The 243,793-nt window shown below is 37.1% G+C and overlaps 6 protein-coding genes across 8 annotated transcripts; 2 read left to right on the top strand and 4 right to left on the bottom strand.

The window, feature by feature from the left end:
• Positions 1-401: 401 nt before the first annotated feature.
• On the bottom strand, positions 402-40,077 carry atxn7l1 (ataxin 7-like 1). Its single transcript, XM_033989835.2, has 13 exons — positions 39,907-40,077; positions 39,363-39,431; positions 30,064-30,168; positions 19,697-19,792; positions 18,479-18,677; positions 16,922-17,340; positions 14,558-14,640; positions 9,256-9,515; positions 8,332-8,542; positions 7,598-7,719; positions 6,421-6,939; positions 5,170-5,419; positions 402-3,237 (listed from the first exon to the last, which is right to left on the bottom strand). Exons 4-13 carry the CDS (start codon positions 19,701-19,703, stop codon positions 3,220-3,222), a joined length of 2,088 nt encoding a protein of 695 aa, XP_033845726.1. The 5' UTR covers positions 19,704-19,792; positions 30,064-30,168; positions 39,363-39,431; positions 39,907-40,077; the 3' UTR covers positions 402-3,219.
• Positions 40,078-40,923: 846 nt separating this feature from the next.
• On the bottom strand, positions 40,924-55,198 carry sypl1 (synaptophysin-like 1). Its single transcript, XM_033989474.2, has 5 exons — positions 55,031-55,198; positions 48,777-48,895; positions 44,020-44,224; positions 43,503-43,694; positions 40,924-42,327 (listed from the first exon to the last, which is right to left on the bottom strand). The coding sequence occupies exons 1-5, from the start codon at positions 55,100-55,102 to the stop codon at positions 42,199-42,201; spliced, it is 717 nt and encodes a 238-aa protein (XP_033845365.1). The 5' UTR covers positions 55,103-55,198; the 3' UTR covers positions 40,924-42,198.
• Positions 55,199-56,164: 966 nt separating this feature from the next.
• nampt1 (nicotinamide phosphoribosyltransferase 1) lies at positions 56,165-89,184 on the bottom strand. The gene is made up of 11 exons (XM_033989155.2): positions 88,955-89,184; positions 80,366-80,522; positions 78,412-78,515; positions 76,577-76,705; positions 68,872-69,030; positions 67,956-68,092; positions 62,602-62,827; positions 61,768-61,887; positions 61,138-61,278; positions 60,405-60,539; positions 56,165-60,278 (listed from the first exon to the last, which is right to left on the bottom strand). The coding sequence occupies exons 1-11, from the start codon at positions 89,006-89,008 to the stop codon at positions 60,165-60,167; spliced, it is 1,476 nt and encodes a 491-aa protein (XP_033845046.1). The 5' UTR covers positions 89,009-89,184; the 3' UTR covers positions 56,165-60,164.
• A 644-nt stretch (positions 89,185-89,828) lies between these two features.
• Positions 89,829-152,975, top strand: gsap (gamma-secretase activating protein). 2 transcript variants are annotated; one of them, XM_055231975.1, is made up of 33 exons: positions 89,897-90,149; positions 91,422-91,492; positions 92,621-92,677; positions 92,778-92,847; positions 94,123-94,170; positions 94,471-94,559; positions 95,441-95,513; positions 96,265-96,314; positions 97,600-97,710; positions 98,854-98,910; positions 99,264-99,310; positions 99,496-99,581; positions 100,502-100,582; positions 101,132-101,218; positions 102,354-102,446; positions 102,532-102,700; positions 106,209-106,299; positions 109,041-109,110; positions 110,850-110,929; positions 111,047-111,127; positions 111,207-111,239; positions 112,908-113,033; positions 113,737-113,792; positions 115,056-115,087; positions 122,229-122,290; positions 125,835-125,930; positions 138,950-139,020; positions 139,605-139,699; positions 139,780-139,899; positions 142,926-142,987; positions 147,754-147,858; positions 149,353-149,449; positions 150,132-150,744. In XM_055231975.1, the coding sequence occupies exons 1-33, from the start codon at positions 90,020-90,022 to the stop codon at positions 150,230-150,232; spliced, it is 2,697 nt and encodes an 898-aa protein (XP_055087950.1). In that variant the 5' UTR covers positions 89,897-90,019; the 3' UTR covers positions 150,233-150,744. The 2 variants fall into 2 exon arrangements, with proteins under 2 accessions (XP_055087951.1, XP_055087950.1); XM_055231976.1 differs by lacking the exon at positions 111,207-111,239 and having other exon boundaries at positions 89,829-90,149; positions 150,132-152,975.
• ccdc146 (coiled-coil domain containing 146) lies at positions 147,634-230,633 on the bottom strand. Of its 2 annotated transcripts, none has more exons than XM_055231974.1 (23): positions 230,361-230,633; positions 195,331-195,413; positions 194,512-194,727; positions 191,474-191,531; positions 188,522-188,604; positions 188,299-188,392; positions 188,053-188,126; positions 186,517-186,744; positions 186,347-186,436; positions 185,559-185,655; positions 184,464-184,556; positions 184,145-184,312; positions 183,361-183,449; positions 181,893-182,057; positions 181,685-181,760; positions 180,713-180,861; positions 180,404-180,632; positions 166,750-166,860; positions 166,489-166,626; positions 164,893-165,018; positions 162,852-162,977; positions 157,848-158,070; positions 147,634-147,834 (listed from the first exon to the last, which is right to left on the bottom strand). In XM_055231974.1, the coding sequence occupies exons 1-22, from the start codon at positions 230,577-230,579 to the stop codon at positions 157,870-157,872; spliced, it is 2,913 nt and encodes a 970-aa protein (XP_055087949.1). In that variant the 5' UTR covers positions 230,580-230,633; the 3' UTR covers positions 147,634-147,834; positions 157,848-157,869. The 2 variants fall into 2 exon arrangements, with proteins under 2 accessions (XP_055087949.1, XP_033845165.1); XM_033989274.2 differs by having other exon boundaries at positions 157,866-158,070.
• Positions 216,379-229,618, top strand: fgl2a (fibrinogen-like 2a). The gene is made up of 5 exons (XM_033989089.2): positions 216,379-217,145; positions 217,914-218,118; positions 224,628-224,847; positions 226,474-226,644; positions 227,230-229,618. The coding sequence occupies exons 1-5, from the start codon at positions 216,567-216,569 to the stop codon at positions 227,543-227,545; spliced, it is 1,491 nt and encodes a 496-aa protein (XP_033844980.1). The 5' UTR covers positions 216,379-216,566; the 3' UTR covers positions 227,546-229,618.
• Positions 230,634-243,793: the final 13,160 nt, after the last annotated feature.

Below are 243,793 nucleotides of genomic sequence, written 5' to 3'. Positions count from 1 at the left end.
ATGAAATTTTAAATCAAAATCTTATATACCGTCCCTTTAACCTGTGTTATGATATCTACTTACTCCAACTCCAGCTATTAATTTGCTTGTGAACAGTTCAGACTTTAGTTAAAGCATTGATTAAGATTCAGCACAGGTCTGTAGGGGGCAAAAAATAGAATCTCCACCAATGCAAGACACAGAAAGAAAATCCAAAAATACCATTCAAATGAACAAAGTATTACTTGAACCTCTTTGAAGACTATACCTTAAGACTTGTTCCTTTTTGCTGCCAGGTTTGATCGTCCTCAGAGCCAAAACTGTGATAGATTTGATCTCCTCGTCCTATTTACATTGCACAAACCTTGAATAAAAATTGTTGTTTAAAAATGAAACAAAACAAAAATTACAAAATCACAAAGTCAACTTGAAATCTTTTAATAAATGTCTGAATATTTTACAGCAAATGTTCACTTGTTTTGGGAAATAAATTTTGGTCCAACCGCTGTGAACGACAACAGTTTGAACCACATAGGCAATCACCAGCACAACTCTGAGGGGCTGTGTCAAAAGAATATTCTTCCTCATTTACTGTAGTAGCTTGAAATACCTTTACAAATATATAGATAAAGATTTGTATATTTCAAATATTTATATAAATAGAACTTGATTAAAGATCAGGGCATTTATGACAAAGTGCAAAAAGGAAGGTTTTAGAAAATGTTAATACCTCCACAAAATTCTACAGCGACAACAACATACAACAGCTTTGAGACATTTAGCTGCAAAAGGCTGTAAGTTCCTATTCATCAAACGTAATGTTGAAATACCATCATAAGACCCTTAGATAGGTAAAAACAAAGTACAAAGCAGAAAATGTACTAAAAACCAAGACCGTAAGCCTTAAACATAGCATTATAGGCACTAAACCAACAGAAATATAAACTAACAGTTGTATTCATTGGCTTTTATAATTAATCCATGGCATATAGCAGCAGGCTAAGAAGATTGGTGAAAACACAATTGCCAGTAATGTAGTACAAGTAAGTATTTATACACTTACAATTACGTAAGTACCCAAGTAAACATGTACTGTATGTATCCACAGTTGAAGCCAGCTATAGGCCAGAAACAGATCTAATACATTTAACACACCAATAAAGTGTCATCATGGGAAGCACTTTGAAAACATGGAAAAAACACAACCCAATATGTACAATTCATTCATTATTCAACACTCTAAAAATTACTTGAAAAGCAGTTGGCAAGTACCTGGTGTAGCCTTCACAGCTTTATGCTACTGTCAAGCCAATTCTTATGATTAAGTCTTATGTGAACGCTAGAATTAGTTTCAACAAAATGGGGCAGATAAAAAACTGACTCTCATGTAAAAATATAAAATGCAATTATTGGGTAAATCGTCTTGAAGTTGTAACGTTAAATGTATCCAAATAAAATCATATCGGCCAGACATAGAAGTAGATGTGGGTGTCTTGGAAGTTGTGGACAGGTAAAAATAATCGTATAGCTCTGAACAGCGGAAGGATAAAGGGTAAACCACAGGTAAACAGGAATGTGGGGCCCTTACACGGGTCTGGTTTCTCAAAATTATAAGATTGATATGTGTGATACCAGGTTGTTACAGTCAGTGGAGTAGATCAATACAGCAACACAATCAATGACTTATGGTTAAGTTGAACATCAAATATTATTCATCCAAGTCAATAAATCGAACCGCAACATAATCTGTATTTAGACTACTGTAAATATTTTTGCAGAGTAAAGTTGTTTCTACTCTATCCTTCTCTATTACTCAGAATCGATATTTGTTCCACATTGAATTGAACCGTTGACATGCATTGACTTTTCAATTACATTCTAATTTATAGACCTCTAAATGCCTGCTAAGGACTCTACAAATGGTCCACTAAAGAAATTAACATATCACCATATTCTTGTACTTGTGAGGAACCAGACCAAAGTATTAATATGACAAAATAAAAATATGGTATTAGGGCAAAACTTGTCCTAGTAAAAGGTAAATTATTAATAAATACAAAAATAGAAACAGCTATGTACACATTTTAACAATATGAACTTTCATAATACTTTCAACAGTTCTTCAAAATGCCATAGAAATATTTTTTGCTCAAAATGTCTCAAACATCAAAGGTCAGTTACAAAAACAAACATAATCAATGATAAATTATTTTACAAAATGACATCCATCACTGTATCATCATCAGTCCATTTGGGATGCGAGTCCTGACACACGCACAGACGCTTGTGTTTTTCGCAGTAATAACTCAAGGGAATAAATCAACAATCTTCCTCTTATATTGAAATTGAGTGAATCGGTAACAAAGACGTTATCTTCCCTTGTGTGGCACTGCTGGAGGCTGCTGTGGAGTCCGTGACAGAGAGAGAATGAGGGAAAGGGAGGGGGAGAGAGACAGAGAGAGACAGAGAGGGAGGGGGAGTAAGAGAGAGAAAGACAGAGGGTAGAGGGAGAGATAGAGGAGACAGGAGTAAGTGCACTTTGACCACGGGCATGCTGGGTACACAAAGGCAAAGATAGGTTTGTATAGAGAAACAAGGACAGCAGTAGAGATACACAGATAAACAGCAGTTTCCAAAAAGATGAAAAGAATGATTTGAAAGAGAGAAAAACAGGAAAAGAGAGAGAGATGGATAAAACTCAATCAAAGCTGCTTTCTTTAAATGAAAGAGCAAAGGGACCAGGGGTAGTCAAAGTGGCATAGCTGCAGTTCACAGTCCTACAGTAGTTGTGTCGGAGGGTCCTTCAAATCAGCACACCATAAAAACAAATGGGATTTTCCTCTATTGTTGACCAGACACAGGAAGTGGTTGAAGTGGTACACAGACAACCAGAAATGCTCTGATTGCATTGGAGTTTTTGAGCAGTGGTGCTGAGGCTGCCTTAGTGTAAAGTCAAGGCAAATTCCCTTTCTACATGAGAGAGTTCTGACTGAGTGAACAACAGTTTTCCATGGAAATGTATCCAAAAGGTGTCCAGGCTAGAAGTACAATCAGTTCTAATGTGGTTGAAAATCCCAGAACGTTTGTCTCTGTGAGCGAATTCATTTTTTATAAAGTAAAAAAGAGACTTTAAACAGGATAGCGGCCCATTGGTTTTGTGAGAGAGTGGTGAGTTCAAAGGTCACAACTGGTGGTGGCCTTCGCAGCTGCCCAACATTCAAACCAGGAAGCAGGTTTGTGTCAGTGATGCATCTTGACCTGGAAACACAGACAGCACATGTCAAACAACTTGTATTTGGTAAATCACAACAGCTGCAGGTTTTGTCTGTGAAATAGTGATTTATCTTTCAATTATCCTGCTGATATTCAGACAATGTTATGGCAACCCAACAGAAGTGTGCTAAAATGTGACAATAGAAGTTGTGGTTTGAAGTACTGCACAAAATGTGAATTGATCAAAATTAACCATGAAAGACAGAAATATCACTTTATACACTCGCTTGTTAGATTAAAAATAGAACTAAAATAAACGTGCTTTTTAATCAGCTATTTTTTGCAGTCTTCAACTTTTTTTTTATCAAACAACTGCAATGCTGTTTTGCCTTGATCTACCACCTATATGCATCTTCAGTCCAACTCTGAATAATTAGTAGGTATGTATTAGTATGACTATTATCATTAGACAGGTAGGACAGGCCCTCCAGTACACTGTTGACCCTTACTCCTCTGGCTCCTCTGGCGATCCTCCGGCCAGAGCCTTCTCATGGTCCCAAAGACTCGTGATAAAGCTTGGTCCTTCCTGGCTGTAGCCCCCAGACTGTGGAATGCCCTGGCCATCCATGAGGCCAGTTCAGTGGGCTCTTTTAAAAGCAGCTGAAAACTCTCCTTTTTAAAAAAAGCTTTTAGCAGATTGAGCTGTTTCTTAATTTATTTTTTGTATTTTCATTTCTATTTATACATGTTTCAATTTACTTTTACTTATCAAAATACCAAATTTGGGTTAGCAGACGGACGCCTTTACACTTTAACATGAACAAAATCGAAAATATATATTAAAAAAAAAAAAAAAAATACATAAAGGTAATTCTCACTATTTAAATGCACTGACTGTATGCAGTTTAGTTTAGTCAGTCATGTTGTCTGGATGTCTACCTATACTTGTGGATGTCTGTGTAAATCATTGTCCAGGTATGATTCATAGTAAAAGAAAAACGCAAATTTTGTCAACTGAACAAAACGTTTTAACTGCTTATCCAAGCCACTTCTTCAGTTCTGGTCAGACTGCTGGAGGACACTGTCTTATATCAGTCTGAAGGGAGGCAATAACTGCACTGAAACCAACAGTTTACTTCATTAGACCTAGCCAAAAAACAGAAACTGTAAACAATGCGTGTGCTAGTTTCAGCGTAGTTAGCTACTCCCTTCAGATAGTTATAAGACAGTGTCCTCCAGCAATCTGACAAGAACTGAAGAAGCGACTTGAATGAGCAGCAAAACATCTTCACTCCTGCAACTTTTTGTCCAGTTGACAGAATTGAATTTTTCTTTACCCGTGGATACATTCATTCCACAGCAGCAAAGCCCAACAGTCATAGCGTCAGTGGCAGCATCTCTGGATAAACACTCAGGCATTTATCATGTGATGCTTTTACTCATCAGCATATCTTTTACATTTTCATGAAACAGAAAATCCAAGTGCGGTTCAGTTGTGATTCACTCTGTAGAAGAACAATGACTCAAAACAGTATAAACACACAAACACACACGCGCATACACACATATTCATTCTTGCTCTAAGCCCCAGACCCAGATGCATCTGATTGTAGAATTCACTTCAACAGAAAAAAAATTTAGACTCCCATGTTATAGAAAAATAGACTGATGCACTATACTATATACTATTTGGTCACAGCACAGATGCAAATCTATCAATTTTCTGAATGTCTCTTCAGCCCCATTTCACACTGCTTTCTGGCAAATACTGCAAAATCACTCAGAACCAAAAACCTAAAAATGCACCAAACTTAAAGAAAGAACATGTTGAGGTAGGCCAGAATTTAATGCCCCTGATGTGTACACAACATTTTATATGTAACATTATAAATAACAATTTGTTCCAAATGTTTTGCCTGGTTAAATAGAGGTTAGAAAAAAACATAATGAATAGATAAAACTAACTGAAAAAAATACCTGTCTGGGTGACTCTGGTCTCAAAGCCAGTATCCCACTGCTGTCGTTGCCTGTTCCAAACATGCTCTCTGGTTCACGCGGCCGGCTCAGTTTGCTAGGCTTCCCTCTGAAGGAGCTGGGACTCCTCCTCTTTCGATTATCTGGTTTTCCTCCATAGGTCGGGGGGACAGAGGGGGAGGGCAGGGGCTGGTACGGGGCAGTGGCTGCATCCTTGGTGGATGTGTAGGGTGCACTGACGCCAGCCTCACGACTGAAAAGCAAGATCACATTTACATTTAATATAGAGTTGATGGTTCCTGTGCCAGTTAGTAACCTTTTTCTGAGCATTTGTAATATTGGATAAAGAGACTATTTTGTTTAGTGCAGGCATGTCCAAACTATGGTCTTGGGACCAAATGCAGCCCTTGGACTTCCTGCTCAATTGGACCAAATCGCCATAAGCAGTTTGCTGCAAGTTTAGAAAACCTCCACCATCGTAACCTCAGAATCAAACTGTATAATATGATCCTAAGCCCATATAAAGTTTTGGCAAAGGTTTCATGTATGTTTGGAGCCCTTGATTAAAAAAAAAAAAAGTTTGGACATCCTTGGTTTAGTGGGTGAATAGGTTGAGAAGATCTTAAAAGGTCCAGTATGTAACTTTTCTGATGGATGGTCTTCTGCCTGCTTGTCTCAATGAAGCTGTTATTGATTTGCCTTGAATATTCTTCAGCATGAAATTAACCTGTCTATTTCCATGGAGACAAATATTGACGCCACCAGGCTAAGTTTACAGGTCAGGGGCCTCATTTATAAAGTTGTCGTCTTTAAGCAGTCCACTTGACATGGAAATGAGTGGTCCGGTCCAAAAGCTCATGGCATTAAGATGCTCCAGAAGGTGATATTTGCTCAGAGACAAGAGCACGTTTCAAGAAGGGAGGTTTGCGTTTTGTCTGCATGTAGACTTTTAGTATGAATTTCACTTTAGTTTTATAAATGAAACCTCAGATCTGGAGAGGCTACCGCACTCATAGTAAGAAGGCATGTTTTTCAAGATTGTTTGAGCAATAAACAAACTCTGTAAATGAATAAATGCAAGTTGTCATACAGCAATAACATCCCTATTTTCACAAGCAGGTGGCAGACATCCACTAGCAAAGTTACATTGTGTACCTTTAATTGCCCCTGTAAATTGAACAACCATGTTATTAAACAAACATTAGATCCTAGAAGTTTCCCTGACTTTCTACCCAACATAAAAATAATACTGACCTGCTTTGTGAGTTGTGCGCCCCTTCAACTCTCGACATCCAGCCCTCTGCCCCACTCCACAGTCCACCTCCCCCACCTCCGAGCTCTTTTCGGCGTCCAGGAGTGGCAACTGTGCCCCCTGCGCCTTGTAACGTCAGATGGTGACTGCTACCATTCCTTTTGTGATTATCTACCGCTGGAAACAAGGACGAAAACGAGTAGAAAGTAGAGTTTTTCCTCTTCTTTGATCCCACTAAAGAGTCCTCCATCACTTTCGATTGGCGACTTGATTTATGCGTGCCGTTGCCTGCTTTACCCAGTGCAGTCTGTGTGTGAGAACGTGGGGTGTCCCGGATGTTAAAAACCCCTGTTGTTTGGGGAAAGGTAGAAGTGTAGGAGTTTGATGGAAGTGTGGAGACAGGAGAGCTGCCGGAGAGGGGGGACGGAGGGTATGGCTGCTGGGAGGAAGAGGAAGAAGAGGAGGAGGAGGAGGAGGAGGAAGAGGGTGTCTGGAGGCTCTCAGCTGCAAAAGGCACCTTCCTATAGGAGAGCATAGAAAAGATTATAAACATTGGCCATTAAGTACATTGATTGTTTATTTTTAGATTAGTATCTCTTTTCAATGCTTACTTTGGTTCATTTCACTAATCTATAAAATAATAAACATACATATATACATATTTATCTACAAATAATCTATATACAGAATAAGGGCAGCTAGCACTTGATAAGGAGTAGGAAGAATAACGCACCTGCCAAAAGATCATTTCTATGTTTGCATGTATTGACAACCTCACCTCACTAATGTATCAATCAATAAAACAATTGGCAGTAAACAGTAGACTAATTTTAACCTTGTTGTAACCAAAATTGCTTTTATTGCTTTTCCAGTGCTACAATATATAACCGTCTTGGTGACTTGTGCTTTGTGTTGTGCACATCAGATCATTTGGCCAGTTTGCCCTTAGAAAAGAGATCTAAATGGGTCTTACTTGGTAAATTAAATGTTAATAAAACATTTGAAATAAACGAGAGGATGCTTTTGGTTATTTTTTCAGAAAGAATAACCCTCTTGTAAGGGTAAATGTGTTGAACTTATTGTATTTTAGCAACATATAAATGCAATGAAAAATATGTAATAATGTTGACCTCACATGATCCAAAATGTAAGCTAAAGGTTAAAGTTGTAATTAACTACCTCCACATCTGTGAGTTGAGATGTTTTTCAACCATATTCTGCAGAGCCAGCCTCATCCTGTCCCATCGCCGATCAAACACGTAGTGGCCCCGTCCCATTAGTCGACTTTTGAAAACACAAAACTGTAAGGAACAAAAGCAAATTAATGTTTCAACAAAAATCTCATCCACAGTATCATATACTTTCCCTCTTATTTTAATTTTATTATCATTTTTGAGGGGGGGCATTAAATTGAACAATCTACATGGAATCAAGCAGGCCAGGTCACAGATCAGCTCTGTGGAGAGGTGACCCCACTCACAGGAAGAATGCATGATTTTTAAGGTATATTTAAGCAATAAAAACACCTATTCGTTAAATGCAACATAAATAAGTCTAATGCTGTAGTGTGGGACAAGCCAGGCAAAGCAATAATATCTCCATAAGGACACAGAAGCATGTGGCAGGTCCTCCACCAAATACGTTACATAGTAGATGTCTGTGTAGACCCTCAGTCGTCCAGGTCTGATCCATAGCAAACAACAAAGTTAAATCTGTCAACTGGACAAATCTTGTTCTTCAGGACTGAAGAAGCGGCTTGGATGAGCAGCGAAACGTCTTCACTCCTACAAGATTTGTCCAGTTGACAGATTTAACTTCGTTGTTTGCTACGTTACATAGTACACCATTCAACTGTCAATATATTGGCGTGTAGATCAAATGTGATCTAGAGATAGAACAAAAATATTCTGTACCCCCAGAGGTTGTGGGTGGTGATTGGAGAAGTGAATGGCAGCTCTGTCCGTGTCCTCTGGTGATTCTGCGTCTCCCTCATCACTGGAGAGTCGACCCCCCTCTCCGGCTGAAGACGTCCAGCCTGAAGGGGACGGCTCTGGGTGTGGAGTGGAGGGAGGGGTGGGTGCGGGGGGCAGAGGGGTTGAGGAGGAAGCAGTGGGACCTGGAGCCCTGGGTCAAATATGAAAATGGATTAATGATGACACACTGAATACATGGCAAATCATTGACTAGTACATTATAAAACACATACTAATATAAACATATCTGGGTATATATATTAAAAACTGCACTTTCAATAAATGACAAAATTAAACAAATTGTTGTACTTTCAAGTTTTCAAGATTTTAAGCTTGATAAAATACACTAATCACAAAATATGTTATGTTCAAAAGGTTTAGGTGGACTTGATACAAGGCCAACTAAAACGCATTCTCATTTGATTTCATTGCTGTAGATTGTTATAAATTCAAATGATGAAAACCTTCACGTTACTTCTTACTACACATTTGGCCTACAGCATCCCCTTGTGGAACGAAATAGAATGAACAAGTACTTAGCAAGAAGTTGTGACATATCATTGTAACTGTTTTTTATATTTGAATAATCTTACTCTGTATTTTGTATGGGAGTATGCTGTAGAAGTGTTGATTGTAATCTGTTGCATGCATGCTGATGCAATAATTCCATATAATAATACATTTGAATGTTCATTGAAAGTATTGCCTCATAAATAAAAAAGCAAATATGATGACACATTTAGCAAACTCCAAAAAAAGTTACAAATAGCTATTTATATTTAAAAAAGACACAAAATATATTTTAAAAGACATGCAATTTTAAATAGCCAGCATATCTATAATAACTGTAGTTAACTGTAATACCTGGGTATGTGAGCATTGGCCAGCCGTAGCTTTAGGGTGGACAGTGGTCGTCCGTTGGGGCAGTGAGGCTTGCTGGGGCTCTGGTGTGAAGTGAGACTCTTGTTCAAACTCTGGTCTTTTCGTTCTTGGGCTACATCCCTCTCTTTCTCTCTCTCTTTTGCTCCCTCTTTCTCTTTGGCATTACTCTTGTGTTCAGCCAACAGTATGTCAAAATGCTTCCTTCTTCCTTGGACGGCCCGGCGTTGAGTTAAGGAGTGAGACTGGAAAAGAAATACAGCAAAAAGGTCAATAGCAAATCCCTGAATTTGTGTGAGCTAATAACCTAAGAGACATACGGCTAGACTTTGTTAATGAAAGTATTGATCTAGGCAGACGACGGTATTTATGTGTTAGTGAATTTTGGCAATAGTGGTCTTGTTCTGGTCCAGAGTCTATTCGGGACATAATTATTGCCTCCCATCTCCCACCAGACAAACAGGTAAATATTGGTGTGCATGGCTCAGCTCTCTGCCCTTCCAGCTATTTGGCAACGTAACCAGTCAACAAACATTTGAAGTCGGATAAATAGTGTGAATGCCAGTTGTCTTTAGAGTTGCCACGGTAAATAATGTGCCGTCATATCTTCGGCATCCTTTTTTCGACATCAACAAACTGTTTTCACTGCCTATGATAATGGTCTTTCACATCATCTTTCAATACAGTGCCATTAACAACATGAGTGGGCGATCCTGACCAAAAATAATTGCGGATATTTTTGCTGATAATGATTAGGATTGTCAAATAAAATAAAATACATAAAAAAAATATAATTCAAATAAGAACGATGATAATAAGAACGATGATAATAAGAACGATGATAATAAGAACGATGATAATAAGAACGATGATAATAAGAACGATGATAATAAGAACGATGATAATAAGAACGATGATAATAAGAACGATGATAATAAGAACGATGATAATAAGAACGATGATAATAAGAACGATGATAATAAGAACGATGATAATAAGAACGATGATGATGATGATGATGATGATGATGATGATGATGATGATGATGATGATGATGATGATGATGATGATGATGATGATGATGATGATGATGATGATGATGATGATGATGATGATGATGATGATGATGATGATGATGATGATGATGATGATGATGATGATGATGATGATGATGATGATGATGATGATGATGATGATGATGATGATGATGATGATGATGATGATGATGATGATGATGATGATGATGATGATGATGATGATGATGATGATGATGATGATGATGATGATGATGATGATGATGATGATGATGATGATGATGATGATGATGATGATGATGATGATGCCCAGATACTAATCAATACTAAAACTACAATCAGAAATTATCACTGAACAATTACCAACACTTAGAAAGAAAAAAGGCTGCCCATAGTGCTTCACATAAAAGTCAACAAAAAACAATATACCAAATAATATGAAACATCGGGGCAGTACTATAATAACACCAAGATATCCTGTCTAGCTAATGTTAAATTCCAGGGAGAAGAGGTGGGTTCACATAAACAGGACAAATTTCAACTTTTTCTGGTTAGTTTTATAATAGTCTTGAGTTATATTAGAACTATAATAAGACAAGATGCTAACATTTTATATACAACATATTATTTTGTGTTGATAATTAGAATTCTATTATGCAAGACAGTCTTTATTTTCGTTGTGCTATTTAAAATCGGCATTGACTACAAGACTGACCCTTTTCTCTTATAGATTTTTGCATCACAACGTATATATTAACAATAGTATTAACAATAATATAATTTTGCAACCCTTTAGGATTGTGATAAAATATGCCTGTAAATGTCTTGGTTAAGGTTAAAGTTTTGAACACACAAATTAATGTATTCCCTCAAAAGACCAGAAATATCAGCTTTATATCTTTTATTGAACGATTCCACTGCAAATTATTTTTTATTTTGCAGATTTTTGGCTTTTTAAAATAAATTTCTATCACATCATCTTAACTAAATTAAGTATATTCATGTGTCTTTAAAAGCATTTGATCTGTGTCAAATTTAAGTATATTCATGTTGTGTCTTTAAAAGCATTTGATCTGTGTCACTCTGTCAGACCCAGACCAGACATTAACATGTGTGAAGGCTCTGTCTCCATCCCACAGATAATGAAAAAGTTCATTATCTTATGGGTGTGAAACCAAAGTCACTCTGCTTTGAAATGTATGTAGCATTGTCAATCTGGCATAAATATTCAGAGCTCAGAAGTTCGGGGGTCTGAGACTAGGAATTTAGACTGAAGAACAGAGTATAGGGGGGGGCTTAGACTGGGGGGCGGGGGCTCAGATTGTCTGTATCTACTGTAACAAAGAACCTTTTTCTGTATTTCAAAACTCACCAGGGTTCGCAAATGGATTACTTTTCATTGAGAACTGTAATTTTTCAGATGATATACAGTATTGTAATTTTGCATATCTTCATCTTTATTAATACTATACTCCCCCTCCACTTTTCCTTCAGTCTAGACACAAGACTCTACCCATGAAGCCTTCAACTGACCCTTTGGTGAATTCATCCATAATCCAATGCTATACCGTTGTAGAGACATTGACTGATAGAAAATAAATAATGCAGTTTGTCAGTGGCGATTCAACTGTCCCATCTGAGCCTGTCCTCAGAATCTTCTTCTCTGACGTCAGCTAACTTCACAACACTTGCTCTAGTCCACCGGTTGGCAGCCCCATCAATGGCGTCCTTCAACCCTTATATTTACTACCATTCCACTGTACATGCAAACCATTGTGGGATTGTATTTCTTGTCTTTCAACATGATGTGTACCTCAGATGTGCTCATTCATAATCGTATCACCAGCAAACCTTGATTGGAAATAAATACTACAACCTGCCTCAGTTAATCATTAGCTGCCATAATTCAATGTAATATCCTTATCTACACTCATAAATCTAATCTTTGAGCTATCTCGAGATTAGTGTTGTCGCAAGATGTTAAACTTGATTTTGTTGCTGAGGTAAAGGGAAACTAAAAGGAAAACAGACAATATTCTTTTTTCTTTAAATTCTTTTTATGCAAATGTTTTTTTGTTTTTGTTTTTTTTTTAGCTTTCTACCATCTTATAACATTGTTCTCTAATCAAAAACATAACTGAAAAAGTTTTCAAATGACACATTCATGCATGATTGAGTATTTTAGCGATCTCTCTCGGACCTTATTTGAACCCTTCTTATGGTTAGCTGTGTGATTCTGTCCATGGCCCAGCCCACAAGCCTACGTCACCCATGCTCCCACACAACAATTCTCCATAAATACGCAAAAACATGATACAAAACTGTACACAACTTCACAAATCTGATGTGATGTACAGTAGTTTCATTAGTACATGCTGATTTTGTTGTGATAGTGCTCTAAAGGGGGAGTGACACAGGGAGCAAAGGGAGGGGAGATTCAGAGCATCAAAAAAGAAAGCCAAACATATGATTATTACATTTATGATTAAAGTGAAACTTGTTAATATGTTGTGTTTGGCGAATATATATTTCAAAACAATGCAAAGTAACATGGTGACCTAAATATGCTATGTGTTAGCGGTCAATACCCCATAGAAATAAAATACTTCCCTGTTACTAGACCAAGACCATTCTAAACTTTGTCCTGTTTCTCTGGTTTCTTGTTTGTTTTGGTTCAAATGATTATCAAGCTTTCATATTCACTTCTAACAATATTTTCTACTTTTCATGTCAGACTCTCAGAATTCCCCACACAAACATTTATCTTGAATTGTCTATGCGATGCACTCATTTCTCATCAGTAAAAACATTGACTGATAAACAAACTGCCATGCCAAGAACAAGAAACGTCGTCTTCACTTGTATCTAATTACTAACTTCCCAGAGATTAGGAAACTGCACTAGGAAGTAATTAAAGAGCAGAATGAGGAGAATATTACTGCTCAAAGATGCTGTGGCCTCTTCCAACATCTATAATTACCTCATCAAGCCAAGTGCAGACACTGTATTAGTTTAGCATGGCTACCCTGTTTTAACTAAGAGACACAAGCCATCCAGAAAGAGACAGAGGAGAATGCTCTTTAACTCAAATGTCTAACAGATGTAATTAAAAACATAGTTGTTCAGATACTAGCAATGAAGTTCCACTGAAATACTGCCACCTATCACCACATGACATCTCAAGGTGGAACCAGAGTGTTTTCAGTTTGAGAAAAGAACTCAGGCTAAATATGTAGGATTTGTGCGCAAAACATGTGTGAATGAAACAAAACACAACTCCATGTTTGTGATGAGGAAACAATATAATAACATAGAAAATAGCCTAATATGGACCCTTTAAAGAATGAATAAATGATTAGTTGCAGAGGTAAATGGACCATACTTGTAATTAAAGATATATTTTGAAAATGCAATGTTGTAGCTGACTGAGCCGATAATTGTGAAATGAATCTAGTGATATATGCAATTTCTCTGTCATATTCATGTTGTGATTTACTATTTAATGCAACTTTATGCTCAAACTCAGGCACTTCCCCCAACTACTTCAATAGAACAGAGAACATAATTCTAGAGTGAGATTTAACCAACCACAGTGAAATATAAACTCCAAAAAGAAACAGATAGACTAGAAATATGATTACAATTATTGCATCTTTAGCTTGGATTTTTAAAGATTGAAAATAAGGTTCAAAAAAACAGTTTCATTGACATTTTTATTATTTCAATGACAGCTGGTGTCTTAACCAAAGACAACAAAACCAACCAAAAATTGTATTAGTCGACTAATCCTTTTATTTAGATGATAAGGATTTAAATGGGACAACAGCAGAAAGGAGAAGTGAGTGAGTCATCTGAAGATTTGGTATTTTGAGAGGATTTATATGTAAAAAGGCAGATTAAATTCATAATTCACAAATTGAATCTCTTGTTATATAAATACACTGTCTCCTAGTACTTTTTTCTGCATAGTTGTTTTTGCATTGAAGTCCAGTGTAGCTGTAGTCTAGTGAGTGCAATCAATCAGCAGGACGTGTCTTTAGTCGACCAAGAATGTAGTTTAGTTGACCACAACTGTATTTGGCATTGGCCAACTGTAATTGCTCCCGATTATTTACTGTACAAAAGTACTACTTTTATTAATGTAGACTACGATTTTAAAGTGACCAAATGTAACACTTATAGCAGCTGACTAAAACATTATAGAGATAAAAATGATGATTCAGAAATCAGCATATTTGATGAAAAAGGTTTACCTTGCAGGTCAGAGAGCGCGTGCAGGGCCGCTTCGTCTCAGGGTCTGGGACTCCACAGTGCTTATTTGGATCGAACACTCTTCCTACAAAAGCAAAAATACACAGTTAGAAAAGGCAGTCCCACACTTGTATAAAGTCAGTTGGTCTGTCATGTTTGTAATTGAAAGGTCCAAAACACAAATTATGTATGACTGAGGATAGAGCTGTACTACACAGATAAACCAAAACAATGAAATGCTGTTTAGCAAATCAAGAATGCAAACTTGGTCAGATGCAGTATTTAGTAACATTGTGAGCCAAATAATGGGAGGGGGGTACAATCGTGTGACAGGGTTCAAAAATTTAATAACTCAAATGTACATTTAAATTTAAAATGCTGGCAAGTTGTTTTATTTTTTTTATTTTTATTTGTCTCAAAGATCGCATTTTCTGCATCCCCTCTAGAACCCAGTGACGTATGGGTCCTGTAGTCAGCAGGTTAGCGTAAACAGAGCCAGTGTCAGACAGCTATAATCTACTGCTGCCCTCTGCCATAATCCCTGTAATCTTTCTGTGTTTGCAGAATGAGACACCTCCCAAGGTTAGAGGGGATTCACTCGCTAATGTGCATCTTGAGCAGTCAAACTTCTCATTATATTAGAGCCACTTGTAAATGTTCTTCAAATTCTACTTAATCCAAAGGGCAACTAAAGATGGACTAACTAAATTAGGACTAAAACAAGTGAACCCAAAGGACTATAACAAGCCTTAACTGGGAAACTATTAGGGCTATACCTAAAAAAATATATTGCCCATTTATATAAATATAATCATTATTTTAGGAGACTACATGAGATTTTTTCTATTCTGAATTAGGATTAAAAAGGAATCACCAATTGAAAATATTAAATGGATAAAATTTGTCATTCAAATCACATTTTTGCAACCTTGTTTACTTAGCATTAGGCATGTGTTACTGTCTCCAGATAGATTTTAAATTAGATTATTGCATTAGTCAATAATTTGTGATTCATCCCATTAGTCAGCAGCCCAACTTCACATTCTGAGTAGAACAGGAGTGAGGGTAACCACTTTCAGAATCAGAATCAGAACCACTTTTATTGATCCCCGAAGGGAAATTCTCTTAGTTACAAGATGCCACAACCACAGGATAGAATTTAAGAATAAGAATAAAAAGTCATTTAAATAAGAATAAAATTTGTGCAATAAGAATAAAGTGTCATGCAATAAGAATAAAGTGTCAGTGTTAAACAAAATAAATAAATAGATCATCTCACAAAATCACACACTATTTACATCTATGTACAAAGTGGAATATTGGAGTATTGAAGTAAAAATACACATCATCATAAAAATAACCATCTACAAAATCTGACCAAAAGTGCCTCACTGATAGGCAAATAGGTCTCCTTTTAACCTATATGAAATAGGTTAAAAGGAGAAAAGTTACACATATACTGATTATTGTTAAAGGTTTACACACGCTCACACATATTTATACAAAAAAAAAAAGAAGAGAAAAGCAGAGAAAAAAAAAAAAAAACACCACTGTGTGAAAGTACAAGAGAGAGGGAGCAGGAGGTGCAGAGATATCTCTCAAAAAGACAATCTGCTTTTGGGCAGCGGGAGCTCAGGACTAAGAGGGTGTAAATCAGAGAAGGAAAGTGCAGAAGTGCAATCGCATCAACAGACAGACAGCACACACAGGAGGGAACGCAATGTGAAAAGAAGCAAACCTTAATTCACAAATCAGACTTAATACCCCAATTATTCTCTTTGAAACTTGTCTTTGAATTAAGGCATGACTTTAGACTAGACCTGTCTTGATAATCGCTATATCAATTCATTGTTCAATACCTTTTGGAGCTCAGTATGTATCATGTGTGCATTTTCTGAGCTGAGAGATTATAGTCAATAATGTCTCTCTCTCACATGGCATTTAAAGATTATTTAATGTTTAAATATAAAGTACTTTGACATTTAATGGATAAAGGTATTGGCCACCATGCTCTTCATGGGTGCTTTTTTTTGTAAATTGGCATTGGTAGCGTACCTAACTATGCCAAGCCAGTGTGAGGTCTTTGCTTTGCTTGGGACTAGTACAGGAAGTTCACTAGTTCAGTAAGGTAAGCTAGACAAACTCCTTGAGGAAGAAATACTGCATCACATATTTTTATGGAGAGTACTCTATTCATGAAATTCACCTTCCTGTCATAAGTGACATTTTGAGGGCTTGCCAAAAGATATAATACTTTGTTTTAAAATGTCAAGTGCCATGAAAACCGTCCTAATTTGTCAACATTCTAAAACCCATGGATACTGTTGTTACTAGTCTTTAGAACACATTCAAATACAGCCACAAACCTGAGAGCCTTTTGTGTGGCCTGGCTGCTGTTGTTTTGGTTCCATTTTGCTGTTTCTTTTCCAGTGTTGAGGATGAAGATGAGGGTAAAGCGCTACATCTGTGCGAAGGGGAGGGTGATGGCGAGGGTTTGCGGTCAGGCTGGGAGGGAGAGGGAGTGGAGGAGGGTCTTCTGTCCAGGGGCGAGCGGGCAGGGCTGGGGCGACCATCCAGAGAGGAAGGGGAGGGGCTGGTGCGAGGTGTCGGGGGTCCACTGCTGCCCCTGCCGTTGAGAAGTTTTTCGGACGAGCGCTGGGAGGGAGGAGAGGTGAGGGAGGAGGCTTTGTGGACGGAGGGGGAAGAGTTGAGGCGCATGTGGGACGCGGAGCTGGTACGACTCAGACAGGGCATCTTCTCCAGGCTGACCACCGGAAGAGACACACTGCACAGATACAGGGATTACATTGGAAAAATTACCATGTTATCATTATAGTTTAGTATGTAACTTTTCCGTGGGAGGGTACGCTACCTACTTGTCTCTATGGTAACATTATTTTGCCTGTAATGTTCCACAGTAAGGCATTTAACTTCTATATTCTATCTTTATTCAATAAAGGGTGTTTACTGTTTATATTGCACAAAAATGTAACTTCATTTTGCCTGCATACATGGGGATTGATAAAGTCAATTCTGTACTGTGGGACATTCTAGGAAAACCAATAACATCTCCATGGAGACATGACAAGAAATGTTACAAAGTACACTTTTAAGTTAGATTTCTTGCAACAACAAAATCCATAGGTGTGCTGCCCATAGTCCCTTTGGGGTTATTATAGAGCAGGGGTGTCAAACACATTTTCACCAAGGGCCACATCAGCAAAATGGCTGCTCTCAAAGGGCCAAATGTAAAATAAATCTAACTCATTTTATAACTTGTTAATTAACTGTTTCTGTGTTTATTACTTATTCAAGTTACAAATATTGCATATGCTTTTGCATAGGTGTAAAAATATGGCCGTATAACTGCGTATTTCCTGATAAATTGAGATTTTAAGACCATCATACCTTTTAATTTACCCTGTCCATCATAAAATGATGTGGAGGGCCACATTTGGCCCGTGGGCCTTGAGTTTGACAGATGTGTTATAGAGCAACAGTGGATCAAGGATCAAAAAAGAGTGGTCTAAATATAAAATGGTGGTTGGTCGATTCCAGCTCTGACCATTCCACATTACATTGTGTCCTTGGGCAAGACACATACCTTACAAATATGAATCTATTGTCTATGAGATTGGTGAAGTAATTGCAAAGGCCGTGGGGAGAGGCAGATGCTGCTTTACTTCCACTGTCTATGAAGTGAATGAGTAGTACAATAAATCAACTTAATCCGAACAACACTATAATTTAACTCTCAATTGCTTTGATGTCCTCGTTTGTCACTGTCTAAAACCAATACATAGACAGATGCATTCAACCCCCAACACTATTATGGGACAACCAGCAACAACTATTGCACTAAAATTTGCTTAATTAACAAGCTGGAATGCATATGTAAGAACCAACTAGCAGAATGTCCTCACCATGTTTTGCTGCGGGCTCCCTTGGGTGGGTAGACAGCGAGTGGTGCCTTGTTGAAGCGTGAGTGTGGGTAGTCTTTGGGCACCCTGAATGCCAGAGTGTCGCCCGGACTGGGGTTCACAGCCGGGGCCACCGCGGGGGTCTTGGGCTTCATCGGGACAAGGGGACCCCGAGACGGAACAGGGGAGCCATGACGCTTTTCTGAAAATTAGACAAATTAGTAGTTTTTAGATTCTAGAATGTGATGTTGTTATGGTCTCAAATGTTGGGCAAGAGACAGCTGTCCCTATTGATTACTTTGTACTTTCTACTGAAATATCTAAAAGTAAATTCACAAATGTTGAACCTGATCATTTCTATTAGCGACTGGACTCTAGAACTCACTAAATGACAGCAAAAATCAGGTGTACTATGTAACGTCTCAGGCGGAGTGTTCGTCACCCACTTGTCTCCATGGGGAAGTTATTGCTTTGCCTGGAACGTTCCACAGTATGAATTTGAATTTGTCCGTCCATTTTATTTAATTACATATGTTATTGCTCAAAAACATGTATTCTTGCTGTGACTGGGCTAGCCTTTCCACATATCTGATCTGTAATTTGGTTTGAAGGTGCCAACCACTTGTCTCCATAGAGATAGATTGGTTTCTTTCCATGACACACTGAAGCAATACCTCCTTTAAGACAAGGTGGTGGCGGACATTGCACCAGAAAAAAAACTATGTAGTGCAACTTTAAATATATCTGTCAATAGAATGTTCTGCAACCCAGCAATACATTTAAAAAGCACCAAAATCAACAGGTTACGCAATTGGTATAAATTTGTATCTAATTTCTGCATTTCATTTGCATCTGATTAACACCTGAGTCTAATAGTCAGTGATGCAGTGGGGTGTTTTCGCCCACTTGTTTTTGACTGTGCCAGATGGCCACGTTGTAACACAAAACTCAAATGTAGTGCCAGAAAGCTTTCACAAATAGAATTCAGTATTTTCAAATCAATTGGGCATGCTATTCTCTAATTAACAACTTGCCTGACACCATGCGAAGTCTGTTACTACACAAGGGACGGTAAGGAGAGGTTTCTAAATATATTCTGAACAAGCTAAGAAAAGGATACAGGATCTTGATGTAAGCTGGCATTCACAAAAGCAAACTTATTGGACTGAATGACACTACAGGGGGATAGAAATAGGAAAGGAGAGAGGAGGAAACACTTACTATGCATGTCTCTTTGTGGGGGTGGGACGGAGAGGGGCAGGGGAGGTGGTCCGGGACTGACTGTTTCTGTTCACAGGGAAACTACACCCCAGCTACCTGAAGGAAAACACATGGGTCAACACACAAAATAGGAGAAATACTAAATCAAATGAACATTCAGGCACATTCTCTAATAGTTGGTTGGGATAGCACATCATTCTACACGCCTATAACAGAGACGGGGGTAATTTGATCACTTAAATAAGTATGGTGCATTAAATACACATATAACTAAAATTGTATATATTGTGAAATATTAGGAGCATGGGCACAGAAAATCATTTAACTAAACTACAATTTATGAGAGTTCAAAGTAAGGAAGGAACAACTCTAATTGCCATTTCCGTGCATCCCTAGTTCAAAAAATAAACAAAAACAGTAGACAAATGTAGTAACAAATAACCTTGACCTCTGTAAATGAGTGCTGCAGAGTCCGAAAAGTGTGCTGCTGGGCTGACCAACTGTGCGTGTTTGCTTTGGAAGAGAGACATTAAAGAGCTGCAAATGACTGGGTGCGATTGTGAGCCATGTATTTTTGTATGAGTGACGATCTCCAGCAGGTGTTTCATATGACCATCATATGCAGCATATATAATACATGGATCCTATAGTCTACATTCTATTCACTGGGGTCTTATGCTTGCATGTTGCAGTGAGGAATGGACATCTATTTATAAGTGTCCATGAGGAACAATCTATGAATCATCACAAAAAAATGAATGCAGAAAAAATGCAGGGCGTTTTATAACACACAAAGCTCCTTATTAAGTGTAGGGCTGGGTACATTTTTTTTCCCCTTCATTACCGGTACTTAAAAAATATTTGTAAAGTATTAGTGCCTTTACCTGTACCTATTCTGTGTTCATCAATATCTACGATCCTAAAATCAAATCAATTGTTCATAATAAATAAATACATAAAAAAATAGCCATTTGTCATTAGTCAATTAGTCATTTAGTCATCAGTCACAAAATCAAGTCATTTATTTGAGTTTGGGACTGCCCCATAACTGCTTAACCATCGTTTCAGGACCCACCAAGTACAGCAGAGCAATTATTCAAATTTTAAAGTTTGCATGTTGCTGTATCGGCCATTCCTATCACTTTTTCTACTAAACACATGTATTTAGTAGAAATACTAAATACATGTGTTGCATTTGAAAGTAGCCCCATCAACATTATCTGATGAGATGTACATTGACCCAATTCTGCCTGGTGTAGACAGTGTTAACAATAAACACGGACAGAGTAGAGTAGAATCTGAGTAATCATTTCAAGCAGATGTTGCATACATTATTAACATATAATGGCTAAAAATTGTACGTTAAGTTATCCATGAGTCTCATAGCTTCATTGATGTCACAGATTGCATGGTTCAGTAGCCGTTTGTGTGTGCGCATGGGGCAGGTGTGTAAATAGGCCAGAGGATGCAAAGTAGCAGCCAAAGCAGCTGTATTCAGAGTGAAGGGATCAAGGTCCACGTTTGCAGGTATGCAACAGTCCAGCATTAACGCCTCACAGATTAAAACGTGCGCCAATGCACACTGCAAAACCACACTTAGCTGCTCATTTTTCAGTTAGAAGGAATGCATCCAGACGCCAGATGGGAAATGCAATGTTTTGCAATGTGGAAAGCCTAGCAAAACGTGATTAACTGCATACAGAGGCACAAAATGATGAGAAAATTACGAGGCAGGTTTAAGCTAACAGAAATTGTATAAATTCTATCAAATATATAAAATGACGATTATGCGCTGTAAACAGAACATAGATTTGGTAGATTTAGGTCATTTTCCATGCAAAATTCTTAAAGCTTAAAATGTTATAATAAAAGTTAATGTTAATGTTAAGGAATGTTAATTTTATAATGATTATTTATGTTTAGATTTGTGTGATTTTAATGTCCTTCTTATTCTGTAAAGCACTTTGAACTACTTTGTGTACGAATTGTGCTATACAAATAAACTTGCCTTGAAAACCTTGCAATTATATTCCTTTGTCACAATATATTAAGAAGTCATAAACTATTTGATACAAAGAAAAAGGTTTGATACAACTCAATAAGGATTGGGTGTTCACATCTCAGTAATCTTTGTTTAAGACTGATGCACTTTCAAAATGTATCTTTAAATATGAATTTGAGTGGAAATGTATTCAACAATAAGAAGCAGGTTGGGAGCTGATTTACAATACATGGACAGCTTCCCAGGCAAGGTCACAAAGCCACTGGACCACAGGGGTACCCACTCCACACTCTCCCTACATGCTCGTCATTATGGTGCTAAGCAGATTGCTGATTGGCTTCTGGCTCTTTCTGGGGGTGGGACCAACTACCTGATGAGGAAGTGAAGGCTTCTAGAGCTGGGTTTGTTTACATTGAACAAGCAGCAGCAGAGAGCAGCAGTGAGAATTCAAGTCATTCAAGTTATTCGCAAGTGGATGAGAACGCTGGATGTATTAAACAACAACCAATGCCATGACTATTTTGTTGTAGTTACTTTTAAAATTAAATTGCAAATCAGTTTTAGAAAGTAAATTTCAGAAACAGCTTTCGCTACAACTGCCAAACTACTAGGCCTGTCACATGAATACTACACCGACTTGATGGAACATTTATTTTTGGGGGTCAATATTTATTGCGGGGACTTTTTCTTTGTACTAGGGGTGAACATTTTGGCTATTTTTCTGTACTACGATGAGATTTGAGCTGTAGTAGGTCAAATTATAAACTTCTATGACATGTTACTGATATAAACTAACTACGTAAGTGTTGCATTCTGTTATTTTGCAGTTTTTTTTTTTTAAATTAGAATACTTTTAGGGGTAATTCTGCTTTATGGGTGGTTTCAATGTTAATGTTTATTGTATATATTTAGTTCAGCAATACATCACACTTCAAAATGTGTTATCATGACGCTACTTCACTTTTCTGAAACAGCTTTGGCTACGCTTGCCAAACTACTACACAAAACAAAGCCAACCAAAATATTTCAGTGCAAGGAACAGTCCACAAAGGAAAAACATTGACTGCATTGATCATTTTGTGTTTCTACTTGTTCTAGTGAGACTTGGGAATGTATAGGGAAAAATAGCATGTGCATACAAGCAAGCATGATAAATAATGTTAAAAGGATTACATCAGTGGCACATAAATAAATTGTTTCCTTTAAAGGGAAGATATTACACACACACACACACACACAAACTTTGCATATTTAGGCTGAGTTCTTCCCTCAAACAGAAAACAATTTGTTCCACCTTGTGATGTCATGTGGTAATACAAGTGCTCCATTGTGTTTTTAAATGCCATACACCTTCACTAGAATCATTTAGATAATTTCAGTCTGAAATTGGCAATCTATACTGAGCTAAAGATAAAACGTAGCCATTAACTTGAAAACTACTGCTTCATGACTTCACAAGGTGCAACAGAGCATTTTGAGCTTTGGAGATGTAGATAAACTAATAATGTAGGATTACTCAAACATGTATGAATGAAACAAAACAATTTCAGTCATGTTTTTGATGAGATAAAACCTCAGAAGTATGTCTTAAAGCTCACAAGAATCCAAATTGTGTAATATAGCACCTTTAAAAATATAAAATAGTAGCAAAGTATAGTACCTGGAAAAATAGGAAAATAATATTAGATGTTATTTTTGTTTAGTTGCCTTTTCTAGAGCTGCTCAGTTACAGGCATAAACAGGTTCACAATTAATTAGGTTATAATCTCAATCCGTCACAATTAATCAAAAATAATTGAAACTAAAATTATTCTTTGCTACATAGGAGTGCAGTGGATTATTTACCAATCTCAATCAAAATTGTATTAATTGCATAATTTTACAGCACCACCAGACCGCGTACCACAATCCCAGACAGGTGAATCTCTACAAGACAAGAAACAAATAGTTCTGTCTGATTAACCAAATAAAACTCCACTCTGTTATGAAAGCTCTGAAAGCTTTCAAGATGATATTCCAATGCAAATGTACTGTACTCTCCATATGCTCGGCCTGCCTCCTGCTTAGTGCAAGTGTAGCTGTGAAAAGATGGAGTGAGAACTTACTTTTGAAACACAAATTAATACTTGATTGCGAAGAAAAGATCACAAAGGAACAAAAAGCGGCCCTTATGCATATAGCAGCAGCTGGCATTTTAATTGGCTTGAGCCTCAGCTAATAATCGAGAGAAGACCCGGCCGTGATAACAATGACAAGGCAATGCGCAGGAACCAGAATTGAAATGAAACTCGACGCGGCTGCTGTGGCTAAGGGCAAACTTTTCAACAAGATTATGTGAAAAGGCCAGATTCTGTACACCGCAGCCTGCACTTGCACAACAAGAATCGCGCACACAGGGCCCTACACTTGAACTGAAACCAAAAGGAAACGCAAAATTGTTTCTCAACCCTTCCGCGGGAGCTCATTAATCAGGCACAACAGAGCGGCAGTGGTGGACTGGAGAATGGTGAGAGCAGAAAGGCCGACCCTCCCACCACCAGTAAAAATATGAGCCTTTTATCGTCCCTGCTCTACTTACTCTGGCACAGCAGGCCCCCAGCAGCACGGACTCAGGATTGCAAACACGAGAGGCCAGGAATTCACAGAGAAAATGCACTGGTGGAACACTGTACAGATCACAATGAGATCATGTATAAAGGGTGGTTTTAGTAAGCCATTTTATTCATCTGGTTTAACCATTTGGACACAGGGCCTGCAAATGTTTATACATACAAACTAGGAATGCATGATTTGAGGAAATTTCAAATTAAGTTTGTTATGAGATTGAAATACATAATTTGACAAATTTCTTAAAAGCTAAGTCTTCTGGTGGAGTGTCCACCACTTTGCCAGGAATGTTCCATTTAATGGCATTAAACTTATTGCTAAAAATATCTTGAATAACCAGTTTTCTAACTGTGAGTAGAGTTACCTGCTTGTCTCCATGGAAATTTCAACTTTTAACTTCTGAAGTGTGATGTGACATTTATGACATGTTTAACCAATTATGAAGATTTACACAAAGGGATAGTGATTCATTGCAAAGTCCTATAAATAGAACCAGTATAACTTTTATTATTAATCTTAAAAAGTAAACGTATAATTTTCTTGAAACTGGCTAACCTCTATTACCAAAGTTGCTAATTTTTCTTGTTGGACTGAGAAAGTGCTACCCACACCTCCAGAGAAAGAGATTTATTAAATATCCCAATGGGACCACTTAGGCTAAGCATTAAGCACAGGGCTCTAATCGACCGTAGAACCCACATTAATACTCATTTCAAAAGGACACAGGGCAAAAATAAAACACAGACTGTCCAAGTTAAGAAAGCAAGGGCCATTAGTCCCTCACCTTTTCTTAAGCAAAGCTCCACATGCATAATGCCACACTGCTGACCCCAGGGCATCCAACCCCCACAACAATTTGTCTCTGTACTTACTGTAAACGGCTAAATTACTGCAGAGGTTGGTCAATATATGATGGAGAAATTATAAACAAACTGCTAAATATAATGTATATGATTCATTTTTATATTTCCCCCCTCATGTTGATAGTCTCAATTTGATTTTGTCTTAATAAAAACAGATTAAAATGAATCTTGATATTAATATCCTGAACATTAACAAAAACAAATTTTTAAGCATTGCTATTTAACATAATAAGTCTTTTTTTTCCCCTCCAGAGTCACAACTTTGCTCCAAACCACATACTTTTACTGACAGAGGATTGGCAATTAAAAAGAACCAAACAAATTGTCGATTACAAATAATAGGTTAATTGCACAGCCCAAAACATTTTTAATCAAGTTTTAAATTGAAATCTAAAAGACTTTTGCTTGTTACCTAGTCAGCACTAAATTAGGCAAAAGCACAATTACAACTTGATCTGAATCTTATTCTATTTTACAATGAGTTATTCACTACTGCAGTTTGTATAGTTCTGTTAAATGAAGCAGAATATTTTTGCTAAACGTTCCATCTCTCTACACCACATTATTAAAGTCATATTTACAATTTAAACAAAATATGTTGATTAGCTAAATGCATCAATAGACAGTGCAGCCCAATTGAACACATGCTGACAGAACAGTGTCATTTCAGAATCATAGCCGTGTAAAGTGTGTAGAGCCTTAAAGACACTGAGTATGTTCAACAGACAAAACCTCAAACGTTATACGAATATCAGGACGGGGTCAGTGCCTCGAGGTGGTTTGTTTACATTTCAGTCACAGACTGCTATGTGAATATGGATGAAGAGCAGATACTGAAAACTATATCATTACAAAATAAGTAATAATAATAATAATAATTGAGGGGTGGGAGTGATGTAAACGGGACAAAGGATAAGAGACGAGTGATGGTTGATCTAAAGCAGGGGTGCTCAGACTTTTTCAGTATGTGAGCTACTTTTAAAATGATCATGTCTGAAAGATCTACCACCTAATACAAAAATGTTAAACATATATTTATTTGTAAATGTATTATGAATTCTTACATGTACAGTGCATTTTCATGTACCTTGCACAACGTCATGAGATAATACTGCACAACACAACTGAACTTCTTACATGTTCATAATTACTTTAATGATGATTACTGCTCAGATGACTTGCACTGAATAGAATCAGTGAGGGATGCAGAGTTCGGGCAGTAGCTTCTGACAGCCAGGAGTAAAACTGCATTTTTCGTTTGAAAGCGATAACAGAGCTAATCATATTGATTACGGTTTTGTCTTTTTTTATAGCCATAAAAATCATGTTAAACGAAGTATCAGAATTTACTGCATTTTTTCACACAACTACTTCTATTTTACACATCCATCCGTATTTTTTCTTTTACTCATTGAATAAATGACTGGGAAAATCCCCGCAGCACCCGCTCTCATTCGTCACCTTCGAGGGACAACAGAGGCAGATTACCGTAATGATGGTAAAATATTTAGATAGCCCCATGTCTCCGCTTTGAGACGCCGTTTGAATTTACATGAGAGCACGACTGGGCGCGGAGTTACGCTGCTGGAAAGTCTGCAACCTGCTCTATCGGCGACGATAGGATCTGACGCTATAGGGTTAAACTAACTCGCGTTTATGCGTGTGCAGCACCCATGATGTGACCTAGGGTCAGGTGTAATCTGACTGTTGTCCTGTATATTAGTCATGTGACTGGATGGATGACGGGACGTGATCTACCCAAAATGCCTTCGCGATCGACTGGTAGATCGTGATCGACGTAATGAACACCCCTGATTGACTGAATGGTATCTTTTTTTTTTTTTTTTTATAGAATCGTGTTCAAAATTATATGCGTACAGATGAATTCACAAAAATAATTATGTACTGAAATATGAACTGACTAAACTAATACACACTGCAGATTTCAAAACATGCTTGAACAAATCTGAAGTTTTTATGTGAATAAGATATAGCACAATAGAATATTTTGAAATTAAGGTGCTTAAAAAATTTGCAGCCTTTGCGATTTGCTTCTATTCAAACTGCGATTTCATTTAGATTAATCTTGCAGTCAGTGTTACCCCCCAAGACTGGGAGTCCCCAGGCACTACACTGCTGTCTCCCACTTCTGTTACCCACTGACACATTGGCCCACTGGACTTAAAGCATGAGTCACTATGTAGATGCACTAGGTATATATTACAAAGCTGAAAGATTGCTTCACCGTTTCATCAGTGTCTCTGGAGATTCCCTGTTCTGCTCTCCATGTTTGTGTAAAAATACTTGTGTTTGCTCCTTTACTGCTTGCTAACAAACGTAGAAATGGGTAATAACAGGTCAGAATCACACAAGTGTATATCATGAGTATAGAGTAAGAGCCAGCTTAACATTTTTGTAAGATACCACGTAATTGCAACTGCCATCATCTTTGCACTAGATGTTTCAAATTTAAGATTTAGCTGTAGTGAATGTTTTGAACACATCAAGGAACATTAGCAATTCTTTCAGTCTTGTCTTAAATGATAAACTAACACCAGAATCTAAGCTACAGTGTTGGCAATTTATAATGAGAATAAATGTTGTTTGAAGAGGAATTTAAAGTACATGAATACAGCTTATGCCATTTGCTAATGTTGAATGTTGTAGTCAATTTGTTTGTGATTAATCTGGCAGCCTCACAATAGGGTAATACATGGGGAATCAGTGTTCCAGTTTTATGCTAAAATCTGGAACAGTCTTCCTAAAGATGCAAGACAGGCCTCTACTCGGCCTCGACAATGTTTACATCCAGACTCAAAACAGTTCTGTTTATTATTTTTTATGATTATTTATGTTTTTATTGGTTTGTATTGTGATTTGAATGTATTTCTTATTCTGTAAAGCACAATTAAACTTGCCTGGCCAGTGTGCGTATGTGAGAGGAGCCTGTAGGGGGCAGAAACAGGGCTAAAACAACAGCACGTGCCAGGAGTCTGCTGTGCATATGTATGTGTGCCTCCGATACCATTGACCTCTTTAGACTGAGAATCAGAGCGAAAGTGCTACTGCTAGCACTTTGCCGCTACTACTGCCACTACTGCTACTACTGCCACTAGTGCTATTACTGCCACTAGTGCTATCACTACTACAGTTATTACCACTGCTAGTGCTGGCTCTGCTCCTCGGAGGTTGTGAGTGTGCGCTGGGATGTGAACACGCTCATTAGGCCTGGTCATGTGACTCTGGCTGGTGCACGTGCTCCTAACAGACCAAAGCAGCAGCTCAGGGCCACAGACCAGCCACAATCAGAGGTACACAAGGCAGAAGGGCAGGTAGCCCTTCTGCCAAGGGGGAATATGAGGTATAGGTTGAGTTTATAGACATTACAACATTTTAAACTCATAGTATGGGTGCTCGATTATGATAAAATCACTTTATTATTTGGCTTATTTGTCTCATATTTGAAATTGCAATCATTAAAAAAAAATACTTCTACAGGGTCACAAAAGCAAAAAAAATATAGAGTTAGTATAGAACTAATATAAAGAAGGCCTATTCAGTTGTAAGTTTTCTGATAAGTAGCTTTGCTCCAGATTTTACAGGGTAAAACGAGCACGCATATTCAGAACAGAAATCATTTAATTGTATTTTCAATAACAATAATAGTAATGTTTATCTTCTAAGCGTTTTACCACCAACCAGAGGGTTTGTGGCACTAACCTCATTTAAATGAATATTGGGCAAATCATTGTGATTGTTTTGCTTTGGCACTACTAGACACTTGTAAAATTTACTTTGTTGCTGTACAGTTATACTGTTGATGATAGCCAACTAAATATGCAGATTAGGCAGATGATGCTGTGGCAACAACAAATGCCAAAATAGTTAGCATTAGTATTTTGACATTAATCTGGCATCCTGTAACACTTCTATTGTGAAGTGCATTGTATCATAAGTTTTTGTCAACATACAGCTCACTGGACTAATTAAAAAAGCAAAGCAACACTCCTTACTTGTTTGGATGTTGTGCAAATGAGCAACAATAAAGTTAGATGACTATTACAGTTTCCATAGCAACAAATATCCTGTGACGGACAGCTAAAAGTGTGTGAAGCATATGTGGCTAGTCCCCTGCCGAAATCTGTAACATTATGTATTTGTGTTATTGTGTACCTTCGTCTTATTCAAACCAGCCTGCAGTAGCCCATGGATCTCATGTTTTATGTTTTGTAAATTGGAGCTGCCTTATGTTACTCAGAGAGAGGACATTAAATTGCCTCATAAAATGCTTCACTGAGCCCAATCTAGTTCATTTTATATTGTGAAGTACCTGATTGTTCTAGTTCTTAGTATTGTCTGATGACTTTTGGAAATGCCTGATTATATGGGTGATAAAATGACACAACTATTTCAAATACAGATGTATAAAGATGCCAAAGCTCTAAACTGTAGTCATTATTCATTCACTCCATACTTGATGGTGGTAAGCTTCTATTGATGTCATAGCTGCCCTTGGGTACACACACCACATTCACACTAGGCAAGAAGGGTGAAGTGTCTTGCCTAATGACACAACAACAATCTTGTGCAAGCGGGAATTGAACCTTAGGCCTTTGGAGAAGTGCTCTAAACTACCAAGTTTAAAATGTTATATACATGGCAACATAAAGATCTATTGACACCATTACATTTTGACAGCAGCAAATTGACATGATTCGTTAGCATGTATATAATGTGAGATGATATTTTAAAACAGGTACCACAGAAACTGCTTTGATCTAATCCTCCGACTGTATATCGTTTGTGTGGCTAAGTAAATCTCTGAGGGCTTGTGTGTTTGTGTCTTTAAGTTGAAAAATGCCTTGAAGATATAGCTTATAGTGTATTATTCTTACCATAGTGTTTGAGGATGCCCTGAGGAGTGACCACCTGATTGCAGACATGGCAAACAACAAGACAGAAATCCTCCAGCGCGAGAAAAGGGCAGTAGACGAGCATATCTGTGGGAGAGATAAGAGAAGAAGAGAAACAACGCCTCAGAAGAAGAAATCACTCAAAACAGCCCTCAACAGAGACACAAAAACAAGGGGAGTAGATAACTTAGGCCTGAGTAGCTTACACAACATTGGAGAGATACCGCACTGCAACTGAACTACCGGTAATCATTACCACATAATGTAAAGACATTTTACACAATTATGGCCCTTAAAGCTAGATTTTGTTGGAATAAATTTACTTCAAACGCAATGAGGATAAATAAATGCTGAACGCTAACAATGTATAATCAAGTAGTATTTTGCTGGGAGATGAGAGTGTAATTTAATCAAAGCTGGACCCCTGTACTTCAACATCAAACTGTTTTGAATAAAAGCATTGCAAAATCACAGAAAAAATTTGTTCACTATAACTAGGGTTGCATTGATCCAGTTTTTTTTTTCCGAATTGGTCTGTCTCTAACTATAATAATAAATAATAAACCATTTTATTCTAAAACTATACTTACTATACTAAGATGTTTTTCTAATCAAGCCATTTAATTGACAAAGTTAGGATGGGTGATAAGCCAAAAAAAAATAAAAAAATCATATCACAATTCCCATTCACAATTTTGTAAATAAAGTTGTTTTGAGATTTCTAAGAGGAGGCTACTATCTAGTCAAATTACCCACACTGAGCCTAGCTTTAGCAAGCGCTAGCATCCATTATGGAAGAAACCGCTAAATACAAAGGCCACACTGACTCAAAACTGAAGCTTAACACACACAGAGATATTCAAAACAAGGAATGCCCATGATGTAAAAGGCTGCTATTATCTTTGAGGCTACGGGATGTATTAGAACTTTATCTTCCTGTTCCCAAACAACCGCGCTGTCAGACATTACAGCACTTATTAACATGAGGCCTAAGACACAGAAGTGTATATTTGTGTTAAGGGAAATCTGAGAGTCCACAAACGGGTGAATGTCATCAAGACCTCATTTGATTGGCAATCTTCCAGTCGTTTAGAAAGGAGAGGAGACAGGCAGAGGATGGAAAGTGTCTATTACAATATATGTGTAAGTTGATCAAGGTTATCCTCCTGATAATGACACATGTTCATAATATGTGTGTAATTAATCCCATCACGGTGGTCTGACAGGACGCATTAAAAGGTCAAAGCTCATCCATTACTTATAAATGAAGGCACAGATAAAGAGCTCCTGACAGTGGCAGTATTAAATGAGATTTTGTGAATACATTGTGGACAGTATCTCACACAATCTCACAACACCCAAATGGAATAACATTAGAAGTAATGCGATAAGATTTTGTTTGGTTTAAAAGGAAGGATTCAGTTCAGAGTGCACAATTTTAGCAAGTCCAGGTGCATTAATGGACTATATAACTTTTCAGGTGGAGGGTTTATTTGTCTCCATGGGGAAGATGTTGCTTTGCCGGCAATGTTACACAATATGGCATTAAACTGGTCCATCACCATAGAGTCAAGGAGCTAATGCCACCAGGCCTTTCGATTGGGATATATTGGGCAGTCTCCTATTTGATACATGTATACAGAAAAAAACGTTTATAAAAGATAATAAACAATTTGTTGGCCAGTTATGTGTACGTCAAATTAATAAAAATTCTGATGTAACAAACCTACATGTTCCAGTGAAGAAACAAGAAGTCAAGTGCTGCACGTTTTATCAACAAAACAGAAAATTTAAGTTACATTTCCATGCTTGGTGAGCCCTTATTTAAAAAAAAAAAAAAAAGATTTGCAATGTAGTGTTGGTACTGCTGTCAAGTAAAAACAAGAAATTGGCTTGTTTTTATGTTACTTTCACTTTTTCACTCGACCCATTCGTTGTTTCAATACCATTAACTTTACCTTTTCTAGATTTGTCAGTGATCCAAAATGTTACGGTAAATTAACTTGCTATGGTTTGCTAAGTTGGTTTTCACCATCTAAACTAGCTAATTTCCCCCAATGTTTACGGCAAGAACTGGCACGTTTAGTTGTAAATAAACTACTAAGACTCACAAAATAAGCCCACAGAGAGAAACGATAAGAAAAACTAAGCCTATTTGTGGCTAATGACATCTTTTCAGCTTATACTGGGGGAGAAGGCATTCGTGGGAGTACCGAAAAAGTAAGAATGCAATTTCCTCTGTATCTGCCAAAGCAATTGCAAAGTAAGTGTGCAGCCTAATAGTGTGTGGTTGTGTTTCTCTGCTGCCAATCACTGTCAGGCCAGAAACCAAACTACACAGTCATCAGTCTTTGGTGAATAAGCAGCTTTTTCAGTGACTAACAACCATCTATCATTGAACGCCATTACATGTGGGGACTGTAAATTAGCCTAATATTGAAAGGAGGAACTAAAGAGTTTGAGTGACTTGAAATGTATTATGTATTAAGTGTATTATGTCTAATAAAAACATAACTTGAGCTCGCTGGCTAAGTTGAAGATGGTGATATTGTGAAAGATATGGCAAGCAAGTCAGCTATTACATTACATATTAATAGTATTATAGTAGTAGTATAGTATTATATTAATCAGTAAAACTGAAAAAGATGGTTTAAGATAGCTTTCTAATATGAAAATAAATCATCTAAATTGGTATAACTCGTAATTTAAGAGCTGTAAAAACACTGATACTGAATAAGAGGAAATAAAAAAAAATTCACAGTATTACATAAAACACATGGGGAATTCAGTACAATGAAACTTGGAAAGTGCAGAAGTGGGTCAAATTTACTTACTACTAAACCCTTTAGTAGTAAGAATGTAGATGTACTGTTATGTCTATGATGTTGGAAAAAATGTTTGGCAAAAAAGATAATGTTTAAAATGGTTATAACTGAATAATCAATGTATTTGGTCAAAACAGATTACTAATGTTTCAACCACAGTATGCAGAACTACTCAATAACCTATCAAATGATTCAATACAAAGATATCTCACAATGCACATGTGACTACTGCAGTGGCATTTGACACAACAGGGAAGACGTTCAGTCTGTCGTGCTTTTGCAGATTCAGAAGAAAATGGCCATAAGAAGGTTATCTCTGCTCTTGTATATTTTATAAGAAGAGACATTAGGAAGTTACAAATTTTAAAATGCTTTCACTTTACTTTATAACCGTCAAAAAGGAACTTTAGGGGAAAAGCTGATTTTGTTTCTGGCGTCCCTATTACAGAGAAAAATTAACAGGAATGTGAAGAAAAGATACGTATGCAAACAATTACTAAATCAAAGGCAGGGGTTCAAATGTGCGTCAAGATCCTACATCCTTAAAAAGCAAAGCAAAAATAAAAATGTATTATAAAAATTGCAAGCAAGTTTTCCGGGCATCTTCCACAAGGTTATACGCCCCAGGTCAGACCCAGGAAAGGCTGGAGGAACTAAATCTCGCGGCTGGCCTGGGTACGCCTTGGGGTCCTATCAGAGGAGCTGGTGGAAGTGTCCCTGGGAGAGTCCCTGCTAAGACTGCTGTTCTTGCAATCCGGTGCCAGATAAGTGGAAGAAAATGGATGGATGGACATGTAAGTTTATTTCATAACATGTTTATTTTATTTCTAATACCTTATTTTATTCATGGATTTTATTTTATTATATTTAATACATTTTATGTTATTATTTATTGTTTTAAGTTGAATTATATCACCAACGAACATTCCTAGTTTAGGGCAATAGCAATAATGCTTTTCTGATTATGACATAAAAGAATTTGCCGGTAGGTCTTTTATTTCCTTCTGGTTGCAGCAAATAAACAGCACAGACTACAGTGCAATTTTATATTATATTGTTGTGCCAATAGGCCACCCTCAACCCTCTCAATTTATCCAGGCTTGGAGTTGGCACAAACAGAACACTGATGGTATGATTTGTATTTTCTAGTATTTATTATGAATAGGCCTGTCACGATAACACATTTTGCTGAAGAAAATGTAGACAATAGACGATAACATTGAAACGAACAAATACAACTCACACAATAGCCCTAGAGTGGGATTATCTCCAAAAACATAATCTAAATGCATGAATTGGTTAAAAAACACAGTATCTGAATGAATGAAACACTTAAGTACTTAGTTTGTTTCCATGAGTCATTGAAGGTTTTTATTCAATTCCCTACTGCTCAAAACTTATTGTAGAACAAGGAAAATAACAAAAAGTTTCCCATAGTACAAAGAAAAAGTCCCCATGAAAAAAAAAGAAGTACTGTTCCATCTTTCAATATAGTAATTATCATGACAGCCCTAACTGTGAAACTAAAATACTGCATGTAATACTTCTAACTAAATCCGTTTCATTTTATATCCTTACAACTTGGTGTTCTAAGGATATAAAATGTGCTCTAGTGTTAGTGAAAAGCTTAGAAACAGCAGTGGTAACCAACACAGAAACATAACGCAACGCAAGAATGAATAACTATCAATCAGTGCGCCCAGTTCAAAGGCAGCGTTAACTGTCCTCTCTGTGTTTTACCTGGCTTTACACCAGACCCTGCTGCAGCTGAGAGCATAAACAAGCTCCAGCACTTAGGAGGCAACCCAAGTACAAGCCCAAGTTACAAGGGAAACCATCAGTCCCACTTCAAAGAAAGAGAATCAAATAAACAGCCAGGCCTTCCATTCAGATTTGAACACAACTGAACTTAACACAACTCAATATTTTGAATCAGAAGTAAAGGTAAAACAAAGTGGTCACAGCATTTTCCACTTTTTGAACATGATAACCAAGGAGCTAACATTCAAGGTATTTTCCACTATTTTATTGCCAGTCCCAAAATACCTGAAGGACCTTGTCAGACTTATTATAAATATAAATTCATGCACCTCAAAGTAACTACTGTAACTATTCTATAATTATCTATTATATCCAGCCAGTTAGGCCTGTCAAGATAATTACTATGTACACTCATCGTTCAATAAATGAAAGCTGGAACAATATTTTATGTGGTCAATATTTATTGTGTGTACACTTTCTTTCCCCTACTCGGAAAAATGTGGTTATTTCTGAGCTATATGACAAGATTTAAGCCGTGAAAGGTTGAATTAATAACTTCTATGACTCATTACAGATTGTGCGTTTCATTCTGCTATTTATGTATTGCAGCTCAAGATTTTTTAACAATATTGTACATTTACAGTTGTTTTTGTGGTTTAAATCTGCTCTCGGGTTATTGTGTCAGTGGCATAAACTATTTTCCATATTACGGTTTATCATTTATTTACTTCAGCAATATATCAAACTTCAAAATATGTTATTGTGATAGACCTATCTACAGTGTATATGTATAGAACTGTGCAATTAATAAAGTTCACACTTAGGAGGAATTAATTTAACTATTTTTGGTGTTGAATTAAAAGTCTGTAATGTGTATGTTCCTTGTATTTGTTTTAAATAAGAAAAATAAAATAAAACTGAAATTTGAGATGGATCAATACAAGTATTATAACCTCTACGCCGTTATAGTTTCTTTTTAGACCATATAATTTCAAATCATCAATGTGGTGGCACTAAGCAAACACATAGAATGACTTCAGGAAATGCCCACTGTTTTCAGCCACAAGTAGTTGCAGCAGGTTGTCATCATCTTTTCACTGTCTGTGCTGAGAGACAAAGCTGAAGACAGGGTGATCGCCACAAAGCAACACATGCTCAACACTAGCAACCTGTGCACTCACAATAACCAAGGACCGTTATAACAATATTAACCTCAATCCATAGAAATACGATTCATTTAGGACCTAAATTGTATACGCCTAGTTAGTGTTGTCCTAATATTAAAAAAGGCTTGAGACACAATACAGAATTCAATACACAAAACTAAATTTCTATTGACTGATTTATTTGCTTTATGAAAAGAATGTTATTTTCAACACACAACAGTAGCAGTCATTTTCTTATTATGCTAATGTACTATTAATACTTAAATTACACAAAATTGATGCCTGTGAGCTTTAAGCCTTGTTATAATGTTTTTATCTCATCAAAGACACACCTGGAGTTACCTGTTTTTTCACACTTGTTTGAGTAATCCTGCATTATTAGTTTGTCTACATCTCCAAAGCTCAAAATGCTCTGTTCCACCTTGTGATGTCATGTTTTCAAGTTAACAACTACCTTTTACTTTTCGTTCAGGAGAGATTAGCAATTCCAGGGCTGAAATCATTCAAATGATTCTAGTGAAGGTGTGTGGAGTTTAAAAACACAGTGACACACTTCCTGTATTACCACGTGGCATCACAAGTGGAGTGTTTTGGGGGTTTTTTTGTTTGAGAGAAGAACTCAAAATATGCCTAAATATGCAAGGTTTGGGTTAAACATATGAATGAAACAAAACACAACTCCAGGTATGAAACAACATTGTAACACAGATCAGAAAATGGTGTAATATGGGCCCTTTAACTCTAAAACTATTCAGTAAAGGTCAAGTTTTGTCAAATGTGATCTTTTTTTCCCAGTCTCAATACTTCAGAATCAGAATCACTTTTATTGATCCCCGAAGGGAAATTCTCTTAGTTACAAGATGCCACAACCACGGGATAGAATTTAAGAATAAGAATAAAAAGTCATTTAAATAATAAAATTTGTGCAATAAGAATAAAGTGTCATGCAATAAGAATAAAGTGTCAGTGTTAAACAAAATAAATAAATAGATCATCTCACAACTGTCTTGAACTGTTATCAAAACATACTAGTTTGAACTAGTATTGATTAGTGTGTATTTAGTTTTTTTGACAGCCCTATATCAAGTTTACACCTCATTAAGACCTGGTTTGGTGTGGTTTATAACATTTAAAATATATAACCCAGGTTTAGGGTTTGCTTTTTCTTAAGGCCTGGGTTATTCACCTCAGTACTGAATCTACAAAATAAATGTAACTTTTCCACTGTCCTAAATTTCTAGTCTTATTGGCATTACAAAATATTGCAGGAAGTCTTGCATATTGCCAGTTATTTTCTTGGATCATTCTATGCTATCAAGCGTCAAAGAGCTCAACAAGACAAAAACAAACTAGCAAAGACTTACAATACTTGTACAATTTAAGAGTTTAAAACATTGTTGGACTGATCCATATGTGTTGTGTATGCATATCACGAGCAGTGAGCTTTAGTGTCATGTTGCCAGCAGATCAGTGATTACAGCTCTGAAGGGGAAGATGGAGCATGTGAGAGAGTGTGGGAGGGAGGAGGGGTTGGTATTTAACCAGTGCAAGTGAGAAGACTTTCCCAGCGAGCTCTGTGTATTTGTCTATGTTCAAAGTTAGGACTGACTCATGACCATTACTGCATGCTCTGGGGGTATTTATACTCACTGAGGTGTAGAGGGACTCCTTTGACTGTACCTCAAGGGGCGAGGAGATGATGGAGGGACCCACTCACTCCTAAAGAGCAGCTGTCCACACTACTCCTTACCACAAACTACAGCTGAGTAATAAATCACTTTTGATGTCTTCTGCTCAAACAATGTGTGCCTTAACTCAAATGGCAATGATTATTCTATTTAAAAAGGTGCACAATGTAACTTTTCTGGTGGAGCCACCTGCTTGTCTCCATGGAGATGTTATTGCTTTGCCTTGAATTTTCCACAGTATTGCATTCAATTTATCTACAAGCACATGACACCACCCGACCAAGTTACTGAGAAGCGACCCCGCTCACAGTAAAAATGCATATATTTTCAAGGCAATAGAAACACATGCAACTGAATAATATATTATTGATATCTTGCTGCGGAATATTACAGGCAAAGTAATAACATCTCCATGGTGACAAGCAGATAGCAGATACCGCACCAGAAAAGTTACATTGCACACCTTTAATCTGAAATTTAGCATCAATTTCCGCCATGCAAAATTGATGTACTTATTAATAACCTCATAAATTAGAAATATGCTATAACATGTAAACGTGTACATGACAGTAAAATCAATCAATCGGTTTATTTTTTTTTTCAGTTTAAAAAAAAAAAATTATATATACATTTTTTTTTTTTTTTGCATTTCTCCAAAGCAGCAATTTGCAATATTCTAAATACCTCTTCCGACAGTTATATTGTTATGTCATAGCTCTGTTTACCTTAGCAAATTACATGCTTCTGCAGTATTGTGTTGTCGGTTCTCTCTCTCTCATTCCTCTAGGGCAGCTGCACAACTGCACACCACAAACCACTTTAATGCACTTCCCATACATCACCTAGTCAATACACGAGGAACAATGAACCTTGACCAACTCCGTTCGACTCACTTTTATGAGCTCTACTGCAAAGACACTGCAAAACAGAGCAACTCTTCCAGATGACTGCTGCTCATAACACCAGCGTATCAAAAGGTGACATACTCTATCAACATTACATAAGAACGGGCCATAACATTTAGCTGTCTCTGCACCTTTATGCCACAACAAATACAATTCACCAGGTTCTGTTTGAATCAACAGTCAACTCAATAAATCATTATAGTAACAGCGTAGTGCATTAGAATGTAGTGTGCAAGTCTACAAAATAATTAACTCACAAAAGATGATGAGTGACTTTTTCTAGATTATTCTTTATATGAATACGAGTTCATTTTGCATGGATAACAAAAACGTACATTCAATTTTTAATAGCCTACAGTCACATGATTGCTATCCTAGAACCAACCTACTGATGCAACGCTATGCAACTATTCTATTTCCCAATTTTACAAAGAGCAATAGTGCATGCTATTTTTATCAGAATCTGTGACACCAAAAAGGTCAGAATGTATAATGCTGAGTAATGATGGTGATAAGAAAAGAAGAAAAAAAAAAAACACTTGCTCAGCTTGACTATGCAATTTTGAGGATTTGTTTTAAATTGTATTAACGTAGTATTATGTGACTAAAAATGTTACAGAAGGAAGGTTGAGTTAATAATGTTATGCTAATAATGGTATTTGGTGTTTACATAATGTTAATATGGCAGTAATTACAGACTGAAGTTAACAACATCTGAAGTAACTGTAAAAAATAGGTTGTTTCTTATTGATTTAAGTAAAAAGAACGAAATTAGTAAGGTAAAATTCATATTATTTGGGCATTTTCTATGGAATGAGGTATGCAGTGGGTATAAATAGAAATGTCGTCCCTTGCTTGGCTGCTACTCGTGTAATCCAATACACAAACAAAATACGTGACTGCTCCATCGTAGTAACACAGGCACAGGTCGCTCACCTTGTTTACCGTTCTTCACAGTTTCACTCAGACAGCAGGTCTCGGTGTCTGCAACCTCCACGGATGAATCTACGAATGCAACAACAAAACAAGCACTTTTACAGACGAGCCACGGGTTTCACAACAAACTTTACGGGCCATGCGCGCAGGAGCCATGCTTACTGCTGCTGCTGCTGCTCTGGATCTGGCTATGGGTTAGCATTAGCCCGCTAACGCAGAGCTGCCTTCCTAAATCAAGTGGAGCTGTCAAAGCTAACAAACTTACATCTGGGCACTAGATGGGGATCAGCAGTGCACACGCATGCCAACGGCGCAAAGTCTGCACCGCAAATAATGTAAATACGCCCAAGCACGATTGTAAAACCAGTGGATTAATATTGCATTTGGCCGTAGTATTTCTGACAGATAGTTTGCTGCGCTTTGACAGACCCTGCTTGCTGCACGGTGGAGGAGCTTACTCAACTCCCAATCACACACAGTTTACCACCAGGCACTTCCCTGACACTTGGTCCGAGAAAACAACCATACAGCCGTGCGAACTTACTGTCAACAAAAGGTAATTGAGCTGCGCTGACGAAAGACGACCAAGGCTGACAGAGGAACGTATCCGGACTTGGTATTTGGCGAGCCAGTGTCGCCATTGCTCTTCGTTCTTGTTGCTTTGCTGTGATCCGTTTTCCCCTCTCTCTCCTTCGCACGAAAACGAAAGAACGAGATATGCAGCTGACGTCGCTGTTGTAAAGCGTCGGACAACATCGGCTTTTTCCGGAAAGTTGACAGGTTGAGCCCATTGACTAGAAGGGCACACGCGCGGGGGTTCAAAAGTTCAGATAGACATGCACATTCTAAATAATCTGGGTTTCACTGCAGTTATGTAACACAATACTGTCGATATAATAATATAATGGCATTACTCATTTATATAATGAGTAATGTAATTATATTTTTTTCTGTAAATCAAATAAAATAGAAACTACCAATTCAATCAATATTACTGGGTATAGCCTATTTATACACCTTATAAATATGTTATATGGTGTACTGTATATAGATTGTGATCATAATTTAGGCAGGATTGCCACAAATATAGGCCAGAAGAATGAATACCATAAAGAAAGTGACTCTTTCCTTTGAGTTTATGGCAAATAACATAGACCTGCTGAATTAGATCAAATAACCCATTAAAAATAAATTCAAATAAATTTAGCAACTCCCCAAAGGCATTCAGCTGACTGTTGGTCAAGCACGCTTCTATGCTGACCTCTTGTGGCAAAAAGTGAAAACTGCACCAAAATTGAAACCTTTCATAACAGCAGCATGACTGAAAGTAAGCCCAAACAAGGATTTTCATAAGAATTATTATCTACCAGTAAAACGTAAATTCACAAATGTTGAATCTGATTATTTCTATTAGTGACAATTAAAGCTTGCTAAATTTTAGCAAAAATCTGCCTTTTAACATGAATTTTAACTGTCACCTTTTGTATTATGTATTATACAATACAATACAATTCTATTGCAGAACACACATTCCACTATTATTATTACAACAATGTAGTCAAACAGATGAAGAATATTTTATTGAAAAACAAACTTTACATATTATGCATTACAAATTACCAAGACACAAGGAGGTTAAATGTGAAAGAATAAGGCACAGTGCTGAAGGTGTATGCCACATGATTTATAGGATTTCCATACAGCAAAACAGAAATGACAAACGGAACAGTCAATAGAATAGAAAAGTAATATTTTAAAATACAGCTAGCTTGCAAAAACAATTTTGACACATTTATGAATTTAAAAACAAAACTAGAAAAATCAATGAAAAGTCATTCACAAACACGCTCCTTTGGCATTTCATTTCTTTACAATCATGAGTAATACCTTTGAAAAATAAACTATTACATTCAAAGATTTCTTCTGTAACTGACACCTAGTGACTACATACTTAAGAGACAGAAAGGATGAAAAGAAAAGATAAAACCTTGGCTAAACCTATGCGCTTGAATACTTCAGTGAAAACTGACAAATGACTGACCCTAGGGCCAACATTTCTTTGGATAGGCTTATAGTAGCTCCTCACTCACTTAAGTGAAATGATAGATTCACATTACAAGATTGGTAGGCAGTTTGTATCAAGTAGACTACAGAAACTTGTTTTTGCAATAAATGCTAACTGCCACTAGAGGGAAATGATGCCATGAATGAAAATCAAGTTTTAAAATGTACAAAATCTAAAATATTATATGAACATGGTAACATTGCTTCACTTCTCTTCACATGTTCATTCATCATTTGAAGCATAACAAATTCAGTCAACAAATCTACACATGTAAAGAAGAAATATTGTCCAACCCACTACTAATAGTAAAGGCTGGTTGTATCTAGGGATGCACGATTTTGGGAAAAAATCAAATTGAGATTGTGATTAGATTTGCAATATATTTTTAAAAAGCAGGATTCTGTTCAGAGTGCACACATTATAAACAACTCCAGAAGCATTCACATCTGAGAGAAGACTGAAATTTGAACTCATAAACTAATACAAGAATCCCATGCATTTCTAATTGCGATTTAGATTAGATTGTGATTAATTGTGCAGTCCTAGGTGCATCCATATACTATACATACTTAAATGAACTGTTAAGACACATTATTTGTTATCGTATCCCACCAACCTCCATCTCATATAAACTGACCTATCCCTGATATTTTTCCCTCCCCAAATAATTGTATGCAAAAAAAACATTGTGTTTTAAAACAAAGTTGAAATTCCATATTGTCAGCTTCATAGATGGCTTATGGCATGTTGTGAATCTTTATTTGTATTGTCTTATATAGGTGCGGGGACTTGCTGATGCCCTGGTCCAGGCTGGGAGAACTTCTGAGAGTGCCAGCGTGTCTCTTTGTAAACAAACCAAGCGTTACCAGCCCACACAAACATGTTCAGGAACCCAAACACCTGCAAAACAAAACAATGACATTTGTTACATACAGATATTAAATAAACAATAGATTGCTGTGATGGAAAAGTTTATGGTTATGCTTAAATAGAAACACTTTTTGCATATAGCTTTCCTTTTGGTGTCTATTTTGATTGTATGATTGATTGTAAGACTTTAAATGCCTAAGAATTAACTAAATAGTCACAATGGCATCATTTAATATAGTGCTTATATACACTGAGCTGACATCAAGTAACCACACAGGTATTCACACACAGGCAAGTGTCTTGCCCAAGCTATAACGTCTTCAGTAAGAGGCTCCTGTTGTTTATTCTTTTGATTTACTCTGGGAAAAGAACAAATCTGTCCACTGGGTTAACACAATTGCTTTCAGATGCAGTGTTTAAAGAAAATATTTTTATTCATGTGTCATGACAATGACTCACAATGCCTGAAGTTTATGCATTTTTATTTTATTGTTGCTGTATCAACTAAACTAAACTAGAAATAGTGGGACAAGAAACAGGCTCTTGGAAATGGACACTAGTTTACATACTTGTGCCATGATAGAGTTAAAACATAAATATATATATAAACAAAATGTATCACAATATTAAAGAGACAATTTGCCATAACAAATTGTCTCATAAAAAGTCAAAAGTTTGAACATACCTTTTTATGTTTTTTTTCATGCTTATTTACATTATGGATCCTCATTGATGGCATAAGAACTATGAATAAATACATGAAATGTAGTGGGCAAAAAACGTGGAATAACACCCTTTGGTTTGGTCACAGCTTTGCACACTCTTGGCATTCCACAAATTAACCCTGACAAAGCAGAACTGTGAAGTGAAAACAATTTCTGGAGAATTCATCTTGAAGCTCATTCAGAGAAGGCCTGTGCTTTGCTGCGCTGTCGACAAAGCAAAGAGAGGCTCCAACAAGAAATCTGAGTAAATGCTAAATAGCTTAAATAAATGCATATCTATTATACAAAAAATCTTTGCTACATAATTCCATACATTTTGCCTCATATATTTGTATACAGAATGTAGAAAGTAGTAAATCTAAAGAAAAAAAAACATTGAATGGTATGCCCAAACTTTTGATTGGTGGTGTACATCATGATAGTCATGATACTCTCATTTGGATTTAAAAAGCAATTACTCCCCTATTGTTATGTCCTTACCACAGAAAAGTTGAGGCTTCGGAGGTTGGCGAACTCAGTGACAGAGCAAGTGACGTTGTTCCCTTTGCATAGAGCCAGAGTGTTGTTGATGCCATTTGAGTTTGTGGCGTCTTTCACGTTCTGCAGGCCTTTAGCCCAGGCAGAAGAACACACCAACCACAGAAAGACCAGGATCGCAGTCAGCAAAAAGTCCTGCAGGTCAGAAGCACATGGCAAGTTTACAAACAGCAAATGTCTATACAATCAAATGCAAAGAGTATAGTAATTATTGTTAAGTGTTTTGTTTTGTGTTGTGGTTCAGTCACATTTTCTTGGCTTGTGTTTTAGTGGCACTAAACAAAAAATTCAGTCTTATTACAAAAAACTCAATATTCAGTAGAAATTTCTATCTTGCCAAAAAATGTATTTAAAATAAACATCTGTACCATTGCCAAATCGCCTAATTTTCAGTCATACATGAGTATGGGTTATTCTGACTGCCTCCTCTCTATAGTTTTAAAATACGTGTGCAACTTACAAAAATGGGTCCAAAGTCAGAGTCCTTGTAGACGTGCATGTATCCCAGATAGACCAGCAGGGCGGCCATACTGTACAGGAAACAAACAACACCAGTCCCAACAAAGAACTCAGAGGCAGAGGCTGAGTCCCCCACCAAGTATGTGGCTGCCACAGAGTGGTTACAAATACTGGTGTTTGAGGGAACCAAGGGGATCTGGGATAACCTGCAAAAAAGACAAAGAAATCAGAACATTCGGTTATTATAGATAATAATTTTTAAAGATAATCCATGTGACTTTTCTGGGGGAGGGCTGGTCACCTGCATGTTTCCAAGAGATATTATTGCTTTGTCTTTGCTGTTCCCCTGTATGGCATTAAACATATCTATCTCAGTTGGCATCCATGCCCTACTTCCAGGACTTGTGAGGCTGCTGAACCACCACCCTCCTTTGGACATTGGATATGCCTACAGATGGTCTGGCACTGACACTGGTAACTCTATTAAGACTGTAGATAAATCATCCACTGCACCCATATCTAATCCATGTGCATCAAAAACGTTGCACAATTTAACCAAAAAATCAGGACTGCTGGATGTCTGGTGGCATGTTAGCCCAACCACAAAGTATTATACGTTTTACCGTCATCCTCATTGTTCATAGTTAAGACTGGACAACTGTGTGTGTGTGTGTGTGGGGGGGGGGGGGGGGGGGGGGTGGGTGGGTGTGTGTGGGTGTGTGTGTATATATATATATATATATATATATATATATATATATATATATATATATATATATATATATATATATATATATATATATATACTTTTTTTCTCCAAAACATCATTGCATGCTGTTCAGGTATGCCATATCGAACCAGTTGTTTTATCTTACTAGATCTAAAGATCAATTTGTGCTTAAACATTCCAAGGACATTAATGTGGAGATTTAATATCATTACTGCAAAATGACACATTTAACTAGTTCTTGCAGAAAAAAAAAATATATTTTTTTGGGATGATAATAAAAATATCTCTATTTCTCCCTCTGTGGTTTTGTATACTGTCAAAGTCACTGTACATGGATATATTATTTCATATTCCAGAAAAGAACGCTACAGTCATACAGACACGGCCTTAAAAAATATGTCTGTTACTTGGAACAAAACCATAAACTCCTGCCATTTAAAGTTTAAAAGCAAAATCAAGCAAAGTTAAATTCAATGAACTAAAGTTAAATAAAAAAAAAAAAAATCAAATTAAAGATTGATCTATCAACATGATTAAGACAAATTATACAGATATTTATTCCTGTTATTTATTCCTCAGAAGAAATTACAAATCCTGATGTCGATATTTATTTAAGAAGCATTAATCTTCCTGAAACTAGAAGAGGATGTATCAACATGTAGAAAATGAAAAAGTCCTAGCTTGGATGAATTTCCCATTGAGTTCTAGAAGAAATTTTGTTCTGAGATCAAATCAATGGATGCCCGGGCAATGAAGGAGTGACTTTGAACATACGGGCTGTGCATCTATCTCTCTTTTACTGAAGAAAGGAAAAGATCCTCTAGACTGTGCCTCCTTTAGACCTATAAGCCTGCTTAATGTAAATGATAAAATGATTTGCACATAGACTGGAAAAGCTTCTTCTTAAACTTATACACCAAGACTAGGCAGGATTTGTGAATTCATGATGTGACTCTGATAATGTGAGGTGTGCCCTCAATGTTATTAATCAACTGAATAATCAATTTTGTTGCTTGATGCAGACAAAGCACTCGATTGGTTAGAGAGGACGTTTCTTTTTTCTTTATTGAAGAAGTTTTGTTTGGGATTTAATTTTTTCAATGCAATCAAGTCATTATATTCACAGTCAACTGATGGACTGCTTTCTAATAGGTTTCTAGTTCAACAAAGACAAAGATGGTCCCTTTCATCCCTATTATTTTTATTGTTAATTGAGCTGCTAAACCAAAAATAAGCTCCAACATTGAAATAAATGCAATTCCAGTAGGTGATAAAACCCATACAATTTGTTTGTTTGCCGATGATATTCTTTTGTATTTATCAAATCCGAGTAAATGTCTGCCATCAGACTTAACCTCTATTAATGAGTTTAGTTTTTTTTTTTTTTTAGGATACAAAATTAATCTTCGTAAATCAATTGTTTTGCCTTTTAATATGCCTCCTGCGGAATTGACAAATTTCCTATTTCAAGTTACTAAAAGGGCTCTCAGCTGACTCAAATGATCTATTTGATGCTAATTATATACCCCTAATTGACAAAAACAAAAAAAAACAAAAAACAAAAAAAAAACAAAAAAAAAACACTTACCCAAATGATCAACATTGTCAACATCTTTTTTAAGGTCATTAGAATGCATGTTCTCCCTAAAATAAATTATCTGTTCCAAAATCTACAATGTTAGTTCTCAACAAACTTCTTTAAAAAACTGAAAACCAATATTTCACATTACATTTGGAAGGTACGCTCACCAAACCGAAACATTAGGTCACCAATGGGTTCCTACAAAGAGAAGAATCTAATTGGGTTGAACTGGAATCCTTTACATGTAGTCCTGTTAGACTGGAGGTGAAACAGTGAAATTAACATGGAAAAGTTGAGTTAAAACTATATGCTATACAATACATGCTTGGTGTAGCACGATTTATAGAGATATATAAACATGAATATTCCATCAGTTTTACAGTGGGGCAAAAAAGTATTTAGTCAGCCACCAATTGTGCAGGTTCAACCTCTTAAAAAGATGAGAGAGGGATGAAATTTTCATCATCATAGGTACACTTCAATTATGAGAGACAGAATGGGGTAGGATTTTTAATGAACTAAAGTAATTAGTAAATTCCTCAGTAAAATAAGTATTTGGTCACTTACAAAAAAGCAAGATTTTTGGCTCTCACAGACCTGTAGCTTCTTTAAGAGGCTCCTCTGTCCTCCACTCGTTACCTGTATTAATGGCACCTGTTTGAACTCATTATCAGTATAAAAGACACCTGTCCACAACCTCAAACAGTCAGACTCCAAACTCCACTATGGCCCAGACCAAAGAGCTGTCAAAGGACACCAGAAACAAAATTGTAAACCTGCACCAGGCTGGGAAGTCTGAATCTGCAATATGTAAGCAGCTGGGTGTGAAGAAATCAACTGTGGGAGTAATTATTAGAAAATGGAAAACATATAAGACCACTGATAATCTCCCTTGATCTGGGACCCACGCAAGATCTCACCCCGTGGGGTGACACAAGAACTGTGAGCAAAAATCCCACAACCACACGGGATGACCTAGTGAATGACCTGCAGAGAGCTGAGACCAAAGTAACAAAGGCTACCATCAGTAACACACTACGCCACCAGGGACTCAAATCCTGCAGTGCCAGACGTGTCCCCCTGCTTAAGCCAGTATAGAGAGTATTTGGATGATCCAGAAGAGGATTTGGAGAATGTCATATGGTCAGATGAAACCAAAACAGAACTTTTTGGTAAAAACTCAACTTGTTGTGTTTGGATGCTGAGTTGCATCCAAAGAACACCATACCCACAGTGAAGCATGAGGGTGGAAACATCATGCTTTGGGGGTGTTTTTCTGCAAAGGGACCAGAACATTTGATCCGTGTAAAGGAAAGAATGAATGGGGTCGTGTATCATGACATTTTGAGTGAAAATCCTTCCATCAGCAAGAGCATTGAAGATGAAATGTGGCTGCGTCAGCCTGACAATGATCCAAAACACAATGCCCGGGCAATGAAGGAGTGGCTTTGTAAGAAGCATTTCCAGGTCCTGGAGTGGCCTAGCCAGTCTCCAGATCTCAAACTCATAGAAAATCTTTGGAGGAAGCTGAAAGTCCATGTTGCCCAGCGACAGCCCCAAAAGATCACTGCTCTATGCTATGACACCCCATTGTGCCTTAAGGAAATGTTTCCCGCCAGCTCTGTGTTATAAATGTAAAAAAAATATATAAGATACTTAAGGTAATTAATGGTACAAAGGTTCATTTGTTCTTGGGAGAAACATGCTATTTAACAGATTACTGGAAAAAAGTTTGCCATGTCACCATTATTGTATCTGTTAAATCTTTGTCCTGAAAAATTGTTTCCTAGTGTCACCCAGTTTGTGTTAATGATCATTATGTCTTATGTCAAGAAAATGTGTTCTCTTAAAGTAGGCAAACTCACATGAACCCACAATGGACTCAGTTATCATGAGCCACTCCCCTGGAAAAACTAACCTATGAACTAAATGGCAAACAAGATATGTTTCATCTATACACACCTATTTAAATATGTGACATATGCACTTTTTATTTTTTATTTATCTTTTGTTTTTGTGTACACGCATATACATATATGGGAGCATACACATGTATGTATATTTGTGCTTGTGTGCACGTTTATTTACTTTCATGTTTTATTATTGTTTGTTTTTTCTTCTTTTTTTATCTAGCATCTGTTACGTTTAGGGGTGTCGGGGTTTTGGTGAGAGTGGAAGGGGGTTGTGGGAATGGGGTAGGGCAAATGTGGCATTTGTACACCTTTGGCATTATTATGTGACCATAAGCCCACAAATACAATAAATATTGAACAAAAAATGTCAATTATTAGATTATTAGAGATAACTGTAATTCCCCGATAATTATCTATTTATTCTACCAATAGAATTGGATTTGCAGTAATTGCACTTACCAACAGATGTGTGACATATTGTGCATTATTATATCCCCTGCACATAAACGATCCATAAATGATTTGGTACTCACCTAAATGGGTAGTGAAAGTTAGCGCTAAGAGTCTCGTTCTTCCCATCTCCACATAAGAGGGTGATGATATTGGTCCCTGAGAAACCTCCAACGCTCCCAAAAGCAAATATGGCTGTGAGCTGTTTGGACAGACAAGAGAAGCGGAGGAAGATGGAGAGAGATGTTAGCTTTATAAGGCAGTAAAACACACAAAGGGAGTAACAGTATTTGAGATCATATTTCAGTGTAGAAGTTTAGGGGTTCAATTTAAAACTTTTGTGATTCTGTTGAAATTCCCCTTCAGATATGTAGGTCAGCAAACATTTGAAAGCACAGAAAACTTGACTCCGAGAACAAAGCTGGCAACAAATACCATAACGTCAGCAGAAGAGACCCCCAGAGGCCCAACTAAATACACTCATTTTCTCCTCTAAAAGCTTTGGAGGTGCATAAGATTCAATGTTGCTTTTGAGTAAAATTGAGAATTTAGCGAAAATGTTTGGAGAAAAAAACAATTTCTCAATTTTCTTATGATGTATTAACAGTGTACATACAAATCTGTTCTTAGTTTAGCAGTTCATATGTTAGTCTTATCTCAAATATTTATGCTCCTGACCTGGACGGGTACACTGTGAAGGAATTCTGTTTGTAAACCTTTACAAGCGTTGATAGTTGATATTTTTACTCTTAGCTGTTGCTAGTATTTTTTAGCCTTAACATCGAGTGAAAACATACATTTTCTGCAGGCCAGATTCTTGTTTGAGACAATTTGAGCATTCCTTGAGCCTCTGATATAGATCATGGGACTTCTTCAAAGACGTGGAAGAAAATCTGCTTTCAAGCTGGATTGTTGTTACAGTAGAAGTTGGTTAAACTAAATATAGTCCATGACTCTTGGAATGGCCTGCCAAGTAAAGCAAAATACGTGTACAATCTATGAGCAAATATGTGTGCTTGATATTGGAAGACATTCAGTTGAATAAACTAAATATTTTTGTCTCTGATATTTCCTTTTCCATAAATCATTTTCAAAGGTTGACCCTGACAAGTTGACAAGGAATTATGGTCTGTGGTATAACAAAATCATAAACATGAATGCCTTTTAATCCTCAAACTAATCAATCACATTTTTTCATTTGATTGTCTTAATAATAATAATAATAAAAATAAAAAAAAACACAAAAAAAACCCAAACAAAAAACAAAACAAAAACAAAGGTGGGTTTCAATGTTAATTTCCTTAACATACACAATATGACTTTTACCATTGCCATTCAAACTTCTTCCTCTATTACTCTGAACTCTGCTCCAAACCACATGCTTTTACTAGAGGACTGGCTATCGACCTCTCAATTAAAAAGACCCTACCGTATCATTGAAAATTAGAAATGAATCTCAGTCTTGATTTAAGTGTGATTAATTACACTGCACTGCCCCAAGAAGAACTGCACTGACGAGGATGCACACTCCTCCTCCATGTTTAGTTCTGCATGGCGACATCGTCTTTCACACATTCTTGTCTGAGTCTCATGTCTGCCCATCATCACATGCTCTGCCTAAGCCTCCCACATCACCAGTCTATTTTTCTCTTCTGGGGCTATTTTAGGTCATCATTTTCATAATTATTCAACTGCATCTTGTGACAGGGTGATTTTAAACTTCTACTCATACAGTTTGTCTTTCCTCAGCCTGGGTCACACCAAAAACAACATAGCATTTGAGCTCCTTAAATCTTGACGCTTCAGCATTACCACAGTTAGCATATAGCACTAAAAAGGCTTACTATGGCAGGAGGTTAGCCGTTAACCGGACGCCACAAAAGCCACAGTAACTCGCACAGCTCCAGGCTTCTTCCAGATGTTAGGCCAGATGTGACTTCCTGTTCTTTCTTTTATGTTTCAGTAATCACTATGTGGTGCAAGTTTATACTAGGAAATACCCTGGTTACAGTACATCATGTAAATAATTCACCTACTCACCCATTCAACTTTTATCATCTATTTCTGAAATCTCGAGCCCGCTTATGGCTAATATAATATGGTTGATTTCACACCAGCTGGCTGAAGCACCTGGCTGCTCTTGTGCCCCAATGGTAGGGCATATGGGCAAAAAGAAAAAAAAAATCAATATTTTGTTCTACTTTTGAAAAAAATACTTTTTCAATTCATTATTTTTATTTTTTTTTCTTAATAAAAACACTTAAATGTGTCTTTTTTAATGGAATACTGGCTTTTGTAGACACAGCAATACATACATATTCAACTAAAATAGATCTCTTGTGCTTTTAAGTCTGTACCTACAATTACTTTTTGTTTTTTGCTTACCATTACCTTACCACAATTCACTTACCATTCAAGTTAAGTGTCAGACTGTGAAACTGACAGGAAAAGAAGGTTTCAAACGTTTGGGTGTGTGTCAGATGTGTCTCTAGGACAGGGTCAAACACATTTTCAACAAGGGCCACATTTTAAACGGTCACTCTCAAAGGGCCACATCTAATGTAAATAAACTACTTTTTTTTAACTTGTTCATTAACCGTCTCTGTGTTTATTTCTTATTCAAGTTACAAATATTACATATACATTTTCATAGATGTAAAAATATGGCTGTATAACTGTATCTCCTGATAAACTGACATTTTAAGACAGTCAAACCTTTTAATTTATCTTGTTGTGGGCCACATAAAATGACATGGGGGGCCACATTTAGCCCGAGGGCCTTGAGTTTGACACATGTGCTCTAGGAGATTGTCACGATTCCAATGCAATTATAGCACATTATAAGATTACTGTGAATAATTCTATCAAACATAGCCTAAAATACAGACAAAAAGCCTAAAGAAACAGCACACCATGGTTAAACAATGTATGTAAAATTATAGACAACAAAGAAGTTGCCTCTACTGTAATAGGTATATTGTATTAATTAATCCATCAAAGTCCTACAATGTTTCCCCTTCTTTTTGTCTTACGCCCATCATCACTAAAATGTCCTCAGTAGGAGAGATGATGACAGACCAGTGCCTCTTGTTGAGATAAATGGATATAATGTTTGGCTGATATATCCGGCTGATATTTGCACTTTGTATCGGCTATTGGCCTTCAAGCTCCAGCACAGGCAGATAATTTGTTTTGACCAACCTGCCGCTGAGTACATACAAAGTTTTATTTTAACACTTTAATGCAATAAGATAACTGCAACTACACAGCTCTATAAAGGGTGTGGGGTTAAAAAAGGGTTGTTGTGAGTTTGTGGTAAATTTACTTAACATAATTTGGGGAAAATAATCCATATCGGCCTAAAAATATCCCCAGAGTTTAAGCCATTCAGGCAATTGGGCCGATGAAAAAAACCCAAAAACAAAATATATTGACAACCATTGAAACTGTTATTCTAATGTGGTCCTAAATTTGGGCTAAATAATATTGACAACTTACTATAAATTAGGGATGAGACAAAATCTCATACCACATACCCACCAAATCTTGCAAAACAAAATTGTCATAAGACTGTACACAAATGCTGAAATGATCTTGTGAGTTTTTCCCAACTGTTTTTACATTTGGATTGGATGGAAAAAAATTAAGTTAAGTACTGGCGAGAAGCTGTAATCCCAAAAAGCAGTGTTACAAATGTCAGCAGGAATATTAAATAAAGTAGATCAAAAAGGGCAAAGCCAAAATTGGGACCTGGATTGCAGAATTCATTTAGTGTATAATGTCAAAATGTCATCTTGTTTCGTTCTCGTACATCCAATCTCGTGTCTCGCTTTGTGTTGTGGAACGTGTATCTCGTCACGCCCCAACTGTAAATGTATACAACTCGCTCGTTTACATTTTTTAATCTAGGCACTCCTTTGAGCATTGTGGGTGTCTGCTGAGGTCAGTGAGTCCAGCTAAACAGTGGCTTAAACCCGAATGACCACAGACAGGATGTGTCCATTTACTGCTCCTGTCCATACTTTTAAATCAACAACTCTACATCCTCTCCTCTCAGGTTACATAAACAAACTTTATCTTGTTCACTTGATAAACGGAGGAAACCTTTAAAATCTAAGGCCTGACGGTACATACCAGCTCATCTTTTCTGTTTACTACTGACAGCAGATCCTATCACTGAAGATATGTATCACCTGTGGTGTTTATGAGGTCTGGAATATAAGTGTTAAGTAATTCTCATGTTCATTTTGAGAAGTGCAAGCATTAGATCACAGATTAAATATAGTTACAGTAGATACTAAAACCATATCAAGTAATAGGACTATAATAGGATGGAAAAAGTCCAAGGGCCTATGCTTTGGCTTTGAAGTCTTTATACAAAATTACTCACAAATGCAGTTAATATTTTTGTATCTGATATGCTTTTTTGTCTGAGAAGTGGGGAGGGATATGTTCCAGTTTGTTGCTGTAATGAAACACAGAAAGCACACCTTAAAGAGCCTATACTATGTTATTTTCTGATCTATGTTATAACGATTTTTCCTCATAACAAACAATATCAGGACTTATGTTTTGTTTCATTCACACATGTTTAACGCACAAACCCTGCATATTTAGGCTGAGTTCTTCTCTCAAACAGAAAACACTCTGTTCCACCTTGTGATGCCCATGTGGTGACACAGGAAGTGCTCCATTGTGTTTTAAAACTCCACACACCTTCACTAGAATCATTTGGATAATTTCAGCCCTGGAATTGCCAATCTCTACTGAATAAAACGGAAAAAAGTAGCTGTTAACTTGAAAACTGTCACTGCAAGACATCGCAAAGTGGAACAAAACACAACTCCAGGTATGTTTTTGAGTAGGTAACAAAATTATAACATGGCTTAAAGCTCACAACAATCCATTTTGTGTAATATAAGACCTTTAACTATCAACTAGTGCTGTCCTGATACTAAAATTTCAAACTTGATTTAGAAAGTAAGGAAGACTTGATCCCCAAAAATGATTTCGACACGTGATAATAAATAAATAAATAAATAAATATATCACCATGTGGCCTTGTATCTGTGTAATCCTTCAATTGTCCAAGTAGGTTCCATAATAGTCCATGGGCGTCTTACTATGTGGTCTATGTCGTCTTATCCTTGTTCTGATACAGCACAAGATCATTCTAAAGCTATTCACAAAAGGTTCATTTCTGTCCTGTGAATGTGACTTTTTTAGTATCGATACCTGCTCAAATGAGTATCTAGTTTTGATACTAGTAGTAACATGAAATAGTTGCTGATTTTTTATTCTTCTGACAACACTACTATCAACTGCACAGTGTTGTTTTTTTTTGCAGAAGCACCAACTCATCCCGTATCACTGGTCTTCAAGTCCAACTCCCAAGTCGAAGTTCATTTGATCACATCTTGAGTCTTAAGTCATCAAAATAGTGACTCAAATCTTACTGAAGTCCAGGTCATGATTCATCTTTAAACTACTTTACTAGTAACTGAGCAAAGCTTTAGATTGTCATGTGTCCATCTGTCAGATCCAGGAAAAAAGATGAGTGGATCTCTGAATTAAAAATACATGAGCAATCAAACTCCTCCATAAACGTGTCACTCACCACAAGTAAACAAACCAGAAAGAATGCTGTTGATCAGGGTTGGATTAGGCAAAAGGTTCAGCCATTCACACAGACACACACAGTCTTGTTCCTAAGTCAGATGACCGGGTTTTTAGCACGCCTCTGAGTCCATTGTAAGAAACACAGCTGAAGAAAACTGCATTACGCACGGTGACCCAGATATAACCAGCATAAATGATTACTGGACTGTTGTATGAGTAATATGTCATGTTATGTAAATATATGTAGGCTATGAGTAACCAACATGTTACACGGTTATTCGAGGGTAAATAATTGTTGAGGAAAGATTTAATGTCTAACCATGTCCTCTCAAGGGCAGGCCAGTGTGAAGCTGTCCAAAACGTTTTACATGCACATTCAAGATCTATTTTAAAGTCTATGGTTTCCAGATATCATTTTCAATTTAGCTCCATAGCAAACTTGATATTGTAAGCACAAGGGCTCCAGGCAAAGTGCTCTCCCAAATGTATAATGCGGCTATATATGCTTCAAATAAGTCAAGAAAGTTATGGTATTTGGTATAAACTATTCACATATTACGCACGCTTTACGCACAATATTAATATGTCCTGGTGGTGGTTGGCTTTTTGCACTGTTAGCCTAATTATTAGTTATTTCACTCCTATGCAAAAAGGGACAGCCAAGAGCCGCGCCTCCTTCTGCTGTTGGTGATACAATTAAAATGAGAAAATAACTTACCCATTCCACAACTTTGACAAAACCTAAAGGTTCCTTCAATGGCGATAAATTTAGTCTAAATCCAGTCATCATGATTAAACCAGTGAGTTCAGCTCTTTATCCCGTTGGTGTACTGTGAATCTTGGTCCAACTGAGGAAAAGTGGGAGTTGTTTAAAACAGTGACGTGGGCGACTTTCCACACTGTAAAAAATAGTTAACGCTTTCCATTTGACGGGGTACAGAAATCAAAGTGCCATACCACTTTTATACGGAATAATAAATGCAATGTTTGTAGAAAAACCATAAGCCACAAATATTGTTACAGCGTCTAACTGTTCTTTACTGTTCGTGCGCAATAACGCGAGGCTGGTTTTACGCGGCATGTAGTCGAATTACTTCTACAACTTGATCTGCTTTCGATAATTAGAAAGTACATAGAAGACAAAAGGCTCTAAAACTTCCAAAGAGAGTTTGCAAAAGCTTTCATGTACATGGTCAAAGTTTCCTAATCCTCTCAGAAGTTTCCTATTTGATATCGTTAAATCACAGTCGTTTAACTCTACGCTAAGTTTATTGAGGACAAGTCGTGTCTAACAGACGGTTTTCGTTGGATCCATCCTCCAGACTCCGGGGGCTGCTGTTTGCTGAGGCGGCAGTAAGCACAGACCGCCCCAGAGGCTCAGCGGGTCATATGACTCTCCGGAGCCGATCGCACATTCTCCAGCTCCGCTTAAACAAAGACACAACACTGTCCTCAGGCTCCTGAGGTCGCACGTCATCCTTCCATTGTGTGAATGTGAACAAAACATGCCCACTGTAAAGTGATCAGCGCTATAGCATTAAAGCAAGGACAGATCCAATGTGAACCAGAACCACTAATTTATGTCAGCCACAAGCCATTTACTGTCAGATTCTGTTGATACTTATCCGGCCTGGGCTGTGTTGCCTATATGAGCTTTTACTTTATCCTTATTATTTAAATTAGACTACAGTGTGTATATTCTCTTTAAATGCATTAGCCAAATCTACCAGTAATATGTTTGCCTGGGATCCAGAATACACACTTCTTGAAAACGTATCATTCTGGACTTGCCGGGCAATACACAAGATTTGTCAAGATGTGTATTTAAACAAATAAATCTTTCATTTCAAACTGACAGGGTGGCATCTTTTAATTATTGTTTTGTCCACAATGTAGCATGTCATGGTAAAATATCAGCTGTTTTTTGGGAGAGAATTTGGAACAACCAACATATACATACAAGTTAAACAACAACGACATGAAGAGAAAAAAAATATTCACAAGCTTTTCTCATTCACTACAAGGCAATTGCTCACAAATAGAGGCTAAAATCAGTCACTCACTGCCCATTCAGTCAAGCAGGTTTGGATATTATTCGAATACAAAAAGGGTCGATCTGACAAAAATAATAATACAATTTCTACTCTGGTTTTCCCCCTAACCTGCCATCCACTTCCAGTCAAACTAGCGGTTATATGTACAAAGTGAAAAGGCAGTATGGCCACATCATTTGTAAATAATCATATAGTTACTGCAATGTTTCTGGCAATTTTTTTCCATTGTCATACAAAATAAGGTTTCTCTGAGAAAAGAACCGAGACAGTATCAAAATATCTCAAATTAAAACTTCACTAAAATGCACACTATAATTTAATCTATCGAACTATTGAAAAGTCCAGTGCAACCGCCAGCTGGATAACAGGTGAATGGACATTTACAAAAAACTTGAGGCAAAATGAAAAACAGTGACACTTTTTGAACATAGATTTCGCAAAATAATGGGAGAAAGTGATATTACAGAACATCTCAGGCACACATTTGGTCGTGGTTATGTGTACGTACAGCAGTGGATCAGGAAAAACAAAAAACACAAATTTCAGTGCACACAAAAATCTTTCTAACATCATCAATTTGTATAAAGAGTGATTCAATGTTTTGTTTAAATTGGATCATAATTTTAACATAACGCAGCCTGCAGGTACACCGAGAACACTGAAATAAAGATTTTTAACAGGAAAAGCTTTATTGCTACAAGTCAATTTTGTATTCTGTACTTAATCACTTTTAAAATGTAAATTGTAAAAAAAAGGTTTCAAAGCCTTTCATTCTGATGGTAGTGGTTACTATGGTTACTGGTTATTAGCATTGTGGTATCGAAATGAAATCTGTATTGAATATCAAGCCTTTTCCTTGGCAACAAAATCAAGTTAGAAGTTTTAGTTTTATATTTGAGTCATTATACTTATCCTAATAGGGTACATGTTTTATCTACGCCCATTGAAGTCTGTAATGTCATCTGCTCCATATTCAACATAGTCTTATATAGTCTATAGTGGAAGATTATTAACACCAAAACACTTGGAACAATCGTACAGCGCAATCCAAGGTGCTATCCGGTGCTGTCTCTTTACAGAAAAAAAAAGGCCTATAAAATAAAACCAAGGTTGTTTCTGTCATTCCTGCAAATCCACAACACATTTGCATAAAGGAATACTACAAAGTCCTTCAAATAAAAGGGAAAAAAAAAAACTTCATCGGTCACGCACAAACTTGGGTCTGACTGCAAGCCAGAACCACAAAAAAAAAAAAAAAAAACAAAAAAAAAAAAACACTCATCAAACTTGGAGCCATGTTAAATCTCTCAAAACACATAGCTAGCTTATCTCCATCCCAGTGAAGACAACATTTGTGGTGTAATTTTACATCATTTCTTGGTCTGATACAGCAGAGACAGGTTCCAGTGCATATAGCAACATGAAGACCCAACAACAAGCATATTTGGCTGTATTTAAAAAGAAAATAAAACAAAAACCAAAAGATTGTCAAATTTATCTTTGTCCAAATTCAGCACCAGGTATTTGAAAGCTTATATATAGTTAAATATGTCTACAGCTATTACAATAGGATTTAGGAATGTAACTGTTAAAGGGACTATTTTATGCTACATCATTTTTAGCTGTAATTTGTTTATTCTTGACCACTCCAGGATGCACAGACCAATTTCCACTCATCTTTTTTAGGTATATAACCTTTTTTGGTACTTAATGAGAACTACATCTTAATACGTATGTGTAATCCTTCAGTCATCCTGGTATGATGCATAACTTGGTCACTTGGATATAAAGCTAGATATAAGGCCGTGTCCACCAGCAATCTGACCAACTGAACAAGCCTTGGATGAGCGGCGAATTGACTTTTGTCCAGTTTATTAAGTCTGACTAAAGCTAGGTAACTACTTAACAAAAGGGTTATGGTTAGAAGTAGCGGTATTAATAAAATAGTTGCCAAGTCTTAATAACTCTTAATAAACTATTTGTTCATTCATGTTTTATTAAGGCTATTAAAAAGTGGAGTTATTATTCACCTTATTCCACCCTGCCCACTTTTTCCTCCAAATGTGACTACACCCTGCTTTCTTTGTGGTAACACTTTCAGTTAAGTGAGGAATCCCATTAATTGTATTTTGTATTTAATTTGGGCAAAGTTTCATGTGCACCAACAAGTCAACACTGCACCAATTCTCTTGAAGGCTTGAAAACAACTCTGTAGTCTGTATAGAGCTTATTTTCTGTCAAGATCGGCAGTCCCATGCAAAATAGTGCAATCCCAATGACCATGGCAGTGCCGATAGCAACAGCAAAGTGAATATAGCGTTACCATTTTCTCTTTCAGTTTTTCTTGTTTTTAAGATTACGTTCAGAAGAGGATAACAGACCTGAAATGCACTGCCCTTTACTGGTATCCTCACCTGGCACCAAGTATTTTTTATTTTTTTTACTTTGATTTATTTCTGTTAGATTTTTTTTATATAGTAAAAAATACAAGGCAGTTCAAGAGGTGATCACGATTGGTTTAAAAAGATGAGCAAAAACATAACATAGCCCCTTTACGCATTTAAATAGTAAATTAACTCTCTACACGTGTTGGGCCTTCATGTGTCTACACTGTGAATTACAATATAGTGACAAAAGGATGATCATTAGTATAATCTTTACAGATGCATCAATAACATTTGTTTGGGTTGTGTTAAATAAACAGGTAGTACACGATTAAGTAAGGCCTTTACAATTGGCGCCAAAGCTACTGTTTCAGAGCAAAGTATATAACATGGCTTCATATTCTTATTATTATAATCGGAAGTGTACACAGGACAGGGCAGTAAATGTTATAGTTGCACCGATATACAGTATATACCACGATCTTGGTTTTGTCCTTCACATAAAATACGAAGTAGACATGTATTTTTCTAAACTGTACACAATACACGAGTAACGATCATTGGTGTAGTAGTAGGTGTGGCTTCATTTAGATGTGGCTCCCATTCAAAATACTTTTCCATCAACATAAGTTCACATCTCTGGTAGCTGCCCATTAAACGCCCATTCAATTCCTCAAAAAGAGAAAGAACAACAATATTTTTTTTTTCCGGCATGACAGAAAAGGTCTGCTGACACATTACAAAGCAAAAACAATGTGCTAGCCTTTCAGTGCAGCATGCCGCTTATGGCAAAAATACAGGTGAGATGTGAACTTATGGTTAGGCTTTAATATCTACAAGTCTTCAGTACCAATCACACATTATACCTCACTCTCTCACTGGTGGTAGGATGTTAAAGATGCACTATGTAACCTTTCTGGTGGGGGTGTCAGCTACTTGCTTGTTATGGCAATGTTATGGTTTTGCTTGGATTTGCTCCACAGTATGACATTAACTATCTTGCATTACATGTGTTTCTAATAATAAAAAAATCAATCTTATCTTTCACCAAACCACATGTATGACCTATTACTTGGCGTGTTGGTCTCCATAGAGGTATACAAGTGTAATGCCATATTGTGGGATATTCAAGGCAAAGCACCAACATTTCCATCCACAGGTAGATGCGGATCCTACCCCGGTAAGGTTACATAAAGCACTTTTAATGTGCAGATCTGACAACATATTTTTGGAGAACCACCAGTAATTCGAGATCAAGGATTAAGTCCCGATACATTTAAGATAATCAAAATTACATTAGGACTGTGGGGATCTTAGCAGTGCACGCTACCCTCATTCGACTGATCAATGCCAGAGGTCAAAGTTGAAGGGTGAGGGAGGTTGTTTTCAGGTCAAACTGGTGATGTTTTAGAGCTCAGTGCAGCAGCTCCTCCAGCTCACTCTCTTTGAGCTTTGCATTGTCTCTGACTTCATCAAATGTGTACGTCTTCACAATCTTCCCGTTCTGAAAGACCGTGTGTAGAAGATCCTGGACACAAAAAGAAAGTAGAAATTGTGTTAAAACGATTATGAATGATGGAAGAAATTGTATTAAAATTATATCTGATATGTGTAACTACTGTAACTTATAACTGTTATATGTTGTTGAACTCACCACTCCGTACTGCTCCAGCTCACCCTTGCCCTCCTCTAGGGTTACAAAGTCCCCGCTCTGTGTCCGATGGAGAGAGAGACGTCCTTTCTTTGAACGTTTATTGGGGTCTGCAACAGGATCTTTGAATACATTCACCTGAAAAACAATTACAATTACAATTCATCTTCTACATATACATTCATTTTAATATTGCATTTGTTTTTATATTTTTAACCTGTAGGTTTTACTGGACAAGAGATGAAGCAATATAAAATGAATGTGGGGAAGAGACATTCAACAAATTCTCAGAGTCAGGAAAAAATATTATAACAATTAGGACTGCAAAGTGCCCAACATGTAGGGCCTTGAGATATGACAATAAAATAAATCACAATTTTAAATTGAATATTATTTTCCCTTGTTAAAGATACATGACCTAACATGGCTTTCTTAATTTTATGATTTTTAGTTAGTGCCATTTTGTACAAAGGAATGGTCCAATTTATTCCTATGAACTGAACTTTGCTCCTAACAAGCTTTTTACTGACTGATTAGCGACAGACCTTAGATGGAGCATACCCTTGACTGAAGTGCTAGTGACAGGGCTGAAGCTTGAAGCGCACTACAATCATTCACTCTCAAATTTTGATCACTACAAAGTAGATTTTCATATTAAAATGGATGTCATTTTCTGTTGAGTGTAAAGTTAGAGAACAGGTATACTGGTGCATGAGGATGACGACAAATGACGTACCCCGAGTCCGTTTGTGACCACGTAGCTGCATTTGAAAGAGCAGTTGAGCAGGTCTCTTGTGAGTTTCTGCAGAAGAGCCCCTCCTGATCCAAATGCAATGTTCTCAATGGACCACCGATGTTCCTTCATGCCTTCCACAATCTGAAAAAATAGGTGAATAAAAAAAAAAAAAAATTGAACATTGTATCAAGACTTACTTAGGCATGAAAGTGAAAGATGAGTTTGGTGCAGAGTGATGGAGAAATTATAAATAAGGTATCTATCAATGACTTTCAGAGTTGTGGAAAATTAGCGCAGTTGCCATGTCAATGAATTATTAAAAACAAAAAACAATATCTTTTCAAGTTTCAAAATGGTGCCTAATGTAAAGCTGAAACTCAAACGAATAGCATCATGATAGAAGTAGTAAAAATATTATTATTTATAGTGGCAATGTGGCATCAACCGTGTAAAGAATGAAGGAAATGTTGCGTATGCCTGTTTGTTTGTCTTCTAGTGATAAAAATGCACTTTTAGACTGCCAGCAAGACTTTTAGCCACACCCATCAAGGTTTAGTTAAAATATCCATAATCATTAGTTATCACTTTAAAAACAAAAGTAAAACTAAAATCTCTGAAAGGTTTAGTTACCTCTTGTAATGTGTTGATATCCACTCCATCGCCCTGAATGACTCTGATGTAAGGAGGGAGAACCTTATAACCTTTGGAGTTTTCTTCTGGAATAAACTTCTTACCGAGGATCTCCAATACCTACACCGAGAATCAAAACATAAAAAAACAAAACAAAACAAAAACTATTTCCTTTGCATATTATTTATCCATATATTGTTCATTGTTATCATTATCCCATGTCTTGGTAAATAATCTACTAAATTACTTGCATTTGCATTATGCACTTTCTGCTTGAGGGTGCACCATCTGCTCGACTTATGGAGAGGTTGTTGCTTTGCCTGGAATGTTTCATAGTGTGGCATTTAATTACAGCAAAAAATTGTATAAAACGGGTGTGTCCAGGCTCCAGTAGAAACAGTCAATTTCAGGTACGTGATGACATCACGCAAGACTGCCCTGATTACAGCCAGGTGTTTCTGTTTACAAACACCTGTCTGCAGGGATGGAGTTTGAACTGCGGTTGGACCAATCACACTGTTCCCCGTGTGTCCAGACCGTGCCCCTCCTCTCTCACTTTTGTGTTTAGTTCTCCAGGTACTGCCCGGTTTAGCAGCTCTATTTGAAATGTGATTGTGGGCAGAGTTTAGGTGTTTAGTCCCACTTTAATGCCATACTGTTGATAATTTTTCATTACACAGTGCATTTTTAAGTTATATTTTATAAATTTTCAAATCTTATTTATTGCCAACTAATTTGCTACAATTTACCTGCTTTATTCATTCTGTTTGCCTATTATATTATTGTACTATTAAGTCCCATAAATGTCCCTATTGGATCATTAAAGAATGTGACCTTTAAAACAGTGTCCAGAGGATTTCCTGAGTCGGGCCGGACCACCAGGGGGGCGTCTGCGCTGCGGCACTCAATCAGGCTCCTCAGGTCCTCTCCCCAGATCTTCTCACAGGCGTTGTAGATGTCGTAGCTGTCGCTGACGATGGACACCGGGACGCTGGGAAACTGCTTAATGATGTGTTCAAAGGCGTCTTTCTCATGGTCTTTGCCCCACGCTGTGATCGTACTGCAGGGAGACAGGCAGATATTAGAAACCGAGTAGTGAAATTGTATTAATAATTTTAGAATATGGTTGGAAGATATAGGGATAAAAACTGTGACAAACTACTATTTTTGCCTTATTGTGCTTCACTATTTTGCCATTTAATGTAGCTGTATGAATTTTTCTCATCTACTTCTTCCATTGGTTAGTCTCTGCCTGGCTAACAGTGACAGAAAGCTAGATTTAACCGAAGGACTTACCTCTTAAAAGACTATAAAAATACAAACGGTACATGAATTAGCATAAACTCAAAATCATGATTTGGTTCCAAGAATATTCAGATTTTTGGCTATATCTCCTACCCCTAGAATAAGTTTTATTAGTATTTTTTTTTAAATAATTGTACTGGGCATTATAGCAAAAAGCTGAGGCTGAGATTTTTTCTCAAAATAAATGAACATGGCTTAAAATATGACTTTCAATCTTAATTCTACATAAGCAAGACAGAGTTTTAATCAATACCATTTAACACAAACCATTTTTATCTATATCCCTCCAAACCGTACATTTTTACTGACAGAGGATCAAGTGTAGCCACAAGCATATCAGTGATGATTTGAAATGATTGGATCTTGATGCAATTATATTATCTGGATTAACTGCACAGCCCTATTTAAGAACACTTAAAGTTTAAAAGGCAAACTAATGCAAGTTTCTTCGTTCTAGTTACGCAAAGACATAATGTAATATACGCAAAGTTAGGTAGTCCCAAATAATTAGATATAGGACAAAAATACATATCTCCCATCTACATAAAGCTTATAAATGAAAACAAAAGTATACAGTATCAAAAGTAGGAGAGCAGTAAAACCTATGATGTAAGAACGATTACTAAATAAGCACATAACGATTCAAGTAATTAAATACAAACACTAGAAGTAAAATAATGACAAGCTGAATAGGGAAATTAGCAAAGAAATGCAACTGTGTATTGTGAACACGCCCTACAAATCTTGGAAAAGCTGAGTCACAAGACATTAATCAAGAAGCAATAGCAGAGTTTTTCCAGAAGAGGGCAGCGCGTCATAGTTATTGGTCAGCAGTACAGATAAGAACGCCACAGTAGGCCAGAGTTATTTGTAAAGGTCAAAAAGCTTGGCTACGGTCTCTACTTATTTTATATTTACACAAAACCAATAAAGGATTGTCCATAAGCAAAGTTATGGGCCATTACTCAAATACGAAGGAATGCATGAGATATTAATAGTCTTTCAGTAAATGTTTCGCTCACAAATACATGACCTTGACTATATAAGACTCTATATATGACTATGTATTCTTTTCAGATTGCAGCCACATGGAGCATAACATACGTTTCAGTCAGACAAACTATGAGAATTAGCAATAACATAAAATACACCCTGAAGCAACGCAATGTAACAAAATTTTGATTTTAGAATATAAATATTTAATATGTAATGGTAGTTTCGCAAAAAACATCTGAAAAGTATTACTAAAGTATTACTTACTTCAAAGTATTAAATCTACTTAATTCTACTTTTTCCTCATTCCCTTATATCCTTTTTTGCAACTTCTGCTTCTACAGGTCAGGTCAATGTTTGTAAACTTATGAAAGATACTGTTCTTGGTAAACGCAATAAATTACCGTATACAAAAAGTAGTTTTAATATATATGTTGTAATCTCATATGCTGTATGTAGACCAGGCCTTATACTCACAGCTTCCCTTTCGTTTTACAACCCTCTCTGCCTATTTATTTCATTCCTATTCTGAAGTGGTTTTGTCCAAGTTAGAATAAAGAACAAATCCTCTTTTGAGGGGTGTCACAATATAACATTTTAGTCTCATGATTATTGTGAGAAGAAACATCAAAATGTTTATGATTACTGACGACATGACCAAACAACAGTAACACTTTCACTTTCATTCACATTGTCAAACTATCACTATTCCTCAGTTCTCTCAAATAACACCAGTTAACACCAGATAAAAAGGAACTTTACATTTAGGTCAACTTCATAAGGATACAGAACATACATAAAATAATATGTAATGACCTGAATAATCACATTATTAATTAACTGAATTATCTTAACATCTCCAGTTTCAAACAGTTTAGTTTAAAATATTGGGGGTAAATATTTTCTGAGGTTTTAAAACTGGAGGAAAAGACATTTATTTGCTGACAGCTCTGTGTCCTCCAGATGGACTTGTTTCACTGCAGTATGAATCTGATACTTTGGCTGCAGAGACAGTACATGGTGTATACCCACTGTGCCCGCCGGGACTATAAAGGTGACACACCTCGGCCTCCTCCACACAACTGACCCCAAGTGGAATTTCACTGAGACCCCTCCCACTGAAGCACAAACCAAACAGAATTAGGAAGGGGCCATTACATAACAGCTGCTATGGCAACTACCGCCACCATCCCACAATGCACTGGTGCGCACCGAAGCAGGAGTTAACTGCCCCAGTGGCCACCAAGAAAAAGATGATGATGAGAGAATTGTAAAACTTGAAGTTAAATATGTCAACTGGACAAAAAGTTGTAGGAGTGAAGATGTTTCGCTGCTCATCCAAGCCGCTTCTTCAGTTCTGGTCAGATTACTGGTGGACACTGCCTTATATATTTCTGAAGGGAGGAGCGAACTACACTGAAACTGTAAACAGCTATTGTTTACAGTTTCAGCCTTAACGTCCTCCATTTAACCTTTAATGTCCCTATTGGCTTGTTCTATTGTTTCTTATGTTTGCTTTGGGTCTGAGGATGGAATTATAAATGGGGGAGAGATTATGTGCCCCCATTCCTGTTCAAGGAAGGATTGTTTTTCTGAACAAAAAGAGCTTCTTTAAGGCTATGCAGGTATTGCTGAGGGTATTATTTATTTTATATATTTATTTGATTGGAGCAATGCATGTTAATTCGACATGAATGTAAACACACCAGATTATTGCCAAAGGCTAATTTCCATCCGTTGTTCCAAGGGCTGGGGTAGTGGGGACCAGAGATGGACCGGTGCTAGTAAACAAAGGCAGTGTATTCTAGGCCAATTACTACATAAAACATAAAAGAACACCCCAAAGAGTCTGTTATATAAATGTGAGGCTGACGCAGCACTCATTACCTACTACCTGATTCGGCATAATGCTGGATACTTGAAAATGAGAAACACAGTGTGAGGCTATGATTCACAAGGTATAATTTATGTCAACATGTTGTTAATGGAAAAAAAAAAAAAATCTCAAAAGTTGCTTTTCAGTTCCTGATGAAAAATAGTGAGAAATTTATGGACAGTATGATTCATATGGTAAACTCATGAACTATATTGGCCATAACCATGTAACTATTACAAAATAAAAGATACTGAACTTTCTCTGTTTGTTTTGGTTGCCTCCAGAAAATAAAGAATAATGGTTTAATCTTGATATCCATAGCGACAATGCTTTGAGATTAGGACTTGCATGAAACTAGATCAATGACCCAAAAGCTAACAATGAGAATTACAATATGAATGGATGCCGTACGTTAAAACTACACTTGAAGACTGTTAAATGAACGTTAGGCTGACACAGTAAACCAGTGAAAAATATTATTTGCAAAGTGCTACTATTTCCAAAAGCAGAGACAATGTTAATAGTAGTTAGCTGTAGCCTTTAGCCATCTAGCAAGTAGTAAGTGTTGTTTAGCTGAGGTGGACTGCCCACGCTATAATTGGGTAAATGTATTAACATGAGCCCTGCCTGAATAGTCAGATAATTTTTTTTTCACAAAGCATTTTCTATTATTTCAGAGGCAGACTCAAGATAAAAAAGTTGACTGTGGCCTTTACCCAACCAATGGTAACAATAGAGAAAGAATGTCTGGTACAGTAGATAAAAATATTAGGTTCTAAAAAGCTCCATGGCAAATACCAGTGTGAATAGGTTGCATTCGCAATCAGATGGAGGGCAAGAGCCTTTATAACTCTATGGGATAGTCACTGTTTTTGAAAGAAATATCCAAACCTATGGTCCACAAATGGTGTAAGGAATTGGCTTCACAAACTTGTCATATTAAGTCGGCTTAAAGTTCTTTCAACTGAAAACAATCACATCTTTGAGGTTGAATAATGACACCACTTTCTGAAGCTATATAATTTCACTGTTGTTTATTTTTGCTGACAGAAGATGTTGAACCTTATTCTAGTTTTTATGTGGATAGGCCCAATAATTACAGAGATATTAACCATAAACCAGGTCAACAGGATTCTAGTTTATTATGATGTCAAGCAAACACAGCCTATACATGGAGCAGACGGGAGCTTCTAGTTGCTAAGTGGGATAGCATTTGCCAACCTTGGATGTCCTTAATAAAAGCTATAGCTACCTATCATCACTGCACAAACTGTCTCTCTGCTGTAATAATGAAAGTGGGCGGTGATCTGGTGCCCTACATCACCCTGGAAATAGTGCCTCTAATGCTTCCCAATGAGAACGGACCACTGAGCCGGGAAGAGATACGTGGTGTCTTCAATTAACTATGACAGATGTTGAGGCTGGGCTCCAAGGGCAAAATTTCAATAGAAAAAAATGACAACCTGTATGTGCGTGTGTGGTAGGGCTGCAAGATTAATCGTAATCAAATCAAAATTGAAATTGCAATTTTAATAGGCAAATTTATTTAATTAGCAAATCACAAAGTACCATAATTTCCCCCAGGAACAAAATAATATTCTGTTTTATTCTGCATAAAAACTGCTAACCCTGTAGTTAAATCTGTACAAACATGTTCTGAAATGTGACTGTCGGTTCATATTTCAGTCTTTTTTGTCAATTGTTCTGGATGAGTTTTAAAATGTGAACTTTGAACATGATCCCATTATTAAATCATAAACAGCAAATCTAATCGCAATGTTTGTCAGAAAAATTGTAATTAGATATTTTTTTCAAAATCGTGCAGCCCTAATGTGCAGAAATCATGGTGACCTGCTTCACTTATGTAGACATAAATCAAGTTCTCATGAGGTTAAAAACATGGTTTAAAGTTCAGATATGGGTTAAATATTTTAGGCTTTAGGTCCAGGAAATAATTGGAAGTCAATTTGATGCCCCCCATGGAAACTCAACACGTGTGTGGTGGGGTTCCTACCTGTGCTCTGCAGCTGGTACAGAGAAGCCAGGTACAGGGTCCTTGGTGCCGTAATACTTCTTGATGACACCGATGCCGGCCACTGTGTCTGTGCCCTTGAAGTTGACCAAATGAGCTGAAGCTCCGATGCCCGCGGTCTAAAAACATGAAAAGAGATGATTTAGTAGAAAATAGTGGGAGAGTAGGAAAAAACAGCAGACAAATGTTGAAAAATGCACATATTGGATATTACATTAAAGGTGCACTATGCAACTTTTCTAGTGACGGGTTTGCCACCAGCTTGTTTCCATGGAGATGTGTTTTCTTTACCTGGAACCTGTTCTTATTGTGAATTAAATTTTCAAAGCTATAACATCTCCATGAAGTCAAGTAGGTGGCAGATTTTTCTAACTTATGGCCATCTAACTTATTTATCTAATTTTCTTTACAAAAACTAACCAGTTTGAGCAAGTGTGAACAAGATACTATTGTTTATCAACTTCCCCAGATTTCCAGCTCCCTTACAAATACATGACAGTCAGGTGTCATGATAAATATATAAAGTAAAATAAACTTGTCATATAATGTCTAATGTATGTTATACTGAGATTAATAAAGTTGATCATTTGCACAAATTTTAGACACACTTTTTTTACCGACCGACTGACCTTCATAATATCTCCTGATCCTTAAGATTGTTAATTTACTTGATATTTCATGGATAGTTAGAGCTTTATTTAATTAGAAAAATGTCCTTCAAAGAGGACTGAGCACTCAAAGATGGATGTAACTTTTCTTATCCCCAACTATTTATAAGTTCACTGCATTTAATGGCATTATATGTGATTGGAGAGTGAACCTCACAATAACAGCATATTCACCAAAATAAACTACAATTACGCAATAAATGGGGCATTATCTATACTATTACATGTACCTCTTGTGATGACACCCCTCTGTAGCCAAAGTCGTGCAGTTTATACTCTAGTCCCTCCAGGTTCCCCGAGGTCTCCAACAGGTACTTGGCCAGGATCTTCTTCTGTTCTCTGGAGTTGGTGGCAACTGTGATGGGGTACCAGATCTGCACCAGGATAGTCTACAAGACAAAAGACACAAATCTCAAATTTGTATACAGACATTAAAAGATTAGGATGTTAAAAGCAGATAAGCCTATTATATTCGTGGGACAAAGTATGGACTATAGAGAGTTCGAAACATTCTCAATAGGATCTTATTACAGGGTTATTTATTATTATATTGTCTTTTTTGGGAGACCAGTACAAATACTACATTAAGGTGGGCGATGTGTCAACATTTTATGTAAAAGTCCTTTGATTAGAGATTCTAGTCTAGTTGCGGAGGTCCACATGTGGGAGTTTATGATTGGAAACAGGAACTTGAATACCTTGACTGGGAATCACTGTATACCTTTTAGATCAGTGGTTCTTAACCTGGGTTCGATCGAACCCTAGGGGTTCAGTGAGTCAGTCTCAGGGGTTCGGTGGAGGTCAAGACACGCACCTGACTCATATGATTCGCGGACTGCAAGCGTCTCCAGACGCTGGCCGTGTCCCAATTCGACAAATGCACCCTTTGATGTGCCTATCGAAGTACCTGACCGACTTAAATGATCCGTTCGAACGGCATAAAAACATAAAACGACATAAAAATGAAAAAAAGGAACAGACTTTGCTGTGAAAATGACATTAGAATGGCCAAGGTGAAGCCATGCATTTCTGAACTGGTCTCTCAAAGGCAACAGCAGAAGTCACACCGATTTGCAGTAAATATTCATTATTATTGTAGCCTGATGGAAATGAGGTGATGGGTGTGTGTTAAAATGTTAAGAAGAATAAATACCATAAATACAATAAGTTCATTATTGAAATACATAAGGTTAAAAATTAAAATCATTTCAGTGTGGTAGTATTAAAAAAGGTCATGTCTTTGTTAAAAGGTATGTATGTAATTTGTAGTGAGTTCATGCATTGTATTGGTTTTATTCTTTGAACACAGTGATGTTAATGCACGGTTCATTTTGTGCACCAGTAAAACATACATATGTCTTGAATTTGAAAAAAATAATATTTTATTTTTCAATAAAGAAGGGTTCGGTGAATGTGCATATGAAACTGGTGGGGTTCAGTACCTCTAACAAGGCTAAGAACCACTGATTTAGATTTTTATCCTTATTCAAATATAAAATTCACATTGTCTTTAGGCTGTCAATATTGTTAGTGGCCGTCTGTATATTACAATTAAACTATATTGAATGATTAGGCTTTGGTTTACTTTGGACACTCAATTAGGAACAAGAAGAAATGTTTATTTCCTGTTGAGACATGAGCTTCAAAGTGAAAGTGGCTATTGTTTCTGACACAAAGAAAACTTTTTCCAGGAATGAGGAAGCTTAGATGTGTAGTGATGTAGCCTTTGTCATCCAGTCTAAGCACAAAGGCTGAGGCTGGGACCAATTGTTGAGCTGAAAAGAAGCTCTGGAAAGACTGTGCATGTCTGTTCAAATCAAGTCTGAACTCCAAAACTAACAGGCTCAGAGGGATCAGAGAGAGGCGGCGTACTCAAACAAGAAGTCTGCTGGGAAAAGCACATGTCCCAACCCTCTGTGCCAACGGTGGACCCAAACACACATGGACACATTATAAAGGACATAACTGAAAGTAGGACTGGCCGATATGGGGATATTAAAAAAAAAAAAAAAAAAAAAAAAGATCACTTTTTTTTTAGCTTTAGGCTTTTAATCTGTGCCATTTAACACAAAAAGCACTCAAACGTCTTCCCCAAAATCTAAACTCTACCCAAAACCACATGCTTTTAATGACAGAGAACTGGCTGAGGACGTCTTGATTCAAAAACCCCAATAATCATTGACGCACAGACATGACTGACTCACAATCTTTATTAATTGCCCAACCCAAACTGAAGTCATGTAGCGTGCCATGACCTGCGATTTATTACATGTTCTTGTGTCTGTCTGTCAAAAAAAACACAAACACCCTGGGACCAAGTTTAGTAATTGTGTCCTTAAGCAAGATACTTAGTCCACCTTGCATAGTATGAATGTGGCAAGTGATTGGTGGCAGTCGGAGGGGCCATTGGTCATGTTTTAGTCATTGTTGGTTAATCTGCTTGTCTATTATTGTCCAATAACCACTGATTTTCAAAAATGTTCTTGTATAAATCAACTATTTTGTGAAGACCTGTAAGTGACTGCTGTTGTGATTTTGATGCTACACAAAAATAAACTGAATTGAACTGATCTCAATAGAATAGAAAGTGTTAACGTTCTATTGGCTAACAGCACAGAGCAGGTGTATTATTGATCTTTTTGGTCTAATCATAAACCTAAACAAGATTATGCTACTTGCTCTTTACAGGGGGATCCTTCACAATATGATATTTCATGTGCTGAATAAAAATAGAAGACATTATTCACACAGACAGTAAATTGTTTTTCATAATATCAGTGGATGAATATGACACAGCGTAATGAAGTTTCTTGTAAGATATCATTTGTTTGCTACATAAGTGTATTGAAGGAGCACCCAAATTACACGTATTGATGTCAAGTCTATCCGTTATGGGTGAGGGGGGAGAATAAAATGACATTACTGCATACACCCAGACACTAATGTTTGGATGTGTCCCAGGTCTGGTTATAGCCTGCTGTACCAGGTTTTATTGGGTGGGTAAGATTTTCTTTTGAGTGGGCAATGTCAACCCTTGCCTTTAGCTAGAGCAGGCCCTGGTGTATGCACTTTTTGCTAGTCCACATCATGCAGGACTACAAGACTTGTGTTTATAATGGGCATGCCAACAGTCTTGGCACATAAAAGCTTATTTAAGAGCTCAACAGCTTCTCAATTAATCGAGTAGTCTGTTCTACACTGAGATATTAAACGCAAAAGTCTTCTATAGAGAACATTTAAAAATAAATATCCTTTTATATACTGGTAATCCCACTATCTTTGCTATAATATATCTTTGGCATATGGGTTTTAGAGTTTGTTGTGTTATTTTAGAAGTAGTTTAGTCACAATTATTCAATTGATCACTGCAGCCCTAGACAAGAGAGAGGCATTTTGAACCTGTGATATATTCAAGGACACCAGTCTAAATTTACCCTAGTGGAGTACGAGGTATGTCTAGTGTTTGTGTGTATTTATACCAGAACTAAAGAGGGACTGCGTGTATGTGTGTCTGTACTTTTAATAGGCCAGCCTCTGTCAGTGGTAGGTGACATATGCCCATTTCATTTAATTAGATTTTAGAGCTGCAAGATTAATCTCAACTGAATCAAGAGTGGTAAAGGGTCAGCTAGTAAGTCAGTGTTATTGCTTTGCCTGGAATGTTCCACATTAAGGCATTCAACTTAATCTACTGTATCTTGATTGAATTTAATAAGGTGTTGTTGCTAAAAATATCTTAAAAACATGCATTTTTATTGTCAGTGGGATCTCCACTCCGCAGATGTGTTTAATGCCATAATGTGAAACATTTCAGGTAAAGAAGCACATCAGAAAAGATACAATTGGCCTTTAACAAATCATAAAAGGGGGCATTATTAAGGCACTGTCATATCCTTTGTAACAGCAGCTCAGTTGGTAGAGTGTTTGTCCTCTGATCTGAAGGATGGTGATTTGAATCCCACTCTCAACATAAACATCACTGGCAGTGCACTCAGATCTAATGACCCACAGGTTGGCAGTGTGATCCTAGCTTCCACAAATGAATGCTGCTGTTGTGTCGTAGGGCATGACACTTAACCCACCTCACCCCCAGTGTCTGCGTACACTGGTATATGAATGTGCGTGTGAAGGTGTGAGTAGCTTCTTGATACTTTGAGTGCCTAGAAGGTGGAAAAGCACTATATAAAAATTAGATTGACCAATCACAAGTTCCCCTGAACATGTTTAAAATGTACACAGGCAGGGAATAGAATTGTCTTTTAAAAACATAGAAAGCCAATCTAATTGCTTTTGCAATAAGATGATTTTCTTCAGAATTGTTCAGCTCTACTTGACATAAAACTTTGTTCAATAACAGAGCACAATTAGAGAATAAAAAATAAGCTTATGTCTATTTGAGCAAAAATATCACATTAGAAAGTATATTTGAGCTGTATTGGGGTCATAAAATCCTTGCCATGAAAAGGATGAGTCACAGTTGATAAAATTAAGAGATACCCTTCGATAAAACTAGGGTCTATTTAATTCAAAGCATAAAACTGATCATTATACTTTCCACTTCAGACATTTTAAAACAGGGGTGACATTTATCTGGATATCTTAGATGCCATTTTAATATACAGTTGTCTCGCCAAGAAATTAATATTTATGAGTCTGTGAGAGGCTCATTTGGAAATTAATGAAGGAAAGCAACATGAGTGGTTGCAAGTATGATATGTAAGAGGTTTAGGTATTATGAGTAAAAGCTTTGAATAAAATCTGGTAGATATAATAATCCGTAAACAGGAACAAATGTTAATCTAGTAGAGAATGTAAGACTTAGTATAGGCTATGGAACTATGTACTAAATCTTAGGAACAATTTACAGTGACACTTTACATTTATTGTTGTTCAGTAACATATGTAATGTAAACACATGGTTGTTATGATTACTTGCTTGATGGCTTCCTGTAGCTCAGAGAATAGGCCTTAAAGCAGCTCTGCTTGTGTACAAGTCTCTCCATGGCCTAGCACCGAAGTACATCTTCAGGGCGACAGTGGCTCAGTGGTTAGAGTGTTGGTCCCCCCAACCCGAAGGTCGGAGGATCGAGTCCCGCTCGGACCAAGTTCTGTCATTGTGTCCTTAGGCAAGACACTTCACCCACATTGCCTAGTATGAAAGTGGTGTGTGCGTGAATGATAGGTGGTCGGAGGGGCCGATGGCGCAGATTGGCAGCCTCGCTTCCGTCAGTCTATTGCAGCTGTGGCTACAATAGTAGCTTACCATCACCAAGTGTGGAAATGAATGAATAATGACTATAGTGTAGCGCTTTGAGAGGCTTTGACAAGCCTGTAAAGCGCATTACAAGTTGTTATTATTATTATTATCTCTGACATGTTAGTGCCATATGAACCATCTCGCATACTGAGCACTTCAGGGACTGGCCTCCTACTGGTGCCCAGAGTCAGGACTAAACATTGGGAATCAGCATTTCAGTTTTATGCAGCTAAAACCTGGAACAATCTTCCTGAAGATGTGAGACAGGCCTCTACTTTGACAATGTTTAAATCCAGGCTCAAAACAGTAGCTGTGCATATGACTGAAAGGTTTTTATTCTGCACTCTTCTGATTTATTGTTAATTTTATGATGATTATTTGTGATTATTTATGCTTTGATTTGTGTGATTTTAATGTTTTTCTTATTCTGTAAAGCACTTTGAATTACTTTGTGTATGAATAGTGCTATACAAATAAACTTGCCTTGCTTCACCTTGCCTAGGTACAATGTAATACATGTACTTTGAAATAAGGTATAACTGATAACAGGTTTAATGATATGATCTCTGTATCATCAGATTGTAAAACATACATAGTTATGACTTCACACATGTAGCCAATATAAACTCATCTTTGACACCACTAAAGTAAGCAATAGCATTTGACACTGGGGCAACATCAGAAATTCAAGGTGATAAGATAAAGTGTTGTTTGGGCACTGTGCCAGAACCTCCTTTAATACTGTGCAAAGGACTTTCTGAGTTTTCACTTTAAACACAAGAAGAACAAGAAGAACATGGGTTAACAGTTTACAAATTGTCTAGATTATAAGATTTTGGTCACTAACTGTTGTCTCATTCAGAGTTTTTGGACATAGTTGTTTTCTAGACAGTTTCTCTATTTTCATATTAGGAGTTAATTATCACAACTGTGCACAAGACCAAGTAACAGGCATAGATTGTATATATAAATGGACGTAGCTAACCTGCTAGCCGGCGCATTCCAAATAGGAAGTGATCATGGGCGCACTTCCAGCTTCATAGACTCTGGCTCCGATTCACTTTACATTGGAAAATGTCACCCCTCTATCCGTAACTACTGCTGTCAGGCTCGTCATTTTGGTCTTAAAATGTTCTTATTTACCCACTCTGCATAATCCTGGTGTTTAGATTTCGTCATTGTGTAACTGAAGATTTGAACATTAATAACAGACAAATCAGGTGTCTTCTTTCCCCAAAGTCGTGGCTGCTAGATTTAGCAACAGATCTGACTGAAAGCTTTGCTAAGCGCCCACTCTCTGCTAAACCAGCAGTGAGGGCAGTAAGGGAATCTTCAACAGCCTCGCTCCAGATTGGCTTTTTGATTGCTATGATACTCGTGGTCGGACTCCCTAATACGCAACTTGACTCCAAATTCGACCCCAACTGTTAGCTAGGCCTGTTACAATAACAAATTTTGATATATTGATGATGAAAATACAGACAATAAACAATGATACTGAAACTAACTTATGCCACTAACACAATAACCTTAAACCAGCATTAGCTTCCAAAACTATTCTGTAATGTACAATATTGTAAAATAAATCATGAGCTGCAATAAATAAAAGTAGAATGACACAGTTTAGTACTTAAGTTATTCGTATCTTCATGAGATTGTGTTGTTTGCTTACTTGAAATGAAAAATGAAATGAAATCTCAGAATTTTACAAAAAACTAACTGGGGATATATTGCGATTTGATTTTGCACATTTGAGTTCCATACCCATAACCCTGCTTTATAATTTTATTTTGAGATCAATAGTAATGCAATTTTGAAAAACATCAACCTACGTCTCACAGCATTGCAATTGACTTATGGAAGTGCAGAAAGAACTAAGATGTGTATATTCTATGTCGGTAACGCACTTAGTATAGAACAAATCTAACAGCCATCTCTGATTGCATTATCCTCCAGGTTTTGATTATTTGGTTAATTATTGTGATTTTTATGTGACAATATAATCATAAGGACTAAAAAAAATAATAATCAGGAGAATTGAAGACGCAAAATGATGTGAGTCCAACTAAAGTGAAACATAAACATGAGGTTTTTTTTGTTTTTTTGTTTTTTATAAATATCTGGCTGTTAATGTTTTTCATTCAGAATGTTTGATTTCATAAAGATGATCATGTTGGTGGTTTTCAGATTAGAATGTGAGGATATCATACTCTCAGATGGGGATGGGCAAGAGCCAGATTTCCCTATACTGTACTGTTCTGGTGAAATATCCAAAAGTTGAATTCACAAATGTTGAATTCACAAATCATTTCGATCACTGACTAGACCTAAGAACTCACTGTATAACAATAAAATTTGCATTTTAACAGTATAAATTTTAGCTGTGTCCCCATCTGTATTAAATATTGGCCTATAAAATGTTGTGATATCATCTGAAACCCAGCAATACCTGAAGAGCGGTATTAGATGTGTATGTATTAAACAATGTAAATGAAAGAAAATTAAGGATTTCATTGCTGCTTGGTCATAGAATATCTGTAAGTAATCGTCAAGTTGTGACCTTTCTTCTCACTAATTTCGTAACACTAATTCGATATGGTCACATCCCTAGTCCCTGGACACACAGTTGAAGGCTTGTTTAGACTATGGCCGGAGATAGAACAAATAACAGGACTTACCTCCACCCAGTTGGTGAGCCAGTAGCACTCTGGGTCTGTGCTCTCCACCGTGAACAAAACGTTTCCTCGAGGAATGACACTCCCCTCCGGCACTGCCTTGATTTCTATGGGGAGATGTCCATTGTGTTTCTGTGGGCACAAAGACGCACACTTAGAGCTACAGCTACAGTATAACAGGGTCTGTATCAAAGGAGGGAGTCAAGATCTCTATCAGGACTGTGTCACAAAGCTGTAGCTGCACAGGCTTGGAGGGAAAACTATTATCTGACATTAAACAGTTTTGGATTGTGAGCCCGAGATGACAGTGAACAATTAGGCAGATCAGTATGTTTTGGTTTTTTGGTTAGTCTTCACGCAAGTAGATTTGAATAGGTCCGATCCATTTGGCTGTATACAAGATAGAAGAGAAACTTCATTGTCCATTCAAACAGAGATAGAAATGTGTCTTTAACGTGGCTTAAAACTACATAGTATTTCAGAACTTTCTTATTTATTTTTCTGATAACTACTGTGCTGTTGGTTGGTACACAATTTCAAACATATTTGAAATAAATTACATGATGCAAAGGTTGTTTACATTCTTCAAGCCTATTATCCAATCAGAAAACAGAATGAGCTCCTCACTTTGGATTTCCAGATTATATGATTAGTAAATTCTTGTAGCTATTATGCAAAATCGACTTTTCAAAGCTTTTATAGTTGTTTCTCCTTCACATATACCTTCTCAAAGTTGTATTTAGAGTGATTCATGCAATCTTTAAGGCTTATTTACAAGACGCCATATTGCTAATCAACCCCCGTTTTTACTGCCACCGGCATATGTCAACTGCTCTGTATTTACTTTGTTCTTCAATTTTACTTTCTTAATCAAGTGTGATTTGCAGCTATCCATGGGAGGTGCCAACGAGAACTTTTTGTTGTGATGACATTTACAGCGATGTCAGCTCCCATTGGGCACTGCAGTTTTCAAACACGGGAGGCAGTGGACTTGTTTCTTATAGATGAACATTGCAATTTAAAATGTCTAAATTATAACATAATGATCTACAGGTGTCATAGATTATAACTATAGAGCAGACACAAGCACAATAGGTCTTCTTTAACCTACAGTATGACATATCCTCAGTATATAACAAGTAATTGCCAGGTAAATTGAGACTGTTTCCTTTTCTAACCTAGTCGGAACGCATGTTACAGCTAAGTTACAGATAGATGAACATATCTCAGAGTTTGGTATAGACAGTTTGGACAAATATTATGATGAGTATAATGTCTGATTAGCAGGAAAAGACATTTGCTAATGTTGCCAACATGAAACAGCACTCTCTCCAAGGTGCTGAAATTATGCAATAGCCTTGACTTAAATTGCTAATTTCTAAATAATACTGTTCATCTATTACAGGTTAAGGTTATAGACTTTCATTATTTCATTTTATCTCATAAACCTACAACCAAATGTGGAGAATGAATGAATAATAAACTTCTGATCTGAAAAGCCTGTCAATCTAATTATTACTCTACTTTATATGAATCAAATACTGTACAAATGTGTTATAAAAGCATTTATTTGTAAAGTTATATTTTTTTATTAAATGAGCAAATTTATCCACAGATCCACAAGTTATATTTGCTAATGCATTGCTTATGTCATTTCACACCTTTGTACTGCACTATATAAAGCATTTAAGACGGTAATTCTTTATAACTCTAATAGCCTGGGTGTTCAAGATCACGTTGGGTCCTTGAGTTGTGGAATGCAGTCCCAAAATATGCCTGGTTTTATCAGTATCAAAGGCAAAGCTACAATAATCAGGGCAGAATGAACTGTAACATACTTCCAAAATGTAGGTCCAGCCCTTCTCGTTGAAAACATCGTCCTGAAAGTGTTCTCTATACACCTCTTTAGCCTCTTGGATCTTCTCTGGAGTCACTACTTTTCCTGCAGAACACAAAGAACAGTTGTGCAGTACAATTAAAGTAAGTAACTTTTCTGCCACCCTCTTGTCTCCATGGAGATGTAATTGCTTTGTCTGGAATGTTCCACAGAATCTATCTTGCCCATACTCAATTACTCAAGGTGTTTTATTACTAAAAAATGACCGTGAAATACATGCATGACCTGACTGAAATTTGTGGAGCCATGCACATGTCTCCGAGGAGATAAAGAACTTTGTGCCATACTTTATAACAGTTCAGGCAAACAAACCATCTCCATGGAGACAAGTAGGTGTCAGATCTCCACCAGAAATGTTATATAGTGCACCTTTAAATTATAGAGTCGATTAATATGATTAATATTTTGAAATAGTATTGCCACTGTGTGAAACAACACAAATAACTGCTTTTCAGTGCTGGTTGTCACAAAAGTTTGTACTGTGCAAACATGGGGATACAGTGGGGTTGTGTGAGGTTGTTTTGGGAAAGCACACATCTCATTAAAACCAATAAAAGTAGGCTTGTTGTGATTATTATGATTATTATTATATTTAAATATTTCATAATTGCATTTAGCAATATATTTTAGATACAATAAAAACAGGTTCAATCATCTGGCAGGTCTCTGCTTTTTCAGGCAAAGCAACCATAAAACACCTGGTCTATCTAGTATTTGCTTTCACACCTGCATATCTCATTTTACTTGTTTGTAGCTATTTCGGGAATTTGAAAATAAAGCTCTTTTTTTTAACATCTGTGTAAGATGTTACACTTTTTTTTAAATTAGTTTTTGCTGAGTTCATGAGACGCCAGGCGCAGACAGCTGGCCTTTCTCCTCTCAGACAGTCATAGAGCAGCTGTGCTTTTGTCTTGCATCCCCTCTCCTGCCTCTCCCCCGCACCTCTGCTACACAACCATGAAATCCTTTTAGGACCAAGGAGAGAGAGGCATTCTTTTTCACGTCGTTGCCCCCATTGCCTCCGTCTCTCCTTGAACCCTTTCCAAAACAACCTGCAAAACTTCCACCTTCACCAACTGGAGTTAATTAGAAGGATGCAATATTGTGCTTGAGCTGTCCAGTGGCATATCTGGGTATAAGCAGGTTGTGCAGACGCATCAGAGCCTGACCTCCCAAAAGCAGACTGTATATTACTTAATAGTTTACTTTATTTATTACATTAAAATGGATACTAAGGGTGCTATTTTGTTGTTTTTCATTGTACTTTGAAGTAAAAAAAAAAAAAAAAAAAAATCACACACCTTATAAATAGAACTGGCATTGTCAAATTCTTGCCCTTAATAGGTGCATATGGGTCATCATTAGCCTCTGCCACCTGCTTGTATACATAGAAATATTGGTGCTTTGCCTGGAATGTTCCACAGTGTGGCATTTAACTACATGTTAAATTGTACTATTTAACATTCCATGGACATTTCTATGGACACAAGCAGGTGGTGGAACCTCCGCCAGAAAAGTTACATAGTGTACTTTTCATTGGCTTGTTCTCATGAAATTTATTGCGGCATGTGCAGTATGGGGAGCATTATACTTTTAGCACCTACTTAAAAGTCTTTGAGTAATGCACTGAATAGCTCTAACTATTATTATCTGTAACTAGCTCTAGCAATGCTTTAAGTAGCCTTACCCTAGGTATCAAAAGTTATTGAACATGAGGCTAAAAAGCTTTCACACAACTTTCAGCTTTTTTATGTATGGGTACAAAGTGTGCCTTGAAACCATAATAGTAATAACAGATTAAGATTACATAACAAAACTCCAGCCCCTATTGCTATGTTGACAGGAGCAATGTTGTATGGACATGTACATAGACTTCACTGATGTACTTGACTCACCTTTTAGATATTTATGGAGAATGTATTGTAGCCCATAGAAGACTGTTTTCTCATATTTGACTTTTCTGTTCTTGCTCGGGTCTGTCCTCTTCTCACGACACTCAAAGTAGGAATATACTTTACTTGTGTTGGGAGGATACTGTTTGTAATGGGTGACCTGGAAAAAACAAAGTAAACAATGAAAAGACAGGAAACTGGAGAAGTATTTGAACAATTGCAGTAAAAAAGTAAAATATAGTGTAGTTTATGTGCTTTTTAAAGTGGAAAGCAAAAACTAAGGTATTGCTTGAATTCAATAACTGAAAATAATACTTTTATCATAGTTTATATTTACTAGTATTATTCATTGCGCTATGTTGCATCATACCACCGAAACAAGTTCCTAGTTAGTGAATTTTGACCATGGACAATAGCAATAAATCTTTTTCTGATTCTAGTGATTAAGACAAGATAAAGAAAGAGAGTTGTCATGTGCTAGTAAAGTTGGTGGTTCAAATTTGTTCCTACCAGTGTGTGTACCTTTTTTATTTTTCTAGTCTTTTTTCTAGTCTATTAGATCACATTTTTTATTGTATCACTATTCAAGCAGTTATTATCTTTTTATAAAGCCATCTGTCCCTTCGGAGAGTTCATACTTTACTGTCCTAAATCACTCACTCTTGGCAGAGGCTGGTCAATCAGAAGAACTATGGGAGATTAAACAAAGAAGCAATAAAATGAAATATTACAATTCACAAAAATAGTACCAAAAGGATTAGATTATAATTTGATTTTTACTGCCATATTGCCAAGTTTTATGATATATTATTATAAAGTAATATATTAAACAAATCCTCCTACATCTGGACTATTTCAATTTAAAATGACTACCGGTACTTACTTAGAAACAAAACTATTTATAGCATACATCTTGGTATTTCAGAGCTTGCTACATCAAAAGTATTCAGCCTTAACAAAGTATATTACTAAAAAGATTCTTGGTGGATCTGATGAAACCTCTGTGTTGAAACATGGGACAATTTGAAAAAAATAGCAGTTTACTTGCAACACCAAGGCTTAAGATTTCAATGTGTACCTTTGGGATAGCACTATCCATGGCCTTTTTTTCAAAGGAATTTAATCTGCAACGAACGCAAACAAAACTATTTGAACAAAAGCGCAGCATTTGACATTTACAAACCTGATTAACTTGCTAAAATGTCAAAATTGGGGCCTGTACCTGACTTTTTCCCATGTATATTAGCAAATTTGGTCTCGCCCCAGCACAGATACATTGCATAAGTAGGTCTTGAGATCAAAATAAATCCACTGTGCGTCTGTCTATATCGAATTAAAAAGCATTTCAGAGTCCAATAATCTGGAAGTGCGCATGAGCATGCTAGTTGTTGTTAACTTTACAATCACTACAAAAGGAAAAAACCTGGTCTCTGGAAGTTGACAGATAAGATAACAGTAATACATGTCCGGGCATGCTCCTAAGAGAGAAAATGCCGGACACACATGCTCTCTAATTCATGCACAGTCAATGGGAGCCTAACCCTATCAATTAAATACCAGAAGGAGTCGAGGGACTTCCGCAGCAGCCACAGTAGCACAGAGGCATTTTAGAGTTGAGCTGTGATTACAGTAAACTCACTATTAACTATTAGTGTGGAAAGTCCAGCTGAGCAGAATCCATATGTAAAAGAACATTTGTTTGCGTGAGAAAATTGCTGTTGGGATTTGAAAGAACATGTAAAACTCTAAGAACTTAAAGAATGCAAACGTTCACCAAGGCATAGCACAGATTACATGTCAGCGTTCAGACAAAACAACAATTTTTACAACAGCACACACTTCACAGCACTGTAAATTCCAATATTATTAATATTAGTATCTATATTAATAATAGCAATACATTTTAAGTTCTAAGCTCTTCATCCTCCATTTAAGAACTTGTTTTGTCAGCTTCTAATTCCATAACTTAGCAACCACATTCATCCTAATTAGACCACACCTTTTTGACAGGTGCTGCAACATTTTTTTATTGTTAATTCTATGTTGCTGGTCTAAAAAGAGTATCCCAAATTCCAGGAGAGGTATCATGTTTTTTAACCCTGTAACTATTTTCTTTGGTATTTACCTACTGTCTTCTCTAATGCCTGTTTCCTTGTTTCCTTTTCAAACTGTTTATTCGTTTCAAGATTAACTACTTCAGTTCGTGATTATCTATACAGCTACGCCTGTCAAGATAACAAATTTTGCAGTGCAACGTATATATATATAGATGTTAAACGATAATACTGAAACCAAACCATAAAGCAAAATTATCACCAAAAAAGTATTCTAAATGTACTATATGGTTAATAATTTCCACTTTGTACATAGATGTAAATAGTGTGTGATTTTGTGAGATTATCTATTTATTTATTTTGTTTAACACTGACACTTTATTCTTATTGTATGACACTTTATTCTTATTGCACAAATTTTATTCTTATTTAAATGACTTTTTATTTTTATTCTTAATTCTATCCTGTGGTTGTGGCATCTGTTAACTAAGAGAATTTCCCTTCGGGGATCAATAAAAGTGATTCTGATTCTGATTCTGATAAAATATGAACTGCAATAAATAAATAGCTAAATGCAACACTTAAGTAGTTAGTTTGTATCTATAATGAATCTATGAAATTCATAATCCAACCTTCTACAGCGCAAATCTCATTGTACTACAAAAACATCACCAGAAATACTGACCCCCAAAACGTATTGTTCCATCTAACATACAGTGAACAATAAGTCAATGTAGTATTTATTGTGACAGGACTACAGCCCAGTGAGGTGACTACTTTGAAATATTGGGCCAAAAATAATCCAACTAAAAAATAGTATGAGTCACGAAGCATTTGCAGTTGAGGAGAAGAGAAATGTCAATGAACTTTTTCAGTCCTTTGACCCTGACGTGTCCTTTCCTTTGGGCTTTCGAGGACTTAAAATAGACTCACAACATGACACTACGCTGCTGCACCACTCGTATTTATGTGGGCACACATTACACATTAGTAATATGTACCAAATATTAACACGTAGACTTGGCAGTAGGCACACAGCTGATATTTAAAGGAGCACTATATAGGCCTGTCACCATTACAAATTTTGAAGCATAATATATTGCTACTAGGGATGGGACGATATTAAATTTTAGATTCACGATTATCATGGCCAAAATAATCGCGATTAACAATATTATCGCGATAATTATTAACCTGTTAACGTTCCGACGGCCCGGGCCTACTTTACAACTTTACAGCAATGTACATACACTTCTGCGTCACCCACACAAACAATCTACACATCAAATGAAAGCTACGGCGCTTGTCTTTCTGGATATGCAAACCATTTTCACCTGCCATCACCACAGTGCTGACAGGAAAGACGTTTTTACACAAAAGTCACAAAGTGTGAATCTGGACTTCACTTACCATTGAGCGCTCTGGTTCTGTCAAACATCAACATATTCACACAAAGTTGGTCTCTTTTGTTCCGTAAAGTCCAGAGAATATAACCCAGTCAAGAAATTATGTCCACAAAATAAGATCCTCCATGTCCAATCTGCTGCAGGAAAGTACTCCAAATATGAAATCTGCTCCGTCACTTCTTTGCCATTCTTTTGTCGATTTCAGGCATAATAAACTTCTGACAGCGCCAACTTTGTTCCCCAGTGCTAAACACACGTGTTAGCTTGTGATTGACACCAGTGTTGGCCAATAAGGTGGGGGTTGTGGGTTACTGAGGCCGCAGACAGCGAATCAGTGCTACAGATGACTGAAAGTTTACGCCCCACTCTTCCCCTTGTAGAATCAACCACTTACATCACACACATTTAGTGATGTTTTTCCCTTACAGCCAATGAGTAGCGGGACAGGATGACGTATCACATGCCATGGTTTTCCGTAAACAGACGTATCCGGAAGAAAATGTGTACTCCTCAATGCCATGCTGGCGAAATGGACCAGTCCTTGTTGCACCGGAAGTGACGCAAGTGCCCGTCGACGAACACTTAATTTTTTTAATTAAGGCACTTTGGTGAATTGGGAAACGAGTGGATGCAGAAATGTGTGCATAATGGCGCATTTTACGCACTGTTGTTTTGCATTTTAAACATGACGAAACGGACAAGCCAAAGGGAGTACATGATCGAGGACACTGCGGATGTTTGTACAAGTTAAACTAGAGGCATTTCGGACCTGGAGCGGTTCATGGCAAAGAGTAAAGATCCCACAGTGGACTCAGGAGTAAAGGACCTTATTTTTTGATGGATTGGATGCTGTTCTCGATGGGTAAGCGAGGTTTATTCTGCTATTAACTTATTTGTAGGTAAAATATACCGTGTATAATCGTTAGCTTTGCTTCTGTGCACATAGTGCGCATTCGGACCATGCGCTCTGGCACATTTGTGTTCAGCTGTATGAATTAGACTTAATTTGTCTATTGTTTAAAAGGTGTTGTTTTATTCTGCAGTTTGCATTATTGTAGGTAAAAATCTAAGATGTGCACACATTAGCGTCTCATCTGTGCGCATGGGTGAGGCGCGCACTGGTACGTTCCTGTGGAGCATTACGGATCAGACTTTGTTTATTGTTGATATCTGACAGAATATAGTTCAGACAGAGATAAGCACAGAAGCTACAAGTGTCATTACTATGTCAGAGTGGGCAAACACCACAAACTAACATCTAAACGTTGTATTGGAACTGGAAACATGAGGCAGTGTGGTGCCGTAGAGGCGATTATAATCGTGCGCGATGATCGCGATTATAAAAAATGCCACGAACGATTAATTGCAGACCTTTTTTATCGCAATTAACGATATTATCATATATCGTCCCATCCCTAATTGCTACAGAGAAGTATAACGATATAATATATATATATAACGAATATTAAAACTACTTTATGCCACTGACAAAATAACCATAAAGCAGAATAATCCCAGTAAACCATTTTCTAATTAGACATGTGGCAGAATGAAGCAATAATAAACCGTAGAAGTGACTTGTTCAACCCTCTACTGCTCAAATCTTATTGTAACACAACAAAAATAACTAAAATCTCCCCATTATTAAAAAAAAAAAAAAAATGGCAAAAGTACACACAATAAATATTGAGCCCAAACATATATTTTTCAGGTTGCATACACTGAATGTCGATTAAGTAATTATCATGACAGGCCTAACTATATAATGTTTCTCGTTGCCCTGCAGATGCTGTCTCCATGGAAATACCACTGCTTTGCTTGGAATGTTCAGTATTCCACAATATTCACAGTACTGCATTAAACTTATCCATCTCCTTAGAGGCAAGCAAGTGACTCTACCAGGCCAAGTTAGATGTCTGATCTGTGGAGATATGAGCCCAAAAATACCTTGAAAACCCACACCTTGGTTTTCAATGTATTTTTAGCTATATAAACACTGGAAAATAAAATACATTCTAAACTCTACTGTTGAACATTCCAGAAAAAAACAACTCATCATGACCAAGCAAAAATACAGTGTTATGGGCTATGGTGGCCCCTTATGGTCTACTTTTGGTCCCCATAGTCCAACAACAAGCTGAGCAATAAATGTATAATAAATAAGACTTTTGTTTCTTTCATTAAACTATAAACTAAATAAGCCATAAGACATGTCATAGAATAAATGAAGCATGTATGTGACATCCAAAGTACGTAACAATACATGTGAGTTGTACAGTGTAAACCTCCAGTCATAACAATGTATTCTGGGATCATCTACTGTCCCTCCTGTTATTGGGCTGCATGTCCCTCACACTACAATGAACCAGTCACTTTATGCTTCCATACAGTGCCTTTGGGAATGAGCTCCTCTTTTCTGTCCAGACTGCAGCACAAAGCCAAAGAGGTGCACTTGTTTTTGTTATGTAAAGTGAACAAAGTACAGGGCCACAGGTCGGACAGCCACTATCACAACAGAGATTATTACAAAGCCGCACATATTAAGCCACATTTTATTCATGCTCAGGTGGTCTTGGTCAAAAAACAACAATACGACTGCCAGAGTAGGACAGAAATCAAAATTCAAACATTTGACTGCCAATTTCTGAAAAGAACTGAAATATATAAAGATTGGTGAGATGATTCGTTTGATTCTGCTGTTGCAAATCGACTCGGTGTTGCGTTCGATTCTTACGAAAGAGGCCTTCTGTTGCTCTATTTTTTAACAGAGGTGACTTTTATCTTTCAGTCAGTTTATTCTACATTGCTAGACAGAGGCCCAACAAAAATCAAAATAAAAACCGTGACCCATGTATTGAAATAAGGATTGAAAGTAACAACCAGTAACAGGATATGTTGTGGCTCATTCACTACACAGAAGAGGGGGCATCACATGAAAGTAAATCACATGCAGTTGTTAATTAGCTTGGTCTTAACTGTAAATAGGCGAGTCTTATTAATGCTATTAATGTTTGATACAGGGTCAAAATAAGTCGTGCAACTACTCAGTTCATTAAGACAATGGACCACTATAGATGCCAAAATTTATTATTCAGTCTTCATAATCATCTGGTTCACTTCTGAACTCCAGTTTACTGTACTCACTGTTTTGCCTGCACAAATCCTCAATTACTTTGTTTTGCAAATAAAGCAGTATGTGAAGCTGACAATTTACTCAATATGGACCATTATTGTGTCCCTGAAGCATTTTACATTTAATGAAAAAAATGTGTTCTCCAATATGACAGAAATATAATTGATTGCGCCATTTTAATATTCAGTTTTTAATATTTCAAAATAGAATCAAACAACCAAGAAAGACCACCAGTCATTTAAACAGATATGTCACATTGGAGGCGCTTAGCCAACCCGTGTTTCAACAAGTGAAAAATACCACTACTACTGCCACTACCGTTTTCAAGGCTACTATATTACTGAGGCTTATAAATGTATCACAGAACAGTGTGGCTGCCCATTCCTAACATTAAATAATTGTATCTGTAGTTCCAATGTGGCTAGATAATTTGCTACATAACCAGAAGAGTTCACCTTCACTTCTAGACCATATCCTATGTATAACCTATAGCCTATATTCAAATTATTTGTACTGAGGTGTCTCAATCTATCATTACACTGACTGTATGGTAATAATTTTATCAGAATGGGCTAAAAAGCACTTCATTGCTCATTTCATCCCTTAACAATAAATCACATTGACTCTCTTGCATGTAGCAGCTTACTATATATTGCTAGGCCTGTCACAATAATTACGATATCAACTTAGCACTAAAGCTGGAACAAGATATGCTTGGGCTCGGTATTTATTATATGTACAATTTCTTTCCAATAGTGGGGATAGCCATTTTTATGTAATACGGTAAGATTTGAGCTGTAGAGGGTGGAAAAAACAACTTCTGTGGCCAAATATTAATTCTCCTACTATTTATTTGCTTGTTCGTGCCTTTTAATTATGCAGTATGTTTAAAAACAGGTTTACTCGGATTATCCTGCTTTATTCTTGCGTCAGTGGCATAAAATACTTTCAGTATGATCGTTTATCACAATATTTCTCTGTAGCAATATATCATACTTCAAAATGTGTTATCATGACAGGGCTATATATATCATATTCATATTAGCATTTTATGAGGAAAAAGCATACAACACAAGTCATGGTGGTCCTCGTTTCATTCATTTCTTATCATCAGTGCATCACATGACTCCATTACATAACATTATAGGCCTATATTATTATGTTATGGGAAAACTATGAAACACAAGTCTCAGTATACTACCTCACGGACAGCAAGACTCTAAATTTGTCAGGGTGGGTTAAAAAAAAGCACTTCATTCATTCCTGTGCCTCATCCTCCTCATCATCGCTGCATCACATGACTATTACATGGCAACCGGCCTGGCGTCGTCCCAGCAGCAAACACCTCTACGTGCAAAAGGACACAGGCTACAACACGGACTTTAACTTCACTGGGATGCATTTACCTTTTTTTGTTGACTAATCGAAATGCAATCAGTAACTTCATTTAATACACTGAACTGAGATAGCTGTGTAATACAAGGCTTGGACTTTTTACTTTCGGTTTTGATTTCTGGTAAAACATGTGTAATATGCTCCACTATGGTGATGTAATGAATGAATGGGTTAATCTGAATAGCCACCCATGTGCGGCGCAGTGTATGGATCCACCACAGAGCACTTGCTAGCAGTAGGCTAATATTAGCTTTTATAATATCAACTCCCGTGTATCGCTTTGGTTCAGACTGCGAGCTAACAGGCTAACTCATTCAAGCTAACGGAGCCTTGCAGATGACTTCAGATGGGGCGTGCTGCTACTAGCTAACCAGAACAAGGATGCTTTCTTATTGAATGGATACCAAGCTTGGATTGTGTTCGGCTATAGCTCTCTCCTCCTCTTCTTCCAGCGCTTTAGGCCCCGCTTAGAGCCCACAGACACCGGTCACAGAGAGCGCACTGTGATGGCCTCAGGATACATGATGAAACCACCTTGACTTTTTAAAACCATTTCCATCCATTCTCCTTCCGCCCACTCAAAACGCAAATTAGACAGGATTACCTTGTATGAATCGGTGGCTAGCATAATGCTGAAATCGCCGTCTCCGCGCTCCATCTTTCTCCTGTAGGTGCTGTGAGTCAGTCGCAGCTGTCAGTAGTGTGTTGTGTTGCGCACCGTGCTGCTGCTGCCGGTGCTGGAGCAGGGCAAGGGGGGAAGGACGAGGGGGACAAACCGGGAGGGGCGAAGGGCGGGCAAGCTAGCGTCATCCACACTCCGGCCTCTTTTCGGACGCTTTCGGCTACTCTCGGAAATGTCGGAAATCCGCCATGTGATCTGCACGTGACACACATCGGCCAAAGACGGTGAAGCAAAGATCGTGTAGATGGGTAAAGATGAATCAACAGGGTACAAGGTTAGACGATTAAAACAGATTCAAACAATCAAATATCGTGAATGTTTTATAAGAAATGTATCTATATGTTACGATTCTAATTGTTGAATTGATTGGTATTAGTATTTTGCTAATTCCGAGTCTGTCGTAAATTATTACAGTGTTATAGCTCTTCATTCACTTCACCTGCTTTTAGAGATGCAGGCGCTTGCACTTCCAAGTAATACCACGAAGAGGCAGTGTTGACTTGACAATAACTTGCCAGTTTTCAATCACAGCAGGGGGAATATATTTTCTTAGTAAAAACTTTAAAATAACAATACATTTAGGCTATATATCTTAATTATTTATCTGTTACGGTTTGTGGTGTCATATAACCAACGTTTGATAGTGCGCATTGACACTATGGTCCTACCTGGTGTCAGAGGAATGTGCAGAGATTTAACGAGGCGGTATGAGATTCTTGCCCGCTCGAGTGATGTGTTTTTCGGCCAATGCGTCCGCTTTCAGCCCCTGGGAGGGCGGGGCGAACCAAGAAAGTGTGACATTTCCGCGTGTAAATAAATATAAGTTTTAGGAGTTTTTTCGGGGAGGAACAAGTATTTCCAAGCAGGATATATTTTAGAACCCTTGGATCACATGATTTCGGTTCAGAATACAACTGCAAGGCGGCACTTCTTATGGAGGAAGTACCAACTAAAGCCATGTCAACTTGTGAGGACGTGTAGTTTGTGATGTATTTGAGTAAAAAAGGAGGTAAACTGGAGTATACACGCATGCTGAAGTTAAAGCGAACATTTGACCTGCACAGAGATGTGGTGTGTGATCTGCGCAAGAAAGAAGCGTCAGTCTGCAGAGTCAAAGGTGAGGCAGGTGTCCACTTGGATGGACAGCAGTAGCCTGCAACCAATACAAGTTAAATCTGTATTCTATAGCCTGATTACTCCCTTCTGCCGTGTTTACTGCTGTGGATCCTTAGTTAGAATGTGCTGCTACTATTTAATCAATAGTTTAAAGTTACAGTTATAGGAGTTTAAACTATTTTTATCTTTATGTAATTGCTGATGGAGGGCCAGCCAAGTACTTGTCTCGAAGATGTTGTTGCTTTTCCTGAAATGTTCTTCAATAAACGACATATTTACTTCCATGGAAACAAACTGATGATGTCACTAGGCCAAGTTACAGGTCATATCTGTGGAGAGGCAAGCCTGCTCACAGTAAGAATGTAACCTATGTTTTTCAAGGTAGTTTTCAACAATAAAAAATAATAATAATAAATAAAAAAATAAAAAATAAATAAATAATAAATAAAATAAATAATAAATAAAAAATAAACATTTTAGGCAAAACAATATTATTTACATTGAGATAAACCGGTGGCACACAATCCCCCAGGAAACTTACACTACTGGTCAAAAGTTTAGATACACCCTCTCATTCAATGTTTTGGGTTTTTTTTTTAACGACTTTTTCCATTTTAGATGCATATGAAAGACATCGATAAATGAAGCAAGAAATATGGAATTATGTAATCCTCAAAGTAGCCACACTTTACTTTGTTGAAAAATGTTTTGTAGTTATTTCATTTTTATTTTATTTTTTTTACTACACAATTCCATATATTTCGCTTCATATATTTGATGCCTTCCATATGTATTTAAAATGGAGAAAGTAGTAAAAATAAATAAATAAACCTTGAATCAGAGGGTGTTTCCAGACTTTTGACTGGTAGTGTATATAGTGCACTTCTTTGTCTAGTAATGAAGACTACACTTTCTTCCACTACTTTCTTGAAGGCCTACATGAGTTACTATATTTAATTACTTTTGTTTGAGTGAAATTGTTTGGCTACTCTCCACAAGCCCTCAAGTAACCAGCTAATTTGATTTCAAACATTGAAATATCTGCAAACACCTTTCTGATTTACTTGTACTTGGACATCTAATTCTTACCTGAGTACAATTTTGGCTATTCCTGGTCTTTTTTCTCACCTACGGCATTTTAAACACACAATTAGATAGAGTTAGTAGCAGTAAGATCTCATTTGAGTACTTTTATAACATTATGTTTTTTTCTCTAACATGTATTTGTTGTACTTTCATGCACCTATGTTCATATGTTATTGTCCTTCCACAGAATACTCCGGAGAGGTGGACACTCGTATTCTTAACATTGAGTGTGATGGGGGCATCCTTTACTCCTGGAAGGTATAAACTAAAAAATATTTGTGTTACACCCTATTGGACACATTCTCGGATATAGTAACACATTTTACATGGTAGTGATGTTTTCAATAACCTCATTCTTACATATATTTCTTTTGATTTTCTGCTTGACTTAAACCTATTTGGTGTTGTAGAAATCCCTGGGCCCTTTGCTAGAATATGAAATGCACCCCATTCAGCTGCATCTTCTTCACTGCATACATTTTTAATGACAAAGCTGCATAAAATCTAGTTGTGGGTTTTAAAGGTTAAGTCCATAGATAGTGCTGCTTTTTAGTACGCTACAATCCAGCCGTTTTTGGTTTGAGTCCAAGTGGTATAATTCTGTGGTCTGTAAAATGCAACACAAAAACAAAATTGCACCAAAGCTGTACTCTGTAATTTTTTTCTGGTGGAGGGTCTGCTAACTAGCTTGTTGCATGGAGATATTACTTTGCCTGAAATGCTCCACAGCATGGCATTAAACTTGTATATCATTCCAATTACCATCAAAAATACCATGGAAACATTCCTACTGTGAGCAGGGTCACCTTAACATTGATCTAACATGTAACTGAACGTCACCTACTTGTCTTTATGTATGGAGAGAGATAAAATTAGGCAAAGTTGCCATGGAAACAAGCAGGTGGTAGACCTTCCACCAAAAAAGTTACATAGTGCACCTCTTAATTGCAAAACAAGTCTGGATATCATTAAAACAGGTAAAGATGTCAAATTGACCACAGGTTATACACATTAGAGTAAAGTATTACTATAATTCCTTTTATAAATACTAAATCAACAAACCACATTTTGAAGAATCGTGTCATAACAGTCCAAAACTGAAGATGAAAACTGAAGATGAAAACTGAAGTATTTGCTCTCAAAGTTTGGAAAGGTTTAATTTTATGATTGAAAATTGAGATTTTTAAATGGCTGACTTGAAGTGAAGCAATTTAGGCTAATCAGCAAAGGTCAAGGCAGGTAATGAACGGGTCAAGCATGACAATTTTCACACACCACTGGAGCTCATACTCTTTCAAAATTATGTGGGGTTTTTTGTCTTGTTTAATCAGTTTAATGATTCATGATCTTTGAAAAGAATACCATTCATTTTTTGCATGCCTGTAGGGAGCCACGGGGACTACCAGAATTGGGAAATATGCTCCCAGAACAAAACAAAACAAGGTATATTTTATTAAACCATAGCGTTCAATATGTTTCACACAATGTTTATGTTTTAGTGAGACATGCATCCCAGTGTGGTTGTTGTTGTTTTCTTCCACAGCTCCTGTACACCTTTGACAAACAGGTGTGTGTAAGCAGCTGTTCCCTGAATAAGGAGGAGACACTGTTAGGTGAGCCTGCTAATATAGAAAATACAAATACAGGTTTTTGCATTCATTTATGTATATAGAGGGTAATATTGGTATTGTTATTTGCTACTCAGTACAATTATTCTATTAAAAGTACACCACAAACATTTTCTGGTGAAGGGTCCACCACCTGCTTGTGTCATAGAGATGTCATTGCTTTGCCTGGACTGTTCCACAGTATGGCATTGAGCATATCCATTTTGTATTTCATCAGTTATTATCTAAATCTGTCACGATAATTACTATATCTACTTTTTGTTCAATATATGAAACAAAACAATATTATTGTTTGTTATCTAAGATAAGATCAGATTTAAGCTGTAAATGGTTGAATTAATAACTTCTCATCACACATGCAAACTAAGTACTAAAGTACTTCATTCTGCTAATTTATTTTTGAACTCTTTTTTTTTTTTTTTTTTTTACAATATTGTATATTTAAAATAGTATTTGTGGTTTAAACCTGCTCTTGGGTTATTATGTCAGTGGCATAAATTTGTTTCAATATTATTGTTTATTGTCTATATTTACTCCAGCAATATATGTTCAAAATATGTTATTGTGATGGTGGTTTAAATAGCTAAAGAAAGTAAAAACCTTGAAAACATGCATTCTTACTGTGAGTGGGGTGTCTCTCTATCTTTGAGATCTAACCTGTAACTTGCTTACTACCGGTACTTGTTTGCCTCCATTTAAGTTTAATGCCATACTGTTTATCATTCTAGGCAAAGCAATAATATCACCATACAGACAAGCAAGTGGTAGACCCTCAACTAGAAAGTTACATAGAGCACCTTTAAATGATCACTATTATGCTTTTGTTTATCATTTTACATCTAAAATAGCTTGTTTTTAAAGTTTTAAAACACTGGGGTAAATACTGCTGCTAAACAATAGCTTAGAAGACTGGCAGAGAGAGTAGCTATTTTGTGCACTTATCTGAAACTAAATGCAAGAAAAGTTGTTTATTTCCTCTTTAATTGCAAAAATGTGATTTGTAGAAACTAGCAGTGGACTCTTTTCTATAGCAGACTGTATTGAGCCTATTGATTGGTTAATTCTTTCCAGAGTGAGAGAGGAGAGGGAACAAGTGTGAATGAATAAAACAAAACACAAATTGGAGAATGTTTGAACAAGGAAACAAGATTATTATGTACATCGGAACTTTCAATATACTGGCTAAAACATCATATTGATACTGCACATATATTGGTGGCACCTGTCTGTATATGTAATTGATGTCTTTTTTCCATTCAGCTGTGAGTCTGGCACAAAACAAAGGAGAAGTTGATGGACTCAAACCAGGTACTATATTATTTTAATTAGGGTTGCACAATCAAATTTTGTTGTACCTCTGGTTTATACCTCTATAAAACCATGGTAACTTGTATTAGTTTATCAGTTCTTATGTCTTCTTTCAAATGTTATTAATGCTGTAATTGTTTTATAATGTGCACTCTTACATTTTAAACATAAATCGCACATCTTATCGCTATACTTTTCCACAATTGTGCCGCTCTAGTGTCAGTGTCACTTGCATGTCTAAAAACAAAACAAAGAAATACGTAAGACTTCACTACTCTTTAAATATCATTTTCTTTGCAGTGTCCAAATGCCTAACCTTGCTTATAGAAATCCACCCCATCAACAACACGAAAGTCCTGAAGGCCGTGGATTGTAGGGTCAAAGTTCAGGTACACTTTGCTTGTCAGATTTCCTGTTTTTACTGCATCCACGAGCTGACAATGCAGTCTGTGACCATCATGATTATGGAGTGTCATTCGCAATTTAATACAAGTTTAAAGTGCAATAGCTGCAAAATGTCATCACAGTGATTTCCTTCATTTCTCCTTATTTATACTAGCTGTGTTCTTATGTTGTTTTATAGATTGATATAGTGATAAATGTAGATTTTATTGTGCTAATGTCAAAACAGGCTATATCAAAACATAAAAATCCTTGATTGCTTGGGGTGCATTCACACTTATTTTGGTTTGAACCCAGTTTAGTCTGGTTTGGTCTTGTTCTAGTTGTGGTTTAGCCCTGTCTAATCCAGGTTTAGTTCTAGGTTTAGCTCTAATTTTGATGTAGTTTGTATTCAAGTGTTAACTCAGTTTTGGAAGGATTTTTTTTGAGGTGAACTCAAAAAGGAAAAAAAAAATGAAAAGAAAGTTATTCGTGAATCTATGCCAAACAAAATTAAAATGCTCAAATTGGTTGCAAGTATTTGTTCTTGTAGCTTGGCAGGTAAATGAAAGAATCACTTTATATAGACCCGCTGCACTAGCCTGATATGACTATGTTACTGTTATTGACAGACACGCCACTATATACTAGAAGGGATATCAAATTACCATATATTCCCGCTTATCCATTGCATACAGGCGCTTCAGTTTATTTGTAGACAGGCTTTAATGTACAAATTCTGTAAAGCTATATCACATTGCATTTAATGACACACAAATTGGCACGTGGATAGATATACCGCTTTAAAATGAGAACATTAGCATAGCACATCCTCCATCTGCCAGCCCCAGTTCACCGCCAACTCATGTTCCCTTATGGCTGTGCATAGTTCCTCCATCAAGAAGAGACTGACAGGAGATCAGTGCTGGAGAGCCACCTGCTGCTGCTGACTGAAGATGGGTGTAAGTCTATGTGGCCTTAACTTTTCATTAGGGCTGGGTGATGAGATGATTTAATAGGGCTGTGCAATTCATGACTTTTTCATTGAATTTAGATCTATTCATTTCAAATTATCAATTATATTTTTGGGTCTTTTGAATTGACGAGTCTATAGTAATTCTATAGTAGTAAATGCATGTTGTCCCATCCCTAATGAAGCATCAATTTCAAGTAACTGTATGTAGCCTGCGCGCTTACAGTTCTAGGTTGCCAATGCCTAAACCTGCATATAGAAGACCGATTCGAGACACTCATTCATGATTGATTGATAGGTGCTGGGGTTTAGATAGTGACAATTCAGCTCAGACAGAGACATTTTAGGTTTTAACTAAGTGGATTTCAGTATTGAAACTGGCTACACAAATGAGAAACTCTAGTGAGGTCCGTTCTGCTTTCTGGTTGGATAATCATCTTGAAAACCAAAATAATTGTAACATAAACAAGATGGTCATCACATCTAATGTTTTTGTAATTAAGAATAAATCAGCATCAACTGTAAAAGCTTTGAACACAAAATCTTCTACACCAAATCTTGGAACACGGGTGGGTCATGTTTATGGAATTTAGATTAATCTTGCATACAGTTTCTTTTAAGTGACAAGAGTTGTGTATTTAGCTCAGTTGAAAAAAATAAACTCATAACTGTAATGAGATTTGAATGAATTGTAATTTTTGGCAATATCTTTGACATGTCTTTCACTCTCTCTGTTTTAGATGTGGACCTGTACCACATTTTACTGACCAGGCAGGAGGGATACAGAGTGGTGAGTCCAGAATACTCCATACACTGCGGGAGATATGTTAGATTGAAGATATGATCAAGTCTTTACCCAAAGCGTTATCACATTGAACCCTATACCTCCAAAGCTTAATCCCAGCTCACGCCAGAAATACAAATTGCTATTCACAATCTGTCCCAGTTTTGTGTAAGTATTCCTTTCTCTTTTTTACCAATAAAAATGTTACGCGTAGGAGTATAATGAGCTGAATGGGGTTTTTATCGATTGGTTTAAATATACCCCGATCACCCATTTAGCTGTGTTTAATATGCTCATGTGGTATGTAGTATGTAGCAGCATATAAAGTGGCACAATTTTTGGACCAATTAGCTGTCCTTCTGTTCCTTACAATGGTTGCTATCTGGAGTTAACTACTGTATTCGAAAAAAGAAAACAAAAACAAGGTAATCTAGTATCAATTATCATTTTGATGTGATTATATATTTGTTGTGTCAAAGTTATAGTAACATATCTGTTGACTCGGGGGTTGCATGGTCACCTTATAATGTTAAGTTTGTGGTTAGTGGTTAATTCCAGCTCTGATTGGTTTATAAATGTGTTGTGTGAGTGTGTGATTGTCAGGAGTCTGAGATTAGAAGTTGTAACTATATTCTGCTTCCCCACAACCCACCACTCAGTGTATTTTGTTCTTATGATAATCAGATTTCTTTTCCATTTCATAGCTTTGTATTAAAAAAAAAAATAGCTTGAGTAATATCATAGATTTTATTTGTCAAAGTTAGGGTATATAAGATTTTGGTTGCCAGTTTCAATGCTGAAATTGCTTTACACCCAGAAGGACTCACCACCAGCACCTTATCAGTGCTAGTCCAGCCTCTGCAGCTCAGTGAGTGATTTTTGGTGGTGCTGAGCTTTCACATGAGTTGAGGCCTGCTGTGATAAACTGAGAATGATCAAAACTCCAGGGTCAATTGGGATCATAGTACTTTTCTTTCCTGTGCTGTCTATATACCCTACCTTAATAAACCCATAGTTCATTCGTGCATTGTTCCAAGTACTAAATAACTACTTTGTGATGAGAGACTTGCAACATTTGTAAAAACATAACTTTCTTTAAACTTGCTCATCCCCAAGACTCCGTGGGTAAAACAATTGATACTACAAAGTAATTCATCACAGGGCAGACAATGCTTTTATTCCCCATATTCAACTTTTAAAACTACAAAGCGCCTTTTATCCTTGTGAGGACTTTGCATTAAACATTCAGGGTGTCTGCAAAGCTGAATTTGAATGTGTTTGCTCAACCCAGGTGATGGCGTACCCAGAGAGACTGACCAGAACTGCAGAGAGGATTGCAGAAGACTTTTGCTGGGTCCAGTGGGATGGGTACACACAGAGACTGTACTATGTGACTCATAAGGTAATACACATACTGCCAACATACTTCAAAGTCCTGTATTCAACAGCCCCATATTACACAAAATGGATTCTCGTGAGCTTTAAGCCATTTTAGAACATTGTTACTTCATCAAAAACATACCTGGAGTTGTGTTGTTTCATTCACACATGTTTGATTAACCCTTTATTATTACCTGTCTACATCTCGACGGCTCAAAATGCTCTGTTCCACGGTGTGATGTCATGTAGTGGTAGTTTTCAGTTTAACAGCTACTTTTTACCTTTTGTTCAGTAGAGATGGGCAATTACAAGGCTGAAATTATCCAAATGATTCTAGTGAAGGTGTACGGTGTTTAAGAACACAGTGGAGCACTTCCTGTATTACCACATGACATCAAAAGGTGGAACAGAGAGTTTTCAGTCTGGGAGGAAAAACACATTCTAAATATGCAGGCTTTGTGTTTTAAACATGTGTGAATGAAACAAAATACAATTCCAGGTCTATTTGTGATAAGGAAACAACATTATAACTTATATCAGAAAATAGTGTAATATGGGCCCTTTAATACAAGAATCAGGCATAATATTATTAAAATTATAATCTTTATATCATTGAGGGCGGCATTGGCTCAGTGTTTAGAGTGTTTGCCCGTGAAAGGTTGGTGGTTTGGTTCCAGCTCAGACCACTGCATACTGTTGTTGTGTCCTTGTGCAAGACATTTCACCCACCTAGACTGTATTAATGTCGGTGTGTATGTTGCGCTGCAGTTGTTGTTGGCAGCCTCTGAAGAAGTAGCAGAAGTAGCTAATTAACACAGTATTTTGTACATGGGTAATATTCAGTACATTTAAGGCATTATTAGGCCTGTCACGATAACAAATTCTGCAGTGCGATATATATATATTGCAGTATAATTAAGTATAGACAAATATTGTATAATTAAAGTATAAGTAAATACAGGACTACAATGTATTATTATTATTACTAAATTTGATATTTTTTATTGTTATGAAAACATTCTTGGTCATTTAAGCTTAAGTAATTAATCTGTTTGATCTAATTGTATTGGTCAGCCTTCATTCATAGTTTAATTTTGTTTTGTTTTTTTGTTTGTTTTTACAGTTATATTATTAGAGTTGACATGAAATGTTCTATATGTCACAGGGCAAGTTCCTGCTGCGATGTGTGCAGTTCTATCCAAATCATTACTGTGAAACTGTGGTACGTCTGCAATGTCTTTTTAGTCAATCACTTGTATTCTTTTGTGCAATACAAATGTTTGTTATGCTTTTGTACACTGCAGTAATGGCATGCATTAAATTAATCTGATTTTGAGTTGGTTTGTTACATTTAAGTTCTTATAATATGACCTTTTATGACATTTTACTGGTTTTAAACTTTTGAATTAATTTAGATTGAAATGACCCAAGTGACAATTAAGCTTGAAACAAAAGCAGTGTATTGTGTTATTCAAAATGACCCAATTTAAGACGAATATTCTGAATGCATTAAGCACATCCAGGTAGATATGCAGTTGTTTTTGCTGTTTAATTCATTTTGTTTTATTTCCATAGCTGGAACTCCCATTGGAGATGCCGGCTAATTCATTCCCAGCAGTCAAGTAAGCCAATGCATACAGCACAAACAGAAAAAAATGTAGTCTCAGCTTTCCTGTGTTTCTCTGTATATTATTAATACCTTTTGATTGGGCAAACACAAGTTAATCCCTATACATTTCCTCTGGCGAGCTACATTCATCATCATTATTTTTCCCTTGTTTTGTTTATTTATGTATTTGGTCAACAGGTTTGTGAATCTGGGTTTCGACCATTATCACACAGAGAAACCAGAGCAAGAGCTTGTTAAAATGGAAGTGTTCACAGACAGAATAGGTAACATGCTTTCTCATACAAATAATGCATAAATAATATCTCCCCAGTCTACAAACACTGCATCTACTGCATCTACATGACTAATATGAATGCCATTTGTGTTGTGTTTTGCTTCTCCCTAAAACAAGAACGTAAGTCTCAACAGATTATATTTTACTAACTGTCTAATGAAATCTGTAGTTGGTGTAGGTTAATCAGCATACTTCTTTTTTGATTAAAGCCAGAGCATGTAATGTTTTAGCCAAAACATAGACTAAAATTAAAGTGTGTTGTTGTTTTTTACACTGAAAAGCATATAAAAACAAGTGTTCTTACTCTTACTGTGAGCGGGCTTGCATATCGATAAACCTGTCTCTTATTTGGCAGGAAACGGGCCTCCTCCTACTTGTTTGTATGGATGTGTTGCTCTTTTGGCTATAATCTTCCACAATATGGCATAAAATGTATCCATTCCCATTTTTTTTCCATGGAATCATGCAGGTCATGTTCCACCTCCAGAAAGTTACATACTGTGCTTTTAAATGTATTGGGTAAAAATGTGTACTGTAGTTCTGGTATTCTGGTTTCTGGGTGATTTTGATTGATAAGGAGTAAAGTTTGCAGAGTATTTCTTAAAAAGTATATTTTGTTGTATTATGGATTATCAACTTGGTGCAAGCCTTGTCCATACTAAAACATTTTGATTCAAAGAGCTATAGGCACAAAGAATTTGACATAACACCTTATTGAGAAACATGGGTTTACATGGGAAACGACCCAAACAAACATACAATTTTCAAATGAGCTTTTTCATGTTTTAGTTTAGCTTAGGGAAATACTTGTAATCAGATGCAGATTATATCCACATTTATTTAATTAGCAAACATACTTGAGGACTTGGCCTTGTTGTTTTGCACTAGTGACACTCTTTGCTTTTGCAGGAAGCATGTGCATCTGCTACAATCATCCTTTGAACAAAAACAGCAAAGAAGTGGTCTACACTCTGGCTCTTGTCCACAAAGGTAAATTGCACTGACTTTCAGAAGGGGTGCTTAAGCCAGTTCTCCAATATAGGTTTTGTGTCATTTTAAGTAGAATAAATATGTATATAATTATGATATATATTTAATAACATTACTGAACAGGTGAAACACTTTATTAAAATGCAATCAAATTTGGCCTGCCACCATGTCAATTGAAAACAACACCAAAGCACCAAATTATCTCACTCTAAGAGACTGGCCTCCTGCTGGTAGATTTTATTCTGCACCTTTAATTTAAAAAAAAGTTTTATTTGTTTGTATTGTGATTTTAATGTCCTGTAAAGCACATTGAAGAACTTGAAATTGTGGTCTGTAAAACGTGCCTTGCCTTCATGCCTTATAGATGATTTTATCCCAAACACAGCAGTATGAATTTCAATGTATTCAGTAATAAATATATTCATGGACAAATTAATTCACTCTTAATAAACAAATACATATTCCACTACCGCTTAGTGTCTGAAAATGTGTATTTGTGACACAGTTCTTGTTTGACTTGTGTATCTCTTGTGTTTCGTCCTTCCACAGGCTGCAGTAAGACATTTCATGTGTCTCTGGGCAGCGTGGAGATGCCAGAGAGAAGTGCTCAGCTCCATCCTCTCTTCATCCCCATAGGTCCAGAACAAACAGAAAAACATAGTAACACTCACTCTTTCTCTCTCTCTTTCTCTCCATTTCTCTCCATTTCTTTCTCCCTCTCTCTCTGTGTCTCTCTTTGTCTCATTATATTTCTTTCTTTCTCCCTCTCGCACTCTGTCTCTGATTGTCGCTCTCTTTCTCCATCACTCTCTCCCTCTCTCACATATTGTTATGAATTCAACAAAGCGCGCAGTGTGGCTCTACCTCTCACTACGACACATGTAATTTGTTTTTGTATTCACAGTGAAAACACACAACCAATAGTAATGAATACCCAGTGTGTACAAAATATTAAAACAGACAAGAAATGTGTCCTTGCTGCTGCATCGTTGTCTTCTCTGGATTTTTAGATTTAAAGGTGGACTATGTGGCTTTTCTGGTGGGGAGCCTGCTGCCTGCTTGACTCCATGAGGATAAGATCAATAAGTTTAATGCTATGCTGCGGAATATTTGAGGCAAAGTAATTATAGCTTTATGGAGACAAAGCTTCAGTGAAGATTTTGAGAGGCTTTACCCTGTACAGCTCATTAGAAGTGCAAGGCATGATTATTCATTATAGACGAGCAGATGGAGGACTGCCAAAAAGTTACAGAATGCACCTTTCAATTATTGTAAAAACAGAGAAAAAAAAAATATTATTATTATTATTATTATTATTATTATTATTATTATTATTAGTAGTAGTAGTAGTAGTAGTAGTATTTTTTATTTTATTTTTTTATTTTATTATTATTATTTTTTTGTATTTATTTATTTATTTTTTATGGACAATTGAACTTCCTCAAGACAACCTGTAAAGATCTGATATATACACGACAAAGAAAATGTAACACGTTTAGAACATATTGTTATAAATCTACATAATGACTACATCGAGACAAAATGTACGTCTATAATGAGTTTTTTTTTTTTATGTGTAGAATTGTTTGTTGTTTTATTTGATTTTACTTTATTATACATTTTATTATTCTAATTTATTTAATGTTTTGACTCAATCCAAGTCCATTGAGAACATTGATGCCTTTCTCAAGTCCCTGTTTCATTTTTCTTTCCCCCACAGAATAACAATAACAGATAAAGATACTAGTCTGACAGTAATATCTGTTTTTAGGTTACTACATAGTTGTGTATGTGGAGGGCCACTTCTTGCACCTTATAAACACCAGGCAGCAGGAGATGCTCTGCCACTCTCTGTTTCTCTCTGGTAAGACGAAGTAAAAACACAACTCTCTACATATTAAAACTACAGGAGACAGTGAGGTAGAGTTTTGACATTACTTAATTTTAAGGTCATGACGTGGACTTGGGGGTGCAGTGCCGAGCGGTCGACGTCATGGTGATGCATTCGGAGGAAAAGGCCAGTGTTTCTCTGCTGGAGCTGAGCAGTGGGAGGGTACACTCTGCAGAGCTCAGTGCTGCTCACCTGCTGCAGATACTCAGAGCTGACAAGGCTTTTAAGTAAGTTAGATTTATGCACGCTATACTGTACAAAACCTAGCCTATAGGCACGTTCATATGGGGATACGGTAGGATGGGTGTTTTCCAACCTTTCTTGAGGTAATTGTCTATTGCCTTGATGTGACTGCACACCCTCCACTGAATCATTATCACATGACACCAATTATAAAAAAGTGTAATTAATGCCTGTGTCACTATATCTGGCTTGTTTGATTTTCAGTAGTGGCTGTCTTAGGTTGCGTTCACACTTGCACATATGTACATTAAATATTTAATTAAATAATATGGGACTAAATTTATTAATTTGGGGCTAAACATTAATTTGGGACTAAATCTGAAACTAAACCTGGACTAGACCAGGATTAAACCAGGACTAGAACATAGGACTGCATTAGAACTAAACTGGGCTCTGTTAGTGTCTTTTCTGATTTTAAAGTTTTCCCAGGCCACTCCAAGATGCCCCAGTACAAGAACATAAATGACTGTGTGATACAGTAGAGTAAGCTCAAAGTGGACATTTTTTCAATGCATACCTGGCACCCCCCCAAGGAACACTAGTATTCTCTGGCACACTGGTTGAAAATCAAGGAGGTAAAATATACTGTGCTATACCAAAGGTTCTCAAACTTTGGTGTGAATACCTTTAGAGGTCCTCTGCTATCTATCTTTATGTAATTATGATCAATTTTATTCACCTTTTTGGCCTTGCCTGTTTAAAATTATACTCTAGGGTTTGTACTATTGTAGATCTTGGTTACCGGTAGTTCTATTTTAGACCTATTTTAAACTCACCTATTCAAAGTGGCCTTTCCTTTATGTTGTTTTTTAATGTTGTTTATTTGGCCAAGTAAAATATCTTTGAGTGTCCAAAAAGTGCTATACAAATTTACTAAATTATTATTATTCTTAGTTTAATCCTCTTTTAGACCTGGTTTAGATTTGGTGTTACAAGGAAAGACACATAACTTTTTGGTGTGAAAAGTATTTAAACTGTTGCTCTACACTCATCTCTTTTGGGTTCCCACTCAGCAGTTTATATTGATCAAATATGGGATAAAGGTGGAAGTGGTGAACCAGGGATAAGTAATCAAATTAGAGTTGATTATAGAATAGTATAACTTACTTCTTATTTGAACATGTATTGCTGAATCTTATAAAAAACATCTATGCAAACATACTGTATGTGTGTTGTTGTATGCTAATTTTAATCATAGACATATTTTTATGTGGGTGTACGTTGCAAGTTTTGTGTAATAACTTTTTGAACACATAATTTTGAGCTGGAGGATGTATTGATGAAACTGCTCTACCTTACAGTGATTAATCTGTGTCTTTGGGCAACTCGCAACAGCAAAAGATTTGTCAATACAATATTACTCTGATTCACATTTTGTTAGACACTAATAAAACAGGTCCCATTTCTTGTTGAAAAGACGTCACAGAAATATATACAAAAATGAGGGCAGTTTAAACTAAAATTGGCCAACATGTTTTGCCGGGCAAATCCTGTATTTTTTATACAGATCAATAGCAGTCTGGTCTCCACATCCTCCGTTGTGTCTCAAGCCCGATCAAACATTATCACGCAGTCAGGTTTGTTTTTTCCAGTGATACATGTGAAACAAAGGAGCTCATTGGTCACCTATGATTTAAAAATTAAATTTATTCCACTTCAGATTAACAGTTTAGTGCTTCATTCATTGATTCTGCACAAATCTGCAATGTTTTTCAGCCCACTACTATTTTTATTGTATTTTTAAAAAAAAAGTTCTGATAAGGACAGACAATGCATGTCCCCGATTGGCTAATCCATCTGTCAGTCAAACCCATTTGACATTCACCAGTGAGCAGACTCACATCTTCATGAAGTATTGAAGCAGTGGGTATTCTGGATCCCAGGCAACAACATTTTAGCCCAATCTATGCCACAGGTTAAGCTAAACATGACAACTGTGGATCACCTTGTTTGTGATGGTGATTTTAATGAATAGAAAGTGCAGTTCAGTTCACTTCAATTGTATTTATATAGCACATTAAAAAACAAACTTCAGCTGCCCAAAGTACTTCACATAAAAAGTCAATAAAAAACAAATAAACAGATAATACAAAACATAAAGTGGTCATTGGTTTGCCATAAAGTCAAAGTGATAATCTTTACATTCCAAAAGCCAATCTTGGCACCTTTTAAACAACAAAAGTGATTGTAGACAGTGAAACTTGTAATTGATCAACTTTTAATTCACTTTTGAGTTTATCCCTTTCTTAACTTTTTGACAAATGAAATATTCATGAATCTAATGTGATGTATTTATATTGTGAGTAACTGCTTCCTCTTTGACACTATGTGAAGTCAATGAGTGCCCTAATCCTCGTTGCAGCACACCATTTTGTTTAAGTGCTTAATTACCTTGATGTGTGATAAGATTGTTAAGAAGTCAGTGGAGGTTACAACGTAATTAAAAACTTTTACTAACCAAAAATCTTTTTTCTCAGTCTAATGGGGCTTTTCTGTGAGGAGTTTGAATGTTCTCTCTGTGTCTGTCGCTAATTAGAATGGATGCAATTAGCAAATCGCAAAGGCTGCAATTTTTGAAGTACCATAATTTCCTCCACAAACAACAAAATATTCTGCATAAAACCTGCTCACCCAGCAGTTTGCATCTGCACAAACAGGTTCTAAAACGTGACTCTTGTATTAGTTTGTCAGTTCATATTTCTATCTTTGTCAATTCTTCTGCGTACTTTTAAAATGTGAACTTGAATCTAAATCGAAACAAATTGTAATTCTAATCAGCATCGCAACGCTTGTCAGAAAAATTGTTGTAGCTTTTGCACTGAAATGTCTCAATTGTTGGACTAATAATGGTTTTCTTGTTTGGTCCAAGGGTATAGGTCTGCGCAATCAATCAAATTAGAAGTTTAATCGAAATGAGGATTAAGTTATTTCTAATTGTTAAGGATCGACTTGGGCCTTTTTAAACATCAGGTCTACAACCAGTTCTTTGTCAGTAGAGGTATTTTAGTTTGTAGCATAGTTCAGACTTTTGTGGGGAGAAATTTGCATTTTTGGTGTTAAATGGTAATGATTTAAAGTGTGTTTTGGTTATGTTGAGGAAATTATTATCAAAATCCAATTTCATTTGTTTTTATTAAGACAAAATAAAATTGAATCTACAATTGTGATCGATCAGTATAATTTTCTTGTCATATCGCCCAGCCCTACCCAGGTACTACGATGCAGTCGGCCCCTTCCCCTGACAGGTTTGAAGAATGGGTCAACTGCAGAAAACAATTTTCCCTACTAAGACAAAAAAGTTGAGCTCAACCTTAACCTAACCATAACCTTATTTCTTTTATTACCTAAACTTTTAATGCACATATAGCACATATAGCTGAGTTCTTGACAACTGCCTTTCTCCCACACCATCTGTCTATGCAGTGCTGTCTTTCTTATATGCTTATGTTGTATAAATGTAAATTTTACTCTCTGTCCCATCACCCATCCAAGGTGTCCCGACTGTGAGCCCGACCCTGAGCGCCTGGCTGCCCTTCACTGCCTGCTGGTTTACATGGGAAACGACCCAAATCTGGAGCTCAAGGTATACACAGAGGGAAGAGGGAGGAGAGAGGGAGGGGAGAGGGAGGGAGGAGGAGTCGGTGACATTTTAAGGAAATTTACTGTCAGTGACCCGGGTCTTGGTGCCATCCTTATTTTGTGTGCAGCTAAATTCTTTAACAAAGTTCGTCACAAGATCGATATGTTTTTGTTGCATGGATCAAGGAGGACAGATGAAGTAGCACTGCCTTTTCCTTCCGGGCTAATGATTTTACACACACATTGGATCTGATAAGTGCGGTAATACTGAGTAATGCTGCGGTCTGCCTGTAGTTCAATGCACGTGCTATAGGTGTCGTTGTTGAGTTCAAAAGTAGCAGAGAATGTGATTTTTCCAAGATGAAGATTGATTCACCTTGAAATAATAGTAAAAGTTCAAGTAAAAGTAAAATGAGCTTTGTATAAAAACAAGAAAAATATGGGACTGGGCTTGGGGTAGTGTTTGGATGAGAGCCCGCTTGGAATGCCATATGCTACAGTGATGCAGCAGTGGCTCTAGTGCAGACTGTTGTGTCCTTAGGCAAGACACTTCACCGACCTTGTCTAGTATATGTTGCTGCAGTACACGACAGTAGCGTACCACCAACGATTATGGAGTGAATGAATAATGCACGAAATTGAAAAGGAACTGTAAGTGTCTGAAAAAGTGCTGTACAAGATGAATGCATTATTATTATTTAATAGTAGTAGCAGTAGCATAGCCCTAGCCATGGCAATTTCAGTAGTAATGGTAGGTTGAGTACAAAAATATTATTATTAGAGTGATAATAGACACAAAAAATGTAACAAACTGACTATACCTGTCTTTATATAGGTAGATATAATTTGTCTATTTCTCTTGCATTTATTAAAGTTGTAATTTTTCCTCTTTGATTACTAGCTGTGGTCTTCAATCTAGATGCTTTTGAGGTCAATGATGAGTTAAAAGCAGCACTGACAAAATTATGTTGTGAAGTGTGTGAAGAATAACACCACATGACATCAAACACAGTCAATCCCGGGCCATTATTTCGTTGTTACAAACACATTTTGAAGTAAACAAAGATGTCACCACTGCTTTAATAGCCCATATTTTCTTCAATGAGAGGTCAAGTGAGTTGCTGGTTGTATTAGTGCAGAAAGAATTGGGGAAATTGAACATCGAGTGTAGCTTTTTGTGTCCTTTGTATTAGCTCTAAATGAGGCCAGTGGCTAAAAATCAGTGACTTGAAAAGAAACAGGATTGCTGCTGGCACATTTTGCTTTGTTCACCAGAAACTTGAAAATGCTGTGTAAATGAACCTTTCCATCTCTTGCAAATTTACTTTTTCTTTTGATAGTATGCTCATTATGTCCACAGGGCTGACTTTAACTGCCTGTAGTAAATGACTGTATCAGTAGCTCAATATTGGGTTGTTTCAGGAAGAAGAGAAACTAGACATTTTAATATCACATGAACGAGAATGAACTTTGTAGCCCGCTTTTGTTTCAGTTCTCTATTCACCTTATTCCGGGAACTTGCCGTGGGCGCCGCCATCTTCATTCGAGGTCTATTATTTTACATGGGGCTGACAGCAAATAAGTTCTATATGGACTACAAAGCAGCTTTAAAGTCCCCAAGAGAATCAGTGCAGTATTGACTTGTTGCCACACATGAACATTGAACATTTTACACAAATCAACCTACTTTTATATCATATTTTAGTGATGAAAAATAAAAAAAACGGGATACCTATTCAAGTGACACAACAAAGAAAGCACGTTTTGGAGCATTTAGAGGCAAAAGTGGGAAGGCAGTGGTAGTTGTGCAGCAGAATTTGCGGTGGTACTAGCAGCAGTATAGTACAATAGCAGTAGAAATGGTAAAAGTAGTAGGCAGGGCTGTGCAATTAATCTAATTTCAATCACATTTTAGTCATCACGGTCAATGATAGATAAGCTTCGGTCTTTTTTAAAGGTCCTATATTACGCAAAATGTACTCGTGTGACTTTTAAGCCAAGTTATAATGTTGTTACTCCATCAGAAACATACCTGGAGTTGTGTTTTGTTTCATTCACACATGCTTGAGTAGCCCTTTATTATGAATCTGTCATAAAGCAGTCGTTTTCAAATTAACAACTACCTTTTACCGTTTGCTACATTTGTTACTACCACTGCGACTACAAGTACTATCACTACTACTAGTTTTACTGCTTCACTAGTGTGGTTTGGAGTTCAGACAGAGAAAAAAATGTGACTATTTTTAATGGCAATTATTAAAAGTATCTCGTTTATGTTAAGCAACTTCTGTTTTTTGTAATAATATAAATCAATAATATATTTTTGCATGTCACACAGCCCTCGTAGTAGTAGATTAAATTGCTTTATTTGATCTCTGTGGGGCAATTCTGGTGGAGCCAACAGCTTAAAAACATTCACATAAGAATAAGAACATCCCGGTGCTGCCATTACTAGTGCGGTAGTGTGTTAGTATCAATGACAAGCAGAGTAGTAGTAGTAGTAGTAGCAGTAGCAGTAGCAGCAGTAGCAGCAGTAGCAGCAGTAGCAACAATAAATCTGCATAAAAAGGATAGTAGCAGTTATACTCCTATGCGTATCTGCTTTAGTTTGAATATTCTAGATTTTCTACAGTAACAAGATTGGTCTGTTCTGATTTGCACTTTTAGCAGCACCTCTTCCTGTGGCTTATAGAGCACCCCATTAATCTTCCCATTTAAACTATTAATGCATTTCTTTCCTCCCAGATTATTGAATGGCTGTGCGATGGCGTGAGCACCTTCCAGTCTTTTGATCACATCCAGGAGTTCATTCTAGGTCAGTCCCAACAGTCCGCACTCTCCTCTGAGTATCTGTCTTTTTATCTCCATATGTGTCTCACAACTTTACTCTACTACTGCCTTTGTTTGGCTCTTAAATTTCTCATCACCGACTCCACTCCAGAGAGGGTAGTTTAAAATAGAGTTATTGTGGGGCCTTGAATACTTGTAAACAGATTGGATTATAACGGCTTATTTTATGCCTGCTGTGCCTGCCTTGCATTCCTAAGAAGTAGGGAAAATATAGAAGAACGTACATTTTCTGTTTAGCCCTCGTAGCAGAGCAGTTAGCCCTTAAGTGTGGAAAAGTCCTGGGTTCAATTCCCAGGTTGAGTGTGGAATTTGCATGTTCTTCCTGTGTCTAGGTGGGTACTTCAGTTGTCCCCATCAACCTAAAACATGCAAAATTACATAATTGTCCAGCTAGATACAGGATTGTTTTCTGTCAGTAAATCCCAATTTGGCTCTCAGTTCCAAAACTTTATATTATAAGGTTCAAACTATATTTATTGTGTGTACATTTCCTTTGCACTACTGGAGACTTTTTTTGTCATTTTTTGGCTATATTGTAAGATTTAAGATGATTTTTAGGTTGACTAAATCACTTTTATGACTCATGACAGATACAAACTAAGTACTAAAGTGTTTCTTTCTGCAATTTATTTATTGCAGGTCATGATTTTCTAACAGTATTGCAGATTTAGAATAGCTTTTGTGGTTTAAATCTGCTCTTGGGTTATCGAGTCATTGGCATAAATTATTTCAATATTATCGTTTATCACTTAGATTTACTTAATGAGTATATGGCACTTCAAATTGTGTTATTGTGACAGGCCTAGTATTATATAATTATTACTTGCAATCCACTTTACAACGGCCAATCAGCAGCTAGATGCCTCTTAAACTGTGGAAGTAGTGCGGATGCAAACTTTTCCATTTATCATCCTCACTACAATGATGGTAACATGCATATCCACACCTGAAACACACTGCAGAATGAATACACCGCTCCTTTGGGCCTTACAGAGCCCAGCTGATACTGTCTTATGTTATGTTTTTGTTTTTTTTCATTATGACATCCCTTTCTATCACATTAAACTTTTGCACTCGTACACTGAACACTGATAGCATTGTCCATTCGGTCCGGCCACTCTTCCATTGTAGGGAGTATTTTAACCTCTGATTGAGCTATCCAAAAAGAAATGTCAACAAGGACAGAGAATGGAGGTGTCCTTGGTACAGCAGTGCAATGGAAAACTCATCATCACACACTGCTCACAATGAATCTGGTTCATGATCTGGAGATGGGCTCTGCTCTGTGAGTGCCCTCTTCTTCTTTCATATTGTCCCAGACGCATTGAAGGATACAGGGGAAGAGCTCAAATATCCCAACAGTGCAATAAAGTATACATTAACCTTGTGCCATTATTGTGAACTGGAGAAGTTTTTTTCTCTCTGATAATCATGCAGCTAACTGACCACTCACAGTCTACCAAGTAACTACCTATGGCCACTTGCTGCAGAAGACTCCAGTCATATTAAAACATCTAACAAGAATAAGCTGAAATCGATGAATAATACATGAATTAGCTTGTTGTCCCAAATTGTAGTATGCATTTTAATATGGTTAGGCGCTCTATGTAAAGATGTTCATATGTTTGTCCTGATTAAAAATGCATTACTTTCCTTTTCTTATGATTGTTTAAAATTTGCCTTGCCTGTCCTCTCCGCCCACAGCCTCCTTGTACAGAATATGTTATGAGAAATCTTTGAACCTGGACAAAATCCTGCCCTACTCCTGTGTGTTTGACAAGAAGGTACCTACAAACGTACATACCAAGCACCCAGATATCTATAGACAATATGGCCCTGAATACTAAAAATGTGCATGTATTTTTTATGGATGACAGACCAATAGTATTGCTGTGTTGCAGGACATACCAAAGAGTTTGCTAGTGATCCCTGGAGTAACGTGCTTCACTGAGCTGCACACCGAGACCATCTTCAATATCAAGGTAGCAACATCATCTATAATAAATGCCTATATTGTATTATTGAGTTGACTTACCACGCTCATATTTTTCATCTAATTAGCAGACGCACTCCCACAGCTGCAGAAGAAGTGGGGTTGGTGCTCCGTTGAGAGTCAAGTCAATGCATGCTTATCGTTTTTGATTAACTAGTTATACCTTTTGCACATATTACTAAGGAATCCATGCAAATCACATTTAAAATTAATTGGTCAATGAATAAGGAAATTTGTAATGATGATGAGGCTTAAGACCAGAGGTGACAGAGCCTTTTCTGTGGTAGCACCCAGACCGTGGAACAGACTTTAAGTCTGTTCCACGGTCTTTAATGCAGTCTTTAATGCAGTTTTAAGATTACACTGAAAACTCACCTTTTCTCCCTGGCATTTAGTACCAGCTAAGACAAGACATTTTGGTGTTTTATTGTTCTTTGCCCATGTATCGTGTTTTTTTTATTTTTTATTTTTTTTAGCTCTTACGTGAAGCACTTTGTTCTGCTGATGGCTAATATTGCAGTTGTTGTTTTGGAGATACACAAAATGAGAATATTGAGTGTATTGCCTATATTACACCTATTGAAAAGGCTACAAAAAAGCTACCACTCCCGCTCAAAAACATACTTTTTGTGGTTAGCTTCAAAGTCCATTCACAATTGCATGATACTTGAACCTCAACCAAATATTTCCTTTTAAAAAAAAACATATTTCTGATGCATTGCCATAACCTTAAAAATAGACAAAGATAGTTATTTATATGTTAGTGGTAATGGTGTAGCTGTAATGTTTTCTGTTAAAATAAGTGAGAGATTTTTAATCTGGATTTTTTTTTTAAGCACGTTGAATTTTTAAATCATGTTTTTGGTAAAATGTCACCTAGTACGCAAGACATATGCTGTTTAATCAATTGGCCTATTTCTTCCAGTAAGCATCTTATGATCAACATTTTACATAGTTAGTAACGATATTTTTTGGTGTTAGAAAGATTCCCCTTCCCCTAATTTTCTATTGGCAATGCTGTACTCGTCTAAAGCCCAAAGTAGCTGGTGTAGACAATGGTTCTTTGCAAACTGGGTGCAGTAAAGCATAGGAACCACATTTCACTTATAATTGTGTGCATGTAATTTCATAATCCCCTTAACAATTGCATGTTCAGGTGTGTTTAACTTTGTTTATGAATCATTTGACTAATCAGGCTGCTCTGTGTGTTTTAATGATTTTGCAATTTTTCCCCTTTCTCAAATAGCCAACACTTTTAATTTGCATGGACTTTATGAAACAATATAGCTATATATACAGTCAGCAGTACATTTTAATATGGCCCGATGGTGCCTTTTGGGATAATGCCCACAGCTTGTGTTATTTTAGAGTTCAAAAATGCACTCTTTAAGTAACAGTCCACTCTCCAGATTTAATTACTCGTCATTGTTTTTGCAGCAGTGTCCTTGCTGTGTCACTGAGTTGTTTGTTTATATCTCTCTCTCTCTCTCTCTCTCTCTCTCTCTCTCTCTCTCTCTCTCTCTCTCTCTCTCTCTCTCTCTTTCTCTTTCTCTCTCTCTCTCTGCCCCCTCTTTCTCACTATGTATCTCTTCCATATTTTCTCTTCTCCACTCCTATGCCCATAACCTCTTCCTTCTCCCTCTCATTGCCTTTTCTTTTCTCTTTCCTCACCTCTCTCTCCCTCCCACCCTCTCTTCTCTCTGTCTTATCCTCTCTTTCTCTCTTCTCTCTCCCACTCCCTCTCTCTCCTCCCTCTCTCCCTCTCTCAGGCCAGCAGTCTCGTGGGTTTTTGGTCCGAGCTGCAGTGGAACACAGAGAGGACAAAATACCTGGAGGCCGTCCCCAACCCCAGATACAGGACCTCACATGTCCAGGCCGAGTGGGACAGACTGCTGGTTTGTGCCCCCATTTACTCTACGGTCACGGTGATAAAGATCAAAATGTTTTACTGTTTGCATATGCGTTTGTCCTTGAAATTCAGATCACAGAGATAATATCCAGTTGCCTCTAAGGTATTAGATAAATATGTTATGCTTAATTGTGCATATTACGTCCCAATATAGTATTTTATTTAATTAACCATAATACATTTAAACTCCCAAATGTAGCAGTTCCCATGTTCATTTGTAAATGCTGTTATCCGAACTGTTACTAATGAATTTACCCATGGGTTTCAGAGATATGAAAAATTAGAACCGTTGCCATGGCAATTAACTACACAAAACGAACTATGGTGGCGCAATGGTTAGCACTGCAGACTCAAAGCAAGAAAAGATCCCGCGTTGTGTGGCGTTTGGATGTTTCCTCTACAACTAAAACATGTACAATTGGTTTCCCTCTGGGCAAATTAAATAAGACTTAATCAATACCTAATAATAAGTATATAATCACACACAAATATAATTTTGTATTTTGTTCACAATTGAACTTTTTGTAACTAAAATGTAATAATAAAAAAGCATGCCACAGTAGTACACCTCACTAAACAGTTCTACAATACAATACAATATTTGACATTTTGAAACTCAGTCAATATAGAACCTTTTCTCTTTTGCAAGCTTTATTTGTAACTGAAGTCAATAATGTTGTTTGTTTCAGAAGTCAAACAGGAGACTTTCGAGCCACACCAATCACATCGAGGAGAACACAAAGAAGTAGGTCTATACTAATACTATCTATCATCAGGGCTTTAGGGCTATGACCAACGTAAAACTAAATAGGAGGACAGACTGCAATTTTGCTCTGCTCCGTTCCAATCGGGAGCCACAATAACTGAATAGCATTATTATAGTTAACAGTGTATCTCATAATTTTAACACCTCATACTAACTTCTTACAAGCTGATTTCGTGATTTTGGGTGTAAGATCAAACACAAGTAATTTACGACTCTATACTTCCCATTGCAGTTGATAAATCAGCTTTAGCACTTTAGCCTCTAATTAAAGCAGAAAATAAGTTTTTCAGCTATCAGGTATACCACACTATAATGAGCCTAAATCCCAACTAATCTATGGAAGACGTTTTATTTTCTCAGATATAAACCAGTAATACAATCTGTGCTAATGCCCTGACAAATTGTCCAATAAATGTAGAACAAAAAGAGAAAACTGTCTCGTAATGTTACTAAATATTTGTTGGGAGCCTTGTAAGTTCCACGTCAGTAATCCTCTCCTTGTTTGATAACCACAATATGATAGAACTGCAGATTTAGAGTAGTATGTACAATGTGCACATCAATAGAAATAACACAGATCTAGTGTTAGTAAGTCTAGTAAGTATTTTATGCATTTACTTAACATAGGCAACAGAGGCGTTTCATGCACACTCAAAATCAGATTATTATCTGATTTTTTGAATTTATAAGACTATTAATGACATTTAAACAGCTAAACAACATGATTTCTTCCTGAACATGGTCCCTCTATGATTACTTACATCAGATTTTACAGTTTACATTTAATTTAAAGATCTAGAAATCAGATAATAATCAGATTTTGGTATGCATGTGAACATTTCATAATATGTAAAGTAATGAAAATCTAACCACAAGCCTTTATAAACTACAGTAAACTGATAATATATTTTATTGATCTAATGAAAAACGCCATGATACCAGCATATTCTTATGTTTTAATGTAGAATTTTCATGTTGAAAGGACATCCAAAAGCCAATTATAGCCTGTGATTTCAACACCAGTCACCAATGTCCAGTTTGAACCTCCATCAAACCCAAGTCTCACTGGATAATCCGCTTCCTCCAGGCCATTTTACCTTTTACACTTCTGATATATTTTCTGTGCTGAAGGAGTAGTGGGGCTTTGCATGGCCTGGGCTCAAGCATAAAAGTAAGGCTCTTATTTTAATACTGGCTGCAGGGATTGTACTAATCACAGATCTATGTGTTTTTGTTTTCTAGAGTGCTTTCAATGGTGGACACATGGAGTCTCGGTAAGAAATCACTCTCACTCCACACACAGTTTTTGCATGTCTTAAACACATTGTAGTAGGTATGACTTGGGGAAAAAAATCTAGTAGGGATTTTCCTGTATTGCGATTGTGATGGATACAATACCGGTACATTATTATAATTTTTTTATTTTAAGTTTTTTTAACACAAAATGAGGTAATGACATTGAGAGAAGAGTAAAATATTAACAGCTAATCATATAAAAAAAATATTTGTTTGTGAAGGTCTAAACTAGACCTTTATATTGGTAATTATAATATTACTTAAATAATTGCTGCCTTTAAATGTTCCTAATTGGTATTTGCTGTGATTTCAATTTGACTTCAATTAATCTGGCAACCTTAAAAAATGTGGACATTTTTAAAAAGCAAGCATAACATGATAATGATAATCACTGACAATTACATAAATACTGTCTTAATCATGGCATCAATTTGAGGGTTTTGTTAAATAGCCAATACATTTTTATTGCAAGGATATAGATAGGATATTGTTTTAAATTTATGAAACTGGTTCGAATAGTCACTGCATAATATTGAACATCGATGCTGGTAGTCATAATGTTATGCCATATCTGTGTGTACTTGTGTGTTGTGCTTGCTCAGGTGCACAGTCAGGCTCAGACTCAGGCTCCACTTAATAAAGAATGGAGACCTGCCCTGGGACTGCCGTAGATAGGAGAGGCATGTTTGTGTTAAGGGACTGTGCACTGTATTCGCTTTTATGTGATCTTCTGAGATGGCATTCCTGGGGTTCACTGGAGAATTGGGTAGCACACACACTCCACGCTAATTCATCATATAGAGAAAGAGCGGGGGAGGAAGAGGTGGAGGGAGAGCGGAGTGCAGAGAGGGCCCGAGTGGGTAGAAATGCAGTAAAACTATCTGAGAAACAGCAAAGGTGAGGATTATGTAACACGTGCAGTTCGGTACTTCCCAGTCTCTCTCTCTTGTTCTATCTCTTGCTCTCCCTCTCGGTACCTCCCTATTCCCCTCCCTCTCTCTCTCTATGTCTCTGTGTCATCCTCCTCTTTCTCTCTGTCTATCTCTTGCTCCCTCTCTTTCTGCCTCCCTACCCTCTCGCTCTGTATCTCTTGACTCCATTGCAGCTGTGTTACTGTTGGGTCAGCCACTAAAACTTCATTCGCATGCATGATCTCACTGCCTAGACTCTTTCTTCATACTTAAAACAATACAGCTTTTGATCCCTTTGTTTCAAACCACAAAGCTAGCACTAAATCACACCTCAGCCAGGATCTTAACCAGTACTAAGCATCCAATTACTCCAACAATCAAAACTGTCCCTAACTTATTCATTTTTTTATTCCAGAATGTTAGGAGGCAGTTTGTGGGGGAAAAAAGCTGGGAAATTTTGAAAATTTCAGGAAGCACTGCTTAATTCTAAAAAAGGAAAATCCAGGGACAAATTCATACAACAGGGACACATTTTTTTCTGACAGTTTAAACATTAATTGAACAATCTGTCAACTCATAACAATTATGTTAATTAGACAAGGTGTGGCCCTTGTTCAGTATAGACAGTAACAGTTATGGAATTAACTTTATGTACGTCACATCTACTTCTCTTTTCCCTTACAATTTCACTTCCCAGTTGGAAAACTAGGTGAGGTTGTTAGTAACTTAAAATTTAAGTTAGTGACATTACTTATCTGTCATGTACACTTTAAGTGTCTTGTATGATCTCAAAGCCCTGCAGCCTCTTTCACTTTGAATTATGACTCAAAAACACTATTGTGCTTTTATCCCTTTGTTTCACAGCAATGATAAATCAATGCGTCTCAGTAAGCCAATACTTATTGCTCAACCTTTTTGTGTTGTTTTTACTGCTCTGAAGATATTTATTTGTCTGAACAGAGTTCTCTGTAGAATTACATCTAGTCAATTATATAAGGAGGTCTGTGTGATCGGGCACATTGTTCAAAGTTTAAGATTAAGGTATATTACATTGGACCCATACATATGACCCATTCTTCAGTGCTGCTAAGGTAACCTATCAGGAGCATTTGGTGGCACAGTGCTGAACTCAGGGACCCATCTCCAGATCTTGAGCTAGGCCTGGTCAGGACTACTTTAGTTGGAGGATTTATTGCTCTCATGCAAGCTATAATTGTACTGTACTTCAGTTTGAGCATTTGAGCACATTTGAGCATGTGTTTGTTGGGGTTCGATGAAGCCATCAGGACAACATCTTTTGCAAACAGCAGAGATGAGATCCTGTGGACCTTGTGGTGCACCTAGAAATTCTGTTCATAAAATAATGAACAAAACCAGTGACAAAGGACAGCCCTGGCAGAGTCCAACATGCACGGGGAACAGGTCTGACCTACTGCTGGCAATGCAAACCCATGCGCCTGCTCCAGTCATACAGGGACTGGACAGCCCTTATCAAAGGGCCCCGGACACTATACTCCTGGACTTCAAGGGACAAGGTCGAATGCCTTCTCCAGATCCACAAAGCACATGTGGACTGGTTGGGCAAACTCAATGAACCCTTAAGCACCCAATGGAGAATATAGAGCTGGTCAGTGTTCCTCGACCAGGACCAAAAAGACCACACTGCTCCTCCTGAATCCAAGGTTCAACTGTCGATTGGATTTTCTAAACTTACAAGGTAGGCTGAGGAGTGTGATTCTCCTGTAGTTGGATCACACCAGTCTCCCTTCTTAAACAGAAGTACTGTCCCCAGCCGCCACGCAGTCTAACAGAGGAGTGTCAGAGACTTAACATTCTGAGGATGGATCTCTCACACCCCTGGAGCCTTGCCACTGAGGAGCTTACCAACCACCTCAGTGACTTCAGGCAAGGTGATGGATGAGTCCTCAGTCTTCCTCCTCAGAAAGCCGGACAGTGGGATTGAGGAGATCCTCAAAGTAGAGTCAATGTCAGCAGGTCTCGACCCACACTGTAAAGAGTGTTGTTGAAGCACTGCTTCCTCGTCCTGAGGTCTCAGATGGCTTGCCAGAATTGTTTGAGACCAACCAATAGATCTCCATGGCCTCCCCGTACTCCTCCCAACCCTATGTTTTTGCATCTCTGACCGCACAAGCTGCAGCACACTTAGCCTGCTGGTACTGCCACAGAAGTTTCTCAAGCCAGCAAGGCTTGATAGAACTACTTCGTCAGCCTGACGGCATCCCTTACTTCTGGTGTCCACCATTGGGTTCGGGGTTTGCCGCCACGACAAGCACCACAGACCAAAAACTACAAGTGTCCACACTCTTCTGGAGGTGTGACTTGAAGACCGAGGGCTCCACCAGACGTTCCCAACAGTCCCTCATAAAATGCTTAGGTCTGCTAGGTTTGTCCAGCTTCCACCCCTGCCAGCGGATCCAAATCACCACCAGGTGGTGATCAGTTGACCGCTCTGCCCCTCTCTTCACTCAAGTGTCCAAGACATGCAGCTGAAGGTCAAATGACATGACAACAAAGTCAATCATAACAAATAAATGCAGTGGTGTCAATGACATTTTTATCGAGGGCCACATCAGCAAAATGGCTGTTCTCAAAGGGCCAGATGTAAAATACATCTAACTACTTTTTTAACTTGTTAATTAACTGTTTCTGCATTTATTACTTATTCAAGTTACAAATATTGCATATTTATTTGCATAGATGTAAAAATATGGCTGTGTAACAGCATATCTCTTGATAAAAATGACATTTTAAGATCATCATACCTTTTAATTTACCCTGTTGAGGGCCACATTTGGCCCGCGGTCCTTGAGTTGGACACATGTCATCTAAAGTATAGATGGCCCTTCAATTTTTATGTTGAAAACAACCTTATTTTTCATTTTACATACATTAGGCATGTCAAGATTTATTGATAATTATGATTTTATTTTTATTTTTTTGGTCACTAGTAAGAATAATTGACCATTAAAAAATCATCAAAAAAATTTTCAATTCTGAAAGGTAAACCTAGATGTAAAGTGCTGTTTCTTTCAGGCTGTTAATATCATAATAACATAACTTTGTCATTCAGAAAGTATGAAAGTGATTTCATAAAGGTGGTCTCAAACTAGAGGAATGGCGATCTATTAGACAATGTGAATGAAAGAAAATGAAGCATTTAACTGCTCTTTGATGTCAATAATTGTAAAATCTGCATGTTTCTTGTCAATAATCTCCCAAAAACATGATGTAGTGCCATGCATACATACCTGACATAACCTACTGAAATAAAATGTCTAATAAGTGATTTTAACATGTGATGGTTTCATGTCAGTAAATGCATCGTCAGTACACCCATACATCATGAGCATCAGTTAACTGTCAAAAAATATGCAGTATCTTTGAACTGCTCAGTACCGTCAGCTTCTTGATTCCTTTAAGATCTTTTTATATTTCAGAAAAAACAGACTTGATTATAGCTTCAAACGAACCGCCTGGTGCATGTTGGCGTAGAGAAAGTGATCAAAAGATGTGTATTTGTGGATCCAAGGGAGAAATACATCGTCTGGAGTAAGCATGTTTTCTGTGACTGATGTCCCACGTGCATTTGCAGCTACAATTTAAGATCTTTTAAAACACAACTCTTAGGTGAATATAAAAGCTGTGCCAAAAAATACTTAAAAAGGCACTTTGTTTCTTATTTATTTGAAGATTTGTAAAGGTGCACTGTGTAACTATTCATCGTGGTTCTGACATCTGCTTATCTCCGTGGAATGTTTTTGCTTTGCTGAATGTTTCACAGTATGTCATTAGACTTGTCTATCTTTCGTTATTCATTTACAGACGTTTTAATTGCCGAAAAAAATGTAATAATAAAACTTAAATACAACATTGCAAAACATGCAAAACATTAGTATGATCGCCTCAACACAGATCTGACCTATATATTTACAGTGGATATGGAAAGTATTCAGACCCCCCCCCCCCCCTTAAATTGTTCACTCTTTGTTATATTGCAGCCATTTGCTAAAATCAATTAAGGTAATTTATTTCCTTATTAATGTACACACAGCACCCCATATTGACAGAGAAACACGAAATTGTTGTCATTTTTGCAGATTTATTAAAAAAGAAAAACTGAAATATCACATGGCCATAAGTATTCAGACCCTCTGCTGTGACTCTCATATATTTAACTCGGGTGCTGTCCATTTCTTCTGATCATCCTTGAGATGGTTCTACACCTTCAGTGGAGTCCAGTTGTGTTTGATTATACTGATTGAACTTGATTACACACCTCTCTGTATAAGACCTTACAGCTCACAGTGCAAGTCAGAGCAAATGAGAATCATGAGGTCAAATCAACTTCCCGGGGAGCTCAGAGACAGAATTGTGGCAAGGCACAGATCTGGACAAGGTTACAAAAAACTTTCTGCTGCACTTAAAGTTCCTAAGAGCACAGTGGCCTCCATAATCCTTAAATGGAAGGTGTTTGGGATGACCAGAACCCTTCTTAGAGCTAGCTGTCCGTGTTGTTGAATGGCCCAGCCAGAGCCCTGACTTAAACCCAATTGAGCATCTCTGGAGGGACCTGAAAATGGCTGTCCACCAACGTTCACCATCCAACCTGACAGAACTGGAGAGGATCTGCAAGGAGGAATGGCAAAGGATCCCCCAATCCAGGTGTGGAAAAACTTGTTGCATCGTTCCCCAAAAGATTAGCTCAAAAGGGTCCTTCTGCTAAATACTGAGCAAAGGGTCTGAATATGTATGGCCGTGTGATATTTCAGTTTTTATTTACATTAGACTGTGATATACAGTTTACATTAATAAGGACAGACAATGAACTTAAATGATTTTAGCAAATGGCTGCAATATAACAAAGAGTGAAAACTTTAAGGGAGTCTGAATACTTTACGTACCCACTATATATATATATATAATGTATGTGTATATGTACACAGATTTTTTTCTTGGGAAAACAATTACATTCTATATTTACATCCCACACTTGACACACATTCTTTTGGTAGTGAGCATGTCTTTAAGATAATAAAATAACATCGATGAGTTGAAAATCGCATATAGATGATAAAAATAAAGAGAACAGACACTTGCCATGTAATCTTCCTAACAGGAATAAAGTGATGTGTTTGCTACTTTGGGTTTAATTTTACAGTTCATTCCCTTGCGCAATACTTGAGTCTCAAACAGGGGATTTACTGACATGTTTTTGCACATTTCTGATGGATTGTAAAAATATGGTCTGATCATTATTAGTGTATTATAGCCCACCTCAACAGTCTGAAGATGTCTGTGTTAGAAGCTAAATTGCATAAATTGCCTATTGTGAATGTGAATGGTTTTCTGTCTGTACAAATTATGTCTGTCCAGTGTACTAGGGCTCAAAACATGCTATAACTGAAAGTAATGGATTCTCAAGGCAAGGCAAGTTTATTTGTATAGCACAATTCATACACAAGGTAATTCAAAGTGCTTTACAGAATAAGAAAGACATCAAAATCACAATATAACAAATCAAAACATAAATAGTCACAAATAATCATCATAAAATTAACATTAAAGGGGAAAAGTGCAGAGTAAAAAACTTTCAGTCATATGCACAGCTAAACAGAACTGTTTTGAGCCTGGATTTAAACATTGCTGAAGTAGAGGCCTGTTTCACATCTTCTGGAAGATTGTAACTGAAGTGCTGATTCCCCATTGAACAGTAGATCAAATGTAATTGCAATTTCTGGAAACCTTTCTGTTGTGTGTCCTAATTTACAATGTTACCTCTATAGGCATTTTCTAAGTTATGAGTCATTGCATTAATATCCGTGGGGTACAGAATTATGAAACATTAGGGCAGTTCCATAACAATTACCAATTTAACACTAGATATATGTTTTGAATGTTAAAAGTTCCCAAAATGTAATAGCAGGACGCTGGATCCCATGAATAACAGTTAGCACTACATTTCAGTCATCTCAATTGTTCCTGGTTAAGATTTTGTTAAAATGCAAAAAGTAAATGTAAAAAGATATTTTCCCTCAAACATGTTCAGCCATAACTAATTTTATAATACAGTTAGTTTTTACATAAACTCAAACAATGGTTTTCTTATGTTATATTTCCTGTTTTATTATCTACTTTAGACACATGCGCTATCTACTAGACTCTCTCACTATATCCTGCTGTGTTGCAGATAAAAAGTTGGTACCACTTTTCCAAGAAGAGGATCCCCAACAGAGGGCGCTAATCGGCCTGGTGAGTCACAGCCAACACTAGTCTGACTAATGTACTTGCTCCTACATTCTCAGAAATCTCCATTGAAGATACTGAATCCTAAATGAGAGCATTGGCATTAGCGAGAGCAGCTTTAGAGCAGGATGGACTGCTTTTTCAAATGGGCCAATGACCTTGTGCACAAAGTCTTTCACAGCCATAAAGAAAATGTTTTTTTGAATTGTGCCGTGGTGAACTTGACTAGCATGCTCATAAGCCCGGCGTCAATTATATCCGATAGCCACTGCGTGAATATCAATGTAGACACTGGGCTCGCGCTCATGTCAAGTTCCATTAGCGGACAATACAAGATCGCGGTAATATCTGAGAATGAGTCAAGGTTAGCATAGAGAGGAGATAGAGAGAGGGGGTTCACGGGAAAGGAGGATAAATATGACATGTGAATACAGCAGAGGTTAGAGGATGGAGCATGCAAAAATAAATTATTATAAGGCACTGCAGTAGGGGTGTCAGTTAAGGTGTTATAATTTGACACATTTTTTACTTTTTATTGTTATTAGAAACATACCTGATGAGTCTCATTCACTGCATTATGTTAAACGTTTGCGATGTTTTCCATGTTTAGTCCTTTCTTAGTCCCCGGAAATGCTTAGCCCTAATCATTTTTGTAGTTGAAGTTGTAAATTATTGACTAAATAATGCCTTTAAATGTCGATTAATAGAAAATAAGATGATGCAACAGTGCTATTTTTTACTTTTTTTTTTTTTAAAGATGGCCTCTTTTTTCATTCATTTCAAATAGCAGCAAAACGTAAGACAGGCCTATAGTTCTGCAGCCAGATGTTTGTTATGTGCAACTTTACACAATGCATTATTCTAACATTACCGCATTTATGATTATACGTTATCTAATCATTCCCCCCAAAAAATGTTTGCCTTTTGAAATGACTACAAACTCAATTACTGTCTATGCCCTCCTTTGTATAATAAAAGTATAAGGAAAAATGACATCAATAGGTATCCACAGTCCTGTCTTACTATTGACCTATAACGAAGCAGTGTAATCACATTTTGTCCAGTGCCCTTTCCTCTCTGCACCAAGCATCAGTCTATGTTGAAGGTTTAATGCGAAGTAGCTCAGTTGAGTGTTTGTCCACTGTTCCAAACGTTGAGTGGGTAGATCTACTGACCCACAGGTTGACAGTGCAATTCTAGCTCCCACAGATAAATACTGTCATTTTGTCCTTTGGCAAGACACTTAACCCACCTTGCCCCCAGTGACTGCATACATTGGTGTATTATTTATTTACTAAACATCAGCCTGTCCAGGGACTACAGGTGGAAATTAGCATTTATGCTATAACCTGGCACCAAACATCTCTCCTTTTTTTTTTTAAGGTCAATGTAATGTTGTGCACTGTCCCTGTTTCAAATAAAAGCATACCATACCATACCATAAATGTATATGTGAATGAGTGAGTGGTTTCTTGATGTAAAGTGCCTAGAAGGTAAAAAAAAAAAAATGGCTATACAAACCATTTACCATTTACCTTTGTTGATAAGCTACAAAGTGCAAGTCGGCCTGATATATTAGCCAGCCATTATCTTAAGTTCCTTTTAGACCTGTTGTTATGAAATGCGTATTTCCATAGCTTGTATTTGACTGGTGAAACTGACACTACAGATATTTGGTAGATAAGAGCGTAAAGAGGACACAAAGACAGTGAAACTTTGTCTTGTAAAATGCTTCCTGTCAAACGGCCCATTCATGTTTGATCTAAAACTCCGTGAGAGCTTCGGCCGTGGACAAATTTCACTTTTGCTCTGATCCATGGACTGCTGCGACTTAGACAAACGCTGACAACCGATTATTTTACCCAAGCAGCGGCGGCATCCTCCCAGGTGTAACGGTCCGAAATCACACTGTAAAAAAAGAATAGGGCATCTACAGGTCTCAGTATTAGATTTACAGTGTGTTTTTGATAGGCAACTTGATATTTAGAAATGGCAGTAACCATTTCATTTTATTTATTTATGTTTTGTTTTTTTCCCCACGGGGTTGCCCCAATAATAAAAAAAAACAAAACATTACTATTGCTACAGTTTAAATTACAATGCAGAATTTCCCTGATTTGTTACATTTAACCAGTTATACAACAACAACCACAAACAACAACCACAAACAACAACAACCACAAACAACAACAACCACAAACAACAACAACCACAAACAACAGCAAACGACAACCGCAAACAACAACAACAACCACAAACAACAACAACCACAAACAACAACAACCACAAACAACAACCACAAACAACAACAACAACCACAAACAACAACCACAAACAACAACAACAACCACAAACAACAACAACCACAAACAACAACAACCACAAACAACAACCACAAACAACAACAACAACCACAAACAACAACCACAAACACAAACAACAACAACAACCAACAACAACAACATCCACTCATTTACAGTGATTTTTTTGGACAATCAAAGATGCTTTATTGTTCAGTCACTCCATACTCATTGTGGTAAGCTGCCTGAGGGTAAAATGACAAAAGTGAGGCTGGCAATGTGCCCCATCAGCCCCTCCGACTACCACCAAGACTCACACACACACACACACCACATTCATACTATGCAACTGTTTTTGCCACTGGCGCCCCACTGTGACACCTGATATCCCCAGTGGTCTCTCATCCAAATCCAGGCCCAACCCTTTATCTCCTGAGATCTGATGTCATCAGGCTTTAACAAGGAGGTTTAGCCTATTAGCCACCTTTTGGGAGACTTTTATGCCAGATGCCTTCCACATTTATGGAACTGGAATGATCGGAGGATTGATTTGCGTCGGGACCAAGTTCTGTCGTTGTATCCTTAGGCAAGACATGTTACCCCAATTCCCTAGTATGAAAAAAGTGTATAAGTGTTGGTGGCGGTCCCTCTGGAAACCTTGCCATCTATTGAAAGACTTTTATGCCAGATGCCTTCCACATTTCTGCAACTACAATGGGGAAGATTTTATTAAGGGTCACAATAACAGTATGCACCTATGCACAATTACCAAACTGGCTATCTTCTGCATTTTGACACTAAATATATTCATTTTACTTGAGTATTTTTTACCATATAAACTACTTATACATGCATTTTCACTGCTCTTCCCACCTCTGTTCCTATCAGCTTATACTAAAGACAGCATACTTAAAGAGCTTCAATTTAATAGAGTTCATTCTATTCTTAGGGCGACCCGGACCTCTTGTCTCTGCATCTCTCCTTCCTTAAACTCCTTCTGTGTTTCTTCTTTCCTTTCTACCTAAATTACATCGTCTTTTTGACACTTTATATCTCCAGGTTCACAAATCTCTTCCTCTCTGTCTTCTCTACTTCTTTTTGGCTAATTTAGGGACATTTTTTAGTCATGGGAGAAATTCGAGATGAACTTGAGCTGACCTTGCTGAGCGCGCCACAAAGTTACAAGATATACACACATTTAAAGTCTCTCCAAAATAATGACGTTGCATTTTTATTTCTCCTCATTGTAGACTGTTGACAAGCTGCGGGATCATCTCAACAGACACCTCCCTCGTTTGGGGAAGAAGAAAATTGATTCGCTAGTAGTCAACTATGTGGCAAAGCTGGTAAGTGTGCTGCCTATTTTACAATCCAAACATCTTGAAGTAAAGTTTATGTAAATTGTAGTTTTAAGTGTCACTCAATGGTTCAAATGGCTCGGTAGGAAAAAAAAAAACCCTGATGTCCGCTTTTAGCTACTTGTGATTGTGTATACAGTAGATAAAAGAATCCAGGGCACATAAACTGTGTAAAATAAAGTTGAGGTGATTACCATATTTGGTCAAAGTATCGGACTTTGTAAACATCAAACTGGAAAGGGGCGTTAGCTCTTAGTAGTTACCAGCACTACTATATCCTCATTTACCTATACTGTTCTAGTTTTACCTATACTGTACTAGTTTTCATCCTTAAGAAAACTATTCAACTTGATTAAGTAAGATTTTATAATGAACGACAGTAGCTCAGTTAGTAGAGCGTTTATCCTGATTCGAAGGCTGGCAGTTCGAATCCCCCGCTCTCTACATAAACATCATTGGTACAGTTTGGCGGTGTGATTCCAGCTCCCACAGATGAATGCTGTCGTTGTGTCTTTGGGCAAGACACCTAACCCACTGCGTACATCGGTGTATGAATGTGTGTGTGTGACTGGTTCCTTGATGTAAAGTGATTTGAGTGCCTTGAAGATGGAAAAGCGCTATATCAAAATTTGACCATTTACCATTTTTTACTATTTCATTCTTGCTTACAAAATAAGAACTGAATAGCAGTAAAATTGACATGTTAAAATTGAATAGTACAAACAGAAATCACACACACAGCAATAAATAATGACAGCTTTTCACATTGGTCAGGAGTACCATGCTGCATCCACTGTTTTGTATCTGTGTTTACCAGTGGTACAACAGAAATGTGTCAAATAGCAAAGGCACGTATGTAAAACAGCCTGCAACATCTGCCAATGTGTACAAGGCCTCAAAACAAGAAAACAGAATAAGAATAATGGACCAAAATTGGTTTTCACATCATCAGTATATTGTATTTGATAGTTTTGCAAAGATATTTTTACTCTAGTGTAGCAATGTAGGCCTATATTTCTGCCAGATATTTAATCATTTTAGGGACAGACTTGAAAAAGCATAGGTAAATGTAAACATGATAAAAGCCCCCCCAACTAACCGTCCATAATAAAGACCGCTAGTACAGAAAAGTAATTTATCAGTTCAGATTATAGTTTATTATTACTGAGTTTTCATTTGGATTTTTCAGTTCATGCACGATCCTATTTCCCATTATTCACTCTGTTACCACCAGTTTCCACAGATAAATACTATATTTGCTCACATTTTTAGCTTCATGCTGCATTCAGGCGTCACTGACAGGGCAGGAATTTCAAACCAATTGTTGTACACACGTTTTATTTGTTCCCCATAGAGCCATTTGTGTTGTGGTCTTTAGTATTCTTGTTTGGTACAGCGCGCTTCACACCTCCAGCTACTGATGCAAAAAAGAGACAGGGAACATATCAACACAACACGGTATTAAAACAGGCCAAGGGTGAGAAGGAGAGTGAATGGAAATCAGGGTGTGCTTTTGGGATTTTGTTGAATTGTAAATGGCAGAAAATACCAGGCGCCCCGATGTGTTGAAGCGCTCAGTGGATCGGGTTAGTACAGCATGTCCCAAGGTTCAAACGCAGAAATGAATGAAAATTATTACAAAATTATTCACCCAAACGCAATAAATCTGCTCATTAGAGGAAAGTTTCCGTTGCTTTGTTCTCTAGGCATTTGAATCAAGCTATTACTATGGACGTGCTTGTATGGGCTTGTCAAGAAATGATACCCAGAAAACTAGTATTGAAGCTTGTATAGAAATTTGAGCAGAGATTTTTCAGATGTATTATGACCACACGGTAAAAATAAAACAGGGTTGTGCAGTTCATCAAATTGTAATCAATATTGTGATTACGGTAAGTTATTTCTTGACATCAGAGGTTTGGAGCAAGTAAGTAATGAGTAAGCGAGTAAGAAATTAATTAATTAAATTACATTGACCTTTGTTTGTGTTCAGAATGTAAAATAGGAATGTTAAAGTTACATTTATGAGAGTGCAAAGATGAACAGGAAGAAGACCTGATAGCATTTAAGTGCTAGGGTACAAATTATGCTGAGCTGACATTTTTGAGCGATGTTGCAATGAAAAACATACCTTGCATTTTGTTTTATTCATACATTTTGAAAGTCATCTTCACTGGTACTTGTGTTTACGTCGGTGCTCAAATTTGCATACAGCACAAAACATGTTTGGCTATTAGAGACTAACGTTTTTGGCCTTATTTAAACCTCTACTGGCAACAATTGAGTTTTATATGCACGTCACTTCTTTGCTACTTGTTTTCCATACCTATATATTACTCTAATGTTAAAATTGTGTGCTCAAAAATACTTTTCAAAGTCATAGTAATAAAATGGCCTTCAAATAGGAGGTCCAGAAAGGTTCAAGTGGAGATTTATGGATGTAGTGAAAGAGGACATGAAGTCATTTGGTTTCAGGGCAGAGGATGCAGAGCAGAGTAATATGGAGGCACATGATTTGCTGTCGGACAACAAAGAATGCGGTATCGTTTCTTGGTATTTTTGTATTTGACATCCCAGCTTATGTCTTATAATTAAAATGTATGAATTCTAATCATTTAGTTGCTCAATCTTGTTCCGCACTATAGTTTGTCAAGGGTCAGTAGCTGTAGTTTCATAACTTTACGGTTACGCAGTCATCCGTTCTTGGGTAATCAAAACCATAATTGGAAACAGGCCCAAATATCCAAAGGTTTTCACACACAGACCATTAGTTTTACTGCCTTTGTATGAAAAAAATGCATGTTATAATGTTATGTGTTCCCATCAGACAAATTATACTCTTATAAAATATATAAAATTCCCACATTTTTTATTTAACTTTGCGAAATGTTTTAGTTTTTAAAAGGCCTTGCTGGAATATGTAGGACAAACAGGAGTGGTGGAAACAGAGTGTCATGAAATAATATTTACTACGGCACAACTGTAGCAAAAGGTAGTTATTGTGATTATAGTTTTGATTTAATTATGATATTGACAATGTATAGAACTTGATTACAGTCACAGTTTAATCCAATTTAAAATAATATAGAACTGAAGGAGCCACTTGGATAAACAGTGAAACTCTAAAACTTTTGTCCAGTTGAAATGTTCTTTTTCCTTCAAATTATCTATTTATTTTTAAAGATTAAAGATCTTAACTTATATTGCACAAGACAAATATGTGTGAAACAGATGTGAAGAGAGGGGTGTGGCAGGACTTTTTCTCTGTACTAGTGAAGAACATTTAGTTATTTTTCTGTTCCATGATAAAATTTGAGTTGTAAAAGTTTGAATAAATACCTACTATAGATACAGACTTACTACTACTAGAGTTTCATAGATATTTATGTAATGCAGTTCATGTTTTTTTTGTTTTGTTTTGTTTTTTTACAATATTGTACATTTATAATATTTTTTTGTTCAAAATCCTACTGTGTGTGGCATAAATTAGTTTCAGCATTATTGTATATCATCAAACCACCAATATTCCAAATGAGCATCAAAACTGTTCTAAAAATGCATACGTCTTTAATTATAGTGATTTATATCAACGAACCATATCGTCACATTACCAATATTGTATGAGGAACCCTGTAAATCAGCCCCACTTCGTTATGAATGCCCCCGTCCAAAGATGGAGTCTAATTAAAAAACACTCAAGTGAAAAACATAATGCTCGCACTCAATCCCAGCCTGTTTGTTAAACCTCTGAATTGTTGTGGACAAAGCTCCTCTCTGCTCATATAAAGAACATCTCCTCTCTTGTCGCTGCTTATTGAGACTAATGGCTGCGTTGACACTGGGGAGAAGTTGGAGCTCAAACAGATTACAGCGTTTAAAAGCCAAGGAGGTTCTGCTGTGATAAATTGCACCTATACACTGCATTAACGTCATAGTAATGTATTCGCCTTCGCCAACCCCAGATGCTGAGAGTTTTTATGATTTCAGCCAATGTGAGGGGGTGTATAATATGAAATTAGCTTTTTGACCTTTCTGCTATGTTATTGAATCATGATGGTCCCTCATTGAGAACATGACTGTTGTTTCATTCTTGCCTGTTGAGTAATATAAGGGCATTATTTAGTACTTTCTGTAAACTCGAGTTGATTTCCCACGCCGGAAAACACCGACTTATTAACATATGTTCAGTTTGTTCTCAATACTTTTTAAGTAGTTCATGTAGAATGCACTGGTAAATCACATTTTACAGCAGCCCGTGGACACATCTAAGTTTTTCTCATTCTCAGCATTCTCTGCAGATGCTGGAGTTTAGGTAGTGTCCATTCAGATCAGAGAAGCCTTACAGGTTTATTTCCAAGTGATTTTGCCACAGGATCTGGTAACCCAAAGAGTGAGGTTCAAATCTTTTTTCTTTTCTTTTGTCTTACCATTTTACATAATGCACAATGTTTTTGTAACGAAGACTGCATCAACATAATAATCATTTTTACCAGCAAATTCAATACATGATTTAAACATGTTTACTTTGACACAGACTTAAGTTTAAATGTTGATAAAATATTTAAGAAAAATCCTTCCTCCTACCATCTAATCATTTACCTTTTTGCTATAAAACTCACACACTTTCCCTTTCCCATTTCTGCTCAAAGGGCACAGTACAGCTGGTTATTTAGACTAGACCAGACTATAAATTGACTCCGTGTTCTTTTATTTAAAATGTGCCCAGCTCTTCTACTTCTGACCAAGTTTAGCTTTAATTTTTTTTTTTTTTTTTTTTTTTTTTTTTAAATCCCCTGTAATATTGAATGACTCTAATGGAGGAGATGAATTAAAAGCTACACACTGAATCAAAATTTGCAGATATAGTCTTAATTATGCAGCAGGAAAGTTATGCTGTAGCCAAGGTTGTTAAACTTCTCCCCTCAGCGGGAAGCACTCTGAGTAAATCCAGTCTTTTGTCAGGACAAGGCTCATTAGGACAAATCGCTGAATCTGAGTTTTATTTTAATGGAGCAACGCAAAGGGATTATGAGATAGTGGCTGAAGAAGCACTTGTTTTGTTGCAGATTAAAATAGTATTGAAAAATGGGGAATTATTGCCTCAATATTTGTTTGTCTACTCTGCAATGGACTGTTTTTTGTTTTTTTTATAGAGAGAGTCGGGCTGAACAATTTAGGAAAAATATCAAATTGTGATTTTTCTGACAGGCCTTCCTATTATGATTAGATCTGCTTTAATTATGTTTTAATAATATTTAATAACAGGATTCAACAAACGCTCACATTTTAAATGGGGAGAATTGACAAAAAAATAAATAAATGAACTGACACGTTAATACAAGAATCACATTTCAGAACAATTTTGTATGTCCTGGGATCCAGATCACACTCTTCAAGACTTTGCAAAAGTGTGAGTCTGGGCACCAATTGACAGGTGAACTAGCCAATCAAAGACAGGTATTCTCCACTGGTATCGGAAAAAATAAAGGGAAAAAAAAAAATCACAGGGGGCTGAAAAACATCCCAGATTTCTGCAGAATCAGTGGGTGAAGCACTAAACTATTAATCTGAGGTGAGTTAAATTACATTTTATGTGGAAATAATAGGTGACCAATGAGCTCCTTCATTTCACATGTGTCACTGATAAAACAATCAAATCTGAGTGCATGATCACGTTTGACCGGGCTTGAGACGTAACAGAGGACATGTCGCACAGACTGATATCAGCCTATATAAAAATACAGAGATATCATTCTGGATTTACCAGGGAAATGTTTGTACAAATCTAAACTACAGGGTTATCTATTTCCATGCAGAATGAGACATTTATAGGACAAGATATGTTGTTTGTGCAGGAAATTATTGGACTTAAAAATACTCTTAAAAACACTCTTTATATTTGTGTCCACTCAAAATATCATTAATTACGCTTGCAGCCCTATGTGGTATAATCATTTTGAATCTTTATACTTTAATCATGTGGTATTTGTGTTTTTTATACACTGTTCACGTAGGTTTGTTATTGAAGTATTATTATCATTTTTACTCGTCTTAACAGATTTTGGAAAAGTCAATTTTGATGTTTAAGATATTTGAAATACCCACTCGGAGGTCGTGGGAGAACAGTTTGCGACTAATTTCAAAGATATGAATGGGCAAGGTCTTCACATTTATTCTGATGCAAGAGAAAATGTCACAACTTCGAACATTTTGCCCAGAGAAATTACCTTAAAGATAAAATTACTTTGGAAACTTTGCAGATCTGAATACAATAAATGTCTTACTGAAAGCAACATTATTGATTATACAGTAAAATGAATACTCTACCTTCATTAAACTGGTAGCCATCTAATCAGTATTGAATCAAAATTTCAATCGGTCCAATCATTAAAATGCAAATACTCTCTTGCAAACACCAACATATTGCATCTTTTCAATAAATAAAACTTGTTTACTCTGAAGATTAGACTTTGAGCAATGGTCTGAAATGTATGGGATTTGTGTAGCCTTAGTTCAGTTTTTCATATTTCATTCAGTCTTCTCTCCAGTGTTTCTGGCCCTTGAGTTGTATTGTGTGCTGTGGACTGATTATTGATTTGAAAACATGCCTTTCAAAACTTCTTGCACTCACAATACCAGAAAAAATATACTCCAAAACTGTGCTATCCTTTCTTTAAAAATAAAAAAGTATGGCGAGGAAGGAGATTTTCTAAGCCTAAGACTGAACCTCTGTAGTTGTATGTGAGTTGGAAGTATATTTTGAGATGTATTTAGTGTTGAATTGTAGCCCCAGTTTACTTTATTTGGGCAAGTTTGAGATTCAGCTAAGTCTAATTGTCAGTGATATGGTTGTGGGTTTCAATTAAGAAGTGTATAGCCCCAAAAGTGGTGTCATAAGCATGTTTTTGGAGAAAGAAATTGGAAGAAATGATATATTGTTTGTTTTTGTCTGTTCACAAAATCTATGAAAGCCAATGTTTTTGAGATGATAAAGTAAACTGAGATAATATAAAATTGTAGAATAATCAATATAAGAAAAAAATAATAAAAATCTGACAACGGGCGCTTCCGGGTCACCACCAGTGATGGCAGCGTGAAAAGTCCGCAGCGACAAATTGATTAAAAAAATCCCCTAAACGAACTTATGAAGCGTGTTCTGCCACACTAGGAATGTGTTAAAAGGGGAAGAAAATGACATCCAAGAAAAGTCAAAGGAGGAACGCTCCACTACACGAGAAAAACTTTGAAGATGAAGACGCTAACTCTGTTAGCCAAGATGAGGGCAGCGGTGAGGCCGGCGGCGAGGATAAACTGTCATTAATCCTGAAGGAAATTAGAGAGATGCGAGAGGAGAATAAAAAACAATTTGGCGACTTAAAACAAGATATTGCACAGACAAATGTGAGATTGGACGAAGTGGAGCAAAGGTTTGTAACTATCGATGATCGTGTGCAGGGGGCGGAGGACATCATTACTGAATTAGTGAAGCAACAAGTGCAACTTCAACTAAAAGTATCTGACTTAGAGGGACGCTCCCGTAGGAAGAACATAAGAATTTACGGTGTCCCGGAGGGGGCTGAGGGGTCCACGGCTCTATCAGTTATCCCGTTTGTGGAGCAGTTACTGCGTGAAAACCTGGATCTCCCAACTACTAAAGATTTGCTAATCGAGAGAGCGCATCGAGCCTTGGCGCCGCGACCCCCGGTGGACAGCCAGCCCAGATCTATAATCATCAGATTCCAAAGTTACCGGATCAAAGACGAAGTGCTCAGAGCGGCCTGGCAAAGGAAAGGCTTCACATGGAAGGGGAGCAAAATCAACCTGGATCACGACTATGCGCCAGATGTTTTGGCAAGAAGAAAGGAATACGGAGAGATCAGGAGGGTCCTTAAAGCAAGCAGCATAAGATTTCAAACGCTGTATCCAGCTCGACTTAAGGTCTTCCTGAAGGATGAGACGAAGATATATGATTCAGTAGAGGAGGCTGCGTCAGATCTGGCTGATAAAGGTTTACCTGTAACGAGGGTGGAGCGCCCGGTTTCCTCTCTGGAGAAACTACAGCGGTACAGTTGGATGCCAGCGCCAGGACGACGTAAACGGGGTTTTAAAGAAAAGCTACAGGTGTTCAGGCGGGAAGTATCTGAAGGTACCAGCAATTGAAGGAGCAATAATGGACAGGTATGGAGTGGATATATTTTGAGAAGGACTTAAGAACTTGGATGCAGGACGTGAAATATTTAATGTCGGGGACAATAGTAAAATGACTGTTTCAGAGGGCCCTCGACGCCAAGCAGGCCAAAGAGGATATCCCCTGGAGCCGAGGTCCAATAGAGTTGGGACCTCATCCTTGGAAGTGGGTATGAATGTTCGCGGTTTAATTGTTTTAACTACTACAAGGTTTAGTTGTAGTTTTTATGTTCGTGTTTGTTGTTTCGTTAAAAGGGGTAGCTACACAATAGTTCTGATTGGAGTTGTTTACTTTACTAGACTAAGGAAATATGCATAGTGATGTACTGAAATGCATTTCTTTTAACGTGAATGGAGTATTAAATCCAATTAAGCGATCTAAAATTCTTTCTAAACTTAAAAAAGAAAAGGCCCAAATAGCTTTTCTCCAGGAAACACATATGTCTGGGTTAGAGCACGATAAGCTTCAGAGGCAAGGTTTTAAATATGTATTTGCCTCATCATACAAACAGGCTCATAAAAGAGGAGTTGCCACATTAATATCTAGTGAACTGACATATGAACATGGGTCCGAGATTATAGATGAGGGAGGACGATTTATTAAAATTACTGGTAGATTAGAGGGCATTGATATAACTTTGATAAATGTATACGCTCCACCAGGGAGTGATTGGCCCTTCTATAAAAGCATCTTTGAGCTGATGGCCACGTCCCATGGTCTGGTGATTTGTGGCGGAGATTTTAATATCAGGCTAGACCCAAACCTGGACTCATCACGGAGGAGCACCCAGAGTAACCCACTAACAAAAAAAGTTAGATCCTTGATGGAGGAGCTGGGTGTTATAGATGTATGGAGAGATATGCACCCAACAACTAGAGATTATACACATTTTTCAAGCCCACACTCAGTTTACTCAAGGATTGATTATTACTTTGTCTTTAGTTCTGATAGACTTAAGATAAAGGATTCTCAAATATTAACGATCGACATATCAGACCATAGCCCAATAATCCTGCTGCTAGATTTAAAAAAAGATACAAAGAGAACCTCGTGGAAACTCAATGACTCCACAACAGTAGAGAAACTTAAAAAAGATATTAAAGAATATCTGGAATTTAATGATGATGGTATAATTAAGCCCACAATCTTATGGGATGCATTAAAAGCAGTTTTAAGAGGGAAACTTATCTCCCTAACAGCGTTCATGAAAAAAACTAGGGGTCAAAGTCTGGCAGATCTACAGGCAAAATTGAAACAGATGCAAAACAGGGACAGCCAAAACATCAATGTCCAGTTGAGAGCTGAAATAAAGAAAGTACAGAAACAAATAGATGAGATTTATAATTTAGAAGTGCAAAAAAAGTTGACGTTTTTGAAACAGAAACACTATGAGGTTGGAGCAAGATCGGCAAAAATTTTGGCCTATAAACTGCGAAAACAACAAAGGGAGAATACAATTTATAAGATAAAAAATCCTACTACTGGTCAGGTGATAGATTCGAGGGAGAAAATTAAAGAATGTTTTGGGAAATTCTATCAAGAATTATATACTCAACCACCAGCAGCTAATGAGAAGAGTATTGATAGGTTTTTGAGTGGCCTTGAGCTGCCCAAAATCCAAGATTCACAAAATGAGATGTTAGTGAAACCAATCACAATCAAAGAAGTTAACCTTGCCATAACAAAGTTGAAGTCTGGTAAATCCCCAGGCTCTGATGGGTACACAGGAGAGTGGTATAAATGCCTGAGGGCAAATCTAACACCACTGTTGCTGCGGACATTTAACTGGGTATTACAAACAGGTGAAATTCCTCCCTCATGGTGCGAAGCCATTATATCACTGATCCCAAAAGAAAATAAAGACAAACAAGAATGTGGAAACTATAGACCTATAAGTGTCCTCAATGTGGATTATAAATTATTTACTTCCATATTGGCACGTCGATTAGAAAATATTCTGCCAGAGATAATTAATCTAGACCAGACAGGATTTATTCATCAAAGACAAACATTGGACAACATCAGGAAGTCACTACATATTATAGATCACGTAACACGTCAAAAAACTGAAGCATTAATAGTGGGGCTAGATGCAGAAAAGGCCTTTGACTCTGTAAGGTGGCTTTTTCTCTATAAAGTAATGGACAGATTTGCTTTTCATGGCAAATTTACCAGAGTGATCCAATCTCTATATTCAAAACCAACTGCACAGGTAAAAATTAATGGTGATCTCTCAGACTCATTTCAGTTGGAAAGGGGAAGTAGACAGGGCTGCCCAATTTCTCCGCTGTTATTTTCTTTATTTATTGAGCCTCTTGGACAATGGATAAGACAAAGCTCCCAGATTAAAGGGGTGACAATGGCAGGGGTTGAACATAAGGTGGCAATGTTCGCAGACGATGTACTAGTTTACATGGAGGATCCTGAGAAGTCATTTAATGAGCTGATGATTATGTTGAAAGAATTTGGGAATTTATCTGGTTACAGGCTTAATATTGCCAAAACACAGGTGATGGCCATAAACTTCACTGCTTCAGTAAAGCTACAGGAAGGATATAATTTGAACTGGGAAGCAACGGGAATGAAATATTTGGGTATCACAATGACTAAAGATCTTTCAAATCTGTTTCAAATAAACTATGAACCGCTGTCATTAGCAATCAAAGAGGATTTGTATAGATGGAGTCTCATCCCTTTTTTAAGTTTGACCTCCAGAGTGAACTCCATCAAAATGTCCGTACTTCCTAAATTGCTATACTTGTTCAGAACACTCCCAGTGGAAGTACCGGACAATTATTTCAGGGAGTGGGACAAACAGATATCACGTTTTATCTGGGAAGGTAAGAAACCTAGGGTGCGGTATAGTACAATGCAATTAAGAAGAGAAAAAGGAGGCATGGCCCTTCCCTGCTTAAGACATTATTACTATGCATCTCAGTTGGTTCCGCTTCTTTATTGGTGCAATGATGATTACAAAGCAAAGTGGAAGGAAATGGAGTTTAAAATGATAAAAAAGTTCCCTTTGCAGGCCTTTATAGGGGATAAAAATCTATGGTCACAGGTGGGTGAAATGGGCAACTGTTGCATGGGTTTAACTTTGAAGATCTGGCAAAAGGTGGTAAATTTAACTCAAATTCAGAAAATGATAACTCTATTTAGATGGTGTGCTTATGACACAGAGTTTCCCCCGAACAGAAGTGATTGTGTTTTCAAAGCTTGGATAGACAGGGGTCTGACCACCTACTTGTCATACACAGAGAGAAACACTTTTCTCAGCTTTCAGGCAATGCAAAGTGGATACAATCTGCGGGCAAATGACTTTTACAGATACTTACAAATCAGACATTATTTTAACTCAAATTGCAGTTTAACAAACTTTACACAATCTGAAGAAGCTTTTTTTAAAATATTGAAATCGGCATATGGGCTATCTACCCAAAAAATGATTTCTAAAGTATACAATGCACTTTATGTGACTGACAAGTGTAATACGCTATATGTGAAACAGAAATGGGAAAAGGAGGCAACAATTAAAATGACTGAGGAGGATTGGGACAGCATCTGGTCATTCCAGTGGTCATCGACGGCATCCCTGTCCTGGAGAGAACACTGCTGGAAGAACATTATTAGATATTTTAGAACTCCTGCACAGGGGAGCAATAAGTCGGCATGCTGGAGACAGTGTGGTTCTGAGGAGGGGAATCACTACCACATATTTTGGGCTTGCTCCAAATTAAAACTGTATTGGAGGGAGATCCATGTGCGGTTAAACTTAGTTTTTGGAGTGAACATGCCATTCAACTTTGAAACTTTGTACTTAGGTAGGGTTGCTCTTTTGGAACGGAGAAGTGATAAAAAGCTGTTGCAAGCCCTCCTGGCAGCAAGTAAAAAGAACATCACTAAAAAATGGCTAAATTCTGCTCCGCCTTCAGTGGATGGCTGGATTGATATAGTAAATGAAATATTTAAGATGGAAAGGCTAACGTACACAATAAACATTCAAAGGAACAAATTTTATTGTATTTGGAACAAGTGGATTAAGTATATCGCTCCAATTAGAACAGACTTTTTGTGACTTCTCCATTTTGGGTGAAGATTTATATTTTTACGGTATAATGCATATATAAATGTTGGACTACACTTTATTTTTCCATGTAAGCTCCCCAATTCTTGTAAATAGTTTTTGGTGTGTTTTTGTTTTTTGTTGTTTTTGTTTTTTTTGTTTTGTTTTGTTTTTTGTTTTTTGTCTTTTTCCTTTCTACTCCTTTATTATATTAAAATGGGATGGGACTAACCGACCACGGTATAGTTTTGACAAGCACTTTTCTTAGGGGCTTTGATCAATAATGTTTTATACAATACTTGTACTGGAAAAATGTGCCTGTGATATGTGTTCTTCCTGAAATAAAATATTCATTAAAAAAAAAAAAAAAAAAAAAAAAAAAAAAAAAATCTGACAACATTTTTGCCACATCGCCCAGCTCTACTTATTTGTACGCTGCATATTTTGGCATTGCTCCTATCTCTATGGTTACAGCCTTATTACATTACTGACATTTTCTATCTCCCGCTGTCTCCTCTTTGCTAAAATAACTTGCGCTTTTCTCATTGCATGCCAGCCTCTCGCAGTAGAAGTCACATAATCTCACCATTGCATTTGCCACTCAACCTTGTGATGTTTTGTTTCTGTTTTGGAGATGCCTGCCTTTGAAGTGTGTAATCTGTGCTGAACTATGGGTGCCTATTTGGGTCTCATTTCAGTCTAATTGTGCACGTCTTCCTTAACCTCTCACATGTGCTGCTGCTGTTTTGTTTTTAGCTGGAGCTCATAAGGCACATGCTGGAAACTGTGTGGCTCAAATACAAGCTGGACCCACGTGCTTTGTCCCTGTAAGTATATGTGTGTATATGTATAATATTTTACGACGGACAGTAGTTTGAGTTTATTATTAAAAAGTTATAGCTTCAGACGGAAGGTAGAAGAATGTTTAACTATGGGAAAGAAGTAATCAAATTGAAAATGAACATGTGGAACCTTGATAAAGTTTCAAGACAAGAATCATGCCTGTGCGTTTGAATAATGACACGGAGATTAATGACAAATCATTTTAAAGGAGATGTTATTACTTTGCCTGGAATGTTTCATAGTATTGCATTTGCCTTATCTATGCCCATGGAGGTAAGAAGGAGACATCATCAAACTGGGACTGAAATTATGCTTGGACCTAATAATATGGTCCAATCACAGTTTCCTGGGTTTGGTTATGTTTGAGCCCAGTTTAGTCCTGATTTTTACTGCGTTTAGTGCTGATCCAGTCCCGTTTTTTCTGGTCTAGTTCCCACTTTTTGGTGAGTGTGAACACCTCCTTAGTATAACCAACACCTAATTAGATCTTCACCATGTTATTCCAGTACTCACCGTCACTGTTACAAATACCTCATACCCCCTTTTAAACCATTTCTCTCTTTTGCAGTTCCCAGCGGGGCAGTGCGGCAGAGTGGTCCGTGTTTCATTTCATGTTTCGAATCCTTGAAGCTGCAGTTGGCCTGTGCCTTCCTTTGCCTCCCGGTACTAAACACATTTCAACAGAGTTTTGGCTAAGTTTGTCCCCAGAATAATAATAAAGTGTTTGCCTTTGTGACTTGCAGGCTTCCATACCCTGTTAGCGGTGTTGGCTGTGCGCTGCCTGCCTCGGCACAGCTTCCTCCAGTACATCGACCACAAACTGCTGCAGCTCACAGAGACATTTGTGGCTCGGCTAATGACGGGTAAATATACATGCATTATAATATTCATTGGAAATACTTTATAACAAACTACACTATTTACACTCTTAATAAATCATGAAAAAGTAACAAATTGACAAATTGTTTATTAAGAATGAGTCCAGCTTAATTTAGGTGTTAATTAGGGCTCGGGTATTATTAAGCCTCAACCATTCTTAATAAACTATTTGCTCATTATAAACCAAGTCTTTCTTCATGCTTCATTAAGGCTAATTAAGGGTTAGTTATATTATAAAGTGTTACCTTACAAGAACTATTCAGATAACTACTCTACATTTATGATTTAAGTGTTCTATGATAGGTTCAGAGTTTTCATCTTTACTGACTCAAATATTCAGCAAAATAAAACAGATTTTTTTAAAAGTTAAATTAGAGAATAAAAACAAAATGAGTTTTTTCATAATTTGAATTTTGAAATTTTAAGACAAAACTAAATGCCCTCATAGTCAGTGTTGGGAAGTAACTGAATGTACTGAGACTACAGATCCAAAATACAAATTTTGAGTAACTGTAGTTTGTTACAACTACAGAATACAGTTACTTGTAAACTCAAGAGAATACATTGTTGTACTGAATCACACAGTTTAGGTTTCAAACTACACCATTAGAGAAAAAATGGAACACCGCCCTTGTGGTGAGTGCAATCTTTCCTTCTCCAATTAGTGATAAATGAATGCATAACAAACAGTGGAACAAATATAAAGCTGTTTTTAATACTTTGTTTTGTTTTTTATGCTGTAAATTAAATTAAACTCGAGCAAAGTATTCTATGTATACTGAATACTGTATTCTGATTGGACCATGTATCAAAATATGTTACAAAATACTTTTTAATGCAGGTATTCTGTATCCTAGAACTAAATACATTTTCAAAGTATTCTTCCCATCACTGCCCATATTAAAGTATACCTTAGCATAGATGCCGTTAGCAATAAAGCTTTTCTGATTCTGTATGACAACAATACGGGATCTTTATCTATTTATCTAATACTCAATCTTGGCTCTGACCTAGATTAGATGTGTATGTCTGTATTTAACATAAATGAACAACCAATAAGCTTCTTAGTATTATTACTGTAATTGAGGACCAATTAAACAGTGACATACATAAGTTTAAGGCTGTGTTAACACACTACATTAAAATTCAACCTAAACTGTGACTAGACCTGGAACTAAACCAAGTCCACATCAGGGATAAATTGAGATCAAACCCGATCAGACCAGGTGAACACCGCCAAAGACTCCAAAATACAGTCCTTATTTGATGACTTTCTCCTTTCTCGAATCCAGTACTATTACCTCCGCAGATTTGCCTCTTTGCACTGTCAAAAATGTGGTAGTTACATGACATTTTATAACCCTCTTTGCGGTTTCAGGGAGATTAAAGCCGCGCTGTGGGATATGTCACTGCTGCACGTTTAAACCAGCCTCTACTGTCTACTCCCTTGTCTCTCTATGTACAGGGTCTACAAAGCTTAAAGACTGTCAACAACATTAACAGTTTATGCTAATATACAATTGTGTTTATTTAATACATGAACAGAAGCCATTGTCCGCAAGCTAAACAACACTGCTAGCCAAATATAAACAGCACCAAAATATTTACAGGCGCTTGGTCAGTCTCTCATGAACGGGACAATTATTATAGAAGATGGATTTTTTTTTTGGCTAAAATGTCTTTTCATAGTGTGGGGGTTTTGTTGATTTAAAATGCGATGGAGCGTGCGTTGCTTCACAGTTCAGTTAATATTAGCAAGTGCGTTCGGTGCCAGTCTGATAAGTCAATAAAGTCGTGCTCGCTAAATACACTGGACCAGTTATATAATGTTAAACTGCATACATTGCTACATTGATTTGTTTAAATGCTTTCCATTTTGTTCTAATTATGATGTACAGATATTACTTCTCTATTAGTGGAGCGGCAGCGGCTCTAGTGCGTACTGTTGTTGTGTCCATGGGCAAAACACTTCACCCACCTTGCCTCCAGTGTCCATGTACACTGGTGTATGAATGAGAGTGTGTTCATTAGCACGCACTTGCACTGTTCCCATCAATAATAACAGTAGTTGATATTGTTTGGTTAGCACATATAAGACTCTACTGTGTTAGCGGCCGCCATTATTTTCAGATATATTGGCTTTCTCACAGCAATAGGGTCCTGGCTTCATTTCTCATGCCTTATTTTTATAGTTAAAGAAAATTTCAATTTTCTCAACTGGACAAAAGTGTTAGATTGAAGACGTTTTGCTGCTCATCTAAGCTGCTCCTTCAGTTCTGGTCAGATTACTGCTGGACACTGCCTTATATCTGCATCTATCTACTCTGAAATGAACACACCTATTTTTTACAGTTTCAATTTGTTGGCTAAGTCTACTGAGCTACACTAAGTGTGAACTGTGCCCGAGTCATATTTTGCATAATCGTTCAGGCCCCTAATGGATGCTCTCACACCTATTAGCATATTGGCTAGCACTATTATTTTCCTTGTTTTGATTTAGGTCTGAGCATGGTTATAAATAGGATCATACCTGGATGACTAGAAAGATGTCTGTGAGTTTTAAATGGGAGATAAATGATGTCTAAGCCCCCCATTCCTATTCAAAGTCTTTCATAATTGGCCTTATTTTGTTAAATGAACTTGTTTTTCTTTGTCTAGGTGGGTATCCTGTGGGATCTCAACATTCTGCAGATACAAATATTATACTGGCTATCATTGCTCTGACAATATAAAAGGAGGAGATTAATGGTGAATCTTACTTAAAACTTAAATGAAACCTTAAATTATACTTTTGTTTTACACTTGTGTCATGTACTGCCATGATGTGATGTTTGGCATTTAAAAAAAATCTAAAAAGCAGCTTGAATGGTATGAATTCACAGGTAGTCATTTTACAGACAACACTGCGCAAGTCAGTTAGCACTTCTGTCTCAAAGCAACCAAAATGAAGGCCACATTTCATTTTTTCTCCATGTTTTCTAAGTTTATTTTGTTGTTGTCTTTTGCCTAGATTTGGACAACAGCGATGACAACGAGAAAATGAAATTCAGCATCCTCAAGAGACTACCTCAGGTACCGCTGTAGTGTCCAAACAAGCTCATTTTACATCCACTGGAAATCCTAAACAAGATTGAGTGCTGTTTCTGTCTATGCGCACACACTATCAGCAGTTATACAATATATGATGCTATTATAACAGTATCTATTTGTGGAGTTTGGATCTTGCCCAAGTCCCCACACTGGTCCAATTAGTAGTTTGAAGTTATTTTCAGGCTCATCTCCCTGTAGCCCCCTGGAGCCCTCGCAGCGCACTAGTGTAATTGGCTGCAGCGGGTAGAGGGTCCAGAGTCAGTAGTCACTGTTTCTAGGCATATGTTACTGTACTGTTACGATATTTAGTGGTAGTACTATAGGTAGTATTGAGTACTTTTTATTTACACCAGATCACAAAAAATAACAATGCAAACGATGTGTCACAGTTTGAAATGCCAGTCCCATTTACCAAAGTTGGCAGCCGTACCACCATTATAATACCCAATCTCGTTTGATCTCAGAAGCTAAGCGGGGTTGGCCCTGGTTAGTGCTTGGATGGGAGACTGCTGGGCATACCGCGCGCCACAGTGGAACAGAAGAGGCTCTGTTTCATGTGGTTGTGTCAAAAGAAGCCCTTTAAAATTGTCCTTAGAGCAAAATAAGAAAACAGACAAATGAATGTACAAAAATGCGCTTTCCATGTCAGGTACGGTTCACTGTAATCTGCATTTGGCCTCACCATTAAGCAGTGCTTCTGGGGCAAACTGTCAGGAGCAGCGCTGCACCCGGGGACCTATCTAGAGCTGCTTTGGTCTGGGCTAATCTAAAAGTAGCATTAGCCTCCTGTGCTCCCTTTGAGACAACAGAATATAACTTGCTTCTTCTGTTTGCTACAAGAACGTCATGTTTTGGCATTTACATGGTAGCAGAGTTTTTATTGAACTGCCAATGTTCACACACCATTAAAAAATATGCATTACTGTTACGTTATGATCACTGCATTTTATAAAGTTAATTTATTATCAGAACAGTGAATACTTACACAGCGCAGTTTGAGTAATTATCTAATTTAGAGACAAATCTATTAATGTTTTTGTCCTGCTATGGGTTAATCATTCTTTAGGTTTAGTCTTATTTATTCATTTGTTTATTTGACAATGCACTTTAAAGAACATCTGGATTAAACAAATCTCAATCTGCTGGATTATAGGAGCCAGGCTAATTTACATCTGCAGTCCCTAGGAAGGTCTGTCATGATAACAAATTTTGAAGCGCTATATATATTGCTACAGAGATATACTGTGATAAAAGATAATATTGAAACAACTTTATGCCACTGACACAAAACAGAATGAAGCAGGATTATGCCAGTAAACAAATGCTTATATATATATACAGCAACATTTAAAAAAGCAAGAAATAAAAAGCAGAATGAAGCAATAGTCAGACACTTTTTCAACCCTCAGCAGCTCAGATCTTTTCGTGTTGTATCAAAAAAAAAAACAAAAAAACTCACCACTATTGCAAAGAAAATATACAGATGATAAATATTAAGACCCAAAATATATTGTCCCAGCTTTCATACATTGAATTGTACTAATCTACTTGTATGTTGTATTGTTGCTATGCCTGTCACAAGTTTTTGACTCATGATCACACATTTTAGACCACGTTTAGTCCTGAGTCTGGGTTTAAATCTGGTGATACTCAAAAAGCTGAATATTATCTTAAGTAGAACCACTGACGTAAAAGATTGCAAATATATTATTCAGTAGTTTTGCCATCAATATTGTATTTTCTCCAACCGGCCTCTACAGTCTTGTCTGTGAGAGGAGCGTTTGTTTTGTTCACAGTGAGATCTGAGGATTTTTAGCCTTTTCAGTTTCTGCCCATTAGCCTTTTGTTTGGTGGATTTGGCAGCAGCTCAGTTTTATCTGATACAATAAACAGTAGTGGCCCAGAAGCTTCACTGAAAACTGGATTTTTCTCTACCATTTCTCTATTTGTTTTTGTGGCCCTGTGAGCCTAATCATTTGAAATAACTACAGAGGTGGCAGTGGCAAGAAAGCTTTTTTTATTATAGTAGCCTTGGGAACAAACCGGTCGCTTCTACAGGTATAAATGAATGAATTTGAAAGCGTCCATCAGTGGCTGTGCTCACATTGGTCTTGGTTTGGTTCAGACTTGGTTTAGTTTTTGTCTAGTCCAGGTTTAGTTTCGGGTATAGTCCTAGTGTGCAACCAAAAATGCAGCCAACATTTGTTTACAAGTTTGAGTTTCTCTTAAAAGGAAGAAATGAGTAGAGGAAAAATAGTGCAATTTCAGTGCAATTGGAAAAGAACAAAAAAAAAACAGTCTACTGACATTTCATTTACTATGCTAGATACTGGCTGCGAAGTAGAGCATATTAGTGTGTCCATATTACGCTATTTTCTGATCCATGTTACAATGTTGTTTCCTCATCGCAAGCATACTTAGAGTTGTGTTTTGTTTCATTCACACATGTTTGACACACAGACCCTGCATATTTAGTTATTCTCTCTTTTGTGATGTCATATGGTAATACAAGAAGTGCTCCACTGTGTTTTTAAACTCCATACACCTTAGAATCATTTGGATGATTTCAGCCCTGGGATTTCCTATCTTTAACTGAACTAAAGGTAAAAGGTAACTGTTAACTTTTAACCTACCACTTGATAACATCACAAGGTGCAACAGAGTATTTTGAACTTTGCACATTGAGATAGAGTAATAATAAAGGGTTACTTGTGTGAATTAAATAAAGCACAACTCCAGGTATGTTTTTGAGCAGCATTATAAAATGGCTTGAAGCTCACAGGAATCAATTTTGTGTAATATAGGACCTTTAAAGTCACAAAATAATGTAATAAAAATTAGCCTTATTCGCAAAACGAGAATGAAAGAAGCACTGTGGCTGTACAGCAATATTCAAACAACACGTAATGCACATCGAGATATCGGGACAAACCTGGAGTTGTGTTTTTTGTTTCATTCACGCATGTCTGAGCAATACTTTTAGTCCGCCTTGTGATATCATGAAGTGATAGGTTTCAAGTTAACAGCTTTAGTTCAGTAGAGATTGGAAATTCCGAGGCTTAAATCATCCCAGTGATTCTAGTAAAGATGTATAGAGTTTGGAGCACTTCCTGCATTACCACATGACATCACAAGGTGTAACAAAGTGTTTTCTGTTTGAGAGAAGAACTCAGCCTAAATATACAGAATTTGTTTGTTAAATGTGTGAATGAAATAAAACACAACTCCAGGTATGTTTTTGATGAGGAAACATTATAACATAGATCAGAAAATAGCACAATATATAGGCCCTTAATATAGGCAAGTCAGATTGGTATAGAATTAAATATTTTATGATGCAAAATATTCCTATCACTTAAAAGGAAAAGAGCAGTTTAAGTAAATGTCTCTTTAACAACTTGACATTTTCATTGGAACCTTTAATATTTCATGACATTACCTTTTATTCAAGTATGACCTCAGTTCAACCTGGGCAGATGTAATGATGGTGGATAAATGAAGGGTCATAGATAATCCCTGTCAAGTGTATTCAGTGCATCACATTTGTATTCTGAAGCTAAACATGACAAAACTAGTGATGGGAAAATGAGAATGTGCATTTATAAAATCATTACATTATTTCCCATTATATTATTTGAAGAAAAAAGACATTTAGACGCAACATGAAAAAGGACATTTAGACGCAACATGGTCTTTATGAGAGAGAACGCATTACTTGGTGTCACTTACAATTGGCATAAATGGAAGCAATTTTCTTTGAATGAGTCACTGACATGGCAATTTATTTAAGAGTGACTTTCTTACAATTACAATCTATGCAGATAGTAGAAAAATGAGAACAATTAGAGGTCATAGACAAGCCTTAACAAATAAGAATAGTAAAATGTAATATTCCGTATATAGCTCTTATGTTTATTATTATTATTGAATGTAATGGTTTGCATACACAACATTCTATTCACCTTATTCCGGAAGTTGCCGTGGGCGCCAGCATCGTTATTCGGGTTGTGTTATTTTGCATGGGGGTGCCAATACTGACAGCAAATAAGTTCTATATAGTCTAGAGACGGACTACAGAGCTGTTTAAAAAAAAACAAAAAAACAGAGAATCGGTGCAGTGACTTGTTGGTACACATGAACAAATGAACGCCCAAAAGTTTTCTCCAATTCTACAATGAAATGAATGGGATTGCTGCTTAACCGGTAATGCCACCACAAAGAAAGTGAGGTTTAGTAGCATGTAGAGGCAACAGTGGGCAGGGCAGAATAAGGTCAATATAATTCTATGGGAGAATGACAGTTTTGAAAGAAACTGAAAACTTGCATATATTGAACTTTATTATGATTAATGTCATTATTATTGGGTCCACAGATACGTCATATTAATCCTATGGCTTTAAGTTCTTTCAGTTGACTACAATGACTTTGTGATTGAAGAAGTTGTTGCCTTGTAAAAATGGTCATTTCCCTTTGATCACTTGTGCTGATGGAGACTGTAGCCAGCTTTTGTTTCATGTGGATAAACCCATTCATTACAGAGATATGAATCATAAACCGGGTTAACCAGTCTACAATCTGACAGTTAAACAGCTAATTGGAATTCTATTTTATTATTCAAAGTAACACAGTGCATTCCTCACCACGTAGAGAAGGCCTTTTTACCAGGAGTCATTAGTAGTCTCTCTTTTACGCGGTATCGTGTTGATCTTTGGAGCGTGTGAAGTGATGATTACATCTCTCTCTTTCAGCCCATGAAGCGGACAATCGTTCACATGTGGGACCACCCCGTCACCTCAGCCTCAATATCCAAAGATTATGTCCACACACTGCTGGAGAAATACAGCACAACAAAGGTAAGAAAGCGCCATTGAATTACATACAGAACATACAGCACACCTTTAGAGGAAACATATGCAAAGTTCTGCTAGTTTTCCCTTAATGAAAGCTGTATTTTGATTGACTCATAAATGTTTGAGTAATTGTGTATTGTCTTGCTGTAACCATGGCAAGAGTGCTCAGAAAATGCTTTCACTTACCCCCTATCCCTGCCAACAGCTCTGTCCTCACTCGTGGTTATTCAGACTTCAGGTCATATACAAATGTTCAAAAAGTTGCTCAGCCATTAAATAAAAAAGAGCCACGGCATAAATGAAAAGCTACTGACCCATAGAAGAGAATCATTTCTGCAACAGGACTTGTTTATATTATGAAGTAGGTTGAAATCATTATTGTACTTCACAAGAAACTAAATGTAAATTACCTACCCATGTGATAATGTATGAGAAATAATGAATAAGAAGTTTTAATAATACGGTTGACCTTAAGCGTCCGATAAACACAGTACAGTCGCTTACTATTTGTGATCAATATAATTATAAAGTCAAATAGTTTGAACCTTCTGACTAGGACTAGGAAACGCAGAGGAAATTATAATTCAGTATATGACATGGGGCTCACAATTTAGTTAATTTTCTCCAAATATATTATACAGTAATAGTAGTATTCATAACTATATTGTAGTGTTCTGGTGTAAGCAAACACACCAAACTCACTCGAGCCAGTCTCCAAAACAGACCAGTAACTGACAAAGAGAACCTTGGTATCAATTTGTCGGCATCGCAACTGAGTGTCACATGCAAAAGCAGTTACATTAACAAGAACCCATAGTTACAAGAACAGCAAATGGTATCAACTCTGAACTAAACACAAAATATCAGATTTTTTTTTTTTACAATATTTCAATTCTACCAACCATAATGTTGGCACAGTATTTTGGCATACGGATATTTTGTTACTCGCTCATTTTGAAATTGCCAAAAATAATAATGAAAGTTAAAATACTGTTGTAAGACATAATTTTTCTACAAATGAAAAGGATGCGTTAGTTGAAAGGAGACTAGACAATGACTGTGATACAATTACTGCGACACTTATTTGTTTCTAATTAAATATGACATTTCAGTTATTTATGTGAGTTTCAATGGGCCAAAAGTTGACGATTTAATACTAAGTAAATCACAAAGCACTAATTAGCAAGAGATGTGCTGTCATGAAGGTCCTTTTGTTGGATTCAAACACAGTGACCTATACTGTGTACCAAAAAGCACTACATTTTCTTTATGTGACATTGCTTTTCACACCGATACATTCAGAGAAACAGAATATGTGACAAGAACTATAATCAAGTATAAATAGCTGTGAAAAGTTCCTGCAAAGTCGCCTAAGTGCTGGAAGTATATTAAAAGTGGAGCTGAGGTGAATAGTTGTGGGGTTTTTGCCGTAGATTTGTCTTGATGGAATGCATCCTTGAGAATTCATTGTGATATGCAGAGTTCTGTGGTCCTCAGGGATTTGCACTCAGCGGCAGAGAGAGGCCTGGCTTCAGACCGGAGTTCCTGCCTCTCACCTACCTGGCAAAGATGCTCTCTGATATCGAGGAGCAAGGTACAGTCCTCTGTGTGTGAAGGCGAGACTAAACTTTGTGCTTTTAGATGTTAGGATACATGCGCACCCAGGGGGATTGCTACAGAAATTTAGTACAAGTTTGGGGAAAATGTCAAAGGATAAAAATTCTGTTTGTTGTTTCATCGATAAAACAAGATTCTGTTTTCAGGGATGGAAAAATATTCAAAATTTGCATTCAAGGACTGCTACTTAAAAGTGAAAGTAAAAGAGTTCATTTCAAATAAGTTTCTAAGAATGATGGTACTACTAGCTCCACAATCTATATGCTTAGTTCAAACACTTGTTTAATTCATCGCTGTGCAACAGAAACAGAATTATGATTTTAAAACATCACTGAAATTGTCAAAAAAAATGGCAATGGCTTTGTTTGCCAGATTTGTTTAGCCTCTAGTACTATCACTTCTACAGGCACTGCCATGACTCCAACTACACTATCATGAGTTTCAGAAATCTGCACCGTTGCACCGTTGTCATGGCTATTAACAATTCAAAACAAAATTTATTCTGCTGTCTTCATTGTTCATATATTTAAACGTTTCTTTTTATACAAATTAGTTTTACGAAGCACTTAAAATACTGAACTCTGCATAAAAGAATATATATTTTCCCAATAAACATATTTGAGTAAATTCCCTAAGCAAAATCTTATGCTTTTTCCCAGGTACAAACCCATTTGAAGAACAAGAGAATGTGGACACCAGATTTGTGGAAGAGACTGCCCTGAAACAGACATTCATTCTCCTCGGTTTTGAGGAAAAGTGAGTAACAAATATGGCAACGAGCAGAAATCTGTAGCTGTAGAGCAGATGGAGAGATGGATGGACAGAAACAGCTCAAGGGGAAAATGTGTTTGATCGTGGAGCCATCGACTTTGGGCCTGGAGGACAAGTAACGGCTGGAAGGATGACAGAAACCCAGGACCAAAAAGATGAATGCAGAGCGTCTAAAGGCACAGAGCCCATAAACAAGCTGTGACGATTAGATGACAAATTAAGGCGGCCCGCGCGGATAAATGGGAGGTGAGGGGAGAATAGAAGTGGCAGGAAGATATATTTGGCCCAGACTGAAGAAAATACATCTAATTTTTACAATGGATGCTGCTACACAATGACCACAATGCAAGGGGGAATGACAACTGTGGGATTATTGTTGGTAAAATATGACAGTTAGATTGCGTTTGTGTAATCATCTCTATCCTGACTAGACTGGACCTAACATAAACAAGCCTACTACTATATACTAGGTTGTTTCTTAACAGTACACACTGAATGAATGTACCGGTAGTTGAGTAATTCATAATAATAGATAAGGCAATTGTATAGCACAATTCGTAAAGTAATTCAAAGTGCTTTACAGAATAAGAAAGACTTTAAAATCAAAATACAAATCAAAAGTTAAATAATAATCATAAAATTTGCATTAAAAGAGAAGAGTGCAGAATAAAAACCTTTCTGTTATAATGACAACATGAATTGCTGTGAAACATCTTGAGTGTTACAGCTACAGTACCATCTGAGAACCAACAAAATTACAGGAAAATTAACAAAACAAATAACTGTTTCTTACAAGTCTTAAGTCTATACATGGTCTTCGGTCCTATTTAACCTCTATTCCTTCTAGTTCAGTTAAATAACCATAAACACCATTTAAGAAAAAAAATTGATTCAAGAATATTACCCATGCATTTTAAGAGGCTTTTTGCTGAATGAAAACCATATAAAACCCGTTTGTTTTGGGGGTTTTTTTGGTCCAGTCAGGTACGTTGTAGTTGTTGTTGGATAAGAACCATGTGGAAACTAACTGATATGATACTACCCTAAACAGCTGTAATAGTTCAGAGTGACAGTGGGGGGGACTAAACGTTCAAACTGAAACATATTCTTCATTCGTGGTTCAAAATAGTACAAATAATGCCACTTGGACAATGATTCATGATCATTACTGCAGCAACAGCTTCAATAACACTGAATCAATTCAAGATGTCAAGAAACAGAATTTTCCCAAGTTGAAGCCTCTGACTTCACATACACTTTTAAACTAGGAAATAGTTTGCAATGAAATATAGACTCCACTACAATATCTTGTTTGCCTTTAATCACTAGATCTTCCGTTTAATTTTTACTATGCCCTACAAGTAATAGCAGGACCACCTGGCAGTATCATCATAATGCATATGCCCATTTGCTTTATTATTACTGGGCCAATCAACACAGGGCTGTTTATAGCTTTGTGTTTTCATTAGAACCTCATCATAAAGTAGCAGCGAGTGAGATGATGTGGAATGATGTTTTAGGATCTCATTTGTGCCATTGCCCGAGCACCCTGAATGAAACTGTAAGTCTACAATATACTGTACACAATAGTGAATTTAAATACTGCACTGCATTCTTTAAAAATGAAGGATAAGAAAATCTATCTTGCAGGCATTTTGAATCGAGCGTTACTGAGAAAAACAATTCCGACTTTTAAGGGAGACAATAATTTCCATAAAAATAAAACAAAACTTTCAAATTCTGTTCTGAGTTATGTCGAAATTCCACAAAATTACTGTTTACTATATCTACAAAAGCCTATCTAACATGTTCTAAAATCATATTTGTACATATATAAATGTACAATTTTAATGTTGCCACTTTTACACTAACCCTCTTCTCTACATTTCGAACAATACTCTACAGTAACCTGCCAATAATTTATAGACCCCGATGTCAAAAACAGCAGAGCATTATTATAAATCAAATGCACTTGTTTGTCCCACTGTGCTTCCTGTAACTCTGCGCCCCATCACTTTGATTACATGCTGACAAGAGGTTTGAACAAGCTGAACCTACTACAGTCACTCAGCAGCAGCAGGCATTTGAAATTACTCTTGTATTCACCGGATTTACAAAGCAGCGAGAGATTTTATTATACAGACGTAGTGCTGAAAGAGGGTTAGGTGACAACTAATACACCGAAATATAATCTCACTGTTTGAAATACACAGATACTTATTCAAAACTCAGTCTATTATTTGATTTCTGCAAATATCATTTTTTAATAACCTGGCCTCCTGGTATTTTCAGGTAGTCTGTGGATCTCTTTCTAAGGGACATTGATGAACATGTAGTAATCATCCAATGGGAGAATTTTTCCAAATAACTAGGGCCCCCCAAGAAATATTGTTCCAACTTTAATATATTGAACAATAAGTCAATATAGTAATTATTTTTTATTTACTCTATGTAACATTTCTGCTGCCACTGTAGCACTGCTTTTTACGACTATAAACTTCTCAAAAAATCTAACTCGACAATACTTAACTCCATTTTTAATCCAATCCAAACGTAAAAACATTGAAAAAAAAAAAATCTCACAAGATCATTGTGTATCTGTGCATAATCTTGTGGCAATTTTGTTTTGTGAGATCTTATGGCATGAGTTTTTTTGTTGTTGTTTTTTTCTCAATGCAATTATCCAGTCACCGATTCTTCACAACTAATGCTTTATAGTGTGCAACAGTAACTGCACAAAATTTTTACTTGAATCTATTGTTTCTTTGTTTTTTATAACATTGTAGTTACTGTAATGCACATACTCCAACACTTAATTATAAATGCCTCCTACTTTTGCATTTCAGTTAGATAAAAAATAATTGCCTTGTTGTCTAAAAATAATTATGTATGTACGACGCAGTAACTTCAGTAACTTCCATCTCTTTTACATTTAGGATTACACTTACATTTTCAATTTATTTTGAAAAGCTCAAAATCACAACAGTAGTCATCTTCCAGAGCTTAACAAGATCGTTGATTTAACCAACAGAACTTCAGTGGAATCAGATGGCATTGTTACACCCCATTATGCATTTTTAAACAAGACAAAACAAGATGAAGAGTGGAAAATACTGCACATCTGTTCTGTTTAATGCCCCATCTCAATTCTTTGGGGTTGTATTAAAACATATTTCTGAATCTGGTGTACTGAAGGAATTTGTTATTAGTATTTTTATTTTATAGAACCAACAAAAATATCGCACTGACCCTGTTCTTGCAAATTGTTCATTTTAATTTTACTGAGAATCAATCTATGTCTGGAATCTGCTGCTGCCTTTTAACTGAATACCAAAAGTATGTCTTGTGGTGATTAAAAGGGAATTTTTAATCAATCGTGGTTTTTTTTTTTAAAGATAAATAAAAGATTTTTACAAGCATTTTCAGCACTTTGTTTTGTCATTTGTTTATTAATAAGAAGGTGCACATTTTCTGGTTGGGAAGTCATCCACCCACTTGTCTCTATGGAAGTGTTTGCTTTTGTCTAGAACAGGGGTGTCGAACACATTTTCACTGAGGGCCACATCAGCAAAATGGCTGCTCGCAAAGGGCCAAATGTAAAATAAATCTAACTAATTTTATAACTTGTTAATTAACTGTTTCTGTATTTATTACTTATTTAAGTTACAAATATTGCATATACATTTGCCTAGATATAAAAATATGAGATATGAGATTTTAAGACTTTCATACTTTTTAATTTATCCTGTCGAGGGCCACATAAAATGATGTGGAGTGCCGCATTTGGCCCACGGGCCTTGAGTTTGATACATGTGGCTAAGTTACAGGTCAGATGCAGTATGTGGAGAGGGACAGAATGCAAGATTTTTGAACATTAAAATACATGTAACTGAATAAATACTTGATAGATGCATTTACTTTGATACTGTAGTTTAAGTTTCCAGGTAAAGCAAGAACATATCCATGGAGACAAACAAAAAGTGCACTAAAAAGGAAAAAAAAAAGTGAAAGTGAATCCAGGAAATCCCCCTCCCATCAGTCATCATGCGCTGACTCACCCACAACCAATGTAAAACGGATCCCAACATTAACAACATATTATACAATTTCTGAACCTTGACTTCTTGCCAACTTGTTCTCCTAAATCCTCCCTTTTCCTGGGAATTCCTCCGTCCTCTAAACACAACCAAATCCCTCATCTGTTTCTGTTATGCAACTGGTGTTATGTAGCGAGCTAATTAGCATTGAACAGTCAGAGGCTAAATTAATCTGACAGTTAGATGATCACACTTCTACACACTATTACACACATATTACATCTATAGGGGGCTTGTGGATTAAACTGCTGCTCCTGCTTCCTCCTCCTACCTTTTAAAAGCTTGACTCGCAGCACGACCAGACAACAGAGCAAATAGAAGCGATGACCCCAATGTGAACTGCAACGCCAACACACAATATTGGAAATGTCTGGCTCAGAACTAAAAAGAAAATGGATCACATTTTAAAAACAGAAACAAGTCAGGGCAGAATTATGACTGATTAAGATTAACTATAGGAATACTTTAGATAAAAATAATTTATTATACATTATTTGACAACATTACTTTTTATATGATCCATGTATGATCTGCCTTTAAGGAAAAAAATAGTAGCATATAACTTTGTTTACACTCACTGTGGCGTGGGTTCGGTATTTATTTTTAGAGGGTTACCTGCGAGCTGTTTGTCACTACAGTGGTGCATGTTTGACAATGTAACACAGTTCACATGGGTTCATGTAAAACCACAGATAAGGAGTTGTCTATCCATGCCATATGAAACACAAGCATTTCGAATAGAGCTGAGCAAAATGTATATCTCATTGTAATTATAAATAAAATACACATCTTTATCTTTTTTAATACAGGAATCATTTTTATATACGAAGCCTAGGCTGCTGAAAATAGACATCTAAATGCATAAAATCAGCTACTTTGAAACCAAGAGCAAGAGAGGACATCACAACCTCTGGAATGTTATTAGTGAGTGGCAACATTATATGAGAGTAAATGGTGAGTAATGACATTTTCTTCTGTAAAATCTCAAATACATCTAAAATTTGAAAGAGCTGCTACAGTCTGCAATAGTCTACAACTCAAACTAAATACTGAGTTTGTACCTGACATTTAATGCAAGAAAATAAAGTAGCAGAACACCAGTTAACAGTTAAAGAACAGGGACACTGCAGGTTACACAAACAGAGACTTTGGGGTCACACACAGTTGAACTGACCCTTTCGCTCCTTAAATAACATGGTTCTGAGTCCCTGTGTTGAGGAAATAATTACTGCGGGGCAAAAACAATAGCTGGACGAAAATAGAATAAAAAGCAAAGAAACCAATTTTGTCTGTTAAGCTGCCTAAAGTTCTGCTTCAGTGCCACTGAGTTGGAATGTTGATGGGCATTTTTCAAATAAATTTATCAGTGAGTGCATAACCTCTACGCTACTAAGCAGCTAAAACTGGAAAATAGCTTTAAGTCAGAAACATACAAGGCCATGACCAAGACCTAACAGGGATTCAAACTCAACTCACACAATAGTGACAAGATAACTAGTGGACTATGTTTTAAAGTAGAGATTTTTGTTCTCTCATCCAAGAAACTTTGTTAACTCTAAACTCCCAAGCAGCATTTGATATTTCCCAGCATTTCTAATTTTGAGAAAAAAAATTGTATTTTTACACATTACTAATTGCACACACGTATCCATGGGTTTCAGAGTGATGAAAAATTTAACCGTTGCCGTAGCGATGAACAATTTAAACCAAAACATATCCTTTGAATTCTAAAAAATCCTCAAAATGCTGCATTTAAAAATAAGCTAAATCCCATGAAAAGAGATTTATCAAATGTGGAAAACTGAACAAACCAAAGCGATGCTCCTCATATGAGCCTCAAACACCAACACACTAGCACTCTTCTGCCCTCAAAAGTACTTGAAAATGCAGTCTTTTCCGGTCAGTGGTAACCAGCAGTAAACTCCGCAGCGGCGCCATATTTAGCCCTAACCCTTTCATGTATTTGACTTCCTCCTCTGCTCACAGCCTGCTCTTCATTTAAATTCTCTGCTCTCTTTGTCATTCTCTATGCGCTTTCATTGCCTTGCACACTCTCCCAATCTATTTACATTTATCATTTTGGGCATTAAGCAGACACTCTACGGCCCGGCTCCGAGCTTAAGTCCTCCACTATTTATTCACTCGAGGCAACATTATAAAAGCATAAATACGTTAGTGTCCTTAAGGGGTTTGGGACACTTCAGATTATAGCAGGTTTCTGGGCAATAGACAGAAAGTTTTTGGGAAAATTTTTATGGTCTCTTACTCACAATCCCCCCAACACCCTTCTGGACAATTTAGTTTGACTCTAAGTGTAAACAAACGCTTGCCTGGAATTAAACAAAAGGAATTAAAAACACACAAAGCTTCCAAAGCGTGTTTGAGAATTCACTCTTCTCGCCATTAGCAGAAAAGTATGACAATTTCTCATTTCGACTTGTAAAAATAAAGTAAATATGTATAAAATCTGATGTTATTCTCACACACTTGCCATTCCAATTACAGTAACTACCAACAGTGCAAAACTACAGCACCGTAGAGAGGTAAGCCACTGCAATTATGTGCTCCCTCAAATAGTTCAACTTATTATTTCAATTTTATAGCTTGGACTGCCATCCTCACCTGCTCTGTGTGAGTAGATACCAGAGTGAACTTTTAAAATAATAGTTTTTGCATAGGGCATGATGCTAATAAGAATTTAAATAGAATATATAATGATAGAATTAGAGGAGGCTAATCTAATGTAATGTCAAACACTAAAATTACATCTGCGTTCTTAGCTAGAATAATTTGTGAGGTTACTTTCAAATAAATTATAAATGATGATACGATGTGTAAGATTTTATGCCCAGTATTTACTGTTTAGATATAGTTTTTCCCCTTAGAATTGGTCTCCATTTGTAGGATTTTGGGTAGTTCTGATAAATGGATTTAAAGTTTTGACCACAAAAATAAATGCGAATGGGTTTTTTGCTCATTAAAACCTCAAAAAACACCAAACTATAAATATTGCACAGAGGGTATAGGAATAAGAAAGTATTACAGTAATAACACAAATCATCACAAATATCAAATAGAAAGTTGTAATTGTAAGGGGGAAAAATGCTTATTAATTGCTTATTCAAGTAGCTGTTGCTATAGAGCTCAGGGTCGAACTGCAACAACTTTTTGCTCGTGGCAAGACGGGTTAAACATCCCTAGAGATACATTAGCAAAAACATGTCAGAAAGTAAGCAAAGAGCTTCTGGGTTACTTGGGGTAAATATATTTATCACACTAGAGTCAGAATACTTTTGAATGAACGTCAAGCTTACGAGTTTAGACCTTAAAATATCCATTGTTTTGACATAGGCTAACTGAAAATTCTCCTGAGATGTGACGACACAATCCCAAACTCTATTAATGCTGAGTTAAATAACGGTTAAATAAATAGGTAATATATTGGAGAAAGACAATTGCACATGCAGTAACCCGAACACAAACATATCTGTGTATTACACCTGTTACCTGTAAGTATATGTGTACTTTACTATATCTCCGCAGGTTTGGGTACTGGTTTGCGGATGTGCCTCATATTTGCTCCAGAGGGCGTGGGTTTAAAGGGGGCCACGGCTCCGTAGGGTTTGGGCACGGGCAGATCGGACCCCTGGGGGATGTAGGCGTTCGGGCGACGAGGGGCCATGGTGTGCACTCCGTTGGGTAACTCTCTCCACTCATCTTCTTGGGACAACTAAAACAAGATAAAACAGCAACACTGATCACATTGAACAATTGATTATTAAGATTTACAGCCAACTAGTCTTAGTAAGTCTTATTAATTAGGGTTAAATGTGTTATAGGCCAAGTGGATTCCTATTTTAAATTGTTTTGGCTCTGTTTTAGTCATTTGTTCAGTCGTTGATACTTGCCAAGAAAAATATATTGCTGCTCAAACGTTCAACATATGGAAAGTAATCATGCAACAACATATATAAATAACGTTTTTGTAATGCAAAAGTTTAACATTGTTCGAGATTATCAATTCAAAGTGAAATAATTCAAAATTCAAACTCAAAATGGCACCCAGTTCTTTGTATCTTTTTAACAGACATCTGCATATTGTTGTCTTGACTGATCAAGTAAAAAATGTTATGATATAAAGATATAAAGAAGGGATATATTTTATTTCAGATTGAAAAGAAAAATATGAAGCAGATAAGCAGCAAAAAAGATAGAGTTAGACTTTGAAAAACATCTTGACAGAAGCAGTGTCATCTGTGTCAGAGCTAAATCAAGCTGGTGTATGTCTTATCTGAGCATTTCACAGTTCAGTTGTAAGCCGTACGGAGGATGTCACTCTGAATCCATATATATGAACTATAGTGGGATTTTAGTCTTTTGAATTTCTCATCCTCCAGTATTCTTTAGGAAGGCAATAAATAGCTTTAAACAGATTTTCATTATGACTCCCTTGTACAACTGATTTTCACAGCAAAATTGCCTGGAAGGATTTTAAGGTATTGAGAAGCTAAGTATTAAATGTTCTATTTTCTACTTGTTTATTGCTTTTGGTTAGCATTTTCAAGCTCGATGCGCTAAAAATTATTCATGGATTATCATTTTTGCCATTCGAAAGATAGAATATTTCGATTTGAAGTGTTAATCGCAACAGAAACGATCCCAATTTGTCATCATTCTGAAACCCATGGATAACTATAGGAGGTACAAAGACTATTTAAAAACCGTTCAATGCACAGAGCTTTTACCATTAGCAATATTTCACATTGTAGAGTTACTTCCGTGAGATAGTATGACTTGACTTCAATATGCCATCTTATTTTTACTCCACTCCTTTCTTCTTCATAATTTGCCAGAGCTCGTCAAATCACAGCTGCTACTACAATCCGCAGAGTAAAAAACAAACTTGTATGGTTTTAGCAGTCAGTCATTCAAGGGCAAATGGATGTCTACTAAATTATTACTGATGTGGATGGATGGATCTGGAGAGGCTGACGCAGGTGCAGTCAAGGATGAGGGCTGGGCTTCCTTTAATCAAAACGACCACAGAGCTATTTCTGTATGTGTTTTAACATACCACTGTTTTGCATGTTTCAAAATGCTAATGTATTCAGAGTTTTTTGTAAGGTGTGAATGTAAGCAAACTTGGCACCACTGACGGTTGTCTCTGAACACGGGGGCACTGGAACTATGACTTCTCTTACAATATGCTACAGAGTTGTTAAGTGTGATGTCACTTCCGGGTCCATCAGCTGAATAAAAATAATTAATTTACAATTTCCTCTATATATTTAGCAATGACACATCTCACATTAAAAAGAGATTGCAGTTGTTTAAAGCTGACACAGTTATATTAATGTAACTATTGCTATAATCCTACGTTAACCTATGTTTTGTTACTGCATAATTTACATATTTGAGACAATTTGTGGTTGCACATACTTTTGAAACATCACGTCATGATCATTCATCACTTTTTTGATGAATATGTAACAAAAACAAAGCTGCAAAGTTTCTGGTTGGACCCGGAAATGACAACATCACTTAAAACTTTACTTGACTGTAGCAGACACCAGATACAAATCCAACCAAATGCAGAGAAATAGATATGATATATGGAGCGTGATAATTCTGTTTAAGAAGCACTATTTACGCTCTAACCTACTATTTGAAATTGAAAGAGGATTTCTAATCACACAATGCTCCACAAAAATGTTTAAATTACATTGTTTTCAGCTTTCCCTCTGTGTTTTCAATCATCAAGTTTATATGAATTTTCTGTAAAAAGAAAAAGAAAGAAATAAAAGAATTAGAAAGAAAAATAAATACATGTTTTGTTTTGTTTTATCAAGCGTTGCATGCCACTCTCAATGAGCATTAGCATTACCCAACTGAATGAAATCTAATAATTATTCTACCAGGGTGGTCTATTCAAAAATCAATTTTAAATCTAATGAAGTAGAATTTGGTGGCACAAAGATTTGCACCCTACTGGCAGGAACAATTTGGAATATTTTCTGTTGGGTTCAAGTCTAGTTTATTCATGAATACCACAAAATCCACGGGAAGGCAATCAGATAGTGTATAATTGTGTTCAGGACAGACTCACTCATTAGCTGCAAATTTTTTCTAGTTTTACCCAAACCAAAACATTCAAACTTTTGAGGACATCTTGAGAAAACCTTATGTGATCCCTCAGTGTGTTTGATAGATCTGTGTCGGCAAACCGCTGCAAAAATAACATCTCAATATCTAGCGCTTTGCTTTTGACTTCCATCCCACGAAGGCATGCAAATGAAGTGTGGCTAAAGCACAGCGCTAGCTTCAAAGAGAGGGCCATTTCCTCATGCATATGAACAGTTTATCCACTGGCATGTGATCTAAGCACTGTGCACAAGACAAATAATAATAGATCTTGAAAGCACAGAGAGGACGAGTGCATAAATAAACAAGAAAATATGGATCCTCAGAAGTAACAGATATGTGACAAGGAAAGAGATTATTCAGCTTTGATTTTGTGCAGACTGCTTTAGCAAAGAAGGTGATTGACTTGTGTTTACCACCTTGAGCGAGATAGGTGAGAGAACAGTTTTCTAAGCACAAGCCCAGACATACATGGTTGTAGCTGCAAGGGCTCAGTGGAAATAAAAATCATTATATTTTGGGCTCAACAGACAGAGCAGTTATACTTGACTGGAAGATGCCCAGTTTTATTTAAAAATGCACTATGGACCTTTTTTGAAAGAAGGTCCTCATCCAGTTTGCAAATGTTATTGCTTAGCCTGGAATGTCCCACACTTTGGAATTAAGGAATTTTGCATGTATGAATGTGTTTAGTGCTAAAAAAAATACCCTGAAAAACACCTGGCTCCACCTGCTTGTCTTCAAAGAGATAGATATGTTTAATGCCATAGTGTGGAACACTCTAATGAAAGCAATAACATCTTCATGGAGACAAAATGATAGTGAACTCCACGAGAAAAGCCTCAAAGTGCAACTTTAATATTTGGTCACTTTTTTTATAAAAAATAGCAACAAATATGTGAATAAGAAGCTTAAAATATTTGCATATGGAGATGATTCCATGAACCCCATTTCAAGAATTTAGCATGTTTTGAATTAGAAGATGCACAGATTCATTTGAATTCTGACCACTTTGTCTTTACAGTCATATGACACAGCTAACACATCTGTATGCTGGTAGCACAAAATCAGTGCCATCACTTATAATGAAAACACAACAAGACTAACTCAGGATACACCCCACCAATAAGGAAAATAAGGAGCTTAAAAAATTAGCATGACATCCTATTTCAATTTCAAGGATTTGGGGCCGCTGCTATCAGCTTGTAGGAGGCGCGTGTAGGGACTTAGTAGAAGATGCACGTTGTGTGATAGAACCAAAAAATAAATAAACAGAAAAAACATAACAATTGTATGCAGAATTGATTTGATGCCCCTTGTTTGAGTAAAGAGGAGAATTCTGTGTTTTGGGCAGGTGTGACTGCATGCACAAGACAGGTAAGGAGACCCTGATGAGCTACAGATTACGTGCTTGTTTTTAAGAACATTGGATCTGTCCTTGCGTGTTTGTTTCTCCATTCACTGATTGTGAACTTTTCCAAGTGAAAACATCTCCATTTTGCGTCTCAATTTTGAGGGCAATACAAGTTGTAGCAATGCACCCAAACTATTAAACTTGTCATTTTTCAAAACATTTGAAGGAGTTTTATGCAGTGGTTGGAGAACATATTTTTTAGACTATGAGATCTCTGCTGTGTGAGCTTTCAGTTTCCCAGAAATTTGGAGTCAGATACCAAGATAACTCAATCTGTGAACTTAACCTGGTCCTGTTGCTTGATGCTGTTGGTCTTGTCTCTTTATTTCATTTAGGATTTCTAATATAAACTACAATAATATATTCAGTATTGTAACTAATAACTCCACAGTTACATTTATACTGTAACAAAAAATTGCTATTTAATTTCTTCAATAATCATGCAGCATTACTCTAAAATAGCAGCCTTTTCTGGTTTAGAGTGAATTCTCTTTTCTTGGCTCCATTGTTTGCTCTCGGCTAAACCCAAGGTCAATAAATGTTGAGTGGTCCAAAAGCTGGTTTATGAAACAGAAAATTCTGAGTTGTTTAAGTTCAGACGAAAAATAAATTCAAAATAAAAATATAATTAAAGCATAATTCAAACCATGTATAAGAGGACAATTTGAACTTTGAAATGTACACAATGCTGTTTGAATTTATCAAATACAAATATTTTCCTAGGACCAATTGGGTTTGAAACAATATACTGAAATTCAAAGACAACATAACATTTCAAGGACAATGTAGGACACGGTATCAGTCCCTTGGCTATTTTAATCTAAAAAAGAATACAACTTTATTTCAGAACAAGCAGATATCAAGCAGGCAAGATTGGGAGTGCTCATTTTCCATTTCCAAGATAAAACCCTTTTAGTCTAACAGTCTCAAATGTAAGAGTGCGCGTGTCCTTTTACCTTACTCTCTCTCTCCTCTCTGTCCCTCTGCCTCCTCTTCTTGTCCCGCAGCATCCTCCTCCACTCCTTTTCGATGTCTGGACAAGGGGGTAGGTCCTGCTCCAGCCGCCTCTGGCACCTGTCCATCTGAAAGCCCACACGGGGCCAAAGAGAGGCACAACATTCACTTTGTATTCTCGTCACTGGGAGCTCTCCACACCACTGCACGGCCCACTTTATTTGTGTCCGCACTCCAAAAAACAGATGGTGGCATTACCGCGGGACAGCGGGTAAAGTTATGTCTCTAAATGTTGTGACTTTAAGGACGCTGCAGGCAAATAGCAGCTGCAGGGGGTCCTAAAGTTATACCATGAGTGAGCTGAAATATTTATGTGAGGAGATATGACTATTGTGACAAAAGGCTATGTGTTTAAAACATGACAATTTAATTGTGAATTTCTTGCATTGTAACTTAAGTCTAGATACTACACTGTCCTCTGTGTAAAGCATACAAGGTATAAATCTTAACATTAGAAGTCAAATTTTTGGAATTTAGGAAAGTTTAATCTGGCTGCTCTGTTTTAAATTGTTAATCACTATGGCAATTCTGAAACCCAAGGATAAAGTTTGGGATTGAACATCAAAAACGCTGCTGACAAGACATGTCAAAGGTCTATAAAAAGTCAAACAACCTGATAAGCAGCTGGTCTATACTGGTCAGTACATTTATCAGTACATAGTTAGAATACTCCTGAATGAACATAGCTTTAGCATCTTAAAATCTGCAACGGTGTAACATTAGGCTTACGTTATTTTCTACAAACCTATTTCTTACCATTGATGCTTTGTGTCTACCATAGAAATATATATATAGAGAGAAACTTACCTTAGAGCGCATCTTTAAATGTTGGTAAGATATAATGAAGATTGAGGCATAAAATATATATACACTGATTTGTATATCCAAAGTTAGCTATAATCAAACTGTTTACATTTAGTTGTGCATGGTTGTTACAGAAACCACTATACGTTCTAATAGCACATTTAGAGTTTGCCTTTATATGATAAGTATTTCTTAATCAGTACTTTTTTCTTTTTAATTGTCCTTCTGTGTATCATTACTTTTCATATTTAATTACAGGGAAGAGCTGAGGAACAATAACAAGACAGTCTTTCTGTCAAAGATACATAAAATACCAGTAAAGTATGTTTGTTTTAATATGACTTTTTTCAAATACATATTTTCTTTTCTTAAGGGGCAATAAAAGAAACATTAAAAGCCTTCACCTCAGAGGCCAATTTAACATGGCAGTTGTTATCTAAAATAAAACAGCAAAAGGTCATAGACATCAGGTAAATGTAGTTAGTAGGTTGGCAGGTACACAAAACAATCAATATTACTTGTAATTTACAATGTTTCAGGGCAAAAGCAAATGGCTATAGGAAAGAATACAGGGGCCTGGGATCAAGATTCTAAAAAGTTCCCGAACAAGCTTGGTGGTGAGTCTGATCATAAAGAGCTGATTAAGGAAGAGGATTTGTGCCATTAAACAAGTCATTAACAATAGTTACCATTAACCAATGGGTCACTGGTTAATGTTAATTGGTTAATTACCATTAACCAGCTGTTAGTCACACTCACAATTTTTGGGGTGAAAATCAAACACCTAAACTTGTAAGGTTTATTAATAAGGTTAATGTGTCCTTTATTGTCCATGTAGGTTAATTTGTCTTTGGCAGTTGGCCCATCTTTCAATGCCACTGGGGCAACTTGGCTCGTGAATTTGACCCATTTTGCATCTTCGGAGACCATCTACAAAACTTAAGTAGTTATGTTTTCCCATGTTTATACAGTGTGTGTAGTCTGTCACCATAGTTACTGACCCTCAGCAAAACATTAAGCTATGTCACTTAAAACTATTCATGGGTTTCAGCCTTCAAAACATATAATATTTAGTTTCTAACTGTTAAACACTATGGCCACAGTCCTAATTTTTCATAATTCTCAAACCCACACATAGCATAAAACAGTGCATCTGCTAAGTTCATGTGTGTTATGTACCTGCAGCTCTTTGTCTTTGATCTCCTGTTGCAGACTGAGGACCAGAGCCTGTCTCATGGCTAGGAGAGCAGACGTCGCCATGAGTTTGTGACTAATGTTGAGGATGTTGGCTCTTATCTCATTCAACTGCAACAAAAACAAACATGGAGATATTAGTGGCATATTTCATATATTTTACTAATATATGAAGTATAATCAGACTTAGATGTATAAGTTACTGAAGTAATCCTCAACTAATTTAGTAATAAAAAACAAAATAGAGCACAGAGCTAAGAATAACAATTTTGTAGTTCTTATCAGCAACCCTTAAAAAATATGCTCTAACAAGAAACCCTAAAGTGACCTAGGTTTAGCTTCAGGTGGTTCAGGTTTAGTAAATCTCACAATCTTGAGTCTTTAACCTTACTTTACCTATGTTATTGTTTATAATTGGGAAAAAATAATTAATAGATCAATTAATTACTATTTTCTAGCCAAGAGAAAATGCAATTATAGTTTGACACATAGTCTATTAACAGTAACACAGGTGGGATAATGAGCCCTTGTACCTGTAGTTCTGGCTACTCCTCACATTTGTGCAGAAAGTTACATGTGCTGTGTTTGAAAGCTATTTATAGTAGAAGTGAAAGATAAGTGCAAGTTCTTGTAATTTGTAATGCTCAGTGAACTCCTTAATGCCCGCTCTGCAGGGCTTCTCACATGGAGCTCAAAAGCTGCTGCTACAGATTTTGACTCTGTGCAAAAAAGAATAAAATAAAACGAAAACATGCACGAGAATGAACAAATGTCAGAAAGCTAATAGACCCTTCCAGGAGTGACGTGTTTGGAATTGCTACGCACACAGCCTGGTACTGATATTAACATTTTCTTCCATTCATTGTAATAAGACTGCAAAATAAAGCTGTAGAGAGCACAGACAAATGGCTGCTGTTTGTTTGTTACATTTGCCAATGAGTAATATTAGTCAATATCTAACTTCCAGCTCTAGTTTCTAAAGATCAGTAATATATGCAGAATTTGTGGTCCTTGATGAATTCAAATGAATATTTTACGTGCATATTTGTCCAGCATAACATCAGATTTAAGAATTTGTGCTGCAGCCTAGTCCACTATGCTATCTTGAAGCACAAATTGCATTTATTTTTACTTTTATTCCAATCCCCATCTCTCATAGGTCTTAAGTACAATACATCCCTGAGACAAACTGAAGTGTGTCACATTGACATTCTAAAAATGTGTTAAAACTTGTTTGGAATGAGCAATGTACAAAATGTATCCCTTTTTATTGTTATTAAGATACTTTGGCAGTCTAACAAAATTCAGCAAAAATATACCTTTAAATGCATTAGCTGAGGTTTAAGTATCAGACAAATGCGAAAGGACTGTAAAGTTGCTGACATGTTACTTTATGCTGTTTGAAAGTTTACAACATGGGCTATTTGTTGCTAAGTTTTATAGCATTTTGAGTTTTGTATTATAAAATATATTCATATATATTATATTCTGATATTCAAAGTTAGCATAGTTTCAAGTTTGCTGCTGCTTAAATTTGAATTCCGTCTATTTCTTTTCTTTCTAACCAATACATAACATTACCTTCTTAGCCAGCGTGAGGCCGTCCTCTCTGCAGTTGTCTGTGCGCACTCTCAGGGGCGTTATAAGGCGGCTCACTTGGTCCACGAGGAGTTCTTTTTCCAGGAACTGTCTCTCACGCTCAGCTAACCTCACCTCTAGCTGCACGTGCACACGCAATCATTATCGTCTTGGATCACAGCTTTTAGGACAAAATGTTTTCTGCTAAAATGCCAAAAATAAGTGTCCTGAATAACAAGCAGCCCAATGCGCAGTCCGTTTTACCTGTTCGATCTTCTTCACCAGTTCAGCTGTAGAGGGGTCTTTGCCTTTGAGCTCTTTGTAATCCACTGTTCGATTGAGGCCTTGCAGTGTCTTGTCTCGGGCTTCGGACAACTGAACGACACGTGCAAAAGTTACATAAACATTAAAAAGCACAAGCACTCAGGAGCCCATAAAACCTCTGAGGCATTGCTCCAGCCTCTCAGATATGAAATATGCAGGAGTGAACAGAACGGGATGGACGAGCAAGTTCAAGCACTAATAATTGCCATAAGAATCCACCATTACTGTCCTGATATTAAATCGAATACAATAATAAGTTCTATATAACTTAAAACACTACATTACAGGGCTTTCATGAATCTTGTAAACAGCACAGTGAAACATGTGCTATGTTATAACCACAGTATGTTGAATATTACAAACTGAATGAGAGTGGGCAGAGTGGCTAGTACTAAGTTAATTCACAAGTCTGTTCCTCTAAGACCTCAACAATCAAAAACTATAATCCAGATTTGAAGAAATGTCAGAAAAAAAGACTAAACCACTGTCAAATCTGCACTAGGGCTCGGCGATGACACTTATGTTCCTCATTCTGATCAATTACGATTAGAACCAATAAAATGGCTTTTTAATTTCCTGAACATAAACAAGACAGACTTTTAATTATGGCCATTTAACACAATTTGAAAATCTGAAATCTGCTTCAAACCATATGCTTATAGGTTTGACTATAGACATCTTGATTAAAAAGACCCAAGCACATCAATCACTGACGATTAGAAATGACTGAATCTCATTTTTGATTAAAGTTTGAGTAAATGAACAGCCTTAATCTGGACTAAATTAAGAAATCCAAAACTAATTCTGAAAAATGTAATAGCACTAACTCAGATTAAAAGTCAGAGTAAACTTTCCAACTATTGACGAACAAAAACTACATAACTTCTGTGGTAAAAGTTTCATTTTTTGAAGTTGTCATTTTCAAAGCCAGGCTGCTTTAATGAAAACAATACAGGTAATTTCCCATAGGACACATGACATAACAAGATGAGTAAATAATATCACTGTAGGAGCATAGCTGTAGAATTAGTCTGCCACTGTCGGCCTTGCCCTGCGGTTGTCTCAGATACGAATTACACTGGGGATTAAAAAAAGGCCTAACCCATTTCTCAGCAAAATGTACTGCCTATAAGAGCTCCTGCAAGGTGACAAGTCCCTGGCAAAGTGTGATAAGAGAAAGCAAAAATTCAAAACGCCACTGGATCCCTCTGAGACACCAGGTTTTGGGGGGTTACTTCCAGACATGTAGAAGCAGAGCTGAAGGTACAAAGTCAGAAGAAAATACTATTGAGACAAAAAGTATTAAAATTCAGGGCCTTCGCTGGCACTCGCACGGCTAAAAAGCAACAGTGTCTATGAGGCTTAAAGGGCTTACTCATTGTGATAGTGTCTTTGATGGACATCATTTACATTGGCTCAACAGAAAGCCAATGCGCTGATGGAAAATATGGGTCACTTACAAAAATACGGCACATCGCTTTAGTGCCCTCAAGACAATTTAGAGAATAAAAGCGGCAGGGTAAAGAAAAGAAAATGTAGAGCAAGGACCAACAAGAATAAAGTGTCTCCGACTATTTCCACTCCCTGGAAGGATAGGGTACCTGAAAAGCACTGGGCCATAAAATGCATCCCACTAAATAAAGGTGCTTGAATAAGGAGTGGTTACAAATAGGTCTACACATTGTTCCAACTCCACCTTGTGTATTTTAAACTGATGCATTTTACAATCTTACTTAAAGGCATTGTACCTGATTATTACTATCTTAAAAACAAGAAAAACTAAACATAACTTTAAACGGTTTGCAGTGGTCCAAAGTTATTCCTCACTATGCATTCTGACATCCTAATTATTCCTTGCTTTGAGTTTATAATCACTTTTCACAACTGTCAGAGGCCAGAGGGAAGTTTTGCCGGTAAAGCTAACAGCCACTAGCATGTGTTAGCAACTTCCTGGTTCTCGGTCAATAAAATACTTTATAATTAAATGCAGACACTATGCAGCAGACTTATTTTGACCTCATGAGCAGCTTATACAATATATCTACATTATCTGCACTGGAGCAAGACACATTTTGGTCAAATACATGAGAAAAAATTAGGCAGAGGACCTCAAGTACATAACTGGTCAAGGAATAACCATAACATTAGTAGCTTACAAGAAAATTAACTTTTGACCTTTCTGAAATAAAAGATTACTACGCTTCTGCTTTCTGTTTTATTACTCCACACATAAAATTTTATTACGCCTTACAATGTTGAGGTGATTGCGCCCTTGGCCTTTCATTGTCCACATGCAACCAACCGGTCAACAAAAAAATAAAAACATACAGGATATAATGTAGAGTTTATAGAGCAATACAGATAGGTTACTATGTGGAAATTATGGTACAAAAAATGTGTTCCAAGTGTCATATCTTCATAGGCAGTGAGTGACTTGGCCTGAGGGGAGAGTGGACAACAGAATGGGTGGAACATTTTGAGATTGGATCGCCTCACTTCCTTTCGCCTTTCTGGGACACCTGTTCATCCCAATGGGAGTCCTGCATTGGCTGGACTAAACTTACACTTCCCACAGCATTTAGAGCCATCATGTCCTTCACACGCCATGAAATAAGAATAGTGCTTTCATTATGTTTATTATGGAGTAAGAAAAAATAGTTTTGTGACTTGGCTGGTATAAGGTCAGGTGAAGGCTGGAATGACTTGTCGAAAGAAGAGATCACAACTCAGCTTGACCTGATGCCTTTTTACCTCGTTTTCACTTTTTCGCTTGGGAGTAGAGTTGGAATACAATATACAGCACAATCATGGACGCCTGAAATCACTACAGCTTGTTAGCAGCTTGTTTCCTCTCAGCTTTGGCTTGACACGGTTGAATTGTTAATCTAGCCTCGCTTTCCAGTCAGTGCTCTCGGCAGATTGTACTGCGTGTGTGTAGAACGTGTTTACTATCACACCCATCACCCATGATGTACCCAACAATGACACTAGGTTTAGTTTCGGTCTTTGATAGTACGAATCAGCACACAAACACCACCTGTTTGTCTTCTGAACTTTGAAGTCAGGAATGTCACGATGTCTTTTGTGATCAAACATGCTTCACAAGTAAACCTTATATATTTACTGGGTAGCAGAGTAGATTCTTCTCTATGTTTATACAGTCTTTTATGGCAAAAGAAAGAAAGCTCAAGAAGACTCTAAGATTGTGTTGTAAACTACAATGGCTGGCTGAATATTAGGGCTGCATAACTGAATCAATATCACAAATATAGTCGCAATTATCTAAACACAAAGGTTGCAATAAGTTTGGTAAAAGAACCTGCTCCACAAACAAAATCTCTTGGTTTTTGTGCAAACAAACCAAATTGTCAGCTGTGTAGTCTCGACCTTTACAAACATGTTCTGAAATTCACTGGATTCTTATTGGATGTAAATTGATGCCAAAAGTAAAATGTGTGGCCCACCTGTCTGGTGAACACAATCATTTTAAACAAACCATACACTTAAATAAAAGAGTTGAAGCTTCTCGTTATCTCAGAAGAAAATAAAATCTTTCCTGGTGGCCCCATTACTGCAAAACAACGGCAGCAGTCTCATTTAAAAGTATATGTCTGTGCCGTGATCAAATAAAGACAGAAAGTGTAGAGATAAAACAGAAGTCAGGCAGGGCACTAAAGTAGGAAATATTAATAGATATTTAAAAAACGTACACAAAGACTCTGAGATAAGAAGGATATGGAGGTGACGCGCAATTTATTACTCAATACAGTTTTTCTGGCCGTAAATGACCTCTGTTATGAAATCCTGTCTCCTCTCATCCACACGCGTGAGTTCAGGAGTCAAAGACAGCATAGAACAAAGTGATGTTTCCCATTTGGCCCTGGCATTCACGGATGAGATTATGCAAACGGACAGCAGGCTTAATTAGAGGAGACTGAGGGTTCCGCTCATTCAAACTTCCGACTCGTGTCATGTGATTTCAACTTTAAACAAGTCATGGGGCAACCTGGGGGAGACATGCTGGTGATGAGGGATAAGTTTAGAAGTAGTAAAACAAAAAAATGTAAAAGGAAAAGGCTTGATACTCAATACAAATGTTGATACCTTAATTATGATTACAAATACCCATTTAGGACAATAGAATGTAATGTTTAATACAACATAATAATAGTTTTTCAAATAGTACCACATGATCTTAAAGTTGATCTTAGTTTTGATAAAGATCGTGACCCCGTAAAACAGAAACTTTTGTTCTGATGTTTGTTTTTAGTTTGTCTGTTTCAGTATCAATACCTGTTCAAATGACTATTTTGATTCTATCGTAAATTTTGTATTTTTATTTGGAAATTGATTTTACAAGTATACTAAAAAAGTGAGTTTTGGTTTACATAAAAATAAAATACAAAAACCTGACTGGAATAAAGGTTTGAGAGAAGTTTAAAAGACATTCACGTTTACCATGACGTAACATGCAAAAATAGATAGTGGAAAATTTGATACCAGATATTGTATACGTTTTTGTAATAATGTAATAGGGCTCTGGATAAGAACAAAATGAACAGGGTTTAAAAAAAACTGTAGATTAGGCAAAGAACCAAACATATCAGCTTGTTTAGAGATATAATTCAAAATAACAAACTTACAAATTGAACATTTATACACAGCAGGCCGGCCTCTCCAAAAACAAGCTAACAAGCTGGGTTGAAAAATGGGCACAAAAGATTTACAAGGAAAATAATTGAACCACTGCTGGTTTGCAACATTTCCGCCAAACCACAATATTGGTTTGAATTCATTTGGGTTCAGTTCCGACTTGAAATTCACCAAACAAACAACTTTAAAAACAGCCTCAAAACACCAAATCGATGCATAGTGGTAATTTCATTTGTCAAAGGATTCCAAAAACGTGACAAGCCTGAACTTTCTTACTCATCAATAATATGGACCACAGTCTAAAGTTCACAGAGAGACCTGCATGGCTCTGCTCCATTTATCCCCATCAGCACTAATACAAGGCATGCTGGCTATTCTATATTATAAGATCATTTTCTGCTGACAACACAATTAAAGGGCCTGTACCTGATTTTTCCCATGTATTTGAGCAAAATTAGTATTAACCCAGTACAGTAATTTTGCATAGGCAGCTCCTGAGTCTGCTGTGTGCTGTCTGCATCTAATTATAAAGCGAATTCTTGTCCGGGATTGTGCACACTTATAGCATGCTAGGTGCTGTTAGTATTACTGTGCCGGCAAACACCACTCAGGCTTCTGAAAGTTGTGAAAACCGCTTACAAACCCATCGTAGTGAATAATTTGGATGGTTAGAATGCATAAGGTAAGTGAGGAATAACCACTGCAAACCGTTTAAATGAACTAGTTCTGTTTTTCCAGGCACAGCGCCTTAAAGTTTGATAACTCTAAATGATCAATTCCCTTTTCAACTCTTCACCTTTGCTTGTTTTCATTCTCCTAACGACTTCCCCTTGATATGAACTACAAGTCTATCTACACTGAAGCTTCCTCTGTACTTCCTGTGCCACCTCTCCCTCTCATGACAACCCTAAACCATTTAAACTGCTCGTGATGGATGGGCTACAGTGAATCTTTGTCACCCTCTCTCCCTTTTCTACTTCTCAATCAATCTCTTTCGCCCGTCTTTTGTGGCTGCAACTCTAGCGCTCTTGTCGCCGTCCCTGCTTCTTTCTTTCTCTGAGTTGTTTGTCGTTTCTTTGTACTCATCTGTCTCCGTGTCAGCTTGTGTGTTCTTCCTCTGCTCACTTCATCTGACAATCTCAAAGAATGCCTGCTTTCTTGCCTCATGAACGCCATAAAAGTCCACCACGGCATCCTCACAAGAATAACATTTGCATAATTGAATACACTTTGCATAATTCCCCCGCACTTATTAGGCGACTTAACGGCTTATTAGAGGAAAGGGAATCATAATAAAGAGAAATTATGACCTTATTTGTGTATTGCCTTTTAAAAGAAGGTTAAAAAGTGTTCCCCAATTAGAGACATGAAAGAGTGGGACAGATCAGTAAAGCAGAAAGGTCAATACACCAACAGTAAAGTCGTCCTCATAATAAGGTTAGCCAGGGGTAATTATCAAAGCATAAAGAAGATGAACTGTTTTCGTTCTGATGCCGGCAACAAGGATGAGTCACGTCGCTATAAAAACATGTCATATTTTGGTTGCGTAAAGGCAAAAGACGTACAAAGAATTAAATGGTGAAAGTAATTTAAGTCTGGGGAAAAGGTAGGACAGACTGTTCCTGTTCCTCAGACAAAACATTCAACAGATTTAAAGCAGCCAACGAACTAGACTTTCATTTTGAGTCGAGTCCACTGAAGTGCACAGACTCAAAACGTTAGGTCATATATTATGCAAAACTGACTAAACTGACTTGAGCTTTAAGGCGTGTTATGATGCTGTTACCTCCTCAAAACATATCTGGAGTGGTGTTTTGTTTCATTCACACATGTTTGAGTAATTCTGCATTTTTAAGCTGTCTACATCTCCAAAGATCAAAATGCTTTATTCCACCATGATGTCATGAAGCGGTAGTTTTCAAGTTAACAGCTATTGTTTACCTTTTGTTCAGTAGAGATACGAAATTCCAGGGCTGAAATGATCCAAATGATTCTAGTGTAAGTAGTATAAAAACACACAGTGGAGCACTTCCTGCATTGTGTGTTAAACATGTGTGAATGAACCAAAACAAAAAGATATATTTTTGACATCATCACAGAGATCAGATTACAGCACAATACGGGCCCTTTAAAGTGCATATTCATGTTTTTCAAATTGTTACTAGGTTACTAGGTAGGTGGGATATTACATGTGGTCAAAATGTATCCGTTTACATCAGTTACGAGGCTGTTTGCGGGAAAGAAAAGTGCAAAAATACAGTCTCCATATCTAAAAAGCCAGAAATATGCCTTCCTTGTACATAAATCGTCCCTTATTTATGTGCATTGTGTAATTTAGAAGAGTTTTGACCCTTGTTAGCATTACAGTTGCTAGGTAACAGTTATACCTCTACTTTTGTCATATCTGCTGCCCGTGTCCCATCAGGAAGTAAAATTATGAACTTCACCAATATGTCAGATGCACTTTGTATAGATAATTAATGCTCCCTATTATAACACAAAGAAGAAAAATACTATGTTTTAAGCAATTGTCAAAGGATGTATTTTTTCCATACATATCAAGTGTGTTAAAAATAAAGCATAACATTTTAAAGATTTTGCAAAGCATTACTACATTTGCACTGCATTTGCATAGGAACTATTTTACATAATACAGTATGGATCATTCTGCAGGCAGTTTAAAAGGCTCTTATTTTTCTTCTATTGATTTTCTCTTAGCAACTATTATTGACTTTACATAATGTGCAATTTGGTCATTGTTCAGGGCATTAACATCTTACTTTGCGGTAACTGTGAGTCCGTGTGTGTCAATCATGCATAGTGTAAGTAGTCTAAGTAAATCAAATAAAGTATGTTAAGAACTCCACCACGACCAACCTATTGTTTAAATACTTATGACGTATTGATTTGAACATATATTTGAAAATAGCACACTCAATATACATGATGTGGCTGAAGCAGAACAAGTATAAATTCTAAAGCTTCATTTCTGAAATTGTACAGAATTGAGAATTTGGGCATGTTTTGTTGCAGAGAACATCAGTTTCAGAAGCTTGGCCAAAATGCCCCCCACCAGCACAGCCATGTGTCCACAGTCTGTAGAAATGATTTTAATAAAGCCACCGCCATCCAAATTGATACCTGAGGGGAATATGCTACTTCTGTTTAAAGTGTTCTTACACAAAGGAACAAAGGGCCAGAGAGTCAAGCAAGAAGGATGTATGTCCTCAAAAAAGATTGTATCCCCAAGAGTTGTCCTCAAATGACCACAATAGTATAAAGAGAAGAATTACTCACCTGAAAATAGAACAGGCATAGTGCTTATTTATTATTTATTTATATTGTGATATTTGGTATCAAGGGTTTATTTCTTGCTTTTGAATATCTGTTTCAACATCAATGTTTTGCTGTCACTATACCAGACTGATTCAGGCTTAGTAACTACTTAAATAAGGGCTCAGGTTTAGGAGAGAGGGTCAGGGTATTAATAAAAAAAAAAAAGGTTTATTATAGATTACGTTTTTGTTCATGCATTTTTTAAGGCAGTTCTATGTATTGCTTTTTGAAATGTAGTTATTATGTGATACCCAATTTTATCATGAACCAAGTTACTAAAGCTTGACTTCAAACCTCTTCTAACCTCAACAGTCAATCACTAGTCTAGTAGTCTCTTGTATTCTGTTTGGGTTTTCCTGTGTATTGTGTATAATACATTGTAAACAGACTGGACCAAGATTTCAGATATGGACAGACACACAATGACTCACTGCCTTTGGGACGGTGCCGAATGTCACCAGCTCCACCCGGTTATAAATCTCCAAAGCCGTGAAGTGTAACATCTAAAAATATATGTGTGTCTGACTGCACAGGCGATACTGAGCTGGTACTAACATTTGGCACAAGTTGTCATTAGAGACCTGTTTGAATAGCATTATACCAGCTTCAACCTGCTCACGTGCCCAAGGTGCTGATGTGCCAGCCAGTCATAAACAGGTACTAAAGTCAGAATCCAACTGCGGTTTATTTGTGAGCAATTAAAATTCCTCTGAGCAAATGAAAGCCTCCGAGTATATTGAACTTCAATAGTCTCACAGATGGCGCGATCCGTCTTTGTCAAAAATTCCCATCAAAGGAAGGCGGGGCTGTATCTGCTATGAACAGATAAACCGGTCACAGATGAATACAGATACACAATATATATGATAAATCGACAGCAAGACAGTAGCACAGAGATTGAATTTCGCATAGAGAATGAATTTACAGAATGAATGAAGTTGGCAAGTCCACGTATAAGGGCAGACCCGCGCGATTCACTTTTGGCGCCCAGGGGAGCAACATGGCAACGCAGGGAAAAACAAGTCATTTGGCAGATCATTTGCAATTTACACGGAGAGGAAAAGAGAGAAATTTGAGGCGACAGGGTAAACGAGTGAATGGAGCGATGGCTGGACAGATATCATGACGCATTAATCGCAAATGTAACAGAAAATCCTCGAAGGTTCTAACTGAGCGGCAAGTCCAAAAAAACTATGGCCATAAGGGAGGAATTTACTGTACCAAATGTTCAGCCAATTGTATGGTCAATCACGGAGAGCGAGAGAGATGGGGATGTGAGCGCAGACAAAAGTGGAAAAGTGGAAATGGAAAAGGGAGATAGGAAGGGGCATCTGAGAAATAGATGAAGTTAGTGTTTCTGTAACAAAAATCAGAGGAATGTTACACCGCGGAAGATAGAAAAAAGTCAGACAAGAGAAAACGTAGTGTATTCAATTCCACAAAAGTCTCCGTTATCTCTATACTATGTTTTATCATCTATTCAAAGGCTTCACATTAATATGGATATTGTAGTGTTATCTTTGAGAATGTGCAAAGCAAATTAAGGTATATGTAAGTGACTATATCTATTAAGAGGATAGGAGTATTTGGATGAGACAGCTTTAAACTACTTTAAAATTCTTACACTGAGAAAACTGAGGAAAGTTTGTGTTTTCACTTAAAGGTTAACTGAAATACACCTATTAATATGATAATGACTGAGAAGCATGGAACCGCAATTAATATTTTAATAATGAATTAATAAGGTCAATCTCAACATTTGTAGTATAATTATTATAGCACAGCACAATTACCATCCGCAAACTTGTATATGGTGTTTGAACAGCATTATCTACTGTCCCTAGTAATTTGTTTTTGGCAATTTTTGTGCAAACTAAGTATATTTGCATCTTTGTGGTCAAAAATGTATAAAAATGGGTGTCCCCTGGCTCCAGTGGCCACTGCAGTTTCAAGTACTTGGTGACATCACAGAAAACTGCCGTGATTATAGCTGCTCTGATTACAAACACCTGGCTGCAGTAGCGAAGTGTGGATACCTGTTAGACCAATCACACTGTTCCTCATCCTGTCCAGACTCCCCCCACTCTCTTCTCCAGTTTAACAACTCTACTTGAAATGTGGGTTTGGCCAGTTTAGTCGCACTTTAAAAATGTATATGAATATTGAATTAATTTAGCAGTTCGTATTTCAGTTTTCTATCAATAGTTAATGCTCTTGTATGCATGTAAAATGTTGCCTATATGAACTGAACATTTTAAAACATTACAAATACAAATCAAAATCACTATTGCAATTTGTGTATCAGAAAAGTTGTAATAAGCTCTACGCAGCGACCACTGGACTAGAAAGTGGCATTGCTTAACTAACAGGCTATATTTTTGAACCTGTGGACTCCCACCTACAACAAGCCTCCTCATATCTCTGTCATAGTGCCTACACTTAAGTACCAGAAGAGTACCACTCAGTCGCACAGTAAATCTATGTGGGAACAACATGCACCACTTAGGCCTATTGTTACAAATCCCAGCAGTAGAAGACAAACAGATGGAGGAAGAAGAACTTTTCAAAGCAGCACACAGAGCAGAGAGTCCCAACACTGAGTTTATCCAAAGACTTCCAGGAGACAAGTCCAGCACAGCACAGCAAGTCTGCTCCACACCCAATCCCCAAACAGCATCACTGGCAGACAACCCATCTATGCGTTCAAATATGTCTCTATTCTTGCCTATTCCTTCCATCTGTCACTTTCTCTGCAATACAAAGCTGTTTATATTTTTATTGTATTTATTTGCCAGTGTCATGTGGAGCTACTTTGAGGTTAGTTGAAGCAGTTCTCCTTAGAAAAAAGTCAGTTTACCTCAAGAAAATGGTGCAAAATGAGGCTTAGAAATGTGGTGCGTTTGATGAGTGATCAAAGCTAGCTTACAGACATAACGGTGTAGCAACCACAAAAACATTCCCTTTAAATTCAGCAGCTTTGGGTGTATGTTATGTACTGCCAGCATTTTTTTTGCTTGAGGGGGGCTACTGTATCATGGCAAAACAGAATGTTTTAAACAAAATGTACAGCTCGTATACCTGCATTCAAAATGAATGTTTAAAAAGGGTTACATGAGTTTAACCTTTGCCACTTTGTACTGTAATTTATTTAATAATGGACGGTGAGACCGGAATAAATTTGAATTGAACTGAATATAAAAGCATTTGACATTGAGAGAATTCATAGAAAAAAAAAAAATCCCCCAAAGTAAGGGTGCAGCTTGTTCTTGTTCATTGTTATTGGAAACCCATGCCGCCCAGAGGGTGCAATGTCCACAGAAAAACAAACAATATAAGGAAATGAATTCAATGTCTGTCTGAGAAAACAAATTCATAATTGGTCGCATACCAAAAATGAACAGTTTTTTATACGTAGACGCTTTAAAGTTTGTAAACAAATACATTCTAAATTCCAGAATAGTAGCAACTGAGGGAAGAGGAACATAATCATAGTTCAAAAGTAAAATTGGAATTACACATAGAATAGAAAAAAATATGAAAAATCATTGGAGGTTTGGCAAAAGATACTTGTAAGTGATATCAGAGCATGGTTTGAAGACATTCGCAATTATATTTTACTTTATTTTATTGCATATACTATGTAATGGCACTTATGATGACGGTAGAGTTTTGCGTTTTACCATTGACCCCACAATAGTTTTTCAGTTATCTACAACTTTCACTACAGATTATTTTCCTCAGCTCAAACTGAACTTTGAAAATAGTATTTTTCCAATTCCTTGTAATAGAAAAACACTGAAAAAAGCAAACTGACATTCTAAACTGCTTACTTTTGCTATTGAAACTTACGATAAGAAAATCGTTATCATTTAGATCTGATGTCAGTTAGTCTGTGTTTTATGGTCAACTTCATTTTGCCTCCAGTTGCTTCCATTAAATAATTTTGAACCCATGGCTTTCAGTGATGGAAAATTGCCACTGTTGCTATAGCAATCAACACAAAAAATATATTTTATAAGGTGAAAAGTCTTCAAAATGGCACCTATAAAAAGGAGGTTGAAATCCCTGAATACTGGACATATGTATTGTAGTATAGTACACCCTGTCTGTCCTGAGAGTGTATTCTTCCTTGGGCTTTCTGACTTTCTATTTTCTAATCTAATCAAAGTGCTGCAAAACATGGATTGCTGTTTTGCACATTATACAATGATCTGTGAGGCAACTGCTGTGTTATTGGATTAATGTTAAAAATGTCTTTCTTTTGGGGCTATGACTGACATCAAGATGAACACTGGAGTACAGCGCCCCGGACTGAAGTGCGCCACATCAAGTGCCTGTCAGTCTGAGATCTACGCTGTGAATTCAAATAATAAATCACATAAATGTCTGAAATGATAGCAGAGAAACTACAGGGACACTCACAGTTGGACAATAGCCTGCAGCAGTTTTGGACAATCGCACTAGCTGTCATGCATACAAAAGATAGACCCACACAAGCTGCCAAAAATACCCTAAAACTTTGTCTAACTTGTTGTGGCCAGATGTGTACCATTACATCTGAGCAGCAGGAGGCCCTAAATGACAGCACTAAATACTTGAGTAGATTTTACGACTCCCCATGGACAGGCCCTTATGGGATGGTGAGGATGTGGACAGTAATTGGTCGATGTCACAACATTTTAGAATTAGATTAATTTCAGATGGAGGGCAGTGGTGTTATAGTGGCTCTATGGGATGTTCAGAATTTGAAAGAAACATGAAAATTTGCCATATTAAAGTCCTTTCAACATACACAATCACATCTTTATGAATACTACCACTTTTTTAAAGTGACTTTGGAAGAATAATGCCACTGTAGTTAATTTGTGTTGACAGAAAATGTTGGAGTTTTTGTTACATGTCGATATTACGCTGAATAAAATTCATTTAGTAACCATAAACTAGGTTTAGAATTCTGAGCTGCCCTACAGCTTGTAAACACAACCTATTACTGTATTTGTTTGGTTATTCAAGTGGATTAAGCCTTTCAATATGTGCTAGTTTGAAACAGTGATACTACAAGATTAGCAAACTGCAATATTTGAATCAAGGACTAAAAAGATTTTTAAAATGTAATTTCTTTCCTACATTCATGCTTGTTATGTGTTTGCTTGTTGTGCACCAATTCTTTTCTTTGCCACTTGATAATAATGAGTAAAAGCATGCTGTTTTCAAAATGTATTTGGATATGTGCCTTTGGGAACTAATATTCTTAGGATAACAGGCAAAAGATACAACACCGAAATTCTTTACTCTTGATTTCTTTCCAAGAAAGTGACAATGCGTTAAAAGAAGTGGGTGTTATCCAGACCGCTGCTGTGTTACTGTTTATCCGGCATAACTCAACACATTTTAATGAAGGATTTCCACCCGACATGTCGCATACTGACTGGAGTTAAAGAAAATCATTACCTAAAGTGCAGACACATCGTTACGCCCACAACTTTTACAAGTAATTACCGCTCCGGCCTGGAAGTTTGTAGTATTTTTGGGCAGTGGAGTTTGTTGCTACTGTTAGAGGAGGTATACTATGTGATGTGAATATTTTACTGTGAGATCCTCCCACCTGTATCTGTAGCATAGTAATCTCCTCCTCAAGCTGCTTTCTGAGAGGCACTTCCTTCAGTCTCAGCTCCACTAAACGTTTCTCTTCTTTAATTTGCAGCTCCAAGTCCATCCTCTCCGTCTCCACTGTTTCTATGGCCATGTTCCCTTTGTTAATGTCCGCCTCTTGTACATTAACCTTTTCATAGTAGCCCAGCAGCACCTCGTCATGCTCCAACAGCTCAATGCCCCTAAGGAGAGAAGGATATTTATTACAAAACAATCAACAATGCTCTGTTTAGACCTAATTACAGGCAGTAATTCAACACACAGTGAATTGCGGAGCTGTATGGCTGATTCGTGACTCTTGCGTAGCTCCAGAAGTGCTTTTTCCTGGAGGTTGATCGATTGTGTAAGTTTGACCAATTCCAGTTTGTTGTCGTCAAACTCCTGTTTGAATTGCTGGAGCTTCCAGGCAACCTAAAAAAAAGAATATATTAAAAAAAAAAATTTAGTAATACAAGATAAGATGATTTTATGATGTTTTCAATTGTTTTATTTTAATTTAGAAACTAAGAAAGAAAATGAGCGAAATATTTTACAAGATATTTCAGCAAACAACTAAACCATGACTTTAAACATACTATTTGAGGTTTAAGTATCAAAAAAAATTGACAGCGAAAAAACTACAAATATGCAGAAATATCCCCCCAAAAAATTTAGATTTTATTTTTAATCAGCTTTTTGCATCATTCTGGGAATAGATTTTTTTTAAATTATTATACATGATTCACTTGATATTAAAATTTAGCAAATCTTCAAAGCAATATTCACCATATCAATAACTCGATAATTAATTATTTTGAGTGGATTTGTATAGGACTACAGCAATCGAATGAGCACTGCCTACTTTTAAATACCCCACTTGGACTAAGCCAAATAATAACTGGATAAATTGCTTCTCAAACAAGTGCCACACTCAGTTAAAATGTCAGTCAGTAAGTGTTAAAAATGTCATGAATATATTATCGCACAAGCAATTTGGAAAAAGTTAATCAAAGCTGCAACACTAGTCTGAGGAGTGCACTACTTTAATTGTGCATGAAATCACTTGCATATTTATATGTTGACCCTCACCAATGCTTTGTTGAATTAAATACGCATATAAACAATTAACAATAAATTATAAAGCAACTTGTTATGCTTCATTGTGTCGACTTTGTGCATGACTTCTCAATTATTCACATCATCCTACTTATATAAGTCTTATTGACAAAAGTACACAGTTTCTTTCAGTGTGTACCTTGGAGATATCGTTCCTTAACTTGTCTCTCACTTTGCAGCTGTGAGAGATCTTCATGCGTGCTTTTGTGACCAATCTGAATAAACAAAACAAAAAAAACTGATCAAAGCAAAGACAATCATTTTTACAAGGCTTCATCGACACCCTTTCTAAATTCATTTGACATGCTTGTTTGAACTGAAATTAAAAGCGCACATGAACCACGCACCTGTCTTTGTTGATGACGATTGTGCGTTGAATCTCTGTCTCATTTTCCAGGACTTTAAACTGCTCCTTCAGCTCTGTGATTGTTTGTGAAGTCGTCTGCTTCAGTCTGATGTACTTATTCCTCTCCTCCATGATCATATCACACAATTTTCTGTACTCTGAAATTCTAGAGAAGCAACACTCAACCATCTGTCATGTACTTATACCTGTTTACTTGATAGTTAGAGCAGTTAACATACCAGCTTTTATAAAACTTGGCATCATACTGTATATTTCAAATCTTGTTTAAAGTGGAACTAAAACCACTTTTTTCTTTACGGTGTACACTGTGTCTATGGTGTTTTAAGCACTATCTACTGTTCCTAGTAATTAGAGAAATTTGCACCTAAATCTAAGTGCGTGCTGCCTTAAGTAGTTGGCGACATCGCACAGAACTGCCCCGATTACAGCTAGGTGTTTTGTAGGGGCGGAGTTTAAGTGTGGATCAGACCAATCACACTGCTCCTCACATGTTCTGACCCCAGCCCTCTTCCCCTTCACTTTTTTTTTTTAATCAACAGTCACTGCCCAGTTTAGCAGCTCTATTTGAAATGTGGTTGTGGGTGAAGTATAGATGTTTTTTCCTACTCCAAAAAGATGGTAAAAAGTCCTCACAATGGTGCCTATATTCCCTCCTGTCTTGAAGGTCTGTGGGGATCTTTCCCCATTCAAATAATATAATATAATATAACATTTAGATTTGAATGGCTTAATTTCAAGATATGATGACGGAGGAACTTTAGCCATTGCTCGAAACCCATGAATAGACAGAACTGAAATCCACAAATAAGGTAATATGGCTAATTTGACAGCATTGTTGTACGATAATGAATATGTTTAGGGCCTTTAGGGTTATGGTAAAGATGATGGCCTGGTTATGAATTATATAAAAGTTAGTGCCAGAATGAGGTTGGGGGTTACGGATTTGCTAACAGAGCTGTGGAAATACAGAACCCTTTTTTCGAAACTTTTTAATAAAACATGCTGAGATAGAGCTTTGGGAATATGGTACAGGTGCACTCCTGGATCAGAATGAGTCAACCAAAAAGAAGAAGTTGTTAAAATAATATAAATACATAATAGACTGACCTTTAGCTACAAACCTACATGCACTTTCAAATTCAACTCATTTCATTTGTCACATGTGTTGCTCCCGGGACATAAAATATTCTAGTCACACAGAATGTCTATGGTTTATGCGTGAGGTGCCAGACACATTAGGCTACGTTCGAACACTGAAGTATGACCAATTAACAAGACAAGGTTTCTTGCCCAGACAACATTTGAAGATTAAATGTTTTCCCAGCTGCTGCACGCACAGATGTGACAGGGACCAAGGAAACAACAAGAGGATTGACGATTAGCAAATGTGAAAATGGTCCGAGCTGTGAATTGTGTGCAAATACGGTAATGCAGAAATAGAAAGGCACCTGCGCTGTAGCATAGTGTTGAGCTTGTTGTAGTCCATGATGATAAGCTCTTTCTCTTTCAGTTCCTGTTCCATGTTGTGCTTCATGTGCTATGGAGTGTGGATAGATTTGCATTAGTTATTGTGTGAGGTTGTGCAATAAATAAACATGACTGCAGGTAATAACTAGAAGCACCATTTGAATTTATATGGACATTGCCAAGTGCTTACAATAACAAGTATGGCAAGAGTGAGTTACCAATATTGTAGGTTCATGCAATGCCTTTCTAAGATCTTTGGAGAATGGAGACATAATTTGTCATGTAATTTCTGTTTTTTTAAAGGTGCCGTATGTAACTTTACTGTATACTACATTCAAATACACGTATTTTAATATCTAAAAATATTTTGAAGAAGGGCTTTTTAATGCTTTTTTGTCTTAGTAAAACAATAAAAAATTGCTTCCAAAATAATTTTCTTAACTCAAATGAAATGTTACACGGTGCACCTTCAAACATACTAATTGAAGCCATTACAATAATGTGAAATTGTAATGTTTAGGTCAAATTATATTGACAGAAACTATCATGTATATCGACTTGGGCAAACCTTAGTGAAGTCTGATTACACAGTAACACAGACTAAAACACCTACAGTCCATACATTGACAATAGGGGACAGTGAGAGTGATGTTACATTCTTTGTCAGTGTCTCTGGATGGGCTGTGACATATTATATACTATAAATACCCAAAGCCCAATGCACACAACAAACTATGGCTAAGTGTGTATTGTTATCTGGTGCACCTCAGCCCGGAGCATCTCCCTGTGCTTCTGGCCCCTCTCCTCAGCTTTAATCTGGGTCAGACATCTTAGGTTGTGCAGTTTCTCTCTTAGGCTGTTTGATTCCCGCAGCAAGTCTTCCACAGCCACATACTGCTGCCTCTTGTGGCTCTCCTCCGCACTGGTTAATTGCTGTGGAAAAGTCGCATTACGCCTCAGGACTCACAATCTATAAAAAAGCTTGAATGTATTTACTTTAGCTATTTCAACACAAACAATACAATGAGGAGCGCTTGAATCTACTGCCTCTGTAGTGGAGCTCTTTTAAAGTTCAGAGTCGCACCTGTTTTTCAAAGCTAACTTTCAGAGCATGCACTTCCGTCTGAAGATCCATCCGCTGTTGAATACAAGCCTCTCTCTTTGGCGCTGCGTCCAACTGGAACGAAAATCAAACGCAACAAAGTCAGAATCCTATAGTGTAATTTAAATATTTCTTTTCATAAAACGCTGTCAGTGTGTTCCTCTTTTGTCAGTTGTAGTGCTTCAGATTTCAGAGATAAACGAGAAAAAAGAACATAGGAAATTGGCGCAAAGATGAGCCAGCTTTGTATAAAATCAGAGCATATTCAATCCCATATTAAACATTGATGGCAAGTAATTAATACCATATATCAGGGATTCCTCTAGGGATTGAGCATTGGGTGACGCTGAGCCTGTTCAGTGAAACTAATTAAAAATGTATGGCTGTAGGCACTGGGATCGCCCCTCTCTACGGGCCTGCCAGTCCAGTGCTATGAACTGTGCCGCTGGAAGTCACGCCGCTCCTTTTAATTGGAACTAGATGTGAGCAATAATGATCATTACGGCTTGTAATTAAAGCAAGGCAGATTTCAACTGCAAACTATACAGACTTGTATTATTTAAAACCTTGCTTAGGCTCCATACGGACTAAAGTTGGAACAAAACAGTGTGAATTAAACAACATCGTGGCCATCTATCAAACTATGGGAAAGATAAATGCTAGCAAACGTTACATCAATCAAATCTTTGTAAGTCATTATGAATAACCGCTTTTATTACAAATGTTTTATTGTGCAACAATTAATAAAATCATCTAATGCCTTTAACTTATGAAATATGCCAATTCCCTTGTGTGTCATTGTGGTTTTCATTTGTACTGTGAGATATGCTGACGCACTTCCTTTAAAGACAAAAGGAAGTTTATCGTCACAGCTTTCCATTGAAACATGAAACAACACAGTAAAAATTCAAGGAATATGTCGAAATATGAAGTATGTAAAAAACACTGATAGAATTCTAAGTATTCTAAGTAGTGGAAACATTAAAAGAATGTTAAACAAATTCTTGGACAAGTTGCGTCAGTACACACATTTTAACAGTGCCAGACTCTAACATAACCAGCTCTCTCCCCTCCTACCTGTGCCTTTAGCTCATTGTAGATTGATTGTGTGTGCTTTAGCTGCTCAGTAGCTATGGCCAGTCCATGCTCCATCCTCTTGAGGTATTGCATCTGCCTGGGAACAAGCACGAAGCCTTCTTAAATATTTATAATATCATGATAAGGCCAGGATTACAGTTTTCAGCACCACTGCTTCCAGGAATTATTGGTTTGGGCTAATTACATATGGATTCCCGAGTTCCTGTCAAATTATGAAAGCTTGGATACATATGTTTTTAGGAAGTATGTCTATTTATTAGATAGAGTTCAAGAAACCCAATGTGGACTTCCTTACTCTCTCACAGAAAATAACATGCCTCCTAGCATGTAGTGAGTAGCATTGGCAAGATTTTATAGGTGATGCCTTTCCTATTGATTGAATTGATTTTATTCTATTTTTCATTTTATAAATATTACCAATCTGCGTCCTCACATATGAAGTAACCATGTTAACAACTGAAATGTTGATTTATTGATTTGTTGATCGGTTGTTCTTTTTCCTTGATGCCAAAGTTGTTGGGTACATCTTTTGGGTTTTAATCAGAATCAGAAAGTTAAATGAGCTCCTTGCTTCAGGTTGCCAGATTCTAGGGCTAAAACCAACTTTTGTTTGTGTCCTCAATACATATAACAGGGATTTGCAGCCATTGGCATCCCATGTTAAGCTGTGGTGGTAGTAAGGTTTTTCAAATTGATGGTGCACGCTACATACACTACCTATAAGACACCTTATAATACAGATTTCACAGTCATTTAGATTATCATACCTATGTATTTCTCTTTGCTGAGCAGACTGATGCTTGAACAGTTGCTTTCTGTCAGCCATGATGTTTTGGAGCTTCATTTCCAAGATACCTCTGTGAACGACAAAAACATTTTGAATAACTCTATTGGAGGACTCAGATTTGCTTAAACTTTTTTCTAGAAGCATTTCAACCTGTTCCCAGTGATCGCCATTTGCTCCTCTCTTAGGACGTCTTGCTCTTTCAGCCGCTGTCTGTACTTGCTTTGACTGGCTTCTACTTGGGCTCGAACAAGCTCCAATTCTTTCATTACCCTCTTCTTCTCAGTCAAAAGGGAGGAGCTGTGCTCATCTACCTCTTTCAGTTGCTGCCCCATTACAGATATCTCTGCATTTAAGGACTCCATCTTCTGCAGTGCGGCTCTGGGATGGAACAAGTAAAGGGATTATGGGTAAAAAATAAGACATATGGAGAAAGAGTGTAATTATATGACCAAGAGACATGACTGTAACCTTGCACTGCACCGGGCATAACAGCACAAGCATCTATCTTTTACACACAGCCAGCAGTACCCCTCTGCTTTGTGAATTCCAAATTAGCAGTCATTCTACCTCTCATGGCTACAGTAAATTTCCGCAACATTGCTTCTATGTCAAATATTAATCTGAAATAAACATTAAAGAGACTGCAGTAAAGCCAAAAGCAAGATATCCCCAGGGTGAAAAGGAGTATTTGAATACATGAATAATGGCGTATATACTGAAACCCGTGTATGTGGTCATTATTTGTGTTGCAAAGATTTTTGCAGTCATTTTGTGAGAACAGAGGCATTTCACATAAACTTTCTGTTCCTTTTTTGCAGTAAAAGGTTGATTTTCTCAGCACCAGAAAGTCTGCTGTAAATAAGAAGGAGAAGTAGACCAGAAACATAACTAGGAGATGCTATGCCATGCAACAAGTGAAAATGTGTTTTTAACAAAGAGGGAAAATTATAATTAGTCTACCCTCAGATTTCTTGCTCATTTTTGGAGTTGCTTGCTGAGGTGTAACCAAGGTTTATCCTGAGTCAAATTAAAAAAGGTAGCTGGCATTGCTTGATGTATTATGAAAACTATTCTATTTTAAATTAAATTCACAACTCCACATGAAGGAAAAGATCACAGCTAGATTTTGCAGATGTAGAACAAATTTGCAAATCAAAGGATACTTTTTACTTTTAAAGCAGGTTTATCTTACTTGTTATTAAAGGGAACATATAATGTAAAATCTTGTGTGACCTTTTAACCATATTATAACAATGTTCCATCATCATTAGCTTACTCAAAGTTGTTGATTCATTCATTCATGTTTGAGTAATCTATTATTGAGTAGTCCTGCATTTGAGGCTTGAGTGCTCAGAAATTTTCTGTTTCCACTTATCACCTATCCGCTCCCAATTAACTATTCTTACTTGCGATTATTAAAGGTAGTTAAAAATTCAGCCTCTGGTCTTAAAAAATGTCTCTTAATTATTTCCAACAATAAAAATAAGTAATTGTGCCAATATGAGGAGGGCTTCTCGGTTCTGCAGTTTTGAACAGAAACTCAATAGACCCTTTTCTATCATTAAAGCATGGACCAATATTACGATTTACAATGAACAAAATGTAAAATAATAATCTATGTGTGTTACAGTTTCATACTCAACCAGAGAAAAAGTATAATATGTCTTTAAATCAAAATATACTCACTCCTTTTTGGCATGTTTTCTTTCCATCTCTTTAAAAATCTGGTCAGGTACATTGATGAGTTGTGCTTTTTCAGCCTGGTGAGACACACAAACATGGCTGACATAAATGTGCAAAACCAGATGATTTGTTACTTTATTGATGATGCGCTTTGAGCCACGTCCTCCCCATACACACACACACACACACGCATGCACACACGCGCATATATGCACACACATGCACACACACACACACACACACACACACCTCTATGAGCTCTAAGATCTCCTTTGTGTCCTCCAGCTCTTTCTGTTCTTTCACTATCTGCATTTCATGGTTAGACACATCCTCCATCAGACTTCTGTGAGGAGAGGCAAAGGAGACACATTCACTGGGAGCATGATTGACAGTACAAAATGTTTTCTGCCGGAGTAAAAACCCATATAAAAAAACTGCCTAACACTGCGCACATCCAAGGACAACACAATACCTGATTTCAAGTTGTCTTTCAGCAAGCTCTTTTCTGAGATTGTCAGTTTTATCCTGAAGGGCTTTGGTATGCTCTTCTATCTCCTGCAATAGGACAGATGAGATGAAATATTAGCATAGTAAGACATTGTTTAGCATTACTTGCGTGGGTTGTGAGTTTCTTTCACTAGTTCAGACTCTTTGGTGTGTCCAATGATAATATAAATGTTTTTAACTTATCATTGTAAGGTGGCATAGGCTCATATTGTTGTGGATTGTTGGTCGGTGTTGTTGTTTTGATCTTTTCATTTCTCTCGCAGGTATAAAATCGAAAGAACAATTGGATTTGGTTTCCTCCCACCAGCTAGAGAGCTTTTGTTCCTTTATACCTTTGTAAACAGTTGGTAAAGAATTCTTATCACTGACTTCTGCAAAAAGTAAATTGTTTTATGTTTGGGTTTGCATTAAGCTTATGCAAACGTATCAGGCGGTGAATGAATTTTACTATGAAAAGTAAAGAAACAAGGACACAATATAATCAAATAAGAGTCAAGCCACTTTCTCAAGTGTTTTAATTGTCACTTTTAAATTTATGTGAAATGTAAAGTAAAGTAAATGTGAGCAATTCAACATTTTAAGTTATATATAATGACAGCTTATGATAAAGAGTTAAAGACCACCAGTGCAATATAAGATTATAATGTATTAATAGTCTTATATAACACTTTTCCACTTCTTCAAAGTATTGTGAATTCTTCATTCTTCACTCCACACAAGGTGGTGACAAGCAACTATTGTTTTTATTGGGGTCTCAGTTATTTACGCCTGCACTATGCACTGTTGTCACTTTTCAGACACAGATGTACAAATATGTGAGTGAATGAATGGGCTGACTCAATACAAAGCAAAATTTAACTGTTGACATGAATAAAGTGACCTCAAACCTTTAGTAGCCACAGTTGAGGTAATTGGGAATCTGAATATATAATGGATTCCACACCTTTAGTTGCCAGTAACATCTGTTATAAGATAAGATAAACCTTATGTAATGTTTAAAGTTGCACCACAAGCATAATATATTTACTGTATTTTCTGTATTATAAGTTGCAGTTTTTTCATAGTTTGCCCAGGGTGCGACTTATACTCAGATGCGAACTGTTAAAATATATAATTTCACATCTACGTAATTGTCACACTGACAACTGAGCGAGGGGACTCAAGGCTTGTGTACCAGTATGACAGCCACGATTTAAAGATTTGGTGTGAGATCAAGAGTAAACTTGTTAGTTTGTTTTGTATGCAAGATTAGATCTAATTAACTGTTAATATCTTACGTTAATATACCAGACACGTATTCAGTTAGTTGTCTATGCTTCATAAATATACCGGTAAATGTGTTACATTAGTGTGCTGTACTGCTATTCAGCCTGTTATTCTCTATTTTATTGTTCTTATTATAACTTGCCTTTAGAGATAAAATGTCTGTTCTTGGTCTCAGTTTTGTAAAATAACTTTCCCCAAAAAATGCAACTTAAAGTCCAGAGCAACTTATATATGTTTTTTCTTCATTATTATGCAAGGGTTGACAATAATCGTTCGTGGGACATTTTATATAATCACAATAATCGTCAACAAGATAATCACCATTATGTCTGCTGAAAAAAACTACTTATCCATAATCTTTTCCATTAGATCGCAGCTTTAATAACTGTTGTGATATATTTGTTAATCGCAATTATTTTGGCCATAATAATTGTGAAACCAACTTTCAATAGTCAGGGATTTGAACTTTGTTGTTAATGTGCATACTTAACCTATACAATTTGCCTAAAGATACATTCCCACATGTTGTTGTCTTAATAACAGATGCATGTATTCTTTATATAACTGCTTTGGATGTGTTAAAATGCTACAGGGATGACAGTTGCGAGAACATGTGTTGTTGTGCTAATTAAAGAACAGGGACAAAATGTTTCCAAAATGGTGAGTAACAGGGTGCATTTTAAACAGTTGAACTTGCGACCCAGAGCAGTAATTATAGCACAATTCAAATTCTGTTCATTTGGTCAGCGCTAAACGCACTGCTCCTGAGGACTGTCATTTGGTCCTGATTTATGGCCAAGAACAGACTTTTATGCCTAGAAATGTTCAACTTGTAATTACTTGCTTATTGCTTTTTGCTCATGTAACTGTTGACTGCTCAAGCTTTACCGTGTTGTGGAAAACTCCTGACAGGGTGATTATAAAACTTACTCAATTTAAAAAATGCCCTGCAGATTTATTTACAACATTAAAATGTCTTTTCAAAGCAACATTCATCAACTTTATTACGATGGATATACATGTATTAGTGCCTTGCCCATAGTCTAGCAGGAGAGGCTTGCCTACGGTGTATAATTACACCTCTATTTCTGAGCAGGTTCAAATGTTCCAATTTTGAATTACAATTAGATTAATAATTTAGGAGGTAATTTGAGAAATAGTCGTGAAGTATGTAAAAGGGTGGTTCTTGATTAGTAGCTTTGATCTGGCAAATCCCAGTACTTCCCTGCTGATTTGGGGTCATTATATATTTCTACCTGATAGTCTAGCTTCATTCATTTTACAAAGAAACCAAATTATTACGTGAATTGGCAAAATCCAGTCTTCAATGTGAGTGCATATTTGTTGGTCTGTCTGTGTCTCTTGAAAATATTAGTACATTTAATTATAGTTAGTGAACAATATTTACATTTTATGGTCAATAACTCTAATAAAACCTCTGATGAAATATAATAGTTGATAAAATTCACTTGGGAAATGAGTTTTTCATGTTACATTTTAGGGCCATCGAACTGCAAACGGCAAGTCTTGGTGGATTAGACCCGAAGGCTTAAAAGTGGAGCTCATATTTATCCTCTTTGAAGGCGGCTGCTGCAGTTTTAATCCGCGCCTCTGAAACCAGACCTGGATAGAGCAGCGGTGATGAACTTACAGCAGGTTTGGGCTGAAGCTGGCTCTCGCGCTGCAAACTCCGCCTCTCCTCCAGGAGCCTGCACAGAGGGTGAGCTGAGGTTAGAGACAGGAAGACAAAATATTGTGGGTAGGTAGGGTGTAAAAAAGATTAGAGATGTGTTTATGAGAAAACAATATAAGGGCAGCAATAGGCTATAGGTTTTCACAACATATGTATCATTTCACTTTCTACGCAGTATTTAAAGATAAAAAAAGGCTTGTGACTTTTCTCAAAAACAAAGAATTAAATTACATAGAATTTAAAGGTGCACTGTGTAACTTTTCTTATCTTCATGGACATGTTATTGCTATTCTTGTAATGCATTCTAGCATTTATTGGATATATTGCTCAAAAATAGCTTGAAAATATGTATTCTTACTTGCCACCACTCCAGAGATCTGACTTCTAAGAGAAAAGTAATATAGTGTGCCTTTAAATAAGTGTATCATTCAACAAAGGAAAGCTTGAACACGTGCAATGGTGAAAATTCTTTATGAATGCCGAAGTAACATATGCATCAGTCATTCAATGAGTATTTAAAATCCCTGTAGCAAACATTTTTGAGCAGCCTATTAAAACATGCATGAAAATTTTTTTATTTTGCTTCGTCTCAGAAAAAATCTTATCAGACCTCTCACTAGCTGCATACTATTCCATACAGTAAATTATATTAATCTTCTTGACAAGTTGATATATTGGATATTAAGTCATATACAGGCAAAACTGCATGAATGCTAAAAGCTGTGGGTGGCGGAAAGTGCTGAATTCCCCTCTATCTATTTGGCCACAGATAAGGGAGGCGCAGATTTCAAACAGCATATTTGCAGGCTAGCATCTGCTTGTCATGTGTAAACCTCAATTCATTTAAGAAAGGAAAAGCAAAAAAAGTGTGCAAGAGATTATAGAAGCATTAAAACAGTTACAGTTTAAAGACCAGAGAATTGTCACATCCAATATGCACATTCACTGTCGAAAACTGTCCATACGGCATCCTGGGAGAGTGCTATGTAAGTGATTTCAATGTAATATTTCAATTACTTCTGCTGTTCATTGGTGTGTGTGCGGTGCAAAACGACCATGTCCTACAGATCATATCGCTGGTGTGAGGTTGTGGCTTTATCTGCTGAGTAGCTCCATATTGCAGAGGCAGTTCAGAGCAAGATGCAATGCAGGCAGGCGAAGATAGAAACAGTGTTTTAAAGACCAATGAAGTATTGAAGTATTGAGTAAATGGGGTCTAATATGAACATTAAAGATGTTTACACTGCTTTTCGTCTCTCTTCTGATGCTTTGTGCTGCACCAGTCCCTCCAGACTTTCAAATTGCCAGCCAATTCACTTCCTCCTCCTATTTGATTTGATGTTTTCAGAAGTCTGGGTGTATTTGTGGGAGTTTAACACAATCAGATACCCTCAAAAGCTCATTAGATGTTTCAAGTGTGTGTTAACTAGTAATCCCATTGCTAGGTAATTTGAAAAACATATAATGTTACATCTAGCTTGAGATTTAACCCCTTATAAACCTTACCTGACATCACTCACGTCAATTTTTCAGCTAACAATATTTATAAAAAAACAGCCAATAAAAAATACTTTTGATTTTGTAATGTAATGTTAGTGTGTCATATTGTGTTGCTTAACAGTCCTGCTCTGACCTTCCCGTGATCTTAGTGTACAGTGAGGAGGGAAACAGTTACAGGGAGTGCTAGTTTTGGACACTCTGTTATTGGTGGTGGAAAGTTCGGGAAATGAAAGCCAAAGCTACACCAGCAGATGTACTACATGTCTCTACTTCCTCCACAACAGTTTTCAGGACTGACAGTGAATGCTCCATATTGTACCATAAACACTACTACCGGTAGTTGAGTTAGAGTAGAATAGAGTAGAATAAAATCACACCTTTACAGTCAATATTTGTGTTATTACAGACTAAAAATAGTGAGAAGCTTTGAGTAGAGCTGCTGCTTCTTCAAAATGAAATAAGTCAGCTGAAGTTCCCCTTGGTTGCCGTGGAGAAGTGCAATTTTGTAAACACGGTTTTGTAAACACAGTGAATATGCTGTGAAACCTGTGAATCATTACCTCATAAAATCACTGAACTCCTGTGTAGTTGCAGTTCAAATATTATTTTAGATGTGTTTCAGAGTTAGCTACCAGAAAAGTTTTCCTAGCATCCTAGCTTTAAGGTGTTTCATTCCTCATACATGAGATTTCATCAGTTCAGTTTTCAGTTTTTATTGAATTTCTTGTATAAAAACAACATAGTCCAGACGAGATATCTCTCAAGCCACAGTGGAAAAGACTGTGTTTGTGTCTTGTGCTCCTTCACCTTCACCCGTCTCCCAAACGCCCTCCGAAGTCAATACTATCTGTGTGGAGATGCTGCCTCGCTCAGCTCACTACTCAGCGTTAGGTCCCCGATGTGGCTATTCACCGGCACTCGTCTCCTGTATGCGTGTGTCCCTGCTTACATCACTATAATACACTGCACAATTTCTATCTTTACGTGCTTAGCTTTACCTTACCTCTGTCCCCTGGGCTTCTTCCTGATGTACAGTATATAGTAAGTGTAGGTATAAGCAGAAATATGCATGAGTATCGTATTAAAGGCACTGTACCTGATTTTTACTGCCTTAAAAATCTTAGCGATCTTTTAGCAAAACAAAGTTATTCCTCACTTTGTGAATAATTAGGATGCTAGGAATGTGTTAACAGAGATGAGTGTGTAATGAGCAGGTTTACTGAAATGTCTGCTAAAATAAAAAAACACCACTATATGTTTTCATGAAGACACAAAATTATATGAAATGCTCAAGCAGCCTCCTTAAAGTTATGCATACTATTATGGGACCTATAAGTATTTTACGTGTTTTTTTTGTGTGTGTGTGTTTTGTTTTTTTTTTGTCAAATATTAACTCCCCAAAACCAATGTCCGTCTGGAAATAGGTGAGTGATGGCGATAACACTATCAGTTAATTGAACAGAATTGAGGAACTGAACACAATGTATCTTTCTCACCACTGCAGATCACATTGGGTGCGGTAATCTCTGTCCTCAGCTGCTTTGACGTCGCTGTACGCTTGAAGAATCTCTTGTCTCAGTTTGATGACCTCACTGTCCTGATCCTCAGCAGTGCTCTGCTCCTCAGCTCTCTCCACATTGACCTGCAGTCTCTCCAGCTCAGCATGAGAACACTTGGCCTGTCCAAGGAGTGCAACCTCGGCTTCCTGCCCACTATAACACAACATATAAAGGTTGAGATAAAGTCAAACTACTATGGTGAGATCTGCAAATAACAAATGTAAATGTAGATTTCCTCTGCACACTAAAATTTAAATATCCTATTAGTAAGATAATAGTCTTTTCTGTATAAAATCTGCTAACCTTCTAGTGTCAACCTGTACAAACATGTTCTGAAATGTGATTCAGTATTAGTTTGACAGTTCTTATTTCAGTCTTTCTGCATGTTCTTCTGAGTGAAATTAAAATGTAAACGTTGAACAAAATCCTATTAAAACATTGTCAGAAAAATCGCAATTTGATATTTTTGGTGGATTTCTTTCACAATAAGTCTTGAGCCAGGTTTTATTGACACAGGGCTTGAACAACATCTGAGTAAAAGTAAGTAATATTTTCATTGTATTGTTTAGTCAATGACATCTACATGCATACTCAAAACCTGTCCTATTTCAGATGTTCTAATTGTTGAGTGTGATTAATTTCATGCAAATGCATTTGTATGGGAGTGGGTCCAGATCTTTTTCAATACAAAAGTGAATAGGGCAGGCTGCCAGGCTTTATTTCTATGGCAGCAGCAGTGATAAGAGAAAGTATTACCTTTTAAGAGCTTCTTGAAGCCGCTTGAAAGTGTTTATTATTTTGGACACTTCATTGTTGTTGATTTTACCTGATGACAAAAGCTGAAATGCACAAAGAGAAAAAATATTATCATTACACAGGAGAACCACTTTCACCCCAGAATATTTCAGAATGAATGAGAACTGTGAGGAATAAATGGCCCCATGTTAGACAGAAGATCTAGAAGTGTTTTTATGAGCCAACATTTGTAAAACCTTATCGGTATACTGCTGACAAATGCAATTTATTATCCACATTTCCCACCATTCATCAGCTGTCTGTGAGATTATTATTCCATGTAATATGGTAAATCATACTTTGTACTCCTGTTTACGTGTGCGCCAACGTGGCATGAGATTGTATATGTACCCTGAACCTCCATATATGATGATACTTTGAAAGATCAGCTAAAAATGCTTGTTTTTGTGCACTTTGTCTTCATTGAACCCAGATAACAATCTGCGTGCTGTACATTTCTAGCTAATTATTGAGGAATTATGACGTGTGTTAACTAGTATATAAGGAGCCACAGTAGAGATGTAAAACAGGAGACAGTTGGTGTTTCATTCGATTGATGCCTGCATCTGCTGAATAAAGAGACTGATTTGAAACTGCCCGGCCTTCTCGACTCCTGCTTCTAGTTCGCCGTCCAGGAAAACTGACAGTTTTGGTGACCCCGACGTGATGCTAAGTCCTGGTCGCAAGGGCGAACCTTCTCCTCCACAGAACGCCTGAGAAAGACATCGCAAAAACGAGCGCTCCAAAAGACGGTACGACAGAGGCCTTTTTCATAGAATTTCTGTCAATTGGTTTAATGCTAAATTAATGTGATGTGCTCTTGGGACATTCTGTGCAATTAATTGTTATAACTTTAAATTAGTAAGTATTTCCGTGTTTATGGCTTAGCACGAAGAGAGAAAAAAAGCACTAGGAATTAATAATAAATAGCAAGTTTACACTTAGATCAGGTAAAGTGTAATTAGAAACAAATTTAATCATTTCCGTGTTTATGGCTTAGCACGAAGAGAGAAAAAAAGCACTAGGAATTAACAATAAGTAGCAAGTTTAGACTTTGATCAGGTAAATTGTGATTAGAAACAAAGTTAATCATTTCCGTGTTTATGGCTTAGCACGAAGAGAGAAAAAAAGCAAGTTTTATAAAAAAAATATTTAGTGGTTAAAACTTTACACTAAAAAAGAAAACAAAACTGTTTAATCAAGTTTATATAAAAATGTGGTACCCAAAAAAACTATATGTAATGCTGGCAACAATATTTATTAGCATAATAAGAGCTCAAGCAAACGAACCTGTTCAAATGAATTTTACTCAGAATGAACATGAAATTACTTGTTACTGCAAAGTTGATAAAGGGGCAATAATTCAGATTGGCATCATTTATATTCCCTGTGAAACAGAAGCATTAATAGATGGAATTAACTTGGTAGACTTAACTAGGAAAGAGCAAGAAATAGCAACTTATTCGCCGGAACACGGTGTCCACTCGAAAGTTTGTGATTTCATTAGCAATATCCCCAAGCAAAAAGATAATGTAACCCAGACCAAAATACAGTGTACATGGTACAATCAGCCCATTCGTTCTAATATTGGCTGTGTTTGCATCTCATATCCTTTTGGTAGTAAGGAACTACGTAATATTGACAATATTTGTGAAAATAATACAATAAGAAATGTAAATACAACGGTCAAAAATAGCAAGCATCTTAATGTGACATACCAAAATGCTAGTGAAAATAGTCTGTTTGATGTCCAAATGATAAAAAGTCAAATTGGCACTCTTATGAAAAAGGTTACGCTTACAATTGGAGCAGTTTCTGAATCAAAATCCACACAAGAAACAAAAATAGAGACTATGATTAAGAAATTAAAGAATGAAATGGTAAAAGAGATTATAGACGAAGCTAGAATTATAACCAAAAACTTGTGTCCGTCAAACTCAGCAAATGTCGCTAAAATGCTAAAAGATCTAAAAGAAGAGTATGATGCCTTAAAAAATATCTTGAAAGGAAATGTTATTTATATTGTGGCTGCATTTGTTGCTGTTTTTCTAACTCTGGCTATTGTGTTGATTATGGCTTTATTGTTATGCTTGTGTTCGCCACGGACCACTAAAATTATGGCATTAAATCTCCCTGATTCAGCTTCCATCTTAAGTTGGGATGATTGTGATACAAAATAGACAGTTTAAATGGTTAACTGATATATTATTGGATGATATTTGTTAGTGGCTGTATCTTGTAGTGGCCAGATGGGTTATGGTTCTTTTAAAATGATATTCACATAAATAAATTGACTAATCGGGAGAATTAAAAAACTGTTGCTATGATTGGAAGTTAATAGAAGGTATAGATAATTGTTTAATTAATGTGGTAAAGGATTGATTTTGCATTTATTGGGCAATTGTATGGATAATTGTTTAATTGATGTCAGGTGATGCTAATGTTTTGCATTTATTGAATTATTTGTGAATAATTGTTTGATCTAAGTAGGATAAAGCTATTGATTTGTACTTACTAGTTATTTGTGGATAATTGATTTATGTGAAATGATGCTAATGTTTTGCATTTATTGAATTATTCATGAATAATTGTTTGATTTAAGTAGAATAAAGCTATTGTTTTGTATTTACTAGTTATTTTTGGATAATTGATTTATGTGGAATAATGTTAATGTTCTGCCTTTATTGGATTAGTGGTGGATAATTGTTTGACTTAAATGGAAGAAAGCCAATATTTTGCAATTACTAGTTGTGTGAATCATTGTTTTATTTAAGTGAAATGGAGCTAATGTTTTGCATTTACTAGATATTGGTGGATAATTGTTTGATTTATGTGAACAGAGCTATTATTTTGCATTTATTGGGTTATTTGTGGATAATTGTTTAATGCATGTGGAATGAAGCTATGGTTTTACATGTGTTAGTTGTTTATGGATAATTGCTCAATGTATTTGAAATAAGGATATTGCTTTGCATTTGTTGGATGCTTGATGGTTGTGGGATGACGGTTTTGCTTCTCATTGTGAAAGGTTGAGCCTTGTGTTGTCCTGGGATAATTTATGACTACAAAAACAACTTTGTTACAGCAGAACTCATTTCTTCATCAAAACTGAGTCACTTATTCATTTTGACAAATTTCATAAAATAAATAAATAAATTAAGAAATAAAAATTAAAAAAATTAAATTAAATTAAATTAAATTAAATTAAATTAAATTAAATTAAATTAAATTAAATTAAATTAAATCAAATCAAATCAAATCAAATCAAATCAAATCAAATCAAATCAAGTATTTTGAAGTTCAAGTTGTCTCCAGGTTTCTCCTATAACGTGGCTCAACTTAATTTGTATCACTGTACAACCAACAAACACAATGCAGTGGTGGAAATTAAGAGTTGCAGGAGGTTTTGAGTTCCAAAATTGTACATTATCCATTAAAGTAGGGTCTACTAACCAAAACAAAAATGTATTATTTAATTACTTAACTAATCTGGTAATTAACTCATTAGTGTGAAGACAGATTGAAGATAGACCCCAAATTAAAAAAAAAAAAAAAAAAAAAAAAAAAAAATTGTTACTTTAAGATTTTATTTTGAGAGCTGGGAAATGCAAATTGGGGAAAAGTTTAAAGTATTTGTAATGTAACTCTATTGGAAGGAAAACGCAAGGCTTAATGGATATGAAGTGAAGCTGTTGTTGTACAATTGTTGGGCATTTTGTAGTTTACATTTTTGCATTATTAGGTGGATGTGAAGTAAAACTGGGTGGCACTTTGTAATGGCTGCACCCTATTTGGCCTTAGTGAAGTGCAGGTACTTAATTGGTGGTGATTCGGGCTTAGGGACTGTTTGGTTGTGGCCTTAAGTGAGCACTTGATTTGGAATTTATTGGCTTGTGTTGTGTGTAGTTGTTCATGCTAGTTTTGTGCTTGGTTGGTCCTTGGCTAGCCATTTGTGTGTGTATTTGTGGACGCATGTTTGAGTGTCAATTTGGGTTGATACTTGGGTGTGCGTTTGCAGGTGCATGCGCTGGTGGTTGGTTGATCATTGACTAGGTGTGGGTAGCTGCACGTGGCGCAGGTCAGTTAGTTGTTGGTTGGATGTTTATTTAGGATGGAGATTGAGTGATTGTTGGGCCTAGGTCGCTATTGGTCAGGTCTAGTCATTATTGATTGAATCTTTGTTCATGCCCTGTTGGGGCTGAGTGAAGTGTAGTTGTTGAAAGGTGTTATCTAAAACTGTTTTTTAAATAATACTAATAGAAATAAACAGAATTAAATTATAATAATAATTAGCAGGATTGTTAAATTTAAATAATAAAAATAATAAAGAATATATTTATAATAAAGAATAATTTTAAAACTTAAAAAATAAAAAAATAAATAAATAAATAACTAATACAAATTAAAATTAAAAAATTTGAATTGAAATTGGAATCAAAAAAAAAAAAAAAAAATTAAAAAAAAAAAAAAAAATAAAAATTTAAAATTTAAAAAAAAAAAAAAAAAAAAAAAAAAAAAATTGAATTGGAATTGAAATTGGAAAAAATTAAATTGAATTGAAAATGAAACTTAAAAATAAATAAATATATTAAAAAAAAAAAAAAAAAAAAAAAAAAAAAAAAGAGGAAGCAATAAATAAACAAAAGAATAAATAAAATAAATGATCTTAATCAAGTACTAAAATAGGATAATGCTGGCTTTTGGGTGAATTTCGAGCTCTTTTTAAGTCTTCTAAGTTAAGTTTTTTCTCTCTTTTAGAAACCAAATTAAAGGCAGGAAGTGAGAACGAAGACGCCCCCCCTCCGAGATCAAAAACCCCTTAGAGTCCACAGGTAGATAGTTAAAGACAAATTGTTCATTAAATAGTAACTCATTCTAAGTTAAGTTTTTTCTTTTTTTTTTAGAAACTAAATTAAAGACAGGAAGAGGGAACGAAGACGCCCCCTTCGAGATCAAAACCCCTTTAGAGTCCACAGGTAGATAGTGAAAGACAAACTGTTCATTAAATAGTGACTCATTCTGCCAAAATCATAGACTTGACAACAAATTTAAAACAATATCCAAATTGTTATACAGTAGCCGAGAGGGTAATTTAACAAAATACTATAATACAATATATATCACAATGTCCCAGTTCATCACGCTAGACCAATTGGTAGAATTCTGGAAAAATAAAGCCCTGCAGGAGGAGGCAGATCCAAAGAAGGCCCAAGAAACCCAGTCCATCATTCAAGTCATTATTAAAAAATATGTCAAAAAAGGAATGATCCATGGTGGAAAAGATGCCATTGCCCCCACAGAAGAACAATGGAAGAACATCAAAAACTACTACAAGGAGAAGATCAAACAGTGCCAATTGGACCCAACCCGAAGTGCTTTAGTAAGAAAGGTGAACCAATTGAAGATACAAAAGCACAAAAATGAGATGAAGAGTCAAATAAAAATACAGAAGTACGAGAATGAGATGAGAATGGCGAAGAAGATGCATAAATGGGCAAAGGAGATGACTGTGATAAAAGAAACGAAAGAATTGTCTTCTATCCTGGTTCTTAAGCCGAAGGAGAAGGAAGTGTCCCTGAAGGAAGAACTGCTGAGAGAGAAACCGAACGAACCTGCAGCAGGCGTATATCCAACCCTTGAAGAAAATAAAACATCACACAAATATGCCACACGCTCTAAGCACAGAAAGTCCTGGGAAGAACCTGAAAATTCTGATGATGAAGAAGAAGTGACTGGCAGTAAAGTACTAAAGAAAAATCAAAGATCACAAAGATGGGATGAAGACAACACAGATGATGATGTTCCACGTCTCGACAGTACTTTACGGTATGCAACCAGTCCATCCCCACATGATGAAGAATGCTGGTATGAGATGTCCAGAAAAGCTGCTCTGCCCCCACCATATTCAGGTACCACCAGCAAAAACCCAGTGCTGAGGAAATCTTCTGCTTCCATGATGACATCAGACCTGGCTGCATGCTTGACCCCGAAGATAACTCACAAGGTAGTTGGAGGAGAGTTGGCATTAACATCTGTTGGAGCATGCTCAAGAGAAATAGAAGAAAAAATTGACTCTGTCCAAAACCAAGTAGCTGCACTGGCTCATATTATTGAAACTGAGAAAAAGCTGAAGCGAAGTGATGACGAGAGACGCATGCAAAGACAAGAAATGATGCCTGACCAAGAGATGACAACGAAGACAAGCGGAAGTTTGCTCTCAAGGACTGAAGAAGATGAAACTAGAGGTGCTATGGCTGAAGTCTCAATGAAACAAAATGATGAACCCTTTTCAGTTGATGGATCGTTCAGCGGAACTGTTGAAGAGACTCGATACGAAGAGGCATACATCAACGGTACCATCAATCCCATCCAACAAAGAGAACCTGCAACTGTCTTTCCAATAAGGACGGATGGCCGACAAGTGGTCTACCAGCCATTCACATTAAAGGACTGGAGTGCCCTGATGCTCACCCTACCAAAGCTGACCAAAGGAGGCGTGCCATGGATGAGAGCTCTCCTGAAGCAGACGGCTGGAGATAAACTATGTTGGGGAGACATGCAAGCTGCCCTAATCAAAGCTGCCGATGAAACAGTCGCTGATAACATCAGAAAGGCCATAGAAAGAAGATTGAGAATGCGGCTACAGAATAACAATGCCATTCACATCTTCCGAGACATCCTGGAAGAAGAACTCAGGACACGATATCCATGCATTGTGACAGAAGAGTTGTTATCCATGCAGATGAGAGATACTGAAGATTATTACAGCTTCAAGCAACGTGCCACAAGCCTATATCATGATGTCACTGGAGAACCAATTGAGCCAGGAACTGGTATGTCAGTCATGTTCAGGTCTGTTCTGGTCAAGGGGATGCCTAACCAGGTTCAAGAGGCTTTGCAAAATGTGATGGGGCTGTACCGTAAGACTGAAGACGACTTTGATGCACATTGCAATCATGAAATAAACAAGTGGCAGAGAAACAGGAAGGCGTTTGAGGACCAGAAGAAGGAGTTGGAACTGGCTACTGTGAAGTTGCAATTGCAGAAATACCAAACTGAAGTTAAAGAGAAGAAGAAAGATAAGAACACAAATGTGATGAGTATACAGTCAGACCCTGCTGAAGAAGACATGTTATCTGTCACAAAACAACTAACAACTGCAATCAAGATGGTGATGAACACACAGCAACCACAAGCAACAGCAGTGACACCCAACTCCCAAACAGGTCAGCCTATGTCAATACCAAATGTGCCAGTGATGATTTACAACGGTCCTCAATCAAGGAACCAAGGAGGTTTTGGAGACCCCAGAAGAAACAAAGGTACTGGCTACATGAACAATCCAAGACGTGATCAGTGCCACCTATGTCATGGAATAGGACACTGGAGAAGAAGTTGTCCCTTAGCATCTCAAGGACAAAGGCAAGAGCCACACAATTTTCAACAATACAGGCAACCAATGCAGAGATACAACCGACAACAGCAGCCACCAATGATGCCACAGCAGACAGCCGGTCCAATGCCCCCACCTCCAAATGGAAGACTCATGAACGTCGGAGCTTACTATCAAGGAGGAAGAGATGTTCATGGATCCTTGGATGAACACTATGACTACTGAAGGGGCCTACAGCCAGACCATTCGCTAAAACCATGGAAGAGCGAACCAATGGTGGTCTTGAAGGTAAATGGACAAAAGATTAAATTTTTGGTGGATTCAGGAGCCACAGTATCCTGCATTCGACAGAAATTTCCACTCTCATCGAAGACTATGTCCATAACCGGCTGTGTGGGAGAACCAGAAGTAAGAACTTTTACTGAACCATTGGCAGTAACAATGAATGAACAGACAGTGAAACAAGAATTCTTATACTTGCCTGACTGCAGTATCTCCATATGTGGAAGAGACTTGATGTGCAAATTATCATTGTCAGTGGTGTTTTGCCCCGAAGGTCACAAAATACTGGACCGATGTGAAACCCTCAAGATACTGAGAGATGCAACTATGTGTAAAACCACTGAGATCTTGTACCTTTCTCCAGATACTGCTCAAGACTCAAAGTCACAAGTCACAATCTATTGGACAGAAATACTCACAGATCCAGAAAAAGGTAACACTGCATCAGCATTATGGCAAAACTACAAAACATGGGCAAGATCACTATATCCACTCAGTGAACCTTTTGACCCCTTGCATGTCACTCTATACTACTCCACACTTGATGATGAGACCTATGACGAATTATGGCAAAAGGTGGATGGACAGACTTTTCAAGTGAACTACTCATATCTCTACTTGGGCCCTCAAGGTATGGCACTCGCAGTCTCCCTCCCAGAAGAACTGAGACCGTATTCCAGGGGGAGTGAAGAAAGCACACCACACGTATCGCTGGCCATATCCAAACATCATTCACCAAGACAACTTGGTCCAATGGTCAAGCTGGCTTCAAGTCTTCAGTATGAAGCCACCGAAATCGGAGGTGTGTTCTACAACTCACAACACAAAATATTCAGAATTGTGCTACCTCAGGGCTCTGAAGATAACACAAGAGCATCCAAGCAATCCAGACAACGAATTTTCGAGAATCATCCGGATACAGAGAGGTATCTTGCCCAAGTACCATCACACATATGGATGATGCACCCGAATGATGTGGGTCAGACGAAACATGCTGTTAAAGTGCAACTCACCACAAGCAAGCCGATATACCATCCCCAATATCCACTCAAAGAAGACCAAGTAATGGGGATTCAAGAAACTATTAATGGATTGCTGGAGTCTGGAGTGATATATGAAACTGAATCAGAATACAACACACCTCTCTTTCCAGTGAAGAAATCGGACTTGCAGAACTGGAGGATGGTTCAAGACTTCCGTCCAATCAATGAAGTTACAGCTGGAGAATCATATCCAGTGCCAGACCCCTACATCGCCTTGAATAATCTGTCACCAGAGCATAAGTATTACACTGTCTTAGACTTGGCAAATGCATTCTTCACAATCAACTTGGAGGCCTCCTCCCAGAGGTACTTTGCTTTCAGACACGGAGACAAAGTCTATTCCTACCGAAGAATGCCCATGGGATGGAAACACAGTCCCGGTTATTTCAGCCACTTCCTAAGACAAGACCTGGCAGATTTGAAGTTTCCAGAGACATGCACTCTGATCACTTATGTGGATGACATCCTCATCGCTGGAAAAACGGCAAAAGAGGTCCTAGAAGCAACAGTACAACTGCTCACACATCTGTCGAAAAAGGGGTACAAGGTAAAAAGGCAAAAGATACAAGTTGCAAGACAAACTGTGCATTTTCTCGGACGAGAGGTGTCGAACGGTGCGCAAGGAGTGTCTGCCAACAACAAAGATGCTATCCTGAGTACTCCAAAACCAACTACGGTACGTCAAATGCTCAGTTTCCTGGGACTCTGCAATTACTCTAGGGAGTACGTCCCTGGCTATACCGAACTCACAACGCCCCTCCGAGAACTCATTAAGCCCCATGGTATGCATAACCTCTCAGCCAATTTACAGTGGACGACGGAGTCTGAAGAAGCATTTATCAAGACAAAACAAGCTATTTGTGCAGCATGCAGCCTATGTGCTCCAAATTATGACATTCCCTTCCATCTAGATGTGACAGAGAAACAATCATTTGTCCAAGCTGTTCTCTATCAAAAGCATCATCAGAGCCGAAGAGTGCTGAAACACTACTCTTGTAAGTTGGATCCCCATGAACAAACTCAACCTGGTTGTGCTCGTTATCTGGCTGCTCTGGCAAAGACAATTGAGAAGACTTCACATATTGTACAAAATCATCCACTGGTGGTGCACACTCAACATGGGATACTTGCTTATCTCAACTCTCGTTTGTTCATAACTACTGCACGAAGATCCAATCATATTTCAAAGACTTTGAAACAGTCCCATATTACTTTTGAAGGAGGAAATACCAATATGGCAGTAAATATGGAGACTGAAGGACTTTCACATGTGTGTGAAGAAAAAGTCAGAACTGAACTGTATGTGAGAGCAGATTTGCATACTACACCTCTTTCAGACCCAGAGATGACCATTTTCTGTGACGGATGTGCATACAGAGCAAAAGAAGGTCATATTGTGTCCTCGTATGCAGTGGTGGAACAACTGCCCTCTAACCAATATCGTCTGATGGAAGCCCAGCAGATAGCAAAAGGTTCTGCACAAGTAGCTGAAATAACAGCAATGTTACGAGCACTACAACTTTCAGAAGGCAAAGCAGTAAACATCTATACAGACTCAATTTATGCTTACAAGACTGTCACATTGTCTTTAGCTGGCTGGATCAGAAATGGTTTCAAACTTGGGACCGGCCTTCCAATTAAGCATGAACAACTGATCAAACAACTGATAGATGCTGTCCAATTGCCATCAAGACTTGCTATCATGAAATGCAAAGCTCACACCAAGGGAACAGACTCCATTTCCCTGGGCAATCAAGCCGCAGATCAAGCTGCAAAGAAAGCTGCAAATTATAATCCAAGAAACATGCTTGTTTGCACTGAAGAAAAGATTGAGAAGTTACCTGATGCAAACCTGATCGATGCAACATACATAAGAGAAATTCAAGAAGCAGCTGGAGCATACGAACATGGTGCTTGGAAACAACGTGGGGCCATTAAAGATCCTTCAGGAATCTGGAGAAATCATGAAGGAAGAATTGTGGCTCCTATCTCACTGCTGCAGATGCTCTACGACGAATACCACACCCCTACTCATCGTAGCTACGAAGCCATCCTCAAACATATCGATTTGTGGTGGCACCCAAACATGAAGTCTATCATGCAATATTGGATAGATGATTGTCGCATTTGTCAAACCATGAATCCAAAGAAAGCTTGTAAACCACCGCCAGGAACTTATACTCTTCCCAATAAGCCTTTTGAAAGAATTGTCATGGACTTTACAGACATGGGTCCAGAAATGAGAGTTCGAGGATATCGCTATCTACTGGTCATAGTCTGTGAGTATACAAGATGGGTTGAAGCGTTCCCCTGCAAGACGGAAACTGCCAAGGAAGTAGTTAAGCACCTAACTACTGATGTCTTCCCACGATTTGGCATTCCACACGTCATAAGGTCAGATAACGGGACACATTTTACTGCTAAAATAGTCCGTGATGTGCTAAAGGCTCTTAATATCACCCAACGTTTTGGTACTGTCTATCATGCGGCCAGTCAAGGGGTATGTGAAAGGATGAATGCCACTGTCAAAAGAAAACTTGCAAAGGTTTGGAAAACCACCAAACTCGATTGGGTCACTGCCTTACCTTTTGTTTTGATGGACATCAGAAATAGCGTGAACAAAACCACGTCATATTCTCCTCATCTCCTATTAACAGGCAGAGAAATGCATAAACCAGAAGGCTCATTCACTGAAGATACACCATTTATAGAATGGGACAAACAACATCACTCATATGTTCAGCAGCTCCAAGAAATAGTGATGCAACTACATAAATGTAGACAAAGAACACATGATCTTGAAGATGTAATTGATCCAGAGATGAACATAACCCCGGGATCTTTTGTGTATGTGAAGGTACACAAACGACACAACTGGACTCAACCATATCAAACTGGTCCATATCAAGTTCTACAGTCCACTGGAAGATCAGTACAAGTTCAAAAAGAAACATCTAAAGTGTGGTACCATTTATCACACTGCTTTAAGTCACCAGTAGACCCAAGTGAACGAAGTCTAACCCAAATCCAAACTGACATTGCCACCACATCTACCATGCAGAATGAAGAAAGCCGACCAAATCCAGACATCGCTGGAAACAGCGACCCTGATGAACAACCCCGACCACCTTCTGACACTGGGGCTCCAGAAGAGGAGGAAGAAAGGGGGAGAAGAAGAAGCGGGAGAAGGAGAGTATAGGCCATTTTTTAAGCCATATTTTTTGAAAAAACTTTTGGAAAATTTTCATTGTCTATTCTGGATCACACTAATTATGCTAATTTCTATTGTTCTAGTGTGTTGGTACGTTCCCCTTATTCATGGAAGTGTTGAGAATGGCCTCGGACAGCCAACAATCAAAACAACAACCGAGCTGACAACAAACAATACAGGTAAGAGACAATGGGCACTGAAAAGAGTAAAGAGAGGGACACCAAAACTTCTAAAATATTGTTATGAAGGACAAACGTGCAACGTACTTTTTGATGTGTGCGAAGTACTAGACTGTATGCAAGACGCACCTGCTATAGACCATGCCTTAAATGTACAAATTGTTTGCAAAGATACATGTCTGACCAAGGTAAATGCTCAAAATGATAAGGTTATAGAGATCGCCAGAGTTATAACAAGTACCAGTGGACAATATAATAAAGAAAAAGATACTTTTGAAATTGGCTTACAACAGAGAATTACTTTAACAAAAGTTAGGAAAAATCATGCTTCTTATCAAGAGGACCTAAAACATTGTAGAGGGCGCAAATCAATTACTCAAAGATGCAATCCTTTAGTATTATCTATTAAAAATCCAACACTTAATGACTCTGGAATCTATTCTATAGGATTCCAGTGTTCAAAAATTGATACTGTACCCTGCAATAGAAAACTAAAGTTAAATTTTGAAGGCTACATCCAAACAACAATTTTGAAACCTAATAAACCTGCTCCAGAAAATGATTTAATTTCCCTAACCGAAGCAATTAAAATTGAAACAGGGCACGAAATGAATGAAAATACTTGGCTAAAATGGGTACAGTACACCGCCCATACTTTAACTACAGAAGATTGCATTGCATGTTCTGCAGCTAGACCACGATTAACAACTACATCAATACCATATTCTAATGAAAAAGACCTAACTTGCATACTTAAACTCTTCACTAAAAATTCATTTGATAAAACTGATGAATGCTATCAACTTCATAATAAACTACCAGTAGTAGCCTCCAAGGATGTGCCGACATCCTGGACTCTGGGAATAGCTAAATATACGTGTTTCCTTAAAGATACCATTATGCGTACAGACGCAGGGAAAAATGATAAAAATGAAATAGAGAGTTTCACTAAACATTTTTGTAATCAGACTTTATCTTCTGATAATTATAGAGAATTTGCTTTTCTGAACGGCCATAATACTGCTCGTGCAGATATTTGGTGGTTATGTGCAAATTTACGTTTGTATGCCATTCTACCAAAAACATGGTCAGGTGTTTGTGCACCGATTATGTTAATTATTCCATTTACCATAGGTCCAGCAAAGTCACTAAATTTAAAACAAACTCAATTGTCATACAGAGTTAACTCAGGAAATAATCATGTATTCAAAAGGTCGTTGTCTCCTCAATCTAAACCCAAACTCCAAGGATCATTTAATGAAGATATCTACCTCAGTTCTATCGGTATACCCATGGGGGTTCCAAATGAGTTCAAAGCACAAGATGTAGTTGCGGCTGGATTTACTTCAGTTTTATTTGCTGGAGTAACTGCTACTAAAAATACGGCTTGGATAAATTATCTCTACTATAATCAACAAAGATTTATAAATTACACAATTGAGGCAATAGAAGGCATCGTAGAGCAATTGGGCCCTACGTCACTTATGGCCTGGCAAAATCGGATTGCTCTAGATATGTTACTTGCCAAAGAATCATCAGTATGCAGCATGTTTGGAGCAGAATGCTGTACTTATATACCAAATAATACCTCACCCGATGGAAGTATTGCAAAAGCTTTGAACAAACTTAAGTCCTTGTCCATGGAATTTGCTAAGAATTCTGGCGTATCTGAAAACACTTGGTCAAATTGGTTATACGGGATGTTTGGTCCTTGGACTACGACCATAATATCTGTCATTACTACAATATTGACTGTAATTGCTATCTTGATCATAATTGGATGCTGTGTTATCCCATGTCTCCGATCTCTAGTAGAACGATTGATTGCAACTGCCCTAACAAAAAAAGACCCCTCGTCACAAATTCTATTACTCTCTGTAGGGTCCCAACTCTCAGGTCCCGAATCAATTGACTAAGTTTGGTCAAAATTATGTAGATTGCTAAAAAAGTATACAAGAAAACAAATTCTGAATCCTAGTAAGTGCTCCTTGTTTCTTATTTGCTGTCCGAGAGTCATGTATTGATTTATGTGCTATGTTAGCCTAAGGGCTGGGTTGTGTTATAATCAGGGTGGTTAAAGCTAAAGCTAAAATTTTACTCACATATGGGAACTTTAAGTTGAATGTATTATTATGTGAAAGTAGCTTTTTGTTTTTTTGTTTTTTGATTTTGTTTTGATGATCACATGTGTGTAAATGTGATCAAAAGGGGAAATTGTGAGATTATTATTCCATGTAATATGGTAAATCATACTTTGTACTCCTGTTTACGTGTGCGCCAACGTGGCATGAGATTGTATATGTACCCTGAACCTCCATATATGATGATACTTTGAAAGATCAGCTAAAAATGCTTGTTTTTGTGCACTTTGTCTTCATTGAACCCAGATAACAATCTGCGTGCTGTACATTTCTAGCTAATTATTGAGGAATTATGACGTGTGTTAACTAGTATATAAGGAGCCACAGTAGAGATGTAAAACAGGAGACAGTTGGTGTTTCATTCGATTGATGCCTGCATCTGCTGAATAAAGAGACTGATTTGAAACTGCCCGGCCTTCTCGACTCCTGCTTCTAGTTCGCCGTCCAGGAAAACTGACATGTCCTTCAAGCTTTTTTAGATGTACTTGCATAAATATGTTTTCAACAAATCCTCAATGATGTTTTGCTTCCTACATCTAATGGTTGTCAAAAAGTGATACGCAGATATCAAGCAATACTAAAACTGGTATCAAAACAAGATACACATTTGAGCAAGTATCGATACTGAAGGAAATCACATAAATAGGACAAAATTTGTTGTCTGGCAAATCCAGAACGATATGTGTCTGTATTTTTTTATACAGATATCAGTCTGGTCCCCACATCCTCCGTTGTGTTGCGTCTTGAGCCCAGTCAAAAGTGATTGTGCTCAATGGTCATTTACAAATAAAATCAAATTTATCTCATCTTAGATTAACAGTGTTTAGGGCTTTGTTCATTGATTCTGCAGAAATCCGCAAAGTTTTCAGCCCCCGCTGACTTTTTTTTCCGATACAAGAGGACCACGCATGTACCCGATTGGCGAATCCACCTGTCAATCACGTCCATCTGAACTTGTGAGATTCAATGGTGACCAGACTCACATCTTTGTAAGGTATTGAAGAAGTGTGTATTCTGGATCCCAGGCAACAAAATTTGCCTTTTCCTGAATAGTTTTAGAAAGTGCTTGATCTACACCAGAACTATAAGACCACATGGTAAAGCAAGGCACGTTTATTTGTGCACTAAGTAATTCAAAGTGCTTTACAGAATAAGAGAGGCATTAAAATCAAAATACACAATACACAAACAAGACAAAACAAAAATAATCATCGTAAAATTAACATTAAAAGAGCAGAGTGCAGAATAAAAACCTTTCAGTCATATGCACAGCTAAACAGAACCATTTTGAGCCTGGATTTAAACAATGTCTAAGTAGAGGCCTGTCTCACATCTTCAGGAAGACTGTTACAGGTTTTAGCTGCATAAAACTGAAACGGTGATTCCTCATGTTTAGTCCTGTCTCTGGGCACCAATAGGAGGCCGGTGCCTGAGATCCTCAGAGTGTGAGATGGTTCATTTGGCACTAATGTGGGAATATTTACAAAAAAGTATTATAATTCTGTGTTGACAATTACATTATATTATCTTTTTTTTTTTTAAGTTTTTTAAATCTTCAATGTGGGATGTTAGTTAGAACTGAGCCTTTTTCTTGGTATCAAAATCAGTTTAAAATTTTAGTATAATCATAATGACAACTATAGTACAGTTTCAATCCATTCCTCAGATTCACAGCTGCCGTTATAGAAAAGAAATAATATTAGAAAACCCAAGGTCTGAGAATCTCCTCTTTCATTTTTCAGGAAATATAACTATTCAATAAGCAAGCATAGATGCAGGTACAGCTATAGATTCTATTCTATTCTATTCTGACCAGTAAGCATTTTAGTGTAATATTGTTGAGAGGCTAAATTAAGTTTCAAGAGATGAAAACTAAATCACCAGAGACCATAAAAATAATTTGAGATTATTAAGAGTCTAAACTTTGTGACAAATAATGGCTTTTAGTTTTACTGTAATGTACTTTTGGGCTTAAATTGTAACAAATGGTAAAGTGTGCTGGCATGCAATACAACTCAACTCCCAGATGCCCTCGATGTCCTCCAAAACCATCCAAAGTTTTGCTGAATAATCCCTACCTCATATCACCCATCATCAGAACACCTTATCGTTGCAAAAACAGTCCATGTATCTACAACAAAACGGTGAATGAACGAATGAGAAATAACAGTAAGATCATTTTAGAGGTACCACTTTATAATAACTACATCTTAATTAGCATGAACAAACATTAAATCCATGATGAACAAATAGTTTATTAAGATTATGATTTAGGCTTAGTAACTACTTAACCATGCACTATAACTGTAACCAGTTTAGCTGCACCTATTGGAGTTTAAAGTATTAAAGAACAGAGATAAACTTGATGAAACATGGTAAAGAGTAAAGCAGACAGGGCAGTGAACAGGTCAGAGACTTTGGAAGAGGTGAAATTACGTCTGGACTTGTTTTCGGATACGTCTGGCCAGGCGAGTAGTTTAGTTTGTGGGCTTTGTGGGTGATAGAAGTAGAGGACAGGTGTTGTTCCCTTCTTATCTTCAGAGGCAGGGCACTGGAGTCGGGGGGAAGTAATGAGGAATAGGCTTGTCTGTATCACCAGCTGCAGCCTTTCGGGATATCTAGGGTCACGTTGTGTAGTAGGTAATCTAATGGCAGTGAACACACACACACCAGCATATATGTTGGGTTTTCATGATTTAGGGGGACATTACATCGTCTTATATTCATTCCTTGGATTTTATAACCAGTTGCGACTTGCCTAACCTAAAAGACAAAAGTCCAAAATTATTCCTAATCTCATCAATCCATAACCATCAAAATTACTCATGACGATAAGTTTATAAGCAGGTTTCACAACTTTCCAAGGCCAGATTGGAGTTTTGCCATCACAATATGGAAAACAACAACTTGCTTATAATTCGCTTCCTGATTCTTAAGGATAAGACCCTTTACAGGAACTTAAACCCTAACCTTAACCTAATAAACCACCTGATTTCAAACTATATTGTTGATCTAATAATAAATGATTTTTTGTCCCAATAAAGGAGGCTGGTCCCCCGTAGCGAGTATGTGCGATTTTAGTCCCCACAATATGATAACTACAAGCCCAATGATTATATGCACACACACATATGGCGGCTGTATCTCTGCCTGACTTCAAACATGTTTTTTTGGTGAGATCCTGTTTTCAGATTTAGCCCATTATTCTGTTTATCTAGCTATTGTTTGAAATAACTACATGAGCCTGGCACGTCCCAAGGGCTGAAAGGGACAGAGATATGACCGCAGCGAATGATGTAGATTACAGTGGTTGTTAATGTGATTTATTCTAATGTTTTCAGTAAGTATGCATTAGGATTCACCCGTGGTCACACAGCAACAACAAAATGTGTGATTATCGCTTAAGTGCATCTTGGAAGATCCTCGTCAACTATAATTAATACTTGGGGCTAAATAATTAATACTTGAGGCAAACTGGTGCATTCAAATAAGTTTGCAATGTAAAGTAATGGGAGGTGTGACTGGCAGAGTTTAACAATAAACATTTGGTAAGGTTGACAGTTACCAACACTAAAGTAAAAATGGCAACAGACAGTATAATTTGTTTAAATTTGTGTTAAGTAGGGCTGTAGTAGGCCTTAAGTCAATTAATAGGTCAATGGTGTTTTGGTTGACCAACATTATTATCAACAATTATTTATTTAAATAATCAGAAGCAGAAAGGAGAAGGTATGGAGTGAGGTAAATGGAGTTTTGGGAGTGAATCATAACTTTGTTGATGGTGATTACTTGTATTTGTACTTGTATTGTACTTGTATGCATTGTTATTATTGCATCTTGTGAGTTCTGATCAGAGGCATGGTCAGATCATAGAGATATTAGCAGTAAATTGTTCTGGAAGTGCACACCATAACCCAGAATCTATTTACCGTAGTTAACAACCGTTGTAATGTTAATTATAGTTGCCCTGAAAGTGTTGATACAACAAAAATACCCTATTGATGCAGAGACGCACATCTTGATACTTTTAAACTAATTTTTGATTTCATTTTTGTTTGGTCAATGTACAACTCAGTGTAGTCTACATGCATGATATTCAGTATGATGCACATAAAATATAACATTCAGTATGAGAACCTTACAATCAAATCGAACAATGAAGTAAGTCAATGACCGGGTGTAGGAAGAAGCTAAAGCTTATTGTGCCTACCATTATCTCCAATTACAGCATGTTAATGGGCATTTATCTGTAAAACTAATGCAACATTAATACGTCACTATTCGTATTCAATTCATTAGAAATTAGGGTTCCTCAAATTGTCGAGTTGCACAACTGAACTACCTGCTGACAACTGCATTAAGGCTTAAGGCTGCTGAGCTGATGCAATGACTCATTCATAAATTTGTTGTGTTCTGATATTAACAGCATTGTGAACATGAAATTCCAATGCATTTTGTTACTGTCCATGGTAAATACATCACTTTTTAAGACTATTTTTTGGGATATGCAAGTGTTGACATATTTAATGTATGGTATTGTGGATTCTATATCAGGGTGTTGTGAGGAACTTGCAATTCCCAGGCCTTAATGTTAATTGCATTCAATAATCATAATGCTTAACACTCATTTTATCTTAATATTTAGGTTTGATTTTACATCTAGGCTTCTAAAGTAATACACATTTCTTTTTTTGTATTTTCTTCAAACATAGATGTCAATCCAAACCAGTGTGATGGACATTTTGCCAGAATTTGTCCAATTCAAACTTTGAAAACCTGTCTCAAAAATCTCCAAAGCTTCACCAAAACATTTCAGGCGGAAACTTCACTCAGAGAGCAGCCTGTATTTTATATGTGATGCTGGCACAACCATTGGAAGGTGTGGACCACAACAGGAGCAGAGGGAGCATACACACCTGTCTAACTGCCTCAAGCGCTGGTGTAAAATATTAGCACTGCAGACCTGTGCATAAAATATGTGAAGGGTGGGCCGAGCAGCAGCTGTAGACTTTAATACCCTGCACCTCGGGGAGAAAAATAATGACTGGCTCTCTATATAGGACGCAGGGTGCACTGTGTGATGGAGAGGACCGCCACCGCTCTTTGTATGTGTTCATGTCCTCATATTGACTGCTGGAATTGAAGTTGAGCCAACAGCGAGATTGAATCGCTTTGTTATGGGAGGTTTTTGTGTCTCTGTATTTTCTTTTGTGCCGGATTCCTCCATCAGGGCACACAGCCACTTGTGAGGATGAGTTCAATTATCTGAAACTGTGCTGCCTCTCTGGAAATATGACTCAAGATGTCAGAGAAATTCTGTCAATGAAATATTAACCGTCTACAGTTGGTTATGAAAGTAAAGATCAGATTTGGCATTGTCTATCAGAGGAATGAAATTATGGAATAGCCTGCCAGAGCAAATCAGAAACTGCTTAACCTTTAAAAAGTTATTGATACCACACTAGAGAGGGGGGAAGCCATAGATGCTTAGATGACCTTATGCTTTTTTAAACTTCTGGCTGCTGTTTTTATTGTAAATAGTCTCCATTTCCTTGCAATGTCTTAGATGTGTTGTCATGTCTAATTGAATGTTTAATTCCTTTTTTTTGTCTTAAGACAACAGATGGAATTTAGCAATTGCAATCTCCATATTTATGTTGAAGCTGCTTGCTGACACATTGATTAATATGCACTGTTCTAATTCAAATAAATAAAGTCCAAGACCATATGAGCAGAATAATGTATAGCATTTGTTCACCAAGATTTACTACAAGTCTGTCGTAATAACAGGAAGCCTCTGAGTACATTACAAAGCCATACCACACTTGCATCATGGGCACATTTACTGTATTTCAATGTTACTATTGTCTTGACTAATTAAAATATATTTCAACACAAACATTATTGAAATGGGAAATGTATCAATCTTGAAATCTCATTAAAAGCTTGACTAAACAAAACCATAATTACTGTAATATTAGTAATTACAGGGACCATAAATAAAAGCATTTTAATCATCTACAAGGTCAATTTAATGTTTCCTATGCAATTTGGATGCATTTTCTTCTATCTCTATATTAGGTCCAAAGATAGGACAAATGGTCATGGGAAAAACACATAATATACTGTGGCCGGTTGAGACAGGAAGGGCATCTGGTGCAAAAGTTTACAAAATATGAAAGGCAACAGCATAAAAGAGCAGCAAAATGCTTATTGGTCAATATATTTGGATTGGGTATTAGATTTTATCATATTAGAATACTGTGCTGAAATCAGTAAAAAAAGTTTCCAATAACAAAAATACGGCAAAGTGACATCCTTTCTCCTCTGCTGTAGTCACTGTACTGATTTATAGTACCTCTTTCATGCCTAACCTACTGTTGCTCAGTACAGTTCATAGCTCATCTGGTTAAGGTCATACAACACGAAACCACCAAACCACAAAAACAGGAAAGAGACAAAGTACATTGCCTCAGCGCTGTGGAGTGGAGAGTTCCACTGAACAGAATCATTTGGGGGAAATGAGCAGCGAGGCACCTGACTGCAGCGGGTGGACCTCTCCCCCTCTCTCCGCTCTCTCTTCCCTCTCGCCTCTCTCCCCCTCGCCCCCCTCTCTACCCTCTCACATAATCTGCCTGCATCTCCATGTTTTCTGGGGATATGGTGTTTTGCATTACGCAATAGTTGTGCCCCTCCCTTCCACAGCACCATACCTCGCTCCCTCCCTGCCTCTCTCTCTCCTCCTGATATTAATGACACAGCTATCTGAGGCAGCGGCAGTTCCCCAGCGCGCTCTGCCTCCTGCAGACTGCTCTCCGCGCGCTCTCTCTCTCTTAAACATACGGACACTGGACTTACATCTCTACGATTTTAGCCTCTCACACTTCTTACTACATCGCTGAGACGTTATTGGAAATTGGTTAACTTTTACACAATTTGCGAAAGAAAATGAGGACACTTGAGCTCCGCATCTTTGTCACAGTCTTGGTGACAGCCGCACTGGTCCCAGGCAGCAGTCGGGCAGCGGACTTCCCCGTCAATGGCCACCAGAGATGGGACGTTCGGGGAGCATATGCTTTGGGATCGGAGTCTGGGACTTCAGCCTCTTGTCCCATTAAACTACGCCCCTCGAGCCAGTGTGGGACCTCGGAGGACCAGGAGGACTGTCCCTATCACCTCACCTTGCCTCCTCTCACTATTCAGATGCCGAAGCAGTTCAGACTGCTGGAGAAAACTATGAAGGAGCTGCAGAGCCTCAAAGAGCAGGTGAATAAGCTGAAGAGTGGCTGTCAGGAGTGCCGCGGTGCTCGGGTCCATCAGCAAGCCGACCAGGGGCAGGCGCAGGTCCAGAGGGATGCAGAGGAGGTGCACAGAGTGGATTTGTCAGGACAGGACCTGCTCACAGGGTCTAGCCAAGAAGAGCGCGGAGACGGGACAATCCCTGGAGCACAGGATGTCACCGGGGCTGGACAAGTCCCAATATACGGCAAACTGACACCAAGCCCAAGCTCTCTGCTGGAAATGCAGGTAAGAGAATTTGCCTCAGTATAGGACAATGAGAATGATTGTGGTGAAACCATACACTCAAGAAAATGTGTGGCGATTATTCAAAGTCTATATATGTGTGTATATCTATATGTGTGTGTGTGTTTGTGTGTGTATACATACACACACACACACACACACATATATATTTTTTTCAATAATTTCCTTTTGGTAAGTTAACAATTACTCACATAAATAAGTCATAAAAACTACATCGAATTAATACATTTCATAATGAAGCATGAACGAAATGTATGCAACTATGCCAAAAAAGAGGATTGCACAACTGCCTCCACTTTGATTTCAGCCATGTGTAATTGCAACAACGTCATACCTGTAACTGTGGAGGCTGTTTATCTAAACAAAGAGAGGTAAAATGTGCTTTATAAACAGTCTACAAAGTTACATAAATATGTCCATTCAGATGTAGTCATCTGGAATGTGCACTGAGCAGATGCAAAGGGCTCTAAAGTCCGGCATGGTACAGTCCTCTGGGGGAACATTCCTGGTTCTGTAAACAGGGCGGGAATCACTATCTCACAGCACTCAAATGACGGTCCATTTTCGCTGGGGTTGGTAAGCGCGTCGCCTCTCAGCACTACTTTGGCTGGCAGCCAGGCATCACTCAGCCTTGTTTCTCTTCTAAATTCTTAATTGAAACAATGAAGAGGCTGCCGGCTCGAGTAATCTAGCTGCTTTATATTCTGCACGCAGAGATGACTTCCTTCCCTTTGCTGTGGTCCTTTCCAGGTGAAGCTGAATAGGATGTCTACCAGCCTACGCAACGCCAGGAGCCAGATTTCTGCTCTACAGGGGCGCCTCGAGGGGCTCAACCTGCTCAACATGGACAATGTGCAGGCCATGGTGGACCAGCGTGTGGAGAACATCACGGGAGTGGTCAACAAGCTCAGCTCCTCCTGCAACACCCAGTGTGCCGTGCAGAACAGCCCTCAATGTAAGCATGGATTTAATGATTTACTGTGCATAGTATTCGTCCATCATGGCTATGTCATATATTTTAATGATAGTGATTTTTACAAGACCTTATCTGTTGAGCAAGAATGCCTCCTTGCCCTCATATATCACTCCTTCCAGCATTTTTATCTTTGTTTAATTTTGAATAGATTGCCAGTATAGTAAGGCATACTGTTGAGATGAATCACAGATATATCTTAAACATTATAAGGGTGGTCTTTTGAAACGATGAATGGAACTTTGTGTGCCAGTAACATTCTACTGACAAGGCAAACACAGGTTGTGGAGATGGGAAAAACAACTATTTTCAGGTATTGCGCAATGTGTGCAAGCCCGGGTAATTTAACCTTGACTCAAGTGATACTAATGTGTGAGGACAGTGAGTCAAGTTTGGACTTAATATCCTTATTGTGAAATAGCTTTAAAATGAAGTCAGAAACCAATACTTCATCTGTCAAAAACAAATTGAAATACCATGTTACATAACTTATTCAAGGTCCCCTAACCATGAAATTCTTCTGGTAAATATGGTGGAACTCAAATTTAGGGAGGGAAAAGACAGATTCTTGGGTTATTTAAAAATGTTTATCAAGTTATCCTGTCAAAATTGGCTAAACAAAAAACTCCACTCCATGCTTTTCTCAGAAGCAGTGGTGCGGGCTCTGTGAAAGTGAATAGAATTTTGATCCAGCAGCATAACTGAAAAATGTGGTGGATTTTGATGGAAGCTTATTTCTTCTAAGTAGATTATGGGGGGCACTGGTGTGAAGGGAATCCCAGTGTTGTTTCTCTTCTCCTCCCTAAACGTTCCGACAAACGCCCCTTCAGTTCTGCTTTGTCCCTGATCCTCCTCTTACCTCCTCTCTGCCTGTCTGCCACTAATCCACTTTTCCTGTGCCGCGCGTTTCCCTCTCTCCTCACTTCTCCTCCTGCATCCCTTTGTCTCTAGGTCATGCTCTTGAGTGTTCTTCCCTGCATAAAAACAACTAGTCCTCATTATCTCTCACCAAAACAATGTAGACAGCTTTCTAGACTTTGGTCACAGGGGCAATCAGGGTCAACAACTCATGTCTTTGTATATTAATGAGCTTCAAACAGTTCAACATGCTAGATTGTTCTTCATGTTACCTTATCGTTTATTCCTGATGATGCCTGAAGTGAATCCAAAAGAAACAGATAAGAGCTGCTGTTTCCATGGAAATAAACAAACAGCAAATAGACTACTACAAAGTCAAAACATGAGTGTTATTTTAACACTTCAACTGTAGTCCTGTTTTAGTCAGCAACAAGAACCAAGATGACACACAAAGCTTTGTGTGTCATCTTGATTGTTTTCGATCGGCCTTGGACAATCAGTTTATCTGTTCAGTGTAGGCTGCTAGGGCATTTTACAAACATGTTTTACTACAGATGAAAAAGATAATGATTAAAAAAAAAAAGATAAATAATTATATTGATAAAATCAACAGTTTTGGGACAAAACTGACACCTGCAATACGTATTCTAACCCTTACAATCCAGGTACCACCTACGATAATATTTAGGTCTCTGAGTACCACCAGATCTAAACCCAGACTATATCAGGCCTAAATTGAAGCTTAAAATGGTCTAAAATGAGGCTAAATCATGAATAAGGTAGCTATATATATTGATTAGCCCTACCCAAACCCAACAGAAATATTTATAGATTTGTCTATAAATATAACAAATATTCAAACTACAGAGTTCCCTGCTTACCACCAGAGGCATCTTGTGTACCACTGGTTTACAAAACACTATAAAATATACAGAGGAAAAACCATGATGGTTTGTACAGTTATGCCTTGCAGTAACCTTTGTAGTCGAAAACAAAAATAGCCTAATTAACTGTTTATTCTTACACATGGACGATTTTATGCAGTATTTTCTACCACAACATTCCTCTTACAGTCAATATAACTATAAGTCATCTACTGCAACCACATACAATAACGCCACAAGCCAAAGTTTTCACTCTACTTTCCTGGAAGATTTCATGACCAAATCAGATCTGACTGTTTGGGGGATGCTGACAGGCTGTCAGTCACAGAGTCCCACAGAGCAGAGCACAGGAAGTTGGGCCAACACACTCCAGCCTCCCTCGTCAACAATCAAAATGACAAGCAAGAACTGCCACCACCATCCAGTTTCAACTTCATTGTTAAAACACCTAATTAAAAAACAAGTAAAATAATGGAAATACCTCTTCACACTTGCAAATAAATCTACATATGTACACAAGTTAATCTGTGATGTCAATATGTCAAAAAAACAAGACAACAGAACTATTTCATTCTAGGCATTCCTGCGTATTTCAGTATGTTATGACGCAGCTAACTCCAAAATTCAGAATCATAAATAGCTTTAAGTCAAGTTATAACTCAATAGCGCAGAATTCTTGAAAGCTAAATGAGAGGCAACTGCGAACAAAAATTGTATGAGGAAGAATATGCTTATATATGCAGAACTAGTACTGTCTTCTGGTGCCAATGTGAAGCGGACTTTCACCTACAAGCAGAATCTGAGGAGCTCTTGTCAGGCTCAGTCAAGATGGTCTCACTGCTGTGCATGCTGCCAACGTTTATCTTAACCCCATTGTCAATCCGCATCCATACACCACTCTCCTCCCTCCCTCACTCATTCCCCCTGAGACATATGAGGGCCTTGAGGTGAATGGACAGCAATTCATGTTACAGTTCAGCTACATTAACTCAATTCAGCCAAAGAGAATGGATGCGGGGTTGTGTGCTGCCTCATCAGGAAATGTCTCTGCACTGTGTCAACGTGCCGTTTTCCAAGAGGAAGTCTGGGCGCTTTTGATGAGTTCTATGCCATTAAACTTTACTGTGTATTACCAAGTACACTCGCATTTCTGGTCTCTGGCTTATCCATGTCCATGCCTGCATTTGTGTACTATGTTGTCTGTAGATAAGAGAGTTGGCTTAATTGTAATGCCAATCACTTAAAAGCAGGTGTCTGAAAAGTAGCCAAAAATGTAAGTAAGTAGGATTCTTGAAACTTAAGTAGGAGTAAAAGTAGTGCGCAGAATAACTACTTTAATATGTAAAAATCATTTGGTGAAGTAAATGTTTGGACATAATATTTGATATAAGAATAAGGATCAACACCATGTGGAAAAAAAGCAATAACAGATTATTCTGATTCTGGTATTTCCAAAGAATATAATGCAAAAATTAGACCCAAAAAAAGCTAAATTATATCTGAAAATAAGATTGTTTTGCCAAGATTTACTCACAATGGGAAGAGGAACTTTTTTTTTTCTTTCTAAAACAAGACTACTTTTACTTCCAAAAATATTACTCAAGCAAGTGAAGATTTGAAGATTTAGTGTCAGAAAAATATTCTTTAACTTATCTACCTCCATGGAGACAAGCGGTTGACACCAGATCAACTTACATGTCAGATCTGTGGAGAAGCAACCACACTCATAGTAAAATGCCTGTTTTTCAAGATAATAAAAACAACTCTAAATGAAAAAAAAATAACTTGATAAGTTGAATTACACTCAATAATATCTCCATGGTGACAAGCAGGACAAGACACTCCACCAAAGAAGTGACACAGTACATCTTTAATCATATGACTCAAATGTAAGTAACTCAAGATTATTACTCAACCCACCCCTGCTTATAAGTTATGCGTATGCACTATGACAGGGTGTTGGAAGTCATTTATTAAACCTCTTCACTCGCTCTGTCGTCTTGGCCATCACAGAAGTTATTAGGCAAGGACATATCCAGGCAGGCCAGCCCCTCGCCAGGGGGACAGCCAATCAGCAAACATCTGGGCATCAGTAAGAGGCAGATATTAAAGTTATTTGGGTCAGGCGCTGTGCCCAAGGTAATGAGATGTGATGGCTCTTCTTGTCCAAGGGACACCAGACAGACAGATGACAAATAAGAGGGAGGAGAGTGAAGTGCAGAACTATAGTCATCAACTTCAAGTGTGGGAGATATAAAAACAATTTCACAGGCCAAAACGTGTGATAGGGGTCGAAGCTGAGCTAAAAGAAATAGCAATTTGTATTGCTATGTGTATAGTATTGCTGTTGGAATAAGTTTTAAATAGTAGATTCACATTCACAGTGCATATCTGCAAATTCACAATATTTGAGAAAAGATGGAAATGTGATCTACTAACGTAATACAAAAATCATATTCCGAAAGTGTAGAGGTGAGAACTACAAGGTTAGCAAGTTTTGTAAGTAAGTAAGGGTAGGCAAAATTGACAAAGGTCAACATCTCAATGTTTTATTTATGTATTAATTATTGAGATAAAGTTTTAACAATGAATTCTAGGACAAAACGTGACTGGATCATACAATTGACCACAAAAGAGCAGAAATATTTTAATTAAAGACAGTATACTTCATCTCACACTTCTACATTTAATATATTGGCTAAAGAATTGCTGCTTTTGTATTTAGCCAATTGTTATAACTCCAATTGTGAAATTGATATAGCGACTGAAACCCTGCAATCTGGATTCACTGTATTTCAGTTGAGTGCAGGCTGCAGTGCATAACAGAAATGTGGATGTTAAGTAACCTGAATATGACGACTGCTCCACGTACACTACGGATCACTGCAATTCCCTTTAAGCCCAGTTTGCAAAAGGGATTAAGCAGTGGGATGCCTAGAGAAGTGCGTGAGGGTCCACATGCAGCTTGCCCTGTGTCAGAATGATTTGAGCAGGAGGCTCAAAACTCTCAACAAGGGGGCAGGCCTGTTTAATCCAGTTTCACACTCAATTTTGTTTTCTTGTTTTTTGAGACTCCTCTTTGTATTTTAAATGCATAGTGACAAAGATCCCTCCACCTGGGTTTCTGGGGTAAATGCGGTGGAGGAAGTTATGATATCAAGCCGTGCTACACAGCAGGTAGGAGAGAGGGAGGGGAAAGGAAGGGGAGAGAGAGAGGGAGAGGGAAAGGAGGAAAGGTGACAGAGAGACAGAGACTAAAATAGAGGAGAGAGATGGAAAGACAGTGGAAAGAGAAAGAGGAAAAGAGGAGAGGAAGGAGGAGGAGAAAAAAGAAAGGAAAATGAGAGAGGGTGGGAGCAAGGAACAGATAGATGGGAAAGAAATGGCGATATAAAGGAGAAAAACAGAGGGGAGAGAGGAACAGAGAAAGGAGGAAGAAAGAGGGGACTAAGAAGGTGAGAGAAAGGAGTGAAAGGAGTAACAGTGAGAGAGAGAGAAAGCAAGAAAGAGGGGCAGAGAGGGAGGGAAGAGAGGAGTATAGCGACGAAGAGAAAGAGAGTGAGACAGGAGAAGGAGAGAGAAAGAGCGACATAGGAGTAAGAGCTAGAGAGAGAGAGAGAGAGGGAGGAGAGAGAGTTTTGAGCTGCACTGTATGAAATGTGACCATAGTGCATTAGACTGTTATCGATTGACACTGGCCTTTGTCCTTGGACTCTGTGCAGGTGGAAGTCTTTTCCTTCACACTGTATTAAAAAGCAGAGACAGGTGCATTTAGGGATTAATACAAGACTTGGCAACCCATGTTCTCTACAATACCAATCAAGCATTACACCTAACTCATCTAAATGAAACAATTAGGGATGTACGGTGTATTCTGACGTATTTCCATCAGGACCACTATAAAATGTATTTAAAGTTTAAGCAATACTTGTCCATCAACTGTCAGTAGCACTGTTCAGCACTGTTTCTTTCTTGGACTACTTTTGAGTAGACTGACCACTGCTGACTGGTAATATCCCGCAAGAGTTGTGCTTTTGAAGATGCTCTAACACAGTCGTCCAGTCTTGTCAAAATCCATTATCAAAACCATTCAAATGTGAAACTTGTCAATTTGTACTTCGTCTTGAGGTAAAATGTTCACCTTCTGTTAAATCTTTCATAAAGTTTCAAATTGTATCAATTTGTGATAGGGTATGTGTCTCCTCTTTCCCTTTTGTGCACTCTCATGTGCAAGATTAGGGTAAAAAAATATAAAGACTACCCAGATGATGTATTGACACTAAAAAATAAACCTGACATACATCATATATAACTAGTACAATAGCACCTTCTATCTTGCGTACGTTTTCATAATGATTCTAGTATCAAAATCGGTTTAGAGTATCATGCCTTTGCCTTAGGATCAAAATTGACTTTCAAATTTTAGTATTGCAACAACTCTATGCAAGACAAGTTCCATCTGAGGCAATAAAGGTTCCAATCATCTACATTTGACCAGCGTCTGGCCATTTCCATTGTGCACATTTAGGCTGAAATATTTGTATGAAACTAAAAAGTGAAACTTGGCTTGCCTGCCCAGATAGCACTCTCTCATTCTCATACTTTCTCTTGTCTGCGCCTAAGGGATTGTTGGTTTTACAGTCCCTTGGTTTAACAGCGAGAAAATGCCAGAGAAAAATGAAAACGCATTCAGAGCGCAGTCTTTTTTAACTGCTTTGCCTTTTTTGTTTTCTGTCGACCTGCCAACAGTCATCCTGGCCCCAAGGGACTGCTCCGACTACAACGTGCTGCAGGAGAGGAAGAGCGGAGTGTACAGAGTCACTCCTGATCCTCGCAACGGGACATTCGAGGTCTTCTGTGAAATGGAATCCTACGGAGGGGGGTGGACCGTGATCCAGCAGAGAGTAGACGGCTCTGTCAGCTTCAACCGAACCTGGGCCGAGTACAAAAAAGGCTTCGGAAATCTAAGGTATAGCTATAATATTAGGTCAAATTTATTGGGGTTAGGACTGTGCAGTTAATCAAATCACCAATGATGTGGCCAGGTTTTTTTTGCAGCCAATCCTCTGTCAGTAAAGGGTGCGGTTTGGAGAACACTTTTATTGGTTTAAACTGACAGAAAAATGTCTTCCTTGTGCGTAAATTGTCCGAGCATTTTGGATGGAATTTTTGGTGTTGATGACAAAGAGGTATTCCGTTGTAGAACTCTGCACTACTTTCCGTATTTTTGTACTTTTTTCTCAACTTTTTTCCACAAACTGACACCTGACTGATGTAAAAAATTACCACAGGTAAAAAAAACAGTTGTCCCAGTGGTATATTAAGATGAAAGCCATTAGCGTGTGTGCATGGCGAGTAATATACGAAAAAGCTATGCATGCCTCCCCTCCAATTTACCACTAGACCAGGCCCATCAAACTGGAACCGGCCATCTGCTTGGGACCCAGCTAGAATGATTGCAAAGAATTAGTTGATAAGAAAAACATAGCATAAAAGAAAAGTTAGCTTCAATTTTGCTGATGGCTCAATGTAATTATGGGCTGATATGCATTTTAATGGGGCCACAACAAAATGTCACTTGCTGCCCAAAAAACAATGGACTAATTCTCTCTTTCCACAACATAACAACAGCCAGTCGCTGCACCAAGGGATTAATTATGTGTCTCAATTTCACTTTTTATGGAGTCTATGGGCAGTAGGCAACCCATAATGTACTACAAAGGGTCACAGATGACAAAGTAAGTTTAAGAGCAAAATTCCTGCTCCCATAACAGTACAAAAATACTCAGCATAACAACTGAGATTTAATTTAAATGCAGATCATACCCATTGCAGGGTTTCAGAAGACATTACAACATTCTATAATCAAATATGCTTTATTAGAAATGGGGGGAGCTAAAATTGATAAAATGCAGATTTTTGTTGTAAAACAGTGAGGTCTAGGGTCTAGTCAATAATAGGACTGATCAGGTTCAACATTTGTGCATTTACCTTGAAGATAACAAGAACAAAGTAGTGTAATTAATGATGAAATCTGATAGTTTTCAGATTCTAGGATGACGATATGGGGCCAGAGCCATTTTCCCCTATTGATAACACTGGATTTTGTCATGAAAGTTCCAAAAGATAAATGTATAAATGTTGAACCTGACGATTTGTATTAGTGATTAGACCCTAGAACTCACTATACAAACAACTGCATTTCAGCCATATTCATTTTAGCTGCCCCTATCTGTATTAAATAATTCTGGCCTAAATAATGTTGTGATGTCATCTGAAATCCAGCAAAGACGCAAATGACTTTAAATTGAAAAGCAGTTGAAGGGACAAACTTGAAACTTGCAAAGTAAAGGGAAAGATGTGTCTACTCAACAGTGTAGACAGTTTTGGCTCATCCTTGCACTCGTCTTAATATATTCTTTGCGTTTGTGGGTGTCTCTTGACTTCTGTAGTGCTTCTAGTTATACTAATGTAAAATTCACTGGCCAGGCAGTGAACCCATTTAAAGATGCACTGAGCTTTCTATATTGGCTGCTCATGATGCTTGACATGCCCACACTTGATGATAAAATATTTCATATTTCTCCTTGTGCAGGGGCGAGTTCTGGCTGGGGAATGACCACATCCATTTGCTGGCCAAAGCCAAAGACATGGTGCTGCGTATAGACCTGGAGGACTTTGAGGGAGTGAGGGAGTATGCAAAGTTTGATGAGTTCTACGTGGCAAATGAATTCCTTCGCTATCGACTGTCCATCAGTGGATATAGGTAGAGTATTCAGTATTTTGCATAGATACCCTTAAGGGAATGGTGGCACATTTTTTCTAATACAATTTGTGAAGTATAATTGTCACTTATAAACTAATATTGTATAAACTGCCTTTTTGAATAATATACTGTAGTTACTTTTTGATTCTAATTACAATAATCAGCTAAATGTGATTTTTTTCATGTCAACGCTAACGGCACGGCTTTCTGATTAGACGCAAACAGCACATGGTCGACTTATTTTCACCTCAAGAGCTGCTTATACAATATATCTGTACTGGGGCAAGACAAATTTTGCTCAAATACATGGGGAAAAAATGGGCACAAGGCAACGTCCATGACTATGGGGGAGAATTTTCTATGGGTACAAGAATAGTGGAAAAATTTGGATTGCTGCCATAACAATTTAAAACAAAATATATATTTTTCAAATGGTGAAATGACCACGACTAGACTAAGGCAGACCACTATATTCTTCTATATTAATGGAAAACACTTGTATCTGTGTGTGAGAGAAGATTAAATATTTATAGATGTGCTGCCACACTGAGGAGGTTTTGAACATATATAAATGTATCATTGCAGTGGGACAGCTGGGAACGCCATGAGCTTCAACAAACACTTCAACCACGACCATAAGTTCTTCTCCACTCCGGACCGTGACAATGACATGTACCCCTCTGGAAACTGCGGCGCCTACTACAGCTCGGGATGGTGGTTTGATGCCTGCATGTCAGCCAACCTCAATGGGAAGTACTACCACAAGAGATACAAGGGCGTCAGGAATGGCATTTTCTGGGGCACTTGGCATAACATGTCATCGGAGTACTACCCGACCAACTACAGACAGGCCTTCAAGACTGTCAGGATGATGATAAGGCCCAAAAACTATGCTCCCTAAAAATATTCACCAGAAAAGTGTTTGAAAGTCAAACAGACGACAAGCATGGGAAGAAACGCTGAGGTATACTTTGTACATGCACATATCATGCACACAAAACCAAAACAAGCCAGGCCCATGGACATATTGAATGCAGTATAGACCCCCTTTAAAATGTTGTCAGAATGTTTTAAATTTCGAAATGGAGCCGACAGCAGGCAAAGTGAAGTACAATTGTAAAAGTCTTTAAACCAGGCTCTGATACCACTTACATCAAGTAGTTATCATTCGCCAATCATCTGGAGTTTTCATATTTTATTATTATGAGACTGGTCCAAGTTTCTTCATTGTTTTCACATTATGTTCCACTTCACTTTTTCATCCAGTTGCCTCCATTTCAGAATTTAGAATGTATTTGATTACAAACTTTTAAATAGGAATGGTCCAACATGGATTGTTTGAGCCATTACCAATATCTAATATATGCTTGCTGCTGTGGCCGGTGACCGATATTTGCCGATACCAACATTTAGATTTAAAATCCATAGCACTGCCCACAAATTTATCTCAAGTTGAAGTAAAGATCACAAATCAGCTTTCTGCTTTTGTAAAAATAATGACACAATTCATTTATCTTGGATATAATTTACTGCATGATTGTGGAAGCATTCAGTCATATTTTTTGCCTAATTGCTCTTCTATTTCCATTTTTACTAAAGTCAGAGTTCTCTGATATTGTCTTATTCATACTGAGTGTCAGTATTGGATATTAATATTGGCCGATACAATATATTGCCCATCTCTACTTTTAAACAGTCTATAAGGTCAATAATATATATTTTTCACAAATTCAAGAGCGCAGCCATATGTAAATGGTGCAAAATATTTCAGAAAAACATAAAAATCCAACATGCGTTTTAAAGTGCAGTCTTTTTCAGGAGCCATAATAATATATGGAGGGTTTCCATGCGAAATGTCTCTCATATCCCTCCATGTTCTTGTCCTGTCATAAACTCAGCAGCAGAGACACAGGCCAGCACACAGTCCTACTAAAACTAATGAGCTATCATTTTCTCTGCTCTAAATGGCTCCTTAATTAACAGCAAGCACTCATGTGAGGTATACGAGCTGATCAAACTGTTTCCAGTCAGTCTCAAATTCATGGCTTAAGACCACATGCAGGGCTTATCGAGTTTAGCAGTTTTATTAAAAATCAAAGCCATGATTCACAGCACCCAGAAGACAGCAGTGCTTCTATGTGGATTCTGTGATGCTGATGAAATGCATCATCCTCCTCTGCGATAGATCCAAGAATGAAATTAGTTTGGGGACAGTGCCAAGATCATTTCACTTTATTGACATTTTGCTTACCGCTCTTGACAGAGAATACATTTGACTTGTTCCACAACACTGGGAGCACTGAATAACAACAACTGTAGTTTTGCATTTAGAAAAGCAGCTCAGATTCCCCACTTGTACAATACTGCAGCCTAATGTTAGAAACATGTATAGCACCACATAAAACGTGTACACACTGTGAATGGGAAATGGAATGTTTATGGAGGTGTACAGTATTTATTTTTCTTTAGAGTGATATGAAAGCTTTTATAAATATGAAATGTGTAAGGTCTTGAGTGTTGACATTTGAGCTTTATTAATATCGATATCATTCATATAGTGATATTATGTGTATTTAGGACTCTCTGTATGTGAAACATTGACCTTTTCTATCATTCATTATCAATATCATGCCAAAAATATGCACTTTTTTATACAAAACTGTTCTCAATCTCACCATATAGCTGTATATATTGCAATGCTCTCAGAGATCATAATGCCTGCTTAATTTTTTAAGCTTTTTTGTATTTTAGGCACCTTACAAAATGTATACATCAAGTGTACATAAGGCATGACAATACATTTTAAAAAATAAAGTAGTCTGCAGCGCACTGAAGTCTTGCATCTACAGCTTTAGAGGGAAATGTGTCTGAGGCAGGATTCTGTTTGATACGACTGTGAAAGATTGGAAATCGGTGTCAGTGATGTTGCTGTCTGTTAATGTGATACTCAATAAAATGTATCAATCACTGTCAAGTATTGGAGAATACTGGTGATTCCCACAGAGACAATGGGGGCAATTGTTACTTTATTGCCCTTATGCAATTTTTAAGCTGTCCTTTTTGAGTAGTAGTTATTTATATTAAAATTATATTTTTCAGGTTTTTAGACCTGTCTCCAGGGGTTAAAATTGGGCTTGCCAGGGTTTGCTGAAATTTGTAAGATGTATCAGATCTGATTAAAATCTCCAAAGACTTTAGTTGGAAGAAAGAGTCTGTAGGAAGAAAGACCAAACCAATCTATTCACCTTATTCATGAAGTTGCCAGGGGCATTACTTTTATCTGTGACCTTTTTCCAGTTGTGATTTTTAGGGCTGCAAATAAGTTATAGAATCTTTCACCCTGTTTTCAAAGCACTCAGAGAAGGGGTTCATTAATGATTTATTGTCTCCCATGAACATTTTACACAAATTAACCAGTAGCAATCAGAACTAAAATGGGTGGGACGGAGTAAGGTAAACAGGCAGCTATAATCAACCACTTAACAGGACAAATATAAAGGCAATTCCACATTTCTGTAAAAAAAAAAAAAAAAAAAAAAAAAAAACCCTAAAAAAAAACCCCAATCTCTGTACATGCCCATCATTTCATAAACCTATTCATTATGTCCAGCCAAGAAAAAAGTCTGCTCTGGTATAGACTATGGTGGGTATACTTATGAACATGCTGCATACTCATAAAAATAAATATTTACACAAATACACTTGTGTTGTGTTACCTCATCCAGATACTGTAGTGCAGGGCTAGCAGAGGCATCAGTGCAGGTAGAGGGCTGCTCCTGCTCCTGTGGTGGAGAGCCGTCAGGTGTAATGGCCACTAGAGGCCTGTCCTCCATTCTCTGTTCTGCCTCCGTCTGTTCCTCCTCCTCTTCATCCTCCTCACCATCCTCCTCCACGCTGAGAGCCCGGCTGCCCTGCTCATCCTCAAATAGATTCATACTGCCGCAGACGCAGATGTGGGATCACTGTGACAAGACAAAAGCAGAAACATGCAGGAGTTCATTAACGATACACGGCCAGGCATAAGAACCAAGCTAACATTTTTTTGATTCCCAGAGTGTTCGGGGAAGGTTATATTTAGGCTAGCAGAAAGTTCCCTGAAGGTTATTTTGGAAAGTTTTATGGCGGTTGTGTGTTACTCCTAACGTTCCCTTGACAATGGTGTATAACAGTTTTTTCTGTTTCGGGTTAGATAAAGCCAAACTCCAACTCAAGTAAGTTATTATTTGTCACAGCAATGAGCATCTGTTCTCATTACTGCTCATTAACAACCATCGTGAGAAACTCAAAGTAAAAAAAAAAACACCAAAAAACCCAAACATTCAGGAGTTGTTAGCCTGTGCATTGCGTCCGTGTTGTCCATACTCTTTCCATCTTTTTTTTTTTCCTTTACTGAAGCACCTGCGCCTGGGACCCTCAGTTAAGTCCCTGAACGTTCCGTGTTTGCTGGGAATTAGCTAAAATTGCTATGCGGTGTAGCTAGCTAGTTGGATTGATTGAGCAAAATCAACCTAGCAGTTTAACAAGTGTCTCGTCTATCTAGATAAGAATTTTAAAAAAAATTCTTGCCTAAACAAAATTGCAAAACAATTTAGCAAACCGCTATTAGCTAGCGTTAGCACTACAGAATGGTTGTTTTTTTTTTCCACTGCAGAATAAACAAAAGTTAGCAAAAAAGTAAAGTTAGCATTGATTTGCACGATTTAACTTATGTGTATTTGACGTTAATTGAGTACTGTTTCTTACAACACTCTTAAAACACGTTTCAAAGGTCCTACTTACAAGTCCCCTGATGTTAGGTTTTCTATGTGATAAGTTTTCAAGAAAAAAGTTGTGGCAAAATCACTGTCTGCTCTTTCCAGCGTGTTTTGGTTACTATAGCAACAGCACACACACCCACATAGAACAGAACTAGCATTTCCCTTGTCACTGTAACATAACAATTAAATAACAATTAATTCATTATTCCTAATTTGATAATTTTACCAAACACATATATCCTGCTTGGTTTTATAATAATGTTTAAACTGTTTTATTGTCATTGCAATTACAACTTTCAGGGATTGTCCAGCAGGTGGCAGAATTTTGCTTTTTCTGGGTGAGTGAATACGAAATAATTTGCTGCACATTCCTACATTTAGGGCTAGATTGGAGGAAAAAGAAATGATACAGCCATGAAATGAAAAAAGGAAACTCGATCCAAGGTGAAAATTGTGCTCTGGGTGCAACATTGCGGATTTCTTTTTAAAACTCTTTCTCACAGTAAATACTTGGACTTGCTGGTATGATTAATTTTCACTCCTCGACAACAGCTGGCGGCAGGAATATTTTCTTCATAGCATAGGCCGTGTGTGTCAGCTACTTCAGCGTCTTTAAGCACATTATAGAATTCTTCAGCTGACGTCCTATATGCAATAATGAGGCTTCTGAGGAATTGTCAAGGTTTTGGATGTATTCGGTACAACAAACGGATGTCCCCACAAGAAGGTGCGTTTTGAGCTGGTTTATTTACTTACAGCAAACTTAGAGATGACAGAAGAAACAATACAATAATAATAATAATAATAATAATAATAATAATAATAATAATAATAATAATAATAATAAATAAAACTAAATTAAATTAGCAGAAAACACTTAATAATAATAACTAATCAAACAAGAAACAATATACTAAAATATAATCAGCAAAATATTTTGAAATGAACATAAATTACCAACTGGATCTAATTAGTGCCCATGTGCTCATTTGTAAAACTCAGGACAGTGATCATTAGAGGAAACCATTAACCTATTTTTTGTTGATTGCTGTTCAAACGCATCCATCTTACCTTTTATCCTGGGATCTTTTCAGGAGGAGGCATTCAAAACAGATGCTCAGGCTAGATTCATCCAAATATTTTTAAACAAATCAATATTATTTTGTAGTTCTTAATTATGCCATCAGCTACATTTTTATATTTACTAGTTACACATTTACCTCTGATCCTGAGACTTGTCTACATCATGTTATATTTTCTGTTTCAGCTCGTCTACATAATTCTTCATGAACTATTAAGGTGACCAGGTTATGGTTTGCTTTGGCAACATTCCCTTCTCCTTAAGTCTATGTCAGATGAAGTCACTATCAAGGTTATGGTTTGCTTTGGCGACATTCTCTTCTCCTTAAGTCTATGTCAGATGGAGTCACTATCAAGTTTACACTTTTTATAGGTATGTATAAATTCTATTTGATCATACCTACACACTTATGTAGCTGCACAACAGCCCAAAAAGTCCCTACACTGCACAATTAAAGTGATTTTATGTATATGAATCAGCACGTTTTTTCCCGTCAAACTGAAAATACCCTGACTCATTTTACGAACAGATGTTTCATGCCTTTATGATCAAAATCAAATTGAATCAGCAGTGCACTTTTTATAGCAAACAAGGAACTGAAAAGACTGACAGGAACTTTCAATGTCTTTGTCCATAAGTCCATAAATGCCAGTGTCAAATCAACTCACCCCCTGCCTAGTTCTATCTTGTATAGGTTGCGCCATAAAGTTTTATATTGCAGAGTGTAGTCACAAATCATTGCAGATCTGGTGATTGCATGTGGGATCCTGGAAGTCTGAAGTCATTCTCCTGGATGGTGAGATTTCAGCAAAAACTTGGTACGTATTTCCACACAGTGTCTTTGAACAACCCAGAGTCTTCCAGGGAATAAACTGCCATATGTGCAAAGCCTCCCCTGCAGCTTGAACCACTGTGTGTGTGGATGCCAGACAAAAAGGAAAAACTCCCTAAATATGGCTTTGTTTTGCAGAAAAAAAAGTTTTGATCAAAAGCAGATTGAGAACGTGTGCGAGCCTTAGGCCTGTTTTGAGAAGTAGACTAATTTGGCTTGATGAAGTGAACTATATCTCTGGCTTGATGCAATATTTTTAAAACTTCAATTTATGAATGAACTGAAATCATGATATAATGCATGCTGTTGTATTTAATAATTATGATAAATCAGATGGACCACAATGTTTTCCCTGAACCAAAATGACGTTACTTGACAGCAGAATAACTTTGGTATAAATCTTTTGCTGGTAAATGAATGGTGATTTGCTTGATAAGATAAGACTCTGTAATGATGTAATGTTAGCATAGTTTTCTGACAATTCAAGTGCTTTAAATTACTTTGTATCATTGAGTTATTATGAAAGACTTCTGCTCTGTTTTAGTTTGATGTACTCCCCAGTTAAAAAGACATATTCCACTGTTTCTCAAGTATTCACACATTTTTAGAAAAGACATGGTACTTCCCATGTAGTAGGTCACTAATCATGTGTGGTTGCACCGTGCGCCAGGCTAAGGGCTTATAAAACGGAACAAATTGCCAACATATGCCTAGACCTACTTTTACAGTAAAGAGGGGAGGGTTTAAAAACATTATAAGAACCTAAATCTAATTTCTCTTCAAATGCACAAATGATTATTATGTAGACAATTTGTGTGTTTGTCAAACTACTCTAATTACATCCTTGCTGATGAGGCTTAAAAATCTTCCCATTTTACTCAATAACATTAACGTTGCATTACGTTTGTATAATCTTCATCAAAAACATTTTCAGTCTATTGAATATCCAGCAAAGTTTGAAAAAAGACTGATTAAATTGTATGCAGTGATGGAAGAAGTACTCCATCCAAGTAAAAGTGCAGATACTGGAGCAAAAAATACTCAATTAAAAGTATCACATGAAAAAATCTACTGAAGTAAAAGTAAGTAACCATTTAAAAATGTTCTTAAAGAGTAAAAAGTGAAAGTGTGTAGAGCAGGTTTTCAGGTCTTGTAAGGATTCAGATGTATTGATTTTGATAAACATATGTGCTGTGATTTTTTTCTATTTATCTAGTTTTCTTAAATGCGTTAAAAATAAACCCTCACCCTTTTCAGCAGGTCTCAAACTCTCATAAAAAATGCTTTTGCTTTTCAGTCCAGTTCAAAAATGTAGTGGAGTAGAAAGTACAGATACCTGCTCTCAAATGTAGCGAAGTAAAAGAAAAAAGTGTCCACTTTAAACCCTGTAGCAGGATTTTGGGAGACTAGGCCTCTTTATAGATAGAGTCAATAGGAAAAAGCTTGTAGGTGCAGATCTGTTGACGCAGTGTTACTGGTAAACGCTTCCAGGTGTGTGACTGTCTTTGACCTTTGAGGGGGAAAAAGATCCAAGGACAAACCTCCGAAAAGTCCTGTGGGTTAACTAAAATAACCAACACTATTCCAGTGATATAAGAGAAGCAACTCATTTCCTTTTATAGATTTCATGGTTGAAGATGTTGGGGCTTAAAATTAAATCCAGGGGTCAAAAGGTCAGTCTGTGTTAAAGACAGATACAAATCTAAACTGACATGGTTTGATTTGTTAATTCTTTTCCTAAGCCAACTCAGTCAAACCAGATGCAAAGTACTCACAGCTCCAAGAGATAGACGGACTCATATTACATAAACATCTTTTGCTTTGAATATATTTACAAAATTCGTGACCAGGTGCAGCTGTACACATGTTGTACCGATGCCAAGTCTGTTTTGTTATCATCCTTTTGGTCTGATGAAATCAAAGCTATTCCCATGATCCTAGGGCATCTCTGACCTTCACTCTCTTTTATATCTTTTAACTACAAAGCGATGAGCATTAAAACATCCAAAAGTCATCATTGCGTGTGATTATTTATGCCATTTTGAGAGATGGGAAAACGCATGTGTCATCATCTTCTAAGAGCGGAAATCCCCAACTCACATATGTTGATGACCAATCCTTTGAAGGTAATAACAACTTCTTTACGGAACAGTAGAATCCTTAGAAAAGACAAAAAAAAGAGACAAAATGAGGCTTACACTGTGTGGCAGCAAATAGATTTTTCAAGAGCGGCTTAAGGCTCTCAGAAAAATGTGGAAGCAATTTTAGTCATCTGCACACCAGACACAGAGGATAGCCTTATTTGCATACACGAGACTATAGTGTGTGTATTTTTGCAGCATAGACAGTCTTCCTACACTTTCATTCAGGCCAGATCCAAACAAAAGTATTTCTTTCTTTTTAAAATAACTATAGCATAAGGAATTTCTTCCAATTAACTTTTAACTGCTGATCCTTCAGTCGTCCCGGTAATTCTTAATATGTTTCAATGCTTTACAATATCTTCAACATCTATTGGCTGATATTGGTAAATACATGACTGGAGTACAGTTTATACTCATGCTCATACTTTCCATAACTTTGGTTGTGTTCTTTTCCCTTTAATAATAATAATAATAATAATAATAATAATAATAATAATAATAATAATAATAACAGTTATTTTTGTTTATGTTTAAACATGTTTTGTTTTGTTTTGTCACTATCATCATTGTCACTATAATTTTTTTGGTGCCGTTTTGGCTGCAGTAACAACAGAAATAATAATGGCACAATGTAAAGATGACTTTTCTTACTACCATTATGATAAAAATAAAGTAAAGTTATTGTTATTTGTTTACCATCACTGCTATTACCCAACCCAACAACAGTTGGCGGTGGTAGCAGTGGTGGAGTTTTTGTTTGTTTGTTTGTTTGCTTGTTTGTTTGTTTTTTGTAGATTATAAACTTGAATATTTCTTTCAGTTAGACTGAAAATTATAACATCAAAGTCTAGAAGCTAATACTTGAATGTGTGTTTTAATCAGCTCTTTTTAAAGATAGAAGGTATTTATCACCCTCTTCTATAGAAATACTATGGTTTTCTATAGGTTATGTTACTGAACTTTCCACTTTGGAAAGATAATACAAGTATTTTTATTCTTTGTATGTGTTTCAATGTGTTCTGCAGTCTATTTTTTATGAGCTGCAGTAATCGTGCAGTTCTGTCAACATTCTGTCTCTATGCAGTCCAAACATGCAAAGACATCTGTTAAACATACGCACCCATCAGCGCTAATAACTAATAATTGCATAGATTTTATGAGAAAGGCAGACATTTTGTATTTTTGGCTGTGGGTTTCTTCAGGACTTAAATCTGATGTAGTATCTTTTCCAGTTCCAGGGAAATAAATGATCAGAGTGGGGATTTGTGTACTTGTGTTCCGACCACTCTATAAAATAAAACACATGTCCATAATATTGTGCGACTAGAAACACAGTAAATACACAAGACAAGTACACAGCATATAGTGTCCAGAAACACAGCAATTTCTGTTATAATGCATACATAATTGATTCTTATAGGCAAATATTTCATTCATTTATGCCAAAAATACAGAAAAAAATACAGTTTAAATACAGAAAAACACAAACAAATAAAACAAATAACTACATTTAAAACATTCAAAACAGGCGCAGGTGTGATTATAAATGTTTATCACCAGATTTATGCATCAGTGGCACCAATGTATCAATTTTTGCATGTCCTTGTACTCCATTTTTGGGAAGCAAAAGAACCAAAATCTTGTTTTTTCCATTTCAGTTCTAGTGTGGCTAGTTTATAGAGTTAGACAAACATGAGACGTTGTATTAAAGTTCAACAAACAAGTGAGGTGTTCAAGCAGTCTATTATAAATACATTTTATATAGTATTGTTCTCTTATGACAGATAGCGATGGCCAACCTACTTTTTCATGTTGTGTACAGTGATGGCTTTTAAATTCATCGCCTGTAATGAAACGAAGGGCTGCGTGAATTAGTGTATTTAAAGGTTTCAAAATAGAGGCTAAAGTCTGCATGTGCATTATATCTCCATAATCCAGTATAGAAAGAAAAGTTGCTTGAACAATTTCTTTTCTGTGATTCAGTGGGATACAAGATTTGATATAAGATTTTAAACTGTTACATAAACAAACAGAGATAGGATGTAGTTTAAATGGGAAAAAGTTAAAACATTTATTATTTTAAAGATTCACTTTTAACATTTCTGCTTCATCGAGAACACCTATAATTCAATAAATGCAAAATAGATAGGATTAATGCCAAACTAAGCAGTGACATCTCCATGGAGACAAGCAATTGGCGAATCCACACATCAGAAAAGTTTCTTAGTGCACCTTTAACTGCCTTGACAACAATCAGAAACATTCATCACAAAATATCATCGTCATCATCATATCACTGCGTTAAATATTGTTTATATATTGAATCCTCATTGCTTTATCACTATATCATTATATCTGTCCACTTGCCTTAGAATGCTTTGTTGAGAAAATATGGATCGTCAATACGAAAAATTTCCAAGGATTTGTGTGTGTGTGTGTGTGTATGTCTTTCTCTTGATACATTTTGTTTTTCAATATAAAAGCCACAATCTCAAACTGTGATTTTCCATGGGCACTTGCGCCATCCTAAAAATGCAGTTCACTTTCGTAGCATGATCTCCTCTCTCCGACTTATTTCAGTCTTTTTTCCTGTCTGTGGTAAGGGCTGTTTCTTGCCCTATGGAGAAATTTCTGTTTGGTTTTCAAAGAATGGCGTACAACCCAAAACCAAAATTATAGACTTCTGAACTGGGAGTTAAGTCATGGACGGGAACAAAATAGTCTACTACAATACAAAATGTGCACCAAACTGTTTTCAAAGATGGAAAAGAAAATGAAACAGGAATCATTTGACAGGAAAACTATCCTTAAAGAGAGTATATAAAATGTATAATTCTTGCACACAATGAGACTGATGCTTGGTAAAGAGGTCATGACTCATGTCTAGCTTGGGCGATGTGAATCCTCCTATAAAAATACTTGTGTAATTCCCAAATCCTGCACAACTCGGTAACCAATTTAGTGAAGTCTTAAATGACTGCATGTATAAACAAAAGCAGTAATGAAAATGTTGGTGGTCCACAGACCATAGACTGTTGCAGAACTGCTTCTGAAACCATGAGTCAAACAAAGTATTCTGAAAGTATTTTTTGTTTTATGACACTGGACATGAAACGTTTATTTTACCCATCGAGTTAACTCAAGGCTGAGGCGACAAGCAGGCATTACTATGAGATGAGGTCATAGTAAAGACGTGTGATGTAGAGTTCAGCTGTAGGTTTTTAGTTTGACCCCTGACCCCTGTTAGGCTAAGTGAAACAGCAGGTCATTGCCTGAGCATGCCAGTGCAAGCAAATCAACTTACTTATTTTAGAGTGTGCAATGTCAAGTCAGTATACATGCATGTTTTTGGATGTAGACAAGATTTTGGAGTTGTTTGGTGAGAGAATGGTCTTTTCTTTTGTCTCACACCAATAAGATTCTGGGTTCGATTCCCGGGCTGGATTGGATCTTTCTGCAGATCAGCTTTGCCCATAGGCCATCTGAACTATAAAATGTTATTGTACAACTTCTACATATTACAAATTGTAGCACTTCATTATAATACTACTTATTTAGAATAAATAGAAACACAGTTATAAAAAGTGTTACTATAATATTGATCTACAACATGATCCTACTATGTAAGTTTTTTAGGTTCAGGGTCCGAAACCTTCTTTGAGATGTTGTAGTTGTTTTGTCAGCAGTGTTTCACAAAATGGCATACAAATTCATGGATAGAAGCAGGACTCCTTCAAACTAATATTTTTGCAATAAGGGCCAATAATTGAATAAAGTTTATACCCTTATATCAGCAAAGCAGTAACAGTATACCATTAACTGAACAAGGGTCTATTGTTACCATAGAATTCATACATCTGACAAATGTCGGACATGTTGTTGAAATCCTGCCAGTATCCCATGTCCTCTGCTCACTTGGCTGCAGTGTGTTTGGCGTGTATATTGTCACACATGTTACACCAGTTACATTATGTGGAAACCTGTTGACATCAATGGGATTTCTTTCGTCTGGAATCTTTAATGGAGTGCAGTCAGGACTGGACTGTGAAGGACTGTGTTTTTCCTCTGACCTCGACTGCTCTTCCTCTTGTTCCCCTGCAGATCTGGCCAACAGGCTGGTCCCTCCTGAGTAGAGCAATCCACAGGAATCAGTATAGATTTAACACACCATAAAACGTTGCAGTTTGAAAACATTTTACATAGAAGAGTGCAAAAGAAGAGACACATACTACATGCTGATTTGTTTCTCCATGAATTCAGGGAGGAGTGACTTTGGATTTTTGTGTGCGATTAAAAAATAAAAAGGGTAGAGAGAGTAGTTCCTCACACGTCTGTTTACACAGGCCTAAATTCACGCAGTGTGGATCAGGTTGAAGCTGATGCTACAGTAAACACGACTCTACTTTCTGTTATCTGAACTACTGTATCACATTTCACAATTAATATTGACACAGTTGACTTGCATCTAAAGTAGAACTGCAGTGCTCTGATCTTTGGAACATTTTGGAGTCTCAAAGTGAGGTGTTTTACTGTAGACAGGAAACCGCTGACACTTTTAGCTTGTGGTGTGCAGTCTCTCCACTGCCATATCCCGCCTCAGATCTCATATGAATCTCCTCATGTCTGTGATGTGTGCTTTTGTTGCACATTTAAAAATCGTTTCAAGACTGAAAAATCCTGTAGTGTAGTGTAAAGTTACTTGTTAGATCTGTGGAGTGGTGATCCCCTTATGCAATAAAAAATACATTAGAATGAACTGAAATGCAATGAATGAGATATGTGCCCCCCCTTCCACCACAAAAAGTTACACAGAACATCTTTAAACCCAGTACTTTAAAATCCAATTGCACACAGTCTAAAAAAATATAACTGCCAAAACTTTCTGGAAACACAAAAGTGGGGTTTTGAATTATGTCTCATTTGTGCTGTGATTTGCAGAGCCAGTGGACAGCAGATGCTCAAATGTGAGTAAATCATCGAGTGTACACACTCAAGCACAAAGTCATGTGACACATCTGCTCAGAACAACATCCATCACAATGGTCTGCTTCCAAAACCAGCCAGTTCTGGCATCATGAAAAAGCATCACTGGTTTTCTTCAGAGCACAGTTCAGTTGAGAGGATATCGACCAACCAATGGCTGGTCCTGCAGTTGTGCAGTTGAGGCATATAAATGATAACAGAAGTGCACTGTTCATGGAAATGATACACTTTGAAAATGCCTCAAGTTCTAATGTTAATGATTGCTTGAACTCTGTGACTTTGAGTGTTTTGAAAGTTTTCGACACCATTACCCCGATAAAGGTGAAAATGGTTAAAGATAAGCAGAAAGCGGCATGGAGGAATGATGACTCGGTCAGGCCACAGAAAAAGGGAGTGCCAGAGGGCTGAGTGGGAATGGTACAAGTCAAAGCTCCAGGTTAATTTTAAGATTTACAGAGAAAAGATTTACATGTACAACCATAGTTTATGTAGAAAAGGGGAAAGGTATATTCTGACATTATTGGAAGTTGCAGTAACAACTCTCATGTCCTGCTTGCAAACAGTAAACAGATTAATAAACCTTCCAATTCCACTGCTGTTAGAACGTATTTCCACATCTAAGTGCAATGAGTTTGTCGTATTCTTTAATGACAAGGTTCAGGAAATTAAAACATCCATCAATTCCACAAAGCAAATAATACCCCTGCAGACACCTGGACACTTAGAGCTGACTCCATTTGCACCTATAACTGACAAAACTGTCCCAAGAAATTGTCACTAGTCTGAGCTTATCTACATGCTGCCTTGATGTGTTACCCACTAGATTTCAAGTCTGTGCTCAACAGTTTGTTATCACCACTTGCTTGTATAGTTAACATGTCACTTCAATCTGGAACGTTCCCAAGAGCTTTGAAATCAAACCTCTTCTAATGGTGCGTTCACACCAGGGCGTCAGGGGCATCGAGTTTACAAAGTCTGTTGTGGACAGGTGTCTTGGACACCCTGCGTTTTAGCAGCACGTTTTCAAGTGTCAGAGCAGCACAAATCTGGCATTGACGAGGTGCGTCTTGAGCGTTCAGGGGTCGACTGCTTTGTTCACGCGTTCAAGAGCTGAAAAAGCTGAACTTTTTGGCAACCAATCAGAAACTATGCTGCAGTGATATAGCAACGTCATTGTCCGGAAAAAGTAGAAAGATATTAGCCACAAACTAGTGGCAACTTATAATTATACTGGGCACACCGGCTAGCATAAAGGCTAGTCACTGACCCAGATACGCCGCTCCAGAGCTAATCGCCTCCGTAGATGGGTTTATGTAATACACTAAAGCCACTCTCTCAGCCTGATCTCTAACATTCACAAAGACACAGGGAAAACAAAACATTCAAAGGCATTCGCAAACCGTAACGGAAGCCCTGGACACGTGTCAAGTATTTTTCTCTGACATGACTCCACGGTGTCCATGATGCACGTCAGAGGCATCTGTCCTCAAATGAAAAGACGTCCAACTAGAGGAGTCCAATGTGTTTTTGATGCCCTGGTGTGAATGCACCATAAGGAAAGGCAGTGTTGATGCTACAGTACTGAATAATTACTAACCCATCTCAAATCAGCTGTTTTTAGGAAAAGTCCTTGAAAAAGTTGTTTACCAACAGCTTACTAGCGTCCTCCAAATGAACAACTCCTTTGATATTTTCCGGTCAGGTTTTAGACCACACCATAGCACTGAGACTGCTCTTATCAAGGTGACAAATGATGTCCGCCGGAACACTGATGGAGGAAAAGTCTCAGTCTTGATCCTGTTAGATCTGAGCACTGCCTTTGACACTGCTGAATGTGGGATCCTCTTACAGAGACTAGAGGACTGGGTGGGCTGGCTGGTACGGCACTAAACTGGTTCAAGTCTAGAAGACATGGAGTACTTTAGTGAAATTGGAAACGGTGTTTTAGATAAAATGTCCCTGACCTGTAGGGTGCCCCAGGGGTCAATCCTAGGATCCCTTTTGTTTAATCATGCTGCTTTTAGGCCACTTATTGCAGAAATAATGTGTCCTACCACAACTAGGCAGATGATACTCAGATCTGCGTGTCACTGGCAGCAGGTGAATATGGAACAATGCATCCAACAGATCAGTATGTGAATGCAAAACAACTTTGTCCAGCTAAACTCAGACAAGACTGAAGTCATAGTCTTTGGCTCACAGAAACAAAGAGAAAGTGTCAGCAGTCGTCTCCAGTTTCTCTCGTCAAAACCTTCAAATCAGACTTGGAAATCTAGGGGTAATATGCACTCAGACTTGACTCACTGGCCTCTCCAAACAAATGTTAAGACACCTGTCATACATTCAGAATGCTGCTGCTAAGGTCCTGGATAGAACCAGGAAGTATGAGCACATGAGTCCTGTGCTGAGGTCTCTGTACTGGTTTCCTGTTGCTCAGGGAATAGACTTCAAAGCAGCTCTGCTTATGTACAAGTTTCTCCATGGCCTAGCCAAGTACATCTTCAACATTTTACTGCCATATGAACCATCTTGCGCTCTGAGGACCTCAGGGACCGGCCTTCTGCTGGTGCCCACAGAGTTAGGGCTAAACATGGGCCATCATTTCAGTTTTATGCAGCTAAAATCTGGAACGATCTTCCTGAAGAAGTAAGACATGCCTCTACTTTGACAACATTTAAATCCAGGATCAAAATGGTTGTGTTTACCTGTGCACATAACTTAATGTTTTTTATTCTGCACTCTTCTCTTTTAATGTAAATTTTATGATGATTATTTGTTTTGTTGTTGTACTGTGATTTTAATGTCTTATGTCTTATTCTGTAAAGCACTTGGAATTATCTGTGTACAAATTGTGCTATACAAATAATCTTGCCTTGCCCTGCCTATCATTTGGACTGAAAGGCCAACAAGGTATTGGTGGAGGTAGAGCCTTTTCCATGAGACTGACGTGGGACAAAACCAAGCAGGCATTAAATATGTTTTAATGTAGCATCAGGTATTTATTTATGTATTTATTTATTTGTGGGGTTAGGGAATTATAATGTCATACTCATTTTGGTTATTGCAGAAACAGTTTAGCTTACGAAGAATATTTCATGCTGTCTTTGCTGTTTTAACAAACTTTTTTTTCCTACAGCGTATCACAACACAGTGCTGTTTTCACATACCAGAATGCCAACATCATCTGCAAAAGCTTGATCAACCAGAGGGGACATGGGCTGTGAGCCATGGTAGTGACAATTTATGTGTTCCATTACAGTATGACAGCTGCTGTAAACAGCTGGGGCACACAGCATCAAAGCAGCATGACACTGCACAGCTCCTATTAGCTGCTATTAGAGGCCTGGCTTTA

The sequence above is a fragment of the Periophthalmus magnuspinnatus genome, chromosome 23 (genome assembly GCF_009829125.3).
Source record: "Periophthalmus magnuspinnatus isolate fPerMag1 chromosome 23, fPerMag1.2.pri, whole genome shotgun sequence".
NCBI classification, from domain to species: domain Eukaryota; kingdom Metazoa; phylum Chordata; class Actinopteri; order Gobiiformes; family Gobiidae; genus Periophthalmus; species Periophthalmus magnuspinnatus.
This window is presented reverse-complemented; position numbering and strand designations above follow the sequence as displayed.

Coding starts and splice junctions, on each gene's coding strand:
- atxn7l1 (XM_033989835.2), bottom strand. Junction 8,543..9,255: donor GCCAATGCTCACATACCCAG/GTATTACAGTTA, acceptor TATTTGACCCAG/GGCTCCAGGTCCCACTGCTT. Junction 7,720..8,331: donor ACCACCCACAACCTCTGGGG/GTACAGAATATT, acceptor TGTTCCTTACAG/TTTTGTGTTTTCAAAAGTCG.
- sypl1 (XM_033989474.2), bottom strand. CDS start 55,102: ATGATGACTGGATTTAGACTAAATTTATCGCCATTGAAGGAACCTTTA. Junction 48,896..55,030: donor TTGTCAAAGTTGTGGAATGG/GTAAGTTATTTT, acceptor CTGTCCAAACAG/CTCACAGCCATATTTGCTTT. Junction 43,695..44,019: donor CTGACTTTGGACCCATTTTT/GTAAGTTGCACA, acceptor TCTGACCTGCAG/GACTTTTTGCTGACTGCGAT.
- nampt1 (XM_033989155.2), bottom strand. CDS start 89,008: ATGGAGCGCGGAGACGGCGATTTCAGCATTATGCTAGCCACCGATTCA. Junction 80,523..88,954: donor TAGCCACCGATTCATACAAG/GTAATCCTGTCT, acceptor TGTTTTTTCCAG/GTCACCCATTACAAACAGTA. Junction 60,540..61,137: donor TGGTCACAAACGGACTCGGG/GTACGTCATTTG, acceptor ATTGTTTTTCAG/GTGAATGTATTCAAAGATCC.
- gsap (XM_055231975.1), top strand. CDS start 90,020: ATGTATTTGAGTAAAAAAGGAGGTAAACTGGAGTATACACGCATGCTG. Junction 100,583..101,131: donor TCTGGCTCTTGTCCACAAAG/GTAAATTGCACT, acceptor GTCCTTCCACAG/GCTGCAGTAAGACATTTCAT. Junction 102,701..106,208: donor AGAGCTGACAAGGCTTTTAA/GTAAGTTAGATT, acceptor CACCCATCCAAG/GTGTCCCGACTGTGAGCCCG.
- fgl2a (XM_033989089.2), top strand. CDS start 216,567: ATGAGGACACTTGAGCTCCGCATCTTTGTCACAGTCTTGGTGACAGCC. Junction 218,119..224,627: donor CGTGCAGAACAGCCCTCAAT/GTAAGCATGGAT, acceptor ACCTGCCAACAG/TCATCCTGGCCCCAAGGGAC. Junction 226,645..227,229: donor CTGTCCATCAGTGGATATAG/GTAGAGTATTCA, acceptor GTATCATTGCAG/TGGGACAGCTGGGAACGCCA.
- ccdc146 (XM_055231974.1), bottom strand. CDS start 230,579: ATGAATCTATTTGAGGATGAGCAGGGCAGCCGGGCTCTCAGCGTGGAG. Junction 188,393..188,521: donor GAAAGACAACTTGAAATCAG/GTATTGTGTTGT, acceptor CTCTCCTCACAG/AAGTCTGATGGAGGATGTGT. Junction 180,862..181,684: donor TAAGGAACGATATCTCCAAG/GTACACACTGAA, acceptor TCTTTTTTTTAG/GTTGCCTGGAAGCTCCAGCA.